This window comes from Pezoporus flaviventris, unplaced genomic scaffold, assembly GCF_033815535.1.
Source record: "Pezoporus flaviventris isolate CSIRO_AGI_PZ_B2104156 unplaced genomic scaffold, CSIRO_AGI_Pfla_v1 ptg000188l, whole genome shotgun sequence".
Classification (NCBI taxonomy): domain Eukaryota; kingdom Metazoa; phylum Chordata; class Aves; order Psittaciformes; family Psittacidae; genus Pezoporus; species Pezoporus flaviventris.
Window position 1 is genome coordinate 110,839 of NW_026892736.1, and position 245,147 is coordinate 355,985.

At 53.6% G+C, this 245,147-nt stretch overlaps 7 protein-coding genes across 18 annotated transcripts; 3 read left to right on the forward strand and 4 right to left on the reverse strand.

Moving 5' to 3' along the window:
- Positions 1–43,421: 43,421 nt before the first annotated feature.
- RNF24 (ring finger protein 24) lies at positions 43,422–75,398 on the forward strand. Of its 6 annotated transcripts, none has more exons than XM_061440996.1 (7): positions 43,422–43,512; positions 51,366–51,447; positions 64,158–64,307; positions 71,237–71,279; positions 72,098–72,139; positions 74,023–74,102; positions 75,209–75,398. In XM_061440996.1, exons 3-7 carry the CDS (start codon positions 64,165–64,167, stop codon positions 75,345–75,347), a joined length of 447 nt encoding a protein of 148 aa, XP_061296980.1. In that variant the 5' UTR covers positions 43,422–43,512; positions 51,366–51,447; positions 64,158–64,164; the 3' UTR covers positions 75,348–75,398. The 6 variants fall into 6 exon arrangements, with proteins under 6 accessions (XP_061296980.1, XP_061296977.1, XP_061296976.1 ...); XM_061440992.1 differs by lacking the exon at positions 43,422–43,512 and adding an exon at positions 47,383–47,525; XM_061440993.1 differs by lacking the exon at positions 51,366–51,447 and having other exon boundaries at positions 43,438–43,512.
- Positions 75,399–77,959: 2,561 nt separating this feature from the next.
- Positions 77,960–95,246, reverse strand: LOC133262090 (pantothenate kinase 3-like). The gene is made up of 7 exons (XM_061441011.1): positions 94,950–95,246; positions 84,480–84,832; positions 83,002–83,255; positions 82,015–82,191; positions 81,601–81,724; positions 80,539–80,664; positions 77,960–78,970 (listed from the first exon to the last, which is right to left on the reverse strand). The coding sequence occupies exons 1-7, from the start codon at positions 95,152–95,154 to the stop codon at positions 78,920–78,922; spliced, it is 1,290 nt and encodes a 429-aa protein (XP_061296995.1). The 5' UTR covers positions 95,155–95,246; the 3' UTR covers positions 77,960–78,919.
- A 3,445-nt stretch (positions 95,247–98,691) lies between these two features.
- On the reverse strand, positions 98,692–105,727 carry LOC133262071 (uncharacterized). Of its 4 annotated transcripts, none has more exons than XM_061440979.1 (7): positions 105,592–105,727; positions 104,851–104,983; positions 104,102–104,276; positions 103,558–103,763; positions 102,379–102,964; positions 101,724–101,857; positions 98,692–100,734 (listed from the first exon to the last, which is right to left on the reverse strand). In XM_061440979.1, exons 2-7 carry the CDS (start codon positions 104,965–104,967, stop codon positions 100,111–100,113), a joined length of 1,842 nt encoding a protein of 613 aa, XP_061296963.1. In that variant the 5' UTR covers positions 104,968–104,983; positions 105,592–105,727; the 3' UTR covers positions 98,692–100,110. The 4 variants fall into 4 exon arrangements, with proteins under 4 accessions (XP_061296963.1, XP_061296962.1, XP_061296964.1 ...); XM_061440978.1 differs by having other exon boundaries at positions 104,851–105,371; positions 105,592–105,699; XM_061440980.1 differs by having other exon boundaries at positions 104,851–104,980; positions 105,592–105,687.
- A 192-nt stretch (positions 105,728–105,919) lies between these two features.
- On the forward strand, positions 105,920–218,452 carry PTPRA (protein tyrosine phosphatase receptor type A). Of its 4 annotated transcripts, none has more exons than XM_061440960.1 (23): positions 105,920–106,191; positions 132,074–132,211; positions 194,264–194,342; positions 194,751–195,113; positions 196,798–196,815; positions 199,957–200,041; positions 201,323–201,396; positions 203,182–203,318; positions 205,784–205,874; positions 206,319–206,395; positions 207,724–207,760; positions 208,513–208,610; positions 208,756–208,875; positions 210,096–210,262; positions 211,199–211,334; positions 212,366–212,515; positions 212,624–212,717; positions 213,617–213,693; positions 215,223–215,357; positions 215,731–215,856; positions 216,302–216,453; positions 216,739–216,874; positions 218,114–218,452. In XM_061440960.1, exons 2-23 carry the CDS (start codon positions 132,194–132,196, stop codon positions 218,186–218,188), a joined length of 2,445 nt encoding a protein of 814 aa, XP_061296944.1. In that variant the 5' UTR covers positions 105,920–106,191; positions 132,074–132,193; the 3' UTR covers positions 218,189–218,452. The 4 variants fall into 4 exon arrangements, with proteins under 4 accessions (XP_061296944.1, XP_061296943.1, XP_061296942.1 ...); XM_061440959.1 differs by lacking the exon at positions 105,920–106,191 and adding an exon at positions 156,910–156,976 and having other exon boundaries at positions 132,075–132,211; XM_061440961.1 differs by lacking the exons at positions 105,920–106,191; positions 132,074–132,211 and adding an exon at positions 185,111–185,231.
- Positions 218,453–226,287: 7,835 nt separating this feature from the next.
- MRPS26 (mitochondrial ribosomal protein S26) lies at positions 226,288–229,879 on the forward strand. Its single transcript, XM_061441054.1, is given in 5 exon segments — positions 226,288–226,356; positions 226,359–226,621; positions 228,032–228,169; positions 229,251–229,374; positions 229,681–229,879. Coding segments are annotated over 5 exon segments (726 nt in total). The 3' UTR covers positions 229,813–229,879.
- A 1,108-nt stretch (positions 229,880–230,987) lies between these two features.
- On the reverse strand, positions 230,988–232,390 carry LOC133262132 (neurophysin 1-like). The gene is made up of 3 exons (XM_061441068.1): positions 232,218–232,390; positions 231,867–232,071; positions 230,988–231,091 (listed from the first exon to the last, which is right to left on the reverse strand). The coding sequence occupies exons 1-3, from the start codon at positions 232,335–232,337 to the stop codon at positions 231,042–231,044; spliced, it is 375 nt and encodes a 124-aa protein (XP_061297052.1). The 5' UTR covers positions 232,338–232,390; the 3' UTR covers positions 230,988–231,041.
- A 2,989-nt stretch (positions 232,391–235,379) lies between these two features.
- On the reverse strand, positions 235,380–238,577 carry LOC133262114 (vasotocin-neurophysin VT). Its single transcript, XM_061441050.1, has 3 exons — positions 238,194–238,577; positions 236,114–236,315; positions 235,380–235,634 (listed from the first exon to the last, which is right to left on the reverse strand). The coding sequence occupies exons 1-3, from the start codon at positions 238,311–238,313 to the stop codon at positions 235,471–235,473; spliced, it is 486 nt and encodes a 161-aa protein (XP_061297034.1). The 5' UTR covers positions 238,314–238,577; the 3' UTR covers positions 235,380–235,470.
- Positions 238,578–245,147: the final 6,570 nt, after the last annotated feature.

Genomic DNA, 245,147 nt, shown 5'->3' on the forward strand with positions numbered 1-245,147 from the left:
GATGAGCCCTGGGCCTGGAGATGTAGGAGACACAGACTAGGTAGTCCTCATCCACAGCCTCCAGATCACTCACGAGTTTCTAGACCTCTCTTGTGTCCTCCCAGTTATCCCCTTTCACAGCTGAGAAGTCCCTACCTGGCTGATCCTCACGGGAATGTCACTCCACACCTCCTGGCTGCTCTTCGCTGGACCTTTCCCAGCTCCAGCTCCTCTGGTACAGGGAGCTTTATCCATGGTGCAGCACAGAGCTATTGTGACGTTTTCTGTGTTCTAAATTCCATGGCACCTCGCCCGTGCTGGAGACTGCTCCCCCCGAGAGTCAATGTATCTGAGCAGGAGAGGCATGGAGAAGGAGACTCAGTGAATGGGAATGTGCCTCTTATGGAGAGACAAGGAGGATGGAGATGGAGAGGCTTAAACCATCCTCCCTCCAGCCCCCATAGGCTCATTGGAAGGGGTAAATGAGCGTGGCCACATCTCCCTTGCAATGAGACAGGCCGACAGCAAGACATCAAGGACCTGTCAGGAGCTTGGGGAGCTACTGACAGTGCAGGGGAGGGCAGGAAAGTGCTTGGGCATACACAGAGATGCTCAGGGACAAGTGTGTGATGCAACACAAGCTGTGGTGAGCATCCAGTGTGAGCTTATGGCAGTAGGAGAAGTGGCTTACTTATCCAAGAGGAATAGAAAAGCAAGAGAGCTCAATTCCTGTTATTCTTCCTTGGGATATATCAGCTTCCACCTTCATTTCTCCGTGATGCTGTACTTGGGACAAGCACAATCACAGCCAGCCCTTGGCTCTGCCGAGTGATGGGGGCACGGGGATGGGCTTGTCCCTTGGATGACCAGGGCTGTTCACCTCCATCCCCTTACCACGATCTGTTACTGATCTTTCCTGCTCACATCCCTTTTGTCTCCTGGGCTGATGAAGCTGATTTGGGATCACGTGTTGCTTAGCAACATTCATTATCCCTGACAACATCCAAGTTTACTCCGGCTGTCAAAAGGAGCCAGAATGAAGCAAGATCTCCCCCGCAAGCTCTGGCATAGAGAATTTACATCTACTACTACCCTCTCAGCACACAGATATCATAATGGCAGCCCATGGTCCTTGTCTTTCCCCTCCATCATTGTCCAAAGCCCTTTTGTCTCTACCAGGGCAGGTCCCAAATCTCATTTCTGCTCAGTGAAGCTAACAGGGATGGAGCCAACACCAGGCTCACCTGATGGGTGAAAAGAGGCTTTGGACCAGGGAGCAGCATCTCTCTTCTGGGCTGTTTCCGTCTTACACACAGCTGTGGGATGCTCAGAGCCACTGATTCCAACAACACACCATGCACAAACCCATCCTATAGGGAGGATGGTACCTGCCATACCTCCTGCTGCTGGTTGTTGCACCATAGCAAGCCAAAAGTGCATTCAGGCATTGGTATCTCCTGGGACAACACACGAAGGGATGCAGCTTGTGAATGAGCTGGGAGATCATCCTCCATGCAATGAGAGTATGGACCATGAAGGGGAGGAAGGAGCCTCTTGCTGATGTGTCTGCATGCCAGTGATTCCTCTCCTTCAGGACTTGGGGTGGTCAACGTCTTTTTGCATCAGGAATGGGGTTCAATTCATAGATGAAAACCCCAGTAGCATTGTGTCTATCCAGAACCTAGAGGAAGGACTCAGCTACCCAAATGTAGCCATCTATTTCCCACCCTTGGGTATCCCACCCACCTCTCTGGAAATACACCCTGTGCATCCTATGCCATACCTGCCAAGCCTTGCAAGTGTCCTGGGCACTGAAGAACATCTCCCAATAGACCTGAAGAGTCTCCATTGGGACAACTGAATTTAGCCAGAGGTGTCCAAGGGCCTGTTATGGTTCACAGAGACTTAATCAAGGGACCCTAGAGAGCTGTTCACCTCCATAGAAAGTGCCTATATGTGGTCAGGTGAATTAACTATAGATGCCGTTGCCTATATTGGCAAGAGACACGATGTGGTTGCTAAAACATTGATGTCCAGTGTTACCTGAGACCTTCTGTGGTGTTTGGGACATCCTACAGGGATATGGCACAGGCTCTTCAAGGATGGAGATATGGCCATGGAACCAGTGGATGGAGGGTTATGTAGACCAGAGGTATGCCACTAAGGAGACCCTGAGTATCTAACTGAGAACTGGAAACCTGTGTTTAGGCAACTGAACCATTGCCCAAGTGTCTCTATGAGGCCAGAGGTGCATCCATCCCATAAAGAGCACAGAACAACTGGATGATGATAAGGTTTGGCTGTGCTAGCTCCGGGCTGAGAGAACACTGGCATCCAGCATGTTGATTCAGCAGGTTCCTGACAGTGCCAGCTTCCCTTCCCAAGGAAGAGGCTTCACCCACGGAGGCACGGAATGCTGATAGCTCTGTTCTGCAGCCCTGCACTGAATAAAAGCTGTGTTAGAGCCCGTTCCAGCAAGGAGGCACAGGGTAACAAACTGCCTGAGAAAATGCAAGGAATTTCCTGGCATGATCCATGCTTACAAGCTGGAAACTCGAATCCCTGCATTGCTGGCTAAGAGGGGATGGAAAATCATGTATAAGCAGCAGCAGCACCAACGAGCAGTGCTGTAGGGTGGTGATGCCTGGCATCAGAGATGTGCTCAGAGGGGGTTTCTGAGGGAGTTTCCTTGGGAGAAACCAAGGTGATGGAGAAGGGAAGATACTGAAGTGATGACTGTGGGCTATGAGGAGCTTGCTTTGTAATACAGAACAGAGCAAAAGCCACAGTGCTGGGTGAAACACTGCTTTGGATGGCAGGGCTTCTGTGTGTTAACGCTCCTCTGGAGGTAAAGGCACGTTGTAACCTCTGTTTCGTAATAGAGGAGAAAGCAAAGACTTGAAGGACAAGCAAGAGGAAGAGCATGGATTACAGAATGACACCTTCTCCTTGACCTGGCCATGAGGATGAGCTGATGTTCATCTCTCGCTGATCCCTGCCTCTTGCTGATGTTCTTCTGGCTAAAAATCAAAGCATTCAAGAAGGGTTCCTGGAGGTGCATCCAGGACTTCCTGAAGGTGGCCACAAACCATGGATAAAGGCCAAAATCATCTCCTGAGCAGAAAAGGAAATGCAGGCAATGTGCAAAATCCCTCTTAATGCTGTGGGGACATCACCCCATAGCTTCATCCCTGTGTGGGACCCAGGCAGCATCCCCAGGGCATGGAGGTGAGCTGAAAACCTCATGTGGTTTTGGAGCTGGTGAGCCCTTATTACTTAACCAGCCCCTTGGGGCTGCTGTGTCCTGCATCTGAGCTACATCAGGTTGTTTCTCCCTCCTGGTCCTAATGGTCTGCTGACCTGATGTTTCTGCTGGTTGCAGTCTGGCATAGATGAGCAGCCTGAGGTGGGTTTGCTGAGGTCTCCTGGGTGCACTCAGCATCCCTCTGGACCAGGGTTTGATCAGGGCATCAGCATCATCATAGAGAGGGAGAGGACCTCAGTTTAGGGCTTCCTGCACTGCATCAATTGGTGAAACATGCATCACCCCAGTGAGGCAGCAATAAGGTTGAAAGGAAACTGAGGCACAGCTAAGCTGCGCATCCCAAGGAGAGGATCCTAATCCCATGCCTTCCTCCAAAGAATCCATGCTCCCTGGCAGATGAGGATGGCACATACAGCAGTAGGTAGTTCCCAAACCATGGTTAGGCTCTGGAGTCACTCTGGCCAAGCCCAGATCCGTATGAACGGCTCAGATGCAAGGTTTCTGTGCTGGAACTGAACGTGGATGAACAGCTTGGCTTCAACTTGCAAACTGAGCCAAAGCCCTAATAGGAGGAAGCTGAGCAGACTCCAGGATGTCCTCCCATCCACTTCTCCCTATTTGCTGCAGCAAAAAGAACCAGGGATGAGTCGGACTGGGACGTGCCCTGATTACCCTGCTCTGGAAAACACTTTGCCACTGTCGCTTCCTGCCCACCTACAACCAGTGGCTTCAGTGTCTGTGTTCTTGGCACAGCACGATGGACCCGGGAGCTAAGGAAACACGCAGAGGGCTCGAATGAGTAGCAGCCCTGTGTTTGGGCTGAATAGCAAAAGGAGCTTGTGTGGGTTTCCCTTTCAGAGGCAGCAGAGAAAAGGTTTTGTTGCGACTCCCGGGCCAGAAGCGCTGGGGACTCTTGGATGCTGATCCCTGTGCTTGTTTGTGCCTATTTCACTCCATTATTTACTCTTTAACTGCTCTAAAGCCAGAAGCAGCTCAGAGCTATTGCAGAGGGGACTCACGCTGGGCCCAGCAAGGAGAGGTCGGGGTCTGTTGCTGGGATTGGAGCCCCCCCGAGGAGCCAAACACCTTCCCATGTAGGACACCATTGCTATGGGAATGGTCCGGTGATGTAGCCCCTGTCCTGGCCCTGATAGGGTGCTAAGAGGGTCCTCTTCCAGCCCAAACACAGCGGGAGGAAGAGAGGCAGGGACAAGAGTGTGAATGGAGCTGTAGCCACTGGAGATCTACCCCGCGTCCTGCCCCTCTGCCCTCACACCATCACATCATCCCACAGCTCCTGTGTCCTCTTCAATTCCCCCAAGCACCCCAGCAGCATTCCCTGTGATGGGAAAGACATGCTCCCTCCCAGCTAGCTCTGACCTTAATCTGGCACCTCATCATCTCTCTCATCCTTGGACCTGGATGCAGTTTCCCACAGATCAGAGATCCATAGGCTCGATGGTTGTAACTCGCTTTGCCTTGGAGAGAGGACACAACACATTGCTTGGAAACAGCCATGCCATCAAAATTCACCTCCTCAGGGGACCAGCACCATGGGAAGCCACGTCTGCAATGGCCCTGGTGCTGGCTGTCACACGTCCCTTGGTGCCTTCTGAGTGCACCTCTATGACCCCCGTGATGCAAAGATTAAATAGGGTTTAGATGAATGGATTACCCTCAGCCATGCATGGTCTTCTCCAACCTGAAGGTATCAGCCATAAATTGAACCTGCAAAGTGGCCCTCGTGGATTGGAGACTGCAGCAGTCACGGTCCCCATGGAGAGCACATGCTTTTGGCTGAGCCACCTTTGTGCCCATTCTTGGTACACATTCTCCAGACCATCTGTTCCTCCCATTAGACCAACTGGGAGAGCACCTTGATTTCTGCTATTAAAGTCTATCAGGTGCTTTGAAATATAGATATCAACTTCTTCCAGGTAAGCTGCAAAGCAGGGAGCTCCAGGAAGGCTTTGGATGACACTGATGGGATGGATGCATCTCGAGTTACTGAAGGAGGAGCAGCAAAAAGAAGGAGAAAGTGGAATGGCAGAGGATAAGGATAAAAATTACTCAATGAGTATTACTGTTTAATAGGCAGGACCTCAGCCTTTGGGCAGATATAAAGCTGTTGGAAGGGCTTGGTGGGATTTTTGTGCCTCACATATATATATTGCACTCATAGGTGCCAAGTAATTAGATGAGACAGCCTGAAATGCCAGACACTCAGGATGAAGCAGCATAAGCAAAACCAGTCTGTATGAAGAGGAAATTAACATGTATGAATAATTCAGACCAAACACAGAAGGCCCAACTGAGCCAAGCCTCACAGGGGGAAATGCAGATCTAAGATGGGGTTTTTATGAGTGAATTTGGAGTTGAAGTTCAACTTTGGAGCTGCAGACGTGGGAATTATAACTGCTGGGCATCCTCCCTCCCTGCCTCGTGCCTGTACTGGACGTGCTGCATCTTTATCGATGGAGACACGTGGATTCAGCCATGTAGGTAGGAAGCCACTGTCTGCTGGCCGCCGTCACCGCGCACATCAGATGTCCCTGGGGATGTCATTCTTCCTGCTCCTGGAAACCCAACCTCATCCAGGCGAGGCTCCAGCCAAGGGAACATCCTGGCCCTGGCTCTGTGCTCACCCGGGTTGACATCAGGATAACTCCATCGGTGTCCAGGGAGCGCCTCCTGCTCCGCACGCGTGTGACCAGGAGGGAGGTGAGCCCAGCGTGCTCCTGCAGCTGGAAGTCTCCTTGGAGAGGGCTCGGAATCTCGGCCCGCAGCACTGAGGATGTGTTTGCTGCCTGCAGGGCCTCCCGTCGGCTCCTCTGGATGATGCAGCCCACAGGAGGACATGGAGGGAGACGATCCTGCCCTGGCAGTGTGGGGGAACCTTTCCTGCACGTAGACATGTTCACACATCACCTTCCATTGCCTCTTCAGCTCTAAGCCCACAGGGTCATAGCTCAGCACATAAAAAGCCCATTCCCTCGCTGGCTCTTGCAGACTGTAGAATCCCAGCCTGGTTTGGGTTGGAAGGGAGCTTAAAGCTCCTCCAGCTCCAACCCCTGCCATGGGCAGGGACCCCTTCCACTAGAGCAGCTTGCTCCAAGCCCCTGTGTCCAACCTGGCCTTGAACACTGCCAGGGATGGGGCAGCCACAGCTTCTCTGGGCACCCTGTGCCAGCGCCTCAGCACCCTCACAGGGAAGAATTCCTTCCTTATATCCAACCTGCACTTCCACCGTTCCAGGTTCCCTGTTTAACCCCTTGGGATTTCTCCACCTGGAGGCACTGGAGTGTTTCTCACCCATCCATAAGGAGAGCCCTTCGCCCACTCTCAAGCCACGCTCTGGCATTACCCTAAGGGATGTCTCTCCCAGCTCTCCCTGGAGCTCACATATCCCAAGATGACAGCACAGATGCTTCAGACACCATGGCTGGAAGGATGGGGCCCCAGGCTCATTCCAGCTTCCTAGTCCAATCCCTCCCTGGCAGCACAGTGCACCTCTCCCCGGGATGCTGGGCATGCTCCTTCCCAGGGAAGGGGGAACTTGGCACCCCTGGGTCGCTCAGCTGGATGAAGTCTGGAATGGGGAAGTTCTACAGTGCCTCAGAGAGGTCTGGTCCCTGTCCCTGTAATCACAGTTTGCAATGATAACCAATGTCAAACCCTGTTTGAACACTGAGTGCTTCAAAAAGACAGGCTGAGGAAGTTGGGGCTGTTCAGCCTGGAGAAGAGAAGGCTGCATGGAGACCTCAGAGCAGCTTCCAGTATCTGAAGGGGGCCTATAGGGATGGTGGGGAGGGACTCTTCATTAGAGACTGTAGTGACAGGACAAGGGGTAACGGGTTCAAGCTGAAACAGGGGAAGTTTAGATTGGATCTAAGGAGGAAATTCTTTCCTGTGAGGGTGCTGAGGCACTGGAATGGGTTGCCCAGGGAGGTTGTGAATGCTCCATCCCTGGCAGTGTTCAAGACCAGGTTGGACGAGGCCTTGGGTGCCATGGTTTAGTGTGAGGTGTCCCTGCCCATGGCAGGGGGTTTGGAACTAGATGATCTTAAGGTCCTTTCCAACCCTAACTATTCTATGATTCTATGATTCAAAAAAGAGCCATTGCTACAGCAGAGGGAATATGCTCCTGCCTTCCTCCCCCCTCCCCACAGGGAAAATCTCTGTCTTCCTACTCATTGCCTTAAGGAAGAAGGAGAAGGGGGAAGGGAAGCAAATCTCAACGCCAGGCTCATGCATTTTCACCCATCAGAAAGCAATTTTAGGTGATTACAGAGCTTTCTACTCTGCTCTGCAATTGCAAGTTTAGTAGTTAAGAGCACACCACTAACTTCGAATTGTGACTGCATTAGGAGAAGCACTCAAGCCTCATCATCTCCTGAGTAAGACACTTAAGGAAACATCCACAGCAGTTATAAATTCTGATGGATCTCTGCCTGAGCCATGAATGAATGTGCTGATGGTAGGGATAAGGAGAGGAGATGGGGAATGGGATGATGACGCTTCCAGCACAGACAGAGGCAGCGTGGCAGCAAATCACAGCCGTGCTCATGGAGGAGGGTCATGAGACATCGACCTGCTTCCACTGTTACAGCCCAGGAAGGGAATCCAGTTCAAGCACAAGAAAAGCCTTGTCTGAAAGCACAGATGTTGTGAAAGACGTGCAGGAAACAGCGCAGGCAGGAGCTGGCTGGAGGCTTCCGTGAGCATCCACCGCACAGCAAGATCCATGCTGGGAACCTCTTTGCCAAGCCACGTCCCCTCCCCTGGGAGATGGGGCAGCAGGATACATCACAGGGTACCCAAACCACTCGGTGACTCTAAGGCACCAGGTGTAACAGCCACATCAGGGGATGTGACCAAGCGGGTGCCCTAAACACGTGGCCTTGCTGCCTATGGGAGCTCCAGCAACCCCTGAGCATCTCCAGCAGGCAGAGAATCATGGAATCATAGAATCACAGAATAGTTTGGGTTGGAAAGGACCCTAAGATCATCCAGTTCCAACCCCCCTGCCATGGGCAGGGACACCTCACACTAAACCATGGCACCCAAGCCCTGTGTCCAACCTGGCCTTGAGCACTGCCAGGGATGGAGCATTCACAGCTTCCCTGGGCAACCCATTGCAGTGCCTCAGCACCCTCACAGGAAAGAACTTCTTCCTTATATCCAATCTAAACTTCCCCTGTTTAAGTTTTAACCCATTACCCCTTGTCCTGTCACTACAGTCCCTAATGAAGAGTCCCTCCCCACCATCCCTATAGGCCCCCTTCAGATACTGGAAGCTGCTCTGAGGTCTCCACGCAGCCTTCTCTTCTCCAGCCTGAACAGCCCCAACTTCCTCAGCCTGTCTTCATACAGGAGGTGCTCCAGCCCCTGATCATCCTCGTGGCCTCCTCTGGACTTGTTCCAACAGTTCCACGTCCTTTTTATGTTGAGGACACCAGGACTGCACACAATGCTCCAGGTGAGGTCTCACAAGAGCAGAGCAGAGGGGCAGGATCACCTCCTTCGACCTGCTGGTCACGCTCCTTTGGATGCAGCCCAGGATACGGTTGCTTTCTGGGCTGTGAGCGCACCTGAAGCCGGCTCATGTTCATTTTCTCATCAACCAACACCCCCAATAGAATCACAGACTCATACACAGGTTGGTTTGGGTTGGAAGGGAGCTTAAAGCTCATCCAGTTCCAACCCCCATGAGGCAAGGACAGATTTAGACCCAAATCCTCAAGAGCCTGGTGGCCCCTGACCAATGCCTCTTTGTTCACCGCCCATAAACCTGAACAGACGACCAGTGAGTACTAAATATTAACCGAGATCACTCAGATTTACAGCAGAAGCAGGGGACTGAGTGTTTTGTTCTTCCTGATCCACAAACGTCTTCCCCAATTGTGGAGCAATCCTTGGCTTCTGTGATTCCAAGTGATTAAAGGGAAACAGAGCAAGAACGAAATCAAAGCAAATTTCAATGACATGAAATTACAGCTGCTGTCAACATCTGCTCTGCGAAAAGGGGAGGGACAGGCTGGAAAAGATGCTGCTTGCAAAGAGGGGGGCATCTTCAGCTTGAATGCGTTTTCAGTGAAGTAGAACTGAAGCGACCTTCTCCTTCACAGAGACAAAACCCACTTGCTGGGAGACCCAGCTAATGTGGGCTGGTGGGGTTGGATTCCCCATGGGGGGACCAGAACGTTGCTTCACCCAGACCCAAGAAGCTAAATAAGGCAGAAACAAAATCACTTCCCATGTCTGATGCTCCTTTCCCTCTAACAAGCCCTGGTTTATCCCTAATGCTGGTAGTGCAGCTCCAAGGTTGCCCTGCGGTGGGACACTGTGGGGTCATGGAATGGTTTGGGTTGGAAGGGAGCTTAAAGCTCATCCAGTTCCAGCCCCTGCCACGGGCAGGGACCCCTTCCACTAGAGCAGCTTGCTCCAAGCCCCTGTGTCCAACCTGGCCTTGAACACTGCCAGGGATGGGGCAGCCACAGCTTCTCTGGGCACCCTGGGCCAGCACCTCAGCACCCTCACAGTAAAGAATTTCCTCCTTATCTCCAACCTGAACTTCCCCTGTTTAAGTTTGAACCCATCACCCCTTGTCCTGTCCCTACAGTCCCTAATGAAGAGTCCCTCCCCAGCATCCTTGTAGCCCCCTTCAGACACTGGAAGGCTGCTCTGAGGTCTCCACGCAGCCTTCTCTTCTCCAGGCTGAACAGCCCCAATGTCCCCAGCCTGGCTCCACACAGGAGCTGCTCCAGCCCCTGAGCATCCTCGTGGCCTCCTCTGGACTTGCTCCAGCAGCTCCACGTCCTTCTTACGCTGAGGACACCAGCCCTGGGATGGGGTTTATTTACCCAGCACAGGCTCTGCTGACGCACTTGCACTGATGGAGCACAGCCCAGCGTTTGCTGCCTTCAAGCCGCTCCTGGATCAGACTCCACAATCCCTCCGCCAGCTCCCGGGTTTATTTGCAGGGACACAAGGTCATTTTCCAGGTCCCCACAGCCAAGGGACAGCAGCAGGGTGCAGCGTTTCCAGGCCAGCTCCTGCTCAGCGGAACAAGAACACTGTTTAATGCAATGATATCCACCCATCCACTGGCCGAGCAGCTCCCTCTGCTGCTGCTGCTTCCCACTTGACCCAAAGTACATTGGCAGGGAGGAGAAGCCACCAAAAGCACCTGATGGATTTGGCACATCCCTTGGCTGGCAAGGTACAGTGTTGGGGATTAAGGGGTCACTTGGCTCCCTGTAAGAGCCTCGTGCCATACAGCATGCTGTGGGACACCTTAAACATCTGCATATGGCCCTGTAGGTGCTGGAGGAGACCCACCGCAGCAGGGCATAGGGCACCTCCAACAGACCATGGATGCTGGACCACACTGAGACCTGCTATCCATGGGAACAGATTTCACACTGATTCAAGTGCTTGGTTTATTTTCCATCCTTGCAGGGCTGTTTTTATTCAAAAGGCAAGGGGTTTGTACCAAGATCAAACAAATGCCCACGGCAGGGGTTGGAACTAGATGTTCCAAAGGTCCTTCCCAAGCCCAACTATTCTATGGTGCTATGAAATGCTTTCACCAAGTGCAGGAAGATCATCGGAGACCTCCCTCCCTGATGCTCCCTTGCTGTCCCTATGTTCACCTCCCTCAGTGGGACAACACCCAGAGCAGACAAGCAGCAGTCATGGGCAGGGGGTACCAAAGCAGCCTTGTCCTGGTTTATTTTATGCCTTCATAGCACCACAGGATGGTTTGGGTTGGAAGGGACCTTAAGGTCCAACCCCTGCCACTAGAGCAGCTTGCTCCAAGCCCCTGTGTCCAACCTGGCCTTGAACACAGCCAGGGATGGGGCAGCCACAGCTTCTCTGGGCACCACAACTGCCATAGGGATGGCAATCCTACAGCCACCCCTTGTCCCCAGGGGACCCAAGTCCCCCGGGATGCTTAGCAGGAGACCATGGTCTGAAGAGCACAGGGGTGAAATCACCTCCACCTCTGATCCACGCATGGGGAAACTGAGGCACGCAGTGGCTGGGATGGGCATGTGATTGCTTAGTGACTTAGTGGTAAACTGGGAATGTCATATCCAGGCTCTGCCATGAGGATGAAGCTGCTATAGAGGGGTGGGAGTGTGGTTGGATTCAATACATGTGTAGAAGTGAGTGAGGTGATGCCCGGAGGCTCTGGCTGTGGCAGGGACAAGCTGCTCCCTTGTCAGCCCTTAATTCCCCTGCAGGGACCAGCAGCAATGAGACCATGAGGTAGAGATACAATAGGGGTGTCCTATCCATCCATCACACACATGGAGGAACCACCACATTCCAGCCCCCCAACAGATGCCGGACATGACCATGGCCAGGTTATCTCCCATCCAGGGCCAGGTTGGACCTGATAACTTCAGGCTGTTTGAAGCAGTGACCCAGGGGTGAATGGCAGTGAGGTTTATCTTCTCTCCAAAGGTTTCTTTTGACAAGGGTGGCCGCCCTGGAAAGAAAACAGCTCTCATCCTGTTCTGGAGCATCCATGGACAATCAGCTCCCGGTGGGAGCGGGACAGCAAAGCCTTTGCTAATAGGTGATGATTTTCCTTGCCTTGCTGCTGCTGATCCCCATCTTTGCCAGCTCAGGTGGTGGCTGGCGACCCCACATCTCCAAGGGGCAGCAATGCAAGTGCTGGGATGATAAACCAGCTTGGATGGAGAGAAGCCATTGAGATGCGTGCTCCAACTGAGCTGTGGTGTAAATCCAGCACTGTAAAGCCCAGAGGAGGCCATGGAGATGCTGCGAGGGCTGGAGCAGCTCTGCTCTGGAGCCAGGCTGAGAGAGCTGGGCTGGGGCAGCCTGGACAAGAGAAGGCTCCTGAAGGGGAGACCTGAGAGCAGCTCCAGTGCCTAAAGGGGCCCTGTCCCACTGTTGGGGAACTGGATGAGCTTTAAGGTCCCTTCCAACCCAAACCATGCTGCGATTCCATGACACAGGTAAAGAGAGGATACAGCAGAAGCTGTGCAACCTCCCTGAACAAGGCGTGAAGCACTGCAGGAGAGCAGCCCAGGGAAGGGAGGAGGATGCACCCGCTTTGAAAGCAGCATCCTCCCGGTTGCTTTCCCTCTTGGCAGGCCCAGAAACCCTGTTCTGATGCCACAGAGCCATGTTCCTCTGCTGGAACCCCAGATGGATGAATGTTGCTGGCAGCTCACAGAGCAATGAGAGCCTCAGACCTGCCTGTCCGGGTCTGCCCGACCTGGCCCCATTCCATCTGGGGACCAGAAGGAGGATTCAGATGGCAAATGCAGGTGGCCCCAGCGGCTGCAGGCACTGCAGACATCTGGGCTTGCATGGACGAGCTTCCAGCTCAACCATGACCTGCATCCACCAGGACACCAAAGGGAAAGGGGTCTGTGGAAAGGAGAGGAGGAGAGGCAGAAGAGTGGAATGAGACACGTTGACCAGATGGGTATTTCCAAGTGCTTGCCCAGCCCTGATCCTACCAGGGCCCTTCTCCATCTCCTCAGGTCAATGACATTGGCAAAGACTTGCTTCAGAGGGTACTCCAGCTCCAGGAGGAAGCGTTCTGGGAGATGATACCAAATGGGAAAGGAAGAATGATTGAAGCAAGTGCAAAATCACCAGAGACCTTCCTACAAGACAGCTTCATGGTCCTGGATGGGGCAGAGAGCCAGAGGAGCAGAGATTCGGGATGATGAAGGCAAAGCAAGATCTGCTCTGCACAGCAACCACAGAGGTGCAGAAAGGTGCCAATTTTAGGATGCTCCACTTCTTGCTCACATCCTGGGGGCTCTCATCTGCTGGAGGCATCTGATCTTACGGGCATCATGTGGCTACTTGCTTCTTGTCTTTCTCATCCATCGGAAACCACTGATGGTGAAGCACAAGTTCACCCTCCACCAGCAGAGCTGGGAAGAGGAAGGAATGGGTGAGAAAACTCAACCTCTGCATTTCACACCATGGCCATTGCAGCAGATCCTGCCTGGAACAGTAGCAACTAGTTGGGATCGCTTATCTGTGGGCTCTGCCTGCTCTTCAGTGGAGTAATTCGATGATGTCAATCCCATAACCCTGGCAATGGCTTAAGAGGAGTCATAAATCACTGGCAGGCAGTCAATCGCTGGAGCTAATAGCTGAGACAAGGACTGCATTGTTCTAAAATGAAGCAGAAATTACCAGAGACAAAACAATCTCTTCTTCCCCATCGCTTTCTGCTGCTGCTGTTGACAGGAGAGCGATCCTGAAAGAGATTTGCTATGAAATCACTGTTTCCCTCTCAACTGGGCAGGGGGGGGAGACTAAAGCAGCTCTTAAGGTAATTCCAAATGTAAGGTTTTAGGTTATTTAGGAGGAAGGTTTGTAAGAGGAGACGTAAAAGTCATCCTTGTTTCTCCCATCACTTTGCAGCCTTGTGTCAGCTTTCACCCGAGGATGCTGTAAATGCAGCAGGATGCTGAACCTCCTGCAGCCCCTTCTCTCCTGGAGGAGCATGGAGTTACCCCTCTTCCAAAGGAATACAATAGGATGCTTCCCTTCCAAGTACATACCTGTACAAAACACATTGAATCAGCTTCCTCCTTCCTCCTGCTTTGAAGCCTGATGGGGCTGACAGAGAGTTTACAGCCTTGGAATGGCTTTGGAAATCACCGTTTTCCATGATGGGAAGGTGAAGGTTGCTTTGCTCTTGCAGCAGCACACGCAACCCTCTCCAGCAATGCAGAATGCACAGATCTGGGGTAGGTGTCCATGAATCCCCCTCAAACTTGGGCCAAAATTCCTTCTCAATGAAGCAATTCCCTCCCACCTCTCCGTATCATGCTGGATTTGATGGATCTGCTGTGCTTCCCTCCTCTCCCAAACTAAGACATCCTGACCTGCCTGCCCACTCCTCTTACAGAAGTCCTTTGCCATCTTCATAGGGCTATAGGGATGTGAGATGCCCGACAGAGAACCTGCAAGAGACCCGTGTGCTTCTGGATCACAACCAGAGGACAGATGGAAGATCCCAGGTCACATCAAACAGCACTTGGCACTTATACTTGGGTAGCTGAAACGAGCTGGGTGGGATGGGGATCATAAAGATAAGCCAAGGGGAAGAGGGATGGTGGGAGCCTTGGGGGGACACCCGGTTGTCTTGCAGATGATGTGATTTTCCTCCATAGGAGTGCATAGCACTGGATTAATTCCTTATGGATCTGTTCTAAAATCTAGATGGACTGCTCGCCATAGTTCATACAATGGTTTGGGTTGGAAGGGGAAGGGACCTTAAAGCTCATCCAGTTCCAACCCCCTGTTGTGTTGCTCATCCTCTCCTGCAAACAATCCCCCTTTCAAAGCAAAATAAAGCCAAGGACCACCTAACTTGGCACATCAGGACAACTCCACCTCTCTGAAGCCAGCCAGCCTGTAAGCAGGAGCTCAGTGATAACACAGACTGAGAGGAGCTTGTGCCTCCAACCCAACTCCATAGCTGTTGGGCAATGACCAAACACTGACCTGCATGAAGCCAAAGAAATTCCATCACGGAAAGAATGGGAAAACACCCTGAGCTGTTTGTGATTTTCTCCCATATTTTCCCACTGTGGAGCCCTGGCCAATGGCAGAGGCACAGCCTGAAGCCAGCACAGGAGAGGGAGCAGCATTCCCTGCTCCCAGCCCTCAGCAGGAACCACGGTCGAGGGGGTCAGTGTAAAATAAAAGGTTTCATGGTGTGAACTTCCCATAGGAAGCAAGTTTTCCCCTGGAAAGAACAGCAAAGTGTGTGTGTGGCAGGAGCCAGCGGCTCCTTGGGGCTGCCTGAGCAGGAAGGGAGATGCTTTGATTTATTCTAGGTGTGAAACTTGGCCAGGGAAGCTTGCCAGCTGTTTGTGTTGGCTCCCCCCCCATCACCAGGCTGTGCTTCCAGTGGGAACACTGCTTCTTCAACCTGGCCTCCTTAATATCCATACGGAGGAGAAGAGGGGATGGCCAGCAACAAGGTCTGGCTTACCAGGGGTGAGGTTGGTGGGAGGGCTCAGGTTAGAAACATGGAATGGTTTGGGTTGGAAGGGACCTTAAAGCTCCTCCAGCTCCAACCCCTGCCACGGGCAGGGACCCCTTCCACTGGAGCAGCTTGCTCCAAGCCCCTGGGTCCAACCTGGCCTTGAACACTGCCAGGGATGGGGCAGCCACAGCTTCTCTGGGCACCCTGTGCCAGCGCCTCAGCACCCTCACAGGGAAGAGCTTCTGCCTTATCTCCAACCTGAGCTTCCCCTGTTTCAGTCTGAACCCATCACCCCTTGTCCTATCGCTACAGTCCCTGATGAGTCCAGCTCCAGCATCCTTGTAGGCTCCCAAGGGCTGAGCACTGGGAAGTATGGAAAAAGCAGAGAGGAGAAAGAGGCAAAAGGAAAGAAATGGACTGCCAGGATTTAGAGGTTATAGGAAAGCAGAGCAGGAACAGCTTTCTTCACCCTTTCCTTTATCCCACATATCAGGAGACGTAAGGACAAAGCAACACAAGCAGAGGGTGGAGGTGATGCTATTGGGCCACTCGCCTTGATGAGACCTATGCAAAAAGATACAGGGAAGAGTTAAACCAGCAGAAGTTGTGCCTTCAGACCATAGAGGGGAAGGAAGCCCTTTGCATTCATGGAAGCACGAGTATTGAGTCAGAGAGGGGCCAGAACACAATCTCCTTGCTCCCCCATTGCCTACACGGATGTACCGTGGCTGGGTTTGTTGGCAATGAGCATCACCATCAGGGCGAGGGGTGTGAAATAGAGCTTCCTCTGTTTGCTTTAAGCCTGCTGCCAGGCTATCACAGGACATCCCAGTTCCTGCAGCCTGGGAAGGCCATCGGCCACCCAGAAGCATAAAGGCTTGATCTCAATCAGCCCCATCTGCGGGAAGCTGTCGTGTTGCAGTTGTCCAAAGGCCGGTCACCCAATGCCTTAAATCAGATCTGGCTTCTCGTGCCCTGTTGTAGGTGTTTGCTTTGATCTGCTCCACTGGGAAAGTCATCCCAAAGCGCTGGTGCTAAGGCCAAGGGAATCAACAAGGAAGCTGGAGAAAGGCTTTGGATAAGGGCCTGTAGGGACAACGTGTTTGAGAGGAAAACTGGGCAAGATTGGGCTAAGTTTGGTTAAAAACCCCACTGGGAACTCGAGCTGCTTTGAGGCTGGGGGGATTTTGCCCTTTCAGGGCTGTTTTCAGCTGTGATATCTAATGTCCCACTTTCTTTGCTGTCAAACTTTGTGCCTGTGTTTGAGGTTAACCCCTACAAACCATCACCCATCACCCCGAGCCATGCACAAGGGCATGCTCAGACAGGGCCCATTGGAAGCAGTGTTTAAGCTCTTGGTCAGGAGCTCTGGTTTGAAGAAGAGGTGGATGAGGGTGGACAGGCAGCTCCTGACCTGGGGATGTAGCTGGTGATGAGGGAGCAGCTCTGGCTCCAGGGGGTGATTTAGGGGCAGATCCAGCTTTAGCCAACGGGACCCCCATGAGGACGCTGGCTTGGGAATGCCATAGTGCAAATCAGAGTGATGGGAGCTCATGAGGAAGATGTAGCATTTTGATTTGCAGGGAGGTGCCACCCAAGGGCTTTCCACAGCCAGCTCCCCCTGCCTCTTTCCCTCTCTTGGTGTAGATAGGCTGGTGAGGATTCACAGGAGCCCTGCACACAGAGAATCATGGAAAGGTTTGGGTTGGAAGGGAGCTTAAAGCTCATCCAGCTCCAACCCCTGCCACGGGCAGGGACCCCTTCCACTAGAGCAGCTTGCTCCAAGCCCCTGTGTCCAACCTGGCCTTGAGCACTGCCAGGGATGGGAGACCCCGGAGGAGCCTCGGATGCCTCCAGGTGCCTGTTTTCAAAGCCAGGATGCCAGCTTTCAGAGGAGCCTCTCCAGCTGCACCCAAGAGCTCTCCACCCCATCCGCTGCTCCAGCACAAGCCTTGTGTCAGCGCTGGGTGTGAGCCATGTTTGGTCTGGATCATGTCTTACCCAAGATCAACACTCCCCACAAACAGCCTCTGCACCAGCTGCAGCAACATCACATCACGTCCAGGTGACCTCCCGGGGGTGGCTCTGCTGGGAAAACAAACACCCTGTGTTTAAAATGAGTTTTTAGATGGGTGGCAATGAATCCCCAGACACCACGCATGGACCTCAGAGCATGCCAGGGCTCAGCCGTTGGAAAGATCTTCACCTGGAAACCGTTCCCATCCCCAGCTCCCTTTAGGCTGTACTGTGGGTTTATGTGCCCAGAGAAGCTGTGGCTGCCCCATCCCTGGCAGTGTTCAAGGCCAGGTTGGACACAGGGGCTTGGAGCAAGCTGCTCCAGTGGAAGGGGTCCCTGCCCGTGGCAGGGGTTGGAGCTGGATCAGCTTTAAGCTCCATTCCAACATAAACCATTCTATGACTCCACGTTTCCTCTGCAAAGAGCAGTTCCCATCCCAAACATCTGTGGAGGCAGATAGGAGCTGTTTATCCCAGGAGATGGGTCTTTTTGGACAGATGGGCACCACCTTACACAAACAGCCCATGTCAGTCCCCGCCTGCAATGCTGCTTTTTCCTGAGAAAATGGCCACATCCCTTGGAAAACACAACAAAAATGATTACAATAGGAATAACAGAACACAAGGAACGTGCACAGAAGAGCAGAGATTGAGACATGAGCTTTTCCTAGGATCCCTCACTCGGGATGCACAGGGAAGAGCTCCAGACCCAACACAACACTCGGTACCAAAGCCTGCTGTGGCCCATAGTAATCTTATTGTCCCTCTGCATTATGGCTATGAAGAAACACAACCAGGACATAAAACCCACCAAATGCCACCAGTTGCCCAAGAAAAGGGAGAATTAGGTAGAGCTCAAAGAGGGAAGACACCAGTGCACCAAGCCCTGCTTTCCACCCCACTTCCAGCACAGGTGAGGAGCCATCCAGGAGGCATTAGTTAAATCCCAGTCTCCAACTAAAGCCCCACATGCAGGCATGAGCAGTGCTCAGCGCAGGCTTGCTCCATACCCAACACACGTGGGAAAGTGGAGCCAGCAACAGCTCATCCAGAGGTGAAAACTGGGGGATTTCATTGGCACCGGTGTAGCAGAAAGACCTGATCCAACAAGCACAGGAAAAGCCAGAGCCAGCAATGAGAGCCTGCAGGGTGCTGCAGCCGGGAAAGGAAGACTTGATCCATAAACCCCCTGCTGCGGTCCTGATCCAGCAGCACAAGAGGGACGTGGAGCTGTTGGAGCGAGGCCAGAGGAGGCCATGGAGATGCTGCGAGGGCTGGAGCAGCTCTGCTCTGGAGCCAGGCTGAGAGAGCTGGGCTGGGGCAGCCTGGACAAGAGAAGGCTCCTGAAGGGGAGACCTGAGAGCAGCTCCAGTGCCTGAAGGGGCTGCAGGAAAGCTGGAGAGGGGCTTGGGACAAGGGATGTAGGGACAGGCCAAGGGGAATGGCTTGAACCTGCCAGAGGGGAGACTGAGATGAGCTCTTAGGCAGAAGCTCTTCCCTGGGAGGGTGCTGAGGCGCTGGCACAGGGTGCCCAGAGAAGCTGTGGCTGCCCCATCCCTGGCAGTGTTCAAGGCCAGGTTGGACACAGGGGCTTGGAGCAAGCTGCTCTAGTGGAAGGGGTCCCTGCCCGTGGCAGGGATTGGAGCTGGAGGAGCTTTGAGGTCCTTTCCAACATAAACCATTCTGTGGTCCTTTAATTAAGGTAATGCAAAGGTCACAAGAGAATCAGTAAGGAGAAGTGCCCTGAAGTTAAAAAAACCAACTGGGAGGCGCATTCCAGAAACAACATTGCTTATTGTGGCTCAAAGGAGCCAAGAGCCAGTTTCTCTCCCAAAGGGAATTATCTGGGCTCTGCCAGAGGCAGGGGATCTGCTGTGAGGACTCCAGTGGCCTCCGACTTCCACAGCACAGGGAATTTCCAGAGATGAAAAACTCCGTGCTGTGTTCCATGATTATCCCCTGCCAGCAGCTTCCCTTCATCCCTGGTTTCATCCCGACACCTTCACTGCGCCCCTTTGATCTCCTCCTCCGCAATGACACCGCGGATGGCTTCAGTGCAGGATTCACCCTTCTGATGTCCCCACAAGCAGCAGCTGCTGCACCTCACAGCCCTCATGCTTCAGGGCAGAGGAAGCCCATCGCCAGCTTTGTCTTTGCTATCTCAGCTGATGAGGCCTGAGATCACAAGCCAACAGCACACGCAGCTATGCAAGGAGAGTTGACATCCCATCCATTGCTGCTCCTGCACCTTCCTAATCCTCAACACAGCAGTCTCCCTGCTCCTTGTAGGCTCTGTATGTGTTGTGAATGCTCCATCCCTGACAGTGCTCAAGGCCAGGTTGGACAGAGCCTTGGGTGCCATGGTTTAGTGTGAGGTGTCCCTGCCCATGGCAGGGGGTTGGAACTGGATGATCTTAAGGTCCTTTCCAACCCTGATTATTCTATGTGGTGGGTTTGGCCCTGTGGAAGTCCAGCCTGCAAGAGCACCGTGGATCTCCATCACCTGAGGGCACCTCTTGTTTTAGAGACAAAGGTTAATGTTGAAGCTGAACCCATCCCTTCTGCCTGCGGGATGCTGGGGGGTGATACAGGGTGCTGCCCGCATCACCTAGGTTGGAAAAGCCCTTTCAGCTCACCCAGTCCAACCATTCCCAGCCCTGCCAAGGCCACCACTGCCCCATGGCACTGAGGCCTCATCTCCACGGGGTGTGAACCCTTGCAGGGACGGTGACTGCAGCCCTGCCCTGGGCAGCCTGTTCCAATGCCTGAGCACCCTCTGGGGCAGGAATTGTTCCTCAGCTCCATCTAAACCTGCCCTGGGGCAGCTTGAGGCCGGTTCCTCTTGTCCCATCCCTTGTTCCTTGGGAGCAGAGCCCAGCCTGCAAACACCTAACTCAGTGCTCCCACCAACAGCTTTAGGTTGAGCTGTGGCACTTAGCCCCAGAGCAGGCTGAATCCCACTGGGCTGGCTTACACAGCAAACCCTGAACTGAGAACATCATCTTGGGGAGCCCCTGGGGCCCCACAAGCTGTACCAGGGCACTGGTGACAGGAGCATGGCCCCAGGTCAGCTTTGAGAAGACAGCTGCCAAGTCACAGTCCTTCTAATCCCACCCCATAGTGCAAGGTCTTCTGGCCAGCTCTGTTGGCTCTTCTCTTGCTTCAGGACCCAGTGGGCCACACATCAGACCAGGCAGATGGATTTTACAACGCTTGGGATGATGGAGCGGAATGAAGACCTCAGTAGGATCCTGAACAATCTCAGCTACAAGGAGCAAGATGGGATGGCCCCCAACATGAGAGGGATGTGGAGCTGTTGGAGTGAGGCCAGAGGAGGCCATGGAGATGCTGAGAGGGCTGGAGCAGCTCTGCTCTGGAGCCAGGCTGGAGAAGCAAGGTCAACCTTGCCCCAGCCAAACACCCTGTGGAAGCCTGGGGTACCGTCAAGCATCCCAAACAGGAGCACACATACCTTGAGACATCCAACCCCAGCGTGCTGACACCTCTGCCCATGGGCATCCCAGTCCACGAGGCAAATCCCACACACGGCTTCTGGCTCCTGCATGCAGATGCTCAGAGACCTGCTTGTAGCCAGCAAGCAAGGACCAGGAGATGCTGTAGGCTCTCGTGCTTCAGTCAAGGCTTGTGTACATTCAGGAGACACAAAACACACAAACCTCAACACAGCTTAAAAGCTGCTCATGGGCAAGCTAAAGAGCAGAGCATCACCCTTCCAAAACACCTCAAACAGAGTGTGAATACCCCTGGCTGAGCTTAAATAGAGCTCCAGGGACCATGGGTGGAGGTGGAGGCCACAGGTGAGGCTGGTCATGGCCATTAAGACTTATTAGAGCCCTGACACCAGGGATGTCTCTGTGCCAGGAGACACTTGTGTGTATTATTTTGCATAGAACAGGTTGGATTGAAGGGAGCTTAAAGCTCCTCCAGCTCCAGCCCCTGCCACGGGCAGGGACACCTTCCACTGGAGCAGCTTGCTCCAAGCCCCTGTGTCCAACCTGGCCTTGAACACTGCCAGGGATGGGGCAGCCACAGCTTCTCTGGGCACCCTGTGCCAGCGCCTCAGCACCCTCCCAGGGAAGAGCTTCTGCCTAAGAGCTCATCTCAGTCTCCCCTGTTTCAGTTTGAACCCGTTACCCCTTGTCCTGTCCCTACAGTCCCTAATGAAGAGTCCCTCCCCAGCATCCCTGTAGCCCCCTTCAGACACTGGAGCTGCTCTGAGGTCTCCAAGCAGCTTCTCCTCTCCAGGCTGAACAGCCCCAATGTTCTCAGCCTGTCTTTGTACAAGGTAAACCCTTATTTTAGGAGTGGTTCCTTCACCATTGCCCCCTCCCAACTCCAGGGCTTGCGTAGGGTCCACTCAGTGAAGCATTCAAGACCCTTGAGCAAGCAGGACCACGTTAGTGCAGGAGACATCTGCGCACCACAAGCCTGCATCATGTTTCTATGACCCTTTGAAGGGTGGAAATCATCCAATTGGTGCCCAATGCAACTGGAAATGGAGGAGCTCAGAAATCCTGATATTTTAAGTCCAAAAGTGCCTGGTTTTACTGCAGCCCAGCAGGGAAACTGCTCTGCTCTGACGCCAACCCATGGCTTTGGGGCTATTATCTCTTCTGAACACGAATACCCATGAGCAATCAAAGGCATGTGGCTGAAGGGGAAAGAGTCCCACCCAAGGAAGGAAGACAGTCTTCTTTGTACACTAAAAAAGGGATTCTAAACTCAGCTTTAGGAAAGGTCAGTTCCTATGGAAGCACCGATGAGAAGTACCCGTGTCCGCAGGAAGGGTCATGGGTTGGGACATTGCTGCCAAGGGGCTGCTTGGGCCTTCAGCACTATGAGACAGCAATGGAGACCTTGCAGTGAGCACAAGTCTTGTACTGATTCACAAAGGAAATGAGCTGTACCAGAAATCTTCATGGCATTGGGATGAGCTGGGACTTCCCATTCGAAGGACACGGCACTGGGAAAGGCAAGAACCAACCCCAGTTCCTTATCACTTAACCCAAGCCCTCTTTTGACCCATAAGGTGGCAAAAGGAGGTGATCCTGCCCCTCTGCTCTGCTCTTGTGAGACCTCACCTGGAGCATTGTGTGCAGTTCTGGGGTCCTCAACATAAAAAGGACATGGAACTGTTGGAACAAGTCCAGAGGAGGCCACGAGGATGATCAGGGACTGGAGCACCTCCTGTATGAAGACAGGCTGAGGAAGTTGGGGCTGTTCAGGCTGGAGAAGAGAAGGCTGCGTGGAGACCTCAGAGCAGCTTCCAGTATCTGAAGGGGGCCTATAGGGATGGTGGGGAGGGACTCTTCATTAGGGACTGTAGTGACAGGACAAGGGGTAACGGGTTCAAACTGAAACAGGGGAAGTTTAGATTGGATCTAAGGAGGAAATTCTTTACTGTGAGGGTGGTGAGGCACTGGAATGGGTTGCCCAGGGAGGTTGTGAATGCTCCATCCCTGGCAGTGTTCAAGGCCAGGTTGGACAGAGCCTTGGGTGCCATGGTTTAGTGTGAGGTGTCCCTGCCCATGGCAGGGGGTTTGGAACTGGATGATCTTAAGGTCCTTTCCAACCCTAACTGTTCTATGATTCTATGATTCTATATCAGTATATCTTAGCAAGCCCACATGGCTTTGGAAACCAGTGAAAGGCTTCACAAGGAAAACAGCAGCATGGGAGCTCTGCTCCACAGAAACCATTCCCAGCTCTGCTCCCTTTACACTTTACTATGGAATTATTTGCCCAGAGAAGCTGTGGCTGCCCCATCCCTGGCAGTGTTCGAGGCCAGGTTGGACACAGGGGCTTGGAGCAAGCTGCTCTAGTGGAAGGGGTCCCTGCCCGTGCCAGGGGTTGGAGCTGTGTGAGCTTTAAGGTCCCTTCCAACCCAAACCATGCTGGGATTCTGTGATGGTGACCCCAGGTTTCACCTGAAGCAGCTCAGGTTGTGTCTGTAGCTGGTTTGTAGCAGAATTTCACCTCTAAGAGGGATGCAAGACCCACCAGCACACACATTCTGCTGGCAATGCAGGGAAGATCCATTTTGCCCATTGATGTGTATATATATATACACATATATATACTCTCCACAGTGCTTCAAAGCCTCTCTACATCCCCTCCTTCACTCACCTCCTGGTCAAACCAGCCTGAACCCCCCCTCCATTTGGCTGCTGTTTCCCCCAAAACCAGCTCCTGATCCCAGTTTCTTGGCTCTCTGGGAGCCAATGGGTCACTGCAGGGTCCTGGATGCATCGTTAGTGCCAGTGGCTCCAGTGGGTCTGCCTGGGCTGGGGCTGCTGGGGAGGGAGGGAGCAGGAAAACAGCATAGGAAAAAGCTGTGACTGAGGCTGTGTTTTGTAATCCCAGGGCTCGCTGGGTTTATCCCAGCTTGGGAATACCCTGAGGGATGTCTCTGCAAGGAAAATAAAGAGGGAGAGCGCCGAGTTGTCAAGGTCAGCTGGCTCCTTGTGTTCCCAGAGAGGGCATGAGCATGACTTGTGGCAGGGCTCAGACAAGGCAAAACCAAGCCCAAGGCAGACTCCTGCAGACCAAAAGCACCATCCCCACTGTTTCCATCATGCTGTGGGTGAGCCGAGGCCAGAGGAGCCCCTATGGACAAGCTCCATTGGTCTCTCATGTTGGATTCAACCCCACTCAACAGAGTGGATGGGTAAGACCTTGGACACCATCAATACATCAAGGTTTGGAGGCCCCAGAGCATGGCTTAAGTTTGGACCAACAGCACGTTTACACAGCCCATGTCCTCCCATGTCCCCCAATGGGAGGACATGGGCTTGAGCAAGACCCTCTGCATCACCAGCACAGACAGGCTGAGAGCTGCAGTGATTTAGCACGGTGGGTCCTGTCCCAAAGGGAGTTTTGAGGCCATGCAGGAGCTTTCATCCTGCTTAGTTTTGTCCCTTCCCCATCCCAGTGTAACCACAAGCCCAGGACATGGGAAGCCATGAGCACGTACACACATCCCAACACCTCTGCAACCATTCCCAGCACGGGGCTCTGCTCATTGCCTCCAGGCTGCAGCCAGTCAGGAAGGGTTGGACAGACCTGCCTTCATTCCTGGTGTATAGATTGGTATCTCAGCAGCGTGCATTGCCTTTCCCAGCTCAGGGTGCCTGATCCCATTTCAGATCCTCCTAAAACGCAGCATTACGGGGGGAGGATGCTTTTTGGTTCAGTCTTCATAGGATCATGGAATGGTTTGGGTTGGAAGGGACCTTAAAGCTCATCCAGTCCCAAACCCCTGCCACGAGCAGGGACACCTTCCACTAGAGCAGTTTGCTCCCATCCATCCTGGCCTTGGACACTGCCAGGGATGGGGCAGCCACTGAGGTTTTGCTGGTCTATGTCAGTGCTTCCCATTGTGTTTGCAGGAGTCACTGTACCAGCAGTGTAGGATGTTTTACTTCCATGGGAGAAGGATTCAAAGCTCAAGGTTTGAGCTCCTTTAGGGCACAAAGACCATTCCCATTCCCTTCCCGAATCAAGGGTATTTTCAGGTGGGAAAATGCCCATTTCATTCCCATATAAATCCTTGGAAAGAAGCAAATAGATCTCCTCCTGTGTCCCACAAGCATCCCCCTCCTCTCCAGCAGCAGAGGCAGGAGGCAGCTCTTCACATGGATGAGATTCTCTCCTTAGGGACCCCAAGGAGAACAAACCCAAACCCACCCTCTCAGAAACCATGTTCCAAGCTTTTTTCCCCGCCCTGTGCCAAGCTCCAAGTGTCTTTCCTCCTATCTCCCATGTTCACACATGGATGGGGAGGAAGGCAAAGCGTTAAAGAGCCGAAGCAGGAGACCGCTGCGACCTCCCACTGCAGCTTGGAAGGAGAAGGAATGAGGGGGCTAAAATCAGACACTGGATCTTTCCATAACGAAATGCCCATCGTTGCCAAGAGGGATTGTTTCCACCCTCAGCTACTGTAGGGATGATGACAGGAAAGCTAATTATATCAACATCCTGTTTACCCGGCAGCATGGAACAAGAGCCCGGAGACACTTGGGCATGCTCGGATGTGCTGGCATGGAATTAAAACCATTCCCTCTGGTGGCATGGAATTAAGACCTCAGCTGTGTGCCCGGATCATTTACCTCTGCAGGTGATGTGCTCCCTGCTCCCACTGCCTCAAAGCTCTGCTGCTTTGCCCATGGAATGAGCCTGGAAAGCAGGATCACACAATGGCTTCCCTGTGTAATTCCTGCTGGGAACACCATGCCCAAGCCATACTTTGCAGGAGAAGCAGGCACTTTGCCTCAGTTTCCCTCCTTGTCAGAGCTGTATCCAACAACCCACTGCCCTTTTCCTATCCCTTCCTTGCTCCACACCTTGCCCCTCAGGCTGTGGGCAGCTGGGAATGCTGGTCCTCTCCACGTGTGGGTTTGCATTGACATCAACCATGGTCCCTCTGCTCACCCACTCTTTTCCACATGTCCCATCACTTCTCCTCCTAAGCCTCAGACTTCATGGGATAACACAGGGACAGCAGGGATGGAGGAAGGAGCCTTCTCCATCTCCCTCCACTCCTTCGGCATGTTGCACCTAAGGACCTGGAGCTTGCTGTGGGTTACGGAGAGCAGCCACTGGCAGCGGAGCGAGTGCCATTCTCTTGGCTTTCCTCCCTTCAATAGGGAATCATGGAATTCCAGGCTGGTTTGGGTTGGAAAGGACCTTAGGATCATCCGGTTCCAACCCATGGGCAGGGACACCTTGCTCTAAACCACGTCTCCCAGCATTTCAGAGCAGCCGTTAAACACAAACCCAGACAGACAGAGCTGGGAAAGCACCCAGGAGCAGAACACAGCCCCTTCTTCTGTCCTAGCTGCTGGACCATGAAACACTGGGAAAAGCAGCTTCTCCCACCCTCTCGTGGCCAACAGAGCCGGTGGTGGTGAGAGAGAGCGGAAGGGCATCAATTCCTGAGGTAGGGATGCAGCTGCCAGGGATGGGGCACCGGGATGTGGTCCAAGGGAAGTGCTCAGACCTGCCTGCAGGTGTCACAGCCTGCCAGCTCCACTCTACCCGAGTAACACAAGTGAAAGGCATAGCAGAGCACGGGATGGGATGGGATGGGATTGGAGAAGAGAGGGTAGGAAAATAGGATAGGGTAGAGTAGGATAGGGTAGAATAGGATAGGATAAGATAGGGTAGGATAGGATAGGATAGGATAAGATAGGATAGGATAGGATAGGATAGGATAGGATAGGATAGGATAGGATAGGATAGGATAGGATAAGATAAGATAGGATAGGATAGGATAAGATAGGGTAGGGTAGAATAGGACGGGATAGGGTAGGGTAGGGTAGGGTAGGGTAGGGTAGGATAGGATAGGATAGGATAGGATAGGATAGGATAGGATAGGATAGGATTAGGATAGGATAGGGTAGGATAAGATAGGGTAGGGTAGAATAGGATAGGACGGGATAGGATAGGGTAGGGTAGGATAGGATAGGATAGGATAGGATAGGATGGGGATAGAATGGGATGGGATGGGATAGGATAGGATAGGATAGGATAGGATAGGATTAGGATAGGATAGGGTAGGATAAGATAGGGTAGGGTAGAATAGGATAGGACGGGATAGGATAGGGTAGGGTAGGATAGGATAGGATAGGATAGGATAGGATAGGATAGGATAGGATAGGATGGGGATAGAATGGGATGGGATGGGATGGGATAGGATAGGATAGGATAGGATAGGATAGGATAGGATAGGATAGGATAGACCACGCCAGGCCAGAACCCATGACTGGGCACACGGCTGTGGCCAGATGCAAGCAGAACAAGAACAAGCACACACGGGTCAGGGCGTGCTCAGGAAAGTCCAATCTGCCCCAGGCTCTTCCCAGCGGCAGAACTAAACCAGAACCCGCTTAAGGCTGGGACCGAAAGCAAAGCAGCGCTTCAGGCCTGGGGCACAGCCCCTGGGCTCCCCCTTCCCTGCCCCGGTCTCTGTTTCCAGCGGAGGGGGTTGTGTTTGTTTGCTTTGTGTGACAGCCCCCAAGTGCCCTTGGCTTTTCTACTGCAGCAAAGCTCAGGCTCTGCAGAGCCGCCTGCACGTCCCAGGGCAGCGTGCGAGCCCCTTGTGATGGAGAGCACAGGGACCTGCACAGGGGCAGCCCAAAAGTGCCACCCAAGACGTCCGGTAACAGAGGAGCACATCTCAGCCTTGACCTTGTGCTTCAAACACAAGGAAGATGCAAAGACAGGGTGGTTTGGGTTGGAAGGGAGCTTAAAGCTCCTCCAGCTCCAACCCCTGCCACAGGCAGGGACCCCTTCCACTAGAGCAGCTTGCTCCAAGCCCCTGTGTCCAACCTGGCCTTGAACACTGCCAGGGATGGGGCAGCCACAGCTTCTCTGGGCACCCTGTGCCAGCGCCTCAGCACCCTCCCAGGGAAGAGCTTCTGCCTAAGAGCTCATCTCAGTCTCCCCTCTGGCAGGTTCAAGCCATTCCCCTTGGCCTGGCCCTACATCCCTTGTCTCAAGCCCCTCTCCAGCTTTCCTGCAGCCCCTTTAGGCGCTGGATATGAAATGGAATTTGCTCACATCTGCCTTAGAGTCAATACTGGCAGCAATGGTGGCCTCTTCTCCCAGCTGAAATTGCCTGGTTCATGTGTTAGGGGTCAGTGCCAGCAAAGGGAGATGATGCCTCATAAATCTGGTTAAATGTGCTGGATGAGTGGATCCATCTCTTGGGAACAGCAAGCTGGGCAACCACACTGAGTCCTTCCGTATGTACCAGAGCTGCAACCACGGAGCTGAGCGGTCCCAGCACAAACAGCAAAGTGTGGTTATAAAGGAGGAGCTAAAATGAAGAACCTGAAGGTCACAAGCTCTGTATTCTGGCATGGCATTACAGTCCCATCTTCCCACTGTAGGAGATGGATTAGGACACCAGGTTGAATTGTGTAGAGGTCCAGCTGTGTAGGACTGGCATATCCCTCCTTCTTCCAGCTGCTGTTCCAGAAGAGCCCAGTTCTATTGGATATCCTCTACTAACCCTACCAGCCCCACAGGGATGCTGTGGTGCCCCAGAGCCCAACACACTGTATTGGTTGCAGGAAGCACTGGGTGCACAGAATGCACGTATCGGACTTCCCTGGGACTGAAGAGGAATGTCAGGAAGACATGAAGAGCTCCAGGACAGCTCCCTCAGCCCTTTTCCCTGATGGAGCATTGCGGGAAGGAGCAGCCTGGCCGTGCCAGGATGAGGCTGCAATGGGCTCATGGCCAACAGAAGCGAGTTCACCGCCAGCCAAGGACCAGATCTGCTCAAGGACAGCACCGTGTCCTTGGCAAGCAGTGCTGCTACAGGGAGTGCAAGGACCTTCCCTCTCTCCGGCTTTCAGGGCCCCTCTGATGCATAAGGAACCAAAGAGCTGGAAGTTTCCCTTCCCACCCAATAGGGGCAAAACTTGGGATTTTCTTCCTTGATCTCCTTTGTGCAAAATGCTGAGCTATTGTAGCTGAAGTTTTCCAGAAACATTCCAGCCTGGAGAAAGAGCAGAGTCTGGCAGAGTGAGCAGTGACTGAAGGCAAAGATCTATCATAACAGGAAACAAGGAGCATGGAAATGAGAGATCCCAGCTCTCCCTTTAGACAGGCAGCACCTCACCAGCCACTGGAATGGAGCTGCCTCGGGGTACCAGGACAGAGTGAGTTATGGATGATGGATGGATGGATGACAGATGGATAGAGGATGGATGGATGGATAGATGGATGGATGATGGATGGATGGATGGATGACAGATAGAGGATGGATGGATGGATGGATGGATGGATGGATGGATGGATGGATGGATGGATGGATGATGGATGGATGGATGGATGGATGGATGGATGGATGGATGGATGATGGATGGATGGATGGATGACAGATAGAGGATGGATGGATGGATGGATGGATGGATGGATGGATGGATGGATGACAGATAGAGGATGGATGGATGGATGGATGGATGGATGGATGGATGGATGGATGACAGATAGAGGATGGATGGATGGATGGATGGATGATGGATGGATTGATGGATGGATGGATGGATGGATGGATGACAGATGGATAGAGGATGGATGGATGGATAGATGGATGGATGATGGATGGATGGATGGATGGATGGATGGATGGATGATGGATGGATGGATGGATGGATGGATGGATGGATGGATGGATGATGGATGGATGGATGGATGACAGATAGAGGATGGATGGATGGATGGATGGATGGATGGATGGATGGATGGATGATGGATGGATTGATGGATGGATGGATGGATGGATGACAGATGGATAGAGGATGGATGGATGGATAGATGGATGGATGATGGATGGATGGATGGATGACAGATAGAGGATGGATGGATGGATGGATGGATGGATGGATGGATGGATGGATGGATGATGGATGGATGGATGGATGGATGATGGATGGATTGATGGATGATGGATGGATGCATGACAGATGGATAGAGGATGGATGGATGGATGGATGGATGGATGGATGGATGGATGGATGATGGATGGATGATGGATGGATGCATGACAGATGGATAGAGGATGGATGGATGGATGGATGGATGGATGGATGGATGGATGGATGGAGTTGATCTCTTAGGCAGAAGCTCTTCCCTGTGAGGGTGCTGAGGCGCTGGCACAGGCTGCCCAGAGAAGCTGTGGCTGCCCCATCCCTGGCAGTGTTCAAGGCCAGGTTGGACACAGGGGCTTGGAGCAAGCTGCTCTAGTGGAAGGGGTCCCTGCCCGTGGCAGGGTTTGGAACTGGATGAGCTTTAAGCTCCCTTCCCACCCAAACCAGGCTGGGTTTGTATGGATGGAAGGAAGTGGTTAAAAACCAGGGAAGCCCATTTCCCACTCAGGACAAAGGGCAGGGGACCCTTCACATCCTCCAGATAAAGCCCTATGAGCACAACCACTGTCACACTTCAGGCTTCCCTTCACAGCTCCCCATGGCCCATGGTACCGGTGTCATCAGTTCTCGTTTCCCTGGGAGAAGAGGTGTGGATGCAAACTAACCCCTTTCGTTGTTTTCCACCAATATCCACAGGAGCCCTTGGTCTCCTCCAGACCATGAGCAGCTCCTGGACTGCCCAGAGGTGATGCTTCCTCTGAGCTGCACGTAGAACCACAGGGATATCACACACGGCCTTCCCATGCTTGGACCATGGAAGACAGCATCTTCAGCGGAAGACAGGCCTCTTCCTGAAATAAGAAGGATGCTTTGGGATCTAACAAGGGGACAATGCTACCAAATGAATCCAACAGAGCTCTGCATGGGTGGATGGCTCACGTTGCTCGGGGCTTGCTCACGCCAGAGCTGTGAGAAATGCAGCAGGAGGCTGTAATCCAGCAACAGGCAGCTGGAGGGTAGCAGATTCCCATCGAAACCACAGCGCACCGGAACTGCAGACACAGCAAAAGCTGTGAACAAGCCCCAAATCTGCTTTGGCTAAGAATAATCCCATCCCATTTGGGAGCAGTGGGACAGACAGAGCAGCACATGGAGACCTCAGGAATTCTTGGGCTGTTAAAGTACCTCATTTGGGCTTTTTTTGCCTGCCTTCTTGCATTTAGAATCATAGAACCATAGAATAGGTTGGGTTGGAAAGGACCTTAAAATCATCCAGTTCCAACCCCCCTGCCATGGGCAGGGACACCTCACACTAAACCATGGCACCCAAGGCCTCGTCCAACCTGACCCTGAACACTGCCAGGGATGGAGCATTCACAACTTCCCTGGGCAACCCATTCCAGTGCCTCACCACCCTCACAGGAAAGAACTTCCTCCTTAGATCCAATCTAAACTTCCTTTGTTTCAGTTTTAATCCATTACCCCTTGTCCTGTCACTACAGTCCCTAGTGAAGAGTCCCTCCCCAGCATCCCTATAGCCCCCCTTCAGATACTGGAAGGCTGCATGAAGATCTATTCAAGTACTCACACAAGGCAGGGTAGTAATAAAAAGCACCACAGATCTCAGCCAACATCCAACATTATCTGCATCCCTGGTGTATTGCTCTTCCTTCATTGCCATATTCATTTCCCTATGAATTGATTTTCTTCCTTTGGTTCCTGAGCTGTCCTTTCACAGCCCAGGATTGCTTTGTGCAACAAAAGGAAACCGATTTCTGGTGTGAAGATAAAGGATTTCTCTACATTTTCAAGCCATGCTTCAAGTTGGCACCAAACTTTAACAATGGGGTGAGATTTCAAACCTCTGCACTCCTGGTTAGGGATAAAGAATCATAGAATAGATCCACAGAATGGGTTGGGTTGGAAGGGACCTTAAAGCTCATCTATTCCAACCTCCATGCAATGAGCAGGAATATCTCCAGCTACATCAGGTTGCCCAAACCACATCCAGCCTGGCCTGGAATGTCTCCAGGGATGGAGCATTCACCACCTCTCTGGGCAAGATTTGGGGTCAGCATCCCAAAAGGCACATCTAAAGCATATCCAGCAACATGCATTCTCCATCATGGAGCCAGAAGATGCAATCATAGCTCAGGGCATGACCTGCAGGGAGGCATGGTCACAGTCAGTCCCTCACCCCTTCTACCCCCATTTCCGTATCCCTCTCCACCACTGTATGAGCACAGGGGAGGTCTGTGTGTCTGGGACAGCTGCATCCATCACTGCAGGATATCCTGCGGTGAGCAGGGATCATGTCTGGGACAGGAAGGAAGGCCGGGAAGCGGCGCTGGCAGGATTCAAAGCAAATATCCTGTGCCAGCCACATCGCAGGCTCTGTGACGCTCGTGTCCCTACCAGGGGTTGATGGGATCTGGCTTGGGGCCCAGCTGCATTTTGGGTCCTTTTATAAGCCCATGGAGGAGCTTGGTGTCGGCTGCAGACATCAGTCTGGACGTGAGGACTTGTACATAGAAACACACAATCCCACACTGGTTTGGGTCGAAGGGGCCTTAAAGCTCCTCCAGCTCCAACCCCTGCCACGGGCAGGGACCCCTTCCACTAGAGCAGCTTGCTCCAAGCCCCTGTGTCCAACCTGGCCTCGAACACTGCCAGGGATGGGGCAGCCACAGCTTCTCTGGGCACCCTGTGCCAGCGCCTCAGCACCCTCATAGGGAAGAGCTTCTGCCTTATCTCCAACCTGCATATCCCCTGTTTCAGTTTGAACCCATCACCCCATGCCCTATCGCCACATGGACCAGCCCACAGTGAAGAATGGGTTTGGGTCTCTCTCTAGAACCTGTAGAGATGGTGATGGGGTAAATACACTAAGAGCTCACCAGGGCAGTGCTGTTGTCTCCACATTCAGCAGGTCACATACCAGCCCCATTTGCCCTATTGCCAGGGACCAGGGCAAAGCATCCACCCCTGAGCAAAGCCGTTTTAAAGACAAGGTTTTAAACCCAGGTTTTAGCGGACACCGAGCCCTTTTCAGGCAAGGAAAGGTGTTTCTGACTTTAATTATTGGTGGAGGAAGGGGAAAGGGGAGCATCCATAGGGGTCCTCCCCGTCCTATGCTCCCCATAGCCCTGCACGCTGCCAGCAGCCCCGGAGACATCTCAGCTCCAGCAGCACCGCTGTGCTTCTGGCTGCAGCCGCTAGAGGATGGCAGTGTCCAGGCCAAAGCCGCACGTCGGGAAGCAGCGAGATCCCGGCTTTGGGAACGGGCTCTATGGGGATCCCATCCGTAACACCCATCCCGCATCACTCCAAACCCGTGTCACAGGTGAGCATCCCCAGCCCGCAGCTCCGCGTCACATCCCTTTGGAGACCCGAAATGGGGATTTAACAGGGAACAGCCCACACGTGCTCACTGGTCAACTCAGGACATGGGTGCTATGGGATATTAAGGTCCCCCTATATGGTCTGTATGAGGTTCTATATGCTCTATATGATGGTCTATACAAGGTCTGGAAGGGACAGCAGCAGTGCTGATCCATACTGCTCCTGTGACCACCTTTCTATGGAGGGGAATAACCTCTTCCCCAGGGCCAGCAGCTCCATCCATCCCTCCTGCACCACACTGGAGGCCCCTGTCATGGCCACAGAAAGGAAGGCAGGGATCAAAGAGCTGGAATTTGGGGGATCTATTTCCGTCCCTGCCCTTGCTGCAGCGCAGAGCCATGGACACCCCCAGGCTTTATGCAACCACTTGGCATCAAAGCACCAGCATCGGAGCCTTTGATTAGCAGTGGGAAAGTGATTCAGGGATGCTGTGAGAAGATGCTGTGCCACCGGGTACCCCTCCTTGGGGTTGGGATACAACCTGGGAAGGGCAAAGTACCACCCTCCAGCCCCAAAAGCACTTAATGGCTGGTGGAGATGGACAAAGCAAAGCGTCCCCTCTACCCGAGCATCCGGATCCCTTTCCTCTCCCATGGGGATTTTCACGTGGTGGCTCAGGTTTCTCCACCCATAGAGTTATAATAAGACACAGCGAGACCCGAGGCTCATCCCGCACATTCCTTGCAGCGGGAAGAGCAGGTTCTCACCAGGGATTGGGTTGGAGTTTCAGAGCTGGAGCCAAGTGCAGCTGAGTCAAAGCTCCCTGCCCGCGTGCCAGCTGGATGGATGCACCCTGGCTTGACAGGAAAGGAGGGCATCCAGCCAAAGAGGCGGGTGAAGCATCGCCTGGGTCAAGTGCTCCTCACCCCTGCACAGAACAGGGCACTGGCTACGTGAATGGAGGCAGGTGCCTCCTCAGGACCAGCCTTGCCCATAGATCCTCAATGATACCAAAGGGGCTCAGCTTAAAAGCTCCTTTTATTCCATGGGAAAGACCTTGCATGGAAGGATGCGATGAGCTCTCTTAGCTCTGCCTTGGGATGGTGAAGAACATCTTCTGGAGCCCCATCCAGGTTCAGGTCCTGAGCCAGGTTACCCAATGCTGGCCTCAATAGGACACATCCCAAGCTTTCTGGGTCAAGCCTCTCCCAAAGCATGGAGCTGCAGGCCTCCCAGCCCTGCTCTGCAGAGGTAGCGACCCCATTCAGCTCAAGCCAAAGCTCTGGCCTCCAGTTGCAATAGGCTTTCTAGAGCCTCCTGCTCCCTCCTCTCCATTTCCCATGGGAGATGCTGATCCTTTCCCCTTCTATTCCCAAGGGGAATGTTAAAGACCATCCCCCGGTGCCCTGAGAAGGACAGCATCAGGAAGCCGGATGTCTCTGGGGAGAACAGGTCACCCCAATGGGCCGTGCCTCAGTTTCCCCAGCTATCAGCAGAGGATTAGCTCACTTCCAGGATGTCACCAGGCTCAGACATAAACATCACCAGGGCAGGAACAAGCATCACAGAGCCAACAGCTTATGTGGGCTGCTCCCAGGAAGAGGGATCTGGTGAATGGCCTTCCCAAAGAGCCCAGTGACAGGCAGGGGGATGCTGGGGGTGAGGGAGCGATGTGATGTGGGTCCCTATGCCTGCAAATTACTCCGATTGCTGAGCCCTGGTTCTTCCAGCCTCCCCATTTATCCAGAGGGTAAATACAGAGAGAGCTTATGGGGAGAATCCAGGGTGCCCAGAGAAGCTGTGGCTGCCCCATCCCTGGCAGTGTTCAAGGCCAGGTTGGACACAGGGGCTTGGAGCAAGCTGCTCTGGTGGAAGGGGTCCCTGCCCATGGAACTGGATGAGCTTTAAGCTCCCTTCCAACCCAAACCATGCTGTGATTCCATGATTCCCAGCTGGGTCATTGCACCCTGATTTACCACCAGCAGCTCTAATCCCTGCTGAGGACATAACCTTCTCCCATTACAGGGCTGGGATGGCTCGGAGGAGATCAGTTGGGATCATTTCCCACAGCACAGGGTAACGAGACATCTGGGTTCCTCTCCTCAGGCTCACATTGCAAACCCAGCTCTGATGCTTCCAACTGGCTCAATCACAAGGATGTCTGTGTCCCTGTGTGTCACCGATGCCCAACAAGCCCCCCATTCTCCTCCATAGCAGACCAGGGCCAGAGAGGCTTTGCAGGAGCATCACAGCATGGTCTGCAGGTGGCACAAGACATCCCTTCTCACCCTGTTTTAGTGCAAGGGGAGGATGATGGTGCTGGAAGCTCCAAACTCCTATAGGGTATAAAGGCAGATCCAGAAGCTCAGGGTGACCAACTCATTGAGCTGCTGCTAGCAGAGCACCCTATCTGCAGGGTGCTTTAATGTCTGGGTCCAATGAGGAGGTTCTGCAAGAGAAAGACCGGTTAGAAATGACCCATGGGCAGCAGTGGTCCTCAGCTCCTTCCTTCCTTGCTGGGTAGGAAGCATCCAGAGCTGGAAGATGCTCAGGGCAGGGACTGCATCTTCCTGAGGCAAGGATGCAGTCTTCTTCGACTCATGATACAAACAGAGGCAACATGTCCCATAGCCACAAGTCAAACAGCTCCAAGAAGGGCCAAAACCCATAAAAGCCCTTTGGAGAGGGAAGCATTGGATGTAGGATTAGAGAAGACCCATTCTGGGTGGCATTTCCTTCTCCAGCAATCCCAACCAGGCTCAGTCAGCTCCAGGGGAAGGCTCTGCCTGCTCCCTGTGCTTCCTGGCCTGATGCTATCAGGAGGCCCGGCTCTGCCCATACTTGCAGGAGGTGAAGCTGTGTTTGGTACAAAGGGTGGGGACTTTCCTCACTCCAGACTTCAAGGCAGCTTCAGAGGAGCAGCATCTACCTCTCATCAGCACACACCAAGGGCAGGAATATGATGCCCGCTTCACCACGTCCCTTTTAGGCATGGAAGAGGCAAGTGAAGTGTCCCCTCTGGCCTGGGGCCATTGGTAGCCATGAGAATGGGGCTGGGGATGTTTCTTGTAGAGGATCCAGGTTTATTTTTCCCCTTTTTATTGCTTTTAGCTCAATTCAGGATATAAATCATTTGCTCTGCACACACCTTTGCTACCTAAAGCAGGACCTGCCTTTCACATGGGGCAGGAGGGTCACCAAAGAGCGTGCTGGGTCCCAAATACAGCAATACAAGCGCTAAGTGATTGGAAGAGCTTCGGTCATCGCCTACAAGAAACATGGAGAGGGGCTTTGGACAAGGGGCTGTACAAGGCCAAGGGGAATGGCTTTAACCTGCCAGAGGGGAGACTGAGATGGGATCTTAGGAAGTGGTGGAATCACCATCCTTGGAAGCAGAACCATGCAGACGAGGCCCTCAGTGCCGTGGGTTAGTGGTGGCCTTGGCAGTGCTGGGGTTATGGTGGGACTCAATGACCTTAAAGGTCTTTTCCAACCTGGTTGATTCCACCATTCCTGCTGTGATTGCAAGATCCCTATTTCCACAGAAAAAGAACACCCCAAAAAGCAAATTGCCCTCAGAACCCCTGGGGTGGTGATGACCTTTGGTCCATCACCCCACCATATCCCTAAACCCATGCGTTAGAGGGAAGTGGTTGCTCCTGGCAAGGTGGGAATCACCTTTTATTGTCAACACAGAGGGGTGTAAAATCCCTAAAAATTCCAAGTCTTGGGGGGATGCTGGCGAGACAGAGCAGGCAGCAGATCACAGGAGCGCTGAACTCCAGCTGTGACCAAGCACGCCCCCAAAACACCCCTGGGATGGATCCCAGTGGCAAACCCCAAACGCTCCCATAGCACAAAGCCATTCAGAGCTTTGGGGTGAGACTCCGTGTGTGTGTGAGGCAGCCTGCAAAGGGCAGGCTGGACCCGTTCCTAGTTTGCAGCATTCCTGTCTCGTTGTGGCTGATGTTCTCCAGATGTTCTGTATTGCAGCCTCATGTGGAAATCCAATGGCCCCGGGGCTGAATCCTGCTCAACCCTCCACATGCACAGAGGAGGAGGGGATGTTACAGCGCTGCGTGCACAGCTTTACTCCGGTTAAAGCACGTTAAAACAGAGCCATGAGTGCAGAGGTTCTAATGGGGGCTCTTACTTTCGACCCCATTTTCTCCCCAAGGAAACCCCACAGATGTGCCCACCCCGTCCCCACAAGTGCACCAAGTGCTGTTGAACACAAAGATACGGATACAAGCTCCGGCTCAGGAAGTCCCGAAGCAGCAAATTGCCGGAAACTCCATGAATATAATGTGGAAAGCATTACCCAGGTTTGGCTCTTGCCTTGCATTCCTGCGAGCAGCTCCCCTCGGGCCCGGCCAGCAGACGGATACCAGCAGAGACAGAGCACGGCTCCGAGCCAGGAGGAGCTCTCATCCCACCTTGTGTGCGTGGCCCTTGCTCCCATCGTCCAGTTTGGGTGGATTCTGTTGAACAAGTGGAGGTTGCAAACAAGGACCCAGATGGGTTTGCTCCACGAGTGTCTTCTATCCCTGGCAGTGTTCAAGGCCAGGTTGGACACAGGGGCTTGGAGCAAGCTGCTCTAGTGGAAGGTGTCCCTGCTCGTGGCAGGGGTTGGGAATGGATGAGCTATAAGGTTCCTTCAACACAAACCAGGCTGGGATTCTATGGTGCGGAGGGGGTGATGGGCTCGATGCACACCTAAGGGATAAGAGGAATTTGGTTCCACTCCTTCAGCACTCAGCTCTGGTTTGGTCCCTGTAGGCAATGAGTGTGGCAGTTCTCAGCCTGGTCCCTTGTTGGTCCCATTCCAAACCAGGACATGGCACAGGTCCATGGTGGCCCCGACAGCAGACAGCATCACGTTTTATAGCATCCCAGACCGGTTTGTGTCGGAAGGGACCTTAAAGCCCATCCAGTTCCAACCCCTGCCATGGGGAGGGACACCTTCCACTAGAGCAGCTTGCTCCAACCTGGCATTCTTCATGCATTACTCACCGTGCAGATGCATTCGCTGTCTCGGACAAACCGGTCTGACCTCTGCGGAGGGAACTTTCTCATCTACTATTTATAGATCTATTTTGTTTCCTTTCCAAAGACAAGCCTTCCTTGTCCTTCTTCCTCCCCGTTCCTCTGCAGTTCATACACCTCCGAAGCTGAGGAGCAGTCCTGCCCTCTCCCCTCTGCAACTCTGCTGGGGCTGCATCCACTTCTCCATTTGACACCCATCTTCTGCTCTTCCCTGCTTCTCCTTCCTTGTGCCGGATCCTGCACAGGACAAGGGCACTTAGACTGGATAAGGGTCCTTTTCCAGGAGCAGGGGGCAGAGCCCAGCGGTGGTAATGGGGTGAAGGAGGGTCTGCCTGCCCGACGGGAATTCCCGAGTGCTTCTCAGGAAACCACCTGCATCCACCAGCAACCAAAAGTCCCTGCACCGAAAGCCAGCACTTGGAAAGATTTCCTGTCCTCAGTAATAGGAAAACACCCATAGCGATGGGCTCTCCATAGGGACTGCACTGAGCTCAGCTGGAGACTCCAGACATCCAGGGGCTGGACATCAAAGCAGGATCAGTCCCTGCCTGTGGATCTGAGCCCTACAGCCAAGACGCTGCGAGGGCTGGAGCAGCTCTGCTCTGGAGCCAGGCTGAGAGAGCTGGGCTGGGGCAGCCTGGACAAGGGAAGGCTCCTCAAGGGGAGACCTGAGAGCAGCTCCAGTGCCTAAAGGGGCTGCAGGAAAGCTGGAGAGGGGCTTGGGACAAGGGATGTAGGGACAGGCCAAGGGGAATGGCTTGAACCTGCCAGAGGGGAGACTGAGATGAGCTCTTAGGCAGAAGCTCTTCCCTGTGAGGGTGCTGAGGCGCTGGCACAGGGTGCCCAGAGAAGCTGTGGCTGCCCCATCCCTGGCAGTGTTCAAGGCCAGGTTGGACACTGGGGCTTGGAGCAAGCTGCTCTAGTGGAAGGGGTCCCTGCCCGTGGCAGGGGTTGGAGCTGGAGGAGCTTTAAGCTCCCTTCCAACCCAAACCAGGCTGGGATTCTGTCAAACTACCTTGCCCTGGCAGCATCCTGCACCCACAGCACACTGATGCAGAGGAAGAACTGCAGGGTTTTGGTTGCCACCACAATTCCTGCTCCACTGGCTCCACTGGCCGTGATGCCCAGGGCAAGATCACCCTGGGTGGGTGTCAGGACCGAGGATGTGGATCACAAGGACGTGGGCCCCCCCTGGGCAAGCCCTGCAGAAGCAGCGCTGTTCCTTGACTCACAAAGCCATTCATGAGACAAATCTCGCCCTGCTACAAGGAAGAGGAAGAACCTGCCCTGCTCCACCCCGCTCCACAGCAATCTGGCAAGGGGCAAAATCAAAGTGCTGCTGACGCCATGGAAGCGGTGGAGAAGAAGCCTGAGGAAGCAGTCCTGCACCCCAAGCATGAAGCAACGCCGGTGCTACCGGCTCAACGACGCCACGGCAGCAGGGATGCAGGGAGGAAGGTTCCTCGCATCCCGCTTGGGAGGCAGAGATGGGATGGGCACACTCCGCATGTGTCTGATGTTCACCAGCAAGAGTCCTTTGGTGGCCATGCATCCTCTTGGATTGCCCACCAGAGACCTCAAATGAAGAGGGAGAAAATGAAGCATGGAATGGGGAGACCAAACATGGTGGATGAAGATGGGAAAAGGGGAAGAGTAAGGAGGATTATACCCAGAGAAGGAGCTGGAGGAGGACACTTGGACTGTGAAGGTGTCCAGGACCACACAGCAATATATCATGCGTGCTAGGACCAAGAGAAGGGGATGGTCTGCAGGAGCCCATCTCTTCCTCTGCCCACCAGGACTCCCATCCACAACACTGGCGTGGCCAGGCTGGTGAGGTTGAAGGTCCTCTTGACCAGGTCCAGGTAGGCTGGTTTTATGTCCTCTGTCCTGCTGACACATGCTAAGATGACCAAAGCCCATTGCTGCCAGCACAGTTGAGCCCAAACCACATCTTCTCCTGCTGGCAGATGGGTTGAGGGCTGAGATTTCAGCAGCACAGACCTCACTCAGTGATGAGAAGGTCAAACAAGAGTCCTCCTGCAGCGGGTTGGAACTGGATGAGCTTTAAGGTCCCTTCCAACCCAAAGCACTTCATGATTCCATGATCCTGGAGAGGAATGAGAAGAGAAAGGAGACATCTTCCACCTTCCCAATGAGAGATCCACCCTCCCTTACCAGACCATCTCTCTGCTGTAAGGCCCAGGCATGCAGCTGTGCTAGATCTCAAATGCCTTCACTCACTGAGTGAGGAAGAACTGGATCTTCCCCTACATCAAGGGGGGTATTATTAGCAGGAGAGCAGGGAGAAAGTGAGCAGCGCAGTCCACTCCACAGTCAGGGTGGTGAATCAGAGCTTGGAGACACGTCCCTGCTCCCCAGTGTGAGCCAGTTCTGCGTGTCCCCATCCCACAGGACTCACTCCACCAGCCCGCAGGCAGGACCCTGCTCATCCCATCCCTCACCTCCCACAAATGGGACTTTCTCAGCCATGTCCCCACGGAGGCAGCAGCAGTTCCTAGAGGGGAAACTGAGGCAGGGAGGACACTAGCCCCCAGGGAGCTGTTTGCCATGAGCAGCAGTAGAGCCCAGAGCCCTGTGCCAGCACTGGGAGTCGCAGTGACAGCCTGATTGCAGGCAGCTGATGGCCAGAGGCAGAAGGTCCCTGCCCATGGGGATGGTTTGGGGTTTTATGCCTCTTCTACACGAGGGGAGAGTCCTGGATGGGGCTTGGAGCAAGCTGCTCTAGTGGAAGGTGTCCTGCCCCTGGCAGAGGGTTGGAGCCGGATGTGCTTTAAGGTCCCTTCCAACTCAAACTGTCCCATGATTAATGTCCAAGGAGAGGCTGATTTTCCATCTCCTTTCCCAGTCAGGCGGATGAAGCTGGCAAGGCTGGATCTGATGGTGGATGAGCCCAGGAGAGCAGCCAGGGCTGTCATTAGCTGAGTCTGCAATGAGGATCCAGCGAATACAGCTCATCCATGGTGATGGATCCATCCCTCAGCCTCATGGCCACATCCACATCCCGATGGAATCAGATGGACTTTGCCAGCGCTGTTATGACAGGAAGCTTCTCCGGCGGTGGGAACACCACCACTCTCCTGTATCCCCTCTCTCCTCACAGGGCTGGACACGAGTTCCCCTTGGATCTGCAACACCATGAACTAATCCCAGCTGCCACCTCCTGTCCCCATGCAGTGCAGGAAGCAGCATTCCCAGTGGAGGTGCCGGGGGAGCCCGTGCAGCACCTTTGAAGCCGGCGCTGGCGCTGACCTCGGGATGCTGGAGCCCGTTTTGCACCAAGTGAAGCCTCATTCTCGCTGTGGGGGGAATCTGTCCCAGCACGCTGGAGCTGCCTTGAGCTGGGAATGCGGGTGGGAGCAGGGAGCCTGCAGAGCTGGGAGCTGACAGTGCCCATGTGGGAAGAGAACAGACTCCGAGATCAGGTTCTGCTCTTCCAGTGCTTGGCATGGGGAGAAGCCGGAGCTGCAGCCGGTGGAGGGGAGAGCTCCTGCCTAAGAGCTCATCTCAGTCTCCCCTCGGGCAGGTTCAAGCCATTCCCCTTGGCCTGTCCCTACATCCCTTGTCCCAAGCCCCTCTCCAGCTTTCCTGCACCCCCTTTAGGCACTGGAGCTGCTCTCAGGTCTCCCCTTCAGGAGCCTTCTCTTCTCCAGGCTGCCCCAGCCCAGCCTGGCCCCATAGGAGCATCGTGACTGCAGGGCTCAGAGCCACGTGCAGAGGGGCACTGTTACCATCGCATCGCTCAGTCCCTGTTCCATCGGGATGCAGATCCTGCCTATGGAGGTGCAGGATGGACTCTCTCCTCCTGCCTGCCCGGGTGGTGGGAGCTTGTCCCAGGCAGGTGATGCTGGCTGGGGGCCATTCCAGGATGTCGTAAGCGATGAGTGGGGTTGGAACTGGATGAGCTTTAAGGTCCTTTCCAATCCAAACCATTCCACGATCCTATGGTGTCACTGATGGGGACACGGATGGGTCCTGCTCCCCTCCATGCACCCGGCTGGGTGTAGCTGCTGGTGGAGATGACCACGATGGTGCCACCTCCTGTCCCCTCTCGGCCCCACTGCCACCACCCACCATCGCCCTTGTCACCATTGCCATGCCCTGTCCCCATTTTCACCCACTGCCACCCCCATCCCTGTCCCCAGTGCCACCTCTGGTCACCACTGACACCTCCTGTCCCCACAGCCCCTGTCCCACGTCACCTCCTGTCCCGCTCTCCATGTCCCCAATGCCACCTCACGTCCCCACAGCCCGTCCCCAGTCACCTCACATCCCCACTGCATCATTCCCCTCTATTTGGTGTCATTCTGTTCCCAGTGCCACCTCATGTCCCCATTGTCACCTCCTGTCATAGAATCATAGAACAGTTAGGGTTGGAAAGGACCTTAAGATCATCTAGTTCCAACCCCCCTGCTGTCCCCACAGCCCTTGTCCCCCTCTCCATGTCCCCAATGCCACCTCATGTCCCCACAGCCCCTGTCCCCGTCTCCATGCCCCCAATGCCACCTCATGTCCCCACAGCCCCTGTCCCCTCTCCATGCCCCCAATGCCACCTCATGTCCCCACAGCCCCTGTCCCCTCTCCATGCCCTAATGCCACCTCATGTCCCCACAGCCCCTGTCCCCTCTCCATGCCCCCAATGCCACCTCATGTCCCCACAGCCCCTGTCCCCTCTCCATGCCCCCAATGCCACCTCATGTCCCCACAGCCCCTGTCCCCCTCTCCATGCCCCCAATGCCACCTCATGTCCCCACAGCCCCTGTCCCCTCTCCATGCCCCCAATGTCACCTCCTGTCCCCATAGCCCCTGTCCCCCTCCACATGCCCCCAATGCCACCTCCTGTCCCCACAGCCCCTGTCCCCTCTCCATGCCCCCAATGCCACCTCATGTCCCCACAGCCCCCTCCATGTCCCCACAGCCCCTGTCCCCCACCTCATGTCCCCACAGCCCCCTCCATGTCCCCATTGCCACCCCATGTCCCCACAGCCCGTCCCCAGCCATCTCCTGCTCCCAGTCTGTCCCTATCCCCTCCCCCGTCCCCACAGCCATCCCCTGCCCTATCACACCTCACCAGCGCCACCCCGCCCCAGTGTCCCCCCGTCCCCACACGTCCCCCATGTTCCTCCTGCCTCCACGTCCCTCATGTGTCCCCCCAACCCCCCATGTCCCCCCATACCCCCCATACCCCCCATACCCCCCATGTCCCCCCATAGCCCCCAACCCCCCATGTCCCCCCATGTCCCCCCATGGCGCCCCACTCCCCGCCCTCACTCCCCCCGCGGTGACGTCACGCCCCGCGCAGGCGCGGAGGGGCCGCTGAGGCGGGGCCCGGGGGCGGGCAGGGGGCGGGGCCTGGGTGGGGGGGCGTGGCCAGCTTCATCCGGGTCCCTCCCCGGCGCCGGGCGGTGCGGGCGGCGCGAGCCTCGGCGGGACAGCGGCGGGTGAGTGCGGGGCGGCGGCGGCGGGAGCCCCCTGGGGGGCCGGAGGACCCGGGAGCTCCCTCGCGGGCCGCTATGGGGCAGCGGCCTCTCCGTGTGCGCTGTGCTGTGGGGCAGAGCCCCCCCCGCCTCCGGCACCCCTGTGGGGAAGGGGCTTCTCTGTGCACCGCTCTATGGGGTAGGGACCCTCCTCAAGCCCCTCTGTGGGGCAGCGACCTCTCCGTGTTCGGTGTTGTGTGGGGCAGGGTCTCTTCTTCAGCACCTCTGGGGGGTAGGGCCCCTCCTGGTGCGCTGCTCTGTGGGGCAGGACCTCTCTTAGCAGCCCTGTGAGGCAGCGACCTGCTTACTTCGCACCACTCTATGGGGCAGGGACCTTCCTTGTGCACTGTGCTATGGGGCAGGGCGCTTCCTTCAGCAGCTCTGTGGGGTAGGGCCCTTCCTTGTGCGTTGCTCTGTGGGGTAGGACCCGTTCTTCAGCAGCTCTGTGGGGTAGGGCCCTTCCTTGTGCGTTGCTCTATGGGGTAGGACCCGTTCTTCAGCAGCTCTGTGGGGTAGGGCCCTTCTTATGCACTGCTCTATGGGGCAGGACCCCTTCTTCAGCACCCCAGTGGGGCAGGGATCTTGTGAAGTGTTCTGTGGGGCTAGGACCTTCCTTTAGGCCCTCTGTGGGGCAGGGGCACCCCCCTTCAGCACCCTCCATGGGGACAGGCTGCTCTTCCTTGGCTCCACAGTCCCCTATGGGGCAAGCACCTCCATAGGGAAATGGGGCTTGAAGGGCAAAGCCTGTCTCTGCTGCCCCACATAGGGCAGTGCCTGGGTGTGCCGCTGGGGCGGCCGGCACCCCTATAGCTATGCCATAAGGTGCCACTTAGGACCCATAAAGTCCTTACTTGTGGGGCAGAGGAAGGGGCAGCAGGCTGTGACGTGGGGTAGTGTCACCCAGGAGTGACATTGGAAGAGGCTGGGATAGTGAAAAGGGATAAGGAATATCCCCCCTTGCTCCCCTCAGCTCCCGTCCCACCTGGACCCCCTTTCTAAGGGGGAGTTCCTGTGGGTGCCACCCCACACTTGGCTCGGGGTCCGTGCATCGCCCCATTCCCTGTTTGTTACCAGGCACATCCCTTTGCGTTCCTGGGGCCAGGACCGGGCGCTCTGGGTTTCTTTGGCTTCAGAAATGGGAAGAGCCGCTTTGGGAGTTACCCGGAGCTGCCGTTCCTGCTGCGCAGGCACGTCCCGAGCGCTCCCAGTACCCACACTGTGCCCGCTTTGGGAGGGGATAACATATGGGATCCTATGGGACTGGAATCCAAAGGGTAAAAATGCCCTTTGTGAGGGGTTTGGGGCTGCTTCGGGTGAGTTCAGCTCCTCCTTGTTGTATCTTGTGTGCATGGAAGAGAGGATCTCCATGGGTGCCAGTGCTGGATCCTGGGGAAGCACCGCTGTGCGTTGGGAGGGGTTATTCCCTGCTCCCCAGCGCACCTTTGGCAGGAGGTGGGGATGACATCTTGCTCTGGCACGCTCCGCTCCTTTGATCCCGACTTTCCTGCCATGGATAACGTGTTCGGCAACACGCGAGCCCGGCTCCGGCGCCTCATGTGCTGCCTCCTCCTCCTCACCCCGGTTTTCCCCGGCTGGCTCCTGCTTTTCCTTTGTCTCTGGGCTCTCGGAGCCCGGGGATGCTCTGAAGGGAGCCCCTTCATCCCTTTGTTTCCAAGCGGCTGCGGGTTCAGCTGGTTTCAGGCAGCGTTTTGTGTGTCCAGACAGAGAAACCAGCTACTCCTACGGCTGATGTTACCCTTTATTTCTCTTTCTGGGCTGTTGTAGGTGATTCAGTTTGCAGGGAGCGTATCCCAGCCGCAGGCTGTGCCAAGGGGATGCAGCAGCTTCCCAGAAACGGGACGAATTAGCCAGAAGTGAAACTGGAGCATCCTCTGTGTGCGTCCTCTCGTGTCCTCCCCCGGTGAGCAGGGCCATGGGCCCCGAGCAGCACCCACTGAAACGTGGGTGCAGCAGCCCCGCTCCTGCCTCAGAGAGGGAGAGCTTCAAGCCTGAGTTGCTCAACTCGCTGCCAGCAGTGGCTTTGGGGTTGCGGGGGGACAGAGGAAGGTGAAATAAAGCCAGGTCCGGGCTCAGAGCTGAGGCTTTGACAGCAGAATGAGCGTTTTCCTTTCCTTGTGGGCAGCAGCACAAGAGGGACGTGGAGCTGTTGGAGCGAGGCCAGAGGAGCCCATGGAGATGCTGCGAGGGCTGGAGCAGCTCTGCTCTGGAGCCAGGCTGAGAGAGCTGGGCTGGGGCAGCCTGGACAAGAGAAGGCTCCTCAAGGGGAGACCTGAGAGCAGCTCCAGTGCCTGAAGGGGCTGCAGGAAAGCTGGAGAGGGGCTTGGGACAAGGGATGTAGGGACAGGCCAAGGGGAATGGCTTGAACCTGCCAGAGGGGAGACTGAGATGAGCTCTTAGGCAGAAGCTCTTCCCTGGGAGGGTGCTGAGGCGCTGGCACAGGGTGCCCAGAGAAGCTGTGGCTGCCCCATCCCTGGCAGTGCTCAAGGCCAGGTTGGACACAGGGGCTTGGAGCAAGCTGCTCCAGTGGAAGGGGTCCCTGCCCGTGGCAGGGGTTGAGCTGGAGGAGCTTTAAGGTCCCTTCAGCACAAACCAGGCTGGGGTTCTATGATCCTGCTGCTGTTTCAGTTTGGTTTGGCAGCACATGCATAGCCCGAATTCACATCAACACTTCTGTGTTACAGTGGGTGTAAATGGAGTGACCTTGAGCATGTCAAACAGCCCCTGAGTAAATCAGGTTATCTGCTCTATTACTTTATTCAGCCAGGTTGGATGCTCCAGCTGATGCATGCAGGGTGCTGTGCCATCTGGAGCAATACTTAAACCCAGATTTGGCCTTCAGCCTGGAGAACCAGCAAGCCTTTGCCTCCAGGGAAGGACATAGCCCTTGACAGAAGAAGTGCTTGGGGGCAAGGTGGAATTAACCCAAAACGCTCTAATTGAGGTATTTAACAGACACAAAGGAAATCCAACCCTGCATGGCTTAAGTAGCCACGAAGGGATGGTGGGATCCAGGCCAGGTTGGACACAGGGGCTTGGAGCAAGCTGCTCTAGTGGAAGGTGTCCCTGCCTGTGGCAGGAGGCTGGAACTGGATGAGCTTTAAGCTCCCTTCCAACCCAAACCGTGCTGTGATTCTTTGCTCTCCCCATGTGGAGATGTGTAGGTGATATGAGGGCACCCAGCTTTGCTAGGAGAGCTTTCATGCTCATGGACCACCTCTCCCCATGTCCCATCTTGGGTCGTCCTTCCCAACAACCCGGCCATCTCCTTCACATTGGCTGTATGGCAGAGGATGTGTTGGGAGTGGTGTAGCCATAAACCAGCAGCTGGATGTTGAAAAGGCAAAGGGAAGCATGGCTGGATGTGCTTCTGGGATTGGTAGGGCTTGGCACCCCTAAGAGAAGGTCCTCTCCCATCAGGTCAAACTCCTCCTGTGTCACCCACCTGCACTGTAACCCGAGACAGCCCCACTTGTCAGGCTGGGGCAGGAGGTGCCGATGCTCTGGTGGTCTTCACCCACCTTGGGACCATTGGTGTCCAACCCTGAAGGGTGGTTTATTGACTTTGAAGCTTCCCCTGCTCTTCAGCCCTCATGGTCTGGCTGTGGTTGGTGCAGCTGAGCTCTGTTTCTGTTTGGTTTCATTGCCTGGGCTCAAACATGGGGTGTTGCTGACATAACATCTGCCGTGCCCACACTTCCCTCCCTGCCCCTTCCTAGCGATGACATTGGTCTGAACCCACTCAGACTTTGTGTCGGGATTGCCTGTCCTGCCCTTGTCCCCACCCTAATAGCACTGATTGGAGATGACATCAGTGGTGATGCCATGTGGGGCTTTATCAGCCCATGAGCTCAGCCTGACCCCGGTGGGAACCTTTCTATTGGCTGGGAAGTGCTGGTGATCCCATGGGAAATGTGCTCGAGGACAGGATAAGAAACCCCTGTGGTGTCATGGTACTGGTGAGCGTTTGGTTCCTTACTTGAGGAATGGGGAAACCTCAGCATCTTTGCCCCCACACACAAGAGGGATGTGGAGCTGTTGGAGCGAGGCCAGAGGAGGCCATGGAGATGCTGCGAGGGCTGGAGCAGCTCTGCTCTGGAGCCAGGCTGAGAGAGCTGGGCTGGGGCAGCCTGGACAAGAGAAGGCTCCTCAAGGGGAGACCTGAGAGCAGCTCCAGTGCCTGAAGGGGCTGCAGGAAAGCTGGAGAGGGGCTTGGGACAAGGGCCTGGAGGGACAGGCCAAGGGGAATGGCTTGAACCTGCCAGAGGGGAGACTGAGATGAGCTCTTAGGCAGAAGCTCTTCCCTGGGAGGGTGCTGAGGCGCTGGCACAGGGTGCCCAGAGAAGCTGTGGCTGCCCCATCCCTGCAGTGTTCAAGGCCAGGTTGGACACAGGGGCTTGGAGCAAGCTGCTCTAGTGGAAGGGGTCCTTGTCAGTGGCAGGGGTTGGAGCTGGGTGAGCTTTAAGCTCCTTTCCAACCCAAACCATTCTATGGTCTTCTCCATCAGGCACAGGAGGTTGGAGCGATACCCTTTTCCCCCATCCCATTCCGGGATGCAGTGGTACCCATGTGTTCCCTAGGGATGGAGGTGTATTGGGTTTGGATGCTTTCCTGCCCCCAGAGCAGTGCCGTGGGCCATCCAATTTGTCTCTTTACTCCCTGTATCATGCATTTAATTTCCATCCATGAAAAGAAACCTGAACAGCTCCAACCACGTGTGAAGGGCTCCTGTGTCTGACTGTGGTGCCAGAGGGATGTCAATGGGAGGAAAGAGCATCTCCCTGCAGCCCCTCAAAGGGATACCAGCAATAGCATCAGTGGTGAGGGCAGAGCAGCTGTGAGGCTTCCAAGGTGGGGATGAGTGACGGCAGGAGGGGAAAAGAGTCCCTTGTGGAGGATGGATGACCCTGTGCCTGGTTTCGCTGCTCCAGGAGGAGGAAAAGGATCCGTAGGGGTGCGTGGATGGGCAGCAGGAGCTGGTGCCAGAGCTCAGGGATCAGATTAGTTGCAAGCAGCTGCCTCGGCAGATCCGGAGGCTCTGAGGTCTCAGGTTGCTCCAACACCAGAGCTAAAACTGGATCAGCCTTTGGAAAAAGTGGCCGAGATGCTGAGAGCAGGAGGATGAGTGAGGGCTGGGCTCTGGTCCTTTCGTTGGTGTCTTTTCTGCTCCAGCTGCTGGATTATGAATGTGGGAAGCATTAGGAATAACTCTCCTGGTTTATTTGGGAGTTGCTTTTGATCATGGGTTGGTATACAGTGTGCTAGGAGATCATTTGCTCTGCTGTCTCAGTGGAGGCAGGGGATGGAGATGTATGCAGCAGCAAGGACACGAGGGCTGCTGTTGTGTTAGAAACCACAGAGAGCCCTGAGGATGGTCATGGAAGAATTAAGGCTTTTCCCCCCCAAAAAGTGCTGTGGTCGTGTGTGTTAGGGGGTGTTTTGGTTGTCTAGAGTTGGTTGACAGCAGCTGAACATGAGCGCCTTGTGCCCAGCCAGCCAAGAAGCCACCAGCATCGAGGCCTGGACCAGCACCAATGCGGCAGCAGGGCCAGGGCAGGGACTGTGCCCCTTGTGATGGGCACTGGTGAGGCTGCACCTTGAATCCTGTGCTCAGTTCTGGGCCCCTCACTGCAAGAGAGACATTGAGGTGCTGCAGTGGGGCCAGAGAAGGGCACTGGAGCTGGTGCAGGGCCTGGAGCACAAGTGTGATGGGGAAGGGCTGAGGGACCTGGGGGGTTCAGTGTGGAGAAGAGAAGGCTCAGGGGGGACCTGATGGCTGCCTACAAGTGCCTGACAGGAGGATGGAGCCAGGAGGGGCTGGGCTCTGCTCCCAAGGAACAAGGGATGGGACAAGAGGAACCGGCCTCAAGCTGCCCCAGGGCAGGTTTAGATGGAGCTGAGGAACAATTCCTGCCCCAGAGGGTGCTCAGGCATTGGAACAGGCTGCCCAGGGCAGGGCTGCAGGCACCGTCCCTGGGGGTATTTAAAAGACATGAGGTGTGCACTGAGGGACATGATTTTGTGGTGGCCTTGGGAGTGCTGCATTAATGGTTGGGCTTGATGATCTTAAAGGTCTTTTGCAACCTAAATGATCCTGTGATTATCTGTTTTTATCCCTATGCAGCATTAATCTTGCTGTTAATAAGCTTTTAACTCCCAAAGCGCCTTAGAGGAAACCAGCAGGAGCTTGTTTGCAGGAGAGAAACTGAAAGTGCTGTGCAGGGAGAGCTGCTGCCCTCCTCATTTCAGCCATCACTCCGTTATCCCTCTCCCTGCCTGTAACCAGCCCTGGCATTCCCAACTTCTTGGCTTGGAGGAGCATTGAGGTGCAAACTAAGGGGCTGTGAAGATTCCCATCAGGGGTGGAAGCAGGAGGGTTTGACTCTTCAGTCAACCCCTTTGAGGGCAGGAGCTGCAGTCCCATAGGTAAGAGAGTGGATGAAGCCCAATATCCCATTAAAATTGGATGGGAAGGAGCACCAGCATTCCCGTAAGGATTGAATTAAACTTCTCTCCACCCAGAGCTGTGTCTGGAACAGGCCAATATTTCCTGGGGCTTTAAAGCCTCTCGTTTTCCATTGTTCTGTGTGAAGACCCATTGCCAGGCTGGGCTTCCCCAGGGGCTGCTTCCTGCTCGTGGTTGTCAGCTCAGCTGCAGGGTTGGGGTTCTTTTCTTTCACTTCTGAACTGAGAAGTGCTGGGTTAAGCCCCAGCATCGCACTTGGTGTCTGAGACAAACAATGAGACTTCTGAGGATGGGGCTGGTGACGGCCATGCAAAGTGAGACCGGATTGCGCAGAGCTGGGAGGGGTTTTGAGTGCGTTGTAGAGTCCCAGCCTGGTTTGGGTTGGAAGGGACCTTAAAGCTCCTCCAGCTCCAGCCCCTGCCACGGGCAGGGACCCCTTCCACTAGAGCAGCTTGCTCCAAGCCCCTGTGTCCAACCTGGCCTTGAACACTGCCAGGGATGGGGCAGCCACAGCTTCTCTGGGCACCCTGTGCCAGCACCTCAGCACCCTCACAGGGAAGAGCTTCTGCCTAAGAGCTCATCTCAGTCTCCCCTCTGGCAGGTTCAAGCCATTCCCCTTGGCCTGTCCCTACATCCCTTGTCCCAAGCCCCTCTCCAGCTTTCCTGCAGCCCCTTTAGGCACTGGAGCTGCTCTCAGGTCTCCCCTTCAGGAGCCTTCTCTTGTCCAGGCTGCCCCAGCCCAGCTCTCTCAGCCTGGCTCCAGAGCAGAGCTGCTCCAGCCCTCGCAGCATCTCCATGGCCTCCTCTGGCCTCGCTCCAACAGCTCCACGTCCCTCTTGTGCTGCTGCCCCAGAGCTGGATCAGGACTGCAGGGAGGCAGAACCCCCTCCATGACCTGCTGCTCATTCTCCTTCAGAAGCAGCCCAGTTCTTTTCCACCCCAAACCCAGCCCAGGTGAGCATTGCTGGGTGAGCTCTCGCTGTGTGGCACCGGCTCTGCAGGCTCCTCTCTGCTTTTGTTTCCCTTTGGTCGAAAACTCCTTACATTTACTGGTGAGGGAGTAATTCTAATCCTGTTCAATGGGATCAAGGGATTAGTGTCTCCGATGCTTATAAAATTACGAGGATTAACTGTGCCTCCCCCCCCCTTTCTTTCTGTGCTGCGTAACATCATCGACGCGCTTTCAAAGGGGATCTCTGTGCTGTTACTAAGAGCTGAAACGATTTATAGGAGCCTTTGTGAATCCAAGGGTTTAAACCCAAGATCTTCATCTTCTCCCTCCCTCCCTCTGTATTTTTGTGCAATATTAGGGTTCTTTTTTCTTTCTTTCCAGCATCCCTGGTCCCAAACCGCAGTAGCTGTTCAGGAGATACGTTGGGTTTGTGTGGCGTGGCGGCGTTGCGGCGCCCGTGCGGGTAAGTAGGGAGCTGAGCTGAAAGCTTTTACTTGAGAGAGGCTGCAAAGTCACTTCTTGAGAGGAGCAGGTCCTGCAAAAGGTATTGTTTCATGAGGCTGCCTCTTATGGGGAAGCATTTGGGCTTTCGTGGCCCATTCCATTTCTACTTCCAAACAAATTATAGATCATAGAATCCCAGCCTGGTTTGGGTTGGAAGGGACCTGAAAGCTCACCCAGTTCCAACCCCTGCCACGGGCAGGGACCCCTTCCACTAGAGCAGCTTGCTCCAAGCCCCTGTGTCCAACGGCCTTGAACACTGCCAGGGATGGGGCAGCCACAGCTTCTCTGGGCACCCTGTGCCAGCGCCTCAGCACCCTCCCAGGGAAGAGCTTCTGCCTAAGAGCTCATCTCAGTCTCCCCTCTGGCAGGTTCAAGCCATTCCCCTTGGCCTGTCCCTCCATCCCTTGTCCCAAGCCCCTCTCCACCTTTCCTGCAGCCCCTTTAGGCACTGGAGCTGCTCTCAGGTCTCCCCTTGAGGAGCCTTCTCTTGTCCAGGCTGCCCCAGCCCAGCTCTCTCAGCCTGGCTCCAGAGCAGAGCTGCTCGCAGTATATCCGTGCCTCTGGACTCACTCGATCAGGTTGCATCCCTGGCAGTGTTCAAGGCCTGGTTGGACACAGGGGCTTGGAGCAAGCTGCTCTAGTGGAAGGGGTCCCTGCCTTTGGTAGGGGTTGGAATTGGATAAGCTTTAAGGTCCCTTCCAACCCAAACCAGGCTGGGATTCCCAGAAGTGAACAGAGCTTCTTGGTCAATGGGATGCTCTCACCCTGGCTGTTTGGAGCAGTGGGAGCAGGGTGAAACTCCCCACACCCACATTCCTGCATCCTCTTAATCACAATCTGTGCTTTCATTAGGGCGTGCTCCCCAGGAAAACCATGCGTGGAGCTGAGCTGGAGGAGGCTCCACTTCAAACCCTGTTGCTCTGCCTCCTCTCACAATATTGCCCTGAGCCTTACCCCACAGGGTATAACTTAAATGCCCTTTCTCCTGGGTCAGTGGCTGCAGGGCCGCTTGACCTGTGTGAGCCACGCAATCCCCAGTGCTGAGAGTGGTGGGAGCTCCAAGCCAGGAATTCCTGGCCCTGCCCCAACCTACTTTCAGAGGCAAGCTTTGAAATATACACAAAGACAAGCTCATAATTTCCACTATACTAATGAGGCCGCGGTGTTTTCATTGAAATGTGCCAATAGACGCCGCGGTGGGGTTTTAGCAGCCTTGTTCTGTGAATCCAAATGGGATTTAACATGGCATTCCCTGTGGAGCGGAGGAAAACTGCCTTCTCCCCTGGAATTTCAATGATGCTTCTTGGTGATGCTGCCCGAAAATCCCCACAGGGGTGGGACCTTTCTTTGGGTTTCATCTCGACACGGGTTTTCCCCTCAAATGCCAGGGTTTTGGAGGAGATAGGGAAGGGTAGGAATGGGTTGAAGGGATGGATAATGATGTCTGAGGAGGGGAAAGTGTTGGCTTTATAGACCGGTTCTAAATGATGCTGGTGCACAGGGCACAGGGTGCCCAGAGAAGCTGTGGCTGCCCCATCCCTGGCAGTGTTCAAGGCCAGGTTGGACACAGGGGCTTGGAGCAAGCTGCTCTAGTGGAAGGGGTCCCTGCCTGTGGCAGGGTTGGGACTGGAGGAGCTTTAAGATCCCTTCAACCCAAACCATTCCAGGAGTCTATGTATTTAATAACCAGACTCCCTGGAAGTCTCTTTACCTCATAGTCAAACCAAACACGAGGGCTCCCAGCATCAAGTGCTCTCTTGACCTTTAAGCAGACACTGCCTCCTCGTTGCTAAGCCACCTCCTTAGTGCCACTCATCTATTTTGCCTTCTAGGAGGGCGATTCAACGCCTGGGAATGTGTAAAGATCTGACACCAAACTATTTCATGCCTGAGGGATGCTTTGGTGCGTTTTAGCTTCGCTGCCTGAGGAAGCCCCAGTAGCTCTGAAGCAGTTGGGAAGCATTCAGCAGGTTTTGGTTGGTCAGCTGCAAGAGAAACACAATTTTAAGTAACCTGCTTGGAAGTTGGGTGGGTTTTTAGCAGCAGCACGTCCCTGACTTGGGGTTTTACTGATTTAAGGGCTCAAACTCTGAGAAACCAGCAGGTCAAAGGAGGTGATCCTGCCCCTCTACTCTGCTCTCGTGAGACCTCACCTGGAGCATTGTGTGCAGTTCTGGGGTCCTCAACATAAAAAGGACATGGAACTGTTGGAACAAGTCCAGAGGAGGCCACGAGGATGATCAGGGGACTGGAGCACCTCCTGTATGAAGACAGGCTGAGGAAGTTGGGGCTGTTCAGCCTGGAGAAGAGAAGGCTGCGTGGAGACCTCAGAGCAGCTTCCAGTATCTGAAGGGGTCCTATAGGGATGGTGGGGAGGGACTCTTCATTAGGGACTGTAGTGACAGGACAAGGGGTAACGGGTTCAGACTGAAACAGGGGAAGGTTAGATTGGATATAAGGAGGAAATTCTTTCCTGTGAGGGTGGTGAGGCACTGGAATGGGTTGCCCAGGGAGGTTGTGAATGCTCCATCCCTGTCAGTGTTCAAGGCCAGGTTGGACAGAGCCTTGGGTGCCATGGTTTAGTGTGAGGTGTCCCTGCCCATGGCAGGGGGTTGGAGCTGGATGATCTTAAGGTTCTTTCCAACCCTAACTATTCTGTGATTCTATGAAACCCATCTAAGAAGCCAAGTTCTTGCTGCTGGTGTCTGATGCTGACAGTTCATGTGTGGTTATCATTGCCTCCAGGTTACAGCCCCACAGGGTGCTGTTACCCTTGAGCTTAAGGTCCTTTCATGTTCTCCATCCCACTAAGGTGAGGCCATGAGTCCAGTGAGAGCATAGAAGAAGGATGGTATCCCATGGGATCACCATTAGTGCTGAGCCCTGTGTGACAGCGTAGGAGATGCATACGTTGGGTTCATGCCTATTTATCTCCATCAAGCAGCGAGGTTATAGCACTTGGCTTTGCAATCCGGGAGTGGAAAACTTCCACTTTCCATTTGCAGCTCAATTTTGAGGGGTTTATAATCCTTGCAGCCACCTTTCCTTGGGTGGATCCCACGGGAGTGAAGCCGTTTGTGTCCTGTATCCATATGGCTCCGGGGAGGGCTTTTAGCTGGATTCTGAAGTGTGGCAAAATCCTCCTGGATTCTGTTAGCAGAGGAAAAGGAGCAATAAAAAGATCCCCCCCCTCCAAAAGCCAGTTCTGTTGGAAGCAGGGAAGGGCTGGCAGGCTGCACAGGCTCCTTTTGCTGGAAGGATTAGGAAAAGCAGGCAGTGGCAGTGACGTGGCATTAGTGTGAATTCCCAGCAGGATGAGCTCTGGGTTGGTTTGGCTTTTCCTGAAGGCTGTTTCATGCCCTCAGCATCCTAAAATACAGCCCTTGCAGAGCCGACGTGGGCTTTGGGGGGCAGCTCCTCCCTAGGACTTGCTTGAATGACTCTTTTCCATATCCAGACACTTCTTCTGCATCCCACCACCTCTTCTCCTTAACTTTTACTGCGGAGAGAAACGGTGCCATGGAAAGGGTCTGTGGAGAGAGCATTCCTGAGCGCTGAAATCCAGGATCTGGGAGCAGCCGGCAGCAGCATAAAGAGGAATTCTTCCCTCTCTGGCCTCACGCTGCTTTTCCACCACAAGGCTTTCGAGCCATCTGGATCCCCTTTCAGCTTATGCCCCCAAAAATCCATAGCCTAGCAACCTTATGGAGTGTAAATAAGAGCATTATGCCTCCCTGCATCCCAATTTGCGCTCGCCTCCTCTCCTTGCCTTTACAGGGTGGCAGCTGGGATTCCCAGCGCCGGCAGCAGGATTTTGTAGGGATTATTGATCCCTGGGTGTTGCACTGGTTTTCTTCTTCCCCATTAAAGGAGCTTAGGGATCAGAGGGAGAAGGGTTGCAGGAGGTCAGTTATTCCATCTGCCTCTCAGTATACAAGAGAGGACAAGGCCAGTTGCTCATGGGCTCCGCAGAAAGCCAGTTGCTTTTGTTCAGCCTGGAGATGCCTGGATCAAAGTGGGATTTCCCTTTCAGATGTGATGCTTTGGGAGCTCCCATCACTTCCCCCCCCCCCAGTTCTCTGTGTCATCACACAGGAATTTATGCATTCCCTGGATGGTTTAACACCAGCCTCTCTGGTCTGGCCCTTCAGCAGCACAGACGGAGTGTTCCTCATGGAGGTTCCAGTTCACTTTCCCCAAGGAACCTGTTTCCTGCAAACAAGGAAATGAAACTGCAAATGATGGTGGAAGATTATTCCCACTAAACTAGGCAATAGGGCAGTGTGTGGTGGGGAGCTGCCATCCATGCGGTGCTGCCTGACTCCAGCCCTGGCTTTTGCTGCTTTGTTTTCAGTTAATATCATGGAATAATGGAATCAACCGGGTTGGAAAAGCCCTTTAAGCTCATCCAGTCCTGCCAAGGCCACCACTGCCCCATGGCACTGAGGCCTCGTCTCCACGCTGTGTGAACACTTGCAGGGACAGTGACTGCAGCCCTGCCCTGGGCAGCCTGTTCCAATGCCTGAGCACCCTCTGGGGCAGGAATTGTTCCTCAGCTCCATCTAAACCTGCCCTGGGGCAGCTTGAGGCCGGTTCCTCTTGTCCCATCCCTTGTTCCTTGGGAGCAGAGCCCAGCCCCTCCTGGCTCCATCCTCCTGTCAGGCACTTGTAGGGAGCCATCAGGTCCCCCCTGAGCCTTCTCTTCTCCACACTGAACCCCCCAGGTCCCTCAGCCCTTCCCCATCACACTTGTGCTCCAGGCCCTGCACCAGCTCCAGTGCCCTTCTCTGGCCCCACTGCAGCACCTCAATGTCTCTCTTGTAGTGATGGGCCCAGAACTGAACACAGGATTCAAGGTGCAGCCTCACCAGTGCCCATCACAAGGGGCACAATCCCTGCCCTGGCCCTGCTGCCGCATTGGTGCTGGTCCAGGCCCGGATGCTGGTGGCTTCTTGGCTGCTTGGGCACAAGCTCATTTACTAACATGCATGTTAGTAAATATTCCAGCACCTGAGCTTTGTGGTCTGGGGATGCTTCTCCAGGGATAGAGGCAGGGATGGATGATGTGGTCCCATCACCCTGACCCCATGCAGGGTACCAGGGGGCTGCTGCCTTCTGCTTCCACCGCTGTGCGCATGATACGGGCCGGAGGCAGGAGAAGGGAGCAGCAGCACATCCTTTCCCACCACATGTTGGGGAGGAAGAGTGAGCTCAGCAAGTCGTGACGTTGGAGCTGCTGCCAGGAAAAGGGGAGGGGGGGGGGAAGCCCTTAAATATCCCTAGGGTCAAAGGGAAAAAATTCCTCAAGTGTTATTTCATCCCCAAGAAGTGAATAGAGCCCTGCTTGGGCAGCCTGTGTGTGTGTTTCACAGGGAGGAGCTGCCAGCTCCCCTTCAAACCTCCTGAGCAGTGATTTGCATTTCTCCTTCCTGGGATCCACCAGGACCCAGGCAGGGCTCTCCTCCAAACTCCATCCCCCCTGCTGCAGACGGGACTAAAGGCCCTATTGATCTGCGCTTTGGGGTTGGTTTTCCCTGTTTGTTTTTGCCTTCATTCCTGGAACTTGCAAAATCAGCCCTGAGCAAACCTGTGGTGGGTGAAAGCCCTTGACTTTACACTGAGCCATGGGAGCTGAGCTGTTTTCTGCATAAACTTTCCCATTTAAAGGTGCTTTTGTGCATTAAGGCCATGGGATCATTGAAATTATCATTTGGGATCATTTAAACTCTCCACAATCCAAACCCCGCACTGACACTGGCACCGGTACCAGTTGTGCTGCCGCGTATTCAGCATAAAGGCTTTGCTGTCCCATTGTCCCAGTGTTCCCCAGCCCGAAGGCAGTGGAGAGGGTTAAGGATCCGTGCTGGGTGTCAGCCAGGGAACTCAGCCAGGAAATTTCCGGATTCCAGGACTAAAAAAGCATCGGATTCACTCTCGAGGAGAAGGGATCAAAGGTTTGGAGCGGTTCGTGCTTGGAGGTCACTTTGGAGTCTTTGGTTGTCCGGGCACACAACGGGCATCCAGCACCACCCCCAAGGAATCTGGAGAGGGGCTTTGGACCAGGGCCTGTAGGGGCAGGCCAAGGGGAATGGCTTGAACCTGCCAGAGGGGAGACTGAGATGAGCTCTTAGGCAGAAGCTCTTCCCTGGGAGGGTGCTGAGGCGCTGGCACAGGGTGCCCAGAGAAGCTGTGGCTGCCCCATCCCTGGCAGTGTTCAAGGCCAGGCTGGACACAGGGGCTTGGAGCAAGCTGCTCTAGTGGAAGGGGTCCCTGCCCTTGGCAGGGGTTGGTGCTGGGTGAGCTTTAAGCTCCCTTCCAACACATCTCAATCCTGTTGTCCCAGTTTGGGATGGCAAAGGATGGCTTCCAGCCGGAACCACACTTAGATCTCCCTTTGTTCCATCCCATGTGAAGGCAGCGTGGCCGTGTGGCATCTCAGCATCTCTCTGGTGACACTGATGCTGTTCAGGGGCTACCCTGCAGCTGCTTGTGATTTTCCCACTGCTCTGGACCAGCTCCAGAGGTGGAGCTGAAAGAAATTCCTTCCAGCTGCTCCAGGTGGGGCTGTGTTTTCCTTTTGGGGTTCACAAGGGGGAGGGGGGGGGGTTTGCCCTGGCGTTAGGCACCTCTTGTCACTGCTCTTTGCGGCAAATATCCTGCATTATCCCATTAGTCCGAGCCACGCATTAACCTTTATGCTGTGGGTCCGTTGCATGGAAGAATGCTCTGCTGGCCACTACAACTCGGGGTGTTTCAGCAGGCTCTCGTCAGCTGCTCACACTTTAACTTTCAACCCAGTTAATAACCGTTTGGCTTAAACCCGTGTTAAACCCGCTGGGGACTTGCGTAACGCCCTTGAACCTGGAGATGCCGCTCGCACCCGCCTCAAACCTTTCCCATCGATCCAGTGTTTTATCCGGGAGGGTTAACATTGCTTTTTATTTCCCTTGAGATTCCTGCTTTCCACGAGCCTGCCCGTGTCGGGGTGGGTTGGGTTTTTAAAGCTCGGTGTTACCTGGAGATGGGATGGATTCGCTCGCTTGGGATGCTGTGGGAGATCGCCAGCTCCATCCAGTTTCCCCAGTTAAAGGTTCGCAGGATCAGACTTGAGTTGAAGGGACCTTAAAGCTCATCCAGTTCCAACCCTATTGCCATGAGCAGAGACACCTTCCACTAGACCAGCTTTAAAAACCACACAGCAAAGCAGCTGGAAAGAGTCAGTTTGTGGCTTTTAGCCCATCACTGATGCTCGTGGCATCACCTGCAGCGGTCCAGCAGCATCCCCTCCTCCCTGCCTCAGTTTCTCTACCTGTGAGCAACGAACTGCTTCCTCTGTCAGTGCCTTTGAGAGCTCCTCAGGAAAGCTCTGGGGCAGAGGTTGGTCTTGTTGATTAAGTGCTTGCTATGATTACAGCAGGGATTAGTTTGACCCGGTGGTTTGTTTAGGTTTGCCTTAACCACCCAGCTCGCAATCAGAGCGCTGTGAAGCCGGTGAGCTAATGCTGACCTGTAGCACTTCACCTCCTGACTTCCCAGTGTGCCATTAGCCATAACCTGGCTTTTCATTAGGGCTCGTTGTTGTGGAGTCATCGAAGGATTGGGGATGTGCTCAGCCCCACTCGGGTTATTCACTGGAAGGTGTAAAGAATGAGCTGGGGTCATTCTGCTTTGTGGCATTCCCATTCCTGGCTCTTTCCCTGTGCCTGTGTACAGCCCCATTCCCTTTTGATTTTGGAAGCTGTTGTATTGTTAAATAAACACCCACCAGTTCCCTTCATGTAGAATGGGGAAAGCAGGCATTCTCTCCTTTGCTTTAGGTGAAGGGGGTTTTGTTTGATGTATATATGTACATAGTGTATATATGCACTATCGTACACTGGTATATTGCAATGTCAGAAGGACAAGAAGGAGGGACACAAGAGGGACGTGGAGCTGCTGGAGCGAGGCCGGAGGAGGCCATGGAGATGCTGCGAGGGCTGGAGCAGCTCTGCTCTGGAGCCAGGCTGAGAGAGCTGGGCTGGGGCAGCCTGGACAAGAGAAGGCTCCTGAAGGGGAGACCTGAGAGCAGCTCCAGTGCCTAAAGGGGCTGCAGGAAAGCTGGAGAGGGGCTTGGGACAAGGGATGTAGGGACAGGCCAAGGGGAATGGCTTTAACCTGCCCGAGGGGAGACTGAGATGAGCTCTTAGGCAGAAGCTCTTCCCTGGGAGGGTGCTGAGGCGCTGGCACAGGGTGCCCAGAGAAGCTGTGGCTGCCCCATCCCTGGCAGTGTTCAAGGCCAGGTTGGACACAGGGGCTTGGAGCAAGCTGGAACTGGATGAGCTTTCAGGTCCCTTCCACCACAAACCAGGCTGGGGTTCTATGAATACACATATCATAAAGAAATACGCATGTATGTAGACGTATGTATCTGCACCAGAGCAGCTCTTCTCCAACCACCCCTTGAGGCTCTCCCAGCACTTCCCTGGTTCAGGGCTGTTTTCTCCCCACTCATTCCCCAGCTTCATCTTTCTTCAGCAAACTCATTCCTTCTGCTTGAGTGCTGCTGGTGGCCGGAGCAGTGGTGCTGCCTTCCCAGCCCTCCATGTTCAGGGCTCCTCTCCCCTTGATTTCATGCTCTGTGAGGACACACAGACCCGATGGACCAATGTGCAGGCAGAGACGAGGGCAGAAACAGGGCACGATGCAGGCACCTGCCCACGTTCCTCACTGCTTCATTTGTGCCGTCGTGGCAGGTTCCTTTTATAGAGGAGCAAGTCAGCATCTTCCTGGAATGTGAGGCCAGGCTGAGAGAGCTGGGAGTGTTGAGCCTGGGGAAGAGAAGGCTCAGGGAGACCTTGTCACCGTGTTCCAGTAGTTAAAGTGGGGCTGCAAAGAAGACAGAGAGTCCCTTTGGACAAGGAGCCCCATGGGAAAGACGAGGGGTGATGGGCACAAGTTGCTGCTGGGGAGATTCCAAGTGGACACAGGAGGGAAGATGTTTCACCATGAGAACAAGCATTGGAATCATCTCCCCAGGGAAGTGGTGGCTCCCCAGCGTTGGACACTGTTAAGACTGGGCTGGACAGGGTGCTGGGACATCCAGTGCAGGTGATGCTTTGCCTGGAAAGGTTGGACCAGATGGTGCTTGAGGTCTCTTCCAACCTGGGATTCATGTGAATGCTCCATCCCTGGCAGTGTTCAAGACCAGGTTGGACAAGGCCTTGGGTGACATGATTTAGTGTGAGGTGTCCCTGCCCACGGCAGGGGGGTTGGAACTGGATGATCTTAAGGCCCTTTCCAACCCTAACTAGTCTATGATTCCCCCCTCACACTGCAGAGAGGGTCCCATCCACTGGGGAAATCCTTCCTTGGGTGAGTGTTTCTGTGGTACCAACCCCCTTTTCTACAGGCAGCTCATCCCAGTCTCCATCCCGGGGCTGTGGTGGGTGCCCCAGGAGGACCATCTGCAATGCCGTGGCCGTGCAGAGAGCAACAGGGAGGCTTTTGTTCTGCACCAGAAACTTTTCATCCTTCTTTATGGCTCCTTTTTTATTTCTCTTGGCTGTGCTCTCACGAATCTGAAGCAGATTAAAATACAGATCCTCCTCCTCCCCCACTTCCAGAAAGGCCAAAAAAAGCCCAACCCCAAAGCTTGGCTGCTTCAACTCATCCCATTTCACTGGAGTCTGCTCAAGTTAACAGTTTCCTGCATCCTGGGCAGCACAACTGGAGTTTTTCCCCTCTCACATCCATGGGGTTTGCCATAACCCTCCTCGGCAGCATGAGGAAGGGAGGACGTGGACCAGGGTTGCTCTGATATGGGGCAGGTTACTGCACACAAGGCTTGGATGAATCTGGACCGGCACCGTGGGGGACCAAAGGGGGCAGAGTGCTGCGGTATGGCTGGCAGGTAGGGATGCATGGCTGCATTGGGGGTGTCCTTTGGGGGCAGAATATTAGGTACCACTGGGAGAAGAAAGGAGGATGGGGTGTGTGGGATGGAGCTTTGTTTCTCTGGATCAGTTGTTTGGTGGCGGTGGGATGGTTTGTAGCTGGGGTCGTGGGGACTGGTGGAAAAGCTGCATGGATCAGTTGGACATGACCATAAGGGGTTTCTCTTGGCTTCATGAGATGCTAAATGCAGCCTGGATCTTCCTTATCCATCGTCTGCTTTTGTGCTTGGTCTTCTGTGGTATCTCCCGATGCAAGAGCTGGATTGAACCCCCTGCCTTTGGTAGGAAGAGCATCTCCGGTTACAGGAGTTATAATGGAAAGGAAATCAATAGTCCAGTGCTGGTTGGTTGTGTTGCCTCTTCTCCAAGAATGTTTTCTCCTTCCTTGCACCTGAAGCTTTCCCACATGGAGCATCTCTGACCTTCTCTTGGAGTGGTTGAGGAGCTGGAGCCACCCAAACCTTGGCCAACACCAGTGACCATCAGCCCCAGTGCAGGCAGGGACAGGCAGAGCCTCATCCTCCAGCCAAAACATCCTCCATGGATGAGTGTGACAGAGGGGAGAGCCCCTGAACCGTGTCAAATCCCTTTGACCCAGCAGGGCATGGAAACCAAACCCAAGCCTATGAGCTGTGCATTAACCCTGCCAAGAGCTGGGAACAAAGGTTTCGGGGCTGGTTTGGGCTTTTCCTCCTTGATTTGCAAAGCAAACCAGGCTGGGCTGAGCAGAGCAAGCATTGGTGGAGGAGTGTGAGCTGCAGGGTGGTTGCTGGGCTATAAAACCCCATCCTACCAGTGCTGGCAGGGGGCTGTGCCGCGTCTCCGAGCTCCTGTAGCGTATCCCCGTTGAGCCGGGAGCGTCTGAACATGCGTGTTGGTCTCTGGAGGCTTTAATCAAATCCAGGCTTTCCCAGAAATCGCCCCCGAACTTCCAGCGAGCCGAGGAATCCGAAAGCAGCCGGAGCGAGGAGGCTCCGGGCTGGGAATTCCGGGCTGGAATGGTGGAGATGCTGCCTTCGGCGAGGGGCGCGAGGAGGGTGCGGGCAAGGGGCTGAAAGGTGAGTGTGTCCCATCAGCAGGGATGTGAGTGATGCAGAGGGGATGGGAGAGGAGAGGAAGGAGCAGAAGGTTCAGCAGAAACAGGATCTGAAGGGGGAAAGGAGATGCAGGAGCGAGGAGGCTGCTTGGAGCACTGGGGTGCTTGCAGGATGCTTTGGGTTTTGGTGTTGCTCCCCGGTATGGTTTGGGTTTAGAATCATCATGGAATGGGTTGGGTTGGAAGGGAGCTTAAAGCTCAATCCAGTTCCACAGCAGGGACCCCTTCCACTAGAGCAGCTTGCTCCAAGCCCCTGTGTCCAACCTGGCCTTGAACACTGCCAGGGATGGGGCAGCCACAGCTTCTCTGGGCACCCTGTGCCAGCGCCTCAGCACCCTCCTGGTAAAGACTGAAGCAGTGAGGTGCCACCTCCTCACCCCGTGTACAAGTGGGAGAGGTGCAATTACTGCTCCCTGGAAAACCCCCTGCTCCAGGGGAGGGTTTTGTTATCCCTCAGTAATTGTATTTAGGAAACAGGGCTCAGGCTTCAGGTACTTTCCCTGCTGGTTGGGGAACTTCGGTGCGTGCCCCGTCCAGCCCTGTGCTGTGGGCAGGAAGGAGAACACGAGCCATAGCTCTTGAACTGCCTCTTCCAAGCTGGGGGTGAACTCTCTGCCTGGCCAGGGACGGTTGTGATCGTTCAGGGGTGAATGCTTCAAAGAAGGATCGCAAAAGGAAGGAGTCATGAAGGGAAGGGGGAAAGATGTGCTTGGCTTTGAGTGTTAACGTGGGGAGACAGAGACACCGGGTTGGTTCCTGCCTTACCCCTGAAGAGCACCCTGTCAGGGTGATGGTAACGTACTCACATCCTGCGCAGTGCATCCTAAAAGCCATGAGAGAGGGGATCCATTGCAATCCTTATTCCAGGCAGCTGCTCCTGGTTTAGTTTGGTCTCTCCAAGGGGAGGGAGGGTTTGGTGCGAGCCGTGGTGCGTGGACAGCTCAAATCATTGCATCTCCTTTGGGGCTTTGCTGAGGGGAAGCAGCTTTGGGGTTGGGCTGAGGAATAGAGCTGGAACCTGCAAAAATTCCCTGGAAAAACCCAAACCAAGTCTCTTTTATGGCTCCTGTAATTCCTTGGCAGCGCTGCGGAGGGGATGGGAATGTCGTCCTCGTTCTCTCTGTGTGGAGCGTGTTGAACCCGCGCCGGTTCGTGTCCATGCTCCATGCTTTGGGAGGGGGGGGATTTCTATGGAAGGAGGAATCAGTTTGGAAAGCACAGGAGGGGAAAGGAAGGAAAACCTGCTTTGCTACGAGGTTTTTCTGGCTGCTTCCAGTGTTTCGGTCTAAGTAATGAGGGGCTTGGGGGACACTGGCTGCAACTGGCTGCAGATCCCTGCCGTCCGTCTGTTGTGGTGTTTAACTTGAAGGATGATGTGTGTAGGGACGAGGGGAAAATAGCTGGAGGAGAAACTCCCAGCGGGAGGAGAAGAATCCCAGCCCTGGCTGATGCAGCCCTGCTTTGTTTTCAGTGGTGTGAGCCCGGAGCTCAGTTTTGGGCACCCCAGGGGGGACGAGCAAGGAGGCAGCGCTGCTCAATGCCTTCTCCTTCCCCCATGCTCCCTTTAGGGGGACCATTGGTGTCCAAAGGGCATCCCCATGCTGCTAAAGGAGCCTCCTGTCCATGTGTTTTCTCCCGCAGCCTACCCATGAGCTCAGACTTCCAGCATTACAGTTTCAGGATGCCGAACATCGGGTTCCAGAACCTGCCTCTCAACATATACATCGTGGTTTTCGGCACGGCCATCTTCGTCTTCATCCTCAGTTTGCTCTTCTGTTGCTACTTGATCAGGTAAGGGAGCGTTCCCCAGCTGCATTCAGGAGCTGCCCTGGTTCAGAATGAGCCTGTTGCTCGTCCCTCCATGCCCAAAAGACGATGGCATCGCCTTGGCTTTCCGTAACGTGCCTTGTGCCAACCTGATGCGATCCCTGAAGTGGTTTAACTTGGCCTCATCACCAGTGGGTTTGCTCAGCCGTGTAGTGGGAGAGCAAATGTTTATCCCTAACAGAGCCTGTGTGCACAGTGTGTACACAGTGAGTACTGAAACCCACTTCCCCAGTGCGTCTCAGAGCTCCCAATCACACAGGCAATTCCCTTCTCCACTTTAAAACCAGGATGTATTTGTCTGTAGGGTCCTAAAGGCATGAATATTGAGGGGCTGGAGCGGGGCCAGAGAAGGGCACTGGAGCTGGTGCAGGGCCTGGAGCACAAGTGTGATGGGGAAGGGCTGAGGGACCTGGGGGGTTCAGTGTGGAGAAGAGAAGGCTCAGGGGGGACCTGATGGCTCCCTACAAGTGCCTGACAGGAGGATGGAGCCAGGAGGGGCTGGGCTCTGCTCCCAAGGAACAAGGGATGGGACAAGAGGGAACGGCCTCAAGCTGCACCAGGGCAGGTTTAGATGGAGCTGAGGAACAATTCCTGCCCCAGAGGGTGCTCAGGCATTGGAACAGGCTGCCCAGGGCAGGGCTGCAGTCACTGTCCCTGCAAGTGTTCACACCCCATGGAGACGAGGCCTCAGTGCCATGGGGCAGTGGCGCCCTTGGCAGTGCTGGGCAATGGTTGGACTGGGTGAGTTTAAAGGTCTTTCCCAACCCAGTTGATTCCATGACTCTCTGCAAACACAGTCGGCCGCTCAGGCTGGAAAAGGATGTTTTGTGGTTCCATTTCTGCTTAATGTTTCAACAGGTTGTCCTCTTTAATGAGTAACTCGTGTCCTGTGTGCGTAAGGAATGTTTAATGCCCGTCAGGTTGGTTATGGGACACAAATTGCTCGTTCAACAGCACAGTTTAGAGATTAATGATGCAGGGTTGAGGCGTTAATCTGCGCAACGGGGAGCAGGAGGCGGGGGGGTAAAGGTTGATCCCGTTTGGGGCTTGTGTTAATTGGTTTATGGGCCACTGGGGAGGGAATTGGGCCACTGCTTGAGAGGAGAAAGTCTTCCTGCTGCAGGGGAGTGGGGAAAAGCACAGTGCCTGGGAATTGTGGCAGCAATAGCCCTCTTGTAGAAGAGCTTTTCCATCCTCTTTCCACCCCTTTTGGCTTTTCAGATGGCCTCAGCTCCCTGCTAGCCACGCAGCCATCCCATCCCCTCCCTCTGTCCCCATAACACAGGCGCCTGGTCCCTTGTCCATCACAGAGGAAGAAGGTTTTCACTAAGGTTTTTTATCCAGAGGCTTTTGTCCTGCATTTGTAGAGCAGGGAAGCAGGATTTCAGTGTCTCCCTCTGAATATTTGATCGTTTCCATCTATTTTTCAGCTCTGTATGAAGCAAAACCTCATAAAGCTTGCACGTGAGCCCAAAGCCAGGGTTACCCAGCAGTTATTTGTGCTGCCTGGGCATCAATCCTCCCTTTTGCCTGCAGTTAGGAGTAAGAGAATGGTGTTTGAAGGTGGACACATCTGTCCACCCCAGCAGATAAGGCAGAAGCAGATCAAGGGGTCACCCCAACCAGCTTGGTATCTCCGTGCTCGATGTTAGCACAATCCGTGCTGGGATACTGCATCCACATCCAGTGTTCCCATTTTAACTGGGACACCAATGGGAGGGGGATGCATAAGGAGCAGACAAGCGGTGTTCAGAAGGTTCAGGGGTGTGTTTTGCCCAGATGAAGCTTGAATCTACACAGCTCACTTGGCAAATGGAGAGGTGGTTTGGGCTTTGAGAGCGTTCTCCTGGGCACCAGGCCTGGCTGGGTGTGTTCTGCCCCTAAGAAGAAGCAACAAGCGGTCATGTCTGTGGGATCAGGCCAGAAAACCTCACCTGAGTGCTGTGACCTCAATATTGAGACCTCACCTGGAGCATTGTGTGCAGTTCTGGGGTCCTCAACATAAAAAGGACATGGAACTGTTGGAACAAGTCCAGAGGAGGCCACGAGGATGATCAGGGGCTGGAGCACCTCCTGTATGAAGACAGGCTGAGGAAGTTGGGGCTGTTCAGGCTGGAGAAGAGAAGGCTGCGTGGAGACCTCAGAGCAGCTTCCAGTATCTGAAGGGGGCCGATAGGGATGCTGGGGAGGGACTCTTCATTAGGGACTGTAGTGATAGGACAAGGGGTGATGGGTTCAAACTGAAACAGGGGAAGTTTAGATTGGATCTAAGGAGGAAATTCTTTCCTGTGAGGGTGGTGAGGCACTGGAATGGGTTGCCCAGGGAGGTTGTGAATGCTCCATCCCTGGCAGTGTTCAAGTCCAGGCTGGACAGAGCCTTGGGTGCCATGGTTTAGTGTGAGGTGTCCCTGCCCATGGCAGGGGGGTTGGAACTGGATGATCTTAAGGTCCTTTCCAACCCAAACTGTTCTATGATTCTATGATTCTATGAACCTTTACATTTAGCAGTGGGAGGCTTGTTGTAAGAGAGAGGGTGAGTAACCGGTGGAGCAAGCCAGCAAGGGAAGTGGCAAGTGCTCTGTCTCCTCATGTCTTTAAATGAAGACAGAGGGGCCTTGCTGGATGAGACGCTTTGGCTCCTGTTACTGAGGAGCTATTTAACGCGCTGTGATAGATGGGAGGTTGGATTAGATCGTCTCACGAGCCCTTTATAGCACTGAACTCGAGAGGGACTTCATGAATTGCTCTGCAAACCGCTGCCCCCTGCTCTGCTATTGGCAAAACAGAGCCAAAGCAGCAGCCTCCAGCCCTTGTTTTGAAGGGGGTTTGCTGTGCCATGGGATTACCTGTGCTGGTGGCTCCACCTTGACAGTGCCCAAGGCCAGGTTGGATGGGTCTTGGTCCCATTGGAGCAACCTGCTCCAGCGGAAGGTGGTCCTGCCCATTGCAGGGGGTTGGAACTGGAGGAGGTTTAAGGTCCCTTCCAACCCAAACCATTCCGTGATGCTATGATCTGTTTGGCAAACAACAAGTGTGGGGCTCATGGCGCCATCCCCTGGGCCCTGGTTCTCATCGCCTGCGTGGGATCAGAGCATCCCATGCTCCCTCCTCGCATCCCCAGCTGGAGTGTGCAAGAACCAGCATCTGGTGTATTTACCTCTTCATCACAGAGCTGATGGCATTAAGTAAAGGGTGTAGCAGGGGAGGAGAGCACTTTGCTTCACAGCCACGTCCATAGAGAGTGCACTGCCCACTCGGATGGGAGGAAAGGTGATGGTTTTAGTCCGGTTGGATCAAAATGGAATCCAGTAGGAATTGCAGCCAAAAGCAAAGCAAAGATCATCGCTGTCTGTGCAGTCCAGGTGGATCTTGAGCTCTTCTGCTGCTGGAAACCGCTCTGGTACAAAGCACAGGTCCTGTCCTCGTGCTCCCATCTCTGCCTGGAAAAGTTAACGGGAAAAAGGGGAGAAAGAGGAGCGGAAGTGCTGCAGGTGGCTGTTTGTGTCTGATCTCTGCTGGGGACACAGGGGCTGTCCAGCCTGGAGGAGAGAAGGCTGCGTGGAGACCTCAGAGCAGCTTCCAGTGTCTGAAGGGGTCTGCAAGGATGCTGGGGAGGGACTCTTCATTAGGGACTGTAGTGATAGGACAAGGGGTGATGGGTTCAAACTGAAACAGGGGAAGTTCGGGTTAGAGATAAGGCAGAAGCTCTTCCCTGGGAGGGTGCTGAGGCGCTGGCACAGGGTGCCCAGAGAAGCTGTGGCTGCCCCATCCCTGGCAGTGCTCAAGGCCAGGTTGGACACAGGGGCTTGGAGCAAGCTGCTCTAGTGGAAGGGGTCCCTGCCCGTGGCAGGGGTTGGAGCTGGATGAGCTTTAAGCTCCCTTCCAACACGAACCAGGCTGGGATTCGATGAAACAAGCAGATCCTGGAGGGAAACCTGCCAAAGGGTTTCCTCCAGTTTATTCCTGTAGTTGTTCGCTTGATTTGGAGTCACTCAGGTAAGTGAGGTGCTCCCTTTCCTGTGGGAAGCATGGAAAGCTTGGGAAGAGAGCACAGACCCCACGGAAGGCCGTTACTGCATTCGTGGATGGGTGGTGGTGCTCGTACACACGCAGTCTCCAGCCCTGCGCTGGTTTCTAAGCCGCTGTGTGGTCCCTTATCTAAACCCGCATCTGCCAGACATTCCTCTGGAGTCACAGCTCCTGACAGGAGATGGATGGAGCCCCGTGTCCAGCAGGGAATAACGCCTGCCAGCATCCCGGGTCTCATTACAACAGCTGTGTAAGGTCCAACTGGGATCCGACTGCCCCCGGATCCTGACTTGGGAAGGGGAGCACGGAAGGGCAGACGGAGCTCACACACTTCAGGACCAGATGTGCTCGTGCCCTTCCCCATAACCTTCAGGGAGGGGGTGATTTTGGCACATTCTCCCTGTGTACCTTGATCCCGTGGCATCCGAGCTGCGTGGATCCGCGTCCAGATGCCACCACCACGTCTTGGCCCTGTTCTACACAACACATTCCCTCTGCTGGCTTTGCCTGTGGTGCTCAGTGCTCCATAGGGCAGATTCCTTTTCCCATGCCGGCAGAGTTTCCCCCCTCCTATGCAGCCTCCAGCCCTGCAGCCTGCTTTGCCCCATCTGTCTTTCATAACCAGTTTCCCAGCCGCCGGCATCCCTGCGGATCGGGCTGGTTTCAGCCTGTTCGCTCCATTGTGCCTGCATCTTCTGCTCCCGTTGCTGCTCGGGGGCACTGGTGGAGGGATCCTGACCCCACTTTCATCCCCGGCTCTGCAGGCAGGTTCCCTGCCAGGCGGCAGCACTGGAGGAGCAGGGATGGCTCCCTGTGGAATGGGAGGCTCAGGAGCTGATTTATTGCATCTCTCTCGCAGTCGTTCCTCAACTTTGAAGGTCCAGGACCATTTATGGGGGTGTTTTTGAGCACAAAAGGGATGTATTTTACATCCTGTTTTTTATGTAGCACCCACTGCAGCCTTGTGGGAGCTGGAAGCCTCGGAGAGCTCCGGGTGAAACGGGCAGGGGTTGAGCCAGCCCTGGAATAGCTTTTTGGGAAGTGAAACTACAGGCAAGGGAGTTTCCCAGCTGAAATCCCACTGGAGACAGGGACGATGCTGCTCTGGTTGTCCAAGCGCTGCAGACACTCGAGGACATCTGATGGAAAGCCCTTTGTGAGACTGCAGAGCACTTCACTAAATGGCACGTCTTGAAATGAGGAGCAGTGTTAGGTGGGGGGTTTAAAGGTACTGATTTGAGGAGGATCAGCTTCTCCAGCCAGAGCGATCCGCCGGGATGTGGGAACTGGGCTGCTGTTGGGAGGGATGTTTTATTGATCGTGGGATGACATGGGTTGGGTGGGAAGGGAGCTTAAAGCTCCTCCAGCTCCAACCCCTGCCACAGGCAGGGACCCCTTCCACTAGAGCAGCTTGCTCCAAGCCCCTGTGTCCAACCTGGCCTTGAACACTGCCAGGGATGGGGCAGCCACAGCTTCTCTGGGCACCCTGTGCCAGCGCCTCAGCACCCTCCCAGGGAAGAGCTTCTGCCTAAGAGCTCATCTCAGTCTCCCCTCGGGCAGGTTCAAGCCATTCCCCTTGGCCTGTCCCTACATCCCTTGTCCCAAGCCCCTCTCCAGCTTTTCTGCAGCCCCTTCAGGCACTGGAGCTGCTCTCAGGTCTCCCCTTGAGGAGCCTTCTCTTGTCCAGGCTGCCCCAGCCCAGCTCTCTCAGCCTGGCTCCAGAGCAGAGCTGCTCCAGCCCTCGCAGCATCTCCATGGCCTCCTCTGGCCTCGCTCCAGCAGCTCCACGTCCCTCTTGTGCTGCTGGATCAGGGCTGCAGGGGGGGTCTCCCCAGAGCGCAGCAGAGGGGCAGGATCCCCTCCCTGAGCTGCTGCTCACGCTCTGGGGGTGCACCCAGCACACCGGGGGGGGGGGTCTGGGCTCAAGTGCTCACTGAAGCTGGGTCATGGGGAGCTTCTCCTCACCCAACACCCCCAGTGCTGCTCCTCAGGGCTGCTCCATCCGGGCTCCATTCAGGCTGTGTTTGTGCTGGGATTGAGCTGAAAGCTGTGCAGGGATGTGATGTGTTCCTGCTGTTTTGCTCAGTCTCCCCATCCTTTAACACAGCACCCCCCTCCTGCTCTCCTGGTTAGGAAAAAGCCCCCAAGGTGAAGGCTTGTTTCCTTGTGGGTTTGGCATCTCCTTATCTCTGGCTATTGAATTACCCCTGGGATAGGAAGTGAGAGATGGAAGATGTCCTGGTGCTTCCCTTCCAAAGCTTTCTGTGCCGGTGTTGGGGTGAGCACCATCCTTTGCTTGCTCAGCCACACGGATGACTCTTGTTGAATGCTTCTTCCTCGGTCTGGGGGGGGGGGGGCAGAAGCAGCTCAAGGGATCTTATAATGGAAGATAAAGCTGGGTTTGAGGAACCCAGCGTTGCCCAAGCATTGTGATGGGGGCTTCAGTGGGAAACCTCTGTGCAGGAAGGCCTCCTTCCCCCTTGGGTCTAAGGAAGAAGGTACCACATCCAGTGTAGGACCTGCTGGCAGCAGCGGTAGTTCAGTAGCAGGGATCTGTAGTAGGGATTTATGGCAGCTCCTGGTTTATTCAACAGCTCTTGCTGGTCTTACTGGTGGTAACTTGATGGTGCCTGCGTGGAAGACGAGGGAGGTCAGAGAGGAGCAGAGGAGGAGGTTGTGTGCTTCTGGATGGAGACGCTGCTCTCCCAGCTGCCTGGATGCGTGGTTTCCCATGGCCATTCTCAGCTCTGAAATGAAGAAAGAAGGGCATTAAATCAGGGAAGGAGGGAAATGAAACGCTGGAGGGGGTGCAGAAACCCTGTTTCCTTGCCCAGTCTTCATGCTTCTCCTTGTTCTGATTGCAGGCTCAGACATCAAGCACACAAAGAGCTCTACGCCTACAAACAGGTGAGGTGATGCACAGTTAAGTTCTCTTCTCCTCAGTGCCAAATCCATGCTGAAGCAGTCACTCCATCAGCTTTCCTTCTGCTGTTCTTCTCCTTGGGAGGCCTTTGGCCATCAAAGGGAAGTCACAATGTCCACGTAAACCTCTGTCCCCACTGATTTAGTGGGGACATCTCCCATCGTGAGCAGTAACACCACTGCTTCCTCATGGCCAAACCATGTTGGGTCCAGATCTGCTCCTGGGGTTGGACCCGGCTGCTCTGATCCAGCCACGGGGCTCTCATAGGGATGTCTCAGTGGGAACATCACCTGGCTTTCCACACACACCGGTGCTAAAGGAACACGACCAAGAGGCTCGATGTCAGGATCCTGCTTCAATGCCCCATCGTCTCCAGGGCTTGTGGAATCTTTCTGCCTCCAATCTGCTGTTCAAGCAGGAAACTGGATGGAGTTGGGCTGGATATGATATATGATATGATGAGATAGGATAGGATAACACATGATCATCCTAGATTTATAGCCCTCCCCAGGCATTTAGCCTGGATGGAGTGAAGCTGGAGCAGCCGATGTCCATGCAGGAGCTTGTGGCAGAGTGAGGAAGCACAAGAGGTTTAAATATGGGGGGGGGTTTGGTCCTTGGGGTGATGGTTACAGCTCTGCCAGCTCTGCCTTCTTCCTGGCCCCCAGTGCTCCATGGCTGTGCTGAGTGTACTGGGGGGGTTCCAGTTAAACTGGGACAATCACCTGGGACCCCTGGGGAGGGTTTTCCTATGCATACTCCTGGCAGAAGCTGCGTCCTGATGGAGTGCTCTGTGTTGCAGGTTATACTCAAGGAGAAGGTGAAGGAGCTGAACCTGCATGAGGTGAGTAGTGGCAAAGAGGCCTTCACCCTCCTCTTCCTCACACTGGGGCTGGAGGACAGGCGCAGGTAGGATGCAGCCAGTTCCCAGCACCCTCCTCCACCCGGGTGCTTTCAGTTTTCACTGCATCCTTATGGCTTTAACCTGGCAGAGGGGAGATTGGGATGAGAGCAACAAGAGCCTGCCCCGTGATTCCTCCTCACCCTCTGCTCCCCACAGCCGAGGAGCTGATTCCCAAGGGCAGGAGTTGCAGACAGGGACAGAACGGTCCTGGCTTGAGGCTCCTGTTTCTGATGCGCTCCCCTTAACGTGACTTGCAGTGGGGTTTCTGCCAGCACTGGGGCTTGAAAGCACTTCCCAGGGCGAGAAGCTGACTGCAGGAGGGATTTGGGAATGTGCCTGGGAACGGCTGGGTTAAGCCTCCATCCCCTCCATCCGCAGCCCAGATGCTTTCAGAGCGGACGATGGGTCCATGGGGCAGGGGGCAGAGCAGCTCGAGCTCTTCCCTGGCATTTGGGAAAGGCTGGAAGAAGCGGTTTAGCTCCAGCTCCATGGAAAATATCCCTTTTTGGGCATTGGGATTTGGGATGTGCCGTGCTGGGAAGCAGAACAGGGGGGGATTGAGCAACACCAGGGGCTGCTGCCAGCGCTCACAAGGAGCTGTGCGGAGGGGAAAGTGCTGCTGAGCTCCTCATCCCTGTGGATCTGGCTTTGGTTTTCCCCCTTTTCCCATCATCCGCCTCTCCCAGGGCTTCCTGGAGCTCCAGATGTGTGTGTTCCCTGGGGATTATCCCAGCCAATGGTGCTCTGGAACGTATGGACAGGCGCCATGGCTCCCGTGGTGTTGGTGCCCGCCTGCTTCATCCCGAGGGATTTTGGCAGCGGAGCTGGCCATTGTTTGGGGATGAGGGAGACTCCCAAGCCAGGGGGGCTGGGACAAACAGCTGGGAATATCCCAAATCCCCAGGAATAGCCAAAATACATCAGGAAAATGCAGTGTAGGGGAACATTTCGGCTGGGATGACAGCCATTGACTTCTCCAGCGCTGGGATAGAGATGCACCCTTTGCCTTCTCATCCCCGTTATCCCTATGGATGCAGCTCCATCCCGGGCACCAGGCAGCAGTGTGGCTTTTGTCCTCGTGCACCCAAAAGCCTCCTGGCACATCCCAGCCGTGTGCCTGTTGCTCCAGGGAGGCTCCAGAGTCCTTTCCATTGGGAAAGGCAGACCCAAGCCTCAGCCTGGGATCCCAGAGGTTGTGCAGTGAAGCCTGGGAAGGCTTTAGGGGGGTCTGGGTCAGGCTGGAGGGTTTGGAGCTCCAAAGGAGTGGGAATTCCCTGTGGCAAAGGGGGGATTTTCCCTCCCCGCCGCCAGCACTGGCATCAGAACCCAAATTCCCCTTTTTTCCCCCAGGCAAAGGCAGAGATGAGGTGAGCACCGGGGCAGGAGGGGGGAAGTGGCCAAGGGGGAACTTCCAGTGCCTAAAGGGGCTGCAGGAAAGCTGGAGAGGGGCTTGGGACAAGGGATGTGGGACCAGGCCAAGGGGAATGGCTTGAACCTGCCAGAGGGGAGACTGAGATGAGCTCTTAGGCAGAAGCTCTTCCCTGGGAGGGTGCTGAGGCGCTGGCACAGGGTGCCCAGAGAAGCTGTGGCTGCCCCATCCCTGGCAGTGTTCAAGGCCAGGTTGGACACAGGGGCTTGGAGCAAGCTGCTCTAGTGGAAGGGGTCCCTGCCCGTGGCAGGGGTTGGAGCTGGAGGAGCTTTAAGGTCCCTTCCAACCCAAACCAGGCTGGGTTTAGGTCAGTTTGGGGGTGTCCCTGGGGTTTCCATGTGCACAAAACCACTTCCCATGCCCTGACCGCTCCTCTCTGCTTCCCCCCTCTCAGATCTGTGCCGTGTGCCTGGAGGAGTTCAAGCCCAAGGACGAGCTGGGGATCTGTCCCTGCAAACATGCCTTCCACAGGAAGTGAGTGTGGGCAGCGGGGCTGCCCTGCATCCTGCCCGGGAGCACTGCAAAGGCCCTTGGGTCGGGGCTCCTGGTGCTGCTGCTCCTCAGGCCGGGTTTAGCCCAGCCTAATCCCAATCCCAGGGGGAAAGAATGGGAATTGGAATGAATTTGAGCATTTGAATTTGAGCATTTGGAGCAGCGATGGTCAAGTTGTGAGCTGGCAAAACCACTTATATATAGATATATACATGTATCTGTATATAGACACACATATTATATTAATTATATATTATGTTATATTGATATTATATTCCAAAACATGGAACTAGATGATCTGAAGGTCCTTTTGACCCCAAACCATTCGAAGATTCTAGGTATGTCCATCCTTATGTGTGTATATTCATATTTACATGTATAATTCAGTATCTATGGATAAAATGCCCATTTATAGGCATTGCAGCTCGCTGGGAAACAAGCTCCCAAAGCTGCTTGTGTCTGAGGAGTGTTTGGACATCCCCCTTGGATGAGGGCTTGGACTTGGGCCGAGCTGGGAGTTGGTCTTGGTGGTCCTCATGAGGCTTTGATTCTATGAAATATGTATATATACATATGTAAATAAATGTGTATATACATCCATATCTATATATACTTAACATATGTTTATATATACATACATAAATTCATGTATGTTATATAAATATATATAGAAGTTTCATATATATATGAATTTCATGTAAATCTGTTCAGCCTGGACAAGAGAAGGCTCCTGAAGGGGAGACCTTAGAGCAGCTCCAGTGCCTAAAGGGGCTGCAGGAAAGCTGGAGAGGGGCTTGGGACAAGGGGATGTAGGGACAGGCCAAGGGGAATGGCTTGAACCTGCCAGAGGGGAGACTGAGATGAGCTCTTAGGCAGAAATGGGGCTGGAACGGGATGAGCTTTAAGCTCCCTTCCGACCCACACCACGCTCAGTCTATGAATACTCCTTGTATCTACACACACACAAAGGCCCGATAATGGCACTAAAAGGGGGTGTCAGGGCCCAGCACTGCTGTGTTGGGGTCCCAGCTGTGGGTTTCCCATGTCTAGCACCCCATAACCCCCTTTCCCGTGTTTCCCCCCCACAGGTGCCTCATCAAGTGGCTGGAGGTGCGCAAGGTCTGCCCGCTCTGCAACATGCCAGTGCTGCAGCTGGCGCAGCTGCACAAGCAGCAGGACCCCGGCCCCCCCCAGGGCCCCCTGCCCGGGGCAGAGAACATTGTATAGCTCCAGCATCCCATGGACCGCCCCATGGCCATGCCCCCCAGCCCGGGCACACTGGGACAGCCGGAGCACCAAGGGACAGGCAGGGACACGGGGGACCCGGAGCACTTTAGTGCGGGGCAGGTACCTGCTGGGTGATGCCCCATCGCTGCCTCCATGGAGCTGTGCTGGGATGGAGCCTCTCGAGCCTGAGCTTGATTCCTCATTCCCGGGGTGAGGAGGGGATCTGGGGTCCTTGTTGGGTGCCTGCACTTCAGCCTTCTTCCAGCACATCCCTTCTCCTGCACGATATCCATTGGGAAGTGATACGGAGCAGCATCGAGCCATCCCACAGCCTCCTGTGGCAACGGGATGTCCCCCTCCGACAGAGAGGCCTGGCTAATGCCAACCTCCTACACGCCATGGGATTGGAGATCAGCTCCCAGCTGTCATCCGATGGGAATTCCAGGGGTTCCGGCTGGTTCACTTCCCAGCCCTGCACCCATCCATGGCACCCAGACACACTTGGGGACCTCAGAGCATCTCAGCCGCTCTCCTCTGCACAGGGTTACCTTTGCCGTTGCGATTCCGATGTAGATGGGATCTCGGCATTCCAGGCACCCTGATCCCGGGATTCGGAGCCACCTCGGCACCCTCTGCCCCTCCAAAAGGGCTTATCCGGGCTGGAGGAGCCGGTGTCACCCATGGAAGATGCCATCAGCCCCTCCTCGGCACAATGGGCTACCTCACCCTGCGATGGGCACTGTCCTGCTCTGATCCATGGAACCATGGGAAGGGCAGCAAATCCCATCCTTGGGATTCATCCATCCCGTTCCACTGGGTCTGGGTGAGCGACACGGGATGTGGGAGTGGTTTCCTTGCCAAAACCCCCCAAATCCAACCCAATTTGGGGGTGGCGACCACCTCACGGGCTGTATTTGGGCACGGCAGCTCCCACCTCCACAGCTCTTCTTCTTGGAGGGGAGGGGGGCATCTCAGTATTCCCAGGCACGGGGCTGGGATTAAATCCCCTGGGATTCCCCCCGCCTGTTTATGGAGCGTTGGAGCCTCATAGACGTGTTTGTACACTATGGATTCTGCAGCAGAATATTTCTGTCTCTGGTTTTGTTGGTGGGGTTTTTTTTGTAAGCTCTATTTTTGTATATTTAAGGCTATTTTCAACTCCCAACTGAGGCGATTTTTGCTATTCCCGCTCTTGGGAAGGGAAGGAAGGGGGAAAAAAAAAACCCTGGAGAAGGCCAATGGTTTGCATGGGAGTTGATTTGGAATGTAAATAAAAAGCAGGTTTTGGAAGTGGGGGTGTGTTTGCAGGGGGAGCTGCCCATGGGATACCCATGGACATCCCTCCGTGCTCAGCCCTATGGCACCAATGGATGTGCCACCCAACTTGGGACTTCCTGCAGGGAAAGGGCCTCAAAACTGGGCTGGTTTGGGGAAGGGGAGGGGGGTTCCCCTTTGTCTGTTTCCCAGCTGGATGAAGGAATTCCCAATGGTTCCTGGCCCCACGTGCACTGGAATTCCCTGGCCCAGGGGGGTTTTGGAGGTTGTCCCACTCAGGAAGAGGTTCCTTCTCTGACCAACCTGACACAGCCTGGCTGTGGCCAGTGAGGGCTGGCTAATGCCAACCTCCCACCAGTCAGGGGATTGGAGATAGGCTCCCAGGCTCCATCCTATGGGAATGCCAGCGATCCCAGCTCCAAATCCCATCTCAACTCCCCCTGCTCTTCTTCAGCTGGAAAATGAGTGGAAAAAAACCCTTTTCCTCCTCTTCAAACCCCATCTGGGTGCTCAGCTGTGGCCACCAGCACAAGGCTGATGTGGAGGCACTGGAGCTCCCATTGTCTGTCCCGTTTCCTCTCCCTGCCCAGCGCAGGGGGCTGCTGCCCTCTAGTGCTGCCTGGGGCAGCTCCACATGGAGGAGTCCTGTGGCACCTTCTCCATAAGGAAGCCCAGCGGGACCGACCTGCTCCACTCTGAGGCTGCTTCTGGAAGCTCCACACAGTCGAGGCCATGAGGAGCTCGTAGGGGAAGCTTCTGGCTGCTGGGACAAAGCAGCAGAGGGTCTGACCCAGCCATGGCCGGATGGAGCACCAACATCATGGAATCAGGAACAGGTTTGGGTTAGAAGTGGCCGTAAAGCTCATCCAGTTCCAAGCCCCTGCCATGGGCAGGGGCACCTTCCACTAGGGCAGGTTGCTCCAAGCCCCATCCAACCTGGGTAAGAGCAGCTCCAGTGCCTAAAGGGGCTGCAGGAAAGCTGGAGAGGGGCTTGGGACAAGGGATGTAGGGCCAGGCCACGGGGAATGGCTTGAACCTGCCAGAGGGGAGACTGAGATGAGCTCTTAGGCAGAAGCTCTTCCCTGGGAGGGTGCTGAGGCGCTGGCCCAGGGTGCCCAGAGAAGCTGTGGCTGCCCCATCCCTGGCAGTGTTCAAGGCTGGCTTGGATGGGTCTTGCAGCAACCTGCTCTAGTGGATGATACTGAGGTCCCTTCCAAACCATTCCATGATTCTATGATCCCAAGCCTGGGAAGAATTCCTGGCAGCAAGGTTGGATCACAGATTACAGACCGTGCACAGGCCGCTTTGCTCATTTAAGCTGCTCTCCACTCTCAGCATCACAGTTGTTCCAAGAGCCTTTATTCAGTACGATCCGCATCCCGAGGTGTGAGATCCTCAGGGATCTTGCACTCAGCTCCGTGTTGCAGGCTGCGGGCACAGAGGGAGCAGAGTAGTGCAGCATGTGTATGGGAAGCAGAGAGGATTCCCCCCCGAAGCTACAACACTGCAGCAATCCGTACAGGTAAAAGGGAGATTCCCGAGCCGATCCCAAGTGTCCAAGTGAAAACCAGGAGCTCTTTGGTATAGTTCTATGCAGCAGAGTTGTACAACAGAGCAAGGATATAAACCAAGCAAACACACAACATCAAACCCCACTGTTTCAACCTCATGTTCGATTTAGCAACGTCCAGGTCAGAGGTTGAGACCTTCCAGCACATCCCAAAGGGCGCTGTGGTCTGTATGGAAGCGTTGGAGGGTAAAATGGGAATGAACCTGTGACACAGGATTCCTGCCTCACCTTTGGTCTCCAGTGTCCAGGTAAGAAAGGGTTGTAACAGGACTGAAGCCCCTGTGGAGAGCACAGCAGCGTTCCAACAGTTCAGAGGACAGAGATTCCAGCCGTATGGATTTGGGATGCGGGGCTCTGTCCCCTGGACACACAACGTACCAAGGACATGACACCTTTCACGTGGAGGACACAGAATGCTGCAGGCTGAGCTCTGGGAGCATGAACCCAGCATATGCTTCACTCACAGGGATCCTGATGGATTCCTGCTGTTCCATCCCACAAAACACAGAGGCTACATGGAAAGGGGGATGTGATGTGAGTGCTAAAGGTCAACCACCACACTCAGCAGTGTGGCTGCATGTCCTCCTCCTGAACCAACCTGCTTGTCGCTGAGGATGGGGTTCACACAGACACCAACACAAGAGTCCTTCCCTTTGCTTCCAATGAAATGGGGTGACCCAGGAAGCGCCCCGACTTCATAGATCCAATGTCAGGAATCTGCGCAGAGTCAAGGGGAATCCAGGAGCTCCAGCAGAGCCCCGACTGCACCAAAATAACCCTGAGGAGCAGAGAGGACAAGCCATGAGAGACTCAGATGTGGGCAGACCCTGATGCAAGGACAATGTGACACAAAGGGTGTGATTGTAACAGCTTATAAAGGATAGTGGAAAGAAAGAACTTGGGTTGGGTTTGGGCTTGGTACCAGGGGGATACAAGGGTGGCTTCCGTGAGAAGCTGCCAGAAGCTTCACTAATGTCTTATGGAGCCAATGCAGCTGGATCCAAGGCAGACCCACTGCTGGCCAAGGCTGAGCCCGTCAATTATGGTGGCAGCTCCTCCGGGATAAGGGATTTGAGAAGGAAAAATGCCCTGTGCAGCTGTAGCTGGAGAGAGGAGAACATGCAGAGGAGCAGCCCTGCAGAGCCCAAGGGCAGTGCAGAAGGAGGCAGGAGGTGCTCCAGGCACCAGAGCAGAGATTCCCTTTGCAGCCTGTGGTGCAGCCCATGGGGAAGCATCATGCTGGGACCCTGCCTGCAGCCCCATGCCAGAGCCCAAAGGAGGATGTGATCCCATGGGAAGCTCACGCTGTGGCCCCATGCAAAGAGGAGCCCACACTGGAGCAGGTTTGCTGGCAGGGACTTGTGACCCTGCAGAGGATCCACGCTGTTCCTGAAGGGCTGCACCCCATGGGAGGGACCCATGCAGGAGCAGTTCATGAAGAACTGCAGCCCATTGGACACCCATTGGAGACGTCCCTGGAAGACCGTGTCCTGTGGGAGGGTCTCCATGCTGGAGCAGAGGAGGAGTGCGAGGATCCTCCCCTGAGGAGGAAGGAGCAGCACAGACAGGGTGTGATGAACTGACCACAACCCCATTCCCTGTCCCCCTGCACCACTGCGGGGAGGAGGTGGAGAACTGGGGAGTGAAGTTGAGCCCAGGAAGAAGGGGAGGAGGGGGAAGTGTTAAGGTTTGGGTTGATTTCTTGTTACCCTCCTCTGATTTGATTGGGAACAAACTCATTTCCCCAGTTGCAGTCTGTTTGCCCATGATGGTAACTGGTGAGTGAGCTCTCCCTGCCCTTATTTAGACCCAGGAGCCTTTAGTTGTATGTTCTCTCTCCTCTCCCCATCCAGCTGAGGAGAGCAGTGACAGTGATTCTGAGGAGCTTCTGCTGTCCAGCCAGGGTCAATTCACCACAGAGCTACAAGAGGGTGCATTAGAAAACAGACTGTAACTATCATTGCTGCAGTGGAACGCAGAGCTGCACGCAATCCTCCTGCTGTCACAGAGAATCACAGCATGGTTTGGGTTGGGAAGGACCTTGACATCATTCAGTTCCAACCCCCTGCTATGGGCAGGGACACATCATGGTCTTAAAGTTCACAAGTGAGATGCAATCGGTAGTAAATAGCTACTGAAACAATACCTGTGATTCTTCTGACCCTGCACTGGCACTGCACTCAGAACCCACTGCACAATGTGTATGCACACGTACAGGCTGCGGTAACACAGCAGTAGGAACTACTGCACAACGTGGATCAACACGTACAGACTCCACGTGGCTCTTCCCAGAGCGTGTAAAGGATGTGCATTTTGCCCCAAGAGAGATGTAAAGGGTGATTTCACCTCATGCTCCAAGAAGAGTGCTTTCAACTGTCCCTTCGACCAGTAATCCAAAGCATAGGCCAGGAGCCTCATGGAGATGGTATTGATCCGAAGGAAGTTGCCGACAAACACCACTCGATTGATGTTCTGCAAGTAGGAAGGAAACAGCAGGAACATTAAGGGTAAATCTCACTTTCTGCTTGTCATGATGAAACCCCCACCTTAGAGTAAGAATAAAGTTACACTTATAGTGCCTTTGAAACACCATATGCAGAGGAGAGGGGGAAAATTCCCTTCTTGACCTGCTGCTCGTGCTCTGGGGGTGCAGCCTTCTATGGATGTTCCTTCCATCCCACATTTCCTAACACCTCCCCCTAACTACTCAGCATCCTCTCTGCACTCAGCTGCCTACTTGAAAGTGAGGACTCAGCAGATGTATTGTGAGCAAGGCTAGTATCTTGCCTGGTGCCTGCAGTAAATGAAGGTAACAGCAACAGGAGTCAGGAGGATGCTTCCCCCCGTTAGCTCATCCCATCGGAACAGGCTCCAAATGGAGTGGAGAGCATGTCTCTGCTCTTTCATAGCCCTGTACAATGCTGCTTGACATGAATGCAACAAGGCAGCACTGTAAAGAAGCTGAAAGCACAAAGATACAGGAACGGCTGTGGAAGTGGTGGGGCCTGGCCAGGAAATCGAGAGGAACTGGTGGAAACAACACAGGAAAGATACCCAGCCTCTACATCCCTCCGTCCCACCTCTCCTTCCCTCAGCATTCCCAAGAGCCGTGATTCATCACACACCTACTGTTCCTCAAACCACCCCAGGGAAGATGTTAAACTCCTGAGCAAGCAGAGGCCCTCAGGAGATCACAGATTCATTCACAGCACAAAGATCTGCCTCAAAACACACAAAAGGAAGGACTGGAGAATTCAAAGAGAGTGGATTACAACTTCCTAAACATCCAAAGAGATGAGTATGAACACGCCATCTGCAGAAGCCAATGCAGGGAAAGAGATTCCATGTGACAGGACCACACCAGGGATGCTTTAGATGGGAAGCAATGACACAGGTTCCCCCCAGTACCTCATTCAGGGCACACATCCGGGCTATGGAGCCGATGTTGTTCGTGATGGTTATTAGAGTAGCCTTGGCCAGGTCCTCTTTGCTGACAGAGTCTCGCTTCTCCTTGCTCATCATGTTTCCAAAGCTGGAAAGACAGGTTTGGGGTTAAAGGTCCATCTGCATCAGAACTGCAGGAGAAAACAGGAACTCCTCATTTAACCAAAGTGATTCACCTTGAAGTATTTATATGTGTCCCCTATATATATATATATGCCCCATCCCTCGCAGTGTTCAAGGCCAGGTTGGACACAGGGGCTTGGAGCAAGCTGCTCCAGTGGAAGGCGTCCCTGCCCGTGGCAGGGGGCTGGAGCTGGGTGAGTTTTAAGCTCCCTTCCTTGCAAGATCTCCAGTGCAGGTGACACTGTCGGTCCTTACCTGGATGCCACAGCCCAGCCTGGCAACCCGAACCGCTCGTAGTCTCCTCCGTAGATGTCCCGCACCAGTTTGTCCACTTTGGTGCTGTCCCCACGGGATGCCATCTCAAGGGCCTCTTCAAAGGTGGAGCAACCAGTCAGAAGGCAGCAGAGACCAAAAAAGGTTCCTCCTCCAAGGCTGCAAGGTAAAGCAAAATGACTGTGACCCACCTTGCTTCTAAAGAGACGGAGCAGGGAAATGGCTCATTCCACTGAAGACTGAGATGAGCTCTTAGGCAGAAGCTCTTCCCTGGGAGGGTGCTGAGGCACTGGCACAGGGTGCCCAGAGAAGCTGTGGCTGCCCCATCCCTGGCAGTGTTCAAGGCCAGGTTGGACACAGGGGCTTGGAGCAAGCTGCTCTAGTGGAAGGGGTCCCTGCCCGTGGCAGGGGTTGGAGCTGGAGGAGCTTTAAGCTCCCTTCCAACCCAAACCAGGCTGGGATTCTGTGAAATATCAGTCCTGAGATGTACCTGGAGTGCCAGGGCACAGCTACCCAAAACTAAGGGGAAAAACGACGTCCTGTCTTCAAGAAGGGCAAGTGCAGCAGCCCAGCGACTGCCTGGGGAATTCCTGCTGTGCCGGTGTCCCTGCCAGCAAACTATACCTTATTTTGGAAGCCAGGATGCAAATCTCTACTGCCAGGATCAAAGCTAACAGTTGTCAACAGGATTACTGTGAGGATATTTGTGATAATCCCAAACTATGATGGCAAATAAACCACTTGAATTCCTGCACCAGGGCAAAACCAGGTTCTAAAGAGACTGGCTGCAGTTCAGAGACCAAACCGTGGAATCCAGATTCTCTGATCCAGAGATAAGGGACTGCAGTAAAAGCAAGAGCTGGGTCACTCAACTCACCACCTTTATGGTCCCTAAAAGTGTCATTTACAATGCACAAACACATTCCAAACCCCAAAATCAAACTCAATTTCTTCTCTTCCAGCACTCACCTGGTGCCTGTCACCCGCTTGTAGTTGTCTTTTGAATACACAGCCAAAATGCTGACCCCTGAGCCAATGTTCACCAGCAGGAGAGGATATGGGTTCTCCAGGTTGAATGGGAGCTTCTGACATCTCTCAGCATCCGTTGGGTTTTCAAAATAGTAACACTCTGAGCGTCCATTGAAGCCAACGGAATCAATGTACAGAACTCCTTTAATAAGGCAATCGAGTTCATCCAGTTTGCAAAGCTGAAGGTCACCCATCTGGCAGGGAGAAAGAAAGGAGAAGGTTGAGGAATGCAGCCAGGGATCTCAAGTGTTTATGCTCAGGGCTAGAGAAGTGCCTTCACTGCCAGCTAAATGCAGTCATCTCCATGCAGGGGCTTGGATCACGGCAGGGCTCCATATTTCTCCGTGCACATGGGCTGCAAACTGCCCCTGAAGTGTGCAGATGGGGCAGAGAGGGGATACAAAGAGCTGGATGCACTGATGGGCACTGAGAGAATCCCAGCAACTTCCATGGGCCTGATGTAGGCTGAGGCAGTAGCATGAAAAACAAGGAAAAATGAGAAGGGACAGAAGTGTTTCACCAAAATAATCCCCCAAATCCATCCCTAAAACCACCAAAACAGGGATTTATGAATCACTTTCCCCTCATGTCACTGCCTCCACTGCACAAAAGCCTCTGAATTTGGTGCAGTTTGTCAAGCCCTGGTTAAAGAGAGGCATTATCACCAGTTTTTCACCTCTGAACAAGAGTCAAACTTACAATGAAGCCACATGACGACATCAAACCCCAACTATTAACCTCCTCTCAGTCAGTTCACCACCACATCGGACTGAACCTCTATAGCTCACTCACATGCGTGTTAGAAACGAAACCACAGGAACAGAGAAACAATAAACCTCACATTAAGCATGTGAAAGACAGCAGTAAGGAAATAACCCCATAAGACTGAGATCAGCATATCATATTATATTCATAATTCACGTTGGAGATAAGGCAGAAGCTCTTCCCTGGGAGGGTGCTGAGGCGCTGGCACAGGGTGCCCAGAGAAGCTGTGGCTGCCCCATCCCTGGCAGCGTTCAAGGCCAGGTTGGACACAGGGGCTTGGAGCAAGCTGCTCTAGTGGAAGGGGTCCCTGCCTGTGGCAGGGGTTGGAGCTGGATTTAAGCTTTAAGGTCCCTTCCAACCCAAACCATTCCATGATTTTACAAGAGAGGGAACAGCTTGTAAGAGCTATTACTATGGAAGTCAGGGAGTAATTTTAGAGGAATGTTACATGCACTTGTAGGGTAGAAATGATCCTCATTTGGAGATGCAAACTCGACTCCACCTGCTGTTTCCTGCCCCAAGTTTCAGTTGGGTTAAGCACACACTTCCAAAGCTAAGACTCAGAGCACCTGCAGAGAAAGCTTTCTAGTTTTAAGCTTTAAACCAGACTTCACTCCCAGATCCTTAACCGTATAGAAGCCAAAAATGCCTACTGTGAGAAAGTCCTGCTCAAATTTGTACGCTCCACCTCCCGTGGCACATAAGGTAGTATGGAGGCTTGAGAAGTGCTTTTCGCTTCCCATTTGGATAAAAGCAGGCATGTCATGAGTAGGAAAGCGTATAAAGTGCAGATTGCCTTTACGTCCACACAGGGTAAGGTCCTTTAGTTCCAAGTGCACATCCCGGATGCCTGTGGATCCATAAGCTACGTTTGATGTCAGGTATTTACGGATGCTTTTGAGGTTTTCCACTTCTTCTTCTTCTTCTTCAGCTGTGATGTCCTTTGGTTCAAAATACACGAGCTTGACCAAGGTGCCTCCGATATCCAAACCAAACCATGGGAACGCTACAGAGAGGAGACAAAAAAGAACCAAGTTATAAACTGAATCATCAGCAAAAGAGTTCTAAACTGAATGACTCCATGCAGCTCCCTCGGGGCTGCAATAACCTGTTTGAGCTATTAAATTGGGAAATGAAGGGAGAATCATTACCAGCCTGGTCTGTCCTTGGCTGAGACTCCTCTCTCAATGGGGACAACTCCTGTTCTGAGATACCTCGTGTTTGGAAGCGCCAATTGCATCGATAGGCAATGCTCAAAGTACACCCAGCACTGAAGATACACCCAGCACAGATACACCCACTAGATACTGCTGTAAATGTAATCCCCAGCTATTGCTTTTATAAAGTCCTGATCCAGAGGCAGAGCCAAGGATAATACCAGCACTTTTACATCAAAGGGATGTTACACACGTTAACGAATTACAGCCCATAAGTGAGGTACGTGGTACCTCACATTACAGCACGTAACTGAGGCAGGCAAGTCATCTAAGATGCCTCGGGGAGGCAAAAGCAAATGTCTAATTGGATTATTTTATTAGGCAAATTCCTCCCCTGGTTAAAAGCATGCATCAGGGTCAGGCTCAGCACCATTTACAGCTGTGGGAGATAAAGAGCTGCATGGAAAAGATCAAGAGAAAGCCCTGATCAGATGGAATCTGTGATTAGAGATGAAAAGTGGAACAGATTAATATTAGTATTAATGAGTTAAGGGTAGACCAGAGCTAATGAGAGAGACAGAGCAATGAGAAAATGTAGCCACACGTTAAGGCAGCGGGATGAAACCCTTGAGGGGTTTTCCAGAAGGAAAAAGGGAATGTTTAGAATGTAAACCTGTTACTAATTGTTCCTCTGGGAAGAAGGAGCTCAGGTTTGAGTACAATTCTTACATCACAGTATTTAGTGTAATTCTTATAGGCCAAGCTGGATGGGGCTTGGAGAAACCCCATCTAGCGTGAGGCATCCCTGCCCATGGCCGGGGGTAAGGCCCTTTCCAGCCCAAACCATTCCATGATTCTATGACAGACAGGCATGGTAACATGCTACCGTTAGCTCTGCAATATACGTTTGCTTATCTACAGACAGCAGTGGGCCACACAAAGAAGTCCTCATCCCTCCCACCATTTCGAAGCAGGAATCCCTCTGGTTAAGCTCAAGGATGCAGCAGCCACCCCCAAACTGCAAGAGCATGTTCCTTGTCCCCTTCCATGCAAGCAGTAAGACAGGAATACCCACATACCCAGAGGCAGCGCTTAAAAAAGCAGAAGAGCAAAGAAAACAGCTCAGAGGCAGGAGGGGAACTCGATCCCAAAGCAAATGGTCTTTGAATAGGCACAAACCCTGCAGGTAAGAACACGTCTGAAGTGAATGCAGCCTCTCCTCAGCGGGTTAACTCGGTTGCTGTGCAGAGCACAGGTGGAACTTGCCTTTTCAGAGCATCACAGCTCCCCAGAGCTGCTGGAACCATCCAGCACTTACTCAGGGTATTTATAAACCACTGGGTTATTATTATATAGATTTACAGAGGGGCCACCCCCAGCCATTAGCAAACAAAATGTTGAAAGAAGATGCAAACTATTTTTGGAGGCACATCTAAACCCCCATCACTCTCTAACTCTGATGCATTTACTTCAAACAAGAACAGGCACAAAAATAACTTGCAATGAATGAGAGAGACGAATCTGAATCGCAGGCCAATGGAGAAAGCAAGCAGGAGCAATTCAAGGACATTTTCATGGCAGTTTGTCATTCTGCACTCCTGAAATGAATTCCAGAATTGCAAACAGCATCCAGCTCTGGGGCAGCAGCACAAGAGGGACGTGGAGCTGCTGGAGCGAGGCCAGAGGGGGCCATGGAGATGCTGCAAGGGCTGGAGCAGCTCTGCTCTGGAGCCAGGCTGAGAGAGCTGGGCTGGGGCAGCCTGGACAAGAGAAGGCTCCTGAAGGGGAGACCTGAGAGCAGCTCCAGTGCCTGAAGGGGCTGCAGGAAAGCTGGAGAGGGGCTTGGGACAAGGGATGTAGGGACAGGCCAAGGGGAATGGCTTGAACCTGCCCAAGGGGAGACTGAGATGAGCTCTTAGGCAGAAGCTCTTCCCTGGGAGGGTGCTGAGGCGCTGGCACAGGGTGCCCAGAGAAGCTGTGGCTGCCCCATCCCTGGCAGTGTTCAAGGCCAGGTTGGACACAGGGGCTTGGAGCAAGCTGCTCTAGTGGAAGGGGTCCCTGCCCATGGCAGGGGTTGGAACTGGATGAGCTTTAAGGTCCCTTCCAACACAAACCATTCCATGATTCTATGACTCTCAGTGCTCTCAAAACCTTCAAACTCTCAAATATATAAATTCCCTTTTCATTCAGGTTTTGTTACAGCTGCCACTGAAGCAGTAGAACATCAAGCGTGGGTTAAACCCCACCAGTTACCCACTGCTGGGCACACCAGAAGACACGGCCAGCAGGGACCCAAGAAGGATGGCAGCAGAGCTGGGTGTGAATTGCAGGCAGGATGGGTTCAGGGCTTGCTCATCTTCAGTCCCCCAAAAGAGCATCCAACCCCCTGTGCTGGGATACAACCTCAGACAGGAGCTGGCTTCACACATCCAGCTACTAAAAGCGTCTGGCATTCCCTGTCTGGGAATAGCTCGGCTGTACCTTCAGTAAGTCACCAGGGATGAATTTGAAGAGAGCCCATTAATGTAATTAACTTAAACCAAATGGCTCTTAATTATGCAGTTCTCATTATATACATCCCAGCCACAGGTTAGGAATGCAAGGAAGCAATGGGCCTGCTCAAAATGAGGTACTTCTTCCCTACACTGGAAAGAGTTTTCTATGCAGAGCACTCAAATTCTCGGGGGCAGGGACAGAACTTCCTCTATAAAGGCCTTCCTGTAGGCCATGGGTGCAGCACACAAACAGGAGGAGGAAATGCTCTCAGTGACAGGGAGAACTGCTGGTTTTCACTTACAGGAAGTCATCCAACATGAACATGGAGGGCAGTGACAGCTCTTCCGTGTCTGAGAACTGGAAAAATCCTCCTCCTTCAAAGAGAGGAAGGAGGAAGCTCTCCTGGATGAAGGCCAACACCATCTGCTAGCGAGGTCTCTCCTAAAACACTGATTTTCCCCAGCATCTACAGTGTGGCCATAAGCACCCGAGGAGCTCTGTCCTTTTTAAATCTGAAGCATCTTTCTCAAGAGAGCTGCTGTGGAAGATTGTAGAATCCCAGCCTGCTTTGTCTTGAAAGGACCTTAAAGCTCCTCCAGCTTCAACCCCTTCCACGGGCAGGGACCCCTTCCACTGGAGCAGCTTGCTCCAAGCCCCTGTGTCCAACCTGGCCTTGAACACTGCCAGGGATGGGGCAGCCACAGCTTCTCTGGGCACCCTGTGCCAGTGCCTCAGCACCCTCACAGGGAAGAGCTTCTTCCTTATACCTACCCTGAACTTCCCTGTTTCAGTTTGAACCCATCACCCCTTGTCCTGTCACTGCAGTCCCTGATGAAGAGTCCCTCCCCAGCATCCTTGTAGCCTCTTTCAGACACTGGAAGCTGCTCTGAGGTCTCCACGCAGCTTCTCTTCTCCAGACTGAACAGTCCCAATGTTCCCAGCCCGTCTTCATACAGAAGCTGCTCCAGTCCCTGCTCATCCTCATGGCCTCCTCTGGACTTGCTCCAACAGCTCCATGTCCTCCTTATGCTGAGGACACGTTAGAGCAGTGTGAGAACTGGCAGCATGCAGGAGCCTCTGGGCAGCCAGAGGGTGATTTTTCCCTGCTAGAAGGTTCTGCTGAAATAACCAGAGCAAGAAGACAGCAGATTTAAAGGCCGAGATAGAAAATGCAAATGCTGCTGCTCTTCACCACCTCCCTGCTGCCACCTGGAGCCCTCCATGCAGGAAAAGAGCCTCACATGTCTCTCCAAGCACTCACCAGCCAGAGAGGGATGGGGAGGATGAGAAACCTCTGGGATGGGAAGAGCATCACTGGATGAACCTCTGAACTGCTCCTGCCCAGCACCTTCCGGGAAGTGTTTAGTCTCTCACTGGGTGTTTGGACATGTAAAAGGCAGGAAATCCTCTCCTCATGGCCAGAAGGGCTCTCTATCCAAAACCTGCTACAATCTCTTTCCTTAAAGAAACTCTATAGTAATTTCTTAGCACAGTAACAGCCACTGACCTGACTCTTAAACACTGTGTAAGATACAAAGTAAATCCAAGTGTGCTCAGTGTGAAAAGCATGTTCAGGTGCTTCATGGGAGCAGCTCTGCTGTGGAGCCAGGCTGAGAGAGCTGGGCTGGGGCAGCCTGGACAAGACCTTAGAGAAGCTCCAGTGCCTAAAGGGGCTGCAGGAAAGCTGGAGAGGGGCTTGGGACAAGGGCCTGGAGGGCCAGGCCAAGGGGAATGGCTTGAACCTGCCAGAGGGGAGACTGAGATGAGCTCTTAGGCAGAAGCTCTTCCCTGGGAGGGTGCTGAGGCGCTGGCACAGGGTGCCCAGAGAAGCTGTGGCTGCCCCATCCCTGGCAGTGTTCAAGGCCGGGTTGGACACAGGGGCTTGGAGCAAGCTGCTCTAAGTGGAAGGGGTCCCTGCCCGTGGCAAGGGTTGGAACTGGAGGAGCTTTAAGGTTTTTTGCAACACAAACCAGGCTGGGATTCCATAAAAAGCAGCAGGGGTAGGAAGAAGGTGACTTAAGGAACTGGCAAGACTGCAGCATCACTCAGCTGTTCAGGCTCACAACCATGAGCCCTATTTTCATTTCCTCCCCAACACACTACATTGTAACTGCTGTCATAAAGCATCTTAAGCCATTTTTTCCCCTCAAGGAAAAATATTCTTCATCTTTTGGCCTGACAGGTTTTTTTTCTCTCTTAATACAGGCACTTTTAAAAGCAGCTCTATACATACATTTTCATACAGACAATGTACATTCAACCCTCTTGTCTTACACCTTCTACTGGGCAGACCTATGGATACACAACAGGAGCAGAAGACCAGGCTGCAAACAAGGCGAAGGGCTCACAGCTCATACCAAATACCTGGCACACAGAGAAGCTCAAGGATGCTGTGTGCTCCCTTCACCTCCAAATCCCCCTTTAGGGTTACACTGTGAGCTCCTTGAGGCAAGAAGAATCCAATGCCTTTATCTGTTGTGGAAATGACTTTATAAAATTAGACACTGCATAACTAAAACTCAACAGAGTTCTTCTGAACACTGCAGAATGATGAAAGAGGTGACAGAATTAAAGGTCTCGTGGTGGATGTTCTTTGTATGACAGCAGCTCAAGCCCTATTTCAGCCTGATCCTGAAGTTATGAGCCAATTATATCAGAAGCTAAAAAGATTAAGGCAGTGGAGCAGCAAAGACTGACAGTTTAGTTGAGTGCATGACAGCAGCTCTGTGCTTCCTCTAAAATAGCCCATATTATATGTAATAGTGTTATACCACGATGGAACATTTACAGCTGGGGAAGAAAGAAATATTCAGCAGCATTTAATAGAGAGTGACACTAAGCCCACACATCCTCCCATCCCTAAAAATAGGCTCTGCTGGGAATTCACCTTCAAGCCACAATTCCAAAGCATAAAGAGGTATTGAAAAAGCAAAGCTTAAAATGTTGCACTGCAAAAGAGCTGCCCAAAGGGCATCTTAATTGTAGCTCTCTGCGGATACTGTGTATATGGAGAGGGTAAAGCAACGTGTACATTGTGGCTTTGCATGAGCCTGATGGAAGATACTAACACATAAATAAAGGTGAATGGATGAGGAAATGCTTTTTGAGGTTTTAAACACTATTTGCAGGATGCTGCTCCTAAACACCTCTCTGGCCGGGAAACAGGCTTTCAGGAAGGAGAAGCAGCATGGAATTGCTGGAAGAGTGGGAGAAGGGGAAAAGGGGGAAGCTGATGAATTGGAACACTGACCTGTTTCCCTTATCATAAAGAAGATCCATTACAAAAAGTACTCCCTGCCTTATCATGATGTGGTCATCACTGGTTTATGCCCTGGCACTTCACCCTGCCCACAGCAGCCCTGTGGGATCCCACAGTTACATTAAACAGCAACCTGGTCTAGCATTGTGTTCATAGAACCCCAGACTGGTTTGTGTTGGAAGGTTCCTTAAAGCTCATCCAGCTCCAACCCCTGCCACAGGCAGGGACCCCTTCCACTAGAGCAGCTTGCTCCAAGCCCCTGTGTCCAACCTGGCCTTGAACACTGCCAGGGATGGGGCAGCCACAGCTTCTCTGGGCACCCTGGGCCAGCGCCTCAGCACCCTCCCAGGGAAGAGCTTCTGCCTAAGAGCTCATCTCAGTCTCCCCTCGGGCAGGTTCAAGCCATTCCCCTTGGCCTGGCCCTACATCCCTTGTCCAAAACCCCTCCCCAGTACTAAATCCTCCTTGGGCTCAGACATCCCTGATCTCTGCAGTGACACAGCCCTCACTGCACGTTACTGGTACAGATGATGGGAAAGGAGAAAGATCAGGAGCTCCAGCACAGCCTGCAGGAATCCCATCATTCCTGGGGAAGCAGAGCTCATCTGCCAGGGCATCTGCCAGCACAGGCTGGCAAGACAAATGTCAAGGTCACCCAGCCTGTCTGCCACGTGCCAGCAGCGGGGAAGTGGGAGCTGGAGTAGGACGTGTTTGATCGCACCCCCATTAAGCAGTGTGCTTTCATTTAGGCTTCCTTGAGTGTCCCCCAAGATGGGATCAAGCATTTTAACTTCAAAATGTAATTTACTCACACATCAGATGTTGTCCCTGCTAACGCATGTGCTGTTCCAGCACTTTTCTCTTCCAGTTATCATAAGAATCATTCAGAAAAGACAGGCCACGCTGTAATCCGCAGTTGCACTACACTGACCTTCCAGACTGGATCCAAATCCTGCCTTGGAAGCTGCCAAAATACCTGTTTTCCTAAAAGCATCCCAAACCAGGCTCTGCATTTAATGTTACCCCAGCAAACCCCAAGCCCAACAGCCAACTTTCATCTACATCTTCCACAGAACACCCAGAAACAGAGGCAAAACACTGTAACCACCTACTGCCCAGTTCCACCTAAGCCCACCCTGTCATTCCAGAGATCCCCTTCATTTCCCTGTGGATGACTACAACCTATTAACTACTGTTATCTCCAACTACAACCCCACAGCTCCCACTGGTGATTCCTTACAACAGCAGCCCCAAACGTGGACGTTCACATCCAAAGCTGGTTTTGCTGCAGGATGCTCCCCACTGCTGGTGCCCTTACACCTCCATCACATTTCTCTCTCATCCTATGGATTCTTCAGGAAGCAAAACCCCTGCAACAGCCTCAGTTATTGAAGAGTAACTTTAGAACCATTTCCTGGCGCAGGATCACTCCTGTAATACAGCAAGATGTGGGAATGGAAGGAAGGGAGAGGCAGAGCCACTCTGCCACTGCATTAGCACTGCCTGGAATTAGAACTGCAAAAGCAGCAGCCGGTTCAGCAAATGTCTTCCGAAGTCTTCATAGAGAATTCCTATTTTTCACACTATGACAGGGCAAAAGAAAAGCTTTTTTCTTCCCCAGCAACAAAAAAAAGAGACAGAACCCTATTCAATGTGTTACATTTCCACAGTAACATCGCAGCATTTCCAGGCAACAAACTGCTTTGCTACGAGCTGCAGGACAATTCGGATTCCCATTTCCAGCCTGGCCTCATTTTAAGAGCTGTGCAGGTAGCAGGGAACCACACTGATGCTGTTTCATCCTCAGGGTACAGCAATTGCCTCCGATAGGAAGGACTCCAGCGCGAGGAAAGAAAGAATCCCTCGGTCCCACCTCCAACATGGCTGAAGCCAGTGAGCAGCCACCTCAAGGCAGCTCCTGCTGCTGCCAAAATGAAGGCTGCCATCCATTTTGCACCTAACTCCCTCCAGGACAGCTTCTGACAGAGCATTTCAAAGCGCGGTCCAGGGGGTGGTTCTTGCATTGCCATTGTGAACAGCCCCTCCAAACTTGTGGGTTCTCCCCTCCCCACATTGACACCATTCTCTTTGCTCTCTGCTGCTTTTCTCCCCCAGCCCCAAGCCCAGCAGCACAGCCCTGCCCTCCTGGCTTTGGCTGCACACCCTGGCCCTGGGTCTGTCTTTCTGCCTCCTTCTCCTCGCCGTGTCCTCAGCAGTGACCTTCCCTCCTGCTCCGATCCAAGGTCCCAGCTCAGGCACCTCAGCACCTGCCACAGCCTCAACCTCCGTGTCCTGCCCCATGCCCTGCCCCACAGACCAGGCACCAGCTCACCTTGAGTCTCCCAGAGTTCCTGAAGCTCAGCTTGTCCCATCTCCATGCCAGCCTACTGAGCCCCTGTCCCACTGTGTCCCCACTGTGCTGTCCCCATACCAGCCATGCTGGACATGTTATCACCCCACTGTGTCCCCACCTTGCTGTCCCCCCACTGACCACATTGGGCCCATGTCACAACCCCACCGTGCTGTCCCCACACTGACCATGCTGGGCCCATGCCATCATCCCACCATGGCCCCACTGTGCTGTCCCCACACTGGACATATCATCGCCCCATCATATCCTCATTGCACTGTTCCCACACCAGCCATGCTGGGCTCATGTCACTGTCACACCATGGCCCCACTGTGCTATCCCCACACCAGCTATGCTGTACATATCATCACCCCATCGTGGCCCCACCATGCAGACCCCACACCATCCATACTGGGCCCATGCCACTGCTCTTCTGTGTCCCTAGTGTGCTGTCCCCACACTAGCCATGTCACCACCCCATCCTGACCCCACACCATCCGTACTGGACCCATGCCACTGACACACTGTGAACCCACTGTGCTGTCCTCACACCGGCCATGCCATCACTCCACCGTGACCCACACCAGCCATGCTGGGCTGATGCCATTACCCCACTGTGTCCCCACCATGCTGACCCCACACTGGCCACGTCATCATCACCCCAACGCTGACCCCACACCAGCCATACTGGGCCCATGCCATTGTCACACTACGCTGCCCCCACACCAGCTATGCTGCACGTCATCACCCCATCATGTCCCCACCTTGCTGACCCCACACCATCCAGGCTGGACCCATGCCATTGCGCCAGTGTGTCCCCACCGTGCTGACCCCACACCATCCATGCTGGATCCATGCCATTACCCCAGTGCGTCCCACTGTGCTGACCCCACACCATCCATGCTGGATCCATGCCATTACCCCAGTGTGTCCCCACTGTGCTGACCCCACACCATCCATGCTGGATCCATGCCATTACCCCAGTGAGTCCCCACTGTGCTGACCCCACACCATCCATGCTGGATCCATGCCATTACCCCAGTGTGTCCCCACCGTGCTGACCCCACACCATCCATGCTGGATCCATGCCATTACCCCAGTGCGTCCCACTGTGCTGACCCCACACCATCCATGCTGGATCCATGCCATTACCCCAGTGTGTCCCCACTGTGCTGACCCCACACCATCCATGCTGGATCCATGCCATTACCCCAGTGAGTCCCCACTGTGCTGACCCCACACCATCCATGCTGGATCCATGCCATTACCCCAGTGTGTCCCCACCGTGCTGACCCCACACCATCCAGGCTGGACCCATGCCATTACCCCAGTGTGTCCCCACCGTGCTGACCCCACACCATCCAGGCTGGACCCATGCCATTACCCCAGTGTGTCCCCACTGTGCTGACCCCACACCATCCATGCTGGATCCATGCCATTACCCCAGTGTGTCCCCACTGTGCTGACCCCACACCATCCATGCTGGATCCATGCCATTACCCCAGTGCGTCCCCACTGTGCTGACCCCACACCATCCATGCTGGATCCATGCCATTACCCCAGTGTGTCCCCACCGTGCTGACCCCACACCACCCATGCCATTGCCCCACTGTGTCCCCACGGCGCTGTTCCCACACTGGCCATGTCATGACCCCACTGTCACCCACACCAGACCCACATCGCTGCCCCACCGTGCTGCCCCAATGCCCCACATCTCTTCCCCCCCCCCCCCCCCAAGGAACCCCCTCCCCATCCTCACCGCTCCTGGCCCCGCCCCTCCCATTAGGCCCCGCCCCCTCCGTTTAAGCCCCGCCCCCCGTCCCCTCCCGCCCCGCAGCCCCCCCGTCCCCGCCGCACTCACGCGGGCGGTTCTTGCGGGCCGAGTCCCGCCGCTGCTGGCTGACGGAGCCGATCCGTTCTCGGGGCTGCGGCCCCGCCGCGCTGTCAGCGCCCGCCGCGCCACCACCGCCGCTGCTCCTCCGCCTCGGAGCTCCGGCGTCCGCCCCCACCCCTCGCCGCCGCGGCTTCTCCTCCGCGCCACCGCCGCCGTTGCGCAGCGGCTCCATGCGAGGCGCGGCCCGGCCCCATGGGCCGCTCAGCCCCGCCGAGCCGCGCTCCCCCTCAGCCGCCGCAGCCGCCGCCTGCACCGCGCCTGCGCCTAACGGCCCCCTGCGCCCCCGGCCCCGCGAGGGCGGGAGAGGCCGTGAGGGAGTAACCAATCAGCGCGCTCCGCCGCGCGGAGTGACAGGTGGGTTAGCCAATGGGGCGCTGGGATTTGACGAGAGCGGTGCTCTAGGCCCTCCTCCTGCGCTCCGCCGCGGAAAGTGACTAGCGCGGCTGCCCAATGGAATGCGCGGGCTGAGCAGGGGGCGGGGATTTCGGCAGAGATGGCCAATGGGTGTCCTTTGCGAAGAGATTGACAGAAGAGCTGACCAATGAGATGAGGCAGACTGGCTGATTGACAGTCAAAGTCACTATGGCAACGCAGACGGGGGGGCCCGCAGCAGGCCTGGCGGGGTTGGGGCGGGCTGCTTTGCATACGATTTGCATATGCAATCGGACAGATGCAATTAGCGAGACCCCTCAGCCCCTCATTATGGGGTGGCTCTAGGGGCTGCCAGACCCCAACATGTCGGGTCTGTGCCCCGCAGCCCTCCCAGGGCCTAGACCTCGTGTTCCCTGCCTGCACCTCGTCCCTTCCCACTGCCTCCCTGCGGGGAGCGCAGGGCTGGAGCCGCCGGTCCCAAAGGGTGCTGCCCCCCGGGCCATGGCAATGCCATGGACACAAGGTGAAGTGGAATCGGAGGACAAATAAGAGGGCTCCGGACGTGATGAGAGAGCTGGGGCTGTCAAGGGACATCAGGAAGAGCAGTGCCCCTTCACATGGCTTCAGGGACCAAGCTGGATCCAAACTCCCAGTGAGGGCAGTGGAAAACACTCCAGTTCTACAAAGACCGTGGAAGTTCAGTGGATACAAGAAGATGGGAACCAAGATCAGAGGTTTAGGAGGAAAGACAAAGAGTTAAGGATCCGGGATACATCCTCAACTCTCCTGTATCACAGTGTAACTGTGTCCAGTTCTGGGCCCCACAGTTCAAGAAGGACAGGGAATTGCTTGAAAGAGTGCAGCGCAGAGCTACAAAGATGATTAAGGGAGTGGAACATCTCCCTTATGAGGAGAGGCTGAGGGAGCTGGGACTCTTTAGCTTGGAGAAGAGGAGACTGAGGGGTGACCTCATCAATGTTTACAAATATGTAAAGGGTGAGTGTCAGGATGATGGAGCTAGGGTTTTTTCAGTGATGTCCAGTGATAGGACAAGGGGCAATGGGTGTAAACTGGAGCATAGGAGGTTCCATGGGAACGTCAGGAAAAATCTCTTTACTGTGAGAGTGACAGAGCACTGGAACGGGTTGCCCAGGGGGGTTGTGGAGTCTCCTACATTGGAGGTATTGAAGGCCCGCCTGGACAAGTTCCTGTGTGATGTACTCTAGGTTACCCTGCTCTTGCAGGGGGGTTGGACTAGATGATCTTTTGAGGTCCCTTCCAACCCTTAGGATTCTGTGATCCCCCTTGTCCCAAGCCCCTCTCCAGCTTTCCTGCAGCCCCTTTAGGCACTGGAGCTTCTCTAAGGTCTCCCCTTCAGGAGCCTTCTCTTCTCCAGGCTGACCCAGCCCAGCTCTTAAACAGGAAACGTTTGAAGAGGAGAACACTGAAGAGGAAAACAGACTCCCAGACTGTAAGATGCTGCAACAGCTCCCATTGTAACACAGTGGAGATTCCCAGGTGGAATGTTCTCAGGTGGAACATTAATTGATGTCCAGTGTACCCAGAGCACAGCCAAGCATGGAGCTGCAGCCCAGTGACCCTCAGTGCTCTTGTGCTCTTCACCTGCACCACATTAATCTCAGCTCACCGCAATCCTCCGGCATTAACTCGATACCAAAGGGATATAAAGTGAGTGACATTGCAAAGAAGTGGGATAATTCCAGTGAGAGTTTGCTCAATTGTGGCAAAAACAGGACAAAAAGAATGCTCAGATTTAGTTTGGGTCATTTGAATGTCCTGTTGGGCACATGCAGGGAGGATATAGATGGGGTTGGTACTGATACGAGATAAAGTATAACTGATCTGAGGAAAAATAACCCTTCATTCAAATGTTGCCTTCATTTTGTTAAGGAATGAACTCACTGAGTGAAGCTCAGGGTGTTTCCAATACCAGCCCTGAACGTGTTCCATGTACCTGGGTTGTAAATCAAGCTGGGAAAGCAGGAAGCGAGGAAAGCCAGTGGGATGGGCTGAGGCTCTTGGGAGGCAGCACCCAGAGGACATGTAATGCTGCTGGAAAGGGCCATTTCTCTCCTGCTGCTTGAAAGCTTCCTATGTGTTCCCAAAAGGCACGTGCCTCAGGCTGGCTAACTCCAGGGCAGCAAGGGGGGAGAGCTGGAGCTGGGCACAAAGGTGGTCTTGGTGATGCTGGTATCTCTTTTGTGCTGGTCAGGCCAAGCCTGAAGCTGTTCAGTAGACAAGGAATGGTTCCTGCACACCAGAGCTGAGCCTGGGATAGCAAAGTTGGCCCAGCTCCCTTTTCTGTGCAGGATCCTGGTATCTGATTCAACCAGAGACCTGGGAGAATCTGGATCGTAGAATCATGGAATGGTTTGGGTTGGAAGGGACCTTGAAGCTCATCCAGTTCCAATCCCCTGCCGTGGACCTGAGGGTTAATAGCATGTAACCAGTGGCAGGTAATCACACTGGATGTAACCGGATAGATACCATGAGCAGATGTGTGCTGAGGTGGACAGGATGCACCAAGACACAGCTCATGCTTCTTCATGATTTAGATTGGATACTAGGAAGATTAGAAAGATGAGATGAGATGTTTGGAAGATTGGATAGATTTGGATTAGACCTTAGGCACAAGTTCTTTACTGAGAGGGTGCTGAGGTGCTGGCCCAGGGTGCCCAGGGAAGCTGGGGCTGCCCCATCCCTGGCAGTGTTCAAGGCCAGGTTGGACACAGGGGCTTGGAGCAAGCTGCTCTAGTGGAAGGTGTCCCTGTCCATGGCAGGGGCTGGAACTGGACAAGCTTTAAGGTCCCTTCCAACCCAAACCAGTCTGGGATTCTATGATATGCAGGAGAAAAGTTCTCCAAGAAATCCAAATGCAGCTCCATGGAAAAGATCCAACTCCCACCAATGGAGTTCCTTTGAATTGTATATGGCAGAAGCAGCTTTCTTCAAAAGTACCTTTTATCTTAAATGGGAATCCCAATGCGTATGAACTGCTGCAACCCTCTCCCCAAAACGCAGAGGAATCATGGAATCAACCAGGTTGGAAAAGACCTTTAAGATCATCAAGTCCAATCATTATCCCAGCATTGCCAAGGCCACCATTAACCCATGTCACTGAGAGCCCACTGTAAATCCATCTACAGGCTGGATGGATCTTTCTTTGTGGCTTCCATTCCCTGAGAAGCCAAGTGAGGTGATTTAATTCTCCAACCATCTTCTCCATATACATTTCTTTGCTCTATAGGCTCCATAAAAAAGAAGCTGAGCTCCATCCCCTTGCTGATACAAACACACATGTGGAACCTCACAAGTGGACTGTGAAGTGACAAATGGTTTTATTACAGTTAGTAAAAGGCTTTTTGTCTTTGTTGAAGGTGTCAAGGACACGAGTTCAAGTTCCCTCCTGCAGATTCACCTGCTGAGGATGCTTAAAGTGCTACATTAACTGCGAAGATGCCAGCACTTCACAGCAGAAAACTGAACCTAAGGGGTGACAAATCCAGTGTTTCACAAGTGATCTGATGTGAAGAGGCAACAGACACTACTGAGAAGTAGCAGGAAAATATGTGAAGGATGTTACAGGCAAGTAAAGCAGCAGAGAAAAGGGCCCTGGTACAGATGCTGCCGGTTTGGGATCTCATAGGTGTCCTCAAATCATGCAGAAAGCATGTGGAGAATCATAGAATCAACCAAGTTGAAACGGACCTTTAAGATCAAGTACAAGTGTTAACACAGCACTGCCAAGGCCACCACTAACCCATGTCCCGAAGCACTACATCCACACACTGGGCTTGTTCAGCCTGGAGAAGGCTCCAGGGAGACCTTGGAGCAGCTCCAGTGCCTAAACGGGCTACAGGAAACCTGGAGAGGGGCTTGGGACAAGGGCCTGCAGGGACAGGCCAAGGGGAATGGCTTGAACCTGCCAGAGGGGAGACTGAGATGAGCTCTTAGGCAGAAGCTCTTCCCTGTGAGGGTGCTGAGGCGCTGGCACAGGGCGCCCAAAGAAGCTGTGGCTGCCCCATCCCTGGCAGTGTTCAAGGCCAGGCTGGACACAGGGGCTTGGAGCAAGCTGCTCTAGTGGAAGGGGTCCCTGCCTGTGGCAGGGGTTGGAGCTGGAGGAGCTTTAAGGTCCTTTCCAGCCCAAACCATTCTATGATATAATGCTATGATACAAAGCTGGTTAGATGTGGCTCTTTTCTGACCCTCAGCTTCATCCCCAGCAGAGACAAGCAAAGGTCCCTGCAGCAGAGCCATGAGGTTTCAGTAAGGCAAATTCAACATGAGGCACCTGGTGAAGGCCACTGCACAGACCCTCAGGCTTGTTTTCAAGCTAGGAAGACCAAAGCCAACAGAATCGGGTCCACTTTTACACACTGCGTGGAGGGACCACGGGCAAGGTGGGTCACCCTTTGGACCACCAGGACACATTTCCCTGGGACCAAACAAGGAAGATGTGGAGCATCACCATGAGGCCTTTCATTTTTGACTTAAGGGATCACTCCCTGAGCAAGACCCTCCCTACGGGTGTAAAAGGAGAAGGCTACAGATAAGAATATGGTTGGGAAACAGGAGAAACAGACTAGAACCCAACAGCATCATCCAATGAAGGTCTCTTCCAGCAGAACCTTCCAGAAATAGATTTAACAACATCCCTACCATCCCCACTGCTGCTCCTTAGGCTTCAGATGTGTTGGCCAAATCCCTGCCATGAAGAGGACCTGCTGAGTGACCCTCACTTCTGCCATCGAGTGCACACCAGGAATGCCAGCACTGAAATCGCAGCGATGCCCACAGTTGGGATGAGGTATGACCGGGATGGCCAGTTGCTGTCACTTGAGAGGTCGCTGCCCTGAGACAACCTGGTCACAGAGTTAAAACCTAAGTTTCCAGTGGGATTGGCTCTGTCTTGGAAGTCGTTGCCAGCCTCAAGCTGGACGCTGGGGTGATGCTCCACATAGACCTCATGGGTGCTGCTCCAGCTTGGAAGTGGATGAGAGTCTCTGCTTGCTCCAGCTGATGCCTCTTCCCCAGGTTCTGGTGCTGGGCATCCTAATGAGACTCTGGGCAGTGCTTCTCCTGAGCTGGAGCTCTCTGTGCTTATCAAGAGAGGGTCACTCCTGAAGGTGAGGCTGCTGGACACACTGGAACAGGGGCCACTGAGGCATCTGCCACTTGCTTCTGGGCTGTCCCCAGCCATGGAGAGGAGGACACCCAGCTTGCTGGGCTCCACGTCCCCCTCCACATTGCTGCAGGATGCCCAGATGGTGGTGGCAGAGCTCACCCGGTGGAATGCCCTCCCAGATATGCTTCCTGCAGCAGCTGTGTCCAGGAGATGGTCCGCAGAGGCCGGGAGCACCTGTGGGAGACAAGCAGAGCAGCTGGGTGCCATGGGAAGCACCCATTTGGCTGGTCTTGGGTACATATGTGACACGACAAGCCCACTTCAGTGCCCAGCAACCACATCACCAGCTGCTGACAGCGAGCCTGGGCCATGGGTAGTGAGTGGGGCTGGAAGAGTGAACAGGGCTCCACGGAGCCTTTGGGACTGGGGGAGTTAAGGGAAGAAAAGGAACAAAGGAAGGGGCAAGGAAGGAAGAGGGGGCAAGGAAGGAAGGGGGGGCAAGGAAGGAAGGGGGGGAAGGAAGGAAGGGGGGGAAGGAAGGAAGAGTGGGTAAAAAGGAAGGAATGGGGGGAAAAAAGGAAGGGGGGAAAAAGAAAGGAAGGGGGGAAGGAAAGAAGGAAGGGGGGAAGGAAGGAAGAGGGGGAAAAGGAAGGAATGGGGGAAAGGAAGGAAGGGGGAAAGGAAGAAAGGGGGAAAGGAAGAAAGGGGGAAGGAAGAAAGGGGGGAAAGGAAGAAAGGGGGAAAGGAAGAAAGGGGGAAAGGAAGAAAGAAAAGTGGGGAAACGGAAGGAAAGGGGGAAAGGAAGAAAGAAAAGTGGGGAAACAGAAGGAAAGGGGGAAAATGAAAGAAAGGGGGTGAAAGGAAGGAAGGGGGGAAAAAGGAAGGCAGGAGGGAAACGAATTAAAAAAGAAAGGAAGCAAAAATGGATGAAGGGAGGAAGCAGAAAGGAAGATCAGCAGCAAGGAGAGTGGTGGAAAGAGGCAGCTGCAAGGCTGGACACTGACGGGCAATTCAAGGAGGGATATGAGGAGCCAAAGCCCCACCAGCTCTGGCTCCCTTCTCCCATGCTCCAGAATACAGGAGCAATAGGAACACAGTGGGGAAAAGCCCTGAATGAACTCACCAGCAGCCCAAAACCTGACACTGCAGCAGAACACCTCCCAGTCCGGGGAGTTCACAAGGGACGTGAATGAAAGCAAGTAGTAATGGGAAAGGTCACCTACGTGCTCCTTCAGTGGCATGGAAGGGGTGCTGGTGGCTGTCACCCCCGTGGGCATTTTATTCTCTTGTCTAGGCTTCACAGAGCTGTCACAGGATGGGGAAGTGTCTCTGGGCATAGAGTGGGTCCAAGTGTTTGCTAGAGAGAAAACAAAAGGTATTGTGTTCACAACTTTTGTTCAAGAGGCTTGCTATTCTTCAAGGATGCTGCAATAGGATACTCCTAGAGATGAGGAGGTTGTTTTTGAACACTTGCAAGGACGGTGACTCCAGCCCTGCCCTGGGCAGCCTGTTCCAATGCCTGAGCACCCTCTGGGGCAGGAATTGTTCCTCAGCTCCATCTAAACCTGCCCTGGGGCAGCTTGAGGCCGGTTCCTCTTGTCCCATCCCTTGTTCCTTGGGAGCAGAGCCCAGCCCCTCCTGGCTCCATCCTCCTGTCAGGCACTTGTAGGCAGCCATCAGGTCCCCCTGAGCCTTCTCTTCTCCAGACTGAACCCCCCAGGACCCTCAGTCGTTCCCCATCACACTTGTGCTTCAGGCCCTGCACCAGCTCCACTGCCCTTCTCTGGCCCCACTCCAGAACCTCAATGGCTCTCCTGTAGTGAAGAATATCCAGCAGCACCACAGTTGCTACATGGCTCTGCCAGGCAGGAAACCCACCTCCACCTCCTCCGTGCTCTCCCAGCATCCCGACCAGCTTCTGCTCCGCATCAAACTGCTGCTGTACGAGGAGGGGGCTGTGCACATCCACGAAGCTTCCCAGGTGCTCACCATGCTCTGGGACAGACACAGCCTGGTTTTGGGGCAGCGACTTCAGGGGCTGCATCTCCCCGCTGCGAGTGGCCTCCTCCAGTTTCGGGGGTGACTCAATGGAGGCGTATGAGTCCTCCTGGGGCTCATTCCTGGGCTGCCGGGGGCTGTGAGCAGCCTCTGCATCCCGTGATGGATGAGACCTGCCCAGGCCCAAGCCTGGTATACCACGATGCAGGTGGTTGGCATTTCCAAAGCATCCGTTGTCCACACACACCGGGTGCTGTGGGCGGCTCAGCCAGTCCCGGCCACACTCGCTGGGCACAGCTGAAGGCACAGACATGGTGCCTGTCCCAGGGGTCCCCGCTGGTGCCTGCATGTCCTCAGTGGGGTGACAGTGATACCCCTCAGCGCTGTGCCCAGTGCTCACTCCATCATGGGTTGTGCTCCTAGGCAGGGGCAGCTGGGGCGTCTCTTGCTGCAGGATTTTGGGGAGCTGGAAGGAAACCATAGAATGGTTTGTGCTGGAAGGGACCTTAAAGCTCCTCCAGTTCCAACCCCTGCCACGGGCAGGGACCCCTTCCACTAGAGCAGCTTGCTCCAAGCCCGTGTCCAACCTGGCCTTGAACACTGCCAGGCATGGGGCAGCCACAGGTTCTCTGGGCACCCTGTGCCAGCGCCTCAGCACCCTCCCAGGGAAGAGCTTCTGCCTAAGAGCTCATCTCAGTCTCCCCTCTGGCAGGTTAAAGCCATTCCCCTTGGGCTGTCCCTAAAGGCCCTTGTCCAAAGCCCCTCTCCAGGTTTCCTGTAGCCCCTTTTGGCACTGAAGCTGCTCTAAGATCTCCCCTTAAGGAGCCTTCTCTTCTGCAGGCTGACCCAGCCCAGGTCTCTCAGCCTGGCTCCAGAGCAGAGCTGCTCCAGCCTATAACTCCAGTTATAGGGTGTAAGTTACCAGGTGCAGCAATGATCAGCAGCACGAGGCTGCTTGGGATATCCCTGCACAAGCAAGGCCCTACCATGGGCTCCTCTTACCACATAGCTCTGGTCCAAAAGGGACTTTTGTACCCCCATCTGACACGTCACACTCACTGATTCCTGCAATGGCATCCTGGCATCCAGGTCCGTGCTTGTGGTGGTGGCAGCACCGGGCAGGTCTCGGTGTGGCTGCTCAGCCAACGGGACACCCGGAGCAGGGTCGGGAGCTGGGGACAGTGTCTGGACCGCGGTGGAGGTGACAGTGGGACGGGCATTGCTGGCTGCAGGAGGGGAGGAGGCAGCTGGGGGAGCTGGGGGACCTGGAGGAACCAAGGTGGTTTGTGAGCATGGACACTGAGGGAAACGCCAACGAGGCAAAGGATGAGCATGGGGCTGAGGCAGCCCCTCACATGCTCCTGCTCTGTCCCAATCCCACAGCACCCCTTCATTCATCCTTCCATCTCCTCCCAAGGTTCTTCCTTCAAACAAGGACCCCATCATTCTTAGCGACATCACCAGGGTGATGGACATCCCTGGGGACACTCAGACACCCCCAGGAAGCCAGTGCAGGGAGAGATCAGACACCAGGACATGTGGTTCGGATCCTCATGTCCCCCAGACCCCCAGGCCAGCCTCCAAGGACACTGAGGCTACCTACAGCGTTGCCAGGAGTCGTACACATGCTGCAGCTCATCTGCCAGGTCCCCGGCGTTGTTCTGGCGCAGCGCCTCGATGAGGTCCCTCACCCAGCCCTGCCGGCACTTCAGGTACTGATAGAACTTGTAGACAGTGGCCTGGCTGCCTCGTGCTTCCTCCCGGGCATGGAGCTCATCCTGAATAAACCACATAAAGGGAGCTAAGAGAGGGTCTGACTTAAGAGGTGGGGTGGGTGTATGTTGCCTGAGCTCTATTATAGAATCCCAGACTGGTTTATGATGGAAGGGACCTTAAAGCTCACCCAGCTCCAACCCCTGCGACGGGCAGGGACACCTTCCACTGGAACAGCTTGCTCCAAGCCCCTGTGTCCAACCTGGTCTTGAACACTGCCAGGGATGGGGCAGCCACAGCTTCTCTGGGCACCCTGTGCCAGCGCCTCAGCATCCTCACAGGGAAGAGCTTCTGCCTAAGAGCTCATCTCAGTCTCCCCTCTGGCAGGTTAAAGCCATTCCCCTTGGCCTGGCCCTCCAGGCCCGAATGAAGAGTCCCTCTCCAGCATCCCTGTAGCCCGCTTCAGATACTGGAAGCTGCTCTGAGGTCTCCATGCAGCCTTCTCTTCTCCAGGCTGAACAGCCCAAACGCTCTGAGCCTCTCTTCATATGGGAGGTGCTCCAGCCCCTGACCATCCTCATGGCCTCCTCACCTGCTGTGGAAGGAGCCCAGCAGGAACTCAGGAAAGCAGGCACTTACTCTGTCAGCATCAGTGAGGCAGCTCAGGGAATCAGCCAGCGTCGCCACACGGATGTTTCTGAAATTCCTGAGGTTTCTCATAATGTAGTCGTACACTTTCTCTTCGGCAAAGCCCATCCTGGCTCAGCACCTGCTGAGAGAGAGACACTTAACTGGAGTGCAGGGCTGCTGGCAATGCTCAGCTTTTCCATAGGAGCTCAGGCTTTTCCATGGGAGCTCAGGCTTTTCCACGGAGCTTGGTCCCTCAGCGCTCAGCCTCCCCGTGGCGGCAACCGGCGCAGGGGGAAATCCAGAGTGGAAAACACACAAAGAGGAAACTCTCAGTTTCAAGCTGAACTCTCGACTCTGTTTTTGCAACCCAGCCTCCCTCTGGCTGCTGTCCAGCCCCTGTTTATCCTCATGCCTGCTGCAGCCGGATGGATCCCACTGCGTTCTCGTGACAATATCGCGACAGGAGCAGCGCGAGGGTCACGCCAGGCCAAGGGGGACAAGGCCAAGGCCGAGGGCGACGAGGCTGACCCCTGAAGCAGCAAAGGAAGGAGGAACCGCAGGAAGGGGAAAGGGAAACCCGCCCCGCCGGGCCTGCCTGCTCCCACGGGAGCTCTGGGAACGGCTGTGCTGGAAATAAACCTCAAACCACCGCCGGGACCCCCTGCTCGGCGGACTGAGGTATCGGATCGAATGGAATTCGATGGGATACACCGGGATACACCGACACCACCCTCCCCTCACAGCCCCTACCTGCGCCCGCCGCCTCCGCTACGCGCTGTGGGCACGGCTCTAAGCCCGCCCACCCCTCGCTTCGCCGCCGCTGATTGGTGGCCGACCAAGCCCGTCGCGGTGATTGGCAGGCGCTGTGAGGCGAGGGCGGGAAGTGCCTGCCCTCTCCTCGACGGGGCGGCGGTTCCGTGCCCGGCCCTCACCCGGTGGCAACGGGGCGGGCCCGGCCCTCACCCGGTGGCGGCAGGGGGCAGCAGCGCACCGGGAACGTCCTGCGTGTGCCCGCCCCTCGTCCCGCCCCGCTCTGTCAGCGCAGCGCGCCCTGCATGGAGCCGCACCATGGCGGCAGCGGCGGCGGCGGCGGGAGCGGGCGGGCGGCGGCGGGGGCGCCGCTGAGGGCCGGCAGCCCCGCGGCGGGGCTCTGAGGGGCGGCGGGGCCTTTCCCCCCTTCCCCTCTCCCTTCCCTTCTTTCCCTTCCCCTTCTTTCCCCCTTCCCTTCCCTTCTTCCCGACCCCCGCGCCCTTCTCCCGGCGCGGCGTCCATGGTCGCGGCCGGCCGCGGCGGCACCGGAGCGGTTGGACGGCGGCGAGAGCCAGCGAGGGCGGAGGAGCGGCCCTGCAGGTGAGGGAGCGCCCGGGGGGCGGCGGCGGGAACAGCCTGGCGTTGTTATGGCGACGGGCTGGGCGCGGGGCCCGGCCTGGGGGTGTCCGTGTGGCGTTACCCCCCCCCCCCGGCATTGTGGGCTTTATTAGTTAATGATAATGATCAATAGTGAACGGCGATAGTGGGGTCGCGACAGCCCCCCCACACACACGGGGGGGGGATCCGAGCTGGGCACTCTGCTCACACACCCGGCATCTGGCACATGGGTTGGATCCTGGGATCACCAGATGCCTCTTCCTCCTCTTCCTCCTCTTCCTCCTCTTCCTCCTCTTCCTCCTCTTCCTCCTCTTCCTCCTCTTCCTCCTCTTCCTCCTCTTCCTCCTCTTCCTCCTCTTCCTCCTCTCTCAGGATCACCAGCCCCATGGACACCATCACTCAGGACATGGGGTTCCAACTGATCCCCCCCATAAGCAGCTGACCCACCGACTGCCCTCATGGACCCATGGAGCTGCTCAGCAGCTCTTGGCCTGTGCTAAGACCATTGGGCTCGTGGCCCGGCTCCATCCCTGTTCTGTTCCTTAGGGAGATGCTCCAAGCTGGAGCACTGAAGGGGACACTGAGGGCTGTGTCCCCTCCTCATCCAGCTGTATCCACACATCCCGAATGGGAACCTACAAGCTGCCGTGCTCCTGGCTCTCCCACGCTCGGGTAGATCCATCCTCCCTCCTCGGCCAGCTCCTGCTTATTTCTGCTCTTGGATGTCATCAAGGGTGGAAAATGTGACAGGAAGGAAGGGAGGCTTTTTTTTTTTGCCTCCTGCTAAATATGGACTGACATGAAAATCCAAAGAGTGTCCTGAAAGGAATCCCAGCCCCTGTGCTTGCTGGAGGAGGGAAAACCGATGCTTTCTGCCTCTTTGGCTAGGAGGTTCCAGCTGGGAAGTTTCGCAAGGAGCGGTGGCTCCTTCCCGAGAGCCTCAGGAATTTACTTTGCTTGTTCACAGGACGCTCTCTGCAGGAATTACTCATCCCTTCTCTGCCTGCTCCTGGCTGGGGGGAGCTTGCTGCCGGCATGCAGGGTGCATGGAAAATAGGGATCTTTCCTCTCCTGTACAAGGGAAAGGTGGTTTTGATCTTTACTCTGATTCGTGTTGCTGCTGTGGTGGGGAAGGAGGTGCGAGGGGTGTCTGCGTTCGGATTCACAAGGAGGATTAATGTCTGGCTCCACCAGGAATCAGATGCTGACTCCAGCCGTTATTCCTATGGTGAGGGTGGGAAATGGGTTCTCGGATGAGGAAGGGAGCCCAGGGATGGCTGTGGCACTGCCAGCTCCCCCAGGTGTCTGCTGTGGTTGAGGTGAGGATGCTTTGGGGGGAACATGGACCACAGCTTCACTGTGGCCTGGAGGTGCTGGTCCTGCCATGTTCCCCCTCCATGTGTTCATCTGCATTCCCACTGGAGAGCTTTCGGGGGGCAGGAAATTCCAGGTTTTTTTTTTGCCTGGTCTTTATACAAACCATTGGTTAAAGCAATGGGGGGGATACTGGGAGGTGTTGAAAATGGATGCTTCCCGTTTCCAGGGGCATCCCTGGCTCTGGTGCAACTGGATTGGTTTCAAGCTTAGGGGATACTGAAACGTCCCTCTCAAATAACCAATGTTCTGTGCCGAGCCGGGATGTTGGGCCAAGTCCAACATCAACATCCTTGTGGAAGAGTTGTTTGAATTCCCTCTCTCCCTGTCTCCTCCTACATCTGTTCTCCTCCAAACCTTCTGTGTCTGCATCCCGATCACAGGGAACACCAGGGAGCATGGGGTGGGGTATTTCATGTGCTTCCATAGGGTTGGGAGCAGCATGGTGGATGCTCAAGATGCTGGTGGTCCTTTATTCTTGGTGTTGGAAGGGAAGGAGGTCGGCCAATGTGGTCTCATTCACAGATCACGTTTTCCTCTTGAAATAAACCAAATCCTGGACTTTCCTCTTGTGATGGAAATGATTTGGATGAGACCAGGTCCATAGGCATCTCTGGAGCCTGGGGGCAGAAAGGAGCAAGGGGGAATGGCTTGAACCTGCCAGAGGGGAGACTGGGATGAGCTCTTAGGCAGAAGCTCTTCCCTGGGAGGGTGCTGAGGCGCTGGCACAGGGTGCCCAGAGAAGCTGTGGCTGCCCCATCCCTGGCAGTGTTCAAGGCCAGGTTGGACACAGGGGCTTGGAGCAAGCTGCTCTAAGTGGAAGGTGTCCCTGCCCGTGGAAGGGGTTGGAACTGGATCAGCTTTAAACTCCCTTCCAACCCAAACCGCTCTGTGGTCCTATGAAACACTAATGGGAAGAGGTCAGAAATGTCCGTGTTGATAGAATGGGCTGATTCATCTCCCTGCTCTTAACTCTTTCCCTCCTGCTTCTGGTTTGCTTCAAAGCTCAGAGGGCAAGGAGACGATCACAGCTCTCCTGTAGCTGGATCACAAAATGCTGCTGGGTTTGTACATGGTGTTTATGTGGTTTGAGCTGGAAAAGGAACGGGTTGTTGGGGGCATGTGGTTATCCGAACCGGATAACCGGAACATCGGCACTCACATTAGGGAGGATTAATATTTAATACATGGGCTATGAACCGTTGTGCTTAATCACTGTCTGAAGGGCTTAGGAAGAGATTTACCCATAAGCAAAGCGATTCCCTAACTGTCCAGAGTGATTTCTTGCCTCTTCCTTGGAAGCAGCTGGTCCTGGATATAGCCAGGGGCTGATCTGATCCTGTTCTCCCTGATGTCTCCAGCTTTTAGGAGCGGGTCGAGTGGCTTTCATCACGAGTGCTTACTTCTCATCATGGAAACCCTTTTGCTCTGGTACAACCCACGTGGCTGCTTTGTAACCCACCAGTTGCTCCTGGAGCTGTAGTCTGTGTGGCCCTGCGTGTCCTTGCTGCTCCATGTTGAACTGGTTTGAGGCTGGGAAGCAGAGGTGGGAGGTGATGCCTCATGATGACTCTGGTGGGATTGAGGGTTGTGTCTCCATCATGGCAAACCCCACTTTAGGCTGCCTGTGTCCCCCTTCCCTCCTTGCCCCAAACCTCACCTAACTGAGAGCACCACTTGTGGCTATGAAACCCCCTTTGCTGTGGCTACACATGTGGTACTGTGGTCCTTGTGGCTGAAGTTTAGTGGTGGAAGTCAAAGCAACCAAGTGTGGGTTGAGTTTGGCAGTGATGGTCATGTAGGGCATCCTGGTGGCCACTGTGACAGGCTGGAGGTTAGGAATCTTTTAGACTGGAGTGGGGACTGCTTTTCTCCCAGAATACATGTGGGAGAACAGCTCTTTAATACCTTGCTTAGGCAGCAGTGAGTCCTCTTTATTCAAGAATAATTTGTTGTCCTAATTCCTTCCTGTTGAAGCAACTTCGTTTTGCATGGAATAATTAGGACCAATTTGGACCTGGGGTGGAAAAGAAGAGTTCTCTGACTTCGGAAGAGTAGAGAAGAGCAGAACCTCTGCTGTGTGAGTCAGGTTGTGCTGTGCCACCCCTCCTGAATGTGAGACCAAACATCCCAGGTTGGTGGGAGGGAGCAGGAAAGCACAGAATCCCAGAGTGGTTTGGGTTGGAAGGAACCTTAAAGCTGATCCAGTTCCAGCCCCTGCCACAGGCAGGGACCCCTTCCACTAGAGCAGCTTGCTCCAAGCCCCTGTGTCCAACCTGGCCTTGAACACTGCCAGGGATGGGGCAGCCACAGCTTCTCTGGGCACCCTGGGCCAGCGCCTCAGCACCCTCCCAGGGAAGAGCTTCTGCCTAAGAGCTCATCTCAGTCTCCCCTCTGGCAGGTTCAAGCCAGTCCCCTTGGCCTGTCCCTACAGGCCCTTGTCCCAAGCCCCTCTCCAGGTTTCTTGTAGCCCCTTTAGGCACTGGGAGCTGCTTTGAGGTCTGCCCAGGAGGTGCAGGTGTCTCCAACCTTCTGCTGTTGCAGGGAGCTGAGGACGTCTGCGGGGAGGGGGAATGGACCACCACCACCTCCTTCCTCCTCGGATAGCACTGAGGAGCAAACAAACCAGACCATTCCCACCACACTGATGTGAGAAGCTGCCTCTAATCAACTTGGAGTATTCCTGGCGCCCTGGCCAAGTACTTGAGACCTTTTTATTGCTGTGACAAGGACTTCCACATCCTGCCCCACAGTCTGACTCGAGGCTATTTTCTGGTCCTTCCAGGAAGACATCCCTGTTCTCCCTTCCTTTGCGTAGTGCAGGGAAGGCAGCCAAATTCCTTCCCTCCCCCAAACCCCTGTGGGTTTGGAGAAGAAGGGGAGGTGTGGGTGTCCTTCCTGGCTTCCCTTGCATTTGCCTGGGAAGCATGGCGTGAAGGTACTGTGGGCTTGGTTGTGTCACAGCCACCTTCCTCAGTGCTGGTGGGTTCATTTCTGCTGGTGAAGGTGGTGAGCACTGAGTCCATGTCCTCCTCTTCCAGAGTGCTGAGCTCTGGATGCAGTGGGAATGGGAGATGTTTAGCTTGGAAATCCCATCTGGCAGGAGACACGCTGTGAGTGAAACAGGCTTCCCAGTGTGTGGATATGGGACTGCCTGTGGAAGCTGCCTGCAGGCTCAAATGGGAGGTTTGAGATCTGTCTTCATAACTTGGGGGTCCCAAACACTGTTTGAAGCTCCCAGTTGGGCTCATGTAAGCACATTGGAGGCAGCTTGCAGGGACGCTGCAGCAACTTACCAGCCTTAAAACCAGGGTTTGGCGTGTTCCAGCTTGCAGAGTTTGTGTGTCTGAGTTAAGTAATAGGGGACAGGAAACCTTGATTCAGGTGGAGCAGTGAATCAATCAGCACTGGTTGCTCTGTGGTTGAACCAGCCCCCCTCGGGCTGACGGCCTTCCGTGGCATGCCTGAGGGTTTGAAATGACACACTTGGAGAGGGGCTTTGGCCAAGGGCCTGCAGGGACAGGCCAAGGGGGACTGGCTTTAACCTGCCAGAGGGGAGACTGAGATGAGCTCTTAGGCAGAAGCTGTTCCCTGGGAGGGTGCTGAGGTGCTGGCACAGGGTGCCCAGAGAAGCTGTGGCTGCCCCATCCCTGGCAGTGTTCAAGGCCAGGTTGGACACAGGGGCTTGGAGCAAGCTGCTCTAGTGGAAGGTGTCCCTGCCCGTGGCAGGGGTTGGAGCTGGGTGAGCTTTAAGGTCCCTTCCATCCCCAGCCATCCTGTGATTCTATGATTCTATGATTCTGTAACCTCTCTGAGTTATTGTTCTGATGATCTAAACCCCAGGGGTTTAGCATACTTTGGTCTCCACCCCATCAGCAGTGACCTTGCTGCAGAGAGCAGCAGATGTGTCTGGTTTAACTGCTGAAGGTAGGAAGTCTCCCTCAGTCTGTGCTCGGATGTTCTCCTCCAAGGAGCTGAGGGTGTTCTGACCCCCTATAGAGGGTCTCCTCAAAACTGATACCCACCCATCCTCACTTGCCTCCTGTGCTTCCAGGGTGTCTCTTCTCTGTCACTTACAGAGCATGGTCTGCTCATGCACACTTTAACTTTGACCAGGTGGTAGGAAGAACAGCGATCAGAGACCGAGAAGCAGATACTCTTCTAATCCTATGGAATGTGTGGGGTCCATCCCTTGCTTTCAAACCCCTGTTTATAGAGTCAGTATCTTAATTGAGGCTGAAGATTCCAAACCCTTCATTCACAAACTGCAGCTGGCTGAAGGCTGATGTTACTGATTTGTGTTAGCAAATTACATCATGGTACGTGTCAGAGAGTGTTCTGCAGCCAGGAAATGTGTTCCTGGCTTCAACCTGCATTGCAGCCAGCTTGAAGTCCTGCTTGCTCCCAGTGGGCATCACTTCGCTTCACCCTTTGCAATAGGCATCTTGCCCTTGTGAGCTCTCAGGTGAGCGCTGAAGTGATGTGACCTCAAGAGGTTGCTTGTCAAATCTGGGAAGGGTCTGTGTTTATTCCTCTTTATTTATTAAAAACAAGAACAAGGAAAGGGAGGACCTGCATTGACCTGGAGGTCAGTGCATTTAATGTGGGCAGATGGGCTTGAGTGAGTCTAGAGGAGGCCATGGAGATGCTGCAAGGGCTGGAGCAGCTCTGCTCTGGAGCCAGGCTGAGAGAGCTGGGTTGGGGCAGCCTGGATAAGAGAAGGCTACTGAAGGGGAGACCTTAGAGCATCTCCAGTGCCTAAAGGGGCTGCAGGAAAGCTGGAGAGGGGCTTGGGACAAGGGATGTAGGGACAGGCCAAGGGGAATGGCTTGAACCTGCCAGAGGGGAGACTGAGATGAGCTCTTAGGCAGAAGCTCTTCCCTGTGAGGGTGCTGAGGCGCTGGCACAGGGTGCCCAGAGAAGCTGTGGCTGCCCCATCCCTGGCAGTGTTCAAGGCCAGGTTGGACACAGGGGCTTGGAGCAAGCTGCTCTAGTGGAAGGTGTCCCTGCCCGTGGCAGGGGTTGGAACTGGATCAGCTTTAAGGTCTCTTCCAACCCAAACCGTTCCATGATTTTATATTGGCCATATCTGTGCTTATCTGTCCACAAAATCCTCTGCCACAGGTGGTTCAGACCCAGCCTATGATCAGGAGCAGGAGGAGAAGTTCAGAGATGGATGAAGAAGTGACCAGCCTGGGCAGTGACATGGGTTAGTGGAAGGAAAGCAGGAAAAACAGCTCAGTCTGGCTGCTTATGGTGAGGTGGTCCAAAAGACTCAGCTAAATCCAGGGGCAGAAGGGACAGTTGCTGCAGTCGCGATGCTGGTGGAGGTTTCTAGAAGGCAGAAACCCTCAAATAAGTACATTTTAGTGAGTAAGAGGAGAAATATGAAGAACAGGATTTGCTTTTATGAAAATCCAAACTTCATTTTAGTGGTTTATGAGGATTCCAGCGGTGCTTTGGGAAAGGGCAGCCTGTTGTTCCCGGCACTGTGTACTCAGCACGGCCATATCCTGGCTCCAAACCTGGAGGTTTTGGGGTACCGTAAATCTCTCTCATGATAATGTGTGGCAGGACAGCACTGAAAACCTCCCTCCTTCCTTACAATCTCAATAATGCTTTTATCATGCCTACAGATAATCATCTCCCTTTTGTTCCAGGAGTGAAGCTGTTATGGATATGTTTGAGAAGCCTGGAAAGAAACATTTTCACATGTGTTTTCCAGCATTGCTTAACACGTGCTGTGTGTCAGAGCCTCTGGATTTCACTGAATTCCAAACTGGCCACTCCTTACCCAGAGAAGCTGTGGCTGCCCCATCCGTGGCAGTGCTCAAGGCCAGGCTGGACACAGGGGCTTGGAGCAAGCTGCTCTAGTGGAAGGTGTCCCTGCCCATGGCAGGGTTTGGAACTGGATGAGCTTTAAGGTTCCTTCCAACTCGATCCATTCTGTAATGATTCTTCTGTAGGAAGGCTCACAGGTATAACTTTAGGCCCACTCTCTGCTGTGCTGTATATCTATATACTTAGTCTCTGTCTGGAAGCTCACACTTACTCTTCCCTTGCTTCTCTGTAGCAGCCCAAGTGCTGCAGCTTCACCCCATCTCCTCAAAGACCCTAATGCCATCGATGCTAGGCCTGAATGATGCATTAGAGAGGAACAGAGCTGACTTAAAATGAATAATGAATAGAAAAGCATGCCTAATCCTTCAGACTTTCTCTTGAGGAGACTTTAAACCCATTTGAGTACAGACAGAGAGATGGTTTTAATCCCAGTCGCCGTGTCATTCTCATCCCAGTGGGAATGCCAGGCGGGATGTTTGGTTGACTCAATGGCAGCAGCTTGGTTTTAGACGCTCTGTGACTGGGATTAGAGAGGTTAAATGATTTTTTTTTTTAAGTTATCTAGGAAGAGAAATGGGAATTCTGTTTCCATGGCTGGCATGGTTTGGTTTCATGGTTTTGTGGGTAAAGTTTTCCTGCTTTTAGGGTCTGCTTCACTCAGTCCTTCAGGATCTTTCCACCAGGCAGTGGCCTCCAATACATTCATCTGTAGATCCCTATCTTTTTCCCACCATTTTAACCCTTTGAGGAATGATTGTGTTCATACTGCTGGGCAATGGGTGGATTTGCATTGCAAACCTCTGCTGGGCTCTGCAGGTCCGTTTGGTGAGCACATCTGGAGCAGCTACAGGCCTTTCCCATGGGACTGTGGGGAATCTCTTACCCAGCACTGCTTTGAGAAGAAGCACTTGGCCACCTCATGGGTCAGCTTTCCTGTACCTGCCTTCATCTGAAGTGGTTGTGTATGAGTGGGGTTGTTAGGAACCTGGAGATGAGGTCTGTGACCCAGGTATAAAATCATGGAGTTGACCAGGTTGGGAAAGCCCTTTAATATCATCAAGTGAATCCTTCACCCCAGCACTGCCAAGGGCACCACTGACCCATGGCACTGAGGCCTCGTCTCCACGCTGTGTGAACACTTGCAGGGACGGTGACTGCAGCCCTGCCCTGGGCAGCCTGTTCCAATGCCTGAGCACCCTCTGGGGCAGGAATTGTTCCTCAGCTCCATCTAAACCTGCCCTGGGGCAGCTTGAGGCCGGTTCCTCTTGTCCCATCCCTTGTTCCTTGGGAGCAAAGCCCAGCCCCTCCTGGCTCCATCCTCCTGTCAGGCACTTGTAGGGAGCCATCAGGTCCCCCCTGAGCCTTCTCTTCTCCACACTGAACCCCCCAGGTCCCTCAGCCATTCCCCATCACGCTTGAGTATCTAATACTGCTTCTTGCTCCTGTGTCTTATCCCCTGTGTGATGGAGGCTTCACCCTTTGCCTTCCTTGCTGTTTGTTAAACTGAGTTCAGTGCCTGTGTGAGATAATTGTCCTTTTCTCCCAGCATCCAGCACATTCTGGGGGGGGGTGTTGGAGTTTATGTAACTTCCCATATGTTGCCCTCTTCATGTAGAAACCTGAAGATAAATTGTGAAACACAGAGAGCTGCTTTGGAAGGATGAACCCTCAGCTGCAGCTTGGCCTGTTTGTGGCAAGAAAAGAGGAACCCAGGGAGCTTCTTTTCTCTCTATACAGCTGAGTGAGCAGCGTGGGATGGAGCAGCTGATGCTGCCCCATTGCCCAACACTGCTGTGGGAGGAGGGCATGGGGAGCTGTCAGCAGGCTGAAGAGCAGGTATGAATTAGGAAGGGTGGTGGTTTCTCTGTGGAGGTGCTGCAGCCCCCTTTGCAAAGCTTCTGTGTTCCCTCTCAGTGGAACCTTGAGTCAGTGTTGGTTGAACCAGTTGGCTGGACCTGCTCTTGGTCTCCATTCCCACCTAGATCCAGGGGGTCTTGCAGAAGAGGGTTCTTTGCTCCTGTGGGACACAAGCCCCTGCAGCTGGAAGGAGAATCATGGCTCTTGTTTGCTGCCAACTTGACCTTAGCAGTTCTTAATCTGCTCTGCTTGTTTCTGCTCATCATCTCTTATTATGGTTCAGTCCCAGGTGTAAGAGCTGTTGTAGGCAGGATGCTGCAGTTTGCAGCCTGTCCCTGCTGAACAATGACACAGCTTGAAATTAGGGTGGCTGAAAACATCCTGGAATCCCAGCCTGGTTTGGGTTGCAAGGGACCTTAAAGCTCCTCCAGCTCCAACCCCTGCCACGGGCAGGTACCCCTTCCACTAGAGCAGCTTGCTCCAAGCCCCTGTGTCCAACCTGGCCTTGAACACTGCCAGGGATGGGGCAGCCACAGCTTCTCTGGGCACCCTGGGCCAGCGCCTCAGCACCCTCCCAGGGAAGAGCTTCTGCCTAAGAGCTCATCTCAGTCTCCTCTCTCGTGCATCTCCATTCCCCCTCCATCCCCATGAAACAAAGCCAAGGAGCTCAGCCTGTGAACAAGCCCCTTTTGAATGTAAAGGATCGAGAATCTGCACTTTTACTCTGAAAACATCTTATTTGGTGGATGGAGAACAAGGAGCCTGTGCACAAGAGCATGGGAAGTCCTGGAAGGGGAAATAGTGCTTCAGAGATGAGCCACACAGGTCTGGTGATAGCCAGGTGGAACCTGCAGCCAGGGCTCCTGGGCAGCTCCTCAGTGTCCAGCCCAGGAACTGACCTATTCCATGGGGGTTTTGGAACTTGCTGCAAGACCAGGACTGCTTTTAGGAAGCCAGGAACTTTGCAGTTGCTCAATACTCGCCCAGCTGCTTTTGTGGGGATTCTTTGCAATGATTTCCTTTTTGTAGAGTGGTTTCAGAGCTGCCAGCATGGGATCCTTGGAGATCAAGTGCTGTGGAATGATGTGGTGTGGAGAGCAGCTCCTCAGCTCCCTTAGCACAGCTCCTCATGCACGGGGAGGGTGATGATGGATGCATTGAGGGGTTTCATTTTGGGCTCTTCAGTGTCCCACAGGCCAAGAAACATGACATGGATTTAAGGGAATTTCAGTTCCTGGAGGCCTGTCTGCTGGAATACCATCCACTCACATCCCAGAAGGTTTTCCTGGCCAGCTAAGCCTGCTTCTTTGTATTTAGTATTGACCTTTCCTTCCCCTGCTGCTTCACTGCAGTGATGTAGTTACAGACTAATGCAGGGCATGGGTTGCATGGCATGGGTGGCAGCTCAGTAGCCAGCTTCCATGAGTCCATGGGCAATATTCCCTGGTTTACAGGCTCCCAGAAGCCCTGCCAGCAGCAGGTCCCAAGCCCAGGGCTGGGGAAGAAGCCCCCCACTTCCACATTTCTCTTCCATTTTGCCTGTTACAGTCATTGTTACAGATCTAAAGCATTGCTTGAGCTTTGTGTTCCCTGACAGGACTGGCCTCTCGCTGCAGGAGGGTTATTTTGCTGTTGAGGTGAGAAACTGCAGCCCAGCTCCTTTTGGGATGCCTCTTAGAGCAATGGAGCTGGTGCAGGGCCTGGAGCACAAGTGTGATGGGGAACAGCTGAGGGACCTGTGGGGTTCAGTCTGGAGAAGAGAAGGCTCAGGGGGGACCTTTGGGGACTTGTGGGGAGCTAATGCTGAGCAAGCCTTGGGACACAATGTGGCTTCAGGCAGGTGCTGTGGCACAAGTCCATGGGCTACCAACGTCCATCTTTGGGCCAGCAATCAGGTGACAGTGGCTTTTGTCAAAGATATGGAGGTGTTTTGTGCCCCTCTTGAACGAGGCTCTTCCAGTGACCCTGCTGCAGCTCTAGAGCATTCTTCAGCCAGTTCTTTGACTGCTCTAATTCCTCTGTGGTCACTCTGTGTGGTTCCGACTGATCCCATCCCGCTGCGGTGCTGGATGTTACGTTAGGATCAATGTTTCTCCTTGCTGATGCTTTTATTTCGTACACTTTCTGAAGCTGGGACTTGGGCTTACTTTGAAGCAGTGAAAACACTGAATAAACCACTCCAAAGCTTCCAAAGCATTTGAAGTACATCCTCAAAGTCACTTCCCTCCTGGATCTGACTCTACATAAGGGCTCTGAGCTGTACCTGGGCTGCAGAGCCACTTGGGTCTACCCCTGGGGAGAAGTGGGAAGCTGGGGAGTATTGGGGAGTGATGGGATGGAGGAGAAGAACCCAATATGTGTGTGGTGCTTAGATCTGTTCTTGCTAACAAGAACCACTTGAATTGATTTGAGTGCGAGTTTGGTCCATCTTCTTCTGGAGCTGAATTCCAGTCGGAATCTCCCCAGGAGAGATCATCCCTGGTCTTCTCCATGGGACTCCTTGTCGAAAGGGAGTCTCCATGGGCTTTGTAGCCACCCTTTAAACACTTGAACACGGTGACAAGGTCTCCCTGAGCCTTCTTTTCTCCAGGCCGAACAGTCCCAGCTCTCTCAGCCTTTCCTCACTCGCTTCCCAATCCTTGGATCATCTTTGTGGCCCTTCTCTGGACCCTCTCTAGCCCATCCACACCTTTCCTCTATACCAGGGGGGGATCGTTTCCTCCCTCCCTCTGAGCCCCAGCTCCCAAACCCTCCCTTCTCCCCCGTGCCCTGGCAGACAGCAGTGCAGTGTGTTCCTGTGCCAGCGGCAGGCACCGAGCATGGGCGGGTATCAGGTTTGGAAGCAACAAACCAGGATGACTTCAGAGAAACCTTCTTGTTTCTGCTGAGCTTTCTCTGTGCTCAGAGCCCGGTGATGTTGAACAGGCACCTCAGGAGCTTGGCTTTGGGGAGCTCCCAGGCTTTGCTGCAGCTCAGCTGATGTCCTTGTGCGCTCTGATGGGGCCAGGCTGGAGTGGTCCAGCATGCACATGGGGTGGCAGCAGACCCCTCCTCACCCTCTGCTCTGCCTGCAGCCAGTGGTGCTGGGCCATGCCAGAGTCTCAGCACAGATCTGTCCTGCAGCACAGGAGCGAGACACAGGGAAGCTGTTTGCATCTGTTTTCATCTGCCTGCTGTGAGTGGATCTTGGATCCTGCCCCTCCATCTCCACGGCCAAGAGCTGAAAGATGATCTTGGAAATGCCTGTTCAAGAGAGTCCAGAGGAGGCCATGGAGATGCTGTGAAGGCTGGAGCAGCTCTGCTCTGGAGCCAGGCTGAGAGAGCTGGGCTGGGGCAGCCTGGACAAGAGAAGGCTCCTGAAGGGGAGACCTGAGAGCAGCTCCAGTGCCTGAAGGGGCTGCAGGAAAGCTGGAGAGGGGCTTGGGACAAGGGCCTGGAGGGACAGGCCAAGGGGAATGGCTTGAACCTGCCCGAGGGGAGACTGAGATGAGCTCTTAGGCAGAAGCTCTTCCCTGGGATGGTGCTGAGGCGCTGGCACAGGGTGCCCAGAGAAGCTGTGGCTGCCCCATCCCTGGCAGTGTTCAAGGCCAGGTTGGACACAGGGGCTTGGAGCAAGCTGCTCTAGTGGAAGGGGTCCCTGCTCGTGGCAGGGGTTGGAGCTGGAGGAGCTTTAACCTCCCTTCCAGCACGAACCAGGCTGTGATAACTTCATGAACACGGTGCCTGCAGGCAGCAGGTCTGGCAGTACCTGTGCTGCCCTCCTTTCTCCCATCCTTTGCTTTTAGGATGCTGTTCCATAAATCATCTCCATTGACAAAATCACGCTTGTGTCAAGCACTTGCCCGCTTTGTTCTTCCATGTGTAGTTTTTCTTTCCTCTGGGCAGGGCTCTTCCTTACAACTTCAAGTGCAGAGGTGCCTGTTTGTTAAGTCTTGCCTGGCTTCAGTTGAAGCTCTTTAATATTCCTCTCTTCTGTGAGCTCTCTTCCATGAACTTTCCTTCACTCACCATCCTACTCCCATTTATCAAAGCCTGCCTTGCACACCGGGAGGGACAGGGGTATTCCTGTTGTGTCCTACAAGGCTGCCTGCTGTCCCTAGGGAAAAGGGGAGACGTACAAAAGAGAAGGAGCTCACATCCTTATTGACAAGTACTGGGTTTTATACTCTAAGCCTGAAGTATCTGGCTTGGAGAATAGCTCTGATGTGTGTAACGATGCTGACTGCTTCCCACTCGGCTTACCCACTGCCTGATCCAAAAGGGATTTCTTCCCTCGGAATTGGGGCTCATCCAACTCACTTTAAGTAACGAGCAGCTGAAAAAGCACCACTTTTGTGTTTTCCTTGCAGAAAACATCCTGCAGAAGACTCGTGATTAATAACAAGCTACTAAACCTTGTCACCTTTGATAGCCAGGACCATGCTACAGCTGAGCCCAGTGCTTTAGTCCTATAACCTGCCTTCAACCTTGGTGCAGCTGTGTCTATTTCCCCGTTAATATTGGCACTTTATATTCATAGAACCACAGAATGATGCTCCGGTGTTGAGAGGAAATGAAGGTGTGAAGAGCTGATGAGTTGTTCTGTGACAGAAGGGAGCTGGTGTGAGACGTAGGTGGTGTTTTGGAGGGGGCTATTTTTCTGCTCCTTCCTTTCTGCACATATGGGATCACATCTGACAATGGGGGAAGGCAGCTCAGCTTGCTAACCTTGGTCTGAAAGCACTCACCCTGCCTTGGAGGATCCCACTATGGAACATCTCCCAGCTCCAATCAGTGTCCCCAACTGCCTGACTCTTGCTTCTTGTTAGGCTGAAATGAGAATGTGGAAACCAGATGTGACCCGACAGTTCTATCATGTTTAACATCTCTATCCAGATGTTTCCAGCTTGTAGTGCTCGTTTCCACTTACACTTATCCAAGAGCTAAATCCAAGATGCTGCCTGCCTGGATGTCTGGGAAGAGGAGTCAAACCTTGTTAGTTGTGGGATCTTTTACATGCATTCAGGTAGGGCAACGTTGTCCATCCCCAGACTGCCCCATGCATCTAAAATCTTCATGTAGTGAAGGTTTTTCTTCTTTAAAGGATTAAAAAGGATACATTGGAAAGGGCTTGGAGCAAGCTGCTCTAATGGAAGGTCTCCCTCCCCATGGCAGGGGTTGGAACTGGATGAGCTTTAAGGTCCCTTCCAACCCAAACCATGATTCTATGGCAAGCAGGAGGAGTAAGACTGTTTTGGAGCAGTCTGAAGCCAGTGGGAATGGCTTTCTCTAAAGATGCTCTTCCCTTGAGACTGCATGTTCTTCCCTTAACTCTAATTGCACATGAACCCTGAGCACTGAAGGATTCCTGAATCTAACTCCATTTGCAAGGCAAACTGCTCTTCCAGCCTCCTGCATGACACAAGATGCTGTAATCAGGCTGCAGCAGGACCTGCTGTTGTAATGGGAAAGACAGAGCAGACTCAAATCCTCATCCTCCAGTGGCTCTGTGGGAACTCAAAGTAGTTAAAATAACCCCAAACCCAACCATTGCTTTTGACATGTGAAATTGGTCTGGGCAAAACATTAGGAAACGGCGTACTCCAGGGGATGAGATGATCTAATGCATCTGACTTGAAAGGAGCATGCTGCCATGGAAACTTGCTTCTGTGCCTATTGCAGAGCATGGGCTGCTGCCCTGGTCACCCCTGCACCCCCAGTCCCATTCCAACACAGGCAGCAAGTCCCACTTCAACGTCTCTTCTGCCTTTTGTGCATGTTCCTTGTTCCTGGTTAGCTCCATTCCTAAGTAGCCTGTTCTTTGTCAGAGCAAAGACTTCCAGGATGCTACTGGCAACTGATTGTCCATTTCCTGAGGAAAAGTCCTTGCTTTTAAGTAGTTGGCCTGGGATCTTGGTTATTGCAATGCAGGAGAGGCTTCCTGTGTTGGTTGACCTTCTTGGGATGAAGATGCAGCCACCCACATGGAGTGTCTGCGTTTAGCTCTGAGAGGCAAGTCTGGAGAGCAGATCTGTGCTGTGGGTTTTCACCATCGCTGCTTTGTTGTTCCTCTGACATTGCAGTTGTGATGTGTGATGATCCCCGGTGTAGCAACAGGGATTTACACACAGAAGCTCCCCGTTGTTTAATGCTGTTGGATTTTGAGGGATGTGGGGATGGGAACTGGGCTGGAGCGAGAACAGCGGTCAGACAGGATGCTCCCCATGACCCAGCTTCAGTGTGTGCTTGAACCCAGAACTCCCCGGTGTGCTGGGCTGCACCCCCAGAGCGTGAGCAGCAGCTCAGGGAGGGGAGATTTGGGTTGGATATAGGGAAGTTCTTCCCTGGGAGGGTGCTGAGGCGCTGGCACAGGGTGCCCAGAGAAGCTGTGGCTGCCCCATCCCTGGCAGTGTTCAAGGCCAGGTTGGACACAGGGGCTTGGAGCAAGCTGCTCTAGTGGAAGGGGTCCCTGCCCGTGGCAGGGGTTGGAGCTGGATGAGCTTTAAGTTCCCTTCCAACCCAATCCAGGCCGGGTTTCTATGTTCCTTGAGCTATGGAGAGCCACAGTTCGAGCTCAGAGGCTTGGGCTAAGGATGCTTCTACAATGGCAGATCCTCCCCACTCCTTCCCCTGTCAGTCCTGTCTGCAGATCAGCACTTGATGAAAGCAGCTCTTTGTCCTAAAGGGATTTGGCATCCGAGTGGACAGGAGCTTGTTTGCATCCGAGTTACTCAAGGTTCTCCTTTAATAAAGCATTGGTGTTCCCTGTTTGGCTGCTGGGACTCTGGCCTGATGTGTGCCTGTGTGTAATCATAGGTGTGGTGTGGGCTTTCCCAACAGAGCATTGCTTATTCAGTCCCATCCCAGTGCTCTCGTGCTGCATGAAGAATAGCAAAGACTGTCTTCTCCTGATCTGATTCTTGCTGGTTTGCTCAGGTGCAGGTGCCAACAGATGCTCTGGGCGTGCATGAAGTGATAGAGCATCATAGAGTCACAGGATGGTTTGCGTTGGAAGGGACCTTAAAGCTCCTCCAGCTCCACCCCTGCCACGTGCAGGGACCCCTTCCACTGGAGCAGCTTGCTCCAAGCCCCTGTGTCCAACCTGGCCTTGAACACTGCCAGGGATGGGGCAGCCACAGCTTCTCTGGGCACCCTGTGCCAGCACCTCAGCACCCTCACAGGGAAGAGCTTCTGCCTAAGAGCTCATCTCAGTCTCCCCTCTGGCAGGTTCAAGCCATTCCCCTTGGCCTGTCCCTGCAGGCCCTTGTCCCAGGCCCCTCTCCAGCTTTCCTGCAGCCCCTTTAGGCACTGGAGCTGCTCTCAGGTCTCCCCTTCAGGAGCCTTCTCTTGTCCAGGATGAGCCAGCTCAGCTCTCTCAACCTCTTACCGGACCCTGTTGTTTGGTCCTTTCAGTGTCTCAGGACCAGGCTTTACACACTGGGCACTCATGAGTTGTTGTTCATCCCTTTTTCCTATAGAAAAGAGCGCAAGGACGTGAGATGAGGCTGTAGAGGAGCACATGTGCTGGTTCGGCTGCTGAAGGCTCGTCTCTGGCTTGTCAGCACACAGGAATATCTATAATGCAAGTGGCACTTGTGGGGATGGGGATGCTCCTGACTGAGGTCGGAGCAGATGGGGCACACAGCCTGAACCAGCCTGTCTGGTTTATGCTTTATTAATTAAGACACGTTATCAGACTCATCTGTGTTTTCTTTCCTCTTCTCTTTCCAAACCAGTTCTGCTGCTTCTTTCCCTGCAGAGGAGCTCAGTTGGAGCCTTTCAGGCAATGCCTCTTTGTTGTGCTCTTTACTAATGCTGTAAAAGCTGTGGGCGAAGACGTGGTGGAGCTTTGTGAGCTGTGGGTATCACAAGGTTTGGAGTTGATGGTGCTCTCCTGCTGGCACATTCCCAACCTGTGTGCTGTTGGTGTTTGCCAACACCTCTACCCCACGGGTTAAGCTCTGTTGCTGCTTGATGAAAGGTGCTTAAACCTTATGTGAATCGAAAAGGTGACTGGATAAAGTCATGGAAGGAAGATCCCTGGGCAAAAGCAGTCCATGCTGGAGACGGGGAAGTGTTCTGGGAGAAGATGGGATCTCTGGGGAGAGCTGGGCTTGTTCAGCCTGGAGAGGAGAAGGTGATGGGGACAACTTAGAGCAGCTCCAGTGCTTACAGGGAGCTGCTCTCAGGTCTCCCCTTCAGGAGCCTTCTCTTGTCCAGGCTGCCCCAGCCCAGCTCTCTCAGCCTGGCTCCAGAGCAGAGCTGCTCCAGCCCTCGCAGCATCTCCATGGCCTCCTCTGGCCTCGCTCCAACAGCTCCACGTCCCTCTTGTGCTGCTGCCCCAGAGCTGGATCAGGGCTGCAGGGGGGATCTTCCCCAGAGCACAGCAGAGGGGCAGGATCCCCTCCCTGAGCTGCTGCTCACGCTCTGGGGATGCAGCCCAGCACACAGGGGGGGTTCTGAGCTCAAGCACACACTGAAGCTGGATCATGGGGAGCTTCTCCTCACCCAACACCCCAAGTGCTGCTCCTCAGCTTTGGTTTGGATTTGCTTCATGTCCAGTGCTCTTCCAGGGAAAACACTCACTGAAAGAGTGGAACTGGGGGGAGATGGCTGTTTGCCAGTGAAGGTTTGTCAGCTCACTTGGATATTGCACAGATGCCTTCCCTTCCAGCAGGACAAGATGATGACCGTGTCCAGGTTCTTCCCTCGTGCATACACAGTGCATGTTCCCCTTGAAGTCCTTCTCCCAGGCATGGCTTTGTGCATGCACAGCATCTGCCTCGTTAATGGGATGCTGGTGCCTTACATCAGCAAGTTAATTTGGTCCCTCAGTGCAGGGATATTTCCTGTTGCTGCATCCTCTTTCTAAAGCTGCACATCTACGTCTGGCCATTCACTTCTGGTGTGATGCGTGCTGCTGAGCACCAGCAGGGCTTAAATCCCAGCTAAACCTTTGGGCTTGCTTCCAGGAGGTGCACATGGTGAGAGGGCCCCTGGAGCCGTTTGAATGCTGGTGTGTTTATCATGCTTTCTTGTAAGCACAGCAGGAGACTGCAGCTTCTGCAGAGCCTGAGAGCTCTGCATCACCCTCATCTGAGAGCTTTGGGCACAGGTATGTGCAGGCTGAGGTCTCTGCTGGTTTGTTTCCAGCTGAGGGTGAAGCTTCTCTGGGACCTGTGCTTCCTCCTTCACTTGCATCCAGCTCTGGTGATTTTAAAACACAGTTTTGCAGGCTGATTGCTCCTGAAAGGAAACGTTCCTGTGCTAGGGAAGGGACAAACCAACCTCAGGATTATGGATTGTATGTGGTCCAACACTGTAGATAACATTGAGTCACTGCTGAAAGCCTCAAAGCAAAACAGATGTTCAGTTTCTAGTGATGAAGTATTAAAGGTACCAGAAGAGCGAAGTATTAACTAAAGAGAGTTTAACTAAAAGCCTGGAGAAGAGAAGGCTCCTGAAGGGGAGTCCTTAGAGCAGCTCCAGTGCCTAAAGGGGCTGCAGGAAAGCTGGAGAGGGGCTTGGGACAAGGGCCTGTAGGGCCAGGCCAAGGGGAATGGCTTGAACCTGCCAGAGGGGAGACTGAGATGAGCTCTTAGGCAGAAGCTCTTCCCTGGGAGGGTGCTGAGGCGCTGGCCCAGGGTGCCCAGAGAAGCCGTGGCTGCCCCATCCCTGGCAGTGTTCAAGGCCAGGTTGGACACAGGGGCTTGGAGCAAGCTGCTCCAGTGGAAGGTGTCCCTGCCTGTGGCAGGGGTTGGAGCTGGAGGAGCTTTAAGGTTCTTCCACCCCAAACCAGACTGTGATTCTGTGATGAATGTCACTGCCGTGCAGCCCATGGCCTTTTGAGTAAGAGACAATTTTTGAAGACCCATGTTTTTATACACCTACCTGTGTATAGCATCAGAACTGTGATCCCAGCAACCTGGGCTCCTTGGGCAGCCCACACTGGAAGCTCCTTGAGATGCTTCTGGGTAAGTGTTAGGTATCTATTCCTTTGATCATCGGTGTGAAACCTGCAGTGCTTCTCTTGCTTGAAGCACAAGTCCTGTGTCCCTCCTTGCAGACCCATGGAGGAGAGCACTTGACTTATTGGTGGGATGTGATCGGGAAGGAATTGTGTCCTGGTCCCCCTTCTCAGCAGCGTGTGCATTGTGGGTGCTCATGGATTTCTCGGTCCAGTGAGTATCTAACATAAAACACATACAGGGTCCTGCGAAAGAGCATCATGGCCTGAACTTCCCTCCTAAACAAGTCCATCTATCCCTACACTGTGCCCTTCCTGGGGTAGTGACTTCTGTATTTGGCTGTTTAATGTCAGAGCATCACCAGGGAAGGACAGAGAAGACTATGGGGCTGCCGAGGCTGCTTACCCTGGTAGGTGGGAAGTGGGTTTGAAGCTGAGCCCAAGTGGGAGCTGAATCCATGGCTTCATGTCACTGGTTCCGCAGGGTTTACCCTTTCTTGTGGCAAGTTCTAAGTGGTTTCTAGTAAGAAAAAGGCTTTTTTGACCTCCTCTGAGGGTGCCTCCCTTTGTAGGCTTTCTGAGGAGCCTGATGCTGAGCACTTAACCTTCCATCCCCCTGAAGGGAAGAGGGGCAGACAGCAAGCCTTGTTGGCACCTTTTCCCCTCAATTCTTGCATTTACTTGTTCTTCGTTGGGCTTTTAAGAGAGTCTCTGCCAAAAGGAAGATGCTAAAACTGAGCATCATTATTGTGGTGATGGAAGCAATCGAAGAGGCCGTCGGGTGCCTGGTCTGGGTGCAGTGGATGGAAGGAGCAGGAAGGATTTGATCTGATCTCCTGGGACATGCTGGGCTCCAAGATTTAATGTTGCCACTGGCTTCTCTGTCCATTTGTCATCCATTTGTGCTGGAAGTAAATGGCATATTCTTGCACTAAGTTTAGGCTTCAGTGCTGGAGTCTGTGTCTGTTTGTCATCCATACAAATGATGCTCTCTGTGCCTCTTTCACTTCTTCATCTAAACTCGGCTCTCTGATGGTGAGCTTCCCTGGATGATACCAGATTTCATAGTGACCTATGGGTGTTTTTCTGTCCTGCATATGCTGTTTCATAGAACCATAGAGTCACCTGGGTTGGGAAAGCCCTTTAAGCTCATCCAGTCCAACCATTCCCAGCACTGCCAAGGCCACCACTGCCCCATGGCACTGAGGCCTCGTCTCCACGCTGTGTGAACACTTGCAGGGACGGTGCCTGCAGCCCTGCCCTGGGCAGCCTGTTCCAATGCCTGAGCACCCTCTGGGGCAGGAATTGTTCCTCAGCTCCATCTAAACCTGCCCTGGAGCAGCTTGAGGCCGTTCCCTCTTGTCCCATCCCTTGTTCCTTGGGAGCAGAGCCCAGCCCCTCCTGGCTCCATCCTCCTGTCAGGCACTTGTAGGGAGCCATCAGGTCCCCCCTGAGCCTTCTCTTCTCCACACTGAACCCCCCCAGGTCCCTCAGCCCTTCCCCATCACCCTTGTGCTCCAGGCCCTGCACCAGCTCCAGTGCCCTTCTCTGGACCCGCTCCAGCTCCTCAATGTCTCTCTTGTAGTGAGGGGCCCAGAACTGAGCACAGGATTCAAGGTGCAGCCTCACCAGTGCCCGGTTTCCCTGCAGTCTCTATCACTGCAATAATCAAGCAGTTTCCCTCAAGAGCACCGAGCAGATAAATGTGAGATTCCCCAAGTTTTCTGAGCCAGAGCTGTTAAGTACAGGTAGGGGATGGAGCAGTTCAGCCTAGAAACCATGTCCAATGCTGGATGGGAAAATCATCAGGAGTGGTCAGCATGGGTTCACCAAAGGGAAATCCTCCTTGACCAACTTGAGGACCTTCCATGATGAAGTGACTGCCCTGGTAGATGGGAGGACAATGGTGGATATTGTCTACCTGCACTTAGTCGGGCCTTTAGACCCTGACCCATAAGACCTAGAAGATCCTCATAGAGAAGCTGTTGATGGATGGACTGGGTGAGCAGAGTGAGGGGGGTTGAAAGCTGGCTGAGTGATGGGGCCCACAGCATGGTGACACCCAGCTTGGCAGGGAAGGACATGGGGATCCTGGTGGACACCAGGTTCACCATGAGCCAGCAACGTGTCCTTGTGGCAAAGGGGGTCAGTGGTGTCCTGGACTGCATTGGACAGAGCCCTGCCAGCAGGTAGAGGAAGGGGATCCTTCCTGGAGCACTGTGTCCAGCTCTGGGATCCCCAGTGCCAGAGGGACATGGACAGACCGGAGAGAGCCCAGTGAAGGGCACAGAGATGATGCAGGGGCTGCAGCATCCCTGCTGTGGGGAAAGGCTGAGAGAGCTGGGACTGCTCAGGGGGGTCTCATCCGTGTCTGTAGATGGCTGAGGGGAGGGTGCATAGAGGATGGAGCCAGGCTCTGGGTGGCCCTGTCTGAACAGGGGCTGGACCAGATGATCCCCAGAGCTCCCTTCCACCATCAACCACTCTGATTCTGCAACGGAATATATCCCTGTATCCTCAGGAGCTGCAGGGATGGGCTGAGCTGATGTAGGGCTGTGAGTGCATTCAGCACTGTGTGTGACCACACTTGTTTGGTGTGAGCTGTGTACATATACAATAGTTTAATAATGTTTCTCTTGCTGCTGTGCAGTCATTTCTATCCCTGTGAAAGTGTTTTCTCTCACTTGCTTCCTCCTTTCACCTTCCCAGATGTCTCCTCGGAGCAGACTTCCATGACTGTCATTGTTCTTCACCTCCTCCTTGGCTAAATGGCTTCTTTTTATCCATGTGTGGCTTTCCAGAGCTCTGCAAAATGCTCTTTCCCTGCTGCTATTTGAAGTATGAGCTGCAAAAGGAAGGCGATGGAGTCCTAATTCAGATGCATTTCTTCTTTTATCTGTTTTTCCTTATTCAAAGTCACTAAAGCCACAAATAAACCATTCTAATTCTTGATGCCATCTGGGAATGCTGCCTGTTTGAATGGCGTTTGTAGTGCTTTATCTGTCAAAGAGGAGGGGGAAGAAGCACGTCTCTTGGCATTAGCAGCAATAACCTATCTGCCACAAACTGCACTCTGTGCTCCCATCTACCACAAACCCCAAAGCAAACAAAGCTCATGCAGAGGCAGGAAGTGTTTTGGGCGTAGATCTTTGCTCTCATCAGGTTTGGGCTCACCCCAGCAGGCAGCAATGCTGTGGTTCGCTCAGGTGGGTTTATATTGAGCTCTCACTGCTTCATCTGATGGGGTTTGGCTGCTCCATGGGGTTTAAAGCATCCTCTGCAAGGAGTCTCCTGGCCATGCTGGATGGAAATGTCCCATGGAGGGAGGGATGGGGCTGGTGTGGAGCAGGGTTGAGCCTCGGACAGCCCAGCCTCCAGGTGCCTTCATTTTGTCTTTGAGCCTCTGTTTTCATAATCCTGCCCTGACCCTAAGGCTTCTGCATGGAGCAGAGTGAGAGGAACCTCCGGTCTGACCAGGTTGAACTGGGAAGCAGGGTGCTCCCATTGCCTGAGCCCAGAGGTGGTGGTGGTGGAGTCAGGTGGCCTTGGATATAGCAGAAGACCTCAGCAGTACCAGGATGTGATTTTCATAGACTGGTTTGGGTTGGAAGGGAGCTTAAATCCCATCCAGCTCCAACCCCTGCCACGGGCAGGGACACCTTCCACTAGAGCAGCTTGTTCCAAGCCCCTGTGTCCAACCTGGCCTTGAGCACTGCCAGGGATGGGGCAGCCACAGCTTCTCTGGGCACCCTGTGCCAGCGCCTCAGCACCCTCACAGGGAAGAGCTTCTGCCTAAGAGCTCATCTCAGTCTCCCCTCGGGCAGGTTCAAGCCATTCCCCTTGGCCTGGCCCTACAGGCCCTTGGCCCAAGCCCCTCTTCAGGTTTCCTGGAGCCTCATGGCTCTTTCTGGTGTGCTTTATCTCTTGTTCATGCAAGTTTATCAAACCATCACTGGACTGAGATTTAGCATCAGGTCTTTAGGGAAGCTTGTTACAGAGATGTGTAGCAGAATGAAACCGTAACTGCTTAGCTTTAATGTGTCAAAATGACTCATTTCAAATATCATACTGGAGGTATGAGGCTTTAGAAGACAGAGAAGCAGGGAAAACATCCGTATCCCTATAGCTATCCCCTCTTTCCCTATGGCTGTTTCCCTTTCCTGCCTGCATATAGAGCAGTTCCATCTCCTGTCCCGCTGGAGGCCAGGGAAGCAGCAGACAGCCCTGCAAAGGATTATTCTATTTGATCAGGCTTTGCACTGGGCTGTAGATAAAGCCCTTGATGTTTACTGGGCCATTAAACATTTATTAGCCTCTATCCCAGCGTGTTGGTAGCCCTGTAACTACAGCTGTGAGTCAAGTGAAGAGTGGGGTCAGCAGTTGCCTTTTGCTTTGGGATTGTAAATGGAAAAGCAGGTCATGTCCTCATGAAGAGCCCAGATGCCTTGGAGAGAAGGGGCACATGAGTGGAGCTCCTCCTTATCCCGAGGAAAGTCTGGAATCTTGGGAGCATTTAAAGAACAAGGAGAAAAGATTAGGGCCGGAATTAGGAGTTAATGTGTCCCTGCGCTACCTAAAATGCTTCATGCCCTGGGATCAGAGTGACTCTTGGATCCGGTTGAGATTAGGTTGAAGGAGGGTTCCTGCCTCAGTCTTCCCTCATCGGCATTCCCATCATCAGGCCTTTGTTTCCCTTCCACCTCCTTCCCAAGCCTTGATGGGGAGAGGGGCAGCATCACCGCAGGGCTGAACTTTGGCCGGTGGGGTCTTGGCTGCTGCACCTGATCGGATCATCATGAAAGGAGGAATATGAAGGGATTTACTCATTGCTGGGAGGCCACAGGCTGGTGCTTCACACCACAGGCAATCCCTCTGAAGTCAATGGGATTGCAGAGCGTGTAGATCACTGTGGAATATGGCTTTTTCCTGGAAAAGTGGGGGGATATTTGTTTTGCTTGCATGGAAATTACTTCTAATACAACTCTAGACATGAGCAGGCCTTCTAATCACACCGCTGCTCCTCGCAGTTCCAAAGTTATTCCTGCTGTGCTCTCATTTGGAATGGTTCCTTACAAATCACTGTGTGGGAAGGCTGCGTGGGAATGGCTCCGGTAGGAGCATGTCCTCATGCGCTTGGGACCCGCGGTGTGAATGGAAGAAGGAGACGGGGTTGTTTTCACACTCTCTCATTTTGAGTCCCTGTTCCAACATTTAGGTGTTGTCAGGATGAGGGATAATTAGAGAGAGCCTGTTCGGGAATCCTCATTGCCGTGAGGAAGCATGGATTATGTGGTAGGGAATGCAAAGCGATGGAGTGGGTGTGCAGGGAGGAGGTGCTGCTTCTTCCTTGTGGCTGCAGAGTGCATCTCCTTTCTGCAGCACCTTCAGAGAAATACAGTGATTGTCCCATTTATGAAATCATGGAATCATTGATGGTTTGGGTTGGAAGGGAGCTTAAAGCTCATCCAGTTCCAACCCCTGCCACGGGCAGGGACCCCTTCCACTAGAGCAGCTTGCTCCAAGCCCCTGTGTCCAACCTGGCCTCGAACACTGCCAGGGATGGGGCAGCCACAGCTTCTCTGGGCACCCTGAGCACATCCAAATCTAAACCCCTGCCTTAAACCCAGCCTTATTTCTCTTCTCTAGAGAATGCAGGGTGTGGGCAGGGGCAGGGGCAGGGGCAGGAGCCGGACAGGCAGCATCAGTGGAAAAAGGAGACAAACCTTTCAAGCACACAAACCCTTCTGGAGGCCTGACACAGGGGAAGGTGCCTTCAAAGCTACACTCTGCTCATGGAAATGGCTCCGAGGTGGAATTAGGCATGTATCAGAGCATCTACAGGAGCAGATGGGTGGCTCTGCTCAAGCTGTGGGTATGTTAGTAAGGAGGAGAGGAAAACAATATCTATTTCATCAAGCTGGGGGAGAGACAAGTGAATTATTCCCTTGGCAACCGGCTTAATGGGACCTGGTTGTTTCCTCAATTATTCACATATATATATATTCAGTTTCTCAGTTACTTTCTGTTGGAACTGGATGAGCTTTGAGGTCCCTTCCAACCCAAACCACTCTGGGATTGTGTGTTCTCCTGCTCCCTCCTACCAACCATGTTTGGTGTCATGTACAGCTTCTAGCTTTGCTCTCAAGGAGGGGTGGCACAGCACAACCTGACTCACGCAGCAGAGGTTCTGCTCTTCTCTACTCTTCTGAAGTCAGAGAACTCTTCTTTTCCATCCCAGGTCCAAATTAGTCCTAATTATTCCATGCAAAACGAAGTTGCTTCAACAGGAAGGAATTAGGACAACAAATTATTCTTGAATAAAGAGGACTCACTGCTGCCTGCTCTAGTGGAAGGTGTCCCTGCCTGTGGCAATGGGTTGGAGCTGGATGAACTTTAAGGTCCCTTCCAACCCAAACCATGGCATGATCCTATGATCTTTCCAGCTTCAGGCCAAGTGACTTATGTTCCTCTTTGTCCTCTCTGCAAAACAGAACAGTTTAAGGCTTGGTGCTCATCAGGCTCCTGCTGTATCAGCAGACTGAGTAGCCTTCGGTTAGTCCCTAAATGGCCCAAGCTATGGTCTTCGGTCTTCTTCTTGACCACCTCCATGCCTTCTGCAAGCTGTTGTACCTCCAGCTGTGCTTGTAATACTCTGATAAACTTATTTCATAAGAGAGACTATGTTTGTGGCTGGGACAATCTCAGTTATATGGGACAATCCCAGGGATCCATCACAAAACTCAAGCAGTTGGGGCAGTAAAAAGCCTGTTTGCTTCATCCAGCTGATGATGCGAAATGACTGGTTTGTCCTGGGACTGCCATTAACTGGGTGTTCCTCTCTCACAGGGCGCATCGGGAATAATCATCAGCCTTACTAAGGATTGATTGTGTCCTCCCCATTGGTGTCCTGCTTTGGTTTGAATCGGATAAAGCTCTGACCGTCGCATCGGGGAGGTGAAGAGTTGAATGAAGGTCCCTGCTAAGGTACAGTCGAAACTTCAATGAGCTGTTTGGGGTGTGAAGCTGGTACTGCCTAAGCTGTGCAGGAGAGCAGCAGCCTTTGGAGGTGCTGGTGGATGGATTCACTTCTCTTAGTCTTACTATATCTACAACGAGAAGCCCGTGCTTCATCGTTCCCCTGGTTGATCTTTATGAGTATGGTCTTCTTAGGCTGGGGGTTGTCTTTGTTTTGATGCAAACTTGCATGAATCCAGTATTTTCTCTTCATTTCCTTTCATTTTTGGAACTCCTATCCATGCTCTGAGCTGTGCAGAGTTGGGTATCAATGTTTGTGCTGGTCTGAAGAAGGCTTTTCTTCATGGCATTTTTATCTTGGTTATACAAACCCCTGTTAGACTGAAACACACTGACCTCTGCTGTTATCTTGGCACAGATGGGCACATAATCCTGGCATGAGTGGTTTATTGAGAAGGGAGAAAGGAGAAACCCAGAGTGTTCTTGAAGAAAGGAAGGTCATGGATTAAGAAGGAAGGTCATGGAGTAAGAAGGAAGGTCATGGAGTATGAAGGAAGGTTATGGAGTCAGAAGGAAGGTTATGGAGTAAGAAGGAAGGTTATGGAGTCAGAAGGAAGGTTATGGAGTCAGAAGGAAGGTTATGGAGTCAGAAGGAAGGTTATGGAGTCAGAAGGAAGGTTATGGAGTAAGAAGGAAGGTTATGGAGTCAGAAGGAAGGTTATGGAGTAAGAAGGAAGGTTACTTACAACGTTAAAACCCAACATCCAGTGGGAGTTTGTAGGCAGTTGCTCTGGTCAAAGCTGTTCCCGTGAGGAAAAGTTTGAGGAATGCTCTAAGAAATAGATAATCACACTGTAACACTTCTTGTTCACTGTTTCAAAGGACACCTTCCAGCCAGAACAGGTTTGATGCAGGGATGGTGTTGCTCAGAGCAGCACACTGAGATGTGCCTGTGAATCCTGGTGATGCTTATGACCAAGGTCTTCTCTTCAGGCATTTCTTTCTGCTGTGGCTTTCCCAGATTCCCCCTGTCTGGAGATGAAGTGTCCTGCTGACACTGGGTGCTTCACCAACTACACTAGTTTATGGTTTCATATAAAACATCTTTGAACCCTTTGCAGATTCGGTGTGATGCCTCTTGTGCCGAACTGAAGTCAGGCGTAACTCTGATGGGTGACTAAATGCTTCCCTTGGGAACGGTGTGATACTTAGGGAGGAGTTGCAGGTCTGTTTGTGTGTGTATTGAATGAGTTTCAGGTTATGTTTTCCTATGTGTGTGTTTCAGGCTGCTTGGCTCACTTCTTGATTTGGGGGAGACTCCTATTGGGATCAGCACCTGAATTAAGCCCAACAATGTACTGAGAAGTGGCCAACCGCCCTTTGTCTTTGGGGTGTGCTTTCTCCATAGCTGGAAGGGATTAAGTTCAGTGAGACTAAAGTCAAGAGATAGAGAAGAAATGGAGACGTTTCCCTGTGATGCACACCATCAATGTTAATAGCCCAGACTCTATCTGTTTCTCAGTTTTTGCTTATTTGGGAAAAGCCTTTTTGGAGAAGCAAGAGACTGATGAATGTGTTCGGATATCTGCCATAATCACAAAATCCCAGCCTGGAAGGGAGCTTAAAGCTCATCCAGTTCCACCCCCCTGGCATGGGCAGGGATGCCTTCCACAAGAGCAGCTTGCTCCAAGCTCAGTCCAACCTGGCCTTGAGCACTGCCAGGGATGCAGCACAGGCTTCCCATTGCTTTCTCTGAATCCTATCCTTGTGTTTATCAGGAAACTTTGGAATTTAGGTGAAAAAGGAAGGAAAATCTCTTCATTACTGCGAGGGCTAGGTCAGCATCTTGTGTTGAAATCACTGTGAGAGCAATTAGAGGACACTTGGGAAGTGGAGAGCTGAGCTAAGCAGAGCCAAGCTGAGCTTGAAAGCTCCCTTGGTTTGAGCGCATCCCTATCAGCAAGGTGCAGTGGGACCAGAAACCTTTTTATCAGTGCCTCTAAAGGGCAAGAAGACGAATTTCCCAAAGGAAATTTCCCAAAGGTTGGGCTTCTTCCCTAAAGTTTGTTTTCCGAGGAGAAAACCAGATACACTGGGAAGTGGGTATCTCCAGACAAGTACCTGCAGGCACTGGGGTGCATACCCACATGTAGGGACATGGAATGCTATCCCAAATAGCCCAGAACCTGAGAAAACAGAGATAAAATCAAAAGACAACTGAAGTTAATTGTGCTTCCAGGGCAATTGGAGATTGCTTGGAATGTTGTGGGATTTCTGAGGCCTCCCAGTGCAATTTCGGGCTGAGGTTTGGGAGGTTTGGGTGCTGTGGTTGTTAGTGCCTCCCTTGTGACTGTCACCTATTGCTGCCATTGGCCAGTGACAGCTTTTGGGCTGTGGATGGCACAGATGTCACCACCAAAACAGTTATCTTCTATTGCAAGGTCTTTATGTCACTTGGCTCTACGGATCCCTTCATGGAGAAGCCCACGCTTGCTCTTTAAACTGCACAAGTTTGGCTTCAGTGTAAGTTTTGGGTTTAGATTAAAAACCAACAAAAAACAAAGGCATTTTGAGATGTGACCGGATTGCGTTCTTCTTTCACCCACATACTTTCCCCTTTGTTTCCATCCTCACCAAAACCTGACCTATGTTCTGTGTTTGGGGCAGTGGGGTTGCCATCCTGGCTTTGAACTTAATGGGCTTCTCCAAAGTGCCTTCAGAAGAATCATGGAATCCCAGCCTGGTTTGGGTTGGAAGGGAGCTTAAAGCTCCTCCATCTCCAACCCCTGCCCCGGGCAGGGAAACCTTGCACTAGAGCAGCTTGCTCCAAGCCCCTGTGTCCAACCTGGCCTTGAACACTGCCAGGGATGGGGCAGCCACAGCTTCTCTGGGCACCCTGTGCCAGCGCCTCAGCACCCTCCCAGGGAAGAGCTTCTGCCTAAGAGCTCATCTCAGTCTCCCCTCTCTCAGCTCAGCTGTGTTTATCACCCCTCCATCCCATCTTTTGGACCACGGAGCAATTTCAGCCACATTTCAGCAGCTTCAAAGCCTTCAAATCTTTCAAGTTGTGTGATAACTGAACAGCAGGGAGATAGAGCAGAGAGCTCACAGCACTTCCCAGGCTCAATGGAAGCTCTGTGGTGTAAATTCGCTTCTTAGATCACCCGTGTTTGATTTGCAGGGTGATGCCGACCCCTCGGTTGAGCTCATGGTGCTGTCAAAGCCTCACGTGTGATACAGGATGCTTGTTTCACCCTCTGTGCTGCATTAACCCCATTGTACTGCTGGGTGATTTCACCTCTGTTCTCTCAGAGGCACGTGCTGCCTTTTTGACAGGCATTAGCAGAGTTACCAGCAGCTCCTCACCCATCTAAAACGCTCTGTAAATGCCTCGAGTATCTGAAGCATCACGTTGCAAAGTGTGAAATTGAAGATGCAGCCCCGCTTTAAGGCTTTCGCTCCGTAAGCAGCAGAACTAATGTAGCTCAGCATCCTAATGAGGGACTGAGTTATCCTTTGGTGCTGTTAGAGAATGGCTGCTGTTGAGCTTCACCCTTCAAACCTCCCTGGCAGGCTGCTATTCCTCTTGGGAGGAGCCTTGCAGGGAGCCGGCATCAACTGCCAGCGAGTGGCAGGAGGGAAAGTTCAACTTGATGGTTTCAGGGAAACAGCCCCAAAATGACATTCTCTATATAATGTGTAAAAGACCTTAGGTAAGGAAGGAGGAGGGATTGGTGTCCCCCAACACAAGAGGGATGTGGAGCTGTTGGAGTGAGGCCAGAGGAGGCCATGGAGATGCTGCGAGGGCTGGAGCAGCTCTGCTCTGGAGCCAGGCTGAGAGAGCTGGGCTGGGGCAGCCTGGACAAGAGAAGGCTCCTCAAGGGGTGACCTTAGAGCAGCTCCAGTGCCTGAAGGGGCTGCAGGAAAGCTGGAGAGGGGCTTGGGACAAGGGCCTGTAGGGACAGGCCAAGGGGAATGGCTTGAACCTGCCAGAGGGGTGACTGAGATGAGCTCTTAGGCAGAAGCTCTTCCCTGTGAGGGTGCTGAGGTGCTGGCACAGGGTGCCCAGAGAAGCTGTGGCTGCCCCATCCCTGGCAGTGTTCAAGGCCAGGTTGGACACAGGGGCTTGGAGCAAGCTGCTCTAGTGGAAGGTGTCCCTGCCCATGGCAGGGGTTGGAACTGGGTGAGCTTTAAGTTCCCTTCCAACACAAACCAGTCTGTTGTATGCCCTTCTGCTCTTTACTTGGATGGAGGGCCTCCAAAAGCAAAGAGAGTTTTAATTTAGATGCCCTTAGCTGTGAAATGTGCATCGAAAAATCCCCAAACATGCAAATTCTGCTCTAATTACTGAGTTCTCCACATGGAGCTTTTCTATCCTGGGGATGCTCTTCATATGTTCCCACCGAGACAGTGCAATTCCTGCTGTGCAGCACCCGGAGCAGCGCGTTGACACCCTGTTGATTGGGAACCCAAAGTGTTTTAAGACCCTGATGGGAAATTACAGCAAACAAGAGCTGTTGGCAACCAGCTTCCACATCGAAACCCTCCGTGAACACAACCCACTACAATTATAGCAGCATTCCCAGGTCAGGAAACCAATGCAGTGAGTGCTGTATTCCTGTGTGTGATATTTACGACACACAATGTTATCTTTGTGATTGTTACGTCTGCTTTGCTGCAGTGCAATTAGGGAGGGGCTGAGGTTAATGGTAATGTTAATGCTGTGCGTGTTCTTAATTTAGAGCCTGAATGCTGTCCTTCAGCAGGGAGTGAGCAACAGGAATCATTCATGCTATTGTGCTGCTGTCACATCTGTGGGTAAGGAGATGGCTGCAGCACAGCCTGAATCAGCTGAGATCACCCTGCATGGTTCATTCACGGTGTGGTTTAGGTTGGAAGGGACCTTAAAGATCATCCACTTCTCATCTCTGGTGTATTCTCCTGCTAATAGGACGTTGGAAAGTCGTGAGGGTCTTAATGGATGGACTTGCTCTGAAACCAAACCTGGTGCTTGGGCAGTGTCTGTCTCTATAGACTTCATCCAGCCCAGCTTCAGCTCAGAGAGAGGAACCATTGCTATGTACTTGTTCTGACACAATGTGATTGCAAACCCCCCTGTGTGCTGGGCTGCACACCCAGAGCGTGAGCAGCAGCTCAGGGAGGGGATCCTGTGCTTCTGCTGTGCTCTGGGGAGACCCCCTCTGCAGTCCTGATCGAGCTCTGGGGCAGCAGCACAAGAGGGACGTGGAGCTGTTGGAGCGAGTCCAGAGGAGGCCATGGAGATGCTGCGAGGGCTGGAGCAGCTCTGCTCCGGAGCCAGGCTGAGAGAGCTGGGCTGGGGCAGCCTGGACAAGAGAAGGCTCCTGAAGGGGAGACCTGAGAGCAGCTCCAGTGCCTAAAGGGGCTGCAGGAAAGCTGGAGAGGGGCTTGGGACAAGGGATGTAGGGACAGGCCAAGGGGAATGGCTTGAACCTGCCAGAGGGGAGACTGAGATGAGCTCTTAGGCAGAAGCTCTTCCCTGTGAGGGTGCTGAGGACTCACCAGTGTTATGCAGATGGGCACCCCTTGTATTCTGAGTTTCGGCTGAGGAGCACACCGGGGGGAGATTGGCTTGGTTTTGATTCTGTACTGTCTGGTGAGGGTAGCAGAAGGGGAGGAGAACTCCTGCAGCCCCCAGGATCAGGTCCTGCTGCTGCTAGTGGATCTCACAGGACTGCCTTTACCATAGGGAAGTTCAACTGCTGGTGATGCTCAGCTTCCAAACGCATTGAAATCCATCTTTTTGCACCAGTTTCAGGTTAGAAAGACATTAAGTGCAAGTTCCTTTGTCTAGAATCTGCAATGTCGCAGCCATCTCCGGGTGGTTATAGAGGAAACACACACAACCACGCTGCCCAGCATCCAGCTTCAGCTCTCAGCTCACAATAAAAAGCTTCTTTGCTAAAGCCCATTTGCGGCCACCACAGCAGAGGCTCAGGAAGCACCAAGAGGTTTGGCTTAATTTTAGAAGCAAAGCAAAACCCAACTTCAGAGAGCGCTTTTGGTGCTGGACTTCCTCAGTTGAGGCCTCCAAGCCCTTCACAAGAGTGAGAAGCATCCCCCGGGGCCGCAGCCATCCTGGGGTTGTGGATTGAATGACTTCAGGATCTTTTTTTGGTGTCATTTGTGACTTTAATTTATTGCCTCCTCTGTCAACCACAGATATGTTTGTTATTCGCAATGACATGGCCAAAAGAAAAAAGGGGGGGAGGAAAAAGAGCTTTATTTGGATTTTGAAGTCATTCTTGCTCTTGGCCTTGCTGTTTGTTGCAATGAAATCCTTTCGGAAGGCTTGTGGAGAGGGCTGGGGTGAAAGAGCTCAGCAGGACACGTGCTGGGCAGCAGTGGTGTGAGCCCAGGGAAGGGTAAGAATGAAGGTTTCCTGCCTTCAACGGGACTGGTTAGTGCAGTGTTCACCCAAGTCAATTCTGTACATGGAATATTATAACATTATAGCTGTGTCCTCAGCATAAGGAGAACATGGAGCTGTTGGAGCAAGTCCAGAGGAGGCCACAAGGATGCTCAGGGGCTGGAGCAACTCCTGTATGGAGACAGGCTGAGAAAGTTGGGGCTGTTCAGCTGGAGAAGGCTGCATGGAGACCTCAGAGCAGCCTTCCAGTATCTGAAGGGGGCTACAAGGATGCTGGAGAGGGACTCTTCATCAGGGACTATAGGGACAGGACAAGGGGTGATGGGTTCAAACTTAAACAGGGGAAGTTCAGGTTAGCTATAAGGAAGAAGTTCTTCCCTGTGCGGGTGCTGAGGCACTGGCACAGGGTGCCCAGAGAAGCTGTGGCTGCCCCATCCCTGGCAGTGTTCAAGGCCAGGCTGGACACAGGGGCTTGGAGCAACCTGCTCTAGTGGAAGGGGTCCCTGCCCATGGCAGGGGTTGGCACTAGATGAGCTTTGAGGCCCCTTCCAACCCAAACCATGCTGTAATACTATGAAGTATTCAGGGGCAGCTTGTTCAGGGCTCTGTAGACCCTCTGCCCTGCTGCTACAACACATGCCTTTAGGGGTGGCTCTCACCCGTCTTCTCTTATTGGCTTGAGTGCACCCTTCAGGCAGCATGGGGCCCATGCAAATAAGACCTCAGGGCAGCCTTCCAGTATCTGAAGGGGGGCTGTAGGGATGCCGGGGAGGGACGCTTCATTAGGGACTGTAGTGACAGGACAAGGGGTAATGGGCTAAAACTGAAACAGGGGAAGTTTAGATTGGATATAAGGAAGAAGTTCTTTCCTGTAAGGGTGGTGAGGCACTGGAATGGGTTGCCCAGGGAGGTTGTGAATGCTCCATCCCTGTCAGTGTTCAAGGCCAGGTTGGACACAGGGCTTGGGTGCCATGGTTTAGTGTGAGGTGTCCCTGCCCATGGCAGGGGGGTTGGAACTGGGTGATCTTAAGGTCCTTTCCAACCCTAACTATTCTGTGATTCTAAGTTGATTTTTGTAGGGGTAGACAAATCACATCTCCAAAACTGCCATCATTTCAACATCCAGCACAACACTGCAACTCTTGGCTTTGAGCAGTGGCCTGAATCAATGATCTCAACCCAGGCTCCCTTCCACCACGTGCTGTTACATGGTGAGTGAGCCCACTACATCGAAGGAGATGCTCGGTGCGAAGGGAATTACAAAGGTACCTGGGGTTCAGGTCCTTTGTACCTCCCTGCCCTTCCCTGAGCACACTCCACATGCTCCCTGTGCTGCAGAGAGCTGGTGTTGAAAGCCTTCCTCTTCCTCTCTCATCCCATGGCTTGGGAAGCTGTTGTACCTCATGGGTACAGCATGATGGGTTTTGGCAGCCTCAGGAAAATCCCTTTCCCTGCTGCTGCTGTTTAAAATAGGGAATAAAAGGCTGTATCTTCCAAAGGAGAAAGTTGTGGAGGTGATGCTTGCATGCACATCACTCTGTTCGAGGTGGTCACATTATATCTATTGAAGCTGTCTCTGCTCCTGATGCCCTTCTCATCCTCTGAAGTCTAAAGGCTTTTCTGTGGTGTTTAAGGAAGGATTGATGTGCTTGGAGGTCTTTTGGCACCATGGCATTCCAGTTCGGATACAGTTGAGCATCAGGCTACAAGTAATCCATAGAATGGGTGGAAAAAGGATCAGGTTTTGCATACATCAAGGGATTGATGCAGCAGCATGGTGTGATTGCTGGAAAAAATCATTGGGATATCAAGGATAACAGGAACAGGAGTGCTGAAGATATAGGATTGTATTTACATTAAAAAGAGCTTTCCTTTGCCTTTGTTATGGATGTTAGGGGAAGGTGTGTGGGCAGGAGTTGTGGAGTCTGGGCACCTATAGGGGGAAAGCTTCCAATGGGTATTTCCGGGGTGAATTGGGCTCTCAGTGTCCTGAGGTTCCCTGGCAGAGGGGAATAAGCTGGAATTCTGGGCTTAGAGGGAAGCTGAAGCCGGAAATCCGGGATTACTGTGGGGATATTTGCTCATGGTGAGCAGATCCACAAGATGTGCAATGGTGGTCGGAGAAGCGTGGAGCAGCAATGCCAGATACGGGGCAAATATCCACGTGTTGGTTAATGAAACCACCCAAACCTCAGTGCCTAAGCTAGTTGTGCACGGAGAGGAGGTGGAGAAGCCAAACCTGGGAGGAGCTTTGGTACCCAGCGATGAAAAGCTGCTTCCTGAGTTGGATGCAAGGATGGATCCTGGAGGTCAGAGCACCGCAGGGATATGGGCTCTCCTACTGGGAGCTGCATTCCCTTTGCACTGGGTGCTCCCTATTACTTCACTGGGGTTATGACTTCCTGGTCAGCACATGGAGGGGTGGGATGGGGAAGGAAGTGACACTTGCTTTCTTGGCAGTCCATTTCCAAGCTCTGCAGATGCAAGGCTGGCTCTGAGAGCTCAGTGTCACCAAAGCCCATAGGAATAACACTCTTCAGAGACAATCCTGCAGGTACATGGGGTGGAAGTAACCTGAAACGTGGCATTTGGGGTGTGACAGAGGAAGATTGTGACCCATCCGGTTTGGTTTGGTAACCATGGAAAAGGGCTTCGTGCTTTATTTTCACCTTTTTGTGTTATTTACCGAGGGTTTTAGATGGGGTTTGGGTGCTCCCAAGCCTCTTGCTGCTGTCTGGATGGAGCTGGGCTCTGTTTCCCTTCACACAGTTGCAATCAGGCAGGAAATGGGTTTCTTGTCTGCTGAGCCAGCCTGGGTTTCTCGACAGCAAAGCTCCCTCCTTGCTCTCACCCTGCTTCCCACTGGGAATGGCTCCAGCTCTGCTCCTCCATGCAATTCCTCCGGAGCAATACGGAGCCAAAGCTTTCTGTCCCTAAAACCCCTGGCTCTGCACGATGCAGCTTGGGGTTTTCCTACCTTTACACCTCAGATCAAGCACCGTTCCCTGCCTCTTTTCCTATCACTGTACAAACTGTGGCTGTCACACCCACCGGCTTCCTTTTAGCTTTTACTCAGAGCTGGACTCTGGGTGCCTTGAATAAAGCGGTTTCTGCTGGGATGTGGCTTTCCTCCTGGCATGACCAGACTCTCAATGTGACATTCAGAGCTGTAAAACACTCGCTGACAATAGCTGGTGTTGTTCAAAGAGTGGCATAAATAATCAAGGGTTTTTTTTTTTACCCTTTCCTTCTCTTTTTTAATGCAAGAAGAATAACATCTCCCCAGGCTGGCCGGGGAGGAGGCTGTGTGCACGCACAAGGGTGTAGCATGAAGGGAATATCAGGAAATGGGGGACTTTAGGTTGGTACCTTGGATGTTTTCAGCATCGTGGTGCTGGGGTGGCTCTTCAGTCATAGAATGGTTTGGGTTGGACCTTAGAGCTCCTCCAGCTCCAACCCCTGCCACGGGCAGGGACCCCTTCCACTGGAGCAGCTTGCTCCAAGCCCCTGTGTCCAACCTGGCCTTGAACACTGCCAGGGATGGGGCAGCCACAGCTTCTCTGGGCACCCTGTGCCAGCGCCTCAGCACCCTCCCAGGGAAGAGCTTCTGCCTAAGAGCTCATCTCAGTCTCCCCTCTGGCAGGTTCAAGCCATTCCCCTTGGCCTGTCCCTACATCCCTTGTCCCAAGCCCCTCTCCAGCTTTCCTGCAGCCCCTTCAGGCACTGGAGCTGCTCTCAGGTCTCCCCTTGAGGAGCCTTCTCTTGTCCAGGCTGCCCCAGCCCAGCTCTCTCAGCCTGGCTCCAGAGCAGAGCTGCTCCAGCCCTCGCAGCATCTCCATGGCCTCCTCTGGCCTCGCTCCAACAGCTCCACGTCCCTCTTGTGTCCTCCTGGCATGTGGTCCTGTGGAAAGCCTGGCTCCCTTCTGCCTGACCTCCTAGGAGATGCTCAGGTCCCTTTCTCCCCTGGTGCCAGCAGCTTTGTGTGCCCAGAGAGAAACAAGCACAAATCTGTGTGGATTTGTGCAGCTACCACATACAAGCTTTTCCTTGTCTTCCCATGTGCACCTGGGTCCATCCCACCTCCATTGTATTGATAGGTGAAAAGCAGGGGGTGAAGCCTCGCTGCTTTCACTTAATTGTTGGCTTACTCAACTTAGAATCAGCCAAATGAGAGTTAAAGTTAAAATTTTGATGAAGAAGCCGCCAGAAAAAGTAGCATTTGGGTAAAATCTCATCCCAGATCCTCAGCCCAGGGTCTGGAACTCTCCTTTTCTATAGCTTCAGTAGAAAATACATTGGGTTCATTTTCTGCTTCCAATCTATACATTCATTGCTGTCCATACGCCCAATAGGTGATGTGATACCAGCATCATTTTGTCAGTGAGGCACCTTTTCAGTGCTGGGACCTGAGTGTGGGGGAGAGCAACTGATTTCCATCCTTTTCTCATCAACATCATCTTTATTTCCTGTAATTCTCTCCCCGAATCAGGATTATCAGCACTGGAGCAGCGATTCCTCTAAAACTATGGAAATCAAGCCCTGAAATAAATGTGCTTTGCCTCACGGATAAGTGGAGGGGAAAGCTTTAGTGCATCTTTTACACTGAGGCTGACCCCCACCTCATCCATTCAGACCGCATCTTTGTACGCACTGCTTTAAATATGCTTATTTCAACCACAAGTGTGTTCTAAACCCAAGGTTCCACTGAATGAAACCCCTGCAGTCACTGTGGCCGTGCACAGACTCTGCTCAGCACGTGATGTGGGTATCAATGAGCCCCGGAGGTTTTGTCTCAGGGCTGGATTAGGCACTGTTGCTACTGGTAACTGGAGGGCTGGGAGCAGCAGGGCCTTTCCCCATGGAATGCACCACCGAGGCCTGGGAACCCAACGGGGTGGGGAGGACGTGCCCTGTGCAGCATCCCTGAATCATGGAATGGTTTGGGTTGGAAGGGACCTTAAAGCTCCTCCAGCTCCAACTCCTGCCACGGGCAGGGACCCCTTCCACTAGAGCAGCTTGCTCCAAGCCCCTGTGTCCAACCTGGCCTTGAACACTGCCAGGGATGGGGCAGCCACAGCTTCTCTGGGCACCCTGTGCCAGCGCCTCAGCACCCTCACAGGGAAGGAGGGCATCAATGTCTCTTAGTGTCACTTAGTGTGTTTATAGATGCTTAATTCTCCTTTGCCCTCTGACAGCATCAAGAGGAAGCTTTTGTGTCTGGGAATGCTGTGGGTTGAGATGTTCTTACCTTCATTTTACTTTGAAAGTCCCTTCACGTGGGATTCATGGGATTCATACCCCGTGAAGCCTGTGTTGTAGCCGGGATGCAGTTGGGTTTTAGCCCCACTGCCTGCACAGGCATTCTGAGTCCCAGAGCAAACAGCAGTGGGTTTTTAATGGGAGGTAACACAAAAGGAGCTCACAGTCGGTGTGAGCTGCTTTCTGCTGCTGGGAGGGAAGCAGCAGCCTTGTTCTCTTGCCTTTCTCTGAGTCTATTGAAGTGGCTCCTGTCAATCACCGATGCCTTTATGTGAGCGCGTGGGTTCAAGCTGCAGAATCATCCCTGTGTCAGCGCTGGAGCCGTGCCTGCCCAGCTCGCTGGTGGTGCATGGAGGTACCATGTGCTGTTGTTTCTGCAGAGTCACTTTTGCCTGTCAGAGGTACAGCAATGGGTACAGCAGTAAAAGAGTGCCCTGTCAGAGGGGATGGCTCAGGCAGAGGTGGGGAAGGGCAGGATGGGTTCAAGCACCCCAGAGCTCTGCCTTGTGCCGGAGCAGTCGTTTGCGTTAAGGAAACAATCCCAATGTGGGAGTTGCTGCCATCCCATAAATGCTTTCTAAATGAGATCTGATGCAAGTGACAGGCTGAGAGAGCTGGGCTGGTTCAGCCTGGAGAAGGGAAGGCTCCTGAAGGGGAGACCTTAGAGCAGCTCCAGTGCCCAAAGGGGCTGCAGGAAAGCTGGAGAGGGGCTTGGGACAAGGGCCTGTAGGGCCAGGCCAAGGGGAATGGCTTGAACCTGCCAGAGAGGAGACTGAGATGAGCTCTTAGGCAGAAGCTCTTCCCTGTGAGGAGCTGTTAGAAAACTGCTGTGCTTTGGAGCCCATCAGTGCCAGCAACACCTGAGGACAAGAAAGCAGAATTCAAGTGCCAAGACATTACAGGTCTCAGACAATGACCTCAAAGATGCAGAGGGACGTCTGGGCTGAATAAGGGTAAAAAGTGTGCTCAGAGGGAGATCCCCATTTCCACACAGCACCAGGAAGGCAGGTGGGGAGGAAAAGACCTTCCTGAGGCATGCAGAAATATTCTGGGGTCTTCCAAATCCCACTGCAACCAGAAAGGCTTTCTAGAGGAGTAAGGAGGTGAGGAGCGCACATTCAGAGCTGTTCATCTCCTCTAAGGCTGTAGCATTTAAACAGGAGAGTGCTGGTGGCTTGGAAACCTGCTCCTAAAGAGTTAAACTGAGGTTCTGGAGACTGGCATGATGAAAATTCTGGAACAGTACATTTAAATTGCAGGGAATGCTGAGCTTGTCCAACTGGATCGTCAGGCCGCAGGTTCCCCCAAAGAGGGCTTTGATTTTCCAGCACAACACCCAAAATTCTCTCCTGCTTTTAGAACACACATGTGGAATCACGCTCCCTATTGCACAACGCGGCTGGAGGAGCAATTCCAGGTATCATAGAATCACAGGATCCCACAGTGGTTTGGGTTGGAAGGGACCTTAAAGGTCCTCCAGCTCCAACCCCAGCCACGGGCAGGGACCCCTTCCACTAGAGCAGCTTGCTCCAAGCCCCTGTGTCCAACCTGGCCTTGAACACTGCCAGGGATGGGGCAGCCACAGCTTCTCTGGGCACCCTGTGCCAGCGCCTCAGCACCCTCCCAGGGAAGAGCTTCTGCCTAAGAGCTCATCTCAGTCTCCCCTCTGGCAGGTTCAAGCCATTCCCCTTGGCCTTGAAGGTGGTTGATGAATTTCTTTGGTTTTCCTTAGACCTGTGAAGAGCCCATGATTTTGGGGGCAGCAGCTGTGTACTCAACAGTTCGGTTTAGATGTCTCTTTGTAGCCTCCCCTATTAATGCCTGTTGCAGGTGATGCTCCTTGTAGGTTGGACCCTACAAGGGATATAAGGAGGAAGATCTTTCCTGTTAGGGTGGTGAGGCATTGGAATGGGTTGCCCAGGGAAGCTGTGAATGCTCCATCCCTGGCAGTGTTCAAGGCCAGGTTGGACAGAGCCTTGGGTGCCATGGTTTAGTGTGAGGTGTCCCTGCCCATGGCAGAGGGGTTGGAACTGGATGATCTTAAGGTCCTTTCCAACCCTACCTGTTCTATGGTTCTATGATCCTATGGCCCGTCAACACACAGGGTCTTCTGATGCTGGACCCTGCAGCAGCCAGGCTAAATTTCACTGCTCAGTGGTCTCCATAAGACCCTGTGGTGAGACTGCCTTGGCTACAGCCGGGCTGAGACGCAAAGCCACGCTCCTCCTCCTGCCCCTGTGCCTCCTGCTGCCAAGGCTGGAAGATGACCTCAGGCACTGAGTGCCTGACCATCATATGAGCTGTAGAGATGGGTTTCACTTCCTTCGTGCCTAATGCAGCAAAGAGCATGATCTGTGGTGGGGACACTGGCACAGGGTGCCCAGAGAAGCTGTGGCTGCCCCATCCCTGGCAGTGTTCAAGGCCAGGTTGGACACAGGGGCTTGGAGCAAGCTGCTCTAGTGGAAGGGGTCCCTGCCTGTTGCAGGGGTTGGAGCTGGATGAGCTTTAAGGTCCCTTCCAACCTAAACCCCTTTATGGTTCTATGGTCTAGGGTGAAATAAACCCCACAATTAGCCCTGCTAGAGAACCCTCTTCTATGCAAATCAGCTTTTTAATCTGTCACCCTCGTGCTTCCCTCCTACCTTTCCTGCATGGTTTGCCTGGTGGATGGGACAGGAGCCTCCAAGCTGGCATTCCATGGGGAGCAGGCTCCTTCTGGTGATGACCACAGGGCATCCCGGCCTGGTGATGTGATGCTAAGAGCTGTGCTGGCTGCTGGCAGCTGTATGTGGTACAGGACCTGATGTTAACCCAATCACCCTACTCATAGCTTAGAGACTTCCAAATCTGTCTGCACCGTGGTGCAGGCTTTGCAGTACTGATACTGAAGATGTTGGGGGGGATCTCAGTACTCTGCACCTTCCCTTTACTTGCTTCTTTAAAGCTTAGCTAATGAATCACAGCAGATAAATCATGGCACTAAGACAGGAACGTGGTGTCTGGGGGGGAGGCAGTCCTGGTTGGAGGTTTGCTTCCACTTGGGTGAGCAAATTTGAGCTGAAAATGTGTAGCTTTCCATAAAAGCCCCAAACCCAGCCCTTTGAAGCAGCATTTTGTACTTTAAACAAAGATTACAGTGGTACAGAGAGGAATTCCAGAGAACCAAATGACTTATTTTACTGCTGGAGCAGGGTCTCCACTCATGAAACCAAGCAGAAACCCCTGACGAGAGCTGAGCCCTCTTGTGTTCAGCAGCCTGAAGACTCGGGGATGTCCCTGATGGCTTGTAGCAAAGCCCCACAGCTGCACACAACATCTGGCTCCACAGTTCAAAGGTTTCCATCCATGAAGAGGTCCCCTCCGTGACTTTTGGCTCCGTTTTCCATCTCCAACATGTCCCAAGGTTACCAAGTTCCCATGGTGGGACTCCTCGAGCAGCGTCACAGGGATCCTGCTACCGGCATGATGAGTCCCGCAGGTTCTGTGCTGCAGCCGCTGCATCCCTCCCACAGGAACATCGCAGGCCCTTGCAGAAAGCAAATCAGGTCCTGGATCTTGGGCTGTTTGGGGGCATTGGGGTGGTGTGGACCAGGAAGGGGGTTCCTCCTCAGCTGCATCTCCAGAAGTTTGCCCTGTAGACCCTTTGTAATGTAATGACGCCCTTTACGAGATGCTTAATGCATCAAACCTGATGGATGTGAAGATTGGTGCTGTAATTCTCCTGATCCCCATGGACTTCAGTGGTGTTTGGGGGCTGTTTGTGTTAAAACACTGAATTCCATCCAGCCTAAAAGCTGTAACAGAGCCCACATTACTCATTGATGTGCTGAGCAGCCCATTAGAAGTGAAAGCAAAGGGTCCATCTCTTGCCTTGCTGGTCTTGCTGCTGGGGCAACCCCTGTCTTACATGGGAGGTGTTGTTTCAGGACAGTTATAACTGAATATAAGAAAATAAATGTTGATGGTTCTATATAAATTGTATATAAATTCTATATAAATTTTTTGGGGTTTATTCACAAACTTGGATGATGAACCCAAAATCAGAGACTGGCAGTAAAGCTTGGAGGTGAAACGCTCCACAATGGGCCACAGATATGATCCAAGGATTGGGAAGCTGTATGAGGAAAGGCTGAGAGAGTTGGGACTCTTCATCCTGGAGAAGAGAAGGCTCAGGGAGACCTTGTCACCATGTTCCAGTAGTTAAGGGATGACTACAAAGAAGATGGAGACTCCTTCATGAGTCGCATGTGTCAGACAAGGGGTGATGGGCACAAGTTACTGCTGGGGAGATTCCAACTGGACACAAGGGGAACATGTTTCCCAACGGGAGCAAGCAGCCACTGGAATAATCTCCCCTTGGGAAGTGGTGACTCCCCAGTATCGGGCACTGTTAAGATTGGGCTGGACAGGGTGCTGGGCCATCCAGTCTGAGTCATGCTTTGCCTGGAAAGGTTGGACCAGCTGATCCTTGAGGTCCCTTCCATCCTGGGATTCGAGGGTTCTGTGTCCCCATTCCCCTTCCAACCTGCTCCTAACAAACCCACAGGACAACTGAATCCTGCAAATGGGGTTTCCTCCTCCCTTCATAAATCTGTTTATTCACTGTGGAAGTCAAAGAGGAATAGGACTAAAAGGGTTGTAGATGTTTTGCTGCGTGAGAAATGAGACCTCAGCGACTGGGCTGCACATTGCCCTGTGTATGATGGGTTCAGCAGCTCTGGCAGCCCTGGCACGGAGCTCTGGAAGGCTGATGTGCCCTCCTGAGTTGTGTTCAAGTAGGGTCACAGCTTGTTTATGTATCTGCTTCATTGAATCACAGCATGGGTTGGGTAGAAAGGGAGCTTAAATCCCACCCAGCTCCAACCCCTGCCACGGGCAGGGACCCCTTCCACTAGAGCAGCTTGCTCCAAGCCCCTGTGTCCAACCTGGCCTTGAACACTGCCAGGGATGGGGCAGCCACAGCTTCTCTGGGCACCCTGTGCCAGCGCCTCAGCACCCTCCCAGGGAAGAGCTTCTGCCTAAGAGCTCATCTCAGTCTCCCCTCTGGCAGGTTCAAGCCATTCCCCTTGGCCTGTCCCTCCAGGCCCTTGTCCCAAGCCCCTCTCCAGCTTTCCTGCAGCCCCTTCAGGCACTGGAGCTGCTCTAAGGTCACCCCTTGAGGAGCCTTCTCTTGTCCAGGCTGCCCCAGCCCAGCTCTCTCAGCCTGGCTCCAGAGCAGAGCTGCTCCAGCCCTCGCAGCATCTCCATGGCCTCCTCTGGCCTCGCTCCAACAGCTCCACGTCCCTCTTGTGCTGCTGCCCCAGAGCTGGACACAGCATAAATGCTTCTGTGATCCTAATACGCAGTCACCTTAATTTTGGTACTTCCATACATCCCCACCACTGTTTCTAACCTCCATTCATCCTTTCTAACCCAACCTAGGATTTCATCCCTCCCAATAATTCATTAACACACACACACACCCAGATAGCCAGTTTTCCTGTATCTGCATCACCTGTAGCCCTGTTCCACCCCATGCAGACAGCCAAACCCTGGCTGAACACATGGACGCAAGCTCAGGTGAAAGGGTTTTGCTTGAGCACTTCCTCTCACTGTGACAAAGCTGATAAGAACCAGCAGCACCAACACACCCAGAGATAAACCAGAGGAGTTCAACCCTCCAAACCCCACTGACACATCCTGAAGGAGGAGGGGGAACCAAATCCGTAAGGAAAACACGCTGCGTGTAACCAGGCCGTTTCCCTTGGCTGCTTTCCTTCCCTCGCTGTATTGCGTGTGCACGTAGGGATCATTCCCTTGTGTTTTCTGAGCTACCTTCTGGCTCTGCTCCCCTGGATGGGCACCCAGCAATGCTCTCCAGGTTGCTGCCAAAATGCAAGTCTCATGGTTTCTTAAGAATGCTGGAAAATCATGGAATGGTTCATGTTGGAATGGAGCTTAAAGCTCATCCACTTCCAGCCCTGTGCCATGGGCAGGGACACCTTCCGGTAGAGCATCTTGCTCCAAGCCCCTGTGTCCAACCTGGCCTGGATGCAAAGAGATAGGGCAAAGATGTTTGGAAAGAGATATCCTTTATGAATTGAAGTGATATAGCTGGGGAAGATAACCCAATCGTGCAGAGGTGGGCACTGACCCCAAGAGCCGTGTCTTGGGAAGCCTGTGGATGCACAACTCTATGCAAGAGGCGTTCACCAGTGATGATTTGTTAGTCAAATATGGGACTGTATGGGTATAAGTGAGGGTGCTGGCACTGGAACACATTGCCCAGAGCAGCTCTGGCTGCCCCATCCCTGGCAGTGTTCAAGGCCAGGTTGGACACAGGGGCTTGGAGCAAGCTGCTCTAGTGGAAGGGGTCCCTGCCTGTGGCAGGGGTTGGAACTGGATGAGCTTTAAGGTCCCTTCAACCCAACCATGCTGGGATTCTGTGATTCAGGTTTGGGAATCCCTTTAATATCACTGAGTCCAACCATAAACTCAGTTGCCTTGGTCAGAAGCCCAGGACCACTTCACCTTCTGAACCTCCCCAGCTTGTTCAGCTGTTGTGAAGCAGCCAGGGCCTTTCTTCACTCATGATCTCTCCTTTAGCTCTTGTTTGCTGGATGAAAGAGCCATCAACAGGCAGCACTGCAGGAACCCCTGGCGTTGGCTGCTGTCGTGCCTGGTGGTGGTACCTCCAGCCCAGCAAACAGTCAGGTAGAGTCAATAGGGTGGATGCTTTAAATTCCTTCTTTACGAGAAAGCAGATAACGATTGGATGCTGTCCCGTTTTCCGGCTGGGAATTGTTTGCCAGGCTTGAATTACAGGAATTGCTGCGGCGAGGCAGTGCCTTTGTGCCCTTCACTCCCAGCTGGCAGCCTCGCACGCTGGGTCCCCGCATTGGGCTCCCCTCACAAACAATCACAGACACTGTTTGTGGTGGAAACAAACCCAGATTGATCTTGGGCTGTAAAGGGGAATAAACCAGTGAAGAATAACTTTATTGAATGCGGGGTTTAGATCTCGCTGTGTTCCCTTCCTCAGCAGGAGGAACTGTTCACACCGGTGGTGCTGCCAGCTCGTGTTTTGGCCTTTACTTTCTCAGCTGATTTGGTGTGGAAAGTCTTTGGACAAAGCCTTTTCCCATAGCTTTGGCTTTAGTTGCAACCCAAAAGCGAGCTGCTGGTGACAGCCTTTAGTTGTCACCGAAGGGTGGAGAGAAGAGGTTTTAAAGCTGCTGCTGTGATGAGGTATTTGGGGTTCAGAGGGGCTTGGGAATTACTGGGTGCTAAGGTACTGATGCTGGCCCATGCCAGGACCCATATTACTTCTTAGGGAGGACGGGGTTGTGGTGCTGCTGGTGCTGCTCAGCTCCACCTCCAGAGGCTAAAGGTATTTCTGGTGTTGCAGTTCACCTCCCTCCTCCTCCTCCTGGGTACCAGAGGATGCTCCTGGAGTCTTGCCATTTCCCTACCAAAGTGGTCACTAGTTCAGCTGCCAGATGGGATCATTATGGTGAGAAATCCGACCTGCAGGACTTGAGCTGTCTCCCTTCCGAGGGAATTCACGCTTGGTTTATTTTCCCTTATCCAGGCAGGAGTTTTCCCTCCGACAGACGTGCTGGCACTTTGCCTGGCTAGAAAACATGGAGCAGAGGAGCCCCAAGCACTAACCTAGTACTAAAAGCTGTAAAATGAATCAACTTTGGGCAAACCATATGGTAACGTTCACTGTGCCACAGGTGAGAGCAAATACAGTATGTTCAGTGCAGCATGAAGGAAAAATAATCAGTTGTCAGAGAGTAATGGTGCTGGAATTCCAACCCCTCCCACATGGAAGGTTTTAAAGCCTTTCACCTCAGTGTTCTTGCTCTTTTATATGGCTTTGCTGCTCTGACTTTGAGATGAGATCTTAGGCCATGGAGCTGCTGCGAGGGCTGGAGCAGCTCTGCTCTGGAGCCAGGCTGAGAGAGCTGGGCTGGGGCAGCCTGGACAAGGGAAGGCTCCAGGGAGACCTTAGAGCAGCTCCAGTGCCTAAAGGGGCCGCAGGAAAGCTGGAGAGGGGCTTGGGACAAGGGATGTAGGGACAGGCCAAGGGGAATGGCTTGAACCTGCCCGAGGGGAGACTGAGATGAGCTCTTAGGCAGAAGCTCTTCCCTGGGAGGGTGCTGAGGCGCTGGCACAGGGTGCCCAGAGAAGCTGTGGCTGCCCCATCCCTGGCAGTGTTCAAGGCCAGGTTGGACACAGGGGCTTGGAGCAAGCTGCTCTAGTGGAAGGGGTCCCTGCCCGTGGCAGGGGTTGGAGCTGGGTGAGCTTTAAGGTCTCTTCCAGCACAAACCATTCTAGGGTTCTATGATTCTATGATGATTACCTACACCAGATAGACCTGCTTGTGTTTGGCTACTGAACTGAATCTCAAAGAGCAGAAGCTGTCACTTTGCAGTTCCTCTGTTATCCTTGTTCATTCAATCAGTAAGATTTACTGGGGTTTTTTTCCTTTTAGGACAGGGATCACCAAGGATACTCTGTCCCCAATCCCAGTGAGCATCCCAGCCTCTGTTGCATTCAGGTGGGGATTGGAAGGGGTACAGTGCAGTGGTTCTATTCTTTGTGATGACTTGCTTCTTCACATTAGATTTGATAAAGCAAAGTGCAAGGGATTTGAGTCTGCTGCTCTTTATTTTTCTCCCATTCACCTTGGTGTTTGCACTGTGGTGGTGTTTCTAGGAGCCTCTGTCTGCCCCCATCTATCAGTCACCCGGTCTCCATGCATCACAAGGAAGGTTTGGATGTGGTCTTTAAGAAATAGAGTTATTTTTCAAGGGCAGCATCATAGCTTAACAAAGGACCCAGATGAAGCAAACCCCACCAGGTCTCCTCACCCCTTCTCTTCTATTACTTAGCCTTGCCTTGGGTCCTGCCTGCTGCAGAGGGATGCTGGTAGCATCTCAGCATCACTTCGGATGCAGCAGCTCGCTTGCGCTGTCCCAGAGGATTGTGGCAGCTTGCAAACACTCTCAGTGCTATCAGCCCATCCCAATTAGCATAATGATGCTGCCTAATTTATGCACAAATTGCCCTCATTTATGTGTGTGAATACCTGTGATTAAACCAAGCACAGGTGGAACAGGGTTTGGTCTCAACCCAACCATGCAAGCATGACGCAGTGTCCACCAGCTCCAGAATTCCTTCTCCACGTTACTAAACATGGAGCTGTGCATTGTTTCCTCTGGCAGCACATTGGGGTACAGGGCAGGATGAAACTCGTGGCAGGAGGTAAGAGAATAAAAGATTGCAGTGCTGAGATTTGCATGGATTAAAGGCGGGTTTAATTTGCCTGGATGCACTTGGCTTCCAGGTGGATTATGCCGGCAGCAGGATTTGGGGCTGTCTCGCCAACTAATGCCTTTTAGTTTCATTATTCCAACAAGAGATGGAGGCCACCTTTGCTGACCCCAAATCCTCGACGTCTTTGTATGTAATGTTTTCTAACATTCCTGGTTTTGCTTAGCAAGCCTGCTGTTGTTGTCTGATCCCAGCTAGTGCAGCCATTCCCAAAGCACTTTCTCAGTGGGGTTATTCCAAGAGACCTCTGAGGTTGTGAGCTTGTGGTCCTTGGTTTCATCAAAGAAATGGTGTTGTGCATGAAGTTGTTCCATGGTGAGCAGGGTGATCCAGCGCAGAAATCATAGGCTCATGGAATCATTTAGGTTGGAAAAGACCTCATCAAGTCCAACTGTTCCTAAGCACTGCCAAGGCCACCACTAACCCATGTCCTGAAGCACCACATCCACATATCTTTCAGACACCTCCAGCAAAGAGTACACCCATCCAGGCCATGAGCAGCCAGTTCCTCCAGGAGAATGCTGTGGGAAAGTGTAGGTAGGCATCATCCACAGCCCTTCCATGAGCCAGAGGGTGCTCAGGCATTGGAACAGGCTGCCCAGGGCAGGGCTGCAGTCACCCTCCCTGCAAGCGTTCACACAGTGTGGAGACAAGGCCTCAGTGCCATGGGTTAGTGGTGGCCTTGGGATACAGGTTGGACTTAAAGGTCTTTTCAACCCAGTTGGTTGTGATTCTCTTGCCAGCCTTCCTTACTGTTGATGTGCTACAACAGCATGGACGTTTACCTGGTTAAGTTCCTTTCAAGCAAATGTATATAACTAACACATCATATAATAATTCCAAGTCATAGTGATGCTGTTCCCAGGGCTGGTGAGCTGCATCCAGGGCTTCCACAGCCAGCTGCCTGCCCTGCATCCTCAGGGTACCATGGTTTTGGAGGATTATCTGGTAAGGATGCTGGAGAGGGGCTCTTCATCAGGGACTGCAGTGATAGAACAAGGGGTGATGGGTTAACACTTAAACAGGAGAAGTTTAGATTGGATATAAGGAAGAAGTTCTTTACTGTAAGGGTGGTGAGGCACTGGAATGGGTTGCCCAGGGAAGCTGTGAATGCTCCATCCCTGGCAGTGTTCAAGGCCAGGTTGGACAGAGCCTTGGGTGACATGGTCCAGGGTGAGGCATCCCTGCCCGTGGCAGGGGGGTTGGAACTGGATGATCTTAAGGTCCTTTCCAACCCAAACCATTCCATGATTCTGTAAGAGGTTTCCATTGCTGGCACACTGGGGCTCAGTGGGCTCAGGGCAAAGCAGATCAGTGGAAAGGCTGGTGTGTGGCTGGGGCTGGGTAAGCCCAGTGTTGGACACGCCACCTCCCTTCAGCTGTGCCATACATTTGCTCTCTGGCAATCCCACTTGCTCCATGTGCAAACTGTGTGACTGGTTCCTAAGAACAGATGTGGGTGCAAGATGTTCCTGTTAGCATGTGTAACCTCAGATGTCTCTTGTTCTCACGTACTGCTCCTTACCTGTCAGAGGAACGAGGTTTATGAGTCACTGCAAGTCATGCGTCGTGAATTGCTCTCCTCTTCTGTTACTGATCTGTTTTTACAGCCAGCTGAAGACACAGCCTGCTCCAAACCCATTCAAACGTGTCACATTGACTTTCAGAAGCTTTTATAAGCTCTTTAGTTTTCATTCTGCCTTTGCAGGTGCTTTTATTCCTTGCCTCCCAGTGTGTTTTCCCTTCAGTGAGATGTTGTCCTTGCCTTGCAAGGAGCTGTGAGCATACACTGCATGTGTCCTGCCCCAAGCTTTGTGACAACACAGCTTCACTCTGATTCCCTTTCAACTCGGGTAGTGCTAAGTACAACAGGGAAGGGAGTCATATAGAGTCATAGATTGGTTTGGGTTGAAGGGACCTTAAAGCTCATCCAGTTGTAGCCCCCTGCCACAGGCAGGGGCATCTTCGACTAGAGCAGCTTGCTCCAAGCCCTGTCCAACCTGGCCTTGAGTAGATTAACCATGTAAGTACTGACAGCACAGTTGCCTGGGCCAAATTCCCTATCTCTACCCATTTGTTTTAAATGCATGGAGCTAACTGAAGGATGGAAGGCCATTGCACAGGAAAGAGAGGATGGGCTGAAGGCTGGATTGCATGCAGCAGCCTCCAAACCCCTCTGTCCCAGGACAGCAGCATCACTGGGAGGTGTTAGGAAGCACTGAATCTTAAGGAAGAAAACACAAGTGGTATGGAGGGACCAGGGAGTTTGGCACATGTGTGGGTCCCTTGCTTTGGACCAGAGACAAGAGAAAGCAGAAGCCAACAGGGAAGTCACCCACTCTCCTCCTCCCTGCCACATCCAGTGTCTTTTATCTCTCTCAACTCCCCTTCAAATGGCAGTGGCTGATGCTCGTGCTCTGCTGGGGTTAAGAAGCTATTCTGCAGCCCTCAGAGCAGATGTGATCCCCGGGTCTTGCTGCTTTGAAGCTCCTGGTTCTATCACACTCAACTAAATCAGCTTTTTGCTTCTCTGTGGAGGTGAAACTCAGCCTTTTGTGCCCATGTGATTGAAGTGCTGAGGCTTGTCTAATTGAACGAGGGCTCGAGTCCACACTTGAGTAGGATGAAAAGCAGCGAGGAGATCACCCAGGGATTATGTCTGAGCTCCGCAGCTACTTGGCACTGATAGAGCAGATGGCTGGGTCACATCCTGCCCATGGCTGGGGAGGAAAGCCTTCCGCAGGGAAAAAGATATTAATTTGGTGGAATTTATTCACCCCTGAATCTACAAGTGCCTCAGGTCTCTACTTTTGTACTTTATAGCGTGAGCCCAGATGGGATTAGTGAAAGGAGGGGTTGGTTCTGCAAAGTGCTGCAAGGAGCCCGCTGCAGCCTTGAAGCTGGTGTAGGTAAAAGAGAGCTGGGAGGGAAAACAGAGATGCAGAGGGTGGGAGAGACTTGGTTTGTGCTAGGATCAACCAAACACAGCCATGAGTTATCCATGAGCCCCGGCTTTGCTGATGGAGCAAGGGATCCAAGTCCAAGAGCTTCTGGTTTGTGCAGAGCTGTGAGGACATCACAGACATCACTATGGGTCACCTGAACCACAGGGACAAGCTTCAGCCTGTTCTCTTTAGGACTGCACTTGATCCTACAGCCAAAGGCTGTATCCACAGGGGTTTGGGCTTGGGGAAGTGCTAGTGGTTGCCTTAGTGGTCCATGGCCATAAGAAATCCTAGTGACCAACATGCAGCTCTCTGGCACCTTCCAGAAGGGTGGGAATAAATGTACGTCCACAAACCTGCTTTTCTAATGTTCCATCTGCTTGTTTCTGGGTTAATAACACACTCATAGGAGACCAGAGTGCCTTCACTGTGATAAATATCATCAGTTCTTCTAGCTGTAGGCGCTCCTTGGCTTGACTTCACCCCATGAAGCAGTGCACGGAGCAAGTGAAGCTGCGAATGTCAGCCTCCTCATTTGTAACTGCTTCTGCCTCTGCCCAAAAGCACTTTTAATCCAGGAAGGCTCCACAGTCTCACACCTTCTGTATTTCACAGTTATATTCATGTTTTCAAGTGTGTCTCTAGCCTGAGCCGTAATGGAAAGCTGCATTTGCATGCAGGTAAAAGGAAGCAGCGTGACCTCGCCGGCAGCAGATGATGCTCTGTTTGGACTCTTTGGGTTGAAAAGCCTTTTTCTCTCTGTTTATTTGCAGGGGGCACCGCTGGAAGAACCTTTATGGGCTCCCAATGAAGGTGGATGATTTACTGATGATAATTAAGGTAGGAAGAAGTGATGTTCATTTGGCATCTTGGCATTGGTCCTCTCCTTGAAATAACATCTCCCTGGCCGATGGCTGGGCAGCAGTGGCTCTATTTTAAGGCTCAGTACACAGTGATGGCAGCACATGGCCAAGGCATTAACTTGTGTCCAAGTGTCCCTTTAAACACAGAGGGAAGGGAAATCTTATTTAAGAGCTACCTGGAACGTAACTAAGTGGAAAAACTCTGACTTCCTGCCCCAAAGGATAATAAGGGCTCTGTTGGAAGGGGAATGGCTCTTATTTGAGAGCACTCAGCACAGGGATTTTCTTGTTCTGCTGAAGCATAGTGGTTGGGTTGGAATTCAGGTTCTAACTTGCCATCCCACCTAAAAATACATTTTGTTAGTTTATTTTCATCGTGTTGAGCTTCTGTGGAAAGCTGGTCCATCTCCAAATGTGGCAAGAGAGAGCTCCGTCCTTGATTAATGAAATGGAGGAAAATCCCTGATGTTACAAGCACAAAAGCATTGGATAAACTTGGAATAGAAACACGAATGGGTGCTGAGTTAAAAGTATTTATAAGTAGGTTTTATGATGCTTGAATATCTGGATTCTTGCCTTGCTGGATCAATTCTGCCTTGGTTGTTGTGCTCTGGAGCGGCATCGTGGTGGTGCAATGGTTGCTGCTGCTCTCTGCTTCCTCCTGGAGTAGGAAGGAGAGTCTTGACCATAGTCACTATATAGACTCCTAAACATGAGTCAACCTTTCCCATTGCAATCAAAAACCCCTTACAAAGTCATCTTACCTTTACTCAGGCAGGAGAACCTTGTACTTTGCTCTACACACTCCTACTGTTTCAGTTCACAAGCTTGGAAAGGTGGCAGAGCGGTCCCTGAGTTGCCACCATAGTATCAAACCTCTGCAGCCTGCACATACCCAAAATACAGCGAATTTGGATGCTCGGATTTGGAGCCTGGTGGGGCCAATGTCACAGACAGGATTTTACCCTTGATTTATTCAGCCCCTAACTGTGTAAGGAAGTATGAGGGTGAACGTGGCGTGTGTTATGTGTGGTGTACATTAACACAGGCTCTGCTTTACATTGCAGTTGGGGTTTACACTTCGTGTTACCATGGGTTGGATGAATGCTTGTGTTGGTGTTTAGTGTCAGTGAGGAGTTTCCTGGCTGAGTCCTTGGAGGCAGAAGGGGAAATTCAAGCTGTAACAAGAGCAAATTCTTTCAATGGAGGTTTAGAGTTCTCTCATGTATTTGTGCTTTCTGTTTGGCGCGCGATAAGATGCACTCCTTTGGAATTTGCTTGGAGCAGGGATTTGCATGAATTATTGTTTCGTGCAAAAGGAACATCTGTGCAAAGCGTTCTCCCTGTGCTCCACGGTACCAGAGCACCCGGCAGAGGAGGGATTTGTGTGCCTGGCTGCAGTGGTCAGCAATAGCCAAGTGCTTGGGGGAAGGAAAGATGGAGAAATAGAAACAAAGCTGCCGATCTGAAAGGGAAGACCCCTTCTGGGCTGTGTGGCAGCATCAGGATCATAGGATCATGGAATGGGTTGGGTTGGAAGGGACCTTAAAGCTCATCCACTTCCAACCCCCTGCCATGGGCAGGGACAGCTTCCACTAGAGCAGCTTGCTCAAAGAGCAGCAGCATCCCATTAGGAAAAACTTGGGATAATTGTACTTGGACTCTTGCAGAGTCCAGTTTTGTATTTAGGAGCTGGTTCTTTCCCAATTAGAAGGAAGAAGTTCCCTGTGAGGGTGCTGAGGAGCTGGCACAGGGTGCCCAGAGCTGTGTCTGCCCCATCCCTGGCAGTGTTCAAGGCCAGGTTGGACACAGGGGCTTGGAGCAAGCTGCTCTAGTGGAAGGGGTCCCTGCCCGTGGCAGGGGTTGGAACTGGAGGAGCTTTAAGGAACCTTGCAACCCAAACCAGGCTGGAATTCTATGATGTAAGTAAAATGCTGTCAATTAGAGGAAATTGCATTGAAATAGCGTGGCCCAAAACCGTGTCAAAGGTGGAATTAGCAGTCATTGTGGATGGTCTCTGATTCTGCGCTTTAAGCATTTCATTCGAAGGGTTTCATGTTCTCGTGGGGAGATCATTCTGGAAATCAGTAATTAAGCAAATGAGCTCCAGTGTCATCAGCCTGGCTACAAAAGCAAGAAGCTGACATTTGGAAGAAACCTGGAAGCTGCAGACTCAAATTATCCAATACTGAAAATGACGGTGTCTCAGAGGAATAGGAGGAGAAATGAAAGAATCCCTTCAAGTCCGGGGGACTTGAAACCAGGTTTTGTGTGGAAAAGGAAGCTTTTTACTTTTACTCAGAATTCTCCATGGATGCTAAACCTGTAATCTTCACTGAAAATCTCATAGGATCGTAGAATCCCAGCGTGGTTTGGGTTGGAAGGGACCTCAAAGCTCCTCCAGTTCCAACCCCTGCCACAGGCAGGGACCCCTTCCACTAGAGCAGCTTGCTCCAAGCCCTGTGTCCAACCTGGCCTTGAACACTGCCAGGGATGGGGCAGCCACAGCTTCTCTGGGCACCCTGTGCCAGCGCCTCAGCACCCTCACAGGGAAGAGCTTCTGCCTTATCTCCAACCTGAACTTAGTCTGTTTCAGTCTTAACCCCATCACCCCTTGTCCTATCACTACAGTCCCTGATGACAAGTCCCTCTCCAGCATCCCTGTAGGCCCATTCACTACCCTCACGCCATCCATATCCTTCCCTGTACCTTTTCCAGCTGTGTTGCCAGCATCTTCTGGGAGGTGGGAGCCAAGGACCTGCCCTGTGGATTAGCAGAGGAGCTTGACACGTGTGGTTTCCTCTCACCGGTGCTCGTTGCTGAGCTGTTTTCTGTGCTAGCCACAATAACTGAAAGATCTTTCCCGTCTGGTAACAGGCAGTAATTGTGGTTGGCTCCTTCCTCTGGCATGTGTGCCCGTGTTAACTTGCACTTCCATTTGTCATCAGAGTGCTGCTGCTGCACGGCTCCATCCCTCCCAGCTCCAGCACAGAGGCACCAGCCACGGCAGCGGTTGGACCCTGCACCCTCCCTCTCAAGGACTGCTCTTCATAAAGGTGCACTGGGTGGTGGCCAAGCCAAGAAGTGCTTTTTCCCCCATTTGGAAGATTTGCTCCTCTAGTTTCAGTTGAAGCCACCAAGAGCTGCATTCCTTCTCAGACCTTTAGTGGTGGCTGTTAAATGGTGGTATGTGTCGATGTGCACGCTGACCCATGGAGTGCTCTTTGGAAATGCAGAGGTTGCCCTGAGACCAGAAATCACAGATCAGAGTGCTCCTAAAGCGTCGAATCCCAGCCTGGCTTGGGTTGGAAGGGAGCTTAAAGCTCCTCCCTTCATAAATCTGTTTATTCACTATGGAAGTCAAAGAGGAATAGGACTAAAAAAGTTGTAGATGTTTTGCTGGGTGAGAAATGGGACCTCAGCGACTGGGCTGCACATTGCCCTGTGTATGATGGGTTCAGCAGCTCTGGCAGCCCTGGCACGGAGCTCTGGAAGGCTGATGTGCCCTCCTGAGTTGTGTTCAAGTAGGGTCACAGCTTGTTTATGTATCTGCTTCATTGAATCACAGCATGGGTTGGGTAGAAAGGGAGCTTAAAGCTCATCCGGTTCCAGCCCCTGCCACGGGCAGGAACACCTTCCACTAGAGCAGCTTGCTCCAAGCCCCTGTGTCCAACCTGGCCTTGAACACTGCCAGGGATGGGGCAGCCACAGCTTCTCTGGGCACCCTGTGCCAGCGCCTCAGCACCCTCCCAGGGAAGAGCTTCTGCCTAAGAGCTCATCTCAGTCTCCCCTCGGGCAGGTTCAAGCCATTCCCCTTGGCCTGTCCCTACATCCCTTGTCCCAAGCCCCTCTCCAGCTTTCCTGCAGCCCCTTTAGGCACTGGAGCTGCTCTCAGGTCTCCCCTTCAGGAGCCTTCTCTTGTCCAGGCTGCCCCAGCCCAGCTCTCTCAGCCTGGCTCCAGAGCAGAGCTGCTCCAGCCCTCGCAGCATCTCCATGGCCTCCTCTGGCCTCACTCCAACAGCTCCACGTCCCTCTTGTGCTGCTGCCCCAGAGCTGGATCAGGGCTGCAGGGGGGGTCTCCCCAGAGCACAGCAGAGAGGCAGGATCCCCTCCCTCGACAGGTAAATCCCACAGACCCTTTCCCTCCTCATCTTTCCTGGGAAGCTCCAAACATTTACATGGAATTTGACATCACTGCTGGGTGCTAAAGACACACCGGGAGCTGTGTGCAGCATCACGGCCAGTGCAGACTCTCAGCACTGAGCACACACCTCCAGCGTGGGGCTGTTGGAGCTGAGTAGGAGCTGAGGATGTGAAGGAGACAACTGCTTACAGAAACCACAGCAAGCAGCGTGTCAGGACCTGCAACCCATCCCTGGAGCTGCTGTGTATAAATAGACACATCCACCCTCCCTCTGCTCCTCACAGCTACCTCCCTGGCCAGGAATTTGTCTTCCCTCCGTAGCTTGTTCTGCAGGCAGGTTTCCTCCTGCAGGTGTTGAGGAAGGCCTCATCTTTATGTTAATTGAGCACAGCTATCAGTGCCCAGACATCAACTGCTCTCATGTGCCTCTGAGACGTGAGATTCTGATTGAAATTCAGTCCAGAAAGACTCATAGCAGCACCTGAATCAGATGGAAACTGCTCCAGATCGGTGGCTGCCTCCAAAGAACAGTGCCTGCCTTTGTTCTGCAGGGTGTAGAACCACAGCTTCAGCTTTCAGGAGGGCTGCAGCTGCGGTCTGCAGCCTGGGTTCAGGCTTTTGGTGGTGTTTGCTAAGCTTGAGGGCTTCCTCAGCATCGTGTCTGCATCGAGATCAAGCAGCTAAACACAGTTACTGCTTATCCTGTTGGACCTGAATCTGTGGAGTCATAGAACCATAGGATCAGGGAATGGTTTGGGTTGGATGGGACCTTAAAGCTCACCCACTCCCAACCTGTGCCACGGGCAGGGACACCTTCCACCAGAGCAGCTTGCTCCAAGCCCCTGTGTCCAACCTGGCCTTGAACACTGCCAGGGATGGGGCAGCCACAGCTTCTCTGGGCACCCTGTGCCAGCGCCTCAGCACCCTCCCAGGGAAGAGCTTCTGCCTAAGAGCTCATCTCGGTCTCCCCTCTGGCAGGTTCAAGCCATTCCCCTTGGCCTGTCCCTACAGGCCCTTGTCCCAAGCCCCTCTCCAGCTTTCCTGTAGCTCCTGTTGGATCGGCCAGATGCAGATTCAATGAGGTTAATGGTTACAAACACCATTATCTTCTCATATCTCCTTCTCCAGAGCTCTTGTGATGTTATTTAAGCAGTTTGTAGTCCAAATCCTTGGAATTCCCTGCTGAAAGCTGAAATCTGTCAATCCTACCAGGTCTTTCCAAGAGCAAAGCACGGAAATCTCCTGTCCTCCATCTGGCACCATCACTGCTATTTTCCTCTCTCCTTTGTCTCCATTAATATTGGTGTATAAATCTGTGTCTTGTGTAGTGATTACAGAGAAAGGAAAGCAAACCCATATGCTCCAGGAATTTGGCCAGGGACACATGGACCTCTCATTGGGTAGATGGATTTGTCACACTTACTTTCTGCATGTGTATGATTTTGTGGTGAGGAGCTGCTGGTGCTGGGTCAGGGACCTGTTCCCTTTCCACACAGAGTTCCCTGGTGACAAGCAGGTTTGGGGGGGGATGTGGATGTACTTGGGGGGGATAAGGCAGACTGTGATAATGAATCATTCTCTGTAATTCAGAGTACTCACAGATATAGACAGATAAATACCAGGGTATTTACAAGATGCTTTATGTGATGGTCTAAGGTAGGTGCTTATGGGAAGTGGTATCTGGTAGCAGGTAAACTGCTGCAGTTGGGGAGAAGCAGACAAGCTTCTGATGCGTAAATCCTCCAGCTCTGAGACAAGATGCGTTACTGGTCCTGAGAGCTCAACCAGTTGCTCTGAGCTGCATCCAAATGCAACAACACTTTGAGAGGAGAGTTGGTACCGACGGAGCTGAGGGATGTGTTCTCTGTGGAAGGAGGTAAATGATTCCTTGGGGAACGTGGAAGGGATATCTGGGATCCAAGGAGGAGGATGGTTTTACAGGGAAACCAGTTTTTGGTTTACTATTGCTCAGTGACAGGGAATTTAATCCCCAGACTTGCTTTATGAGTGTGTTTTATCGATACCCATCAAGGTTGATGTGTTCTCCAAGACATATTCCCTTTCTTTCCTGTCCTATTACCCAAGTGCTTCTGCCCAGTGTCTGCTGTCTCTGGGGCAGTAAGGAGGGTGCTCTACCAGCTAAAGCATATGATATCTGGGGAAGCAAACACTTTAATCCCTATGGTTTTGCTGCTGCAGAGAGCATTTGTGGGGATGGGGCTGTGTGTGAGCAAACGTTGCATGTTGGCCGGATTCTGCTTCCATTTGATGCAGTGCATGCGCCCTGATGAGAGATTCAGCGAGGTCAAGGCACCCTTTGAAGAACTAGAGAGAGAGAAGGCCTTCAAACATAGATGGAGTCTATACTGCAATAAAGCTGCTTTCTGCTCCTTCATGGCTCTTGCCTTTGCTCACTGCGAGGTGCTTTGCTGGTAACGTTCTGGCTTGACTGCCCCTTGCTCAGCGGATGTTCTGGGCAACCTCAGGTCTTACCTTGGGCTGAGCTTTGAGGAAGTACAAGGTCAAGCTGCTGTGGGTCTAGAGGGAGCTCCTAGGTTTTAAGCTCAAGTAGAGCTGGTCCTTGCTGAAAGGAAAGCAGCTCCTTGGGTTTTAGTTTCAAATACAAACAAGCTTTGTATTTGAGACCAACCGGGGGTGAGGGTGAGATGCTGTTGTCCCCCTCCAAATGAGTGGATATTATGGCATCTAAACTGACATCTGAGCCTGTGATGTTCCACTGTGGCTGAGCAGAAAGGTCTCTGCAGCTGCAGTGTGTTTGGGTTTAGTTATTGCCCATTACTGTGTGCAGTTTTCCTCCTTGTAGAGGAGCATTGCGGAGGAGGAGAGGGCAATAACCCAGAGGTAAGGCAGGAGATGGTAGTGTCACCATCCCTGCAAGTGTTCACACACTGTGTAGAGGGGGCCTTCAGTGCCATGGGTTAGTGGTGGCCTTGGCAATGCTGGGAATGGTTGGATTGGATGAGCCTAGAGGTCTTCTCCAACCCAGTAGATGCTATGATTCTAAGTGATGGGTGTTGAGCAGGCACTTGCTGGGATGCGCATCATCTTGCTTCCTTCACCCCAAAGACGGACTCAAAGTTGTAGACGTGGTGAGGCAGATGGTGGGACATCGTGACCAAGAACAGTGTGAGACTGAAGGGTCTGGAGGAAAGAGTTAAATCTGAGCAAAGGCAAATTACATGGAAGGGCTGGAGCTCTGCGCTCAGTGCTTCCCCAAAGCAGCACACGCAAGTCAGGAATCCTGGGAATCATAGAATCCTGCAATCCCAGGTTGAAGGGACCTCAAGGATCATCTGGTCCAACCTTTCCAGGCAAAGCATGGCCTAGACTGGATGTCCCAGCACCCTGTGCAGCCCAGTCTTAACAGTGTCCAACGCTGGGGAATCCCCCCTTCCCTGCGGAGGCTATTCCAATGGTTGTTCTCAGTGTGAAGAGTTTTCCTCTTGTGTCCCCTTGGAATCTGCCCAGCAGTAACTTGTGCCCATCACCCCTCGCCTTCTCCATGAGACTCCTTGTACAAAGGGAATGCCTCCTTCACCTGAGCATCCTTATGGAGTGCTGCATTGGGAATGGTGGTGTTGGCTGGATGTTTTCTTCCACATCTTTGCCTTCAAATGAAGGTGCAGTGGAGGGGACAGGGATTCTCCTATTGCTGGACCAGGTGTCCCCTTACAGACACCAGTTACAATCAGAAACCACTGTGAAACCCCAGTTGCCATGGGTCACTGCCTTCAGCTGCAGGGGCAGTAGCCATGTGCATCAGCCACCTCACCACTTGTCACCATGGTTTAACCTACTGCTGTTGAAGAAAAGCAGAGCCTCATCCGGCAGCACCCAATGGGTGCTGGGGTGCAAGGAGACCACAGCACCCACGCTGCTGGTGCTGCTCTGCCTCCATCAGAGCTCTCACAGGCTGAGGTCTGCTGCTGGAGAGCTCTCATACACATTATGTGTAATGAGGATGCCTCTCCCCACATGACAGCTTGCAGGAAATGAGTTTTCTGCTCTTCAGCTGCCAGTGCAGCCTCGTGGGTTGTGAGGACCCGCAGCTTCCGCTGCACCCAGCTTGGCTTCAGTGCCGTCAGCAGCGTGGAAGCCACCCTCAAATCATAGGATCATAGAATCATGGAATCAACCAGGCTGGGAAAGCCCTTTAAGCTCACCCAGTCCAACCATTCCCAGCACTGCCAAGGCCACCACTGCCCCATGGCACTGAGGCCTCGTCTCCACTGTGTGTGAACACTTGCAGGGACAGTGACTGCAGCCCTGCCCTGGGCAGCCTGTTCCAATGCCTGAGCACCCTCTGGGGCAGGAATTGTTCCTCAGCTCCATCTAAACCTGCCCTGGGGCAGCTTGAGGCCATTTCCTCTTGTCCCATCCCTTGTTCCTTGGGAGCAGAGCCCAGCCCCTCCTGGCTCCATCCTCCTGTCAGGCACCTGTAGGGAGCCATCAGGTCCCCCCTGAGCCTTCTCTTCTCCACACTGAACCCCCCAGCTCCCTCAGCCCTTCCCCATCACCCTTGTGCTCCAGGCCCTGCACCAGCTCCAGTGCCCTTCTCTGGCCCCGCTCCAGTGGTGGGAACACCAACAGGTACCCACAGGCACAGAAGCAAACTGGAAAGCTGGCTATGCTGCTGGTTTGGAGGCAGTTGCTCAATGGAAGATGAGCTTTGCTGGGAGATGCCACCACCTTCTCTTAGTGCTGTTTGCACTGTTACTCTCAGAGCTGAATCTGTTCAGTCCTTTCCCTCAGCACCAGCCAGAACCTCAATCGAAACCTCTCCAATTGCTATTCCTTTATGTGTTTTGAGCAGAGCCTGAAATGTGTATTTGGGAGGATGTTTTAGTGAGCTGTTGGATGACAACCCGCTTTCCCCTCTGCATTAACTGCTTTAAAACATCTACTCCCTGGTTCAAGTTTATTTGCCCTTTAATAAAGGAAGATATTATCTGTTGGAGACTTATTTTTTCATCCCTCAGGCAGGTGTTTGAGTTTCCATTGTTTTTAAAGCAGCTCTTTCTGTGCTTGTTGAATGGCTGTCAGCTGCTGAACACGATCATTAATCTTTATCAAGTGCTTAGCTGGATATGCTGTTTCAGTGATGCCATGCAGATGGGCGCTAGGATGCTCAGGATCACCTTGGCTATGTATACTGTGTTTTGAGCCTCCTTGCTTTATCATTTGATGGATGCAGCTCTTCATGTGCTGTGTTAGCAAGGGAGCTCTTCCTCAGTGGTTTATGTCTTGCTTGTAAAGCAAATACCTTTTAAAATCTGTGCTCTGTCCTTCAGCCTTTCCTATTCATGTACTTCATCCATCCACCCGTGGCAGCGTTCAAGGCCAGGTTGGACACAGGGGCTTGGAGCCAGCTGCTCTAGTGGAAGGTGTCCCTGCCCGTGGAAGGGGTTGGAGCTGGATAAGCCTTAAGGTCTCTTCCACCACAAACCCATTACAGCATTAATGGGGCTGCAACAGCTTCTCTGGGCACCCTGTGCCAGCGCCTCAGCACCCTCCCAGGGAAGAGCTTCTGCCTAAGAGCTCATCTCAGTCTCCCGTCTGTCAGGTTCAAGCCATTCCCCTTGGCCTGTCCCTACATCCCTTGTCCCAAGCCCCTCTCCAGCTTTCCTGCAGCCCCTTCAGGCACTGGAGCTGCTCTAAGGTCTCCCCTTCAGGAGCCTTCTCTTGTCCAGGCTGCCCCAGCCCAGCTCTCTCAGCCTGGCTCCAGAGCAGAGCTGCTCCAGCCCTCGCAGCATCTCCATGGCCTCCTCTGGCCTCGCTCCAACAGCTCCACGTCCCTCTTGTGCTGCTGCCCCAGAGCTGGAGCAGGACTGCAGGGGGGGTCTCCCCAGAGCACAGCAGAGGGGCAGGATCCCCTCCCTGAGCTGCTGTGGAACATCTTCATGAGATAATGCACTGGGTACCCCCTACAGCCACCCCTGACAGTGGGACCAAGCTGGATGCTCCCCAGAAGCAATGAGTGCAGGTATTGTGTAGCAGGGGTTGGTACCATTGAGGATGGTGGACTTGGCAGTCCTGGAGTAAAGGTTGGACTTGGTGATCTCAAAGGTCTTTTCCAACCCAGTTGATTCTATGATTCTCTGAGAGGTTAGTGCCTGATTAGATGGTGTCTGAAGAAAGTTGCTGGCTAAATAAAGTCTGATATGTTCTTGGATATAAATTAGCAATGTGGCAAAGAGTAAAGCAATTTCTCCCCTTAAAATCAATGTAAAAAGAGAAGGGATGTATGCAGGGACTGGAGAAACACCCATAGTGTTTCCATCACTGTCCTCACCTGCCTCACACAGATCAAGATGAACCAAGGAGGAAGCTTGGAGGTGTGGTTGGGTGACCTGTTCTCAAAGCCACCATATCCGCTGTCTTGATAACACTGCTCTCTTTATCTCAGCATCCCTGTACACACTATCCTTGGGAGTATTTCTGGAGGGATTTACAAAGCCACTGGAGTGATTTAAGTGCTCGGATGTATTTGAATATCCCAGTAAGTGTTTATCTGTAATTGAGGTCTTATAAAAACACTGTGAAACACGAGCTGTCATCCAAATCCTGCCTCCTTTCCAGTGAAACTAGCAAATACCATGCTTTGATCATCCTTTGTCCCTATGGATTAGAGCCATCTCCTCTTTTCTTTGCACAGAGGACCCCTGAAAGGACTGAACAAGCAGCCTCGAAGAAGCATCAACAGAGCCCATCCCTGCGATGTTCAGGCTCCCCAGTGCCTTTTGGGAGGTGGTACCAGCACTGGTACTTCAAAGGAGGATGAATCTGCTCCTGGGGCTGGGGGTCTGCCTCCCCCCTCCTCACTGTGAATCAGGGGTTGACTTGAGCCCTGCAGTGTAGCTGTTTATACCTCCAAGGTTTGAATTATCGCTCTGCAGATCCCATCATCCCTCTGTTTAATCCCTTTTCCTTTCTTCTGCCATGCTTTTGACCCCAGCCATTTTCAAAGCAGTCACAATCGCTTCCTAGGGTTTTCTTGGGATGGAATTCACATCCAGGAAAGGGGAGGAGGATTTAAATGGCTTTTTCTGTGTTGTTTGATTGTCTCTGACCCTCTCCTTTACTCATTTCCTCATTCCACAGCCAAGTCCTTTTATTTTAATCTCCTCGGAACGTTTCATATCACAACCATCAAAACCTTTCTAGGCCTTTTATTGTATAGGGCCTTAAAAGATGGGGTGAATATTGCACCGAATGGGCTTGGATGCCTCACAGAAAGCTTTGGGAAGGAGAACCACATCCATGCTCCTGATTATTGAGCATAGAACTCTTCTTAATATTCCCCCCCCCCAAAGGAATAAGCGATGGGAGGGAGGGTGTTGTTGCTATTGGATTTATTGGCTGTGATTTAGCAAATAAATGCTTTATAATCACTTCCTTGCTGCTCCTTGCAGCCAAGAAAGGGAGACGTGCAGCGAAGGAAGGGCAGGCTGCCTGCTCCTGCTCCCTCTTTCCCTTTGGATTTGCATTTCCTACTTCCCGGACTGCTTTCCTTTAGACCTCTAATGAGCGTTTAGGTACACATTTAGTCTTATGGCTCTCTATAAGTTGTATATTAAACAGAAAAGCCCAAATCTGGCCCCAGGCCAGTGTCTGCAGTGGTTCCTGGCTCTGTGCTCGGTTGCTGCTATTTGGATGTTCCCGTATTTCCCGTCTGGGAGAAGCCATCAGGAAAATAAAGGGAGATGTGGATACACTGAAGTCAGCTGAATGCTTTCAAATGTTAGACCAGGCTGTACAAGGGTGGGAAATAAACCTTGCTGCTAACGCAAGCAGCAGTCCCTCTGCAGTGCGAGCTTCCCTCCCATCCCTCTCAACGGGGATTCCTGCCTGGAACAGCCCTCCCATCAAAACCTTTCCCTTTGGCTTTCAGACCCTTGTATAACAAAGGGAAACACTGGAACAGGCAGCCCAAAGAAGTGGTGAATGCTCCATCCCTGGCAGTGTTCAAGGCCAGGTTGGACAGAGCCTTGGGTGACATGGTCTACGGTGAGGCGTCCCTGCCCATGGCAAGGGAGTTGGAACTGGGTGATTTTAAGGTCCTTTCCAACCCAAATCATTCTGTGATTCTATGAACAGACTTACATACATGGTTAAGAGCTTTGAACAAGAAGGAATGAAGATAGCTGGCCAGCAGAACTCCTGAACATGAGTGTAGACCTTTGAAACTTGAAGCTGAGCTGAGCCGGACACCAGTTCCAATGATACTGGAGGCACCGAAACCACTGGTGTGTGGGAATGGCCTTGAATTACTTGGAATGTGACAATAACGGCATGGCTTGGGTTGGAAGGGACGTTAAAAGCTCATCCAGTTTCAACCCCTTCCCATGGGCAGGGACACCTTCCACTGGAGCAGGCAGCTCAGACTTACCTGGAAATGGAGTATTTGCATTTAATTTACAGTTGATAATGAAGAGAAACCTTGAAAGTGTAGGCTGAGAAAGTATCAATTGTCACTGAACCTGCCAGAGAGGAGACTGAGATGAGCTCTTAGGCAGAAGCTCTTCCCTGGGACGGGGCTGAGGCGCTGGCCCAGGGTGCCCAGAGAAGCTGTGGCTGCCCCATCTCTGGCAGTGTTCAAGGCCAGGTTGGACACAGGGGCTTGGAGCAAGCTGCTCTAGTGGAAGGGGTCCCTGACCGTGGCAGGGGTTGGAGCTGGAGGAGCTTTAAGGTCCCTTCAGCAGAAACCAGTCTGGGATTCTGTGATTTACATTCCTTTCATGCTGGTTGAACAGCTCAGAGGCAGGACCCTGAAGCAGAGCAATGGCTCTTGGATCGAATGGGGAATTACTTGTTAAAGTGTGAGAAGTTCCATATGTTATGCCCCAAACCAACCACCTGTTAATAAATTAGAACAGCTATTATCGTAGAGTCAGGGAATCATAGAATAGTTAGGGTTGGAAAGGACCTTAAGATCATCCAGTTCCAACCCCCCTGCCATGGGCAGGGACACCTCACACTAAACCATGGCACCCAAGGCTCTGTCCAACCTGGCCTTGAGCACTGCCAGGGATGGAGCATTCACAACCTCCCTGGGCAACCCATTCCAGTGCCTCAGCACCCTCACAGGAAAGAATTTCCTCCTTAGATCCAATCTAAACTTCCCCTGTTTCAGTTTGAACCCGTTACCCCTTGTCCTGTCACTACAGTCCCTAATGAAGAGTCCCTCCCCACCATCCCTATAGGCCCCCTTCAGCTACTGGAAGCTGCTCTGAGGTCTCCACGCAGCCTTCTCTTCTCCAGCCTGAACAGCCCCAACTTTCTCAGCCTGTCTTCATACAGGAACAACAGCAGGCATCAAACAGGGACATCTGCATATAAAATACCCTATTGAGCATTGCTGGGAAGGGCAGTGGCTGGCTGGAGTTGAGTTCTCCAGTCTGGGCTTCCTTTGCATTTGTGGTGCCCTTGACCACTATATATCCCATACGGATGCCGTACCCACCATCCTGATGGATATTCTGTTGTTCATTTATTTCTTGTAGTTCTTCCAGTTTCAGTGAAAAAATACTATGTTTTTGGAGCAGCATTTCACACTTTGGTCCTTCTTCATCCAACTTTGGCCAGGAGTCAGCCTTTCTCTTCTTTGGTATGTGCATGAGGCGTGGAAGCTATTGCCTGCTGCGGACAAAGCAATCCTTGGATAAGCCATGGTCTGGGGCGAGCCATCCCTGCCCATGGCAGGGGATTGGAACTGGGTGATCTTAACTTCCTTTCCAACCTCAAACCATTCCATGATTCTATGAAACCCAGGTCCTGAAATGGGGTTGGGAATATTCATCAGACAAAGCCGGTATCGTAACCTGCATTTGCATACGCCTGGGGAGCATTGAAAGCAATTCAACTGGTCTGATGGGATGGGTCCCTCTCCTGTCTCCCTGTATCCCACCCTTCCTCGTTTCTTTCTCTGCCTTCCTTCCCAAAGAAAGGAGGAGGAGGGGGAAGAAAAGTAACTTGTACGGATAGAGGGGAGATGTAATGAGGAGCAGTGGGACCAATTTAGAACCAGAAGATTTCAGAGAGGCTCACACTCACTTTGACATGTCGGGCTTTTCCATAGAAGATAAAAGGAAAATAAATTAATCTATTCCTAAATTGTAATTCCTTTGGGTTTTTTTGTTTTGGTATCAATGTGTTTAATTAGTGTGGTTCATCAGTGAGATGAAGGCGTTCTCAAAAGGAAAGTCTCCATAGGAAAAGCTTCCTGGCAGAGGGATGGTTTAGGCTGTGGGGAGGAACAATATCCCCAGAGAAGAGGTGGAAACTCCAATGTTAAGACTGGATGGAGCAATTTGGGAAGTTTCTTGTAGGGAACAGCCTTGCGCTGCATGGTGGGCAGGACAGGATGATCTAATCGGTCTCTTCCCTGTCCGGTTCATCTGGTTTTCATTTCCTAATGCTGAGCGGTGGGAAGGGAGGTGGTGGGCTGCTGGGAGGCTGCTGGTGTTAGGGATTGGCTATTTGGTATAGGGTTAATGTTTTTCTGGGCTGGGATTCTGCTGTTCCAAGGTGTTTTAATGGAAAAGGACATTTTAGCCCCTTCTCTGACTGTTTCTATATGGGAGCATCTCCGCAGTGATTGCTCTTCAGGCATCTCCCAACAGTTGTATGTCAGTAGGGTGTCAGCTGCTGAGACTGATAACTGAGGACTGTTTCACTGAGATTTCAATCGCTTTTCCTTTGCTTCCACCCTCAAGAAACCCCGTTTCCTATTTGCTTTGTGGTACAGAGCCCTAAAAATGGGTAAGAAATCAGGACACAACATAAGTGGCCATGAACATTTCATTTCCCCTCTCTTCGTCCTTTGGTCATCGTGCAGGTTGGTGTTGAGGAAACCTTTTGTAGCATGTTAGGATTTGACCTGCTCATAATACTAAGTTATGTGGCTGATGGCAGTGGACGTGTGGTGGCTGAATCATGGCTTGAAGGTCGCAAGTGGTCTGCCATGAGCCTTATATATCTATGTATCTATTTATCTATATATCTATGTATCTATATGTATCTATATATCTATATAGATATGTATATGTATCTATCTATATATCTAAATATCTATATATCTGTATATCTATCCTGGGTTGCCCAGGGAAGCTGTGAATGCTCCATCCCTGGCAGTGTTCAAGGCCAGGTTGGACAGAGCCTTGGGTGCCATGGTTTAGTGTGAGGTGTCCCTGCCCATGGCAGGGGGGTTGGAACTGAATGATCTTAAGGTCCTTTCCAACCCAAACCATTGTATGATTCTATGATGGTGGTTGGTGTTTCTGTTGATGGGAAGACAGCAAAGGATTTGTGACTTGGTGTGAATTTCCAAGGAGGAATGGAGAGATCTGATATGTCTCACCTGGGAAGGGTGCCTTTGCAGCCAAGCCAGAAATGGCATGATGGAGGAGATGGTTGTAGGGTCTAAGAGGAGGGAAAAGATGAGAGATTGGACTGTGCAGACAAGAAGAAGATGGATTAAAGGCTGGTTTAGTGCTAAACGTGAAGGTTGTCCTTGGGACAGAGAAAGTTGGAGCAGGAAAGGTGAGGACTGTAGAGCATAGGATAAAGGAGCAACATTAGCTTGGATCTGTGGTGTGGTCAAGTAGTGGGATGCTGGGTTTGAGCATTCAACAGCCCAGCACCCCTCATGTGGAAAACCTGCACAAGGAAACCTTTCATCCCCAGCAGAAGAGAGATCACTCAGTGCATCTCTGCTGAGGAGCATCAGCAAGCTCTCTGCAGTTGATGACTTCATGGCTCTATTTGTTCTTGAAACTGTTCTTGAAACTCTGGTGCATGTAAACACAGTGCACACGTGCCTATTTTTGAGGCCATGTGAGCATCTTTATATGGCTCTGTAATGCTCATCCATTTCCTTCTTTCAAGTGCCAGAAACTGAACCACAGATAGTGAGCTTGTCATAGAATCCTGGTTTGTTGGAAGGGATCTTAAAGCTCCTCCAGCTCCAGCCCCTGCCACAGGCAGGGACCCCTTCCACTGGAGCAGCTTGCTCCAAGCCCCTGTGTCCAACCTGGCCTTGAACACTGCCAGGGATGGGGCAGCCACAGCTTCTCTGGGCACCCTGTGCCAGCGCCTCAGCACCCTCCCAGGGAAGAGCTTCTGCCTAAGAGCTCATCTCAGTCTCTCCTCTGGCAGGTTCAAGCCATTCCCCTTGGCCTGGCCCTACAGGCCCTTGAGCTCCTCATCAACCAACACCCCCTGTGTCCATCTCTGGGGTCCTCTCCTAAGCAACACCTGCAGAGACCTCCCTTGGGTCCATGCTTGTGATCAGGATGCACTCAGGGCACATCCATCCCTTCCACAAGTGTAAGTGCAGGTTTCTGATGGATCTAGTTTTGCCTTGGAAAAGGAGATGGGTTTTCAGGAGGAAAAGTCCATTCTCCTTGACAGCAATTTTATCCCCCTGACAAGTTTAAGTCCTTGTGAACTCTCCCAGTGGTGAGGGACAGCAGGAGTTTAATAGGAATCCCCGATCCCAGCCAGTTTTCATCCCTCCTTCCAGCAGTGATTTGTTAATCTTATTGCCCCCAGTATTTTAAAGGACATTCCCTGGCAAAAGGAAGAGTGTTTTTCTGGGACTATTCTTGTATCAAAGTTGCTCCTTGTGTAAGATTTATATCAAAAATAATAATAACACCAATAGAAACACAGCTTTTGTGTTCTCCTCTTACATTCCCCATTCACCCACACCCCAGGAGCTGCAGCTTTGCTGCTGCTTCAGACCCAGAATGAGGTTAGAACTGATGATCACATGGAAATCAGCTCCGTTTCCTGCTCTCCTGTGTGAGGAGCAAAGGTGCACGCAGGGAAAACCATTGGCACATAAACTGCAAGGTAAAACTTAGCCTAAAATGAGGAAGCAGCTGAGGGCTGTGCTCACATTGGGCAAGGCAGTGTGGTTTTGGTGCGTTGCTCCAATGCAGCTGATTCTTAGCAGCACAGTGATAACTTCAGGGAGGTTTATTTCAGTTTAGTATCAAAGTTGCGACACAATGGAGATAGATTTTCCCCCCTGATAACAGTTTTGATCAAGGTTTCCTCTTGTCCTGCAACTTGCAAGTAAGTGGCCTGCTCGCTCCTTGCTTTCATTGTGCTCGGGGTATTATAAGCTCAGATTGTTTTGTAAACTGCTAATTTTAGACATTTCTTGATGCTTATTGTTCCCTTCATTGAGCTTCTTTTAACACCATGGCAGAACCTCTGCAGAGAAGCGGAAATCATCTGCGTCCTGAGACTTGGATGTCTAGGCTGGATAAAGGGCGAGAAAATGTGACTGGGTGGAGCAATTGCCCATCAGCCTTTTGTGAAGTCCTTTTGCTTTCCTGATCCAAAGTTCACAATTAATCCCCTTTGCCATAATATCAGGTAGTGGTAATTGGATAAAAGTCATAAATATTCCTATAGTGAGTGAATTACTGTTTGTCTTCCACCTAAGCAGTGTTCAAGGCCAGGTTGGATGGAGTCTTGGGTGACATGGCTTGGTGTGTGGTGTCCCTGCCCATGGCAGGGGGTTGGAACTGGATGATCTTAAAGTCCTTTCCAACCCAAACCATTCTGTGATTCTGCGATGCTGTAAACCTATGTAGGAGTCACAAACTAGGTAAGACCCAATGCTGATACCCGCCCCCCCGCAGTCCTGATCCAGCTCTGGGGCAGCAGCACAAGAGGGACGTGGAGCTGTTGGAGCGAGGCCAGAGGAGGCCATGGAGATGCTGCGAGGGCTGGAGCAGCTCTGCTCTGGAGCCAGGCTGAGAGAGCTGGGCTGGGGCAGCCTGGACAAGAGAAGGCTCCTCAAGGGGAGACCTGAGAGCAGCTCCAGTGCCTGAAGGGGCTGCAGGAAAGCTGGAGAGGGGCTTGGGACAAGGGATGTAGGGACAGGCCAAGGGGAATGGCTTGAACCTGCCCGAGGGGAGACTGAGATGAGCTCTTAGGCAGAAGCTCTTCCCTGGGAGGGTGCTGAGGCGCTGGCCCAGGGTGCCCAGAGAAGCTGTGGCTGCCCCATCCCTGGCAGTGTTCAAGGCCAGGTTGGACACAGGGGCTTGGAGCAAGCTGCTCTAGTGGAAGGTGTTCCTGCCCATGGCAGGGGTTGAAGCTGGATGAGCTTTAAGCTCCCTTCCAGCACAACCCAGGCTGGGATTCTGTGAGTGTGAAATCGGAAGCAGCTTTCCAAATCAGTAGACACATATAATGCCAACGTGGGCATTACAGATACAATTGAGTTGCTAAGGCAGGGCTTTCCTATATGCCTTGTATAGCCCCAGATCGTCTAATTATTCCACTTCAGTGTGAATTAACAATGCAGAGAAGATAAAAGCTTGGCAACCCCTTTGCTTAGAGGGTCAATTTATCCCAGGTTTTGTAGGGCTGTGTCATTTTCAGCTTTTACACTGTGGATAACACCGTCCCCCTGGAGCAACACTCACCACAGCACTTCCCGAAATAGGGCAGGAGAGGATCATGTGTGGAAATGGAGGCTTTGCTTCATGTGAATTACTTTTCTCAAAGAAAATAAGGTGTTTTGTCCGTATTCACCCAGTTCCATAAAGAGAACTGGGTCAGTCGGACAGCAGCTCGTGCCAGCAGCGTGTTTTGGTGTGCTGCATTTGGGATGGGAAAGATCACAGAGCTTGGTATTAACTCTTTCTTCATCAGCAGCAGCAAGGGGTGATGGCTTTTTATCCCCAGCAGGAACTTCTGCAATGATATACATCAGAGTTTCACGTTCCTGGATGTTATCCCAATACACTGGTCCCATTTGGCATGGATTATAAACCAGTCAGGGGCTATTCATTGGCTCCTATGGACAACCTTGGATCTCATCTTTGGAAGAAGCTTAATCCTTATTGCATCCAGAAAGAAGGATCTCAGTTTTCTTTGATAACTTCTGTGCTTTCCAATAGGGTGACAAACTACAGCGATTGGGCATGGTCAAGGGTTAGGCAACAGTGGGAAAAGGCACAGCAGTGATGGGATGAAATTCCTCTTTCCTCCTCTCCCCATCAACAGGCTACTAATTACGCAAAGAAGGAATAGGAGGACTCTGGCAGGTAGAGTGTTGGCAATGAGATGCCACGTTAAATATAGCCTGGACCTGCCTTTAACCAACTTGAGGCCATCATGATTACACGAGGAGTCCTGCTTGAAGAAGAGCTGGGATGACACCACCTGAGGTTAAGAGACAGCTTTGAACATCCACAAGTGAGCGATGCAAATCCCTAGGAGAGTTCTTCTCTCCCTCTTGGTTTACAAGCAAGCAGCAGGCTTGGACCTGTCCTTGCAGAGCTGCTAAAGAGCATTGAGGACCAGAACACTACAAAGGATCCATAAAATGCATGAAAAGATCCACTTCTGTCTGCCTTAACATGGATTTTGCACCAAAAACTACACGGGAGATGGATGGATGTGTGGGGAGGGTGAGAAGTTGCATTGGAAACCTTTAGCTCTTCTTCCACCCAACCCACAATCATAGAATAGTGAGGGTTGGAAAGGACCTTAAGCTCATCCAGTTCCAACCTCCCTGCTGGTGGCAATGGGATAGCCAAATGCTGGAGATGCTTGTCATTCTGCAATCTTAAGGAGGAAAAGGAAGGAATAAAGGCCACTTCTGTTAGTTATGTGGGAATGCTGGGGCTCGGCTCACCATGCTCTTAGCTCCTCATTGTGGTTGCTCCACTTCCCAAGTGGAGCTGCCTTCATCTTGCGCAACCAGAGTATCTCCAGGGTAGGACTTGAAATCGAATTCTCCTCTTCCAGTACAACATGAGGGTCATTTAAGGATGGCCCAGTGCAAGGACACTGAAGAAGCAGAAGGAGGAGCTCACCCTATTATTTTGCCATCAGTTCTTCCATCAATCCAAGCACAGGTCCTTATTTCTCTCCTTCTCTGCTTCTCAGCATCTTCTGCACTGGCACTGAGGTTACACGGCCAGAAGCTGCAGCACAAGGAAGTTTCCTCTATAAAATGGGTGGAAAGAGCCTGAATGAAAACTCCCTTGGGCTGGGAGAGGGAAGGTGGCTACACAGCCAGACACAGAAAAGGTGATGCCATTATTCCTGCATGCTGGAAGCAGTAGCTGGCTCCCTGAAGGCAAAGCTCCAGTGCAGCGAGGAAGGATGTAGATGATGGTAGAGACCAAAGGGACTTGGGACACCTCACTGTCCTTGGCTGCCTGGCTTGTCACCTGCTTCCAGGCTGGCTCCCCATCATGGAAATCAAACAGATCCTTGTACTGTAGATGTGATTCAGGGAATACTTTGCTCCAGGGACCTACTTGGTGTGAACAAGAGGCGCCGGATTTCCCTTCTGCCCTACCAAGTCCTCCATGTACTGCAGGGCTTGTGGAACTGAATGTCCCCATATGCTCCTCTGCTCATGGGACTCATCTTTTTCCCTGCCAAGCTGTTAAAACCCCAGTCTTGGCGTGCTGCATCACAGCTCTTGTAAGATCTCGGGTCTTTTGAAATGGAAAAGAAGCAAAAAACAGCCCACAGGAAGATGCTGTTGGGCCATGAGGACCTTGTAGGACCCAGGGACAAGCCAGAATGTGCTGCAGGGACAGACCCTGCTCCAGATGGGGTGATCCTGAGCAATGGGGTTGCTTCAAGGGGCTGAGGATCACTCACTCGTGGATGCCTTTGTTGTGTAGATACAGACAGTAGGACCTCTTGAAGAGCTGGTTAGTGTTATAGCATTATATATTATATATATATAGCACTGTATAGCTCCAGCCCTCACAGCATCTCCGTGGCCTCCTCTGGCCTTGCTCCAGCAGCTCCACGTCCCTCTTGTGCTGCTGCCCCAGAGCTGGATCAGGGCTGCAGGGGGGGTCTGGGGGCAGGATCCCCTCCCTGAGCTGCTGCTCACGCTCTGGGGGTGCACCCAGCACACGGGGGGGTTCTGGGCTCAAGCGCTCACTGAAGCTGGGTCATGGGGAGCTTCTCCTCACCCAACACCTCAGGTCCTTCACTCCGAGCTCCTCTCCATCCATTCTCCACTCAGCACGTGTTTGTGTTTAGGATTGCTGGACCCATGTGCAGGACAAAGCAGGGAGAAGCAGTGATGGGGATATAAACCAGTCAGTGGCCGTGGCATCGTGTCAGATCTTGCAGGATGGTTTTTGTGGCTCTTATCTCCATGCCCAAGTAGCTCATGGGAAGATGGCATTGGATTAATTCTGTCTATGCATAAATCTCATCATCAGAGACGTGCTGGGACACGAGTTGGGGTGGCCAACCATTCATTTCTATCTCATTAGTTTTAATTCCAGTCCACACCAGGAAGGATTACAAGTCACCCACTGCTTATGCTCCTTGTTTGACTCTTAATAAGCATCTCGGCATCTGCCATTTATAACTGGTTCCTCCACCTGGGCTGAGAACATCCCGCATCTAAAATGTCCTTCTGCTGATGTGAAAAGTCACCTGGAAAGAGCAAGAGCTTCCCCGTTCCCTGCTTCTGGCTGCATCCTCCGTTTCCAGAGTGTCATTCCATATGGTGCAAAATCTGCTTTAGAGGCTGTGTCCATTGCCTTCCGTGTTGGAGGTGGGCCATGGTCAAACGTGCTCATGGACATGTTGTCAGCCTCGGTGATGAGTGAGATACAGGGGTTTGGTTTTCCTTCAGCAAAGCAACCAGTGAGCACTTCAGAGCTAAGCCCTTTCTTGCACTGCTCAGCACAAGAATTGGGAATGAAGATGCTACCACATCTTCCAAAGCTTCCAACCTTTCTTTCCTGTAGCTCATGCCCTACAGCAGAGTCAAAGATGGGGAGGAGTCACCATCCAGCCTTATAACCATGCATCTATGCACTGGAGCACCAGGGATATGAAGAGATCCCATCACATCCATAGAACTTGATTTTTAAAGGCAGCTAAAGCACACCCAGAACCCATAGGATGGCTGTGGAGCCGTAGGGGGAGTGGAGAAGAAGCCAGTTGGAGACCAAGTGCAAAGCACTCCATCATGCCATTCACATTTATGTTCAGCGCTTCTGGAATGACCTGTAGTTACAGAAATTATCTGGAGACAGTGCTTTTGGAAACAGTGTCCTAACCTGAAGCTATTGCTAAGGTAGAAATGACCAAAAATGACCCTGTAATCAACTGACTACTCCTAACATCCTCTTGCTTTGTGTATGTATTAGATGGCACTCCTATTCCATCTGTAGGACTGATTTCAACCCTTGTGCACCTCCCAAAATGACATCTTCTCCTTTTCTCCCTCCAGTCTGGTACATCCCTACCTTTGGTTAAGGAAATGGTTCATCTTAAGAGTGCTGAGCACTGGCACAGGGTGCCCAGAGAAGCTGTGGCTGCCCCATCCCTGGCAGTGTTCAAGGCCAGGTTGGACACAGGGGCTTGGAGCAAGCTGCTCCAGTGGAAGGTGTCCCTGCCCATGGGGTTGCACTGGATGGATTTGAAGGCCCCTTTCCCACCCAAACCATGCCGTGGTGCTATGAAAATGGATGAGTTTTAGGCTCAATGGATGAGTTTAGGCTCAATGGATGAGTTTTGCGCCTCCAAACACAAGTCTTGGTCTTCAGCAACAGACTTTGTCTTGTGTTTGTGCAGCAACAAGCTAGAGAAAGCCTCTCTGTTGTTGCATGTGAGCTCCTGTACCATTTAATGCCTGGGTTGGGGGGTCTCCTATTTAACAGCGATACTGAGGAGCCTTCTGTGTATTATGCTGTAGCCAGGGCGTGATGGAAATGGGTGTTTTTGTAGCAAAGCTGCTTTTCCAAAGCCTTTTGAAAAGCCTGGGACAGCAAAGACGGTCAAAGATGGGGATGTCTCGGTTGTTATCCACTGCAGTGCTATTGAAATTCAAATGCTGAGACTGAGTTCTCCACTGTTCTGGATGGGTTTGAAACGGATTGAATTCAGCATCGGTTTGGTGGCTGTTTGGACAAGGTGCCTCGTACAGGGGGATGTGAGCTCTACTGTAGCCTCTTAGTGTTTGATTATCACTAAAATATGACATGAGGTGATATTTAAGACCTTCTTTCTAGGCAAAAATAGCCCAGAATGGGCCAAAAACCTGAATTCCAGCATTACCTTGACTCTGTTTTGTCTTTCCTATGCATCCAGGCTGCTGTCTTCAAGGAAGCTTGAAATTCCCTTTGTGCTTTCTGGTTTTGCCCCTCTCCAGCTTTCCTGCGGCCCCTTTAGGCACTGGAGCTGCTCTCAGGTCTCCCCTTCAGGAGCCTTCTCTTGTCCAGGCTGCCCCAGCCCAGCTCTCTCAGCCTGGCTCCAGAGCAGAGCTGCTCCAGCCCTCGCAGCATTCATTGGCTTTCATACATTTGGTTTGCAAATGCATCCAAGCTGCAGGCCAGGAGGTGATGCTTGCAGATGCTGGATGTGTCCAGCTTCTCTCTGGAGCGGGACCTCAGGCTTCTCCTGCAGCTCCATCTAGAGGGGAGGAAGATGGGCTGGTCATGGAGGCTGGTGGCCTCTCTGGACCACTATGGCTCTGTTGTCCTCTTTGCCCTGCAGCACCTTGCCAGGGCTCTCAGCCATCACTCCCCTGGCCTTGTGATTGCTTTGATCCCAGAGTCACTTTGCTGTTGGAAACCCTTCCTGCAAAGCTGGTGGCTGTGTATATCAGGGAGGATACTATGGCCGTACCCATCTCCTTTCCATACTAGCACTGGGGAAAGAGCATTTCTTTACCAAAGCCCCAAATCAGGTGCTGCTCCCTTGGCTAAGGATGTAGAAACCCCTCGATGCTCTACAATTGCTTTTGGGGTTGATTTCACCAGAGAAATCACTGCAGTTTGGGATGAGGCTTTCCTTGAGGGGAGATCCCAGCTGGACATTCCCAACATCTGCGCTATGGCTGTGCCTCTCCATGGACCTCTTTGCTGTGGCAGAGCTTGCTCTTCCAGCTCCAGCTTCCCTCTTGCCATGTTGGCAATGGCTCCATCCAGCCCTGCAGCATGCATCAAGCCGGCCTCGGCCATCAGCAATGACCCCAGGGTTTCACCATGAAGTTCTCAAGTCCTGGTTCACCTCCTGCCCTTGCTGGAGCAAGGCACAAAGCCCAGGCTGGAGCAACACATAGAATCATAGAACAGTTCGGGTTGGAAAGGACCTTAAGAACATCCAGTTCCAACCCCCTGGCCATGGGCAGGGACACCTCACACTAAACCATGGCACCCAAGGACTCGGCCGACCTGGTCTTGAACACTGCCAGGGATGCAGCATTCACAACCTCCCTGGGCAACCCATTCCAGTGCCTCAGCACCCTCACAGTAAAGAATTTCCTCCTTAGATCCAATATAAACTTCCCCTGTTTCAGTTTTAACCCATTACCCCTTGTCCTATCACTACAGTCCCTAATGAAGAGTCCCTCCCCACCATCCCTATAGGCCCCCTTCAGATACTGGAAGCTGCTCTGAAGTCTCCACGCAGCCTTCTCTTCTCCAGCTTGAACAGCCACAACTTCCTCAGCCTGTCTTCATACAGGAGGTGCTCCAGTCCCCTGATCATCCTCGTGGCCTCCTCTGGACTTGTTCCAACAGTTCCATGTCCTTTTTATGTTGAGGACCCCAGAACTGCACACAATGCTCCAGGTGAGGTCTCACGAGAGCAGAGCAGAGGGGCAGGATCACCTCCTTCGACCTGCTGGTCACGCTCCTTTTGATGCAGCCCAGGATACGGTTGGTTTCTGGGCTGCGAGCGCACACTGCAGCCGGCTCATCTTCATTTTCTCATCAACCAACACCCCCAAGTCCTTCTCCTTGGGCTGCTCTGAATCTCTTCTCTGCCCAACCTGTAGCTGTGCCTGGGATTGCTCTGACCCAGGTGTAGGACCTTGCGCATGGGCTTAGGCAGAGCATCTCCTGCTGCAGACAGCAGCGTGCTCCAGCTATTGGCTTTGATTTAGAGTCCACTACCTAAAACTTGTATTCTGAACGCCATCCTGGAGGGAAAAACCACAACAGGGATCAGTGTCAGGTTCTTTTCCCTTACCCAAGACCTCATTCTCCCTGTTTTTTCCTATCGGGTGGCACCAGGATTCCCAGCTACCCGTCTGTGCCCCCAAAAAGGCTGATTGAAACCTTAGCAACAGGGTATTTTTGTTTAGACTGTATTTATTCTCCTGTGAGACTCATTGTTCTCTCCCATGCCTTGACCGGTCCGAAGGCTGGTGATAAAAGCCCTCGCTGACAATAATACAGTTGAGTTCAGCCTTTTGTTGAGGAGGTTAAAATAGAGAATGAATTGTGAATAACATGGGAGGGGAAAAGTTTCTTGTCCCAGGCTCTTGTTTAAGCACTTTAAGGGTAAGAAACTGCATTTTAATTACAGGGACTGTTGAGCATTAGGGTTTGGGTTGGTATCTGCAGGGGCTTGTACCCGCCCTGTTGTTTAAGACCAGGATTGTTTCACTTTGTGTGATCTTGTGTCAGAAGAAAATAGGTTTGTAGCATGATATTAGTTTATGGCAGGTTTATAGCAAACTATATATAATATGTAATACCTTTATGATGTTAGGTTTAAGATAGGTTTATAGCTACATATATATATAAGTATATATAATGGGTTTAGAGCATTAGCAGTGATAGAGGATGCCCAGCTTGGTGTGGCTCTAAGACCTGTGCCTACAGGATCACTTTGTCTTGAGCAAGGACCCCTTCCACTAGAGCAGCTTGCTCCAAGCCCCTGTGTCCAACCTGGCCTTGAACACTGCCAGGGATGGGGCAGCCACAGCTTCTCTGGGCACCCTGTGCCAGCGCCTCAGCACCCTCACAGGGAAGAGCTTCTGCCTAAGAGCTCATCTCAGTCTCCCCTTGGGCAGGTTAAAGCCTGGAATAGGCTGGCCCCAGATGGGTGCTGCACTGTGTCCATAATCCTTTCCCTATGGTGAGTGAAAAGCAAAGCACTGCCCATGGAATAGAACCAGGATCCACTTTTATTTCCCCCTTTGAGGCAGGAAAAGAAGTGAGATTCATTTATTCTTTAGCAGCGTCACCTAAAGCCCTAAAAGCACAATCCCTCCACTTGTGATTGCATGAACCAGCCTCCCCTCTTCCTCTCCAGCACATGTTAGGTGTGCTGTGAATCACCTATAAACATGATTTATTAGCTGGAAACCATGCAGAGGGATGATCTCCTATGCTAGGAGATAAGATGTGGCTATTAGATGACTACATATAAGAGTAACTGACCAAGCACAAGAGCATCCTTATCCGGAGCAGACAGGGATTGCCATGTTACAAATAACATAATAAAGGCAGGGGGATTCAGCTGCCATTGATGGTGTAGTTGGAGGCATTATTTTTAACCTTTTAATGGGCTTATTTACAGGAATTAGCACTTTAATGCTGTGTGCTCGTGTCTCTAGTGCAGTATAAGCTGATTCAATGTGACCACAGAGAGAACATCTGCTTTTGCGAGCAATTAGGGAAATGATTGCCAATTACAGGGACTGCAGGTAAGAGCAGCTGGGATTGAGGCTGCGAGGAGGGGTGGAAGCTTTTCAAGATGCTGATGTGAGCAGGAAGTTCACTGGGAGCAGAAATATCCCGGCAGAAAGGAGCCTGTGCCCGGAGAGCAGCCACAATATCCTCAGCAAGAAAAGGACTTCAGGGGCAGCAGTTGTGGGATGCTTCCCGTTATCATTCACACTGTTGGTGTTCCATAGGATCCCAGCCTGGTTTGGGTTGGAAGGGAGCTTAAAGCTCATCCAGTGCCAACTCCTGCCATGGGCAGGGACCCCTTCCACTAGAGCAGCTTGCTCCAAGCCCCTGTGTCCAACCTGGCCTTGAACACTGCCAGGGATGGGGCAGCCACAGCTTCTCTGGGCACCCTGTGCCAGCGCCTCAGCACCCTCCCAGGGAAGAGCTTCTGCCTAAGAGCTCATCTCAGTCTTCCCTCAGGCAGGTTCAAGCCATTCCCCTTGGCCTGTCCCTACAGGCCCTTGTCCCAAGCCCCTCTCCAGGTTTCCTGCGGCCCCTTTAGACACTGGAGCTGCTTTAAGGTCTCCCTGGAGATGCCCTGGATGATGGAGAAATGCAGAGTCTGTCATGGCATTAATGACTATTATAAACTATTAACTCCGTTTTGGTCCTTGGCCCTGCTTTTTAGCACAGTGTCATCCTCTTTGTAGATCCATCATCCAATGAGAAGGGTAAGATACAGGCGTTTTGATAAGGTGACTTTCTAAAGCAGCATCTCTCAGGGTTTCTGATTCCAGAAATACCTGTCAGGCTGTTTTCCCTTCACCTGGGAATACATTCTGGTATCTTATATGTAGATGGTGTGTTGAAAACCGTCTGTGTCTGGCGGCACAACTGCTCCCAGTCAGACTTTTCAGCTTGAAGCCTTCAGCAGAAGACGTGCCTCGAGATGCTTTTGGCACTCAAATAAAAGCCAGAGAGGAAAATGCTTTCAGCTCTTGTTCCCTTCCTTTGGAAACCTGGGTTTTAGACCCTTGCAACTGTGATCCTGGTTTTTTTCCATCTGGAAAAGTGCAACAGACACACAGTGAATGTGGGATGCGGGGAATGCATCCCTGGCCCCGCTCTGGCTATCACCATCACCCTCAACCCTTGTTTTCCCCGCTTAATACATGCAAATATATGTAAAGAGTAAAGACTGTTCCACCGAGTCTTGCACATTTGTTCCGAGGGAAGGAAAACAAGCTGGATTTACAGGGAATTTGAGGACCCACACATTAAAACACCCAAAAGGCTGCCGGTGGCAGCCGCCGATGCTGACCCGGGCGCTGCTTCTGGCGCCTCGCTTTTCCCTGCGCCTGGAATCCTCATGGCATGGAGATGGAGCTTTCCGAGACCTGGAGGATCTCCTCATTAACAACCTCTGATTGTTTTCTTTTTTCCCCTCCAGTTTCATAATCAGTGATCTCGGCTAAACCACAAAGTGTTACTGTGGCAACAGGGCTGAACCCAGCGGCGGTTCAGAACCACCGCAGGTAAAGTGGGGATTTCACGGCTCCGCGGCACTTTCTTAGCCCATAGGGGCTGCTCCGGGGGACGGGCTGCCTGCTCCCTGCATCCTACAAGTGTCCCGGGCGGATTTCAGGGTAAGCACAAGCACCCGTTCAGCTGCATGAGGGAACGCATGCGTTTGCCATTGGAGCTCAGCCTCTGTAAGGAGATCTGAACGCTGCCATGCGAATGAGCCCCTCCGACACCTTTGTTTTAAAGGAGGATGCTCTGGCTGCTCGCCACTAGCTTGGAGCTGGGACTTCAGCTGGGTCCTGCAGAAAGGGCTGAGCCCCGAAGCTGGGCTTTGTTGTTTGGGTATTGATGGGGTTTTTTTGCTTTAAATCCATATTTCTCCTCCCCACGTACTGTTTGTTTGCTCTCCGAGAGGCATCTGGCTCGCGAGGGATGTTGTTGTGCTAAATCATGGCCATGCTTCATCCTCACTCCTCAAAAGCAACTGGTCCCTTTTCAGAGCTGCTGTGTGAACTGCGCTCACGTTGCCTTTGTGCGTGTTACAGAACATGCCTGGAACAAAGAAGGGGACACCTAAAATGGGATAGTTGAGGAAATATCTTCCTATATGACTTCATTTCTATTTCATTATTAATTCATGGGTTTGAAGAATGACTTGAAGCAGCTTCTCTTGCGCCTCTCAGGCAGTTCCTCTCCGCTCCCCAGTGCTGTGTTGTCCTGCAGTGCCCATCCCATTTGGGGAAGGGACACCAGGAGACCATGGGGTTTGGTCTCCTGTTTGCCAGGGGGGATTACAAGCTCTGGGGGTGTTGCTTTGGCTGTTTGAAGAGTTCAAGGCCAGGTTGGACACAGGGGCTTGGAGCAAGCTGCTCTAGCGGAAGGTGTCCCTGCCCATGGCAGGGGTTGGAACTGGATGCGCTTTAAGGTCCCTTCAACCCAAACCAGGCTGTGAGTCCATGATTCAATGGAATACCCCTCAAGGAGGTCTCAGCTCCGTCTCCACTTTGCAACACAGCTCCTGTGCCCCACCGTCCCTCACCAGCCTGGCCTGCAGTGAAACCCTTCATCCCCAGCACTTGGTTCAGTCTCAGAGTTGTTCTTCCGTCTTCATCCTCCTGGCCCGACAGCTCCCCTGGCCTTAGCTCATTGCTTTCCTTTTTCATGGCACTTCACCTTGTCTCAGCTTTTACCTATCCCACCTTGATGCCTCTTCAAGCCGTGTCCTTCAGGAAACCCTCTCCAGATGCTGTTCTCCATTCTACAGGTTCAAGATGCTCTCCAAAGAATCACAGAACCCCAGACTGGTTTGGGTTGGAAGGGACTTGAAGGTTCATCCAGCTCCAACCCCTGCCACGGGCAGGGACCCCTTCCACTAGAGCAGCTTGCTCCAAGCCCCTGTGTCCAACCTGGCCTTGAACACTGCCAGGGATGGGGCAGCCACAGCTTCTCTGGGCACCCTGTGCCAGCACCTCAGCACCCTCACAGGGAAGAGCTTCTGCCTTATCTCCAGCCTGAATTCTCCTGTGGAAGTTTAAACCTATTCCCCCTTGTCCTATGGTTCCAGTACTGAAAAGGTGGCAGGACAATAAGCTACAGAATCACAGAGTGATTGAGGTTGGAAGGGACTTCTGGAACTCTTATGTTCCAGCCTCCCTACTCAAGCAGGACAACCCAGGACAATCCAGTTGCCCAGGACTGTTTCCACTCTGATTTTTAATGCCTCCATGGATGGAGACTCCACAACCCCCCTGTGCAGCCTGTGCAAGTACTTGGTCACCCTCACAGCCAAACGTGTTTCCTGATCCCTGGCAGTGTTCAAGGCCAGGTTGGACACAGGGGCTTGGAGCAAGCTGCTCCAGTGGAAGGGGTCCCTGCCCATGGCAGGGGTTGGAGCTGGAGGAGCTTTAAGGTCCCTTCCAACCCAACCCATTCCATGAGTAAATAGCGAAGTGCAGGGAAGTGGTGGTTTGTTGAAGGTTGGGCAGGTGGAGAAAGCAGAACCCCAATCCCTTCCTGAGGCTTCTCCTCCTCACACACTGTTGGTTCCAGCCGTTGTCACTCATGTGGAAGCCTCCTGTTTATTTAGAAGCCAAACAGAAAAGGCAAAGAAGCCCAAGTGGGTTTTCAGAGAGGGTGAATGGTTGCTGTGATTCATCTTTTCTGTAGAGGAGTGGAAAAGCAGAGGGTGGGAGAATGATGCTCAGTGACACATCAAAGGCCTTGTTTCAGCTTCGGAGACACACGCGAGGCATTAGTCACTGCCTCTTTGTGCAGCAAACCCCTTCTTCCTCCCTCAACTCCACTGCTCCTGGTCAGAGCTCCTTGGGTGGTGTTAATGAAGAGAAGAAATCCTTGGCATCTCATCCAGCGGCAGAGGTTTGGGATTACAGGAATGAAGAACCTGGTGCTGGGGGAATCGTTGTGCCATCGGATGAGCCCGTGAGCTGCTCCCCTCTGCCGTGGACCACAGCTCCAGCAAGAGGCTGGAAAACCACAACGGGCATTTAAAAGGAGCAGGGAGAGGAAGAGGGAATGGCAGGTTTGTTTTCCAGGGTGGCTGAGCCATGCTGATGGCTTGCTGCCACCAAGAAGGAAACGAAACAAGACCTTTTTCCCCTTTCTTTATGCTCGTGCTTGTTCTCATCCTACTGTGAGCTGCTTCAAAGAGCCAAGCGGTGCAAGCACTAACCTTGCTCCTAGTTTTGCCCTTTTCCCTGCCAAAAAAAAAGGAGGAAAAGTGGCGTTTCTTCTATATTTCACTGCGGTTGGGGTCAGCACAAGGCATTCGGGTGGTCTCGGATGAGCCACTACATTTTAGCATCCTACCGATAGCAGTGGTGGTGCCTGGGGTCCTGGGTGGCATTTGGTTTGCCTCTCATCCTTGCACAAAGAAAAGGATTGCTTAATTTTCCAGGAATGGGGAATATGTCAGAGGTGGGGGTAAATCCTGCCTTTGATTGTGGATGCCTGTATCCGGATCTGGGCAGTTTCTGCAGCACTAAATACTAATTCCTTGCTTTCTGCAGCCTAACCCCCTATAGCAGCACACACTAAAGGACCGGTTTTAACCCCCTTATTACTTTATAAAGAGATTATTTCCTTTCATTTTCCCCTCCAGCATCAATATTCTTGACCACATTTGATGATTTTAAACCATACATCCTGCAGCCCCAAACCCAGCTTTTCCTATAGGGAGATCCTGAGCAGTGCATGGGAGAATGCAGTGCCTATATACTATAGAGAGAGATAAATAGGTGTATATATATGGATGTATAGATACTCATATGTATATACTATATAGAGATAGAAATATATATGCATATATAGATACTTTATGTGTATATATATGTGTATCTATATTACCTGTATATAGAGAGGTAAACATACATATACATAGATAATTTAATGTGTACGTATATACTGTATATAGAGAGATAAACATACACATATAGATACTTTTTGTATATATAAAAATAAATCTATACTGTAGAGAGATATGTGCCATCTATTAATATGTTAATATATATAAATATATATACTGTATAGAGAGAGGTAAACATATATATGTATTTATATGGGGGTTGGAAATAGATGACCTTAAGGTCCTTTCCAGCTGTAACTAGTCTATGATTCTATGATTATATATATAGATACAGATACTTTTGTATATAAAAGGATAGAGATAAATATTTATACATATATAGATACTTTTATACAGATAAAATTATATATACTATATAGAGAGAGATAAATATATACATACATAGATACCTTATATATATAAATATGTATATACTATATAGAAAGGTAAATACATATATAGATACTTTATGTATGAATATTTATATTCATACACATGAAGGTTTATACATATCCTATATAAGGAGGGTTTATACAGAGAAATAAACATATATGTAGATGCTTTTGTATATATATATACTATATAGAGAGGGATTATTGATAGATACTTGTATGTATCTCTTAAGCATAGTTATTTGTATATATATGTATATACAAATAGTTATTTGTTATATATATGTATATACCTATCTATAGCACTGCAGGAACCAGCAGCCGTTCCTGAGGGCTCCTGCCCCAGCCTTCGGAGCAGGAAGGTGTAAGGGAAGGCAGGATGCTGCGAGCATCCCCGTGCCGGAGCCGCGGAGCAGCTCCCGGCTGCTCGGCAGGGCAGCGCCGGGTGCCTGACGTCAGGGTGTTTTTGTGCCGCTCGCAGGATGTCGCAGCCAGCCAAAGGGCTGTGTTGATGTCGATAACATTACAAGTATTTCCTCTCCCTTTCCGAAGGCAGCAGGGAGGGAGCCGAGGGGGAAGGGAGACTCTCGGCTTCCTCCAGCTCTGGGGTAGGGCTCCCGAGGCCTTTTACGTTAAGCAGCGGGTACCAGCGGAGCGCTGGTGTTTCTTTATGCTCCGCTTGGGAATAGGGAGGGTGGAAGCGCAGGGGTTGGGAGCTGGCACAGCCCTCTCCTTGCTCCCGATCCAAGTTAAGGTGATTGATAAAGCAGCGCTGGCAGCCGGGCACAGGAGCCGCTCCAGGGGGTTCTCATGTAATGATGTGCACAGCGAGTCCTGATGCTTCCGGGTGTCCTGGTTCTTCTGACATTCAGTGTAATAAAGCCGTAAGAAACTGGGGGTCTGCATGGACTGCCGGCATCCAGCTTTCCATGGGAAATCAGGGCACGGCTTGGGAAAATCTGTATTCTCTCGCCTTGGCAATCCTTTCCTCCTGGAGTGATGCACTCAAGGATCAATGAACTCATTAAGTGTAAAACCTCTGCTCTGGAGACAGGCTGAGAGAGCTGGGCTGGGGCAGCCTGGACAAGAGAAGGCTCCTGAAGGGGAGACCTGAGAGCAGCTCCAGTGCCTAAAGGGGCTGCAGGAAAGCTGGAGAGGGGCTTGGGACAAGGGCCTGGAGGGACAGGCCAAGGGGAATGGCTTGAACCTGCCCGAGGGGAGACTGAGATGAGCTCTTAGGCAGAAGCTCTTCCCTGGGAGGGTGCTGAGGCGCTGGCACAGGATGCCCAGAGAAGCTGTGGCTGCCCCATCCCTGGCAGTGCTCAAGGCCAGGTTGGACACAGGGGCTTGGAGCAAGCTGCTCTAGTGGAAGGGGTCCCTGCCCGTGGCAGGGATTGGAGCTGGATGAGCTTTAAGCTCCCTTCCAACACAAACCAGTTTGGGATTCTATGGCTATCAAGAGGGTTTTGAAGGGAGGCAGCTGCCTGCTCACTGCTGTATTCCCAGAGCATCCTCCTCAGCAAAGGAGGGACCTGCAGCAATGGTTGGACTCAATCTTAAGGGTCTTTTCCAACCTAAATGATTCTATGATCACCCCACCATCCCAAAGGACTTTTGCAGCTGGTACCCATGGCCAGTCCAGGAGTTGCCTGTAGCTCCCATCCATACAGCAGTTGTGGTCATGGAAATAAACCCAAGTTCTTCTATTGCATGAGTGTTAATTCCCCATACTGGAGGGCAGAAAGAAGAGGGGATTCACAGCTTTTACTTCTTGTCACCCACCTGCCATGACCTGCTTCTGGTACCAAAGGAAAGTGTGTTGAGGATGCGGGAGAGGAGCTTTTGAAGGCCTGTGGGACATTTGGCTGTTGGCTTTAGAGCGTGCAGGGTTGGTATGGCCGAACCCATCATCTTCCATTCCTTAACGTTCCCAAAGGACTCCAAGGACCACGGATGGGAGAGGAACAAGGTCCTTGGGGTCCAGCCCCAGTTCTGCCACCCCTTTGTGTAGTAGCCATGAACAAGTCCATTCCCCCGCTAATTTGAGGTGTGCTGCAAGAGCTGGAGCAGACAGCTCCAAGGATCCTTGGAGCCATTAAGAAAGGCTTGGAAGAGATGGGAACCTCTGTGGTGTTCCAATGATCAGTTAATTACGGCATTGAGGAGCAAGATCTCAGGATGAAGAGCTGGTAGGATGCCAGTGTGGTGGGAGCATCCCTGTTAGCAACTGGTTTGTCTGCTCTTGGGCCAGAGTGCTGCTGCAGAGCCAGTGCTGGCAGAGCTGTGAACCAAATGAATGGGATGACAAATGAATGGGAATCCCAAATGAACAGGATTCCAAATGAATGGGAATACCAAATGAATGAGAAACCCAGATGAACAGAATTCCAAATGAATGGGATTTTCAAATGAACAGGATTCCGAATGAATGGGATTCTCAAATGAACACGATTCTGAATGAGTGGGAATGCCAGATGAAAGGGATGTTGTATAAGTGGGGATCCTAAGTGAACAGGTCCCCCAGTGAACAGGAATTCCAGATGCATAGGATCCCAAATGAACATGATCCCAAAGGGATGGGACCTCTCATTCTGAGAGTCTTTCCTTTCCCCTTGTTACTGTTTTCTTGTGGTAGTGATTTGTTCCCAGTGAGGGAAGCAGTTGTGATGGTGAGACCTCGATGCCTCCATCAGCCCTCACCAGGAGCATCTCCATGCCACTGTTAACATTCATTGGAGATTCAGCATGGCTTTAGCTTCCTCCTGCCTTTGCACGTGGGTCCCATCTCCATGAGGGCCCTATTTCCATGGGTTCCCATAATAGGATGCTCGGAGCAGCTGTTTCCTGCAGGGAGCTGCTTTCATTCTCACTGATGGCTCAGCTTTGTGTGCTTTGCTATTGCAGTTAAACATGGGGAGGACACGAGCTCCCTTTTCCTACACTGTGGGGGTGGAAAACCTCTTTGGCTTAGGACCATCTCAGCTCTGGAGTGTGACTGCTCATGCAGTGGTCTTGGAGCACAGGCTGACATCCCAGTGCACTTAACCACTGGGCTTTTCCCCAGGCTCCAGCTGTGCTGGCTGGCTCTCAGCCCTAAAAACACAGGATCACAGAATGCTTTAGAAGGGAGCTTAAAGCTCATACATCTCCAACCCCTGCCATGGACAGGGACCCCTTCCACTGGAGCAGCTTGCTCCAAGCCCCTGTGTCCAACCTGCCCTTGAACACTGCCAGGGATGGGGCAGCCACAGCTTCTCTGGGCACCCTGTGCCAGAGCCTCAGCACCTTCATCCTTAAACATTCCTTCCTTATAAACATGGGGGTTTCTCCTCCAAAGCCAAAGCAGTTCAGACCAAGCACGTCTCTCTGGCAGGTGGTTGCACATCTTGCATGGGGTGCTTTAAGCTTGTGGAGCATGGCATCGACACCCCATCTGCTGCGGGTTATCCAAACATCCCACCCCAGAGCACAGCCTTGGGGAGGCATCGCAGGAGCAGCAGCAAGAGGCCTCCAATCGGTTCAAATGCATCCAGACAGATCCTTGGACCTCTGCAAAGCTGCTCTTGCACCGGTGGGACCACTTGGAGAAAGCCCTGCACTGCTTGCAGCAGCAGGGCTGGCCGTGGAGGGAGCTAAAGGAAAGCTCTTATCTCTGGAGCTTGGTTTCCTGCTGCTTCAGGGTTTGTCTGACCTTTTGGTCACTGAGTCAGGTCCATTTTTGCCAGGTTTTCTATTGGGGGGGGGGGGGAGGAAAAACATGTCAGTGGGTGGTGCTGATGGGAGGATGCTCCCGGGTGGGGTGGGGAGGATCTGACACCGTTCCCAGCACGTTGATGACTTCAGCGTTGTCCTTTTGCCCGGAGTTTGGGATGGGTCTAGATTGAAGCAGGTTTAAAGAGATCGAATGAGAACAAGCAGCACAAGATGTGTTTAAGGGGGGGGGGGGAGGCTTAGAATGTGCATCAGGAATAAATCCCTTGGTCCATGGCACATAGAGTTTCCTCTGGGCTCATAGCAGATGAGAGATGCTGGCCCATCCTTGGGAGGCCCAGGGCCATGTGCTGGTGTGGGGCTTGGCAGCTTTGGGCTCTCTTCTGGCCAGGAGGATGCTATCTCACATCGTGCTGTCAGGGATCTGTATCTGCCTGGGAGGAGATAACGCTGCCTGCTTCTCAGGAGCTCTTTGAGGTCCACAGAGGAAGGGAATCACCATAAAGACCTTGTGTTTAAAAGGGCTGGGGGAGAAAGCTGAGGGGAAGCAAGTTCAATGATGACATCGCCCTGTACTTTAGCAGGATGCTTCCTGGAAAGAAGCATCCAGTGAGGAATGTGCAGCCTGGCCTGGAGATGAGCCTGGGTTAGGATTATTGTTATTTACGGGTGTTTGTTTCATCTGCATGTGCAGGGAATCTGATGGGGACCTCTGGCCGTGGAGCTGCTGCGAGGGCTGGAGCAGCTCTGCTCTGGAGCCAGGCTGAGAGAGCTGGGCTGGGGCAGCCTGGACAAGAGAAGGCTCCTGAAGGGGAGACCTGAGAGCAGCTCCAGTGCCTAAAGGGGCTGCAGGAAAGCTGGAGAGGGGCTTGGGACAAGGGATGTAGGGACAGGCCAAGGGGAATGGCTTGAACCTGCCCGAGGGGAGACTGAGATGAGCTCTTAGGCAGAAGCTCTTCCCTGGGAGGGTGCTGAGGCGCTGGCACAGGGTGCCCAGAGAAGCTGTGGCTGCCCCACCCCTGGCAGTGTTCAAGGCCAGGTTGGACACAGGGGCTTGGAGCAAGCTGCTCCAGTGGAAGGGGTCCCTGCCCGTGGCAGGGGTTGGAGCTGGGTGAGCTTTGAGGTCCCATCCAACCCAAACCAGGCTGGGATCCTATGAATGGAGCTGAGCCTGGCCTTGTGCTGGTTTTCTGTCCATGCCCAGTAGCAGCCAGGGGCTTCGGTGATTCTGCAGGGATCCCCTGGCTGCTGACCACAGGAGGAGCTGACCTCTCCTCCTTCCCTGCCTCCGGTTCCTGGGCACGTTGGATCAAGACTGCTGCATTTCAGTGTGCAGACCGTTACATGAACATGCCATCAATTTCCCTTAAGACCAGGTGCTTATCTTTGGTGTCAGCTTCATTGCTTGTTCCTCTTGTGCTTTCCTACAGTTCACCCATCCACTGCTTCCTCTCTGGTCACCTTCGCTTCTCCACCACCCTGAGATCCCCCAATGTCTTCTCCCATGCGGAAGATACGAACACAGCAATAAATCCTTCCCATCCACATGCCTGCAGGGACTCCAGCCACACGTTCACTCCTTCCTCCCAGCTCTACACACACAAGCTGCACAGAGGAATCTCCACTTTGAATTCCTTTGGGATAATGTTGCAGGAGGGTTTACATACCTCATCTTTCCTCTCTTCCCCAGGTCAACATGGATTGGCGGTTCTTTCTCCTTTTGCTCGGAAGTGGCCTGATAAGCGTAGGTGCTAACAACGTTACAACAGGTAAAATATCCTCTTTGTCTCCTCTTCATTTGTCCCTAAACCCCCTTTAGGATCAAAGGAGTAAGTGATGCTTAGTGACTTACTCCTTCTGCCCTCCACTTAACTGTAGTATAAACGATTGGAAAGAGGGTGATGGGCTGCAGGTGCTCATAAATGGGACCTGCAGGTCCTATATTGATCCTGTCTTACAGGGGCTCCAATCTTTGCACCTCCTCAATGTCATAAGACCTGTTCAAGTTACCAGGTTCTTGAGGTTTGCATCAGTGCTGTGCAAAACATTCCCTCTCCTGGATTTGGGGTTTTGTGGCTGGTTTATCCTTATAATGATGCAACCCCCCAGCATCTAAACCCTCCAGTGCTACAGAAAGGTATCTCAAAGAGGTTCCCTTGTGCTTTCTCCTCTCACAGAGCCACCCACAACAGTGCCCACCTCCCCCAGGAGCCCCACCAAAGCTCCTACAGCAGGTCCTGAGCTTAGGACTACGACAAGCGCAAAGAGCCTCAACATTAGCACTCCAGTGACTGTATCTACCGTGGCCACAAAGCCACCTACAACCACAGCCACCAGGATCTCCCCCAACGCCACCACCGTCAGCATCAACACCTCCACACTGGGGACAACCACCCCTGTGTCTCCTGCCACCTCCCCTCTGCCCAGCGGGACCCCACCGGCTCCAGGCACCGCTGTCCCCAGCACAGAAGCAGAGACGACGGAGAGGAACTTCAGCGCGACGGTGACAACGCAGGAGACCTCTTCTGCTTCACACAACGGTAGGTGGCTCCTTCACCTCTTCTTCTCCGGGACACGCTGCCTCTGGCTTTGTTTCTTTCTTCTTCTGGAGTTTTGGTGAACAAAAGGGGATGAGAAGATACTTTGGGGTAAATTCCATGGTGATACCGCAGCACAAGAGGGACATGGAGCTGATTATAGACATTAGGAAGAGGTTGCTGGTGAGGTTGGCGCAGGTGGACCAGAGAAGCTGTGGCAGGAAGGTGTCCCTGCCCATGGCAGCATCACAGCCTGGTTTGGGCTGGAAGGGAGCTTAAAGCTCATCCAGTTCCAACCCTTCCGCTGGAGCAGCTTGATCCAAGCTCCTGTGGCCAACCTGGCCTTGAACACTGCCAGGAATGGGGCAGCCACAGCTTCTCTGGGCACCCTGTGCCAGCGCCTCAGCACCCTCACAGGGAAGAGCTTCTGCCTAAGAGCTCATCTCAGTCTCCCCTCGGGCAGGTTAAAGCCATTCCCCTTGGCGTGGCCCTAAAGGCCCTTGTCCCAGGCTCCTCTCCAGCTTTCCTGCAGCCCCTTTGGGCACTGGAGCTGCTCTAAGGCCTCCCCTTCAGGAGCCTTCTCTTGTCCAGGCTGCCCCAGCCCAGCTCTCTCACATGCACAGTGATACATGCACAGTGCAAGTGTAGAATACACATAGCCTTCAAATGGGAGTGATGGGGACAAAAGCCTGAAGATCTGGATTTCTAATACAATCCGTGCTATCAGGGACAGGATTTAATCACTTTTGTATCTTTGCTGCTTCTTTTATCACTGGGGTTGCTGGTTTTGGTGGACTCTCGGTGCATGCTGTGACACATTGGCTATTGCACCAACCAGACCCCGTGTGGCTTCTCACTTGATGTCAGCCCCAGGAACAAACGACCAGACCTGATTCTTTCTTTATTTCAAGTAATTTGTCAGGGAGCAAAATTAGTTTTAGGGCTGCCCTTGCCATTAATCTGAATGGGAAATGTGGATATCAGTCACGGAAGAATTAAGTGGTGCTCAAGAGGGATGAGGCAGAGGCACCGCATGAATTAGATGTTGTACAGGCAGGTCCTGCTTCTCCAAACCTACCTATGTTGTCCTCAAGGCCATGCTGCAGCTCCTTATACATGAAACAAAGGTGTGGGGTGCCCATGACAGCAGCATTACAGCACGAGAGCTGGGCTGTGCTCTCCTTGGCGCAGGTTTGCCCTGGTTTCTTATAGATGGGACATCCAAAACAGCAGGTAGAGGCTTTCCTTGGATGCTCCTCATCCCCATCCCTGAGCTTGGCTGCTCTTAACAGAGCTCTTGGCTCAGCCACTCATTTAAAACCACTCACAAGTGTTATCTCTTTAGTTAAGTGCTAATGAATTACACCAGTGACTTGCTGGTTATAGGCTTAAACAGACCGTGTTATCCATTAAGAGCAGTAAGGTGTGGTTATCCATGCCAGAGCTTGGCCTCAGCTCCCTGCTCTGCTGACAAGCAGTTGGGTTTAGATCCCTTTTCCTTGTTACTACGTGAAGGCTGATACTTGTTTTAACATCCTGGCTTTGAAACTGCTGTTTTAAGGGGAAGGTTTACAAGCAGATGATGAGAGTTACTAAATTTGTTACTGTCTTGGTCTTTGATCCCTCCTAACTTATTAAAATGGATGTTTCTTGGTTGCTAAGAGACTCTTGTTTTCTTTCTCTGCAGGTAACTCTGACAGAAGAGGTGAGAATTCCATAGTTCTTTGCTCAGTAAAAGCATCTCCAGAAGCATTCTGCTATTAGAAACCTCTCCTTGTGCCACGCTTCCAAACTTGCCTTTACAAAGCCTGGCAAGCAGGTGACACTGGTATCCCAACTGATGTTGGCCTTCCCTTCTTAGAAACTCAAGGCCAGGTTGGACACAGAGGCTTGGAGCAAGCTGCTCTAGTGGAAGGTGTCCCTGCCCATGGCAGGGGTTGGAGCTGGGTGAGCTTTAAGGTCCCTTCTAACACAAGCCATTCTATGATGAAACAAGCAATCCTGGACCAATCTGTCCATGTCCTATTAGATACAAAGAGTTCCTGCTGAATGCTCTAAAAACATCATTACCATCCCTAGAGCTGGATGACCAAAAGAAGCCATTCAGGCAATTTCCTTCTTTTTTTTGCTTATGAATTATCTTCATTGCCTATAATTTACCCTGTTTGACCCGGACCCATTCTCCAAATGATGTGAATAATCATTTTTCTCTATAATTCCATTGGCAAGCAGCAGCAAAAAATCCATTACTTGTGCTTTAACAGCACTTAGGTGCATTTTTCCATCTCTTAGTTCTGAGAACTGGCATCACTACCAGAATATTTGCAGTTCCTCATGGTTTTAACTGTATCAGAGAGGGCAGAGCAGAGGTGCAGCCGCTGTGGTTGTCACCTATAGAAACCAGCTTCCTCTGGGTGTTGCCATCATTGCTGTGATGGGTGTTTCAGCTTTGTAAACTCAGTGGCAATCAGCTTTATAGTGCTGCGTGTGCCAAGCTCACACTGATGCAGAGGAAAAGAGAGATGCTCTGTGATAGTTACTGTCAATGCACATTAGTGCAGAGGAATAAAAGAGACCCAGGTCCAAGTGAATTCATTTAAAGTAATGGGTAAGCCACTGGAGAAATGTTCAATGTAATTCCCTTGGATCTGCCATGGCTTAGGCCTGACTATGCAGTCTCTCTGCCATTGTTCATCCCTGCTCCTGAGAGCAAAGAAATGGGAAATGGGGGGAAATCTGGCTTCATCCTGATATTAGTATTACTGATATTACCATTAATGCTAATAAAAACATGAATATGTTCCAAGTGCTGTGACTTGGAGGATTATTCTAGGGGGATTGGTCACAATTTGTGGCACCAAGAAGCAGCACTGGGAGGAAAACCATGGCAGCAGAAAGCGGAGGGGCTGCTGTTGACATGAAGCAGACCTTAGAGCAGCTCCAGTGCCTAAAGGGGCTGCAGGAAAGCTGGAGAGGGGCTTGGGACAAGGGCCTGTAGGGACAGGCCAAGGGGAATGGCTTGAACCTGCCCGAGGGGAGACTGAGATGAGCTCTTAGGCAGAAGCTCTTCCCTGTGAGGGTGCTGAGGCCTGGCACAGGGTGCCCAGAGGAGCTGATGCTTTCCAAGCTGGGGACTTGGAAGATGCTCCAGCACTGCAGGTCTGTGGAAGCAGAGCATGGAGCCCTTGTCCCTTGTCCAAGCAGATTCCAAGTGTGACACCCCTGGAGCTGAGACTCGAGCAGAACAGGGGCTGAGGGTGGTGGCACCACTCCCCAGGGCTGGCTGGGGACCCTCCAGCCCGTTTCCTGCCTGCCTTTGCTGGGTAGGCTGGGCAGCACGGCAGTGGTTAGCTCTGCGGTGGCAAAGCTCTAACTCAGCCAGGCAGATGGGCTGAAGGAATGGCTGCAGGGAGCCACAACAACCCCCAGACCTCCTGCATCCTGCTGCCAGAGGCACCCTGCCCATGAATCACATCTGACAACGGCACTGCACCGGTTGGGCTGAGCTTAACACCAGCCAGGGCAGGAGGAGTGGTCCAGTAATACATTAGTGAAAGGGGCCTGCAGGGATGCTGGAGAGGGACTCTTCATTAGGGACTGTAGTGATAGGAGAAGGGGTGATGGGTTCAAACTGAAACAGGGGAAGGTCAGGTTGGAGATAAGGGAGAAGTTCTTCACTCTGAGTGTGGTGAGGAGCTGGCACAGGGTGCCCAGAGAAGTGGTAAATGCTCCATCCCTGGCAGTGTTCAAGGCCAGGTTGGACAGAGCCTTGGGTGACTTGGTCTGGTGTGAGGTGTCGTGCCCATGGCAGGGGGTTGGAACTGGATGATCTTAAGGTCCTTTCCAGCCCAAATCATTCTATGAGTCTATGATAGCGGGGGACAGCACTAAGGGCCTTGGCAAGGCAGCTCGCCTTCCTCTCCAACAACCAGGATGGTGCTGATGGTTATGGTTGGAGGTTTCAGCAAGAAAGGGCTGGCTGTGGTTGGGTTAAGACACAGCATGATTGCTTTGCCTTCCCAGTCTTGCTTTTGGAAAGGTTCATGGTGGGGAATGCTAAAGCTCAAGCACCAACCGAGTGTGCAGGATGCAGAAATGCTTCCCAATGTATTCCTTGGCTTTTTGCTGCTGGGATGGGGGACATGTCAACACGAGGATGGAAGGAGCAAAGACGTGCAAAACCAGGAGGGTTTCATGTCTTTGAATAAACCCAGGAGGGTTTGTTTGCCCTGCTAGGTCATTGCCTTCAAATCATTGCACAAAGATCACATTTCTTGGTTGGAATAACGGTCCTGGACCTCCGAGCACAGAGGGACAAGTGCAGAAATAAACCAGAGTGCCTCTTGGTAGCTCAGTAGTCAAACAGCGTGGGTTGGGTTGGGAGGGACCTCAAAGCTCCTCCAGTTCCAACCCCTGCCATGGGCAGGGACCCCTTCCACTGGAGCAGCTTGCTCCAAGCCCCTGTGTCCAACCTGGCCTTGAACACTGCCAGGGATGGGGCAGCCACAGCTTCTCTGGGCACCCTGTGCCAGCGCCTCAGCACCCTCCCAGGGAAGAGCTTCTGCCTAAGAGATCATCTCAGTCTCCCCTCTGGCAGGTTCAAGCCATTCCCCTTGGCCTGGCCCTCCAGGCCCTTGTCCCAAGCCCCTCTCCAGCTTTCCTGCAGCCCCTTTAGGCACTGGAGCTGCTCTAAGGTCTCCCCTTCAGGAGCCTTCTCTTCTCTTTGCTGACCCATCCTAGCTCTCTCAGCCTGGCTCCAGCAAGCAGAAGCTACATCTGTGCCCTGTTGAACAATGGCACTGGATGTTTCAGTGTTGATAACCAGCCCTTTCTCTTCCTCTTGCAGATGAGACTCCAATTATAGCTGTGATGGTGGCCCTGTCTTCCCTCCTAGTCATAGTATTTATTATTATTGTGCTGTACATGTTAAGGTAAGAGATGCTTTCATGCTGATTCCCCTTGTTTGGCAAGAATTCATCACTGAATGCACAGGGATAAGCCTTTGTGCTGTTTCCTAAGCTAAAGTCTGACACAAGAAACCTGTAAGGATAATGAAAATGTGGTTTGGGGTTATCTAGTAAATGATGCTTGTTCCTTTCCCTATAAAGTGGGGCAATGCCTGTTCTGCTCCTCAATAAAGCCATATTTAGTAGGGAAGGTTAAACTGAAGCCCTGTTAATGCAGTTAAGTAGTCAGTAGGGTTTCCTGCTGGTGCTAAGGGTGTTGGATTGAGTAATGCAGGGAAGCTGAACACAACACTAGAGCCAGAAACTCCTTTGCTTGTATAACTGGGTGTGTTATTCCTTGATTCCCATCTTGCTCTCAAACGTGATCCAACGTCCCGAGCCAAGCTCTGTCTTGGAAACCAGACCTGCACATTGTGCCTGTGCAGCTCCCGCTGCAAAGCACCCTACGACTGGAGCTTGTGAGGAGCGTTAGGTGATGCTCTACCTGGTTCTATAGCATTCCAAAGCCACCTTAGGTCCATTTTTAAGCCATCCAAGCATCTACACTGCTCCGAACGCAGCGTTCCCAGCTCCTGAGCACGTATCTGCTCAGCTAGAAGAGGGTGGTTGTTCACCTGCAGTAAACTTTTTAAATTACTCACCATTTTGGGGATGAAATAGTGAAAAAAAAAAACCAAAAAGGGCAAAGAAAAACCCATTTCCTTAGCAATGGAAAAATCCCCTTCGCCTCCTGGCTCGGGGCCTGCCCTCGCAGCAGTGAACCTGATGAGAGCTTTGCCTCAGGAGTTGAGTTTGAGTCCTCCCTGCTTGGCTTCCAGCCCTGAAGAAAGGGTTTCTGTTGGCTGCTGCCTGCCCAGTGATTCAGCAAAACCCATAACTGGAGGCAAGCGGAGCGTGAGCATCTGCTTCAAGTTAAAAGCACGTGGAGAAAGGGCTTTGCTGCGCGACAGATCAACCTGGGGGTGATGTGCTCTGCTGCATCAGCCCATGCAGCAGCAGCTCCTTGGGGTGTCCTCTGTAGGAAGCAGTCCTAAAGCTTCTCCTCCTGGCTGTTACCGTACTCTGTTCTCCTGAAGCCTTTCCAGCTGTGGTCAGTTCACTGGTATAGCCATAGGTAGGATTTTAGAGGTCCCGTAGCCTCTAGGAGCCACCAAAGCAAAAGAAAACCCCTTCATGGCTGCGTCTCTCATCCTGGACCTCTTGGTGGGTCTCTATTGAAGTTCTCCTCTCCTTTGTCTTTGGTAGGTTCAAGAAATACAAGCAAGCAGGGAGTCACTCCAACTCCTTTCGGTTGTCCAACGGCCGGACGGATGATGCAGGTGAGGCCTGCGTTGGTGGGACACAGGGAGAACAAATGCATCTCACAGAGGGAATGTTGGAGTGAGTCCAGAGGAGGCCACGAGGATGATCAGGGACTGGAGCACCTCCTGTATGGAGCCAGGCTGAGAACATTGGGGCTGTTCAGCCTGGAGAAGAGAAGGCTGCGTGGAGACCTCAGAGCAGCCTTCCAGTATCTGAAGGGGGCTATAGGGATGCTGGGGAGGGACTCTTCATTAGGGACTGTAGGGACAGGACAAGGGGTGATGGGTTCAAACTGAAACAGGGGAAGCTCAGGTTGGAGATAAGGCAGAAGCTCTTCCCTGTGAGGGTGCTGAGGCGTTGGCACAGGGTGCCCAGAGAATCTGGCAGTGTTCAAGGCCAGGTTGGACAGAGCCTTGGGTGCCATGGTTTAGTGTGAGGTGTGCCTGCCCATGGCAGGGATTGGAACTGATGATCTTAAGGTCCTTTCCAACACAAAACAAAAGAAAGCAGGGAATACACTTTGTCCTTTATTAAAACCTTTTTGGACCTCTTAAAGATGCATAAATACAGTTCTAAAGTCTTGTGCAAGCCTGCTGTAATGTCTAAACTCGTCTGTCCCTGAGCTTTGAGCCAGTGCTGCCCATGGAGGTCTGAAGTTGGGCATCTCCATCAACGTGTAGGTGCCAAAGTAAGAGCTAAAGAGGAACCACCACCTCTTAAGCTCAGTTCAGGTCCCTTTTCTGAGCTCCTTCCACATAAACACCTTCAGGCAAGTGCTAACTGGAAATCAGCACCTTTTTTTTCACGTTGGCAGCTCAGACCTTCCCTGCCTGTTTTACATGGCTGTAAATGAAGGTGTGAACTTCATAGAGCATCAGCTGTGTTGGTATAACCCTGGTGTGGCCTTTCCTGGCTTCACTGGGGAGCCGCAAGCAGCAGCCACCTTTACTGTGTCCATCTGGGAGTTATGTCTCAGCGATGGTGCCAGGCTTCCCAAGTGGGCAAGGGTGAATTGAGGTGGTCTCCATGCCCCACCTTTGATGGCTTGGTCCTCATTGCCTGATCTCGCTGCCTCTGTTGTAGTGGGATGCTTGATCCCAGGGTGCTGAGTGTTTCATGTTATCATAGAATCAACTTGGGTGGAAAAGAGCCTTAAGCTCATCAAGTGCAACCGTTCCCCAGCACTGCCAAGGCCACCACTGCCCCATGGCACTGAGGCCTCGTATCCACGCTGTGTGAACACTTGCAGGGACGGTGACTGCAGCCCTGCCCTGGGCAGCCTGTTCCAATGCCTGAGCACCCTCTGGGGCAGGAATTGTTCCTCAGCTCCATCTAAACCTGCCCTGGGGCAGCTTGAGGCCGGTTCCTCTTGTCCCGTCCCTTGTTCCTTGGGAGCAGAGCCCAGCCCCTCCTGGCTCCATCCTCCTGTCAGGCACTTGTAGGGAGCCATCAGGTCCCCCCTGAGCCTTCTCTTCTCCACACTGAACCCCCCCAGGTCCGTCAGCCGTTCCCCATCACCCTTATGCTCCAGGCCCTGCACCAGCTCCAGTGCCCTTCTCTGGCCCAGCTCCAGCACCTCAATGTCTCTTTGGAAGTGAGGTTCCCAGCAGGTGTCCCTGCCCATGGCAGGGGTTGGAGCTGGATGAGCTTTAAGGTCCCTTCCAACCCAAACCAGTCCGGGATTCCATGAAAACCTGGGAATAGCGAAACGGGAGGGGGCCCTAAGTGTGCGTGAGGTCCCTGTGCCCACCTAGGCACCCACGAGCCCTGGGTGGGCACCTGTGACGCAGATGTCATTGCAGAGCCTCAGAGCATGCCGCTGCTCGCCCGCTCCCCCAGCACCAACCGCAAGTACCCGCCTCTGCCCGTTGACAAGCTGGAAGAGGAGATCAACCGCCGCATGGCAGACGACAACAAGCTCTTTCGGGAGGAGTTCAATGTGAGTCCCTTTGCTTCCTGCCCTTAAACCCCGTGGGATGCTCTCAGCGTGGGGCTTACGTCGCACAGCGAGGTGAAAGCTGGTCCGCTGGCATAGAGCAAGGACAAAAGCGCTGCTGCATCAGCGAGGAGGTGCAGTGGTACCTAGCATAGGGGTGGCACGTCAACCCAAGGGGTAACTGAGTCCGTGAAGTGACAGCGCTGGATGCTGTGCTTCAGAAGAGCTTATCTGGGAGCTCCGGGGAGGGAGGGATGCTCTGCCTGTCCTCAGGGGTAGTCAGAGGGCTTGTGAGGTGGGCTGAGGCCAACCTTATGAAGTTTAACAAGTGCAAGGTCCTGCACCTGGGTTGGAGCAATCCCAGGCACAGCTACAGGCTGGGCAGAGAAGAGATTCAGAGCAGCCCTGCAGAGAAGGACTTGGGGGTGTTGGTTGATGAGAAAATGAACATGAGCCGGCTTCAGTGTGCGCTCACAGCCCAGAAAGCAACCGTATCCTGGGCTGCATCCAAAGGAGCGTGACCAGCAGGTCGAAGGAGGTGATCCTGCCCCTCTGCTCTGCTCCTGTGAGACCTCACCTGGAGCATTGTGTGCAGTTCTGGGGTCCTCAACATAAAAAGGACATGGAACTGTTGGAACAAGTCCAGAGGAGGCCACGAGGATGGTCAGGGGCTGGAGCACCTCCTGTATGAAGACAGGCTGAGGAAGTTGGGGCTGTTGAGCCTGGAGAAGAGAAGGCTGCGTGGAGACCTCATAGCAGCCTGCCAGTATCTGAAGGGGGCCTATAGGGATGGTGGGGAGGGACTCTTCATTAGGGACTGTAGTGACAGGACAAGGGGCAATGGGTGAAAACTTAAACAGGGGAAGTTTAGATTGGATATAAGGAGGAAATTCTTTCCTATTAGGGTGGTGAGGCACTGGAATGGGTTGCCCAGGGAGGTTGTGAATGCTCCATCCCTGGTGGTGTTCAAGGCCAGGTTGGACAGAGCCTTGGGTGCCATGGTTTAGTGTGAGGTGTCCCTGCCCATGGCAGGGGGGTTGGAACTGGATGATCTTAAGCTCCTTTCCAACCCTAACTATTCTGTGATTCTGTGACTGATACTGTCCCTGAATCTGGTGTTGAGGGTGGGCAAGCTGTTACCCTTCACATTCAGCACAGAAAGCAGGGGTTCTGTAGCAAGCAGCACTGGGGGGTTATGTTTTAGTGGGTTCGGGAGGTGTGTTGGATGTCTTGGGGTCTTCCAGAGCTTCCCTGCCTGCTGGCTTCCTCCCCAGCTCGCTCTTGCTCCACCCAGTCCTCATGGCTTAAATCCACCAACAGCCAGAAGGAGCTCTGACAAACAGAAACATCCCCATCTGTTTCGCGGAGCTGTTAACCCTGAACCAGAATGATGACACTCTATATGACAACAATTGGCCATCAGCAGGGAGTAATTTAGGTGTTGTCCTTATCCCACGATGCTGGAGCATCTCTTGTGAGATGGTTACAACCTCTTCTTGATGTTGCTGAGCTCTGCAGCTTCTTGTGGTGATAAACCTGTTTCACCTTGGCAATACAGATGCAGGCAGAGCAGTGCTGAGGTGAGGAACAGAGCTAAATATCAAGCTGGAGTATCACAGCACGTAACATAGGAGCTGGACTCTCCATCAGCATCATTGATGAGAGCAGATGCACTGATCTGCTTGCTTGCACTGCAAAGGTGTCACCAGCAAACACCTAAAACCTTTGGTCCAGAGCATGATTGAGATTAAAAGAAGCCCTTCAGCCCTCTCCAGCTGCTGCACAACTTGATACCCTCCCTGGCCGTGCTCCAGTGAAACTCAAGAGGTGCCCTGAATGCCCAGGGAAGGGATTTGGGGGTTATAAATACTTGCTTACCCTGAAGACTTCCATAGCCGAGGCACGTCCCTGCTGTCAGCTGGAGGAAGGGATGGTGAATGCCTCCTGTATGTTCTCATCCTCCTTCTATTCAGGGATGTGGAACAACAGTGCTGGGGAAGCACCTCCTCTGCTCGAGTGTGGAACGTGGGACAGCATCACCCGTGACCCCACAGCACCCCAACCCCGAGTGCTGCTGGGTGAAGAACAACTCCCTGCATGGGTGCTGCTTCCCATCCCTGCCTGTGCTCAGGCAATGGGGGCTGCAGTCGGCTCACCCTGAGCATCACTGTGAACAGAGGCACTCTCAGCAGGCAGAAGGGAGCTCCTGGATCGCTGGGTTTGGTGCCAGAGGCTCTGCTGCCACCTCGTGTTCATGGGTCCTGAGGTTCCAGATGTGTTCTGGATGGGGTTTGCGCTCCCTGGTCCAGCCCATGCTGTTTAAATGGTCACCTTGAGCTTGGTGAGGAGGAGGAGCTGCTGCTCGGGTGGAGACAGGGACACATGCGAAGGAGCAGGATGCTTGGATGCATTTGTGTTATGCCATACCATAAGACCATCGTGGAAAACCCTGTTTTCTGCCACTGCAGGCTCTCCCAGCGTGTCCCATACAGGCCACGTGTGAAGCTGCTTCCAAGGAGGAGAACAAGGAGAAGAACAGATATGTGAACATTTTGCCCTGTGAGTATCAGAGCTGTTGGGGTTGGGGGGGAAGGACATGGCCAGTGAACATTCCAGGGCTCCCTATTCCTGTTTTGGGGATCGACAAGGGCATGGTTGAGGTCACTTCACCCCCCAGATGGGCGGCAGCATCTGCTTCAGCTTTAGGTGCCCATGAAGAGGAGATCCCTGGAGCCAGGATCACAAAGTAAAGGGAAATGGGCAATGCCAAAACAGCAGCTCTTGCTGGGTGGGATGGGGACCTCCTCGTGTGTGCCCTCTGCAGAAGTGTCCTTGGGTGAGGTCTGGAACCTCTCCAGCCTTAAGCAAGAAGAATCTGGGGGCACAAAGGTGTTTGGTGTGCAGGAGAGCCTGGGTTCTGCTCCAGGACCTGGCTTTCTCACTACAGCACATAGCAGCTACGTGGAGGGAGCTGGGTTTAATGCAGTTTTCATTGCCCTGCAGATGATCATTCCAGGGTTCACCTGACTCCTGTCGAAGGGGTTCCTGACTCCGACTACATCAACGCCTCCTTCATTAATGTGAGTTGTGGCATTGGAAGGGGAAATTCCCCCTGGCTCTGCTCTGATCGGTGGTGCCTGGTCCCATCAGGTGCATGGGGCTTTCATGGGGTGTGATCTGTGCCTCGCCAGCACCTCCAGAGCAATACATGAGGCTGGGTTTTGATGTCATAACCTTTGTGTGGCTGTGGTGGAGCTCCCTGCACTTCACTTTATGCCTTGGGTATGGTCAGAGGAAAAGACTGAGAGCCAGAACTCAAGTTGAGCTGCAGCTCTGCCCTTGCTCAGCTGCTTTGCCACAGTCCCATCTCTTCCCACCTCTAATAATGAGAAGCACTTGAACTCCCTGGGGAGCTGCAAAGCTGAGCTGGCTGCTTCGGAAGGGGTCTGGGAAGTGATCCTGCAGGAATTTATACAGGGAGACTGAGATGAGCTCTTAGGCAGAAGCTCTTCCCTGGGAGGGTGCTGAGGTGCTGGCACAGGGTGCCCAGAGAAGCTGTGGCTGCCCCATCCCTGGCAGTGTTCAAGGCCAGGTTGGACAGAGGGGCTTGGAGCAAGCTGCTCTAGTGGAAGGGGTCCCTGCCTGTGGCAGGGGTTGGAGCTGGGTGAGCTTTGAGGTCCCCTCCAACCCAAACTGGGCTGGGATTCTATGGATGGGAGTTTCTGATTAATGGCCGATGAGGCATCAGTTAATCATTGGTACTTCCCAGCTTGCAGGGATGGATGTGGGAAGGGTATGAAAAAGATACCAAGGAACCCAGCTAAAAGAGCAGCAACACTGCCCTGCTCTGCTCCCAGGAAGAGATATGTCCTCTATCTGTAGTTATGATCATATAGCTCCAATAAGTTGGAAGGGTAATGTGAAGGAGACTTAGAGGTAGAGGAACATGAAGAAAAGCAAGGCCCAAAAGAGCTTTGTCCTTTCTTCACCAGTAAATAAATGCCCCTTAGGGAATACACAGAATCAATCCCCATGAGTTCAACAGCCCCATCTCTCAGTGGTTAATCCTGATTTCCATGTGATGCTCTGGATGCAGAGTCTGATTCCACAGAAGGACTGTCAGGTACCACTTCATTAGTGCTGTGTGCCAGCAAGTTGGGTCATTCCCACATCACGGGAGCCTGTGGAGCGTTGCTGTGGGGCAAGAGCCCTTTCCACAGGGATTTTCCCTTATTTGTGCCCTGCTGGTGGTGCTGTTTCTCCCCTCAGGGGCTGCAGCTCCGTCTGCACAGGGAAATGAGCAGCAGAGCAGGTGATGCTCTGGCTGTTAATGATGTAGATGCATCTCATGATTCTTGTGTTAGGTACTCATCTTCCATTTACATCCTTCTTCTCCTTTTCTCCATAGGGGTACCAAGAGAAAAACAAGTTCATTGCTGCACAAGGTAAACACCTGGGGCTTCCCATAGCTCTCTCTGGTGGCAGTTGGGCTGGGGACCTTCTGCTGTGTGAAGCTGTTCCAGTCTGACCACAGCCCAGCGCCTTGCAGAGCTCCCCTGCTCCAAAGGAGGCCTGGCTGGTCCACGCTTTGTTCTCAGTATGGTTTTTGCAGTCAGTTCTGGGGGAGGAAGAGCATCCCTACCTGTGCAATACCGATTGCTGGAGGGTGCCATGGTGGTTTTGGCCTGGCTTCTTGCAGCGGAAGGAAGGCTGGATCTGGTCCATCAGTGGTTCCGGACTGGGGTGAAGCTTTGGCTCTGCTGCTCTCTTTGCTCACCATAGCCTTAGGCTGAGTTAGCTCCGTGTCTGCAGGCAGCAGGTATCTGTGCTTGTGCTTCATTGAGGTGGGATCTCATGGTTAAAGGCCAAGACCCCAGGGTAGGACTTCTGCAGACTGATTGATGTGGCCACAATTGCCCTGGGTGACCACGGACAAGTGGTTTCCATGCTCCATTTGTCTGATTTCCCCTTCTTGGGCTACAAATGGAATTCCTGATCATAAAACACATCCAGAAAGCCCAGCCATTGTGTGATGGGATTGTTCCTTGGGTTAGCCACCAAAGCACCTCCTGTGCTGACATCTATTGGCAAAAGATATGTTGCATCATCCTGACATGTGCCTTCGCACGCTGGGTTTCAGTCCCAACACTTGAGGGGTCGATCCCAAAGATAATGTTCCTTTGTACCTTCCCTTTAGGACCAAAGGAAGAAACAGTGAATGATTTTTGGAGGATGATTTGGGAGCAAAACACAGCAACGATTGTCATGGTGACCAACCTGAAGGAGAGGAAAGAGGTGGGTACCAGAAGGCTTCGTGGGCTGGTATCTAACCCAGCTTCACCCAAATCCAGCGCATCTCATGCCCATGGGCGTGCCTTGGAGCTGGTCCCAGCCTTGAGAGGAACCAGAGCTCACCCTGCTCTGTTTTCTCTCCCCACAGTGCAAGTGTGCTCAGTACTGGCCGGATCAGGGCTGCTGGACATATGGGAACATCCGAGTGTCCGTGGAGGATGTGACTGTCCTGGTGGATTACACAGTGCGGAAGTTCTGCATCCAGCAGGTGCTGAGGCTCGGGTCTCCCATCCCACCCCTCTGCACTGGGCATCCCACAGGGGCTGGTGTGGTGCTCAGATCCTCCAAGGAGTGATTCTTTTCATACAATCCCAGCCTGGTTTGGGTCGGAAGGGGCCTTAAAGCTCCTCCAGCTCCAACCCCTGCCACGGGCAGGGACCCCTTCCACTAGAGCAGCTTGCTCCAAGCCCCTGTGTCCAACCTGGCCTTGAACACTGCCAGGGATGGGGCAGCCACAGCTTCTCTGGGCACCCTGTGCCAGCGCCTCAGCAACCTCACAGGGAAGAGCTTCTGCCTAAGAGCTCATCTCAGTCTCCCCTCTGGCAGGTTCAAGCCATTCCCCTTGGGCTGTCCCTGCATCCCTTGTCCCAAGCCCCTCTCCAGCTTTCCTGCAGCCCCTTCAGGCACTGGAGCTGCTCTCAGGTCTCCCCTTCAGGAGCCTTCTCTTGTCCAGGCTGTCCACTTTTAACCAGAACCATTAAGAATTTACCCATTTTAAACACCTGGGATCCCATTCCCTGCATGTATGCACCGAACAGAGAGCAGGGAAGCTGATGGATGCCAAGGCTGAAAGTCAGTCCTTACAGCACTTGCTGTTACCAGTACTGGTTCCTCCTCTCACCCACAGATACTTAATGCCTGCAAATAATCAGATTTATCCCACGAGCCAAGGCAAAATCCACTCTTGGCTTTGATTGCTTTCCCATCTGTCACTGCAGTTGCTTGTCCTCCAAGGAGGCTCTGGATGCTGTAGTCACTGTTTATGCTCTTGGAGGCCAGCAAGGAAGAGCTGGAGATTGGAAACCTGTCTGGACACTGAGCGGGGCTCTCCTGACCCCTCACCTTTCATGTGTAGTTTCCTCTTCTGCCTTTAATATGAGGATGCAATGGGCAGAGGTGTGGGTATGGGTGAAGTGGCAGCTCCCTGGGAATGAAACGTGGCAGTTTCAGCCAGGTTGGAGCCCCAGCCATGTCCAGGCTGGCACCTCTCACCCCTAGGACGTGGGATGTGATGCTGGGTCATTAAAACGTCCTCCTGTTAGAGACTGATTTGGCCCCAGAGCCTGGGTCTGTGCCCTTTCAACTTGTGGGTGCTTCTGAAGCCACCCAGCTCAGCGCTGGGGCTGTCGCTCTCCCTTTGCCCCTTGTTTTTGGGGGGGGGAAAGAAGGGAAATGGGAGTGTTTGTCATTAACCTGCATCCCCTGCAGGTCGGGGATGTCACCAACAAGAAGCCCCAGCGCCTGGTGACACAGTTCCACTTCACCAGCTGGCCCGACTTCGGGGTCCCCTTCACCCCCATCGGGATGCTCAAGTTCCTGAAGAAGGTGAAGACGTGTAACCCCCAATACGCAGGAGCAATTGTAGTGCACTGCAGGTAAGTCCTGGCCACGACTGACCTCTCCTGGGTCACTTGGAAACCAGCTGCTATTTCATACTAAAAGGGGTCTTGGCATCGAGGCCTTTTTGTTACTTAACTCTTTTGTGTTAAAGGAGGATGTTCCACATGGGAATGCTCAAAAAAAATGCATGTGAATGGAAGGAGCTCTTTGGATTCAGCAATGGGATGGCGTTACAGCTCCAGCTGGCTGCTCAAGTGGGTTAGCTGGATGCTGAGGGAGCCAAGCCAAGCACCAGTGGTGGTATTAGTGGCATCTCCCTTGGCTCCCTGCTGGCCTTGGGCATGACAGGGTGACATCCCTTGTTGTGAGAAGGCAGTTGGAAGAAGGGAGCAAGGACCATGGTGTTTGACCCCACATGGAGTGGTTTCAGGCCCAGCAGCAAGCCTGGGGGAGCCGCAGAGGCTCTCCATGTTTCAACAAGGGAAAGCCCAGGGTTGAAGGCAGAGATGATCACATCTGCAACCTCCCAAGTCCATCTTTCCACCTTCCTTCTCAGGAAGCAGCTGGCAAAAGAGCTTTGCCTTTCCATAGCATCTGCTGGCCTCACCTTTCTTCTTCTCCTTAATGGTTGAGTTACCAGCAGAGAAACGAGGCTTCCCCATGAGCTTCACATGCTGGAGGTGCACTGGAAGGAGCAGCAGGCACTGGGAGGAGCAGGCAGCCCAGAAGGACTCTGGGTGTCATAGCTGCCTTAGGCTTTGCTCTCTGCCTTCATGCGCTGGGGTCATGGCAGCAGCTGGAGATGCTGTGTGCATCAATCTCCAACACCCAGGCTACCCCGAGGAGCTCTTCATCTCCAAACCGCATCTTGCTGGTTGCTCACCGCTGGGAAGCATCAGGCTCCCTCCTGGCTGCCCCACAGAGGACCCCGATGCTGCTGAGCTGACCACTTGTCCCTTCTGCCCTTGCAGTGCTGGCGTGGGACGCACGGGCACGTTCATCGTCATCGATGCCATGCTGGACATGATGCACGCCGAGAGGAAGGTGGATGTTTACGGCTTCGTGAGCCGCATCCGGGCTCAGCGCTGCCAGATGGTACAGACAGATGTAAGTGTGGGGCTGAGCTTTGGGCTGGGCTTTGCTCCCTGCAGTTAGGTTTCCTTAGAGCAGCTCCCAGTGCCTGAAGGGGCTGCAGGAAAGCTGGAGAGGGGCTTGGGACAAGGGTCTGCAGGGACAGGCCAAGGGGAATGGCTTGAACCTGCCCGAGGGGAGACTGAGATGAGCTCTTAGGCAGAAGCTCTTCCCTGGGAGGGTGCTGAGGCGCTGGCACAGGGTGCCCAGAGAAGCTGTGGCTGCCCCATCCCTGGCAGTGTTCAAGGCCAGGTTGGACACAGGGGCTTGGAGCAAGCTGCTCCAGTGGAAGGGGTCCCTGCCCGTGGCAGGGGTTGGAACTGGAGGAGCTTTAAGGACCCTTCCAATCCAAACCAGTCTGGGATTCTGTGGTTTTTGGAGGATGCTGCATCAGGAGCCTTTGACTGGCTCCTGCTCTTTTTAATCCCCTTCATAAAATCATAGAACCTAAAGGTTGGAAAAGCCCTTTAAGCTCATCTAGTCCAACCATTCCCAGCCCTGCCAAGGCCACCCCTAACCCATGTCCCTCAGTGTCACATCTACACATCCTTTAAATCCCTCCAGGGATGGTGACTGCAGCCCTGCCCTGGGCAGCCTGTTCCAATGCCTGAGCACCCTCTGGGGCAGGAATTGTTCCTCAGCTCCATCTAAACCTGCCCTGGGGCAGCTTGAGGCCGGTTCCTCTTGTCCCATCCCTTGTTCCTTGGGAGCAGAGCCCAGCCCCTCCTGGCTCCATCCTCCTGTCAGGCACTTGTAGGGAGCCATCAGGTCCCCCCTGAGCCTTCAGGTTTTGTGCTGTGTCAGCTTTGGCTGATGTAGCAAATAAGGCCCCAGACCCCACACAGCAGCAGGAAGGTTGTTACCCACTTCTCTGAGGTCTCAGAGGTTGCCCCACAAGCACGGGTGGGCAGCGGGGTAGTGGGCTCGCAGGCAGTGTGTGTGGGCACTGGGATGCACTCACTGAGCGTGGAGCAGAGGCTGATGGCTCCTCCCTGCAACCCCTGCAGATGCAGTACGTGTTCATCTACCAAGCACTTCTGGAGCATTATCTCTACGGTGACACAGAGCTGGAGGTGACCTCCTTAGAGATCCACCTGCAGAAGATCTACAACAAAGTGCCAGGGACCAGCAGCAATGGCCTGGAAGAGGAGTTTAAGGTGAGCCTGGCTGTTGTCCTGCTGGATCTGCTCAGGTGATGCTCTGGGGGCCACCGGGTGCTTGCCTGGTGCTGAAAGCTGCCTCTGCTTTTGCTCCTTGCTCTGCAGAAGCTCACTTCAATCAAGATTCAGAATGACAAGATGAGAACAGGCAACTTGCCGGCCAACATGAAGAAGAACAGGGTGCTTCAGATAATTCCATGTAAGAGCTGGTTGTCTGCTGGGTCGGGTGTGCCTGGTGGGTGTGGGCACAGGACACAGGCTGGAGAAATGGGCCAGCAGGGACCTCATAAACTCCTATAGGAGAAGCACCAAGTCCTGCCCATGGGGAGGAGCAACCCAGGCACCAGCGTGGAAAGCAGCTTGGCAGGGAAGGACATGGGGATCCTGGTGGACACCAGGTTCACCATGAGCCAGCAACGTGTCCTTGTGGCAAAGGGAGTCAGTGGTGTCCTGGGCTGCATTGGACAGAGCACTGCCAGCAGGTAGAGGAAGGGGATCCTTCCTGGAGCACTGTGTCCAGCTCTGGGATCCCCAGTGCCAGAGGGACATGGACAGACCGGAGAGAGCCCAGTGAAGGGCACAGAGATGATGCAGGGGCTGCAGCATCCCTGCTGTGGGGAAAGGCTGAGAGAGCTGGGACTGCTCAGCCTGGAGAAGAGGATCAGCGGGGTCTCATCAATGCCTGTAGGTACCTGAGGGGAGGGTGCAAAGAGGACAGAGCCAGGCTCTTTCCAGGGGTGCCCAGTGACAGGACAAGGGGCAATGAGCCCACACTGAGACGCAGGAGGGTCCCTTTAAACATGAGGAAACACATTTGAGTGTGAGGGGGAGAGCACTGGCACAGGTTGCCCAGGGAGGTTGTGGAGTCTCCATCCTTGGGGATACAAGAATCAGTTCTGGGCAGCTGGCTGTGGGTGGCTCAGGTAGAACTGAGCCTCTTTGTCCCAGTCAGGTGCTGTAAACGCAGTGCTCCCCTTCCCATACGTCTATCCTCTCACTTCGGGCTTGGTGCCATCCCAGCTGAAGGCCATGCCTGGTTACCAGAGCCATGCTTTGAAGGTGCTCCTCAGAGCTCAGGTCGTTTCCCTTCTGTTTCAGATGAGTTCAACCGAGTAATCATTCCAGTGAAGAGAGGTGAAGAGAACACAGACTACGTAAACGCGTCCTTCATTGACGTGAGTCTTCTTTAACCTTCTCTCCATCTTCTCCCAGTGGAAACTCTACCTCACACTGCTTCCTATGGAAAGGATTTGTCCCCAGACTCTCCTCTGGGTTCCATAAGGCTCTTCCCACTTGACTTTGCTTTGTGTCACTGGATGGTGCTGGTTTCTTTCTCCAAGAAACCTCTCTATGTAGGAGAGGAGAGCTGAGCCTCCAAACCTTGGTCTCACTTCCACTCTGGGCTCCGATGCTGGCTCTGGAGGAGCAGATGCCCGTAGCCATGGCAATGATTGCTTTCCAGCGCTCTTCATTTGGTCAGACAACATCCACTAGATTAGGTAATGGAGCAATAGACGGATCCCAAAGCCCCTGAGAAAACCCAGGTCAATCCCATTATACCTGTCTGGGTGACGGGAGGAGGTGAGGCAGAGAGGTTAAGTGCTTTCCTCACTCCAAGGAGGAGGTAAGTGATTGCACATCCCTTTCTTGTGCGTAATCCTATTGACTTCAGGGGGACATCTCATCTGAGTGTTTATCTTGGTGCAGTGATGCTAGGGCTGGCTGCCTGATGGAGCCCTGCTCTTTTCTAGTCCACTTTCCATCTCCTAATGGCAGGGTGATTTTTCCCCCCCCAAAGGACAATCGCTGCCATGGGTTGAACTGGTAAAACCAGCTTATTCCCAATTACAGCATCCCAAATTAATTGCTCCCTGCAGTCTCTTTTGCTGGTCCCTCTGGGTTGCTCCGGCTGCGTGAGCAGCCGGCCCAGCGCAGCAGGAACAGCCTCTGTGTTCTGCTCCAGCCATCAGAAAGCTTAAATGTCATGGAAGAGATTTTTGTCCAGGATTCAATTTCCTGCCTCTGCTGAACTTTGCTTAAATGACCAGTTCCAAATGACGAAGCAGCTTTAGTCACAGTCTGCAGCGAGGGCACAGGGGACATCGGAAGGGCTTGGAAACAGGAGCTCTTTGTGGTGGAGGAAGAGGCAGAGTCACCCAGACCTGCTGCTGGGCTGCATAGATCATAGATCCCAGAGTGCTTCTTGTTGGATGGGACCTTAAAGCTCATCCAGTCCCAACCCCTGCCACGGGCAGGGACCCCTTCCACTAGAGCAGGGTGCTCCAAGCCCCTGTGTCCAACCTGGCCTTGAACACTGCCAGGAATGGGGCAAGCCTCCACTTTGCAACATCTCTTAGGAGTGCTGGAAACCCAAATGGTTTGGGTTCTTCACCAGATGGATGAGGCCATGCATGTGCAGGGGATGTGAGCCTCCTCCTCCTGCTGCATTTCTTTATGAGCAAAGGTCTACCACGGTAAAGCTCTGGCTGATGGCACCTCAGCTGGGGAGCAGTGGTGGGGTAATGCCCGTGCTGGGGACACAGCCCACTGTGAGAGCGGGTTTCTCCGTGGTCATTCCATGGCCAGACGTGATGCTCCCCACATTTAACTGCTCTTGGTAACCCAGTCATCTCCAGGAGCATTCCTCCCAGTGCTCCCAGCATCCAGGCTCTGCCATTCACCGCTGTCCCCGTTCTTGGTGCAGGGTTATCGCCAGAAGGACTCCTACATCGCCAGCCAAGGACCGCTGCAGCACACGATAGAGGACTTCTGGAGGATGATCTGGGAGTGGAAATCCTGCTCCATAGTGATGCTGACGGAGCTGGAGGAGAGAGGCCAGGTAAGCACCAGGGGATCGCTGCATTTAAGCCCCAGCAAAGTAAATCCGTGTCACCCCTCATCTTCTCCCCATGGCCCTACTCGTGGTGGGTGCTGTGTCACCTCTTCTCTGTCAGGCAAGAGGTTTCAGTCTCTACTTCTAATGCAGAGTCCAGTTGTTTGTAGACCCAGGGTGGGGAGATGTTCAGTGAATCAGCTCTGGACCCTCAGTTCTCAAAGCACTCTTGGGTGCAGTGAGCTGCTCCTCTCCAAAGCACACCCATGGGATCCCACTTGGTTTTGGGCATGCCGGCCCCTGGAGAAGGCTTGTTCTCTTCAATCCCATGGGAAAAGACAGGTTCTTCATGCTTTCTCCTCTTCTAACGCTTTCGCAGGAGAAGTGTGCCCAGTACTGGCCATCTGATGGCTCCGTGTCCTATGGAGACATCACTGTGGAGCTGAAAAAGGAGGAGGAATGCGAGAGCTACACAGTGCGGGACCTGCTGGTAACAAACACCAGGGTAAGAGTCTGACCTTCCCCCTGCAGGGAGCAATGGATGCTCTTGGGTTTGGCCCTCAGTAACCCTCACTAACGGTGCTTTGTGGTTCCTGTTGAAAGAGCTGAGCCTTCCCTCTGGTGTCTTCAGCTCCATCATGTCCCCATCATCCCAAAGCAGTGTCCATGCCCTGCAGTCCCACCTTGTTCCCTCTGCTTACCTTCCATTCCAAGAGTCTGGCTGATTGCTTCTCATCCCTCTTCCCTGCTGCCACCCAGCAGCCTTCATCCTTTTCTGCCCCATCCCTGTGCCCACCACCCAGCCTCCCTCCTGCTCCTGGTTCCCCACATCCTGCCCTGCTCCATGACGTGGGAATGCCCTCCCTTCACAAGCCGGTTTTCCCAGCGCCCTGAGCTGCTGGGTTTCATGGTGTGGCTCTTCCTGACCTCAACCTGTCCTCTCCCACCAGGAAAACAAGAGCCGGCAGATTCGGCAGTTCCATTTCCACGGCTGGCCAGAAGTTGGGATCCCTGGGGATGGGAAGGGAATGATCAACATCATCGCGGCTGTGCAGAAGCAGCAGCAGCAGTCTGGCAACCACCCCATCACTGTGCACTGCAGGTAAAGCCCGTGTGGAGCAGGGCTTGGCCACCCCTCCATGGGGACCTGCTCTACGAGGAGCTTGGGAGATGATGGTCCAAGGTCCCCCAGAAGACTTGGGATGAGGAGGAGCAGCCCAAGGTTTTCCTCCTTGGCTAAGCAAGGAGGCTTTGGTCCTGTAGAGCTAAACTGGGAGAGGCTGGGGCAGCACTGGTGGCTCCTCCAGTCCTCCGGTGGTTTCCCTATGGATTGTCCCCTGAGCCCAAGCCTCAGGATGTGTCCTTTACCTTCTGCTTTGTCTTGCAGTGCCGGAGCAGGAAGAACAGGCACCTTCTGTGCCCTGAGCACTGTCCTGGAGCGGGTGAAGGCTGAAGGGATTCTCGATGTCTTTCAGACAGTGAAGAGTTTAAGACTACAGAGGCCGCATATGGTGCAGACACTGGTAAGAGCCCCCACGGCTCCTCCTGCCACCCCAGAGCTCCACAGGAGCGAGCTGGGGACTCAACATTGAGCACTCAACCCCTGCTTGAGGGTTTCATCTCTCCATCAAAGAGTGAGGGGCGGAGGTGGGTCAGGAGGTACCTCCCCATCCTCTTGTTAGGATGGCTGGAAGAGTGGAGCTTGGCTGGATGAGGGCATCAAATCCCTTAAGAGCACTGACACAAGCTCTAGGAACCTCCTTGGAGACGTGCCCCATCCCTGGCAGTGTTCAAGGCCAGGTTGGACACAGGGGCTTGGAGCAAGCTGCTCTAGTGGAAGGGGTCCCTGCCCGTGGCAGGGGTTGGAGCTGGAGGAGCTTTAAGCTCCCTTCCAACCCGAACCATTCCATGATCCTCAGCCAAAGCCCACGTATTTATGGGCTTGAGGAGAGGCTGTGGCACAGCTTGGGCATGCAGGGAGCACTGCAGCAGGCAGGACTAGGTGAGGTCTTGCAAGAGCGGTTTGCAAAGATGCTCAGGGATTTAAAACAAGGTCTTTAAGGATCAAAACAGGAGCGAAGAGGGGAAGGGGAAAGCTGAGCTTCTCTTGTTGATGGCATTCTAGCAAGGAGCGTGGGCAGCCCAGGTTTGGGTGGCACAAGAGGTGGGACCTGCTGGTGGGTGGAAATCCAGTTCCTGCCCTTGGTCTGGGCTGAGGACACCTGACCATGCTTGGTCCCAGCTTCCCACAGGCCAGCACAGAATCACAGAACCAGCTAGGTTGGAAAAGACCTTTAAGATCACGGAATCCCAGCCTGGTTTGGGTTAGAAGGGACCTCAAAGCTCCTCCAGCTCCAACCCCTGCCACGGGCAGGGACCTCTTCCACTAGAGCAGCTTGCTCCAAGCCCCTGTGTCCAACCTGGCCTTGAACACTGCCAGGGATGGGGCAGCCACAGCTGCTCTGGGCACCCTGTGCCAGCGCCTCAGCACCCTCCCAGGGAAGAGCTTCTGCCTTATCTCCAGCCTAAATCTTCCCCTGTTTCAGTTTGAACCCATGCCCCCCCTTGTCCTATCACTGCACTCCCTGATGAAGAGTCCCAACCATCACCAAGTCCAGCCTTTACCCAGCCCTACCAAGCCCCCCATAACCCACATCCCTGTTGGCCTCATCTACGCACGTTTCCAACGCTTCCATGCACCACATCATGCCTCAGCAGTGGATTTCCCTGCTCTAACCCTGTGCTCTCCCTGCATCCCCCAGGAACAGTACGAATTCTGCTACAAGGTGGTGCAGGAATACATCGACGCCTTCTCAGACTACGCCAACTTCAAGTGAAGACAAGGAGGAGCCCACCCCGAATCCCATGACAGAAGAGTTGCCTTCTTTAATATTTTGTAATATTCTGTTTGTTAATATACCCCTTTTCCCCCAAAAAACCAACAAAATATGTGTATATATCTTAACTGTTTTAGAGGTTGGTACCATAAGCTTCATATTAGCTGGAGATTTTATATGTAGCAAAGTGTTAGTGCGGATACTGTTGGCTCCTTTTCTTCCAATGCTCTATTGGGGAATTAAACAGCGTGATGTTTGGATGGAGACGGTGCCCCCCTCTCTGTGCCCGAGAGCTGGGGCAGGCTGGGGTTTGCTTTGTAAATCTCTTCTTGTTTTCTCTCTGGAGGGAGTAAAAGCCTTTTTAAAAAAAAAAAAACAAAAAACAGAAGGAAAAGAGAGCCTGGGTCTCATCTCAACAACCAACCCAAACCCGTGGGCACAGGGTGCTGGGCCTGCAGGGAGAGGGGGAAACACTTCTCTGCTCTTAAAAACCAGGAGAACAAAGGAAAAAGCCTCTCCGTGTGTGTGCATGGCTCTAAATGTCATAGAACCATGGAATGGGTTGGGGTGGAAGGGACCTTAAAGCTCCTCCAGTTCCAAGCCCTCGCCGTGGGCAGGGATGCTTCACTCTAGACCGTGTCACCCAAGGCTCGGTCCAACCTGGCCTTGAACACTGCCAGGGATGGGGCAGCCACAGCTTCTCTGGGCACCCTGTGCCAGCGCCTCAGCACCCTCCCAGGGAAGAGCTTCCTTAGATCCGATGTAAATACGCGAGTTTTGGGAGCCAAAGCAAATAGTTTCATCCTTCAGGGTCAAGCCACCACGTGCTGCTGGTTTGGAAACCATAAGGATCATGGTGGCAGCAACTGTTGGGGTTTTCACCCCCAAAAATAGCCCCAAACCCCAGAAAAACAAAAGGGTTTTTGCTTCCTGAAGGAAACATCCATGGGGTTGGTGATGGGTTTTGGACCTGCTGCAGGGTATGGGACCACTGTGGCCTTGAGGTGAGGATGCTCACAGTGGCTCTGCTGACCCCAGCAGTGAAGGATGCTGCTGTCTGGAGGCTCTGGCTGGCTCCACATGGTCTGAGCTCTGTGTCTCCTTCCAGGTGGCGCCCAGACCCTTCTCTTGTCTTGATCTGTAACAGAACCAAATGGTTCTGTTATGAGCCCATCTCTGATTGACAGCATGCTGCAGGCTTTTCCCTCCATCCCGAGGTGCTGGAGGAGATTTCAGGTTATTTCTTGTAGCATCTCAAGAGATCCCAGCCTGGTTTGGGTTGGAAGGGACCTTAAAGCTCCTCCAGCTCCAACCCCTGCCATGGCAGGGACCCCTTCCACTAGATCAACTTGCTCCAAGCCCCTGTGTCCAACCTGGCCTTGAACACTGCCAGGGATGGGGCAGCCACAGCTTCTCTGGGCACCCTGTGCCAGCGCCTCAGCACCCTCCCAGGGAAGAGCTTCTGCCTAAGAGCTCATCTCAGTCTCCAGCTCATCTCAATCCCAGTCTTTTGGGAGACCCCCAAAACAACACAAAACACCCCCTCTTAATGACCCCCCTGCTGCCATCATCCATCACCTGCCCCCCGTGAACCCCAACATCATCATCACTAAGCTCTGGCTCCTGACTTTGGGGGGTTCTGGCCGGATCTGTACATCACATCCTAAAGTGACACAGGGACCCTCCTGGGATGCAGGGTTCACACTCACCCCCCATGGATGCTCTCCCTGGGGACAGGGACCACCCCAAACACCTGCATCCCGGCTGCTCCATGATCCTATTAATGATGTGCTTTCCCTTTTATCCCTGCCTTCCCAATGGAGGGATTTCAGGGGTGTTTGGAGCTGTCCTGACCTTTCCCCACAGCATCTGCTGCTTCCAAGTGCAAACAGCAGAGACACGAGCAGCAGCTGGAGCTAATCCAGGGCTGGATCCTGCCTAAAGCCCCATCCCTGTGTCACATCCCTGGAGCCGGTGGCTTTGGGCTGTGTGGCCATTGCCAGCATTGATTTGGGAGTGATGAGCATGAAAATGGGGGGAGAAGTGGGGATATCGGGTGGGAAAACCGAGGCAGAGAGTTTGCTCCCCATCCATCACCAAGAGCTGTGCTGTCCATGGGGCTGGGCACCATCTGGGCTGGATCCAGCCCTTTCCCAGCCATCAGGAGCCGTGTTGGGGATTGAGCCCGTTCCCAGGGATCCCCTGGGTGATGAAACAGAGACCCCCAAAAGAGGGGTGCTGGGTGCCATCCTGAGGGGATTTGAGAGGGAAGGATGTGATGGGCACTGGCTTTATCCAATGGAGGAGGGCGCTGCCGTCAGTGAGGCCATGGTCTCCCATGGGAGCAGTGACAGGGACAACGTCACCATCGCCAAGCCCTACAAATAGGGATGCTCAGCCCGGCCACCGCTGCCACCATCACCACTGCCACCACCGTCACCGTCACCATCACCCAGCCAGGTGAGCCTGCCCCTGCATCCAGGCTGGGGGGTGGGTTTGGGGGGTGCTGGTGCCATATAGGGACCCTGGGGGGATGCGCTCCTGATCACCCCGAATCAGACCCTAATGGCACCCTCAGAAGGGCTGTCGATGCTGGACCCAAACTCCAGCAGCATCCCTGGGTGCTCAGGCCCTCCAGCATATCCATTCTGGGATCTGCCTCAGGGAGCACCTAAGGGTGCTCATACCCACTGCATCTACCCATGGGTGTTCATAGCATCTGCATCTCCATCCCCAAACCATCCCAAAGAGCATCCCAGCGTCGTCACCCCTTTCAGCATCTCCATCCCCACCCCAGGAAGCACCTATGGGTGCTCATACCCTCTGCATCCCAATCCCCAAACCCACCCCAACAGCACCCCAGGGTGGTCACACCCTCCACATCTCCATCCCCAAGTCCACCCAAAGAGCACCTGTGGGTGCTCATGCTCTCTGCATCTCCATTCCCAAACAGGATCATGCTTGCTGGTGACCATGCTTGCTGGACCCAAACCACCCCAATCAGCACCCATGGGTGCTCATACCCCCTGCACCTCCATCCCCAAATCACCCCAAGCAGCCCCCATGGGTGCTCATACCCGCTGCACCTCCATCCCCAAACCACCCCAATCAGCGCCCATGGGTGCTCGTACCCGCTGCACCTCCATCCCCAAACCACCCCAAGCAGCACCCATGGGTGCTCGTACCCGCTGCACCTCCACCCCCAAACCACCCCAATCAGCACCCATGGGTGCTCGTACCCCCTGCACCTCCATCCCCAAACCACCCCAATCAGCACCCATGGGTGCTCGTACCCCCTGCACCTCCATCCCCAAATCACCCCAATCAGCACCCATGGGTGCTCATACCCGCTGCACCTCCATTCCCAAACCACCCCAATCAGCACCCATGGGTGCTCGTACCCCCTGCACCTCCATCCCCAAACCACCCCAATCAGCACCCATGGGTGCTCGTACCCCCTGCACCTCCCTCCCCAAACCACCCCAATCAGCACCCATGGGTGCTCGTACCCCCTGCACCTCCATCCCCAAACCACCCCAATCAGCACCCATGGGTGCTCATACCCGCTGCACCTCCATCCCCAAACCACCCCAAGCAGCACCCATGGGTGCTCGTACCCGCTGCACCTCCATCCCCAAACCACCCCAAGCAGCCCCCATGGGTGCTCGTACCCGCTGCACCTCCATCCCCAAACCACCCCAATCAGCACCCATGGGTGCTCATACCCGCTTTACCTCAATCCCCAAACCACCCCAATCAGCACCCATGGGTGCTCATACCCGCTGCACCTCCATCCCCAAACCACCCCAAGCAGCCCCCATGGGTGCTCGTACCCGCTGCACCTCCATCCCCAAACCACCCCAATCAGCACCCATGGGTGCTCATACCCGCTTTACCTCCATCCCCAAACCACCCCAAGCAGCACCCATGGGTGCTCATACCCGCTGCACCTCCATCCCCAAACCACCCCAATCAGCACCCATGGGTGCTCATACCCGCTTCACCTCCATCCCCAAACCACCCCAATCAGCACCTATGGGTGCTCCTCCCCTTCTCCACCTTCAACCCCCCCCCAGCAGCCCCCAGGGGTGCCCCGGTGTGGGTGCCGATGGGACAAGTCCCCCCTTGTCCCCACAGCCCCTCCGGCCATGGCACCCCATGGATCCCTGCTGCTGCTGGCCCTGCTGCTGCTGGCCTGTGCTGTGCCCCCCTGCCCTGCCCAGCACTGGTCCCATGGCTGGTACCCGGGGGGCAAACGGGACCTGGCGCCCCCCCTGGCCCTGCAGGTAGGCACCGCAATGGGGTGACCCCCCCAGGTTGGTTTACCCCGGGTTTGTGCCCCACACAACGGGATCATCCCCCCCATCCCGGTGTTATAATCCCTCCATGTTATCCCTCTCCCAGGATTAATCCCTGTGGTTATCTGCCCCCCGCCCCCCAATCCCCATTATCCCCCTCAGGTTACACTTCCCTAAACAATCCCCTATGGATTACCCCGCATGGATTATCCCTCTCCCCATGATTACCCCACTCAGATTTATTATAGCCCCCCCCCATTACACCCCTTGTGTTACCCTCCCCCTGAATACCCCCCTGCATGAACCTCCTGGATGAATCCCATGGGATTACCCTGCCGGGATCCTCCCCGTATTAACACCCACTGGATTAACCCCATGGAATCAACCCCCCCGGTTTACCCCCCCTTTGGCTAACACCCTGGGGTAACCGATTAACCACATGGGATTAAACCCTACAGATTCCCCAAGGATGAGCCCCTGGATTGACGCCCCTGGGGTTACCCCCGGGATTAAACCCCGGATTCCCTCGGGATTCCCCATGGATCATCCCCCCCCCGTGTCCGTTCTCCCGCAGGTCTCAGCCCCGCTCTGGCGGTGCCGCCCCCCCCGGTGCTCGCCGCGGAGGGAGGAGGAGCTGCTGGTGAGCGGGTCTGGGGGGGGAACGGGATGGGGATGGGGATGGGGATGGGGATGGGGATGGGGATGGGGACGGGGACGGGGGTGGGGATTGGGATGGGGATTGGGATGGGGATGGGGACGGGGACGGGGGTGGGGATTGGGATGGGGATTGGGATGGGGATGGGGATGGGGATGGGGAGCAGGATGGGGATGGGGGTGGGGATGGGGATGGGGATGGGGACAGGGATGGGGATGGGGGTGGGGATGGGGACCGGGATGGGGATGGGGACCGGGATGGGGATGGGGATGGGGATGGGGAGCAGGATGGGGATGGGGATGGGGACAGGGATGAGGATGGGGATGGGGATTGGGATGGGGATGGGGATGGGGATGGGGACCGGGATGTGGACGCGGATGGGGATGGGGGTGGGGATGAGGATGGGGACCGGGATGTGGACGGGGATTGGGATGGGGATGGGGATAGGGTTGGGGAGCAGGATGGGGATGGGGATGGGGACAGGGATGGGGATAGGGTTGGGGATGGGGAGCAGGATGGGGAGAGGGATGGGGATTGGGATGTGGACCAGGATGGGGATAGAACTGGGGATAGGGATGGGGAGTGGGATGGGGACGGGAATGGGGATGGGGATGTGGACCAGGATGGGGATAGGACTGTGGATGGGGATGGGGATGGGGATGTGGACCAGGATGGGGATAGAACTGATGGGGATGGGGATGCAGAGCGGGATGGGGATGGGGAGTGGGATGGGGACGGGGATGGGGATGGGAATCGGGACGGGGATGGGGATGTGGACCCGGATGGGGATAGAATTGGGGATGGGGATGGGGAGCGGGATGGGGATGGGGATGGGGAGTGGGATGGGGACGGGGATGGGGAGTGGGATGGGAATCGGGACGGGGATGGGGATGTGGACCAGGATGGGGATGGAATTGGGGATGGGGATGGGGAGCGAGATGGGGATGGGGATGGGGAGTGGGATGGGGACGGGAATGGGGAGGGGGATGAGGACCGGGACAGGGATGGGGATTGGAATGGGGATTGGAATGGGGATGGGAATGGGGATGGGAATAGGGACCAGGATAGGGATGAGGGTGGGGAGTGGGATGGGGATGGGAATAGGGATGGGGATGGGGACCGGGATGGGGATGCAGATGGGAACCGGGATGGGGACCGGGATGGGGACAGGGATGGGGATGGGGATGAGAGGATGGGGATGGGGACCGGGACGGGGCTGGGGGTCTCTGCTCCGTGACCAGCCCCGGCCCCACCAACGGGCGGTTCCTCCGCAGGGCGCGGGGCTGCGGGGCCGGGAGCGCTGAGCGGGGAGCGGGGAGCGGGGAGCGGCAGCGGCCGAGCCCCGGGAGCGAGCGGCAATAAAGGGGAGCGGGGAGACCGGAGCGAGTGGTGCGGCGGAGCGGGGGCTCGGCGCTGTTTGTGTGCGCGCACGGGGGGGGCGTCCCGGGTCCCTATCCCGGGGGGTTCCGTGTCCCATATCCCGTGTCCCAGGGGTTTCCATGCCCCGTATCCCGGGGGAGCCGTGTCCAGGGGCCCCTCATGGGTTCCATGTCCCATATCCTAGGGGGTTCCATATCCAGTGTCCCGAGGGCTCCATATGGTGTATCCCGGGGTTCCATGTCCCAGGGAAGCTGTGTCCTGTGGAGTTCCAAGTTGCGTGTCCCGTATCCCGTGTCCCGGGGTTTCCATGTTCTGTATCCCATGCCCCGCGGGGCTCCGTGTCCTGTATCCCGTGTCCCTCATCCCAGGGGTTCCATGTCCCGTACCCCATGTCCCGCATCCCGAGGGTTCCATGTCCCATATCCCGTGTCCCGCATCCCGAGGGTTCCATGTCCTCCATCCTGTGTCCCTCATCCCGAGGGTTCCATGTCCCGTATCCCGTGTCCTGCATCCTGGGGGTTCCATGTCCCGCATCCCATGTCCCACATCCCGAGGGTTCCACGTCCCATATCCCATGTCCCACATCCCGAGGGTTCCATGTCCCATATCCCATGTCCCAGGGTTTCCATGTTTTGTATCCCATGCCCTGCGGGGTTCCATGCCCCTTATCCCATGTCCTGCATCCCGAGGGTTCCATGTCCCGTATCCCGTGTCCCACATCCCAGGGGTTCCATGTCCTGTACCCCATGTCCCACATCCCGAGGGTTCCGTGTCCCGTATCCCGTGTCCCAGGGTTTCCATGTTCTGTATCCCATGCCCTGTGGGGCTCCATGTCCCGTATCCCGTGTCCCACACCCCGGCGGTTCCATGTCCTGTATCCCATATCCTGCATCCCCGGGGCTCTGTGTCCCGTATCCCGTGTCCCACATCCTAGGGGTTCCATGCCCCGTGTCCCATGTCCCGCATCCCGAGTGTTCCATGTCCCGTATCCCGTGTCCCAGGGTTTCCACGTTCTGTATCCCATGCCCTGCGGGGCTCCATGTCCCTTATCCCATGTCCCGCATCCAGGGGTTCCATATCCCGTGTCCCATGGGGAACACCGTGTAGTGGGGGGGGGGGGGGGGGCCGTGCCGTGTCCCGACGGGAACGGCTGTGTTCCATGGGGGCGCTGTCCCTTTGGGCTGGGTTACATCCCTCGGGGTGTGTGTTTAGGGCTGTTCCATAGGGGTGGGATTCCCTGTCCCGCAGGTAGGTGGCCCCTGTTCCATTGGGATGGCTCCGTATCCCGCTGTGTTCTGTATCCCACAGTGTTGTGGCGTTCATCCCGCACCCCACGTCCCATAGGATACGGCATCCCATAGGATACTGTGTCCCATAGGATACCATGTCCCATAGGATACTGCATCCCATAGGATACCGCATCCCATAGGATACCATGTCCCATAGGATACCGCATCCCATAGGATACCGTGTCCCATAGGATACCATGTCCCATAGGATACCGCGTCCCATAGGATACCGTGTCCCATAGGATACCGCGTCCCATAGGATACAGCGTCCCATAGGATACCGCATCCCATAGGATACTGTGTCACATAGGATACCACGTCCCATAGGATACCATGTCCCATAGGATACCGCGTCCCATAGGATACCGCGTCCCATAGGATACAGCGTCCCATAGGATACCGCGTCCCATAGGAAGCGGTGTCCGCACCCCAGCGGGCCCCATGGGATCCCTATACCCCCTCGGGACTACATTTCCCATGATGCCCCGCAGCACGCTCCCCTTCCCATAATGCCCCGCGGAGAGCACGTCGGTGACGTCACATCCGCCGCGCGGCCCGCCATGCTGCGGGCGCTGAGGCGGTGCCGGTGGGGCCCGGGCCCAGGCCCCGGTCCCGGTTCCGGTCCCGGTTCCGGTTCGGGTCCGTGCTGGGGCCCGCGGCTCGTCCCGTTCCGGGGCCGCAAGACGCGGCAGGACCCCCCCGCCAAGTCCAAGGCGTCGCGGGTGAAGGTGCCGCCGGCCGTGGACCCCGAGGAGCTGGTGGTGATCACCGAGCGGTACCGGCAGCACCGCCTGGTGCTCGGAGCGCTCCGGTACCGCCCCGGCAGCGGGCCGCTGTGGGGCAGGGGAGGGTCCGGGGCTGGCAGTGGGGCAGGGGAGCGCTGGGGACATGGCAGTGGGGCAGGGGAGCGCTGGGGTTTGGGGGTGGCAGTGGTTTGGGATGTGGGGCAGGGGAGGGTTGGGGGCTGTCAGTGAGTGTGGGTATGGGGCTGGATGTGGGGTTGGGTGTCAATGTATGGGGCCGCTGTGGGGCAGGGAGGGTCCGGGGTTGCCAGTGGGGCACAGGAGGGTTATGGGTCTGGCAGTCGGGCAGGGGAGCGCTGGGGTTTGGGGGTGGCAGCGGTTTGGGATGTGGAGCAGGGGAGGGTTGGGGGCTGTCAATGACTGGGTATGGGGCTGGATGTGGGGTTGGGTGTCAATGTATGGGGCTGCTGTGGGGCAGGGGAGGGTTGGGGGCTGTCAATGACTGTGAGTATGGCGCCGGCTGTGGGGCTGCTGTGGAACAAGGGACTTGTCAGTGGGGCTGCAGTGGGGCCCAGGAGGGTTATGGGGCTGGCAGTGGCTCTGGCTGTGGGGCAGGGGAGCGCTGGGGTTTGGGGGTGGCAGTGGTTTGGGATGTGGGGCAGGGGAGGGTTGGGGGCTGTCAATGACTGTGTGTGTGGGGCTGCTGTGGAACAAGGGACTTGTCAGTGGGGCTGCAAAGGGGCACAGGGAGGGTTTGGGGGCTGGCAGTGGGGCACCTGTGAAGCAGAGAAGCATTGGGCTTGTGGCCATGTTGGGCTGCTGTGATGTGGAGTTGGGTGTCAATCTGTGGGGCTGCTGTGGGGCAGGGGAGCGCTGGGGACTTGGCAGTGGGGCTGCAAAGGGGCACGGGGAGGGTTTGGGGGCTGGCTGTGGGGCACCTGTGAAGCAGAGAGGCATTGGGCTTGTGGCCATGTTGGGCTGCTGTGTCAATCTGTGGGGCTGCTGTGGGGCAGAGGAGCGCTGGGGACATGGCAGTGGGGCTGCAATGGGGCACAGGAGGGTTATGGGGCTGGCAGTGGCTCTGGCTGTGGGGCAGGGGAGCGCTGGGGTTTGGGGGTGGCAGTGGTTTGGGATGTGGGGCAGGGGAGGGTTGGGGGCTGTCAATGACTGTGTGTGTGGGGCTGCTGTGGAACAAGGGACTTGTCAGTGGGGCTGCAGTGGGGCACAGAAGGGTTGGAGACCATCAGCGACTGTGGGTACGGGTCTGGATGTGGGGCTGGATGTCAATGCATGGGGCTGCTGTGGGGCAGGGGAGGGTTGGGGTCTCCGGATCCCCTTTGCAGTCGAGGTGTTTGGACCCCCTAGGTCACAGTGGGGCAGGATTGGGGCTGGGCTGGCTATGGGGCAGGTTTAGGACCCCCCCCGGTACTCGGTGCGAGGCAGGAGCTGAGCAGCCTCCCCTGTGCTTGTCCCGGCAGGGCCGAGTTCAAGGCCGAGGTGCTGCAGAAGAAGCGGGCGGCCCTGCTCAGCCACGAGGACTCGGCCCGGCTGCTGCAGGAGCACCAGCGCCTCATGGCCTGGAACCAGGAGGAGAACGCGCGGCAGCGGGCGCGCAGGTCAGCCCCGGGGAGGCGCGGAATGGACCGGGCTGGCAGGGACCCTTAAACTCACCCAGCCCAGGGCACCGCTGCCCCGTGGTGCCGGGGGTGTGCGAGCAGCGGCAGGGACGTGACTGCAGCCCTGCCCTGGGCAGCCTGTTCCAATGCCTGAGCACCCTCTGGGGCAGGAATTGGTCCTCAGCTCCATCTACACCAGCCCTGGGGCAGCTTGAGGCCGGTTCCTCTTGTTTTAAAGCAGACTCCTTACCTGTGCGGGCTTCCTGCCCCTTGCGGCTTCAGCTTCTGAACTGAATTCAGTTTAAGGAGAGGCAGCTTCGTTTCTACAAAGACACTTCAATCTTTGACCCTTTTGGTGTGAGGGTGCCCAGAGAAGCTGTGGCTGCCCCATCCCTGGCAGTGTTCAAGGCCAGGTTGGACACAGGGGCTTGGAGCAAGCTGCTCCAGTGGAAGGGGTCCCTGCCTGTTGCAGGGGTTGGAGCTGGGATGAGCTTTAAGGTCCCTTCAACCCAAACCAGGCTGGGATTCTGTGTTCCAAGCTTTGTCCTTTATTACCTATCCGGACACCTCCTGCTCCCCTGCGGAGGTCACTGTCAGCAGGAGGAGGTTTCTCCACCTTCCCTCCCTCGCCATCCTCTGGTCAGCCTCGGGATACCCTGGAATTGTGTCCGTGCTCCCAAGGAACTCGGCATCTGCTGAACCTGGAAAACAGGGAAAAGCCCATCAGGCCCAGCCCCATGGCCAAAGCACTCGAGCTGCCACGTCCTGCTGGAAGAATCCCATTGGAGCTCCCAAATGGAGCCAGACCCTGCTGGGGCTCAGGTCTGCAGCGCTCGTGGCATTGCCAGTCTCTTTGAGAGCTTTTCCATTAAGATTTCCCCCTGTTTTCCCGTGCAGAGAAGGATGGGATTCTCTCCATCCCCATGCTGAGTTCAGCCCAGGCTCTCCCATCCCGGCTGTGCTGCTCCTTCCCCTTTGTTCTGGCTCTGCTTTTCATCCCAAGGGATTATGTGTCTCAGCAGCACGCCACCCCGCAGAGCGTGATCAATCATCTTGTTTCCTCTTCCTTTCCCCATGGCAGGGAGGAAAGACTTAGGAAAGAAGAGGAAGAGGAGAGGAGGCAGAAGCTGAAGGCTGCTGAAACCCAAGCCAGGAAAAGGGAAGCTTTCCTGAAGGAGAGGGAGAAGGAAGTTCTCCGGCTCCAGGTGAGAGCAGCACGACTCTGCCTGCGTGGGGTTTGCTGGCAGCTCCTGGAAGCTGGAGGCTTTATTCCCTTAGGGATTCGTGTGTTGGCACCTTCCAGGAGCGTTGACAGCGTGTGGATGGGATGGGGGCTGAGTGAGAGCTCTGAAAACAGGATGGATTCATCCCAAAGGAGGAAATAACGGTTTCCTCCTCTTGGATGCGGCTCCTGCTGAGATCCTGGAGGCACCACAGGGCCTCTCAGAGCACCAGCAGCTCCTGTGGTGCCTCGGCCATGTGTTAGGAGCTGCTCCTTGTCCTTCCTTTAGGAAGAAGCCAAAACCTTCGTCACCCTGGAGAACCTGGATGCCCGGATCGAGGAATGCCTGGACAATCCCCGCAACTACAACTTTGCCGTCGACAAGGAAGGGCGGATTGTCAAGCGGACGGTGTTGTCCTAACAGCTCCACTTAGGAGCCAGTTCCTTCCCTTCGAACGGATAAATCCACCTGGAAGTGGTGGAGAGCACCCCTGTGGCTCTGGCTCTGCTTCTTCGGAAGGGATGATGCCTGCGGGAAGGAGGGTGAGGGAGAAAGTTGGGCTCACAACAAGCGAGCCTCAGCCCCGCTGCCTGCGGAGCTGCTGGGGTTCGTGTGCCTCCTGCTCTGCCTCTGGGATTGCACCTCCCACAGCATCCCTCCTGTTTCACACCAAACGTGTAGGGGGTGGAAAACAGGAACGATCCCAAGGCGCATCCTGGCTCTGCGCTCCCTGGGGCTGTTTCTCGACCCCTCTAGGTGCTTATGAAGGAAAACAGGTCTGAGTGGCTTAGTAGGAAACACCAACCCTGCCCTTTATGTTGTTGGGGGGTAAGAATTCATTGTGCTGCTGGTTCCTGCTGTGGCCGAGGGACCTGTTGGTCCTGTTTGTGCAAAGGAGGGTTTAAAGCACATCTGGGCTGTGGCTAAATGAGAGCATGTGCAGAATCACTTCTGATACTGGCATTCGTGTGTCTCTTCCTTCAGCCTTATTTTACTCAGCACCTGGAGCTGCTTCTGCCTAAGAGCTCATCTCAGTCTCCCCTCGGGCAGGTTCAAGCCATTCCCCTTGGCCTGTCCCTACATCCCTTGTCCCAAGCCCCTCTCCAGCTTTCCTGCAGCCCCTTCAGGCACTGGAGCTGCTCTCAGGTCTCCCCTTCAGGAGCCTTCTCTTGTCCAGGCTGCCCCAGCCCAGCTCTCTCAGCCTGGCTCCAGAGCAGAGCTGCTCCAGCCCTCGCAGCATCTCCATGGCCTCCTCTGGACCTGCTCCATGAGGTCAGCCAATACCCTCAAGTCATTCTTAGGGCTGCTCTTCCCAATCTTCCCCAGGCTGTGTTTGCTCCTTGTGATTGAACTGCGCCATGGGCAGGACCTTGCACTTGTTGAGGTTCACACAATCCCCCCTCTCCAGCCTGTCCAGGTCCCATCTCTTCCTTAAACCCACCTTTTCCCCTCCATCCCACCCTCCCGAGCCTGCACCCGACCCCTTTCATCCCATAAACCCCACAGTCCCTTGTGATTGTTTTTCTGTACAAGCTTTATTTCCAATGAAGAGCCTCACTCCAGCCTGAGTCACAGACTTGCCTCGTCTGTTCCCTGCTGCTGCAGTGATGGATAAGGGATCCTGCAGGGATTCTTCTCCCCGGGGTGCTCTATGCAAACAGCGTCTCTTGGTCGCAGGATGAGTCAACCAGGCAGCCCTCTGCATGGGGGGGGAAAGGGGATGGAGTGAGACAGCAGGAGCCAGCCCCCAGAGCCCCCCCGGTGTGGATTGTAATTGCATGGAGTCGAGTAACAAGCCCGTGTCCTGAAGCTCCCCAGGATCTGTGGTGGGATCTCTGGTAGTGTCTAGGGAGGAGGCTGGAAAAGCGTGATGGAAGCAGGAGGGGGCATGGACTGCTGTGCACCACAGGAGCTCTGCTGCTTGCTTCTGTCCCTGAAACCTCAAGGTCTGTTATCACCCTCCCTGGTGTTGGGATCGATCCTGCCCTGGGTGGATGGACAGGTCATGGAACCAGCTCGGTTGGGAAAGCCCTTTCAGCTCACCCAGTCCAACCGTGCCCCAGAGCTGCCAAGGCCACCACTGCCCCATGGCACTGAGGCCTCGTCTCCACGCTGTGTGAACGCTTGCAGGGACGGTGACTGCAGCCCTGCCCTGGGCAGCCTGTTCCAATGCCTGAGCACCCTCTGGGGCAGGAATTGTTCCTCAGCTCCATCTAAACCTGCCCTGGGGCAGCTTGAGGCCGGTTCCTCTTGTCCCATCCCTTGTTCCTTGGGAGCAGAGCCCAGCCCCTCCTGGCTCCATCCTCCTGTCAGGCACTTGTAGGGAGCCATCAGGTCCCCCCCCAGCCTTCTCTTCTCCACACTGAACCCCCCAGCTCCCTCACCAGGTGGACAGGACAAAGCAGATCCCTCGGGACGCTTCCCCCGCTCCCTCTTTGCCATCCCCACTTCCCCGTGGCGGGGCTGGGACCCACCGGTGCCGCAGCAGATGCCGGGGGCCGCGCAGGTCCCTCCGCTGCTGCCGCAGGGTTTGTGTCCGGCCTCGCAGGGGGTGGGCAGGAAGGATTCCTCCTGGCACCGCAGCGTTTCCGACGTGCCCAGGTAACAGCCCAGCTCCTCGCCGCAGCAGATGTTGGGTCCGAAGCAGCGGCCCTTGTTCCTGGGGCCGCAGGGCAGGCACTGCTCCGGAGCAGCCGTAGGGGAGAGTCAACCGGGAAGCACCTCCAGTCAGTGCGCCGCACTTGAGCCTTCCCCTTGGTCTTATTCCCACCACCTTCCAGCATCATGGATACGTTGGGAAAAGGGAAGGATGGGACTTGACTTACCTTCCTGATATCCATATCCAGGACGGCGCGTTTGCCCCCGATGGGGCAGTTCTGGATGTAGCAAGCGGAGGAGAGCGCCAAGAGCCCCAAGAGGCAGACGGCGAGCGCCTTGCAGGGCATGGCTGCGGGTTGGGAGGCTTCCCAGCTTCCCCCTCTGGAAAAGCAGCCCTGGATATATAGTGCCAGCTCCTGCTTACACATTCCGGCGCCAGCGTCACCCGTCTGCCTTAAGAACCACAAGGAATTGCTTCCCACACCAAGGGCTCTTGCTAATAGCCGGAGGTCGAGGACGTGAGGGCAAGGCCAAGGTGTTGGTTTGCTCCTTGGTGACTGGGGCTGACCGTGACGGGGAGGGAAACGTGCAGGGGTTGTGGATCAGTTTGGGGCCCTTCTCTGCCAGTCCCTCAAGGCACGGAGCTGGTTGCTCCGTGTTCTGATCGGGATCGTTCTGGTGGGGTTTGGGATGGGATGGAGGAAGGCAACAGGATGGAGGAGAGGGGTGAGAGGGGCATCGTGCTTCCCTTGGCTTCAAAATCCCTTCTGGTGGGAGGAAAACGAGCCCCAGTCCTCCACTGGGATCATCATGGGAGCTGGGATGGGAAACAATGGGTCCTTCCCACCCATCTCTGCCTGTGGTGGGGGATGCTCAATGCCGGGTTCAGTCTGCTTCGGGATGATGGTGACCACGATCCCCCCCTGACTGCATTGAGGGAGCCTGGAAACACCAAACCCCATTGGCAAAGACCTGAACCCCCACATTTCCCTGTTGGCTCCTGCGCTGGAGCTCGGACGTGATGCCCTGGCCCACGTCACCACCGGCTCCCTGCAGAAACAGCACTGAGGATGCAGCCACACGGGCTCCTGCTCACCCCAACCCTTTGCCTTCGTTACCGCAATTAAGAGCTGAACCAATTCCTCTGCTGTGGACAGGCCCTAATGCCGAGGCCATTATCCCAGTCCCTTCTTCCACCTCCTTAATTGGGATTTAGGCAGCCCAGAGCTGGAAAGCCGTGACCTCTCCTCATCCCCTCCGGCTTGCTTTGAATTGGGCCACTTACTGTGGGCACTGAGGGCACCCAGGTCCTGCTCACACAGCCAGGGTCAGGCAGCAGGGCCCTGGGGACGAGCCAGCCACCGGTGCCCATGATAATGGGATGCAAATGAGGCTCAGCACCAGTGCTGTAGCATCCCAGCGGCTCAACCCAGGGATTATTGGGGGGAAACACCCTCCTGGAGCAGCCCAGATGGGTCTTGGGGTACCCTGACCCCCATGGGCAGGATTGGGATGTGTCCTGTGTGGAAAACCCCTTCAGTTATCAGCTCCTGGTGCTTTTGGGGATGTTGATGCCCAAGCTCCCATCAGCATCCCGCATCCCGGCTCAGCCACACATCCCTGATGCTTCAGGTGATGTTGGGGTTCACATCCTGCATCCCGGGGTGCAGCAGTGAGATGAACAGCCCGATTCCTTCATCCCGTGTGTTCCCAGCTCGGAATCGTCCATCCAGGCTGCTGTTGCCCCTTTCCCAATGGTTTTGGGGGTGATTTTGGGTCCCCCCCACCTCCAAAGGGCTGGGATTAGATGCTCATTGCTGGGAGCAGGTGCTGGGTCAATCCTGCGCCCTTGTGAGGTGCCGGATGGGACCCGCTGGAATAGCGGAGCTCCACCTCCTGAAGGTGCCACCTCCCGCAGGGACATTATAAAGGATGAGCTGTCCCCAGATCCCAGCCCAGAGAGAGCCTGGAGCAGGGACCCCGCAGGGTAAGAGACCAGGGGAGCAGAGAGGGTTGGGATAACAGTGTCCCAAATAGGGAGAGAGGGTGGGGTAATGGTATCCCGAATAGGGGGAGAGGGTGGGATAACGGTATCCCGAATAGGGGGAGAAGTTGGGATAATGATATCCCAAATAGGGGGAGAGGGTGGGATAATGGTGTCCCGAATAGGGAGAGAGAGTTGGGATAACGGTATCCCAAATAGGGGAGATGTTGGGATAATGGTATCCCAAATAGGGGGAGAGGTTGGGATAATGGTATCCCAAATAGGGGGAGAGGGTTGGGATAATGGTATCCCAAATAGGGAGAGAGGGTGGGATAATGGTATCCCAAATAGGGGGAGAGAGTTGGGATAACGGTATCCCAAATAGGGGAAGTTGGGATAATGATATCCCAAATAGGGGGAGAGGTTGGGATAATGGTATCCCAAATAGGGAGAGAGGGTGGGATAATGGTATCCCAAATAGGGGGAGAGAGTTGGGATAACAGTATCCTGGATAGGGAGAGAGGGTTGGGATAATGGTATCCCAAATAGGGGGAGAGAGGTTGGGATAACGGTATCCCAAATGAGGGAGATGTTGGGATAATGGTATCCCAAATAAGGAGAGAGAGTTGGGATAACAGTATCCTGGACAGGGAGAGAGGGTTGGGATAACGATATCCCAAATAGAGGGAGAGGGTTGGGATAATGGTATCCCAAATAGGGGGAGAGGGTGGGATAACGGTATCCCAAATAGAGGGAGAGGGTGGGATAATGGTGTCCCAAATAGGGGAAGAGAGTTGGGATAATGGTATCCCAAATAGGGGGTGAGGGTGGGATAACCAGGGCTGATCCACCATCACCCATTTGGGGATGATGATGATGATGATGCTGATGGGGGAAGATACCACCAGCCCCAGGGGCTGTGTGAATTTGGGAGCCCAAATCCCCCTGATTTTAGGGTTTTTTGGGTGGTTTTCCTTGTTTTCTCTCATTTTTAGGAGACGTGCTTGAAGCAGCTCATTGTGCTGGTTCCTGGAGGCAACGAAGCCCCAAATCTGCCCCAAGGAGGGGTCTTGGCCAGAGGTAACAGGATGGTGGCGCATCCCATCACTGTCCCCATCCCTGGGGATGCTGGGAGCTCAGCACCCATGGGTGTTGCTGGGGCTATTGGGTGGGACTCGAAGGGCGGCTCTGCCCGAGATCCTTGCCCTCAGCACTGTAAGAACAGGGACAAATCCTGCCAAAACCACTGCGGATGGGAGCGAACAGCATGGGGATAGATGGGGACATGGGAAGGGCGACAGGGGAGACCCATCCACCTCCCGTGCTGCCCCACATCCATCCCTACACCCTCTCTGTGCCCTCTGGAGCCCCCCCATGACCCATCCCCAGCACCCAGGACGAAACCAGCACAGTGCACAAGGGCTTTTATTGGGTCAGGTATTTACAAGGCTGGGCTCCGGGTGTCGGTGCTGGCCGGGGTGGGGGGTACCCGAGGCTCAGAGGGAGGGATGCTTGCCCTGCTGCTGCCGGGTCGCCAAGTGCATGAGCTTGAGGAGCAGGTCTCCAGCCGAGCCGTCCAGCACCGTCAGGTTCTTCTCTGCTGCCTCCTGAGCCCCATCGCTGCTCTCGTCCAGGCAGGAGGTGTCCATGGAGCAGGTCTCTTCAATGGAAAGCAATGCACCAGGGACAGGTTATTGGGGTTGTTGTTTAGGACCACGAATGGTTCGTTTCGGGTGGGCAAGGGGTTGGTGGTGGCCCCACAGATGCTCATGCTCTGGTTTTAGTCCCTTTGTTAACCAGGGAGTGGGGCTGGGAGAGGTATTTCCAGCACAATGAGGAGTGAGAATACCCTGGATGGGAAACATCCCGTTGTGGTGGCTCGGGAAGGAGCTTTGAGCCATATACAATGGTTTGGGTTGAAAGGGAGCTTTAAAGCTCGTCCAGTTCAACGCGCAGGGACCCCTTCCACTGGAGCAGCTTGCTCCAAGCCCCCCTCCAACCTGGCCTTGAGCACTGCCAGGGATGGGGCAGCCACAGCTTCTCTGGGCACCAGCGCCTCAGCACCCTCCCGATGCGCAACTTCCTTCCCGTGGTCCCAACGCCTCCCTCCCGCTGCCCGTTGCCCTCATCCCTCCTCACCGGGGCTGCAGCAGATGCCGGGCGCTGCGCAGCGGCCGCCGTTGCCGCAGGGCTGCCCGCCCGCCCGGCACGGGGAGGGCACCGAATCCTCCTCAGCGCAGCGCCGCGTCTCGGCCGTGCCCAGGTAACAGCCGAGCTCCGAGGCGCAGCAGATGCCGGGCCCGAAGCAGGTGCCTCTGTTGCCGGGGCCGCAGGGCAGGCACTGGGGAAGGGGGGGAGATGCTTCCATCAGCACCGAATCGCGGCACGGTTTGGGTTGGAAGGGAGCTGAAATCCCACCCAGCCCCAACCCCTGCCACGGGCAGGGACCCCTTCCACTAGAGCAGCTTGCTCCAAGCCCCTGTGTCCAACCTGGCCTTGAACACTGCCAGGGATGGGGCAGCCACAGCTTCTCTGGGCACCCTGGGCCAGCGCCTCAGCACCCTCCCAGGGAAGAGCTTCTGCCTAAGAGCTCATCTCAGTCTCCCCTCGGGCAGGTTCAAGCCATTCCCCTTGGCCCACCATGCCCTTATTCCCCATCTTTCCCACCCTTCTTGCACTGCTGTTGCTTTGCCAGCCCTTGGAGGTGCCACCCTCACACAGGGTGACCTGTTCTGTCCCCATCACCAGCAGCGCGTCTTCACGCTGCGGCACCAGTCCCTCTTTAGGCACTTCACGTTGCCCCCCACCATGCTCCCTGTCCCTGCTCCATCGAATCATAGAATCACAGAATGGTTTGGGTTGGAAAGGACCTTAAGGTCATCCAGTTCCAACCCTCCTGCCGTGGGCAGGGATCTATCCTGTCCCCTCTCCATGGATCTATCCTGTCCCTGCTCCATGGATGTATCCTGTCCCTGCTCCATGGATCTATCCTGTCCCTGCTCCATGGATGTATCCTGTCCCTGCTCCATGGATGTATCCTGTCCCCTCTCCATGGATCTATCCTGTCCCTGCTCCATGGATGTATCCTGTCCCCTCTCCATGGATGTATCCTGTCCCTGCTCCATGGATGTATCCTGTCCCTGCTCCATGGATGTATCCTGTCCCCTCTCCATGGATCTATCCTGTCCCTGCTCCATGGATGTATCCTGTCCCCTCTCCATGGATGTATCCTGTCCCCTCTCCATGGATCTATCCTGTCCCCTCTCCATGGATGTATCCTGTCCCTGCTCCATGGATCTATCCTGTCCCTGCTCCATGGATGTATCCTGTCCCCTCTCCATGGATCTATCCTGTCCCCTCTCCATGGATGTATCCTGTCCCTGCTCCATGGATCTATCCTGTCCCTGCTCTATGGATCTATCCTGTCCCTGCTCCATGGATCTATCCTGTCCCTGCTCCATGGATGTATCCTGTCCCTGCTCCATGGATGTATCCTGTCCCTGCTCCATGGATCTATCCTGTCCCCGCTCCATGGATCTATCCTGTCCCTGCTCCATGGATCTATCCTGTCCCTGCTCTATAGATGTATCCTGTCCCCTCTCCATGGATCTATCCTGTCCCTGCTCTATAGATGTATCCTGTCCCTGCTCCATGGATGTATCCTGTCCCTGCTCCATGGATCTATCCTGTCCCCGCTCCATGGATCTATCCTGTCCCTGCTCCATGGATCTATCCTGTCCCTGCTCTATAGATGTATCCTGTCCCCTCTCCATGGATCTATCCTGTCCCTGCTCTATAGATGTATCCTGTCCCCTCTCCATGGATGTATCCTGTCCCTGCTCCATGGATCTATCCTGTCCCTGCTCCATGGATCTATCCTGTCCCTGCTCTATAGATGTATCCTGTCCCCTCTCCATGGATCTATCCTGTCCCTGCTCCATGGATCTATCCTGTCCCTTCTCCATGGATCTATCCTGTCCCTGCTCTATAGATGTATCCTGTCCCCCTACTCTGCTGTATCCAACCTTGAGGTGACAGCAGCACTTCGGGGTGCTCATCCTCCACTGGCGTGCCCTTGGGCATGTCCCCCACCCCTCCCAAACAGCGGGTGCACTGGGGAGCATAGCACATCCAGGGGTGCCCATAGGAGCCTCAGCATCCCACAGAGCTTCCCTGTGCTGCCCAAACCCCCATCCCATACCCCCATCCCACCCCATACCTGCCGCAGGGCTGTGTCGCTCAGCGCCCGTTTGCCACCTCGGGGGCAGTTCTGGATGTAGCAGGCGGAGGACAAGGCGAGGAGGCAGAGGAAGGAGAGGGGCAGCGAAGGCTCTGCCATGGTGCCACGGGTGCCGCTCGCTTTGCATCTGGCCCTGTGCTGTGCAGGCTGCTATTTATGCTGCTGTCACCCCTTCCCAGGGGAGGAGGAGGAGGAGGAGGAGGAGGAGGAGGAAGGAAAGGGCTGGGTTGTTGTTTTGTTGCTTTGCTGCTTTTTTTTCTTCTTCTTCCCCTCCCCAAATCGCATCCAAGCGAATCTGTGACTGAGATGATTCAGTGCTGGAGCTGAGCGCAGGGAGGGTGCATCCCAGCAGCACCCCCTGAGCCCTGGCTGCTCCGAGGGGCACCACATGGATGGATAATGGAGGGCGTGGGTTTAGAGAGGGGAAGATGCTGGGTTGGGAGGGATGAAGGTTTGGAGGATGCTGGGTTGGGAGGGATGAAGGTTTGGAGGATGCTGGGTTGGGAGGGATGAAGGTTTGGAGGATGCTGGGTTGGGAGGGATGAAGGTTTGGAGGATGCTGGCTTGGGAGGGATGAAGGTTTGGAGGATGCTGGCTTGGGAGGGATGAAGGTTTGGAAGATGCTGGGTTGGGAGGGATGCAGGTTTGGAAGATGCTGGGTTGGGAGGGATGCAGGTTTGGAAGATGCTGGGTTGGGAGGGATGCAGGTTTGGAGGATGCTGGGTTGGGAGGGATGCAGGTTTGGAGGATGCTGGGTTGGGAGGGATGCAGGTTTGGAGGATGCTGGGTTGGGAGGGATGCAGGTTTGGAGGATGCTGGATTTGGAGGGATGAAGGTTTGGAGGAGAGATGCCAGTCTGGAAGATGCTAGGTTGGGAGGGATGCAGGCTTGGAAGGGGCTGGTTTGGGGATGGGGGGATACAGGTTTGGGGCCAGATGCTGGATTTGGAGAGATGCAGATTTGGAAGATGCTGGATTTGGAGGGATGCGGGTTTGGAAGACGCTGGATTTGGAGGGATGCAGGTTTGGAAGATGCTGGGTTGGAAGAGGTGTAGGTTTGGAAGATGCTGCTCTGGGAGGGATGCCAGTCTGGAAGATGCTGGATTTGGAGGGATGTAGGTTTGGAAGGTGCTGGCTTGGGGATGGGGGGGATGAAGGTTTGGGTCCAGATTCTGATTTTTGGGGGGGATGCAGTTTTAGAAGATGCTGGGCAGGGACAGATGTGGGTTTAGAAGATGCTGCTTTGGGAGGGATGCAGGTCTGGAAGATGCTGGTTTTGGAGGGATGCAGGTCTGGAAGATGCTGGTTTTGGAGGGATGCAGGTCTGGAAGATGCTGGTTTTGGAGGGATGCAGGTCTGGAAGATGCTGGTTTTGGAGGGATGCAGGTCTGGAAGATGCTGGTTTTGGAGAGATGCCAGTTTGGAAGGTGCTGGTTTGGGTGTGGGGGGATGTAGGTTTGGGGCCAGATGCTGGATTTGGAGGGATGGAGGTCTGGAAGATGCTGGATTTGGAAGGATGCAGGTTTGGAAGATGTTGCTTTGGGAGGGATGCAGGTCTGGAAGATGCTGCCTTGGGGATGGTGGGATGCAGGTTTGGGGCCAGATGCTCATGCAGAGGATGCTGGCTCAGAGGGGGGTGTTGTTTTGGAGGGATGCTGCTTTGGGAAGGATGCAGATTTGGGGAGGGGGTGCACTGGTTTTGGAGTGATGCTGGTTTAGGGTGGGCAGCTCAATTAGAAGATGCTGGTTTGGAGAGATGCTGCTTTGAAGGATGCTGGTCCAGGAGGGGATGCTGGGCACACCGGTGGGCCAGGCCAGGGGATGACTTTGGGGTGCACAAAAGCACCCTCCGACCCAAAGGGGCTCAGCTGCAGCGCTGGAGCACGCAGCACTGAGGTGCAGAGCAGGATCCTGCCGCAGCCTGAGCCCATAGGGACCCGTCGTTGCCACCCATGGATCATCAACCTCTTTTCATCCAAGAAAGCAAAGAAACCAGCGGCAGAGGGAGCAAGGGCACCTTTGGGGCTGGCACAGACCCTCCTGTGGGCAACCATCGGGTCCTACCTGTGCTGAGACCCAGCACACTCTTGTCACCGATGCAAACGGTACAGGGGAAACAACAGCAACAATTCCCTCCCCTCATCCAGCCATGAATATTCCTGCTGGTCCCAGATGCCCCTTCCAGCAACTCCACGAGTGACCTCAGCAGCGTGTGATTAATATGTAAAGGGGAATCAGGCACTTAATGAGCATCCGCTGCTCTCCCCTGCCCCAAAAAGGCTGGGTTCGGCTGATGGTGATTCAGGAGGGCTCCATTGGGGGTGCCGGGAGGGATGGGGAGGGAAATGGGGGGTGCTGGGAGCTGTGGTCCAGCCTCTGGGCGTTCATCCCACCCTAAACTCATCTTCGGCAAGGATGGAGAATGGAGGAACCATAAAAATCACAGCATCCCAGCATGGTTTGGGTTGGAAGGGACCTTAAAGCTCCTCCAGCTCAAACCCCTGCCACGGGCAGGGACCCCTTCCACTGGAGCAGCTTGCTCCAAGCCCCTGTGTCCAACCTGGCCTTGAACACTGCCAGGGATGGGGCAGCCACAGCTTCTCTGGGCACCCTGTGCCAGCGCCTCAGCACCCTCCCAGGGAAGAGCTTCTGCCTAAGAGCTCATCTCAGTCTCCCCTCTGGCAGGTTCAAGCCATTCCCCTTGGCCTGTCCCTACATCCCTTGTCCCAAGCCCCTCTCCAGCTTTCCTGCAGCCCCTTTAGGCACTGGAGCTGCTCTCAGGTCTCCCCTTCAGGAGCCTTCTCTTCTCCAGGCTGCCCCAGCCCAGCTCTCTCAGCCTGGCTCCAGAGCAGAGCTGCTCCAGCCCTCGCAGCATCTCCATGGCCTCCTCTGGCCTCGCTCCAACAGCTCCACGTCCCTCTTGTGCTGCTGCCCCAGAGCTGGATCAGGACTGCAGGGGGGGTCTCCCCACAGCACAGCTGGAAATAGACCCTTACCCCTGCGTGCCTCAGTTTTCCCTTGGGCACTGAAGCGATCTCTGGGGTTCCTCCCCCTCCAATGTCTGTGGTGCCTGGCACGGTGCTCACTTTGCTGTCCAAAGCCTTCCAGTTTTGCCAGTATTGATTGCAGTGGGACCATGGATTCCTTTGGGATGCTCGAGCAGAGCAGCAGCCCCTCCTACCCTACCCAGGGTACCACTGTCACCTCCTTTGCTCTAAGCGGGGCTGAGCAAGGATGGGTCATTGGTCCAGCCTAAACGGGATGCTGATGAGGGTGGGGAAAAGCCATGCTCCAGCCACCCCAAGCGATTCCCAGCTGTGGCTGCCCCATCCCTGGCAGTGATCAAGGCCAGGTTGGACTCAGGGGCTTGGAGCAAGCTGCTCTAGTGGAGGGGGTCCCTGCCTGTGGAACTGGATGAGCTTTAAGGTCCCCTCCAACCCAAACCATTCTGATTCCATGATTCTATGTTGGGGGCGGGTGGTGCTGTCTCCTGCCCTGTGACTATGGAGGGATGAGCCCACCTGTGGATGCGAGGGTCCTATTTTTGGGGCACTTCTGGTCTTTTAGATGGATAAAATGAGCCTGATCCCCCCCCACCTCCCTCCCCAAGGAGGGCTGAAGGTAACCACAGCCCCCGATTCATGTCTCTATGGCACCGAGGAGCAGCGAGTTCCCAAACTTGCCCCGTGCCCACCACCAGAGACACTGAATCACCCGCACGGGGCAGCGTGGGCATCTTTAATGACCGCTCTTATCAGCACCAGCCACGTTTCCCCAGCCAAACCCTTCCCTTGGCAGCGGGAGCCGAATCCCATTGGCATTGCAGGACCGAGGAGGATGCAAAAGGCCTCGGCTGGGAAAACTTCTCTTTAGAAGAACCCCAAATGTCAGCTCTAAATTGGGTGTGAGACGCTCCTGCTCCGTCTCTTCATTACTGTATCGTAAAATTACATTAGCCGGCACCGATCTGCATTCAAATGACTCTGTGTCTGGAATGATAACGGGGGAATATGAGATTAAAATGTAATTACGCTCTTTAAAGTCAAGGAAGGTTAATAAAATGTTTATTTCCAAGTTGCAGAGGCTCCGCAGCCACAACACGGAATCACTTACGGGAATCAAGGGGGTGGGAAGGGGGAGGCGATAGAATGCGTAGGAAACGTAACAAAGGGGTTTAGGGGATGCAAATATAGGGGGCTGTTGGGTGAGACATGGGATCAGTGATCCCAGAGTGATGGGGTTTAAGCAGCAGCCTCGCCGCGCAGTGATGCTCAGTGGTACCCGGGGTGATGCAGGCTCCCCCCCACCAACCCACCCCCAGCTCCTAAGTGATGCTATGGGAAGTGGTGCCCCAAATCGCCCCCGTATCAGCCACAGGGTCCCTGCTCTGTGTCCCCAGCACCGGATTTGCTCTGCCACGTCCCTGCTCCTCCCAGGGCCCCAGAGGAGCCCCCTTCATTAGCGCTGATGTCCTAACGACATGCGAGGCGGGCGATGCGGGTGCTGCAGCATCCATCGGCAGTGTTAGCTGCCTGCTACCTCCAGCCCTGCTCGCCTGGGCTGATGCAGGAGAGCCCCAAAGGCCTGCCACGGGGCGGGGAGCGGGGCAGCAGCCTCAAATCCATCTCCCAGCTCTTCCGAGACAACAGCAAAGGGGTCGGGAAAGGGCTCAGCCCTGGAGCTTCGCTGCTTGTGTCCTTCCCAACTGCTTCTCGCATCAGGGAATAACAGGGTGCCCAGAGAAGCTGTGGCTGCCCCATCCCTGGCAGTGTTCAAGGCCAGGTTGGACACAGGGGCTTGGAGCAAGCTGCTCTAGTGGAAGGGGTCCCTGCCCGTGGCAGGGGTTGGAGCTGAAGGAGCTTTAAGCATCCTTCCAACACAAATCAGTAATGGGAAATAGGGTGTCCATCACTGACCCGCGATGCTCCTGTGCTGTTCCACACATCAAACATCCTCCTGCTACACCTGTAGCTTCAAAGCATCTTTACTGCATAGAAATGACAATGATTTTCCAGTCCTCAGGCAATCACATCCTTGCATACGGTTGGGACAAACCACAAGTAGATTCTTCCCCATCCTTCATTAACAGCATCCTTCATTAACAAAGCAGGACCTTTGTGGTCTCTGAAGCCTCCATCAAGGTTTGTGAGAGGCAGGACAGAGGATGGATGTTGCAGCGCTCCACAGATGTCAAAGTGACAAAGTTCAATCAGAATTAACCAGAGGAAGTTGGGTACCACATGGAAAACAGGAAGGGTTTCACTGACCTGAGCGTTTGCTGTGGCTGGAAGGGGATGCAGAGAGGAGGAGAAGCTTCTTGAACACGTTGGGGATAGAAAGCAGCTCCTGTCTGGGTGCATTGATGCCCCTCAAATGGGCTTGTCTGCGTGGCATTTAGCACTGTCACCAGTGTCTCACCCACTCGCCGTGTACTGGCGGCTGACAAGGGGTTAATGGCTTGATGGTGGGGTTGGATCCTGCACGTCCTGCCTGAGCACAGCAGCTTCTTTTCCCCTGTCAGGGCTGAAGATGCTCCTCTGCTTCCATGACGTGATGTGAATTAGCTTTGATGGTGCTCGTTTAAAGCAGCGCAGCGACATCAAGGTCCAAATCCATCCCGCTGGGATGCAGGCGTCGCGTCAGGAGGTCGCTGAGCAGCAAGGGATGGATTTGGCCTCCTCAAAGGGCTTGAATGGCAGCAACAGAGGAAATTGCTCAGCTTCAAAGGCTGTTCCCCACCTCCCAAAGAGCTCCATGCTAGGAATTTGCTGGTTGCATCTGCCCATTCTGCATAGGTTAAGGGCATTGCTGTGGGTCCTGGCAGAAGATCCCATGGGAAGTTCTGCCTATGTGTGACCCATCACCTTGGGGTGCAGAGAGGGTCTTTGCTGCCCACAGGGGTTTCAGTGTCCCCTTGTTTCAATGGGAGTGATGAGGGGGACTTGCACCCAGCTGGGGGTACTTGAGCCGTCCCTAAGCAAGGAGAGGTGGGCACAGAGGGAAATGAATCCCTTTGCCCTCCCTGTATCACTGAGAGGGGATGTGTGGGTTGAAACTCACTGCTAAAGGGTCCTATAGAGAAGAGCCCAGAGAAGCTGTGGCTGCCCCATCCCTGGCAGTGTTCAAGGCCAGGTTGGACACAGGGGCTTGGAGCAAGCTGCTCTAGTGGAAGGGGTCCCTGCCCGTGGCAGGGGTTGGAGCTGGATGGGATTTAAGGTCCCTTCCAACCCAAACCAGGCTGGGATTCTGTGATTCCACAGGGTTAAGGATGAGGAGAAATCATGCAGTTGAAGGCTGAGCCCTCCTCTGAGCTGGTGATGGACCAGGGATGTCCCCCTGCAACTCCATCCCTTTCAGCCTCTGCTCCATCAGGCTCTGTGCTCGCTCCCTGTCCCTCCATGGGGAATGCAGGGAACCTCCCGAGATAACTTGCCCTCATCCCCCATCCTCAGTTGCTGCCTACCAGCACGGTACCACAAGAAACATTGGGGCAGGCGGCTGAGCCAGAGCCTTTGGGTTTCATTGGAGGCTTTGCTCATCCCAGAGAAGCAGGAGATGGGTGAGGATGGGAGCTCCTGCAGCAGTGATCACTCACCAGAGCTGGAGCGGAGGAGGTGTGAGCTGAATCACATCGGGATGCTTCACTGCAAACACAGCACAGGAGGATGAGGATTTGTGCTGCCTCTCAACTGTGGGATCTTTGGGAGAGTTTTTGCCTATTTCCTGGCCATTTCTGATTTAAACACAGGGAAGTTGCTATTTTTTTGCCACAAATCAGCTGGGTGCCGACACAAAGCTGTGTTCTCACTGCTTGATGAGCCTGCTGTTTCCCATGACCAGAAGCCAGGAACATTACGGGTTGCTCAGCAAGCAGGTGCCTTTTAAGAGCCAAGAAAGGTGTTCCAAGTAAAGGGGAACTGAGTCAGCTGCAGCC

Excerpts from the sequence above, each read along its gene's own strand:
- LOC133262090 (XM_061441011.1), bottom strand. The coding sequence starts at position 95,154 with ATGGAGCCGCTGCGCAACGGCGGCGGTGGCGCGGAGGAGAAGCCGCGG. Across the intron at positions 82,192-83,001 it reads AAGCGGGTGACAGGCACCAG|CCTTGGAGGAGGAACCTTTT; the intron begins GTGAGTGCTGGA and ends TTTACCTTGCAG. Across the intron at positions 78,971-80,538 it reads CACTCTTCTTGGAGCATGAG|GGTTATTTTGGTGCAGTCGG; the intron begins GTGAAATCACCC and ends TCTGCTCCTCAG.
- RNF24 (XM_061440990.1), top strand. Across the intron at positions 64,308-71,236 it reads TTCTGTTGCTACTTGATCAG|GCTCAGACATCAAGCACACA; the intron begins GTAAGGGAGCGT and ends TTCTGATTGCAG. Across the intron at positions 74,103-75,208 it reads AAACATGCCTTCCACAGGAA|GTGCCTCATCAAGTGGCTGG; the intron begins GTGAGTGTGGGC and ends TCCCCCCCACAG.
- LOC133262132 (XM_061441068.1), bottom strand. The coding sequence starts at position 232,337 with ATGCCCTGCAAGGCGCTCGCCGTCTGCCTCTTGGGGCTCTTGGCGCTC. Across the intron at positions 232,072-232,217 it reads TGGATATGGATATCAGGAAG|TGCCTGCCCTGCGGCCCCAG; the intron begins GTAAGTCAAGTC and ends GCTCCGGAGCAG. Across the intron at positions 231,092-231,866 it reads CGGCATCTGCTGCGGCACCG|AGGGCTGCCTGGTTGACTCA; the intron begins GTGGGTCCCAGC and ends CCCCCCATGCAG.
- LOC133262071 (XM_061440979.1), bottom strand. The coding sequence starts at position 104,967 with ATGGGCTTTGCCGAAGAGAAAGTGTACGACTACATTATGAGAAACCTC. Across the intron at positions 101,858-102,378 it reads AGAGCACGGAGGAGGTGGAG|CAAACACTTGGACCCACTCT; the intron begins GTGGGTTTCCTG and ends TTTTCTCTCTAG. Across the intron at positions 100,735-101,723 it reads CCATGCCACTGAAGGAGCAC|GTGCTCCCGGCCTCTGCGGA; the intron begins GTAGGTGACCTT and ends TGTCTCCCACAG.
- LOC133262114 (XM_061441050.1), bottom strand. The coding sequence starts at position 238,313 with ATGGCAGAGCCTTCGCTGCCCCTCTCCTTCCTCTGCCTCCTCGCCTTG. Across the intron at positions 236,316-238,193 it reads GCGACACAGCCCTGCGGCAG|TGCCTGCCCTGCGGCCCCGG; the intron begins GTATGGGGTGGG and ends CCCCTTCCCCAG. Across the intron at positions 235,635-236,113 it reads CGGCATCTGCTGCAGCCCCG|AGACCTGCTCCATGGACACC; the intron begins GTGAGGAGGGAT and ends TTTCCATTGAAG.
- PTPRA (XM_061440959.1), top strand. The coding sequence starts at position 156,944 with ATGAAGGTGGATGATTTACTGATGATAATTAAG. Across the intron at positions 156,977-194,263 it reads ATTTACTGATGATAATTAAG|GTCAACATGGATTGGCGGTT; the intron begins GTAGGAAGAAGT and ends TCTCTTCCCCAG. Across the intron at positions 213,694-215,222 it reads TAAACGCGTCCTTCATTGAC|GGTTATCGCCAGAAGGACTC; the intron begins GTGAGTCTTCTT and ends TTCTTGGTGCAG.